Source organism: Balaenoptera acutorostrata, chromosome 2, assembly GCF_949987535.1.
Source record: "Balaenoptera acutorostrata chromosome 2, mBalAcu1.1, whole genome shotgun sequence".
Lineage (NCBI taxonomy): Eukaryota > Metazoa > Chordata > Mammalia > Artiodactyla > Balaenopteridae > Balaenoptera > Balaenoptera acutorostrata.
The window spans coordinates 65759404-65988522 of record NC_080065.1 but is presented as its reverse complement, the minus strand read 5'-3'; the positions used below and the strand labels follow the sequence as shown (position 1 = coordinate 65988522).

The window sequence follows — 229119 nt, the reverse complement described above, 5'->3', positions numbered from 1 at the left end:
TTGAGAAAATATAACACTACATCAGTGGCACAATTTAATAGTTACCTAAGTTGTAACTTTTCAGTAACTAGTTACTGGAAAATTATTTACATAAAATATTATTATAGCAGACTCTAAACAAAGGAACAGTACTCAGAACTTGTGGAGAAGGCAATTGACTATGCAAAAATAAAATCTAAAGAAATGGTCATTTATTTTAAAAAGTCAAATTTTAAAGAATGCCAGGAGAAACAACAAAAGATGCTGATCTTACATTGCTAGAAGAAATCAGTAAAGCAGTATTTGAATGCCTTCATCTTTTTCACCAATAATTGGGCACTTGTTCTAAAGCAATAGATCAAATAACGTGAAAGTTTGTTACCATTCAGCCACTTTCTCTAATTTTTAGCAGATGAAGAAAAACTTCAGAAGTTTTTACTGTATGTAATAGAAATGTATGATGAATTTTCTGATGAAGATATTTTAGTGGAAACTTTTAAACTATAGACATGTTTGAAAGCCACTATAATTGTTCCCAAAGAACCAAAGGCAGTATTGCAATTCCTGGAGTTTGTTGTGAAAGATTTTTATGAATTTCTGCCAAATTTGTCATTATGTTAAAGTCCTTTCCTAGTTTTTTTACATCTGTTGCTCATGTAAAATAAACTTTTGAAATTAAAAGCTTAAAAAATGTTCTTCTATCAACTTTGTGGAAAGGTAACTGGATAAATCTGGCTATACTGTCTGGTAAATATTAATATGCAAAGAAAAAATTCAGTGAAGTCACTGCAAAGCTTAAAAACAGAAAATGTTTTTTATTCACAGGCAACAGACCACTTTATTACAATAGACCAATTTGTGGGTATAAATATTTTCCTTTTTCAAAACTACTTAATATAATTTAAAAATATTAACCCCTTGCTTTTTTATACTATAACATTTATTTTATTTCTATTTTTCTTATTTATTACTGGCATGACTATATATTCAAGGTTTAATAGAAACTTTTCACTCTTTGCATTTCTTTTCTGGTTGTTATTATTTCATTTTTTGATTATTGCTAAAAATAATTTTGTCATGTAAAAGGGGCAGAGAATCGTTAAAAAATGATCATCCAGGGTAGCTTCTTCGCTCACAAGCCTGGCACCTCACTAAGGTTGATGGCAACACCTGGGGCTGGCAGGGCACCTCTCTCCATATGGCCTCACTGTGTGACTAACTTGCCAGGTAGTTCAGAGGAGGGAACTTAACATGGAGAATCAGCGAGGGATGCCAGCTGCCAAGCTGACACCAGGACCATACAGGGAGGGCCTGCTAGTGGGAGCAGGAACCATAGAAGAGATATATCCACACCGGTGAAGATGCTGCCTGAAGCAGACAGAAGGGAAGAAACACCCTGGCTTCTTTCTTCCTTCCACCTTCCAATCTCTCACAAGTGCCTCCCACTGGATGGACCTAGCTGGGAGCCACGTAGGTAAAGGAGCCTGGGATATGTAGTTTGTAGGGTTTGGCCCACCTGTGATACAGAGCAGAGAAAAGAAAGATCATGAAATGGATCGCATCACAAAAGACAATGACTGGCATACAACACCAACACTCTGTTCAGCTCTGGCCAAAGGGTCAAAAGGTGCAAACATGGCTACTAGGATGGAAGGAGGTCGTGGGATGGGCTAACACATTTAAAAGGGCTACTTACATTATAATTTTTAAAAAGCATGGTATATGGACTTCCCTGATGGTGCAGTGATTAAGAATCCACCTGCCAATGCAGGGGACACGAGTTTGAGCCCTGGTCCGGGAAGATCCCACATGCCACGGAGCAACTAAGCCCGTGTGCCAGAACTACTGAGCCTGCACTCTAGAGCCCGCGAGCCACAGCTACTGAGCCCACGTGCCACAACTACTGAAGCCTGCACACCTAGAGCCTGTGCTCCACAACAAGAGAAGCCACCGCAATGAGAAGCCTGTGAACTGGAATGAGGAGTAGCCCCCGCTCGCCGCAACTAGAGAAAGCCTGCACGCAGCAATGAAGACCCAACACAGCCAAAAAAATAAATAAATAATAAATAATTTTTTTTAAAAGCATGGTGTATTACAATACGCAACATGCTATCATTTAGGTTCAAATTGGAAAAAATGTAAATATTTAAATTGTATTTATATATTATAGACTACCTCTGGAAGAGTAACACTAGTATTTCTGGGGAGGGGTTGAAATTTACTTTTCACTGTGTGCCTTTTTAGATTTATTTAAATTATGTACATGTTTCACTTTTTAAAAGACCATATATATATTAATTGTGCTTTCTTATCTAGTAAAAGTACGTTCTTATTTTTTGGTCATGTAATGTGACCCTCTATTTTTTAATACAGTATTCACATTGGTTTGAGATATTTAAGGATGGCTGGAAAGAGCTGGCTTAGAACCGCTTAAGAAATTGGTATACAATGTAAAAAAATTCAATACAGATAAAGTGAATGCAATTCAGTTGTTGTATATAATAAATATTGTGTGAACACTAAGGCTCAGGCTGGGTGAAAGCTGAGGGTAAGGAAAGAAGATACAAGACTAAATGTAATACCAACATCCTGTTTCTTGATCAGGATGGTGGTTACATGAGTCTGTTCACTTTGTGAGAATTCATTGACCTATGTACACTTTTGTGCACTGTCTTAAGCACACAGAAAATGCCATACCAAAATCTTTTTTATACAAATGGTACTATTTTCCACTATCTACTCTCATCTAGTTGGTTTTGAGGAGGTAGGAGGTGATAAGCAACGGGCAAGATGAGGGGGTCAAAGGAGTTTCAATTTGAGTTGGCCATAGCTGTTTTTAGCCAGACTCTCAATTTCAGAAATTGGGAGATTTTTCAGAGTTAAAAGAAATCTTTCTTCTTTTTTTAAACGGATCCTTTTCCTCTCAATACACACACATACACTAACACACAAAACAAAACCAACAATAAACTGAAGGTGCTTCTTAGAGAAAATTACCTTCCTACATGCTTGGAAGCTTGATGATTCTTAATGCCTTGGCAGTAGTTAGCACTGATAGCAGTTCATGCATATAACTGATGCATGTAACTACTGCCAACTTATATACTCATCTCTAAGTCCAGTATATGACCTTACAAGCCTTTAAGAAGACTCTCACCCCCTCACTTAGATATGGTAGAAACAAACCCATCCCAGATCAATTTTCAAAACTAAATATATTTTGAAAATAATTTAATAGCTGACATCTAAAATAACAAAGTATGGCTATTCTTTCTGATATTCAAGTCTATCTCCTTCTGGACTATTCAAGGTAGTGATGGGGCAATGAGTAACACCAACCATAATTAACCACATTTAGTTAGTAAACTTCAGTTTTTCTCTCTGAGGAAAGACCTCTTGCCATTCTTATCTCTACTCCAACGGTTAAACCTTTAGAGATATGTTTTAAATTGTTCAGCCTTTGTATACAAAATTTATCATATTCAAAGTCACTGAAATCAAACAGGTTGAGACAAGCATTGAAACACAGGTATCATGACTTCTGAGCATAGCTTATAGCCAGTTAGCACCATGACAAGAACCCGAGTCTCTGCAAACCAGAGAAATAAAGAAGTACAGCAAAAGCATCCATGTGATTTTCTCAGTGTATGGCCTTCAGACTTTACAACCATGTTCATTGGGGGATATTTATTCTTAGCACTCTGTTCTAACTTAAAATTCATTTTACTTTTTGTTTAAATGTAAATTATGTTATTACAAAATTGTTAATAATAATACTATTAGAAACAGATAATATATGCTCAGAGTTTAAAATTTAGGTGTAAGGGATATATTGTGAAAGTCAGTTTCTCTCCTATCCCTGTCTGCAGTCAACCAGCCTATCCAAAGACAACCAATGTTATCATTTCTTCTGTATCCTTCTTGAGATTCTCTATAAGTATGTAAGCATTTCTCTCTCTCAATATATGAATATATGTGTGTATATGTACATACATATGTATATATACACACATTTATACATGTAATTTTAAGCAAATGAAAACATACCAAGCATAATGTTCTTTGCCTAACTTAAAAAAATTAACAGTGTATCTTGGAGATTATTCCATATCATCCTTTTAAATGATTGCTTAGTATCCCACAATTATTTTGACCAGGCCCCACTATTTACCTTTTTCTAATAAAAAATAAGGCTAAAATGAATATCTTGATGCATATGATGTTTCTGACACTGATTATATCTGAAGGATAAGTTCCTACAACTGGAACTGCAGGATTAAAGTGTATGTACGTTTTGGTAGATACGCAGAATTGTTCCCTGTAGAGCTTGTGCCACATTTCACTTGTGGTTAGTGTATGAGGGCTTACTTGACCCAAACAGTAAGTTCTCACGAGTGTCAGTGGTATGTTATTGAAGTTGCAACCTGTATTTCTCACTTGAGTGACGTTAACATGTGTTCATATATTTAATAACCACTTATATTTCATTTTCTGTAAACGATTATGTTCCTATATTTTGCCTATTTAAAAGGGATTGTTGGTCTTTTTCTTACTGATTTTTAGGAGTTAAGAGATTTTTAACTGTAGGTTAAATGGGTTTTGTGGGGGTTAGAATGCAAATCAGGTGTTTCTAATATCTTTTCTATGTAAAACATATATCCCAAGTTCCAAGCACCCCACCTACCAAATAATTAACTTTAATACCTACTTGTGAGTTGTGAGCTCCCTTTCTTTCAGTCCTAATTTTTGCATTTTCAAACTGATTGGAATGCTTTTTATTTTATTTTATGTGATTATGTACTGGGGAAACTCTAAAAAAAATCAATGATTAAACTAAAACAATAAAATAATTAAGTATTTGGCAGAATGTAAATTACCATACAGAAATCAGTAGCCATCATGTCCACAAAAAATAACCAGTTAAAAGATAGAGAAAAAGGTAAAGAAAGCCCCATTTCAGTAGCAACAGAGAAGATAAAATACTTAGGAATAAATTTAACAAGAAAAGTACAGGGGGAGACCTTCAAGATGGCAGAGGAGTAAGACGTGGAGATCACCTTCCTCCCCACAAATACATCAGAAGTACATCTACATGTGGAACAACTCCTACAGAACACCTACTAAACACTGGCAGAAGACGGCAGACTTCCCGAAAGATATATGTTTTTCTCCTTTTTCTCTTTTTGTGAGTCTGTATGTGTATGCTTCTTTGTGTGATTTTTGTCTGTATAGCTTTGCTTTTACCATTTGTCCTAGGGTTCTGTCTGTCCGTTTTTGTTTTTCTTTTTTTTTTTTTTTTATTATTTTATTTTTTTTTTTATAGCTACTTTATTTATTTATTTATTTTTGGCTGTGTTGGGTCTTCGGTTCGTGCGAGGGCTTTCTCTAGTTGCGGCAAGCGGGGGCCACTCTTCATCGCAGTGCGGGGACCGCTCTTCATCGCGGTGCGCGGGCCTTTCACTATCGCGGCCCCTCCCGTTGCGGGGCACAGGCTCCAGACGCGCAGGCTCAGTAGTTGTGGCTCACGGGCCCAGTTGCTCCGCGGCATGTGGGATCCTCCCAGACCAGGGCTCGAACCCGTGTCCCCTGCATTAGCAGGCAGATTCTCAACCACTGCGCCACCAGGGAAGCCCTTTCTTTTTAAATATAGTTTTTAGTGCTTGTTTTCATTGGTGGACTTGTTTTTTGGTTTGGTTACTCTCTTCTTTCTTTCTTTCTTTTTTCTTTTTTTTTATTACTTTTTAATTTTTTTATTTTTAATAATTAAAAAATTTTTTCATTTTAATAACTTTATTTCTTTTTATGTTCTTTCTTTCTTTCTTTCTTTCTTTTTTTCTCCCTTTTCTTTTGAGCCATGTGGCTGACAGGGTCTTGGTGCTCTGGCCGGGTGTCAGGCCTATGCCTCTGAGGTGGGAGAGCTGAGTTCAGGACATTGATCCACTAGAAACCTCCCAGCTCCACGTAATATCAAATGGCGAAAGCTCTCCCAGACATTTCGATCTCAACGCTAAGACTGAGCTCCACTCAACAACCAGCAAGCTACAGTGCTGGACACCCTATGCCAAACAACTAGCAAGACAGGAGCACAACCCCACCCATTAGCAGAGAGGCTGCCTAAAATCATAATAAGGTCACAAACACCTCAAAACACAACACTGGACGCGGTCCTGCCCACCAGAAAGACAAGATCCAGCCTCATCCACCAGAACACAGGCACTAGTCCCTTCCACCAGGAAGCCTACACAACCCATTGAACCAACCTTAGCCACTGGGGACAGACACCAGAAACAACAGGAACTACGAACCTGCAGCCTGCAAAAAGGAGACCCCAAACACAGTAAGTTAAGCAAAATGAGAATACAGAGAAACACACAGCAGATGAAGGAGCAAGGTAAAAACCCACCAGAACAAACAAATGAAGAGGAAGTAGGCAGTCTACCTGAAAAAGAATTCAGAGTAATGATAGTAAAGATAATCCAAAATCTTGGAAATAGAATGGAAAAACAACAACAAACGTTTAACAAGGACCTAGAAGAACTAAAGAGCAAACAAACAATGATGAACAACATAATAAATGAAATTAAAAATTCTCTAGAAGGAATCAATAGCAGAATAACTGAGGCAGAAGAACGGAGAAGTGACCTGGAAAATAAAATAGTGGAAATAACTACTGCAGAGCAGAATAAAGAAAAAAGAATGAAAAGAATAGAGTACAGTCTTAGAGACCTCTGGGACAACATTAAACACAACAACGTTCGAATTATAGGGTTCCCAGAAGAAGAGAAAAAGAAAGGGACTGAGAAAATATTTGAAGAGATTATAGTTGAAAACTTCCCTAATATGGGAAAGGAAATACTCAATCAAGTCCAGGAAGCACATAGAGTCCCATACAGGATAAATCCAAGAAGAAACACACCAAGACACATATTAATCAAACTATCAAAAATTAAATACAAAAAAAAAAAAAATTTAAAGCAGCAAGGGAAAAACAACAAATAATATACAAGGGAATCCCCATAAGGTTAACAGCTGATCTTTCAGCAGAAACTCTGTAAGCCAGAAGGGAGGGGCAAGACATATTTATAGCGATGAAAGGGAAAAACCTACAACCAAGATTACTCTACCCAGCAAGGATCTCATTCAGATTCAATGGAGAAATTAAAACCTTTACAGACAAGAAAAAGCTAAGAGAATCAGCACCACCAAACCAGCTTTACAACAAAGGCTAAAGGAACTTCTCTAGGCAGGAAACACAAGAGAAGGAAAACACCTACAATAACAAACCCCAAACAATTAAGAAAATAGGAATAGGAACATACATATTGACAATTACCTTAAATGTAAATGGATTAAATGCTCCAACCAAAAGACATAGACTGTCTGAATGGATACAAAAACAAGACCCATATATATGCTGTCTACAAGAGACCCACTTCAGACCTAGGGACACATACAGACTGAAAGTGAGGGGATGGAAAAAGATATTGCATGCAAATGGAAATCAAAAAAAGCTGGAGTAGCAATTCTCATATCAGACAAAATAGACTTTAAAATAAAGACTATTACAAGAGACAAAGAAGGACACTTCATAATGATCAAGGGATCAATCCAAGAGCAAGATATAGCAATTGTAAATATTTATGCACCCAACATAGGAGCACCTCAATACATAAGGCAAATACTAACAACCTTAAAAGGGGAAATTGACAGTAACACAATAATAGTAGGGGACTTTAACACCCACTTTCACCAATAGACAGATTATCCAAAATGAAAATAAATAAGGAAACACAAGCTTTAAATGATACATTAAACAAGATGGACTTAATTGATATTTATAGGACATTCCATCCAAAAAAAACAGAATACACTTTTTTCTCAAGTGCTCATGAAACATTCCCAGGATAGGTCATATCTTGGGTCACAAATCAAGCCTTTGTAAATTTAAGAAAATTGAAATTGTATCAAGTATCTTTTCCGACCACAATGCTATGAGACTAGGTATCAATTACAGGAAAAAAATCTGTAAAAAATACAAACACATGGAGGCTAAACAACACACTACTAAATAACCAAGAGATCACTGAAGAAATCAAAGAGGAAATCAAAAAATACCTAGAAACAAATGACAATGAAAAGACAACAACCCAAAACCTACGGGATGTGGCAAAAGCAGTTCTAAGAGAGAAGTTTATAGCAATACAAGCCTACCTCACGAAACAAGAAATATCTCAAATAAACAACCTAACTTTACACCTAAAGCAATTAGAGAAAGAAGAACAAAAAACCCCCAAAGTTAGCAGAAGGAAAGAAATAATAAAGATCAGATCAGAAATAAATGAAGAACAAATGAAGGAAACAATAGCAAAGATCAATAAAACTAAAATCTGGTTCTTTGAGAAGATAAACAAAATTGATAAACCATTAGCCAGACTCATCAAGAAAAAAAGGGAGAAGACTCAAATCAATAGAATTAGAAATGAAAAAGGAGAAGTAACAACTGACACTGCAGAAATACAAAGGATCATGAGAGATTCCTACAAGCAGCTATATGCCAATAAATTGGACAACCTGGAAGAAAAATGGACAAATTCTTAGAGAAGCACAACCTTCCGAGACTGAACCAGGAAGAGATAGAAAATATAAACAGACTAATCACAAGCATTGAAATTGAGACTGTGATTTAAAATCTTCCAACAAACAGAAGCCCAGGACCAGCTGGCTTCACAGGTGAATTCTATCGAACATTTAGAGAAGAGCTAACAACTATCCTTCTCAAACTCTTTCAAAAAATACAGAGGGAGGAACACTCCCAAACTCATTCTACGAGGCCACCATCACCCTGATACCAAAACCAGACAAAGATGTTACAAAGAAAGAAAACTACAGGCCAATATCACTGATGAACATAGATGCAAAAATCCTCAACAAAACACTAGCAAACAGAATCCTACAGGACATTAAAAGGATCATACACCATGATCAAGTGGGGTTTATCCCAGGAATGCAAGGATTCTTCAATATATGCAAATCAATCAATGTGATAAACCATATTAACAAATTGAAGGAGAAAAACCATATGATCATCCCAATAGATGCAGGAAAAGCTTTTGACAAAATTCAACACCCATTTATGATAAAAACTCTCCAGAAAGTAGGCATAGAGGGAACTTACCTCAACATAATGAAGGCCATATATGACAAACCCACAGCCAACATCGTTCTCAATGGTGAAAAACTGAAACCATTTCCACTAAGATCAGGAACAGGGCAAGGTTGTCCACTCTTACCACTAGTATTCAACATAGTTTTGTAAGTTTTAGCCACAGCAATCAGAGAAGAAAAAGAAATAAAAGGAACCTAAATTGGAAAAGAAGAAGTAAAGCTGTCACTGTTTGCAGATGACATGCTACTATACATAGAGAATCCTAAAGATGCTACCAGAAAACTACTAGAGCTAATCAATGAATTTGGTAAAGTTGCAGGATACAAAATTAATGCACAGAGATCTCTTGCATTCCTATATACTAATGATGAAAAATCTGAAAGAGGAATTAAGGAAACACTCCCATTTACCATTGCAGCAAAAAGAATAAAATACCTAGGAATAAACCTACCTAGGGAGACAAAAGACCTGTATGCAGAAAACTATAAGACACTGATGAAAGAAATTAAAGATGATACCAACAGATGGAGAGATATACCATGTTCTTGGATTGGAAGAATCAACATTGTGAAAATGACTATACTACACAAAGCAATCTACAGATTCAATGCAATCCCTATCAAATTACCAATAGCATTTTTTACGGAACTAGAACAAAAAATCTTAAAATTTGTATGGACCCACAAAAGACCCCGAATAGCCAAAGCAGTCTTGAGGGGAAAAAACGGAGCTGGAGGAATCAGACTCCCTGACTTCAGACTATACTATAATGCTACAGTAATCAACACAATATGGTACTGGCACAAAAACAGAAACATAGATCAATGGAACAAGATAGAAAGCCCAGAGATAAACCCATGCACCTATGGTCAACTAATCTATGACAAAGGAGGTAAGGATATACAATGGAGAAAAGATAGTCTCTTCAATAAGTGGTGCTGGGAAAACTGGAAAGCTACATGTAAAAGAATGAAATTAGAACACTCCCTAATACCATACACAAAAATAAACTCAAAATGGATTAGAGACCTAATGTAAGACCAGACACTATAAAACTCTTAGAGGAAAATATAGGAAGAACACTCTTTGACATAAATCACAGCAGATCTTTTTTGATCCACCTCCTAGAGTAATGGAAATAAAAACAAAAATAAACAAATGGAACCTAATGAAACTTCATAGCTTTTGCACAGCAAAGGAAACCATAAACAAGACCAAAAGACAACCCTCAGAATGGGAGAAAATATTTGCAAATGAATCAACGGACAAAGGATTAATCTACAAAATATATAAACAGCTCATGCAGCTAAATATGAAAAAAACAAACAACCGAATCCAAAAATGGGCAGAAGACCTAAATAGACATCTCTCCAAAGGAGACATACAGATGGCCAAGAAGCACATGAAAAGCTGCTCACATCACTCATTATTAGAGAAATGCAAATCAAAACTACAATGAGGTATCACCTCACACCAGTTAGAATGGGCATCATCAGAAAATCTATAAAAAACATGCTGGAGAGGGTGTGGAGAAAAGGGAACCCTCTTGCACTGTTGGTGGGAATGTAAATTGATAACAGCCACTATGGAGAACAGTATGGAGGTTCCTTAAAAAACTAAAAATAGAATTACCATATGATCCAGCAATTGCACTACTGGGCATATACCCAGAGAAAACCACAATTCAAACAGACACATGCACCCCAGTGTTCATTGCAGCACTATTTACAATAGCCAGGTCATGGAAGCAACCTAAATGCCCATCGACAGATGAATGGATAAAGAAGATGTGGTACATACATACAATGGAATATTACTCAGCCACAAAAAGGAACAAAACTGGGTCATTTGTTGAGACGTGGATGGATCTAGAGACTGTCATACAGAGTGAAGTAAGTCAGAAAGAGAAAAACAAATATTGTATATTAATGTATATATGTGGAACCTAGAAAAATGGTACAGATGAACTGGTTTGCAGGGCAGAAATTGAGACACAGATGTAGAGAACAAACGTATGGACACCAAGGGGGGAAAGCCACGGTGGGTGGTGGTGTTGGTGGTGTGATGAATTGGGCAATTAGGATTGACATGTATACACTGATGTGTATAAAATTGATGACTAATAAGAACCTGCTGTATAAAAAAATAAAATTCAAAAATTCAAGAAAAAAATCTGCCTTTTTTTCCCTCTTCTCCAAAGACACAAGATAATTATGATTGTGGGTTTTAAAAGTTCTAATAATTAAACAAACAAACTCTGTACTTTAAAAAAAAAAAATGCTGGAGAGGGTATGGAGAAAAGGGACCCTTCTTGCACTCTTGGTGGGAATGTAAATTGATGCAGCCACTATGGAGAACAATATGGAAGTTCCTTAAAAAACTAAAAATAGAACTACCATACGACTCAGCAATCCCACTACTGGACATATACCCTGAGAAAACCATAATTCAAAAAGTCATGTACCACTATGTTCATTGCAGCTCTATTTACAGTAGCCAGGACATGGAAGCAACCTAAGTGTCCATCGACAGATGAATGGATAAAGAAGATGTGGCACATATATACAATGGAATATTACTCAGCCATAAAAAGGAACAAAACTGAGTTATTTGTAGTGACATGGATGAACCTAGAGACTCTCATAGAGTGAAGTAAGCCTGAAAGAGAAAAATAAATACCGTATGCTAACACATATATATGGAATGAAAAAAAAATGGTTCTGAAGAACCTAGGGGCAGGACAGGAATAAAGACGTAGAGAATGGACTTGAGGACACGGGGAGGGGGAAGGGTAAGCTGGGACAAAGTGAGAGAGTGGCATGGACATATATACACTACCAAATGTAAAATAGATAGCGAGTGGGAAGCCGCATAGCACAGGGAGATCAGCTCAGTGCTTTGTGTCCACCTAGAGGAGTGGGATGGGGAGGGTGGGAGGGAGACGCAAGAGGGAGGCAATATGGGGATATATGTATATGTATAGCTGATTCACTTTGTTATAAAGCAGAAACTAACACACTATTGTAAAGCAATTATATTCCAATAAAGATGTTGAAAAAAAAAGTACAAAACTGATATGAGGAAAAATTTAAAACACTTCTAAAAAACACAAAAGTAGACCTTAATAAATGAAAGATACCCTTTCTTTTTAGATATGGAACTTCATATCATAAAGCTTTCAGTTGTCCCTAAGTTAGTTTATAAATTTAATGCAATTCCAATAAAAATACCAATAAACTTTTTTATGGAACTGGACATGTTTATATTAAAGTTTATATAAAAACATTCAGGAATAGTTAGGAAAATATTAAAAATTAAAAGCTCTGAGGAGTCACTGTCCCTATCACTCATTAAAATATACTGTAAAGCCTCTGTAACTGAAATGGTGTGGTACTGAGTCCATGAGTCAACAGGTAGGCCAGTGGAATAGAATAAAGAGCCCAGAAATAGACCCAAGTATATATGGAAATTAAGCATATGATAAAGGTGGCATCTCATATCACTGGGGCAATGATGGACTTCTTTATTCTCTTTATGAGTGGAGGTAGGATAACTGAGTAACCATTTGGAAAAAGATAAAATTAGATCCCTATCTCACATCATACACAAAAATAAATGCCAATGGATCAGGGATTTAAATGTAAAAACTGAAACCATACAAGTACTAGAAAAAAAAATATGGGTGAATTTGACTTAAACATTAGTGTAAGGAAAGTCTAACTCAAATCCATATGCAATACAACAAGAAAATATTGATAAACTTGCCTACATAAAAAATAACTTTGGCATGTCAAAAAACACTCTAACAAAATATTTGACAATTGACAAACTGGGAGAAAATATTTGTGATATAAATCACAAAGAGGTGATATATCTAATATAGAAAGAACTCTTAAAACTGAGGGGAAAATGATCAAAAACCCAATTGAGAATGACATGGACAATTCAGAGAAATGATGTAAAAATGTCCCTTCAACATATGAAAAGATGTTTAACCTTATTCATAATAAGAGAAATACAAAAAGAAAAACAAACAAAAACTATACTGAGATACCATTTCTCTTATCAGATTGGCAAAAATTAAAAAGCATAGTATTTTTTAATGGCTGGTGATAGTGAAAATTGATACAACCCATACACATATGGAAAAGAGGAAAATAGAATTGGAGGTGTTCACTATGAACTCATGGTTTTATGTCTATACATATGTATCTATATAATTGTGTGTGTATATATATATATAAATAATGTATGTGTATATGTGTACACATATATCTAGTTTGCATCTTTTTAAAAAATACATATTTATTTATTTATCTTTGGCTGTGTTGGGTCTTCATTGCTGTGTGTGAGCTTTCTCTAGTTGTGGTGAGCAGGGGCTACTCTTCGTTGCGGTGCGTGGGCTTCTCATTGCGGTGGCTTCTCTTGTTGTGGAGCTTGGGCTCTGGGTGTGCGGGCCTCAGTAGTTGTGGCACGCAGGCTCAGTAGTTGTGGCTCACGGGCTCTAGAGCGCAGGCTCAGTAGTTGTGGTGCACGGGCTGAGTTGCTCCGCAGCATGTGGGATCATCCCAAACCAGGGCTTGAACCCGTGTACCTTGCATTGGCAGGCAGATTCTTAACCACTGCGCCACCAGGGAAGTCCTAGTTTCCATCTTTAGTGGGAGGTCCTACAAGCAGTGACAGCCCAGTAACAGTGAGTACACCTATAGCACAGATCTTGGTTTCTAGAAGCCATCCTCCACTAAAAGGAATCAGGGTTCTTTGGAGAAATGGCTGATTCCAGGGTTAGGGAAGGAAAAGTACAAGATGAATCTAGAATATCTTGTTGTATCAAAAAGTAAGGGAGTGCTCAAAGATTAAAGAGGACATGCCAAAAGGATACAAGAGCCAGACTGAAGGGGCTCCCACTGGCCAAATCAGAGGAAAGTTGAGCACTGAAATAAAGTATTATAGCATACTGATTAAAATAATAATCTATGAGTTCAGAGTGATACAAATAAATAAACAAATGGGGAAGAATGCAAAGTTCCTCCTTACAGTAGAAAGACAGCTGATAAATTATAGAAAGAATGATAGAATTAGAAAATCACCATTTGGCAATCATCCTAGTATTGACTGAAGCAAGAAGCATTAGTTTTAGCAAGTGCTAAAACCAATAAGCAAAAGTTTTAGGAATAACAGAATACATACATATTCTCAGAGTATCTCCCCATAAAATAATGATTAATTACAAGGGGAAAATAGTAACTTTACAGGGAGAAATGGTGGCCTTAACAAAGTTATCAAATACAAATGCAAATCAACATGTGCCTCTTAACATGAAGCGTTGAGAAGACAACATCATTTTTGCAGTATTTCTGCTCAAACCCATAATCTGAATCTAATCATTAGGAAACAACAGACTAACTCCATTTCAGAGATTTTACAATAACTAGCCAGTACTGCACATCATGGGTGTTCAATACATAAATAAAAAATAGAATTAATTAGCTGATGTGCACATTTCCAGAGCACTATTTGCATAAGCTCTTATTTGAAAATTCAGGACATGGGAAGGCTCAGTGAAAGTTTAGTAGTTTCTGGAGCAGTTGGTCAAAGGAGGAATTGTTCCTGCAGATTAGCAGCCATTGTTCTGGCAATTTGATTTCTATCAGGAAGCCTAAAGAGGAACAGTTACAGAGAGAGGGGCGTGCAAGTGCCACTGTGGAAAATTCTCAGCCCTATAAGATCTCTTACAGGGTCTTTAAATGGAATTTTCAAGCCTTAACCTAATGAGAGTCAAACAGCGCTTCAAAATTTTTTTTTTTACTTTAATGCTAAATTAAAAATTTTTTTTTTACTTTAATGCTAAATTAAAAATTTTTTTCCTGTTAAATTTCATTGATTCCACCAGTGGTGAAAAGTGGATGTAACATAAACTAATCTACTTCATACAAAGAAAAAAAAATTATATGTATGTAAGAGGGAAACATTCCACATATTAAAGAATAATTTTCAAAAAAAGATAAAATCGTGACCCTAATACATATATAAAAATGAATACATGTTAAAGATTTTATTTAACATTAATGAGAAAACGGGTAAGGTGTTAACACCAGTTCAAAGGACAATCCAAGAACCAGATCAGGAATATTAAATAAATGTGTAAGTGGAGGCAAAACCTTTTTCCGGCGGTGGTGAGGATGCCACTCCACTGTATAGAATTCATTTGCATTTGTATAAACAAGAATTAGTTTCCATCGCTACCGGTTATCTACAGCCTATAAAGGTGTAAAACGATTCCCATAGAATCAGATGCAGATAACGTGAAAGGATGCTGTGCAAAATTTCTTCCCCTACAACTGTTAACAGTTATTGTGTATCTCCAGACACAGAGTAGGCAGAGTCTTGATGACAATGGGAATACACTGGTCATAAGGCTAACTTCAATTCAATGAGCATGTGGCTAAGGGAATTTTTCCTTCCATCCACAGGTTATTTCAGGCAAATTAGATACTATACTTCTTTGGTTCACTACTTGATTCTGGGGGAGCCAGCTCTTAAAGGGCTCATGAACCGGACAAACTAATAAGCTACTCAATGGCCACACAGCACGCCAATCAAGAGCCAGGGCAGCCTAAGTAAAACTGCACCTTCAAAAGGGCACCGTGCAGTCGGAGTGTGTGTTTGACCCCTTTTTGCTAGTGGAGAGGAAATGGCTTCACAGGCGTACGCTATTCTTAAATGAATCGGAAATATCACCCAGACCTCTGCCTCTTCATCGTCCCCCCCACCTGCACGAGGCTGGGTTCTTTTTCTAGAAATAGTTCTGCTAGAAATTATTATTTCACGACCTTTAAAACTTCGTAGCTCAAGATCTGGAGTCGGAACTGGGTTTGGGTTAGCCTCAACCAACTACAAGCTTGTTTATTCTGGAAAAAAAAAAAAAAGGCAATAATTGTGATTCCTAGCTGCCAGGGTTGCTCCGAGATTTAAAGAGATGAGGGCTGTGAAATATGCTTTGTAAGCTGTGAAGAGTTAGTACAAAGAACAAATCTGCTCCTCTTTTACGATGCCACGAGGGAAAGCTCTTCGGTGGAAAGATAAGAGACCTTAGCTCCTATCAAGCATCAACGGAGTTTCCACCGGAGCACTGCAGCAAGGGCTGCCCGAGTTCTTCTCCGCTGGCTCCTCCCCCACCACACCGGCCCCGGCCCGGGTCAGAGGCGGCGGAGGCTCCGGCGCCGGGCCTGCTGGGGCTGAAATCCCGTGCCGGGGCGGGGCAGGCCCCGGCCGCCCAGTTCCTGCTTCTATAAGCGGTGCCCGGGGCCCGGGGACGCCACAGGCGCGGACACCGCGGGCGGCGCAGGATGGGCCCGCGCAGCGCGGCGAGCCTGCCCCGAGGCCCCGGGCCGCGGAGGCCGCTCCTCCCCGCCGTCCTTCCGCTGCTGCTGCTGCTGCTGTTGCTGCTGCCGCCGCCGGGCTCAGGCGCCGGGGCCGGCCGGCCGCCCCACCTTGTCTTCGTGCTGGCGGACGACCTGGGCTGGAACGACGTGGGCTTCCACGGCTCGGAAATCCGCACGCCGCACCTGGACGCGCTGGCGGCCGGCGGGGTGCTGCTAGACAACTACTACACGCAGCCGCTGTGCACGCCGTCGCGGAGCCAGCTGCTCACCGGCCGCTACCAGGTACGCAGCGCCCCCGGCGGCCCGGCCGGCCTGCGAGCCTCTTAGAAGTGGGCCCCGAGCCCTGGGCGGGTGCCGGCCAGCCGGGATCGGTTCCCCTAACCGGGTCCCAAAGAGGCGGCTTCTGGCCCTAGCAGCGCTGTCCTTGCTTCTCTCAGGCCCGCAGCCCGCGGCGGCCTCTGCGCATGCCCGGCTCCAGGGCGCCGCTCATCCCCCGGCGCCCCACCTCTCCGGGTGGTGTTTCTTGTCTTCCGTTTTCAAAAGGTCGGGGTGAAGGGGTTTCTGGGCAGTGCCAGATGCGGGGCACTGGGAGTCAGTAGGCTGAAGGTGCGAGTGGACTTTGCCGAGCGGTCTTGAAGTGGGAGGATGGAGAGCGAGCAGGCGGGGCACCCAGGAGTGAAGCAGAGAGAGATGGGGAGCCAGGAAAGCTGGGTGGGGAGGAGCGTTAAAACGAAGGAGAGCCCGCAGTGGGTGCGCTTTCGGTTCCTGTAAACCCAGCGGTCAGAGGTTAGGACTGCCCGACCAAAGATTAATTTTTCCAAGTTCTCAGCAGCCCTGGAATGAAAACCAAGTTGATTTTTCTTGGGCTGCTGACTTTCCCTTCAGATGTAACCTGTATTGAACGCCTCTGAGCATTTTCATTATCTCTTTTAAAACTTCTCTGTAGTTAACAGAGTAAAGTATATTTGTAGAGAGCACGCATACATTAGATAACGAAGAATATCAAGAACATTTGCATAGTGCTTTACTGTTTTTAAAGTTAATCCTTGAAACAGCCTGTGAGGTAGCTGTTATTTTTAATCCCCTTTTACACATTAGGCAGTAAACCTGTAGAGGTTCAATGACATGTTAAGAATTATTAATTGAAAAAAGTGCACAATGTAGGAGTTGTGAATTAAATTTTATTTAGAACAAAATGAGGGCTATAGCCTGGGAGACAGCATTTCAGATAGCTCTGAGAAACTGCTCCAAAGAGGTAGGGGGGAAGGTCAGTGTTGCATATGATTTTAGTGAAGGGGGAGCGTGCAGTCAAGCACACGTTTTGGCGGAGGCTTGCTGCTAGTCACGAGGAGCAGGTGTCACCATTAATGATTTTAGTGCTTTTCTAGATAGGAGGAGGTGCAAGAATTGGTCTGATAAAACCTTCTCCTGAAAATATCTATCTGAAGGCCTGTCCTGCCAGTTTTTCCCAGAGCACAGAGTGCCTTGCTCCTGATTTCCACCCTGAACTCCTTTCGGAGGAGGGTTGAAGGTCAGCGGCTGCAGTGGCCAGTGGCTTAGTCCTTGTAGAGGCAGATGGCAAGTGCCAGTTTTTAGTTGGCAGTATCACACAGCCAGAAAGTGGTAAAACTGGGTTTTGTGCCTTTCCTGCATCCACTAGTCATCTCAGGCCTCTAAAATTGGACTCTTTTTTTTTCTTAATCTGAATAAGATTGACATTTTGTGTTTATGACCATGTTAAATATACAATAAACAGGTAGTGTTTGTATGTACTGTGTATTCAACAGCCATACTTTGAGCCCTTACTGTGAAAGTCACAGGGGTGTGCCTGAACCTTGCCCTCCCAAATCTGTGTTCATGTAGCCTTTCAGATCAACCCTAGCCTCATGTTGTCCTGAGATCAAGGGAAGGGAGGGTTCACTTGCAATAAAGATTTGCACAGTGGTCTGAAGACTTTTAGAAACAGAAATGATAGAGTTTTACTATGGACTGAAAAGTAAGTCAAGGTTTGCAGTAGAGGTAAAGGATGGTTCCCTTCACCATCAGCCCTAAGTACTTTCCGCAATTCTAACTGGCTGCTACGTGGAATCAGGAATCTCTGCTCTGATGCAAATGTCACACTGGACACTTTGTAGGAGTAAAAGAGCATCTGAATAAAGAAGGGAAAAGAGGGAAGACAAGGTCTACCCAAATGGTTCTGCATTTGATCTGAAGTAAGAGAACTGAATTCAAATTGCAGAAGAGTGGGAGGGCCATTCATTTCTCCAACTTCCTCCCTTCCAACAGTCTTGAACAGGAAAGCAAACACCACACTTCAAAAACTTGTTCGGACTGCTTTTGCCTCCGAACATCCCCCCTGATCAGTCACCAACATTCCATCTTGGGAAGAAACAAAACAAAACAAAAAAACGAGTATTTAGAGTACCCTGAGGTTAAGAAGTGAAGGAAAGGTAGAGGCTAATCAGTGTAGCCTCCCCAAACATTTTGCTTGGCTTTTCTCCCCTGTTTTATTCTGTCTGAGTTCAAGAGACTCAATTAGAAATTATCTTTGGTTAGCAAGCATCCTCTTTTAAAAGAGTCAGTATTTCTGGGAGAGCCAAGGAGCCTCACTGGCCTCAGATACTATATTCTGGTACCATTCTAAGCATTTTACATGTATTAGTTCATTTAACTCTTCCAGCAACCCGATGAAGTAGGTACTACTATTATCATCCCTATTTGATAACAAAGAAACTGAGGAAGGGGTTAAGAAGCTTGCGCAGGGTCACAGGGCTGGTAAGTTGTGGGTCAGGATTTGAACCAGGCAGTAGCTCTATAACTACTGCACTACATTGCCTACTCAGAATTATTAAAAACATCATCGCAAGAGCTGCTTCGGATTTACTAATTAATCTCTCTTATTTTTTGACATATAGGTCATTCCTAAACATATCGATGAAAAAAATTAACCCATTAGATTTCAAGTTAGGAGTTCCTTATGTTAAATGTAAAGTGAAAATGGGGAGAGAAGTTTCATTTCAAAATGAGTCATGTGTTGTGCATAATTTTAGACAATAAAATGAGGAAATTCGTTGACTATTTCAAAATTAGGTACTTGAAAGAACTGCTTAATAGTCATATCTGTGAACCTAACAATCATGCTTTAATAGAGGTGCCACCTTCCTCAATCATCTAACTTTAGATTAGAAGCGCGCAAAGTGATAAACAAGTTTTGACTGATTGAACTTTGTATTCCCAATAAATGCTGAATTTTAGGTTTTTAGCTTATAAGAGTATTTAGTGAAGAGGACCAGTTAAGAGTTGTGAGATGTGGGTTTCAGTCTTTGCCATGTCAGCCTTCAGACCCTGACCTCGAAGGACATCATTTTCCATGTGTGTAAAATACGGGAGTTGGGCTGAACTCTAAGGCTCTTTCTAGCTGTAAATTTTTTTGACTCTATGTTTCCTGTGTCCACTAGAGCAAGTTTCTAACTTGGCAAAAGCACATTATCTACCTACTATCTCCATCTACTGGTAGAAAGAGAGATTAATCTTGCCCAACACTGCCTTACAAGTTGCAGGAGCTGCTTGCTGCGCGGCTAGGAACTTGTTTAAAAAGGAACGTGAATTCAACCTTTTATATTGAGACATTTAATTGTTCCGAATCCTCACATTTGAACCTTTTAAAACTTGCATACTTTGGTGAAAAATTCATTGAGTTTAGATGGAGGGGAGAGGGAGATTGATCAGCACATGAGCTAAGTATTTACTGGTAATCCAGGAAATAAAATTCAGGTCTCTATATACTTACGTTAGTTTTCTTCCCACAGCCTTATGACTCATTCATTCACTATTTTAAAAATCTTTTATAAAATCTATATTTTATTTACATTTTGAATAGGAAATCCATTCACATGGTTTAAAAACTCAAAAGTTTCAAAATCTCTCCCTATACACAGGTGTGCACACACACACACATTCTGTTCCTTAGGCATCCAGTTACCTATCTTTGGAGGCAAACAACACTATGTAAATTGTATATATCCTTCCAAAAGTATTTTATGCATATACAAGCAAATATATATGTAGATATTCCTCCCTCTCCTTTGATTTGAATGGTAGCATACTCTTTTTTTTGGCAGGGGGGGGTTCTTTTTTTTCAATTTCATTGATATGTAATTGACCTACAGCACTGTATAAGTTTAAGGTGTACAGCATAATGACTTGACGAACATGCACTATGAAATGCTGACTACAGTAAGTTTAGTGAACATCCATCATCTCATAAAAAAGAAAAGAGAAAATTTTTCCTGTGATGAGAACACTTAGGGTTCACTCTTTTAAGAACTCTCATATATAACATGCAACAGTGTTAATTGTATTTATCATGTTGTACATTACTTCCTTAGTATTTATTTATCTTATAACTGGAAGTTTGTACCTTTTGACTACCTTCATCCACTCTATCCTCCCCCCCACCTCTGCTAACCACAAGTCTGATCTCTATTTCTGTGTATGTTTGGTTGTTGGAGTATAACTGACCTATAACACTATGTTAGTTCCTAGTATACAGCATAGTGATTCCCTATTTCTACAAATTCCAAAATGATCAGAATGGTAGCACACTCTTCACAGTGTTTTGTACCTCGTTGTGTTTTTTTTTAACTTAACATTTGAAATAATTTCATATTGTTACATAAAGAGCATCCTCATTAGTTTTTATGGCTGTATAATATTTTGTTAGATAGATAGATCATAATTTATTTAACTAGTCACATAATGATGGACATGCAGGTTGTTTCCAGCCTTTCGATATATCAGAGAATGCTGAAGTCAATACCTTGTATCTATGTCATTTTGCACATGTTTGAATATATATCTGTAGGGTAAATTCTTAGAAAAGGAATTTTCTGGGTTTAAGTGTAGAGGCATTTGTAATTTTGATAAATATTGCAAAATTGTACTTCAGTAGGTTGTATCAATCTACATTCTTACCAGCAATATATGATATGCTTATTTCCCTATGTATGTATTTTTAAGTTATATTTCACGTGCCATAAGATTAATCATTTTAAATATATGTCATTGGTTTTTCATATATCCACAAGGTGGTGCAACCATCACCACTGTCTAGTTTCAGAACATTTCCATCACCCCAGATGAAACCCGTTAGCAGTTCCTCCCCATTCTCCTCTTGCCCTAGTTCCTGGCAGCCACTGATCTACTTTCTATCTCTATGGATTTGCCTATTTTGGACATTTCATATAAAATGGACTCATACAATAGATGTCCTTTCATCCATGTTATAATATGTATTATTCCTTTTCATGGCTGAATAATATCCCATTGTGTGAATATACCAACATTTTATTTATCCGTTCATCAGTTGATGGACATTGGATTGTTCCACTTTTTGTCTATTATGAATAATGCCACTGTGAACATCCATGTAAAAGTTTTGTATGAACATATATATATATTTTTCTGTTTTCTAGGGTATATACTTAGGAGTAGAATGCTAGATCATATGGCAACTCTATGTTTAACTTTTTGAGGGACTGCCAAACTTGTTTCCATAGCAGCTGTACCATTTTACATTCCCACCAACAATGTATGTGGGTTCTAATTTCCCCACCTCCTTGCCAACACCTTGTATATTCTGGATACTAAACCCTTTTCAGATATATGATTTGTGAGTATTTTTATCCTTATGTTTATCCTATACCAGTACTACATTGTCTCTGTTAGGACAGAGTTAGGACAGTTGTGTAAGAGTACAAACTTGCAACACATAGCAAACAAGACTTAGAGATCTAATGCACAGCATAGTGAATACAGACAATAATATTGTATGATAACCATTGAACTTGCTAGGAGACTGGAACTTAATGATTCCAACCTGTAAAAGAAAGGATAATTATATAATATGATAGAAGTGCTAATTATCACTACAATGGCAATCCTATCATAATGTATAAATGTCTCAAATTAACATGTGGTACACCTTAAGTTTATACAATGTTTTACGTCAAATATATTTCTTTTTTTTTTTTTTTTTTTTTTTTTTTTATACTGCAGGTTCTTATTAGGCATCAGTTTTATACACATCAGTGTATACATGTCAATCCCAATCGCCCAATTCAGCACATCACCATCCCCACCTCATCGCAGTTTTCCCCCCTTGGTGTCCATATGTCCATTCTCTACATCTGTGTCTCAACTTCTGCCCTGCAAACTGGCTCATCTGTACCATTTTTCTACGTTCCACATACATGCATTAACATACGATATTTGTTTTTCTCTTTCTGACTTACTTCACTCTGTATGACAGTCTCTAGATCCATCCACTTCTCAACAAATGACTCAATTTCGTTCCTTTTTATGGCTGAATAATATTCCATCGTATATATGTACCACAACTTCTTTATCCATTCGTCTGTTGATGGGCATTTAGGTTGCTTCCATGACCTGGCTATTGTAAATAGTGCTGCAATGAACATTCGGGTGCACGTGTCTTTTTGAATTACGGTTTTCTCTGGGTATATGCCCAGTAGTGGGATTGCTGGGTCATATGGTAATTCTATTTTTAGTTTTTTAAGGAGCCTCCATATTGTTCTCCATAGTGGCTGTATCAATTTACATTCCCACCAACAGTGCAAGAGGGTTCCCTTTTCTCCACACCCTCTCCAGCATTTGTTGTTTGTAGATTTTCTGATGATGCCCATTCTAACAGGAGTGAGGTGATACCTCATTGTAGTTTTGATTTGCATTTCTCTAATAATTAGTGATGTTGAGCATCTTTTCATGTGCTTCGTGGCCGTCTGTATGTCTTCTTTGGAGAAATGTCTATTTAGGTCTTCTGCCCATTTTTGGATTGGGGTGTTTGTTTCTTTGATATTGAGCTGAATGAGCTGTTTATATATTTTGGAGATTAATCCTTTGTCCGTTGATTCATTTGCAAATATTTTCTCCCATTCTGAGGGTTGTCTTTTCGTCTTGTTTATGGTTTCCTTTGCTGTGCAAAAGCTTTGAAGTTTCATTAGGTCCCACTTGTTTATTTTTGTTTTTATTTCCATTACTCTAGGAGGTGGATCGAAAAAGATCTTGCTGTGATTTATGTCAAAGAGTGTTCTTCCTATGTTTTCCTCTAAGAGTTTTATAGTGTCCAGTCTTATATTTAGGTCTCTAATCCATTTTGAGTTTATTTTTGTGTATGGTGTTAGGGAGTATTCTAATTTCATTCTTTTACATGTGGCTGTCCAGTTTTCCCAGCACCACTTATTGAAGAGACTGTCTTTTCTCCATTGTATATCTTTGCCTCCTTTGTCATAGATTAGTTGACCATAGGTGCGTGGGTTAATCTCTGGGCTTTCTATCTTGTTCCATTGATCTATGTTTCTGTTTTTGTGCCAGTACCATATTGTCTTGATTACTGTAGCTTTGTAGTATAGTCTGAAGTCAGGGAGTCTGATTCCTCCAGCTCCATTTTTTTGCCTCAAGACTGCTTTGGCTATTCGGGGTCTTTTGTGTCTCCATACAAATTTTAAGATGATTTGTTCTAGCTCCGTAAAAAATGCCATTGGTAATTTGATAGGGATTGCATTGAATCTGTAGATTGCTTTGGGTAGTATACTCATTTTCACAATGTTGATTCTTCCAATCCAAGAACATGGTATATCTCTCCATCTGTTGGTATCATCTTTAATTTCTTTCATCAGTGTCTTATAGTTTTCTGCATACAGGTCTTTTGCCTCCCTAGGTAGGTTTATTCCTAGGTATTTTATTCTTTTTGTTGCAATGGTAAATGGGAGTGTTTCCATAATTTCTCTTTCAGATTTTTCATCATTAGTGTATAGGAATGCAAGAGATTTCTGTGCATTAATTTTGTAACCTGCAACTTTACCATATTCATTAATTAGCTCTAGCAGTTTTCTGGTGGCAGTTTTAGGATTCTCTATGTATAGTATCATGTCATCCGCAAACAGTGACAGTTTTACTTCTTCTTTTCCAATTTGTATTCCTTTTATTTCTTTGTCTTCTCTGATTGCCGTGGCTAGGACTTCCAGAACTATGTTGAATAATAGTGGTGAGAGTGGACATCCTTGTCTCGTTCCTGATCTTAGAGGAAATGCTTTCAGTTTTTCACCATTGAGAATGATGTTTGCTGTGGGTTTGTCATATATGGCCTTTATTATGTTGAGGTAGGTTCCCTCTATGCCCACTTTCTGGAGAGTTTTTATCAGAAATGGGTGTTGAATTTTGTCAAAAGCTTTTTCTGCATCTATTGAGATGATCATATGGTTTTTATTCTTCAATTTGTTAATATGGTGTATCACATTGATTGATTTGCGTATATTGAAGAATCCTTGCATCCCTGGGATAAATCCCACTTGATCGTGGTGTATGATCCTTTTAATGTGTTGTTGGATTCTGTTTGCTAGTATTTTGTTGAGGATTTTTGCATCTATATTCATCAGTGATATTGGTCTGTAATTTTCTTTTTTTGTAGTGTCTTTGTCTGGTTTTGGTATCAGGGTGATGGTGGCCTCATAGAATGAGTTTGGGAGAGTTCCTTCCTCTGCAATTTTTTGGAAGAGTTTGAGAAGGATGGGTGTTAGCTCTTCTCTAAATGTTTGATAGAATTCACCTGTGAAGCCATCTGGTCCTGGACTTTTGTTTGTTGGAAGATTTTTAATCACAGTTTCAATTTCATTACTTGTGATTGGTCTGTTGATATTTTCTGTTTCTTCCTGATTCAGTCTTGGAAGGTTATACCTTTCTAAGAATTTGTCCATTTCTTCCAGGTTGTCCATTTTATTGGCATAAAGTTGCTTGTAGTAGTCTCTTAGGATGTTTTGTATTTCTGCGGTGTCTGTTGTAACTTCTCCTTTTTCATTTCTGATTTTATTGATTTGAGTCCTCTCCCTCTTTTTCTTGATGAGTCTGGCTAATGGCTTATCAATTTTGTTTATCTTCTCAAAGAACCAACTTTTAGTTTTATTGATCTTTGCTATTGTTTTCTTTGTTTCTATTTCATTTATTTCTGCTCTGATCTTTATGATTTCTTTCCTTCTGCTAACTTTGGGTTTTGTTTGTTCTTCTTTCTCTAGTTTCTTTAGGTGTAAAGTTAGATTGTTTACTTGAGATTTTTCTTGTTTCTTTAGGTAGGCTTGTATAGCTATAAACTTCCCTCTTAGAACCGCTTTTGCTGCATCCCATAGGTTTTGGGTCGTCGTGTTTTCATTGTCATTTGTCTCTAGGTATTTTTTTATTTCCTGTTTGATTTCTTCAGTGATCTCTTGGTTATTTAGTAACGTATTGTTTAGCCTCCATGTGTTTGTCTTTTTTACGTTTTTTTCCCTGTAATTCATTTCTAATCTCATAGCGTTGTGGTCAGAAAAGATGCTTGATATGACTTCAATTTTCTTAAATTTACTGAGGCTTGATTTGTGACCCAAGATGTGATCTATCCTGGAGAATGTTCCGTGTGCACTTGAGAAGAACGTGTAATCTGCCGTTTTTGGATGGAATGTCCTATATATATCAATTAAATCTATCTGGTCTATTGTGTCATTTAAAGCTTCTGTTTCCTTATTTATTTTCATTTTGGATGATCTGTCCATTGGTGTAAGTGAGGTGTTAAAGTCCCCCACTATTATTGTGTTACTGTCGATTTCCTCTTTTATAGCTGTTAGCAGTTGCCTTATGTATTGAGGTGCTCCTATGTTGGGTGCATATATATTTATAATTGTTATATCTTCTTCTTGGATTGATCCCTGGATCATTATGTAGTGTCCTTCCTTGTCTCTTGTAACATTCTTTATTTTAAAGTCTATTTTATCTGATATGAGTATAGCTACTCCAGCTTTCTTTTGATTTCCATTTGCATGGAATATCTTTTTCCATCCCCTCACTTTCAGTCTGTATGTGTCCCTAGGTCTGAAGTGGGTCTCTTGTAGACAGCATATATATGGGTCTTGTTTTTGTATCCATTCAGCCAGTCTATGTCTTTTGGTTGGGGCATTTAATCCATTCACGTTTAAGGTAATTATCGATATGTATGTTCCTATGACCATTTTCTTAATTGTTTTGGGTTTGTTTTTGTAGGTCCTTTTCTTCTCTTGTGTTTCCCACTTAGAGAAGTTCCTTTAGCATTTGTTGTAGAGCTGGTTTGGTGGTGCTGAATTCTCTTAGCTTTTGCTTGTCTGTAAAGCTTTTGATTTCTCCATCAAATCTAAATGAGATCCTTGCTGGGTAGAGTAATCTTGGTTATAGGTTCTTCCCTTTCATCACTTTAAGTATTTCATGCCACTCCCTTCTGGCTTGCAGAGTTTCTGCTGAGAAATCAGCTGTTAACCTTATGGGGGTTCCCTTGTATGTTATTTGTCGTTTTTCCCTTGCTGCTTTCAATAATTTTTCTTTGTCTTTAATTTTTGCCACTTTGATTACTATGTGTCTCGGCGTGTTTCTCCTTGGGTTTATTCTGTATGGGACTCTCTGCGCTTCCTGGACTTGGGTGGCTATTTCCTTTCCCATGTTAGGGAAGTTTTCGATTATAATCTCTTCAAATATTTTCTCTGGTCCTTTCTCTCTCTCTTCTCCTTCTGGGACCCCTATAATGCGAATGTTGTTGCGTTTAATGTTGTCCCAGAGGTCTCTTAGGCTGTCTTCATTTCTTTTTATTCTTTTTTCTTTAGTCTGTTCCGCAGCAGTGAATTCCACCATTCTGTCTTCCAGGTCACTTATCCGTTCTTCTGCCTCAGTTATTCTGCTATTGATTCCTTCTAGTGTAGTTTTCATTTCAGTTATTGTATTGTTCATCTCTGTTTGTTTGTTCTTTAATTCTTCTAGGTCTTTGTTAATCATTTCTTGCATCTTCTCAATCTTTGCCTCCATTCTTATTCCGAGGTCCTGGATCATCTTCACTATCATTATTCTGAATTCTTTTTCTGGAAGGTTGCCTATCTCCACTTCATTTAGTTGTTTTTCTGGGGTTTTTTCTTGTTCCTTCATCTGGTACATAGCCCTCTGCCTTTTCATCTTCTCTGTCTTTCTGTAACTGTGGTTTTTGGTCCACAGGCTGCAGGATTGTAGTTTTTCTTGCTTCTGTTGTCTGCCCTCTGGTGGTTGAGGCTATCTAAGAGGCTTGATGGGAGGCTCTGGTGGTGGGTAGAGCTGACTGTTGCTGACGTCAAATATATTTCAATAAAAAACACACACATCCTAAGCCAGGGATTGTGAGTTCGTGTCCCATCTGGGGTGCCAAAAAAATAAAAAATAAAAAACACATATAATAAAGGTGTTTATAAGAGTGGGAGAATAAATAAAAATCCTTCAGCTTTTCTAATAGAATCTGTATACCCCTTTTAGTTCAAACAAAAGACTTGAAAATACTGAATTTCCTTATTCTTACAAATGGACTTTATTCAGCACAAAATGTTCATTACACCTCTGCACTCCTAGTTCACATTTTAAGCGTGGTTGTCTGTTCTCAGGTCCGGCTTCTCCATGAGATTGCCTCGCTTGTCTCTGACCTGGAGAAGCACCTGGTGTTGGGCAGCTAAATGAATGAACGTGCTGAGCGCTTTAACACCTGTGCGTTTCCTGAAAGAGCTCACTGTCTTAACTGCTTAGGGTTGGCAGGTCATTTCTAGCGCCCTGGCTTCCTTTCTAAGAAATTAAAAAGATGAAAGGGTAACAAAACTGGTAGGCCTTAGTAGAAACACTTCCTTCCGGGAAAAAAAAAGAGTAAAGTAACTTTGGTCCTCACCTGGGAACGTTCTTACCTTGGGACCTGAGGGGGCCACTCCACCAGAACTCTGAAACCTTGGCAGAGGATAGAAGCAATGAAAGATGACGCCAAGGTTTCATTCTTAAGGGACCCACGCCACATTTCTCTGAATCACGTTGATAAATGGACAAGACACTTTCACGCCTTTTCACTCACACCTGAAGCAGAACCTTGAACAGGAAATCTAGGAAGGAGGCTGTGCGGGAGCATTGTGGGTAACTTTTGACTTTTGCTTCAAGTTTGCTTGAAGAATGTGAGCAGGGAAAACCCACGGCTGCAGGCAGAATAGGGCATTGCATACTGTGGCGTGAAAGAGGAAGCAGTTCTGCCTGGGGATGCCCTCACCTCCCTGCTGCTTTTTCTCATTGCCTTCAGTATCCTGCCTGCCCATTCTTTATCAGCCCTCTAAGTGCTTACCTCTCAGTGTCTCTTGTCCCTGGTTACCTCTCCCCGGACTCTAAGATTAGAAGTGGGGCAAAGAGGAGTCAAGAGTTGGAGGAAAGGGGCGAGTCTTGGGGAAAGATGTAGTCATTAGGAGTGTTCATACGACTTCCTGGCAAAGGCATCCAAGGAGTGAGTGATAAGAGGAGCATGTAGTCCAGAGGCCGTAGGTGCCTCCAGAGATAAAGAACTTGCTAGTCTTTATTCCTGTGCTCATTCAAGAGGAGAAGTAAAGGACGCATCAGCTCCATACTGATAAGCAAGACGGCCACCTGCTCAAACACATCAGGGTTTTAACGCAGGGAGCCCTGGGGATGACTTGCTCTGATGGGTCTTCTGTTTTGCTGAAGCCAGGTGTCCTTCCTAAGCCTAGCCAGAGCCCAGAAGCATTTTCCCAAAACGGAAGGGGCAGGTGGAGGCCTTAGTCTGCAAGTGTTGAAGATACTAAAAAAAAAAAAAAAAAAAAAAAAATCTGATCTTTACCTTTTTTACTTCCCAAGTAAGTGGAAAAGGGAAATAAGCAAATAAGTTTGGGGTTGAGTGGAATATGACCCATTGACTTATGGGATTTTTTGGTTGATTGACATTTGAGGTTTGTTATTCCAAGAATCACTTTGAGCATAAGCTGTTTCTGTCTGGTAACTCTGTTTTTGTTCCCTTAAGCATATCACTTTTCTAAAAAGTCTTTTTCCTCCATATTTTCCTTCCTTTTCATTTTGGGCTTTTGGTTGGATTTATAATTTCAACAGAGGAAGGCACAAAAACAGTTTTTGCCTTGTTTATTCCTTTTACAAACAACATCCCTTTGTGGTTTAGTCACATTTACACTCTTTGCTAATCAACACCAAAATAAATAGACCTTTAAAACTGTTAGTGATACCAGCCAGTTCTGCAGCCTGAGTTCTGAAGGACCAGGCCAGATGGCAAAGCCAGGCCCCTAACACACATAATGTGTGTTCTGTAGCTCTTGGCTTCAGCAGCATGGGCAGCTGACGGCTTTCTAGAAGGTTTAGGGGGAAGGGAGCAGATTCTCCACTATCCATTTGTTCTGTGGGGCATCTCCGGGAATAAACCCTAAGGTGGCCTGAGTGGTACTTGACCATGGTTAAAACCTGTAGTGTTCTGGCCCAGGCCCAGGCTGGCAGTTCCGAACTCCTGGCCAGCCACCAGCATGTTCTGTGATTGTGTTCTGGTCATGAAGCTTCCCTCTAGGCTTTCTGGTGTATAAAGTGGAATAGTAGAGCTGCCTGTTTTTCTGGTTTTTCAAGTATTGCAGGAGGAGGTATTGCACAAATACATGGTTGCAATGAGTTCATCTTGCACAGGTCAGACTGACAGGATAGAATCTTCCTCTGTTCACCTGGATGTTATCTCAACGCTATTGAGGTTTGGAGAGAAATAGCATCCATTGCCACGTATGTAGCAGTGGGTCACCTGGCCCCTGGGAGAGTTTGTTGTAAGTGTAGCTGAAATAAAGAGGTTCTGATGTGGGAGCCATCCTCCTCCTCCCCCCTCCAGGAGAGTGGTTTTTTCTTTTATGCTCATGAGACCACTCTGATAGTATATTCCAGGTCTACAGGGGACAGAATAACTTACAGGATCAAATAAATTTTTACATGCAACAAACCGTGTAAACAAGGATTTCTCATCAGTTTTTGCCTTTGTGGAGGGAATCCTTGACAGTCAAGTAAAATCTTAGGAGAAGCTGTTTTTCAAAGATTTGGTTTAGTGAAGAAGAGATAGCTACATGTGGAAGAAAGAGAGTAGCCCCTTTGGACTTTCATAGATTATCTATAGGACCTCTCCATTCAACACCTACTCTCCAGACACTGAAGATGGGTGTTAGAATGAAATTGTTTTAGATGCTGTTGGGTTGCCAAAGTGACGCTTATTTTTTCTTTTGATTCTTCTTGGTGCCTTGTTACCATCCTTTCCCATGAAGCATGGTGTGGCTCTCCAGTTCTGTGCTAAACTCAAGTGCTGGGCTGGAACCAGCTCTGCATTCGCCTGTTTACTGCTTCTCTACACACTACAGTTTCCTTACTTCAAAGAGTGTTTGAACAGACCAAAAACATGTTTTTGGCCATCATCCAGACTTTGGCTTCCCCTCCCCCAGTAATGCCATAAAAACGTTCTGTCGAATAAATTCTCAGGAACTGAAAAGAATGTTCCCTACTCTGTATGATTGCAGGTAATAGAGGCAGGCTTCAGCTGACCACCTGGTGTGGTGCCCATGTGGCCTCGGAAAAGTGAATCACACAGCATCCCTTGGCAGTGCTTTAGAGTGATCGGAGATCATTCTCTGCATGTGATGGATGAGCTTTCCATTTAAAGAAATTTGCACATAACGTTTATTTCCACTGGGTCTTTTGAACTCCATAAAGTATTATCCTTCTTTATCCTCTGCTGTTGCCAATTAGTATATATTATGAAGTTTTTGAACCCAGGATTAATTTTCTATTGAGTAAACTTCTAGCGTTAACCGTGGACAGAATCCTTCTATTATGTGAGGGATGTGGGTGTGTGTGCGTGTGTATGTTTAGAGAGCAATGCTTCCCTTTGCCAGCCTGGGTATTGTAACATCCTTATTATTCAGGATCCCAGCTGGAAAAAGATGGCACATTCAAATTAGGATAATTTAGGGAGGATTTATTTGCAAAGGGACTATTTGAAAAGGTATGAATGTGTGGGGGAAACACAAGGCATAGCGTATAACCCACTGGAGCTGTTACTACCCCTAGACCAGGGGGAAGAAAGGAAAGAGGAGTGACCAGAACCTAGAAACAGAGTCCTGTAAAGAAGGCCGCCTTTGGGATGGCCTGCAGGATACGGACAGCCTGGCAGCTCAGGGCCACTCACCTCTTCCCTCCTTCCAATCCCAGTCTGGGCTCCCCATTGGCTCAACCCAGTCAGCACCAGAAGGTGCAGGAGCCCTTTGATTTGGCCCCAGTAGGTCAGCTTCCCAGGCTGGAGACAGGACAGAAGGCAGATTGGGGATTTGGAGGGCAAATGAAGGGCATCTGGCATATATCCCAATGAAGGTGTCCAATTATTTCTAGGCAAGGTATAAAAATCTCAATAGAAAACTTAAACTCACTTTTATTTTTAAACAGCTTCATTGAGGTATAATTGACATGCAATAAACTACACGTATTTCAAGTATACAATTTGATAAGTTTTGATATGTATATGCCTGTGAAGCCATTACCACATAATCAAGATAGCGAACATATTATCACCTTCAAAATAAACCCACTTTAATTTAACATTTAAGATATTCCACATGGGGGCTTCCTTGGTGGCGCAGTGGTTGAGAATCTGCCTGCTAATGCCAGGGGACACGGGTTCGAGCCCTGGTCTGGGAAGATCCCACATGCCGCGGAGCAACTGGGCCCGTGAGCCACAGCTACTGAGCCTGCGCGTCTGGAGCCTGTGCTCCGCAACCGGAGAGGCCGCGATAGTGAGAGGCCTGCGCACCGCGATGAAGAGTGGCCCCGCTCGCCGCAACTAGAGAAAGTCCTCGCACAGAAACGAACCAACACAGCCAAAAATAAATAAATAAATTAAAAAAAAAAAAAAAAAAAAAGATATTCCACATGGTTCTTTTAGGAGGGCATGGAAAGGTATTGTGAAATCAAGCAACAGCAGGGACAATTCCAAAGGTATTGGCTCTGGACAGACACACAAAAAAATGAAATTCAAGACAATGTCAAAGCTTATGAGAAAACTATTTAATAGTAAGTAGCTTATAATAAATTAAAAAAGAAAAGATGGTGAGTTTGAAGGGTTTTTGTGTTTACTTTGTATCTGTTTATTGCCATGAATTTAAAACAAAACGAGGCAAAAATCTGTCTGGTTTGAGTAGTCAGTATTTGAATCTGAGAAGATCAGTGATAAATCAGTATTTAATAGCACCAGCAGAACCATAGATTAGAACCAGCATACATGTCATTTGATGTTCATATGCACCACATCCCACTCCAGGGGGCAGGCCCAGGCTTAGGTGCATGTTCTGTATAATGCCACCCCATCTCCTCAAGAAAGTGCATTTAGATGTAGGTGAGAGGGCGTGATGTGTTATTGATGACAATGCTTACAGTATTACCATGACAGTTGCTGAGTGTTTAGTGTACGCTTAGTGAAAGAGCCGGGATGGGATTTAATTCTCTGAGCTTCGGGCTATTATGCTTTAAATTATAAAAGCAAGTAAATCATTTGCAAACACATTTTGTTTTTACCATTTATTAATAATTGCTTGCTACCCACCTGACAGCTGATGGAGGCGCCAGAGAGTCACGGCTGGGTTGAGCACTGGCACTGTCAACCTTTGGTGTCCCCAGAGCCCCATTTATTCTAGGGAAATCAGGAGCGCCCAGTGAGTGCTAGGGAAAGCTGGTGTCGGTGAAGAATTAAATGTGAGACTTCACCCCACTTCCTACAGAGAAGAGTTACCTCCCTGGCTAAGCAAGGACAAGGGATCGGGGCGGGGGGAGAGGGGTAACATTGTAGGGAAGGGAGGGTCTGGGTAGGCAATGAGGGAAGCCACCAAGGACCCCCCTTGTGCACCAGCAGTGGGTGCAGTATCATCCCTCAGCACAGGAGCTGTGACAAGGGCCACACCGGTTTCCATGCGGCCTTCGAACTTACCTAGCAAGTTCAGGCCCTTTGTGTTCTTATTCCTTATGCCTAGATTGCTCTGCACCAAATTTTTGCAAGGCTCTCTCTTACTCTCTTATTTTATTCAGATTTCTGCTCAATTATCTCCTCCTCAAAGAAGCTTTCTTTTGCCATCCTCTCTAAAGAGTCGCCTGTCACTATCTCCCTCTCTATTTTCCTCATAACAATGATCACTGTCAGACATAACATCCTTCTCAAACTTTTTAGTTTTAGGACCTCGGTACACGCTTAAAAATTGAAGACCCCATAGAGCTTACGTTTGTGTGGTTATACCTTTCAAAATTTACTACGTCAGAAATTAAAATAGAAATTTTAAAATATTTTTATTCATCGAAAAATAGCAATAATAATTCCATTACATATTAATGTAAATAACTTGGGGAAAATAACTGTATTTTCCAAAACAAGAGAATTACACGAGAAGAGTGACATTGTTTTATACTTTTTTAATTTAATTTTTTTTTGTACAGCAGGTTCTTATTAGTCATCCATTTTATACATATTAGTGTATACATGTCAATCCCCATCTCCCAATTCATCACACCACCACCCCCAACCCCCCGCAGCTTTCCCCCCTTGGTGTCTATACGTTTGTTCTCTACATCTCTGTCTCTATTTCTGCATTGCAAACTGGTTCACCTGTACCATTTTTCTATATTCCACATATATGCGGTAATATACGATATTTGTTTTTCTCTTTCTGACTTACTTCACTCTTATTTCACAGTCTCTAGGTCCATCCACGTCTCTATAAATGACCCAGTTTCATTCCTTTTTATGGCTGAGTAATATTCCATTGTGTATATGTACCACAACTTCTTTATCCATTCATCTGTCAATGGGCATTTAGGTTGCTTCCACGTCCTGGCTATTGTAAATAGTGCTGCAATGAATATTGGGGTGCATGTGTCTTTTTGAATTATGGTTTTCTCTGGGTATATGCCCAGTACTGGGATTGCTGAGTGATATGGTAATTTTATTTTTAGTTTTTTAAGGACCCTCCATACTGTTCTCCATAGTGGCTGTATCAATTTACATTCCCACCAACAGTGCAAGAGGGTTCCCTTTTCTCTACACCATCCCCAGCATTTGTTGTTTGTGGATTTTCTAATGATGCCCATTCTAACCAGTATGAGGTGATACCTCATTGTAGTTTTGATGTGCATTTCTGTAATAATTAGTGATGCTGAGCAGCTTTTCATGTGCCTCTTGTCCATCTGTATGTCTTCTTTGGAGAAATGTCTATTTAGGTCTTCTGCCCATTTTTTGATTGGGTTGTTTGTTTTTTTAATTGAGCTGCATGAGCTGTTTATATATTTTGGAGATTAATCCTTTGTCCATTGATTCATTTGCAAATATTTTCTCCCATTTTGAGGGTTGTCTTTTCGTCTTATTTACGGTTTCCTTTGCTGTGCAAAAGCTCTTAAGTTTCGTTAGGTCCCATTTGTTTATTTTTATTTCCATTACTCTAGGAGGTGGGTCAAAAAAGATCTTACTGTGATTTATGTCAAAGAGTGTTCTTCCTATGTTTTCCTCTAAGAGTTTTATAGTGTCCGGTCTTACATTTAGGTCTTTTATCCACTTTGAGTTTATTTTTGTGTATGGTGTTAGGGAGTGTTCTAATTTCATTCTTTTACATGTAGCTTTCCAGTTTTCCCAGCACCACTTATTGAAGAGACTATCTTTTCTCCATTGTATATCCTTGCCTCCTTTGTCATAGATTAGTTGACCATAGGTGCGTAGGTTTATCTCTGGGCTTTCTATCCTGTTCCATTGATCTATATTTCTGTTTTTGTGCCAGTACCATATTGTCTTGATTACTGTAGCTTTGTAGTATAGTCTGAAGTCAGGGAGTCTGATTCCTCCAGGTCCGTGTTTTTCCCTCAAGATTGCTTTGTCTATTTGGGGTCTTTTGCGTCCCCATACAAATTTTAAGATTTTTTGTCCTAGTTCTGTAAAAAATGCCATTGGTAATTTGATAGGGATTGAAGTGAATCTGTAGATTGCTTTGTGTAGTATAGTCATTTTCACAATATTGATTTTTCCAATCCAAGGACATGGTGTTTCTCTTCATCTGTTTGTGTCATCTTTGATTTCTTTCATCAGTGTCTTATACTTTTCTGAGTACGGGTCTTTTACCTCCTTAGGTAGGTTTATTCCTAGGTATTTTATTCTTTTTATTGCAGTGGTGAATGGGATTGTTTCCTTAATTTGTCTTTCTGATCTTTTGTTGTTAGTGTATAGTAATGGAAGAGATTTCTGTGCATTAATTGTGTATCCTGCAACTTTACCAAATTCATTGATTAGCTCTAGTAATTTTCTCCTGGCATCTTTAGGATTCTCTATGTATAGTATCAGGTCATCTGGAAACAGTGACAGTTTTACTTCTTCTTTTCCAATTTGTATTCCTTTTATTTATTTTTCTTCTCTGATTGCTGTGGCTAGGACTTCCAAAACTATGTTAAATAATAGTGGTGAGAGTGGACATTCTTGTCTTGTTCCTGATCTTGGAGGAGATGCTTTCAGTTTCTCACCATTGAGAATGATGTTTGCTGTGGGTTTGTCATATATGGCCTTTATTATGTTGAGGTAGGTTCCCTCTGTGCCCCCTTTCTGGAGAGTTTTTATCATAAATAGGTGTTGAATTTTGTCAAAAGCTTTTTCTGCATCTATTGAGATGATCATATGGTTTTTCTTCTTCAGTTTGTTAATATGGTGTATCACATTGATTGATTTGCATATATTGAAGAATCCTTGCATCCCTGGGATAAATCCCACTTGATCATGGTGTATGATCCTTTTAATGCGTTATTGGATTCTGTTTGCTAGTACTGTTGAGGATTTTTGCATCTATGTTCATCAGTGATACTGATCTGTAATTTTCTTTTTTTGTAGTATCTTTGTCTGGTTTTGGTATCAGGGTGATGGTGGCCTCATAGAATGAGTTTGGGAGTGTTCCTTCCTCTGCAATTTTTTGGAAGAGTTTGAGAAGGATGGGTGTTAGCTCTTCTCTAACTGTTTGATAGAATTCACCTGTGAAGCCATCTGGTCCTGGACTTTTGTTTGTTGGAAGATTTTTAATCACAGTTTCAATTTCATTACTTGGAATTGGTCTGTTCATGTTTTCTATTTCTTCCTGGTTCAGTCTCAGAAGATTGTGCTTTTCTAAGAATTTGTTCATTTCCTCCAGGTTGTCCATTTTATTGGCATAGAGTTGCTTGTAGTAGTCTCTTAGGATGCTTTGTATTTCTGCGATGTCCATTGTAACTTCTCTTTTTTATTTCTAATTTTATTGATTTGAGTCCTCTCCCTCTTTTTCTTGATGAGTCTGGATAAAGGTTTACCAATTTTGTTTATCTTTTCAAAGAACCAGCTTTTAGTTTTATTGATCTTTACTGTTGTTTTCTTTGTTTCTATTTCATTTATTTCTGCTCTGATCTTTATGATTTCTTTCCTTCTGCTGACTTTGGGTTTTGTTTGGTCTTCTTTCTCTACTTCCTTTAGGTGTAAGGTTGGATTGTTTACTGGAGATTTTTCTTGTTTATTGAGGTAGGATTGTATTGCTCTAGATTTCCCTCTTAGAACTACTTTTGCTGCATCCCATAAGTTTTGGATCGTCGTGTTTTCATTGTCATTTGTCTCTAGGTATTTTTTATTTCCTCAGCCATCTCTTGGTTATTTAGTAACGTATCGTTTAGCCTCCATGTGTTTGTGTTTTTTACGGTTTTTTCCCTGTAATTGATTTCTAATCTTATAGCGTTGTGGTCAGAAAAGGTGCTTGATATGATTTCAATTTTCTTAAATTTACCGAGGCTTGATTTGTGACCCAAGATGTGATCTATCCTGGAGAATGTTCCATGTGCACTTGAGAAGAAAGTGTAATCTGCTGTTTTTGGATGGAATGTCCTATAAATGTCAATTAAATCTACGTGGTCTATTGTGTCATTTAAAGCTTTTGTTTCCTGATTAATATTCTGTCTGGATGATCTGTCCATTGGTGTAAGTGAGGTGTTATTGTGTTACTGTCGATTTCCTCTTTTATAGCTTTTAGCATTTGCCTTATGTATTGAGGTGCTCCTATGTTGGGTGCATATATATTTATAATTGTTATATCTTCTTCTTGGATTGACCCCTTGATCATTGTGTAGTGTCCTTCCTTGTCTCTTGTAACATTCTTTATTTTAAAGTCTATTTTATCTGATATGAGTATTGCTACTCCAGCTTTCTTTTGATTTCCATTTGCATGGAATATCTTTTTCTATCCCCTCACTTTCAGTCTGTATGCGTCCCTAGGTCTGAAATGGGTCTCTTGTAGACAGCATATATATGGGTCTTGTTTTCGTATCCATTCAGCGAACCTGTGTCTTTTTGTTGGAACATTTAATCCATTCACATTTAAGGTAATTATCAATTTGTATGTTCCTATTACCATTTTCTTAATTGTTATGGGTTTGTTTTTGTAGGTCCTTTTCTTCTTTTGTGTTTCCCACTTAGAGAAGTTCCTTTAGCATTTGTTTTTGAGCTGGTTTGGTGGTGCTGAATTCTCTTAGCTTTTGCTTGTCTGTAAAGAAATCTTTTGATTTCTCTGTCAAATCTGAATGAGATCCTTGCCGGGTAGAGCAATCTTCGTTGTAGGTTCTTCCCTTTCATCACTTTAAATATATCGTGCCATTCCTTTCTGACTTGTAGCATTTCTGCTGAGAAATCAGCTATTAACCTTATGGGATTCCCTTGTATGTTGTCATTTTTCCCTTGTTGCTTTCAGTAATTTTTCTTTGTTTTTAATTCTTGTCAATTTGATTACTATGTGTCTTGGTGTGTTTCTCCTTGGATTTATCCTGCCTGGGACTCTGCGCTTCCTGGAGTTGGGTGGCTATTTCCTTTCCCATGTTAGGGAATTTTTTGACTATAATCTCTTCAAATATTTTCTCGAGTCCTTTCTCTCTCTCTTCTCCTTGTGGGACCCCTATAATGCAAATGTTGGTGCATTTAATGTTGTCCCAGAGGTCTCTTAGGCTGTCTTCATTTCATTCTTTTTTCTTTATTCTGTTCTGCAGCAGTGAATTCCACCATTCTTTCTTCCAGGTCATTTATCCGTTCTTCTGCATCAGTCATTCTGCTATTGATTCCTTCTAGCTTATTTTTCATTTCAGTTATTGTATTGTTCATCTCTGCTTGTTTGTTCTTTAATTCTTCTAGGTGTTTGTTCTTTAATTCTTCTAGGTCTTTGTTAAACATTTCTTGCATCTTCTTGATCTTTGCCTCCATTCTTTTTCCGAGGTCCTGGATCATCATCACTATCATCATTCTGAATTCTTTTTCTGGAAGGTTGCCTATCTCCACTTCATTTGGTTGTTTTTCTGGGGTTTTATCTTGTTCCTTCATCTGATACATAGTCCTCTGCCTTTTCATTTTGTCTATGTGAATGTGGTTTTCATTCCATAGGCTGCAGGATTGTAGTTCTTCTTGCTTCTGCTGTCTGCCCTCTGGTGGATGAGGCTATCTAAGAGGCTTGTGTAAGCTTCCTGGTGGGAGGGACTGGTGGTGGGCAGAGCTGGCTGTTGCTCTGGTGGGCAGAGCTCAGTAAAACTTTAATCAGCTTGTCTGCTGATGGGTGGGGCTGAGTTCCCTCCCTGTTGGTTGTTTGGCCTGAGGCGGCCCAGCACTGGAGGCTACAGGCTCTTTGGTGGGGCTAATGGCGGACTCCGGGAGGGCTCACACCAAGGAGTACGTCCCAGAACTTCTGCTGCCACTGTCTTTGTCCCTGCGGTGAGCCACAGCCACCCCCCACCTCTGCAGGAGACCCTCCAACACTAGCAGGTAGGTCTGGTTCAGTCTCCTATGGGGGGGTCACTGCTCCTTCCCTATGGGACCTGATACACACACTACTTTGTGTGTGCCCTCCAAGAGTGGAGTCTCTGTTTCCCCCAGTCCTGTTGAAGTCTTGCAATGAAATCCCACTAGCCTTCAAATTCTGGTTTTCTGGGAATTCCTCCTCCCATTGCCGGACTCCCAGGTTAGGAAGCCTGATGTGGGGCTCAGAACCTTCACTCCAGTGGGTCGTCTTCTGTGGTATAATTGTTCTCCAGTTTGTGAGTCACCCATCCAGCGGTTAAAGATTTGATTTTATTGTGATTTCACTCCTCCTACCATCTCATTATGGCTTCTCCTCTGTCTTTGGAAGTGGGATATCTCTTTTGGTGAGTTCCAGTGTCTTCCTGTCGATGATTGTTCATCAGTTAGTCGTGATTCCGGTGCTCTCACAACAGGGAGTGAGCGCACGTCCTTCTACTCTGCCATCTTGAACCAATCTCCCTGTTTTATATTTTTGTACGTGTTTCCTATTAATAGAAGATAGCTAGATTGTTACATCTGCTTCTGCATTCAGCCTGTGCAATACAGTTGACCGTTGAACAACATGGATTTGAACTGTGAGGGTCCACTTGTGGATTTTGTTCACTAAATACGTACTATGATGTTTCATGATCTGTGGATGAATCCCTGGATGTGGCCAACTGTAAAGTTATACTTACATTTTCAACTGCACAGGGGTTAATGCCCCTAACCCCCAGTTGTTGAAAGGTCAACTGTATATTGTTTTGGTAAAAGTCATTGAAGAACATCCAGCCTCACACAGATATGTAGTTGGAGAAGAGGGGGTTATTTTAATAGCCTTTTCATATAATTGTGGGTATTCTATTTTAATATTACACCAAGACTCAACATGTGATAATTTCTTAAAATTAGTTGTGTGGTGCTTGCACCCTGGTGATACTTGTGGGAGCCACTCCTAACCTATGGATCAGGTGGCCACTTTTTTTTTTTTTAAGGAAAAGTTGGTCACTGTCTTTTGAAATTATGCTTTATGTAAGGTAGAATAAGAAATGCAAATCATTATCTTCATTATACCCTTTTAAAAAATCAAGTCTTGAAAGTTTATAGAAGCTTCATCTAATCAAACACCAACATCTTATGTGCATAGAAATTGGAACACTTTTTCCTTGATAGATCCACACTTCATATTATGGCTACTTTTTTGAGGTAGGAAGTGAAAACTTAACAGTTTCTAACATAGTTCCTGGATAAATATTTGTTGAAACTATCTAATGTTTGTTAGACTGCTTTTATTCATTTCTTTCAAATTCTTATTTATGTCTATTACCTTATTTGAATAAGTGAGAAAAATGCCTTTTAGAAATGCCTTAAACTGGTACAGAAATAGAATTAAGCATTCATGTTTACACATATGTCCAATAAATTAGGCAACCACTTTATCTGCTTGTTCAGAATGTTTCAACATCATTAATCCATAATTTTATGTTTATCTGTTTTAAGATCCACACAGGTCTACAGCACCAAATAATCTGGCCCTGTCAGCCCAGCTGCATTCCTCTGGATGAAAAACTCCTGCCCCAGCTTCTAAAGGAAGCAGGCTACGCTACCCACATGGTCGGAAAATGGCACCTGGGAATGTACCGGAAAGAATGTCTTCCAACCCGCCGAGGATTTGATACCTACTTTGGTAAGGGAAATGCACATGTTTCTTTAACAACTCACGCCAACTACAGCCCTCTCATAAAACACAGCCAAGTGTAATCAAATGAAATAACTGGAAACTTGAACACAGAGTGAATCAGTCAGCACTGCCGTGGGGCCACTGTCTAATACCACCACCATAAACATGGCTGTGCACTCAGCTCGTGATGGGACAGGCAGTTATCTTTGCCAGGGTTCAACGTGCCACGTAGGGGCCTTTGAAGAGTCTGCTACCTCCAAGTCAGAGACCACTCTATTCTTAGAGAACCTTATTACCAAAAGGGGATACATACTGATTTTTAAAAAAAATTCCAGGCAAAACCCAATACAAGAATATTTCCTTCACAAAGGTTCAGGATATTTTTTTCTCCTCGTGAATTGTGTTCAAAGGTTTTATTTTGTTTTGTATTTCCTGGAGATGGTAAACAAGACTCTTTTCCAATTGGCATCCTTCTTTCCTTCTGTGAGATCTGTTTTTGAAATTACTAGATTGGGGAAGGTAGATCAAATAAAGAAAATGGGAGGGTAAATAACAAATGGTAATAGCAAAGATACCAAATAATAAGTATTTAATGGCTTTGATAGCCCTATAAAAATAAATATAAAGCCTACAGTTTAAAAAAAAATGCTCTCTTTAAACCTGTTACAAACCATTTCTTAACAATCTATTTATCTATTTATCTTGCCAGGGGCTACATAGCTTTCTGTCAAGTTCTTTTCATATTTTGCTTTGTTTTTTTAATTGGGGTGTAGCTGTTTTACAATGTTGTATTAGTTTCTACTGTACAGTGAAGTGAAGTAGAGTTCCCTGTGCTATACAGCAGGTTCTTATTAGATATCTATTTTATACATATTAGTGTATATACATCAATCCCAATCTCCCAGTTCATCCCACCTCCCATCCCCAACTTTCCCCCTCATATTTTGCTTTCCGTCTAGCTATTCTGTTTTATCTGTCTAGCTGTTTATCTCCCTACCTACCTCCCATTTGTCTCTTCATTTATTTGCAAACTGCCATATCCAAAAAGGAACACACAATGAAGATAAATTTTTAAAAAATAAATAGAATTAAAAAATCAGGGTGAGAGGAGATGGAGTCAAGATGGCAGTATGGGAAGAAGTGGAGTTAGTGTCTCCCCACAACTAGGGCGCCTGCTGGCCACTGGTGGGGGACTCTGACACCCAAGGAGACAGGAGGAACCCCAGAGTGAACCGGTAGGACATAAGGGGACTGAAGGGGGAGGAGAAGTGGAGGCCAGACAGGATTAGCGTCCCTGAGGCCGGGGAGATTAGGAGAGGCAGGCAGGAGGGGCCCTCTGGGAGAAGCAGGAGAGGAGTGGAGGGTGATTGCCCTGCTCACTCGGGCCCAGGGAGCCTGCTGAGCTCCCAGACCGATCCCCTGCCCTCCAAAGCCCCTTCCAGGCTGCATAGGTTCTTGGGGGCATAGGAGGGAGGCTGGGGAGATCAGGAGAGGCAGGCAGAAGGGGCCCTCCCAGACCGGAGGAGCAGGAGAGGAGAGGAGGGTGTTTGCCCTGCCCACTCGAGCCCAGGAAGTCTGCTGGCTTCCAGGTGATGTCCCCTGCCCTCTGAGACCAGGGTTGGGGGGCACGCCTGGGCCCCTTCTGTTCCTTGAGCCTAACACCGCCCCCCCCCCCGCCCGCCCCCCCTCCAGGGCCTTTTCCAGCCCTATGGGTCCTGAGCATCAGCCCCGCCCACCACCCAAACCTCACCCTTGCTTAGGCCCCGCCCTCCACAGCCAAGGCCTCCCCCCCCCACTTTCTTTTCCCTCCTCCTCTTTTTTTTACTATTGTGGTACTGTTGTACATTCCAGTTGTTGATTTATCTATATTTTTATTTTTATATTCTTCCTATCTGTTAGTTTTCTAGCCTAATTTTATTTTTTACTTTGTTATTGTTTTTTGGTTTTTCTTTTTTTTTTTGTGCCTCCCCAGGTGGCTTGCAGGATCTTGATTCACAAGCCCAGGGTCAGGCCGAAGCTCCTGTGGTGGGAGCTCTGAGTCCGAACCACTGGACTAACAGGGAACCTCAGACCATGGGGAATGTTCATCAGAGTGAGGTCTCACAGAGTTCCTCATCTCAGGCAAGACCCAGCTCTACCCAATAGCCTACTAACCCCAGTGTTGGAAGCATCAGGTCAAATAACCAGTAAGACAGGAACACAATCCCACTTACTGAAAAAAAAAAAAAAATGAAATGGCAAAAAAATGTCACAGATGAAGGAGCAAGGTAAAAACCTATAAGGCCAAATAAATGAAGAGGAAATAGGCAAGCTACCTGAAAAAGAATTCAGAGTAATGATAGTAAAGATGATCCAGAATCTCGGAAATAGAATGGAGGCACGGATTGACAAAATACAAGAAATGTTTAACAAAGATCTAGAAGAACTAAAAACAAACAAACAGAGATGAACAACATAATAACTGAAATGAAAAATACACTAGAAGGAATCAGTAACAATAACTGAGGCAGAAGAACGAATAAGTGAGCTGGAAGACAAAATGGTGGAAGTAACTGCCAAGGAGCAGAATAAAGAAAAAAGAATGAAAAGAGTTGAAGACAATCTCAGAGACCTCTGGGGCAACACTAAACGCACAAACATTCTAATCATAGGGGTCCCAGAAGAAGAGAAAAAGAAAGGGTCTGAGAAAATATTTGAAGAGATTATAGTTGAAAACGTCCCTAACATGGGAGAGGAACTAGTCACCCAAGTCCAGGAAGCACAGAGAGTCCCATACAGGTTAAACCCTAGGAAAAACACACCAAGACACATATTAATCAAATTAACAAAAATTAAATTCAAGGAAAAAATATTAAAAGCTGCAAGGGAAAAACAAAAAATAACATACAAAGGAATCCCAATAAGGTAATCAGCTGATTTTTCAGTGGAAACTCTGCAGGCCAGAAGGGAGTGGAAGGATATACTTAAAGTGGTGAAAGAGAAAAACCTACAACCAAGATTACTCTACCCAGCAAGGATCTCATTCAGATTTGATGGAGAAGACAAAAGCTTTTCAGACAAGCAAAAGCTAAGAGAACTCAGCACCAGCAAACCAGTTTTACAACAAATGCTGAAGAAACTTCTCTAAGCGGGAAACACAGGAGAAGAAGACCCACAAAAAACAAACCTAAAACAATTAAGAAAATGGTAATAGGAACATACATATCAATAATAACCTTGAATGTAAATGGATTAAATGTCCCAACCAAAAGACATATACTGGCTGAATGGATACAAAGACAAGACCCATATATATGCTGTCTACAACAGACCCACTTCAGACCTAGGGACACGTACAGACTGAAAGTGAAGCGATGGAAAAAGATATTCCATGCAAATGGAAATCAAAAGAAAGCTGGAGTAGCAATACTCGTATAAGATAAAATAGACTTTAAAATAAAGACTGGTACAAGAGGTAAGGAGGGACACTATATAAGGATCAAAGGAGCAATCCAAGAAGAAGATATAACAATTATAAATGTTTATGCACCCGACATAGGAGCACCTCAATATATAAGGCAAATGCTAACAACCATGAAAGGAGAAATCGACAGTAACACAACAATAATAGGGGGCTTTAACATCCCACTTACACCAATGGACAGATCATCCAAAAAGAAAATTAATAAGGAAACACAAGCTTTAAATGACACAATAGTTCAGATCTAATTGATATTTATAGAACATTCCACCCAAAAGTGGCAGAATACACTTTCTTCTCAAGTGCACATGGAACATTCTCCAGGATAGATCACATCTTGGGTCACAAATCAAACCTTGGAAAATTTAAGAAAATTGAAATCGTATCAAGCATCTTTTCTGACCACAACGCTGTGAGACTGGAAATCAATTACAGGAAAAAACTGTAAAAAACACAATACATGGAGGCTAAACAGTACGCTACTAAATAATCAAGAGATCACTGAAGAAATCAAAGAAGAAATAAAAAAATACATAGAAACAAATGACAATGAAAACATGGCGACCCAAACCTATGGGACACAGCAAAAGCAGTTCTAAGAGGGAAGTTTATAGCAATACAATCTTATCTCAAGAAAAATGAAAAATCTCAAACACTCTAACCCTACACTTAAAACAACTAAAGAAAGAAGAACAAAGAAAACCCCAAAGTTAGCAGAAGGAAAGAAATCATAAAGATCAGAGCAGAAATAAATGAAGTAGAAACAAAGAAAGCAATAACAAAGATCAATAAAACTAAAAGCTGGTTCTCTGAGAAGATAAAATTGGTAAACCCTTAGCCAGGCTCATCAAGAAAAAAAGGGAGAGGTTGCAAATCAATAAACTTAGAAATGAAAAAGGAGAAATGACAACTGATACTGCAGAAATGCAAAGGATTATAAGAGACTACTACAAAAAACTATATGCCAAAAAAATGGACAACCACGAAGAAATGGACAAATTCTTGGAAAGGTACAATTTTCCAAGACTGAACCAGGAAGAATTAGAAAATATATAAACAGTCCTATCACAAGTAAACAAAAGTCCAGGACCAGATGGCTTCACAGGTGAATTCTATCAAACATTTAGAGAAGAGCTAACACCCATCCCTCTCAAACTCTTACAAAAAATTGCAGAGGAAGGAATACTCCCAAACTCATTCTATGAGGCCACTATCACCCTGATACCAAAGCCAGACAAAGATACTACAAAAAGAGAAAATTACAGACCAATATCACTGATGAACATAGATGCAAAAATCCTGAACAAATAGTAGCAAACATAATCCAACAGCATGTTAGAAGGATCATACACCATGATCAAGTGGGATTTATCCCTGGGATGCAAGGATTCTTCAATATGCGCAAATTAATCAATGTGATACACCACATTAACAAATTTAGGAATAAAAACCATATGATCATCTCAATAGATGCAGAAAAAGCTTTTGACAAAGTTCAACACCCATTTATGATAAAAAAAAAAAAACTCTCTGGAAAATGGGCATAGAGGGAACCTACCTCAACATAATAAAGGTCATATATGACAAACCCACAGCAAGCATCATACTCAGTGGTGAAAGCATTTCCACTAAGATCAGGAACAAGACAAGGATGTCCACTCTCACCACTGTTATTCAACATAGTTTTGGAAGTCCTAGCCACAGCAATCAGAGAAGAAAAAGAAATAAAAGGAATACAAATAGGAAAAGAAGAAGTAAAACTGTCACTGTTTGCAGATGACATGATACTATACATAGAAAATCCTAAAGGTACCACCAGAAAGCTACTAGAACTAATCAATGAATTTGGTAAGGTTGCAGGATACAAAATTAATGCACAGAAATCTCTGGCATTCCTATACACCAACAATGAAAAATCTGAAAGAGAAATTAAGGAAACACTCCCATTTACCATGCAACAAAAAGAATAAAATACCTAGGAATAAACCTACTTAAGGAGGCAAAAGACTTGTACTCAGAAAACTATAAAACACTGATGAAAGAAATCAAAGATGACATAAACAGATGGAGAACTGTACCATGTTCTTGGATTGGAAGAATCAATATTGTAAAAATGCCTATACCACCCAAAGCAATCTACAGATTCACTGCAATCCCTATCAAACTGCCAATGGCATTCTTCACAGAATTAGAACAAAAAATTTTACAGTTCATATGGAAACACAAAAGACCCTGAAAAGCCAAAGCAATCTTGAGAAAGCAAAATGGAGTTGGAGGAATCAGGCTCCCCAACTTCAAATTATACCACAAAGCTACAGTAATCAGGACAGTATGGTACTGGCATGAAAACAGAAATATAGATCAATGGTACAAGATAGAATGCCCAGAGATAAACCCACAGACGTGTGGGCACCTAATTTATGACAAAGGAGGCAAGAACATACAATGGAGAAAAGACAGCCTCTTCAGTAAGTGGTGCTGGGAAAACTGGACAGCTATTAGAACACTCCCTAACACCATACACGAAAATAAACTCCAAGTGGATTAAAGACTTGAATGTAAGACCAGACTTAGAGGAAAACATAGGAAAAACACTCTTTGACATAAACCACAGCAAGATCTTTTTGACCCACCTCCTAGAGTAACAGAAATAAAAACAAAAATAAACAAATGGGACTTAATTAAACTTAAAACCTTTTGCACAGTGAAGGAAACCATAAATAAGACAAAAATACAAGCCTCAGAATGGGAGAAAATATTTGCAAATGAAACAACAGACAAAGGATTAATCTCCAAAATATACAAACAGCTCATGGAGCTCAATATCAAAAAAGCAAACAATCCAGTTAAAAAATGGGTGGATGACCTAAATAGACATTTCACCAAGGAAGACATACAGTTGGCCAAGAGGCACATGAAAAGATGCTCAACATCACTAAGTATTAGAGAAATGCAAATCAAAACTACAATGAGGTATCACCTCATGCCGGTCAGAATGGCCATTATCAAAAAATCTAGAAACAATAAATGCTAGAAAGGATGTGGTGAAAAGGGAACCCTCCTGCACTGTTGGTGGGAATGTAAATTGATACAACCACTATGAAAAACAGTATGGAGGCTCCTTAAAAAACTAAAAATAGAATTACCATATTCCACTACTGGGCATATACCCTGCGAAAACCGTAATTCAAAAAGAGACATGTACCACAATGTTCATTGCAGCACTATTTACAGTAGCCAGGACATGGAAGCAACCTAAGTGTCCACATCGGATGAATGGATAAAGAAGATGTGGCACATATATACAATGGAATATTACTCAGCCATAAAAAGAAACGAAATTGAATTATTTGTAGTGAGGTGGATGGACCTAGAGTCTGTCATACAGAGTGAAGTAAGTCAGAAAGAGAAAAACAAATACTGTATGCTAACACATATATATGGAATCTGAAAAAAAGAAGTGGTACTGATGAACCTAGTTGCAGGGCAGGAATAAAGAGATAGACATAGAAAATGGACTTGATGACATGGGGTGGGAGGGCGAAGCTGGGGCGAAGTGAGAGTAGCATCGACATACGTACACTACTGAATGTAAAATAGATAGCTGGTGGGAAGCAGCCGCATAGCACAGGGAGATCAGCTTAGTGCTTTGCGATGACCTAGAGGGTGGGATAAGGAGGATGGGAGGGAGGCTCAAGAGGGAGGGGATATAGGGACATGTGTATGCATATGGCTGATTTGCTTTGTTGTGCAACAGAAAGTAACACAGTATTTTGAAGTAATTATACTCCAATAAAGATCTATTTTTTAAAAATCAGGATGAATAGAAAAAGATGGAATAGTTGCTTGGCACTGAGGTTTTTTTTTTTATAAATTTATTTATTTTTATTTTTGGCTGTGTTGGGTCTTCGTTTCTGTGCGAGGGCTTCCTCTAGTTGCAGCAAGCGGGGACCACTCTTCATCACGGTGCGCGGGCCTCTCACTGTCGTGGCCTCCCTTGCTGCGGAGCACAGGCTCCAGACGCGCAGGCTCAGTAGTTGTGGCTCACGGGCCCAGTTGCTCCGCGGCATGTGGGATCCTCCCAGACCAGGGCTCGAACCCGTGTCCCCTGCATTGGTAGGCAGATTCTCAACCACTGCGCCACCAGGGAAGCCTGGCACTGAGTTATTAAAAAAAAAAAAAAAAAACCTGCCTGGCTGTAGCAGACCTCACATTCAACTCTGAGATTTGGGACTTCTTATGTTCAAAGCAAAAAAAAAAAAAAAAAAAAGCAGTCTATAAGAGTCACATTATTTATAAGTTAAATGGAAACCAGATGTTCAGGAAGAGTAAAGCATTTTCTGGCTCTTAGACCTGAGAGAAATTTCTCCTTTGGGAGAAGGTAAGGTGACAGCATCCTCAAAAACATCATTTTAGTAATAAAATGGTGGTTGTCTTATAGATGTTTCTTGAGACATTCTCTTTTATTCAAGCTAGGACCAGAGCACCAAAGTACCTTTCAGTTCCAGTGATTATATGGGGCCCACACAGTGCAGCTGATGCTCACAGCTCCATAGTGCCTAGTTGGAACCACAGTTTAAGTCGAGATGTAAGGACATCCAGACGTGACACCGTGTGCCCCACTCCCATCTGGGTTCTCTAGCAGACATTGCTTAATCAATAATGCACTCTTTCTTGATGAATCTGGATATATCCTCAGTATCCTCAAATAGCTGTTAAAAACAGGACTTGGGTGTAAGACCTCTTTGTCATCTTGGAAATTCTAGAGGAAAAAACAGCCTCTATATCCTTTGACAATTTTCAATCAGGCCTTGGCTTAACGATGGGTCGATACCTGTACTCGGGCAGCTGGAAGGATATTTTAATTGTTTTTATTAAAAACCAAATTTTAGGGCTTCCCTGGTGGCGCAGTGGTTGAGAGTCTGCCTGCTAATGCAGGGGACACGGGTTCGAGCCCTGGTCTGGGAGGATCCCACATGCTGTGGAGCAACTAGGCCCGTGAGCCACAACTACTGAGCCTGCGCGTCTGGAGCTTGTGCTCCGCAACAAGAGAGGCCGCGACAGTGAGAGGCCCGCGCACCGCGATAAAGAGTGGCCCCCGCTTGCCACAACCAGAGAAAGCCCTCGCACAGAAACGAAGACCCAACACAGCTAAAAATAAATAAATAAATAAATTAATTAAAATGAATAATGCTTTAAAAAAAAAACCAAATTTTATATTTTAAAATTATATATTTAAACCAAATTATATATTTAAAAATTCAGTTGGACAGAGGTGGAAATAATATCCTTTTATGAGGATTAAGAAGCCTAGCTGGATTTAGACAGACAGGCACCCCACCGCACATCCATGGAAGGGAGACTTGCAGAGAAGGAGGGCATGATGAGCATGCGGTTGTTGTCACTGTTATGACTCAGATGTTCTGTTAAAAAGCAGATGATCGTGGGCCTGGTTGCACAGCTCTGAGTACACTAAGAACCTTTGAACTGTACAACGTAAATGAGTGATTTGTATGATATGTGAATTATTCTCAATAAAGCTGTTAATTACAGCAGTCAGAGATTTAATGGTTCAAAACGTAGTTTCTCATTTTTCCCCAAAAAGCATCGGCTGCCATCTTCTTTAGACTCAACATGTAAGTTCAAATTTGTGAATCATTGTTATGAGAAAGTTCTGTGTGCCTGTCACATGGTTGCTTGATATTAGTTTGGCCAAGTATGTGAATAGATAGTTCTATTATGTGAATAAAGAGTTCTATTGGAATCCTGTTTGTACTAACTTTTTAATATTTATGGTTTATGCATCTTTTTATCAAGTATATCCTCTGCATGTATTTCCCCAAATGATAGAAAACAGCTTATTCTTACAGATAAAGAACCTGAAGTGATTCTTCAAGGTGTTACCAGCAGTTACTAACCCCAAATAGAACACCAGTGTCCTGACCCCTTTAATTACCCATATAAGGACTGAAATTATTTTCATGGATACATTTGTTTTTCGATTACATATTAATTAGCAAACACATTGGCTTTCCCTTTCTGTTATACATGTAGGAGAAAAGATTACCATTTAAAGAGTTATCTTAAAACTAGGATATTCGGGCTTCCCTGGTGGCGCAGTGGTTGAGAATCTGCCTGCTAATGCAGGGGACACGGGTTCGAGCCCTGGTCTGGGAAGATCCCACATGCCACGGAGCAGCTGGGCCCGTGAGCCACAATTGCTGAGCCTGCGCGTCTGGAGCCTGTGCCCCGCGACGGGAGGGGCCGCGATAGAGAAAGGCCCGCGCACCGCGATGAAGAGTGGCCCCCGCTTGCCGCAACTGGAGAAAGCCCTCGCACGAACCGAAGACCCAACACAGCCAAAAATAAATAAATAAATAAATAAATAAATAAGAAAATCCTTTAAAAAAAAAAAAAACTAGGATATTCATTGTATTTAGGACCTTGAATTTACTGAATCATGGAAAAGGAGGAAATTAAATTAAAATGAATTCATTTACTAGGTAAGGTATGTAGGGCTTTTAATTGTGATTATAAGAAATATTTAGAACTGGGGAAAGAGGCCAATTTTATTATCTTCATTTTAATGTTAATAAGCAGTGTTTGTCAGGAGATAACTCAGAGTCCAGCACAGTTATTTTTTTTGGATAGCTTTATCGAGGTGTAATTCACATACCATATAATTCACCCCATTAAAATGTACAATTCATTGATTTTTAAATAAATTCACAGGGTTGTACCACTGTCACTACAATCCAAATGTAGAACATTTCCATCACCCCAAAAAAGAAACCCCATACACATAAGCAGTCACTCCCCATTTTCCCCCGACCCTCATAGCCCCAGGCAACCACTAACCTACTTTCTGTCTCTACAGATTTGCCTATTCTGAACATTTCATATAAATAGAATCATATAGCATACAGCACAGCTTATTTTAATATTTTAGGAAAATATGGAACATTTGCAGGAACAACTAAACTTGAGAAAACATTTCTCCCATGATTAAGTCTAAATTGTGGGATAGGCCACTGATGCCATTTAAATTGGGGGCAAAATTGAGATCACCAGAGGTAGAAAAATCTAATTTCAACGCCACATGTTAGTTTGCTCTTTTGGTTGTTATGTTTAGAGATCCTCTGTTTGGAAATCTTTGTGTCTTTCACCAGTGGGTGTCAGCATCTGACTAAAGATGATGCCTCCAAGAGCTACTTCTGTAAATAACCTTGAAGCCAGTCGACCAAGGTCAATATCAAGGTTATTTGAATTCTGCGTTCATTTATGTGATCACCTCAGAGTAAAAATTTGTAACAAATCACCTGAACCATATGCTATTTTAACCAGTAGCTTTAAAAGATTAAAATGTCATCACCTTTACTGAATTTAAACTCTGATTTTTAAAAACATATTTACTTGGAATCACCCACTTTGAGAGTTACGTGATAGAGCTTATATTCTTAAGACTTGGCTAAGGGATGGATCTGAATTTTTTTTACAATAACATTCTAATGCCTTATGCTAGCAAATATAGAGATGTTAAGAAATGGTGCTCTGATTAGCCTTGTCATTTGATTAGCCCTGACATGGATAATCAATTGCATTAGGCAATTAAATGCTGAAACCTTCGTTTGTTTAACATGTTTTATGCTATGCTGACTACTTTCATCTCCCATTCTCCTTGTAGGATATCTTCTAGGTAGTGAAGATTACTATTCCCATGAGCGCTGTACGTTAATCAATGCTCTGAATGTTACACGATGTGCTCTTGATTTTCGAGATAATGAAGAAGTTGCAACAGGGTATAAAAATATGTATTCAACAAATGTATTTACTGAAAGGGCTACAACCCTCATAACTAACCACCCACCAGAGAAGGTAAGTCTTGCTTTTTTATTGATATCAAAATTGTGTGAAGATAGCATCTCTTCAGGTGAATATAGGAAAAGGCCACTGTCCTTTAGGGAAAAACCTAATAAATTCTAGGGGAGTCGCTTTCAAATTCTAGAGTACCTCAGTATCAGCTGGGAAGCTTGTTAAAAATAGAAATTCCTGGAGCCCACCTCTAAAAGTCTGATTCATTAGGTCTGGGAAAAATCCGTATGTCAATATTTTAAGGAAACTCAAGGGTGATTCTGCTGCACGTGGTCCCCAGATCACACTTTGAGGAAAGCTGTGCATATAGTGTTTCCGTACAAATATAGTTTTATTATTTTAGTATCCTGTGTGCAGGTGTGGTAATTAGTAAATTGACTTTTTCAAAAAATGTTAGGCTTATGTACAAGATGAGGCATTATTATGGCAAGCTTTTTGTTAGGTATCCACAAACTTAAGGTTCAGGACAAGTTCTCTAATTTTGTATCTCCCAGCCCTCCTCCTACAAGGTTATTTTGGCTATTCTAAATATTCTGCATTCCCATGTTTATTTGGAAGCAGCTGGCCAATTTCTACCAAAAAAAAAAAAAAAAAAAGTACCTGCTTGGATTTGGATTTCATTGAATCTGCGGACCAACTTGGGGACAATAACATCTTAACAATAGTGAGTCTTCTAATCTGTAAACACGGTACACTGCTGATCCTGTTTATCCCATCCACCACACTGAAGCTATTTGTATATGTCATGTGCTGAAATCTTTTGACTTATTTACAGATAAAAGTAGAAAAGAGTCTGAATAGCCTTGACATTTGTTGTTGTCGTTGTTAATCTGGAGTTAACCTCCTGAACCCAAGTTTAAGCTGAATTCTCTGGATTTAGCTTATAAATGCCTTTAAAACTGGGTCAGATATTTGTGTTGTCAGATATTGGGTTCAAAATATGGCTTCTTTAAGAACTGTATTAACATGCCCTCAAAATTAGACCTTCAACAGGACTCTAACACAGCAAATTACAGAATGTTCAGTGTTATCCAGTTTTTCCAGTTTCCTGTGCTTTGCCTCTTTGGCAGTTACTGAAGGTCCTCAGTGCAGATCACCATTTGGATTCCTGTTTCGATACCTGTTCAGACTTGGTACCTGGCTCCTGACTCCCTTTTTGACATAGTTTCTTCATGCCTACCCTAACATAGCATTGAGTGTCTTTCCTGGTGTCTGTCCTCAGCTTTGCCCCACTTTCAGCTTTTTTTTACTCTTTCATGCTGACCTGTTGGAGTGGCCATGCTTGCTGTGGTACATGGAAGAAATTGGAATATTCTCTCAAATATGTAGACATATGCAGATTTTAAATCTAGATCTAAACCAATATTCAGGTAGTTGGACAGATAACTGCTAGGTAATTGGCTTAAGTTCTCAGTTTTCTTCTGTATGCTTGGCATGTTACAGATAAGGTTAAAAACCCAAAGAACAAGATAAGATCTTGAGGGAACTGTGGTACTTGTCCTGTCCTTTGAAGTTTGAGGTGGGCATCGTTCTACAGATAAGCAAACTGGCTTAGAGAAATGAGGTAACTTGTTCAAGGTCACAGAATCAGAAGCTGCACTGTTTAACTCCAGGGCTCAGTGCACTTAACAAGCCTCCCTAGTTCACAGTTTATATCCCAGACCAGAGACTATGAGCCCCAGTGTATGATTCAGCTTGATGGTTCCAGTATACAGTACAATGACAGTATATTGGGATCATCTGGAAAGCTTGTAAGAAACACCACTTCCAAATATTGTGATTTATTGGTCCGGGGTGGGACCCTATCACTGGTATTTAATTATCCCTCTGTCCCTACCTCCAACCAGTGATTCTGATGTGCAGTCACTATCGATTCCTCTCAAGCCCAGAGAAGCAAGCAGAAGCCAGCTGCCCTTTACAAGTTCACAATATACCACTATTTAATCATGCAACAAGTATAAGATACCTACAATAAAAATTAGTTTCCATTAAGGAACAATAGAGTATTCTCTCCCAGTGCCCGTAACATTAATCAAATAAGAGGAAGCACCTGGGGTGAAATCATTCCTGGTGGGCGGGCTGTCTTAACTCCTGTAGCGGGGGAAGGCTCAGGAACTGAGGAAAACTGTAGGCCCTAAGAGCTCACAAGCCACCCAAACCCGTGTGATTAGTATGGTGCTGCTTATAGGTAATATGGAAATTGCTGGGTGAGAGGTGGCCATTTTCCTACAGTGACTGAAATGTTCCGAAGCAATAGCCAGCCTTTTCAGCATCCCCAAAGTCAAGTTTGAAGCATAGACATAAATGAATGAAATAATCAGTAGCTGAGTAATAGCCCCAGAAAGTTTAAGACAGCAAATGCCAATGTTTATAGTTTCAATTCTCAATGAAAGGATGCAGCACACCAATTACAGGACTTTCATCATTTTATTCCAACATTGAATCTAATTCTGTGCTAACTTCTCTGTGCTATCTACAGACTGTAACATAGGCAACTTGCTCTAAGATGGAAATCATTAAAGAAATACACACAAAGTATCCACAAGCTGACTTAAAAATGTTTCTGTTTTAAAGAGCACTTGGGGAAAAAAAAGCATATGGAGCTACTTTGTAACAGAAACACAATTGGTGCTGGAATCAGGGAGATATTGCTAATAACCATTGCACAATGTTAAGAAGGAATGTCTTTTCTCTTTTTCTACAGGATAATTCCCTTAGTACTCATACTACAATGTGAAAGTAACACATTCACAAAATATCGTTTGGTTAAAAATAGCCCCCCTCAAAACTTTGCAGAATAAAAATAAATGTTTTCTCCCATACCTCATCTACTAGCAGCTTCTTAAAACAAATGTGAATTTCTAGTGGCAGACACTTACTTTTTCCTGTCACAATTTGGAAATAAATGTCTTAATTTGGAAGTCAAAGAGAATAACACTTTAAAAACATATCATGTGCTTTTTAAAAAGTTATACTTTAAATTAGGGAAATGTACTAAAGAAATGAAAATAAGGCTTTCTTCCTCACTGGAATTAGCATGATGAGAAAGGGAAATGAACCCTTAGCACCATTTTAATATGCTAATAACTTTAGGTTATAATGTCATACTTTTACTTAATACCTAAACATTTGGTCATGATTCACATTTAGGATTCCAATTTACAGACCTAAGGAACCTGAAAGGCGTACAGCTAGGGTTGGTGTAAAGGTGGCAGCTGTAACTGGGTTGGTGAGAGCAGAGATCTGGACCCAAGAAAGACCAAGGGAGAGATCAAGGTCCTGCACAAACCCGGAGATCTATGGAGATCAAACTCGGGTCCAGAACTTTGGTGTTTTGAATTAGGATATCAATAAGGTCAGAATGGGCCTGAAAGTCTCCAAAGGCCAAGGCTCCATTAGGTTGGAACGCAAGTCAGTAGACAGCATAATAATAATGAGCCCATCCCCAGGATGGCGGCTGCTCGCTTTGGGCTAACAGCGAGCTGAGGTTGGCAGGTGTGGGGAAATTGGCTATGGCTGTTTACTGGGAGGGTCTTAGGACAAGAGGCTGCAGGCGGGTTCCTGACTGTGGTGGAGAACTTGAGGGCCCGAGTTAATTGTTCTTTCCATTGGGCTACCATGTGATACTACGAAGAGTACTCTGTTGATTTTTTTTTTCAAGTTAAAAGTAGTATAGATATGTTTCACATCTAGCCCTGCTGGCAAATGAGTTGTTCCATGAATAAAGCTCACCTTGTGAGAGCTGAAACTTTATTTTTACAGTATTGGATGGAAATACTCTAAAATGTGGTACATTGGTCCTTACCTCATTAAATGGGCTACACTGTTTATCATTCTGACTCCTGGTGACCCAGAGCCATACCGATGTGTGCAAGGATGTTTGCCCATACACTAAATGGTCCTAGATCACTGCTGACGAAATGGGAAAAAGACAACTTGTTTTGTTCAAGGATCACCTTTACCTGTAAGTCTAGTTCGCAAGTAGCGCAAGGTCTTTGCGGGGCCTGTAACAGTCATAGGCCAGGGAAGACTGCATCTCCCAGGGGTTGTTTTCATTTTCTCTTCTCAGTTATGCCCCTTCTGTTTGAACTAACAGGAGCCTGACCACTGGAAAAATGGGGGAATTGTTGTAGTATTATCATTTTAATCCCTCAAGAGAGACGGTCATATCTTCAACCACTAAAGAATAATTACAGGAAAGGTTTTCAGGTAATTTCTTGCTATATTTAACAAAGTGTGTAGAATGATTTCCACACTGAATATTTATAAGACCCTTTAATGATAGTCCCAGAAACATTATTTTTTCCCCAGAGTGGTTATGAGATCTCTCCTCCACCACCCTCCCCAGCTATCGCCTCCAGGGATCACTTGTTGGCTGGAAACGACCTGCCCTCCTTCCCTTTTCCCTCCTTAACCATGGGAGCTGCCGAGTTGCCCATAATGACCTGGGTGAGCACTTTCTCCTGAAACTGTGAGCTCCCTTTCTCGTCTCTCCACCCCTGTCCACTGTAGCGAATCCAGACCAGGGTCACAAAGTCTAGTGTTTTCAAGGACCAGGCTGCTACCCTAAATAAATGAAGTCATTCAGGTAGGACAGTGGGCAGACTAGAAAATCAGAGAGCCCTTGGGGGAGGCCGGGGGTCTCTGTTTCTCATACTCCAGCCATTTGTTGTCAGATGGAGTGTGGGCCTGGAGTTGTCAGAAGTTCTGATTTTCAAGAAAATAAAAAAACTAAACAAAACAGGTTTTCATGTGACATTTCCTGATTTTTAAAACTTTGTGTGGGTTGCAGATTGTTGTAGCTTTCCAATTTTTAATCCGTCCCCATCCAGACCTTGGCTGGTGGCTGGGGCATGGGCTTGGTCTGGTGCTGAAGATCCAGGCGGCAGTTCCCACTGCAGAACCTCACTGCGCTGGCAGGTCCTGGTTGCCCCCTCACATCCTTTCCCCTCCGAACATCTTAGCCCAGGGTTCTTCCTCCCCACCTGGGCGGGGCATCTGCTTGGTTTCCCTTCACCATGGTCTGGAGGAACACGGACTTTTCAGTGTGACTTGTGTGGCTGGAGGAGAACGCGCGTGTGTCAAGGAGCAGCAGAGGCAGAGCTAAAGCCGTGTCAGAGTGGTTAGTGTTGCATTTTGGAGTTGGAATTTAGAATGTGTTCCCATGGAAACAATGTACAAACGAAGCCTAGGGTCTACATCATCATGGTTTTTATTCCATCACCTGCCTCCTTAGTAAAATAGGTTTTAAAGTGATGTCTTTGATATTGAACAGCCATTTTGAACATTTTGATTTTCGGGAGAAGGTGTTTCTAAGTTCCAAAGATCTGAACTAAAAATACTGTCTTGGGTGTCTATTTGAGTTCTATATATGTATACCCATTACTGTATCACAGTGATGTGTAATATGTAATTTAAAACAATTTATCAACAGTAATGAATGAAATATGAGCCCACCTCCCAATCTGCATTCTAACTTTTCCCCATTCCTTTATGAGATTTAAATGCCTCAAATGCTTCAACAGAATTATGTTTTTACTCTTGGGTTGAGCCAGTTGCTGTCTCTTTGAGGGTTTTCAATTCATTAAAGAATTCTATAGGAGCACAGTGAAAAGAGCCTTCAGAAAGACTCATTAAGAGGAAGAGGCTGACTCAATATCACTAACGTTAAATTCTGTAAATTGGGTAGGAGGTAAAATAGAATCAATGTAGCATACTCCTTAGTTTCCAGGAATTAAATTGGCCTTATGTTTGGTCCTAGATCAAAGACTAACAAGGCATGGTGTTCACTTGTTTTCTTATAAAGATATAAGCAATCCTTAAACCTCTCGTAAAAGGTGGTAACTTATTTTTCAGCTAAAGCAGAAAGCTAACCCATCTATTGGGACATAGCCACACTGTAATAGTGGGGTTTCCAGTAGGAAATTGCTCTGCAATTAATATGAACTTGTGCAAGTCATATGACCTTTCTAAGCCTCAGTTAACTTACCTGTAAAATGGGTGTAGTAAGGTGGTTCTGAGTATTACATGAGACAGAATTATTGGTATTATTATTATTATTTGTTTGGATCAGAGCTTTCTAGGCCATTTTAGAACTCAAGCTTTCATTTTCATAAAATTCACCCATTTAAAGTACACAATTCAATAGTAAATTCACAGAGTTGTGCAACCATCACCACAGTCTAAGTTTAGTACATTTTCGGCGCCCCCAAAAGAAGTCTTGTACCTGTTAGAAGTCACTCATCCCTCCTCTCCCCCACAACTCCCTACAGCTTCAGGCAACCACTAATCTACTTCCTGTTTCCATAGATTTGCCTATTCTGGACATTTTATATGAATGGAATCATACAAAACATGATCTTTGTGATCGGTTTCTGTCACTTAACATAATGTTTTCAAGGTGCATCTATGTTGTAGGATGTGTCAGTACTTCATTCCTTTTTACGGCTGCATCATATTCCTTTTATTGCTGTATATTGCTGAAAATATACCACATTTTGTTAATCCATTCATCAACCAGTGGACATTTTAGTTGTTTTCACTTTTTGGCTATTACGAATAATGTCACTGTGATCATTCGTGTACAAGTTTTTGTGTGGATTTATGCTTTTGTTTTTCTAGGAATGGAAATGCTGACTCATATGGTAACTATAGCTTTAACAATTTCAGGAGCTGCCAAGTTGTTTTTCAAACTGGCTGCACCATTTTACATCCCCATCAGCAATGAATGAGGGTTTCAATTTTTCCACATCCTCACCAACACTTCTTATTTTCCATTTTTAAAATTATAACCCTCGTAGTGGGTGTGAAGTGGTATGTCAGTGTGGTTTTTATTTGCATTTCCCTAATGACTAAATGATGCAGAATATCTTTTCATGTGCTTATTGGCCGTTTGTATATCTCCTTTGGAGAAACATCTATTCAAATTCTTTGCCCATTTTGTAGTTGGGTTAATTGAGTTTTATTATTGAGTTGTAAGAGTTCTTAATATATTCTAGATACAAGTCCCTTATCTGATATATGACTTAAAAATATTTCTAACCCAGTTTGTGGGTTGTCTGAATATTACTTTTATTAACTGATAAATCTGGGCTTCTCTCTATATATTTAATGCTTCCAAGCCCTCTTAACTGATTTTCACAAACTCTCTTTCCAGCCTCTGTTTCTCTACCTTGCTCTCCAGTCTGTCCATGAGCCCCTTCAGGTCCCGGAGGAATACCTGAAGCCATACGACTTTATCCAAGATAAGAATAGGCATTACTATGCAGGAATGGTGTCCCTTATGGATGAAGCAGTGGGAAATGTCGCCACAGCCTTAAAAAGCCGTGGGCTCTGGAACAACACGGTGTTCATCTTCTCCACAGGTAAGTCCGTCAATAGGAAAATCATCTCCTGGCGGAGCTTAGGACATAGTATTCAATAAATGGAATGAAGATAAATTGGAGCATTTAGCAGTTCCTTATTAAAATAAATGCTAACTGCAAGAGTGGAGACATGATAATAATGGATAGAAAAATGTGTCTAAGGAAAAAGAATTATGAGCCTTCTCCTGTCTTCCTTCAGATATCAAAATATTCCTGGAGTATGCTTGCAAACAAGCTCTCAGTAACTGAGTAAGTGTGAGTGGACAACACTCCTATGCAGGGCAGCTGGGCAGTGAATCCCTGGACTGACTTGTTCCCAACAATCTCTACAGCCCAGGCATCCTCTATGAAGAGGACTTACGCTGACTAGAGGGGTCTCTGATCAGTGCAGAGACAGATTGTGACATTATGAAGACACTTAAGAAATGGAACCATTTAAATCTAGGCTAGAGTCTCCAAGTATAGATTTTTTTATATTAAAATTTTCTGACAATAAAGTCATACATCACTGATTATAGAAAAAACAAAAGAAGGGAGAAAAATTTTTTGAAAAATCATTTTCATTATGGCAATGTCATTCTGATTCCTAATCTGCTATATATATATGTGTTTTTTTCCCCCTTCTCATTAGACATAGTTTTCTAAAATTTTCCTATGATGTGCTTTGGGTGTAGATCATGGTTTATTCATTATGCTGGGTGTTCAGAGAGCACTTTCCATCTGAAAATGCAGATCCTTTTGTTATGGGAAATTTCCTTGTATTCTTTATTTCAGAATTGTTTGGCCCTCCACCCCACCTTTCTCCTATTCTCTCTTTCCAAAACTCCTGTTATTTGGATATTGGATCAATCCTCTAATTTTCTTAGTTTTTTTCCTCCCCTATTTTCTTCTACTACTTGGGAAATTTCCTTATCATTATTCTCTAATCATTCTATTGAATTCATTGCAACCGCCATTTTTTTTCAAGTCTATTTTATTATTTTTTTTATTGGAGCATAATTGCTTTACAATGTTGTGTTAGTTTCTGCTATAGAACAAAGTGAATCAACTATATGTATACATATATCCCCTTCCCTTGAGCCTCCCTCCCACCCTGCTGCCATCCCACCCCTCTAGGTCATCACAGAGCACTGAGCTGAGCTCCCTGTGCTATGCAGCAGCTTCCCACTAGCTATCTATTTTACACATGGTAGTGTATTTGTGTCAGTGCTACTCTCTCAATTCGTCTCACCCTTCCTTTCTCCGCCTATGTCCACAAGTCCGTTCTCTACATCTGCGTCTCTTTTCCTGTCCTGCAAATAGGTTCATCAGTACCATTTTTCTAGATTCCATATATATGCGTTAATATACGGTATTCATTTTTCTCTTTCTGACTTACTTCACTTTGTATGACAGACTCTAGGTTCATCCATATCACTACAAATGACCCAATTTCATTCCTTTTTATGTCTGAGCAATATTCCATTGTATATATGTACCACATCTTCTTTATCCATTCATCTGTAGATGGACATTTAGGTTGTTTCCATATCCTGGCTATTGTAAATAGTGCTGCAATGAACATTGGGGTACATGTATATATTTTTTGTTTTTCATTTTATTATTATTTATTTATTTATTTTTGGCTGCATTGGGTCTTTGGTGCTGCATGTGGGCTTTCTCTAGTTGCGGCGAGCGGGGCTCCTCTTCGTTGCGGTGCACGGGCTTCTCGTTGCTGTGGCTTCTCTTGTTGCGGAGCACAGGCTCTAGGCGCGCGGGCTTCAGTAGTTGTAGCACGCAGGCTCAGTAGTTGCGGTGCGCGGGCTCAGTAGTTGCGGCACGCTGGCTGTAGGGTGCGCGGGCTTCAGTAGTTGTGGTGCATGGGCTAAGTAGTTGTGGCTTGTGGGCTCTAGAGCGCAGGCTCAGTAGTTGTGGCGCACAGGCTTAGTTGCTCCGCGGCATGTGGGATCTTCCTGGATCAGGGATCGAACACATGTCCCCTGCATTGGCAGGCGGATTCTTAACCACTGTGCCACCAGGAAAGTCTCTGGGGTACATGTATCTTTTTGAATTATGTTTTTCTCAGGACATATGCCCAGTAGCAGCAGCCACCATATTTTTTAATTGTCAAAAACTCTTTCCTGTTTTCTGATAACTCCTTTTTTGTAAAGTTTGTTTTTATTTTATAAATGTAATAATTTATTTCTCCAAAGCCTGCACTCTTAACCATTAATTTTATATATATATATATGTGAATGTGAGTGTGTATGTAGGTATGTGTATACATATACATATATGTGTGTATTAGGTATACACATACATGTATTTTTTTTTTACTTTTTAAAAAATTTTTGTCAGAGTATAGTTGCTTCACAATATTGTATATATTTTTAAGTTTGCTTGTACTCCCAACTTTGTCTCTTTCTCTTCTAAGGTCATTTGTATCTTTGTTTTGGTCTGTCTTTCATGAAGGAGGCTTTTTCAGACCCCTAGTGATCCTTGGCTAAAACCCAAAAATTTGATTGGAAACTCCAAGGGTGAGGTCAGGACTTGTCATCTGGTAAGTTTTACTGTAAAGTGACTGTGTGAGAAGTATGAGGTGACACATTGAGGAATTAATCTGGGTATTCTACTTATAGATTTTTTAAAGAGTTGTTTTGTTTTGTTTTGTTTTGCTTGTAATTAGGCATGGTTATGGAACGTAGCATTTACTGAGTACTTACCATGTGTGGGACATGGTTCTAAGTGCTTTACATGAATTAGTTCAGTTAATCCTCACAGTAATTCTCTGGGGACTCTTATTATCCCATCTTGCAGATGTGAGAACTGAAGCACAAAGAGGCTAAGTAACTTGCCTAAGGTCACACAGCCAGGCAGAGCCAGGTGTCACCCTTTCTGCCTCTGACACGATGATCTGGAAGTTCTTACTGGACCTCAAGATATAGCAGTGCTTTCCCCGAGGTGTGCTGCAATTTTGATTTGTTGAGAAGCCTCAGCAGGGCCGGGATAGCATCCACCCTGACCAGCCTTTTTCAGTTGCTTTAGTGCTATACAAATACTATAATTTTCTAAGTGTGTCCTGCTGTGAAAAAGGTTGAGTATAGATAACATATGTTTTCCCCAAAAAACTTACCCTTCAGAAAAGCGGGCAACATCTTATACTTAAGTCCTTACAAGTTCTCTCATAGTCCGAGAGTCTTTTTCAATTTCCTTTATTTTGAACAGCCTGGTAAAGCGCTTTGATCAGTGCTGGTATTGAATGCTTATAGAGGTCACTGGAAAGAATCAATTAAAAAGGAGTCCAAGACATTTAATACTGATTTAGTAATTATTCCTGGGAAATGACCTCACTGTTTTAAGAACTGGAAGTTATAGGTTTGTGAAACAAGCCTTTGTTGTAGATATCACAATTATACAATTTAAGGATAAATCATATCCTGAAATGAACGTATATATGGATTGATGTATCATACGTAGACTGAGAAGTACTCAGACAGAAGTGAAAATGGTAGCTCTGGAAAACTGTTAAACGTCTCAGGGTGGCTCCTGTGACAACAGATACTGATGTCAAGTGTGCATGGGGAGAGGTGGAATACAGTTTTTTCATGATAAGTGAAGGTGGAAAAAAGCAATATTTTAAGATCTGTATATCTCTTTTATTATATGGTTTCAAATGTGTATACATAGATATATTTTAAATAGATAGTTGACTATTTCGTAAATATCCATAATATTTATTCAAGTCGGCAAAAATAATTTTTGGAGCTTTACACTGAGAAAATGGGAATTACCTTATAATTGGGTTGCCTTATTCTGACAGTTTGATATATTAATAGATACATTAGTCTTGGACCATCTTTGCTTTGTTGAGCTAAATCCAACTTTATAGTGTGTATGTATTTTAATTATACTGCTGGATTCAGTTTGCTAGGGTTTTATTTAGAAGATTTGCATTGATTTAAAAGTAAAAGTGGAGTAGGTGGTTTCTTTTCTCCCTGTTGGGTTTTGTTGTATTGGTTATACACACGTCGTAAAACACTTTGGAAGTTTTTCCATCTTTTTCTATGCTCTGGAACACTTTGCAGATTGTTTGAAAGATCCCTCTGGTAAGCTGGTCCCTGGAACCTTTTTAGGAGGCTTAAAGAAAATTATCTCCATAGTTTAAATTTTTTGCTTAATTATATCTAGGGGTGTGGGTCTTTAAAATATTTTAAAATTAATTTTGCCTGAAATACAGTGAGCCCTTTGATCTGCATGCTGAGATTATTTTTCACTCCAGGAAGTCTTCCTTGTTCATATTTTAGCTTATTGCTTTTGTTCTGTTTATTGCTTTTGTTCTGACTTAATTCTCAAAAATGTCTTTAATTTGTAGGTTGAATTACTGACTCAGCTTTTCTTTCATCAGTTTCAGTTTTTCATCCTTCTTCTCAGTCTGCTGGAGCTCTTTTGCAATACCAGTTAGACATTTGTGCAATTTTAATTCTGCTCCTTAATATCTCCAGTGGAGATTACTATTGATAGTATTTTTAGCATCTTTGCAATCCTTTCTTTGCCTCAATCAGTTCTTTTTTCTTTTAAGTTTGTTAGTAATAATAATGACTACTGTTTATTAAATATTTACTGCATCCCAGGCCGTTCTAGTGCTTTTCCTATACTTTCTCATTGTTAGTCATGTTTTAATCATTAAAGTTCCAAGTAGCATTGTGAAATGGGTTTCTTTATCCCTACTTTAAAAATGAAGAAACCAAAATTTAAAGAGGTTAAGTGATTTGCCCAAGTCTACTGCTATGGTCTGAATGTTTGTGTTCCCCCCAAATTCATATGTGGTGGTGTTGGAAGGTGGGGGCCCTTGGGAGGTAATTAGGTCATGAGGGAGGACCCCTCATGAATGGGATTAGTGCTTTTACAAAAGAGGCACCAGAGAGATCTCTAGCCCCTTCCTCCATGTGAGGACACAGTGAGAAGATGTTGGCTGTGAACGAGGAGAGGATTCTCACCAGAAGGTGACTATACTGGTGCCTTGACCTTGAACTTCCCAGCTTCCAGAGCTGTGAGGAATAAATTTCTGTTGTTTATAAGCCACCCCGTCCATGGTATTTTGTTATAGCTGCCGAATGGACTAAGAGCCATACATCTAATAGATGGAAGAGGAGAATTCAAACCCAGATCAACTTGAGGTCAGTACCTGTTAAACCTAATCAGCTGTGCTTTTACATCTCATCTTTTCCTTCTGTCTCATCCCATTGTCCCTAATCTCTACTTTTTGGCTTTCTACACTTCTGTTCATAAAACCCATGATTTTCCTGAATCTTTCTGAATAGAACTTTTCTAAAATCATCATTTCCATAGTAAATCATTTCCAGCTATATACTCTTCCTCAGAGTGTAAGCAGTCGAGGACCTATCCGCCCAGAGTGCATGGCCATCTCTTGGCCTCTGGTCACTGTCCCCTGGTTAATTCCTTCTCACATCTATAGCTTGGGGTCAGGTTGATGCACACAACTCGCTCTGTTCCCAGTGGCCTTTAGGCGTTGAGTGTCCTACACTCCAGTGAACCTGACTGACCTACTTCACATTTTCTTATCTTCGGGCTGCTTCTTTGGCATGGCTACCAGATTCTTCCTGTCTCCACACCTTCAGGGCTTTACTTAGGGGGGCATTTGCCAGGCCAGTGTGCCCCACTGCCAGGCCCTTTCTTCTGCCCACTGTTCTCTGGGAGTTGTGATCTCTCGCTGCGGATAGGAAGTTGAAGAGGTAGTAATGCTCTGGTCGTGTCAGATATGAGCACTGTCCCCTCCCGGGCTGCCTTCCTGCCTCTTTTCAGGTAGGCGAGTGGCTCCACGTCGAGGCAAACAGGGTAGACCAGCCCTTGTTTCTTCAGCTCAGCTTCTCCAGCCCTACAGCTTATGGAAAGTTCTCCAGCGTTCTCTCTGACATTACAGATTGTCTGTGAGTCCTGGTTTCTCGCATTGTAATGAATTTTCATCTTATTCTAACTCATCACAACGTGATGTTATTCATCTTATTCTATGTCTATGTAATTTTAGCAGAGTATTGGTTAAGAGAGGCAGCACTAACGGCCATTAGGAAGATACCATTTTAACCTGGGCGCCTATCACCAACAGCTGAGCGTTATAGTTGCTAAACTCCAGGAATCTTCACAGAAGTCTAACCCTGAGTAAAATGAGCTAAAATTAGAGCCAACTGTGGAGCAACTTGATCATGAATTAAAACTAGGAAAACTGAGTCTAGAACCTTGAAGAGAAAACGATTGATCTCAACATCTTTCTGCAGCTATTACATGTTTATATGAACTCTTATCAGAATAACCATTTTCACTTACATTTAGAGGAGAGTTTGACTATAAGGACAAACCTGATTTCCTCTGGAGACTTTTTCTGTGTTTATTGACAATTTCATTGCCTGAAGTTGAATTTAATAATGTGATTAAACCCCAAGGAAACAAGCCCTGGATCTGGCTGGTTATAGAATGGTGATTCATTTTTTCCAGTTTTCTCACTTTACTTCACTTGGCACTGCTCTTCTTCACAAGCATAAAAATACTGGGTGCATCCAAACAAATAACTATTGAATCCAGTAGTATAGAAAACCCTGACATATACTAGCTTGGTATCACACTTGTATTTAGTGAAAGGGAGAGGTAAAGGCATATATTTTTTAGGTGCAGATGTTTGAAGACACTTTAAAAAAATCTTCTTTTATAATCTGCAGGAGACCCATGAGGCTTCCTCATCCTTTGTCATTATCATCTGAGGGCTTAAGGTGGTAACTCAGTGTGCCAGCTGGGAACCACTTGCAGCAGTGGAGTGTTTGTTAAAAATGTACTTGCTGAGGTGATGGCTGCACAACATTGTGGATGTACTAAAGGTTACTGAATTGGACACACTAAAATGGTTAATTTTATGTTATGTGAATTTCATCTCAGCTTTTAAAAATACAATTTCTCAGACTCTATTACAGACTTACTAAATCAGAACCTAAATGAATGAAATTAGAAACTCTGGGATCTGGGCCCAGGAATCTTCATTTTTAACAGTAATCCAGGTGATTCTTCTGTATAGAGAAATTTGAGAACTTTTGATCTAAGGTAACTTATTCAAACCCTGGGAATTTACCTAATGAAGAATAGAGAGAGAGAGAGACAGAACCCAGTAGCACCACCATAGAGGAACCCTGACCAGATCCTGTTCGATCACACATCTCTACTTGAACAAACGGAGTAATTTATTCCAGAGCCTAAACTTTTAACATTTATTATCTGATTATCTTTCACAAAATTATGTGTGATTTAATACCTTAGAGTGATAAAGATTCTTAACTAATTCCCCTAAATCTTATGTCCCTTTCTCCCTCGTATGTTGAATTCCCTTCAAAACAACAAAACAACAAATGGAGAACTCCTTCACAGTTTAAATGTACTTATTAGGCAATTGGCAGACTTATAAATATTATAGAAATTCTGTGCCAGGAACAAAGTAATTTGATGCTGGCAAATCAATCTCACTAAGTTCTTCAGACTCTTAAATGCATTTCTGACAAAGCTAAGGAAAACCTGTTAAGTGAATAAGTGATATAGTGGATCCACACTGGCTTTCTCTTTGCAAATAGTGCTTTTTTCAACACAACTTCCATAGAGGGGAATAACAACGCATAGCTCAAAACTATGAGATGAGAACTATCTTCTCCCTAGCCAGAGGTCATTAACCCATTTCACCTCTTTAGAATTTTCACGTTAATGTCCATGCTAAAAGCATGTCGGATCACTTTAAGGTTTTATTAGTAATAGGCAGTAATGCATACGGATTTGTTGATTATTTTATTGAGAGAAAATAATAATCAATACATTTTAAAGGCCCCCAGAACAAAGTCTTGCATTTGTATTCTCTGTGACAAACCATTGAATCCACAAGCCCAGAGTCTAAGGCAAAGATGCTTCTCAATGCCTATGTTTATCAGATCTTCCATGTTTTATCATAATTCTACTTATATACTATAATATAATATCATATTATTGATATTATGAATTTCTTAGCATGAGAAACATGAAATAATCTTTACTTTCACACTTCTATGAGAAGTGGCCTTTCCCTGAGTTTATACTTAATGGAAAATATATATTGAACTGAGCATACTTATTGACTAAATTACAAGCTTTCCGATTTGTTTGGGTTTACTTTCGCCTCTTGTTTTGCACTCCATTTTAAAGGTCACATTTAAAATGGATCCATTTCTTATATTGTACATTTCTCACAGAGCTCATTAGAGCCAGAAGCCCCTGTGGAGGCGAGGGGAGTGTTAGGTTGGACAGGCTGCCCTGGAGGATGAAGCAAGGTGAGAAGGAGGTTCTACATAAAAATAATCACGTGGCAACCACAGTCACAGCAGGAGGAAGGGGCTGAAGTAAAGTCAGGTCATCCCAGTTATAGACGCAAGTACGCAGTAGGCAACCAGAGGATGAAAGAGGGGACTAAATGGCCTAGGAATTATGAGTTTCTGAAATAGCAGAAAATAGATTGTATTTCAGGTGTTTTGCGCCTGGAATTTTAAAAAATCAATGTCATTCATTATACATGGAAGATAAAAATTTAGGAACCAGTATTTTCAGTTGACAAACAAAAGCTGTGTATTGTTTATACTCCTATCTGCCAGAATGTAATGGGGACTGACTGTGTGGTAGTTTTTTTAAGAAAACAAAAAAATGAGAGTGACTGAATTTTAGCTACTAAAGAACCCAAACAATCTAATTCTTCCCCATTTTACTCTCCATGTGTGGGGTTCTCCTCGAGGCAGTGGTAACTGCTGTGCATGTGTGTGGAATATATTTGAAACAAGGCATTTGCTCCAAAATTGGAGCATTCCAGGGCTAGCTTGTGCCGGCGTTCTGTCCCAGATTCCTCTCCACTTTGGGTTTATACAGTGATTGCTGTGGTTTTCCGACTTGATCTGAGGCCCCCTGTTAGGCAGCTGAGGAAAGGCTGCCGTCTCCCTCCTTCCCAGGAGTTTAAGGAGACTTGCTGTTCCGAGGAGGGCCTGGGAACCAGGGCCGAAGCTCTTTGTGGGAGATAGCCCTGCTGTGCTCGGCCTCTAAAAGGCTGCTCATCCTTTGCTCTCAGAAGCATGAGATTCCCCCGGCCAGGCCTAAAAACAATAATAATGATATATTTGAAAAAATCCCCATCGCGTCTCTTGCTGACTTTGGCAGTTAGGTACCAAGCATCAACAAAACACTGTATACAGATATCTGCCTTCCAGGCTTGTTCCTTTCTTACAGAATAATCCTTAACCTAGTGGGAGCTCTTTTTTCATGTGTCCTTAATGAGAAAATATTTCAGAGATTATTGGCACCACGGGTTTGTTCCTTTCCGGCAGCTGTCAACCTTAACCAACTGTGGTCTCTATGATCTCTTTCCTATTTTTCTTTCACAGTATGGTCCACACTTAATCAACCCCTCCTAGGATGACTGTGCCAAGTACAGTGATTTGTTTCTTTGTTGTCTCTACTCCAGAACACTTTCTTATTTGGGCAGAGCTTTTAAAAAAGAAAAATGGCTTCAAAAAACTTAGCAAACATTAAAAATGGCATCCACTTCTGTGGAGACTACCAGCAAAACCCAAAGCTATATCTGTTTTCAAAACAGCCTGTGATCTGGTAACATGTTCTGACATCCACAGACATACACACGTTCGTCAGCAGTGTACAAGAAGGAAGGGAGTGCTCTGTTTGGACTAAGAAAGTTGGCTTTATGGTGCTGCTTTAAAATCCCACTTTGGTGTCATGTTTGATGTTAGAAGGTCTTTCTCGCGTCCAGAGGTAATAGAGCAGGCTAAATGGTGGGATCTGTTGAAAATCCAGTTCCCAAAAGTGCCCTGTGTGCAGTACATACAGCTCACATCGGGGAGTCCCTGAAGGGAGGGGCCTGATTGGTATCTGTGGTGGGTTGTGATCATCATGCTATCACCAGGTGAGGTCACCTGACCATGTGAGTCATCATTTTCTTCCTGACAACAAGAATTAGTCAGTTAATAAGCATGACTCTCGATTTTATTTAGGACAACGTGTTGGTCCTGAGGAGACCAGAAGCTAAAGATGCGAGGCATAAGTATCACATTCCCTTGGGGCTGAGGCAGGGGCCAGGCAAGTGTATGGCTTGGAGAAGTCCTTTCCCATGTCTGGGTCTCTGACGCATGCACTAGAAGGAGTTGTGTTTTCTCCCTGATCTCCAGGCTGAAAATCACTTAGTTCAAGGAGAAATGTTACAGAGGGCAGTGTGAATGGTCACAGGGAAGACTAAAAGTCTGTCGAGCCACTAGTCCAGCATAGTGCCTAGCACAAAGCTCAGGAAATATTTGCAGGTGGAGGAGTGTGCTTGCATTCGAGATCCAGCAACACACCCACCTACCAACAGGCCACAGGTCAAAGTCAAGCGAGTGGAACTGGAAGATGAAGTTTGGAAGAGAGCCTCTGGATCAGGGTCAGCAGGAGAGGCTTCATGAGGAGCCAGGATATAAATTAAACTGTGCTTGAACAATGGATAAAATATCAGCAGGCGAATGGAAAGAGAGGGCAGGGCATTTGGGGCATGGAGAGTGGCATGAGCAGACGAGCAGGGGGAGGGAAGCAAAGGTGTGTTCTGGGTGTGGTGACTAGGCCGGTCCAGCCTTCCCACTGGTGTTCAAAGGGACATCCAAAACCATGGGTGTGTCCTCCTGGAATGTTAATTTTGCTTGAATGTAGAGAAGGAAAATTATTTAATTTAACTGGTTAGTAATTTAAAACGTTTTTATATTAAAAGAAATGGGGCAAATTATGGAACAGAATACATTTAATTTCATGGATTTTTTTTTTTTTTAATGTTCAAAATCTCAGGTTTCCACTCTTGATCATTTAATGGAAGAATTTAAAGTTCTTTAAAGGAGATCAACTCCATTCATTCACCAAAAATTGCCCACTAATCCTTACCTAGAGCTTGAGGCAGGAGCTGTATTTCCTCGAAACTGCCAGTGGGAGGTGGGGCAAGCAGTCTAGCCCTTGACCACATGGCCAAGGATTTTGCTTAGCTGTGAGAGAACCCCACGTGACACTGGGACACTGCATGTCCTGGATGGCAAATCTTGATGCTGGTTGGTATGGCTCCTCTTAAAGGATGTGCTTCCGTCCCACACAACAGACATGAAGTACCTTTGTGCGCAGGTCTGGGCCATGGAGTCTGCACTCTTGCTAAGAATGAATGCAGGGAGGCCTGGCCTCCTTGGTCTCCCTGGATAATGGAATGAAGGGTCTTCAGAGGCACTTCCTGAGTCTTCAATTTCCTTTCCTTTCTCCCCTGCTGTTCCTAAGCCCTAAATTCCTGTCTCAGCTTCTCCAGCCCCTCTGGCTCACTGCTCTCTCCAGGTCCTTGCCCCCTCGCTATTCCTTTGTTTTCAGCATGTTTGGGTTGTGAATGATTAGGCAACTTAGATCACAGGTTTTGTTTTTCCTAGGCAAAGGCAAACCTCTCCCCTTGAAAGCTGTCTCCAGCTTTTCTCGGTTTTGAGAAAGCCACAGGCAGCCTCTCCAAGCTACAGTGGCATCTCAGAGGCCAACCAGAGGCCAAATTGTTGGTGGGTGAAAGAGCTTCTAGACCTTTCTTTACCATTTCTGTTTTAATTTCCATTTTTTTCTGGCATAGGTCAGATTGACTTTGTTATAGTTTTTTTTGTTATAATGCCAAACTCTGCCCAGTGTTACAGACAGCTTTCTTGTACCATGGTCATCTACTCACAAGTGAAAGGAATTAAGAAAATGTCAAGAAGAACTCAGTTAATCCAATACGAAATAGCTCACTAGCCTTCATTATTCGGGGAAGAAAAAGATCCAGATCTGTGCTGTCCAATAGGTGCCCACTAGCTGCAGAGGGCTATTGAGCATCTGAAATGTGGCTAATTTGTATTGAGATGTGCTGTAAGTATAAAAGACTGAATTTCAAAGACTTGGTATGAAAGAAGAATGTAAAATAATATCTCAATAATTTTTTATATTGATTATGTGTTGAACTGATATCTTTAATATATTGGGTTGAATAAAATATATTATTAAAATTAATTTTAACTGTTTCTTTTTACCTTTTTCAAAATGTGGCCACTAGAAAATTTTAAATTACATATGTGGCTCAGGTTATATTACTGTTGGACAGTGTTGCTCTAGATTGTAGCTTTGCAGTAATTCATTCCTTGTGGGAGTTCCCCAGGGATTATATGTTGAAGATTTTTCTCTCTTAACGATCATGCTAAGATGAAAATAACACATAGTAGACTGTAAGGTTCTACAAAGCAAGAGCTGTGTCTCTTAACCTCCTTCTTTGGAGGCAGGAGTGGTGAGGTCATTTTGCTTAGGAGGCTTGTAAACTGGCTCTGAAGATGTTTCCAAAAGCAGCCTTGAGCACTGACAGCATCATTGAAATAAGGGTATTGCCTCCCAGTGACTCTCCCGAAAGATGTGATTCCTTTGGTTGCATAAATCAGGGGTTGGAATATTGAAAAAAGAAAGAAGGCAGTCTCATTACTTGAAGTACATATTACTCCAGTGGGTCTCAGCATGTACAGAGGCACTTGGCCAAGAACGATGATCACCCTTATTATCATTTTTTTTTTATATTTATTTATTTTTGACTGTGTTGGGTCTTCGTTTCTGTGCGAGGGCTTTCTCTAGTTGCGGCAAGCGGGGGCCACTCTTCATCGCGGTGCGCGGGCCTCTTACTATCGCGGCCTCTCTTGTTGTGGAGCACAGGCTCCAGACGCGCAGGCTCAGTAGTTGTGGCTCACGGGCCTAGCTGCTCCGCGGCATGTGGGATCCTCCCGGACCAGGGCTCGAACCCCTGTCCCCTGCATTAGCAGGCAGACTCTTAACCACTGCGCCACCAGGGAAGCCCCTATTATCATTTTATAAATGCAGAATGCAACATGATGGAGGCAGAAGTGGGAAAGAAAGTCTTTTCTAACTGCTCTAAAGAAAACCCAAAATATTTAACTTGTTTGCTGGATGTGATAACACTCCTCCTTGGTGCCAGAAGAAATACCATTGCAACATAGAACAAATAGAATTATGAGATCCGGGATCAACATATTATTAAATGTTCATGCTGTATAACAGTTTCTTTGAAATTTTAATCATTATGACTTATATAGGTCGAAGATACTCTCAAGGCCTCTGTATCCATTTTCAGCAATCTTTTTCTTTTTTAAGATTATAAAATCTTTTTTTTTTTGGACAAGTTCACTATTAGGAAAGTATTTCTCCATAAAATAGAAGTAATCTTTTCCAAAATGGAAAGTTTTTTTTTTTTTAAGATTTTATTTTTTAAGAGCAGTTTAGGCTCACAGCAGGATTAAGGGAAAGATAGAGAGATTTCCTGTATCCTCCCTGGCCCCCCCCCACCCCCCCACCCCCTGTACCTGCGTGCGTGGCCTCCGGGCTTATCACATCCCCTACCCACCAGGGTGCTGTTGCTTCTTAAGGTCTTTAAAATGTCCCCTTTGTTGTAGTGCCCCATTGTCTTCTAATTCTCTGGGGTAGATAAGAAATAATTATCACCTTTTTGTAAATAGGGATATAATCCCAAGGGAGGTGATTTGTTGAAAAGCATAGGTGACCAGTAACAGAAATGGTTTGAAAACTTACATCTTTTGCTTTGCATTCCAGCTACTACATTCATAGTATCACATGGCTCTTTGAGAAATCGAGTCTTTTGTCCACAATAGAACATGCTGCTCTGAAAAGTGAGGAGGTATATCTCATTTTTAGTTGCACTTCTTTTTATTAAATTCTACACTGCACTTTGTTCAATAATGTAGTTATGGGCTTCCCTGGTGGCGCAGTGGTTAAGAATCCGCCTGCCAATGCAGGGGACACGGGTTCGAGCCCTGGTCCTGGAAGGTCCCACATGCCGCGGAGCAACTAAGCCCGTGCACCACAACTAGAGAAAGCCTGTGCGCAACAACGAAGACCCAACACAGCCCAAAATAAATAAGTTTATATTAAAAAAATAAAAAATAATGTAGTTATTTATATAACGTTTAGAAAGTTAAGAGAAGTAAATTGAATTCTTGATCTTGGTACTTTTACTTTCTTCCTAATAGCAATAAAAAAAAGATTTAGGCATCCTTGCTGGCTTCTTGGAGGCCGAGTTGCTGTGATGCTATGAAACCTTCGTTATCACATTCCCACTGCTTGAATTGTCAGCTCATATTCTTGAAGAATTTAATCAGTCTTATTGCTGTGTATGACAATAGCATTTATTTTCTCTGCAAGAACTTATTTACTTTTTTTTTTTTTTTTTTTTTTTTTTTTTTTTTTTTTAAAGGTAGATTCCTATTTTTTTTTTTTTTTTTTTTTTTTTTTATTTATTTATTTACTTATGGCTGTGTTGGGTCTTCGTTTCTGTGCGAAGGCTTTCTCCAGTTGCGGCAAGCGGGGGCCACTCTTCATCGCGGTGCGCGGGCCTCTCACTATCGCGGCCTCTCTTGTTGCGGAGCACAGGCTCCAGACGCGCAGGCTCAGTAATTGTGGCTCACGGGCCTAGTTGCTCCATGGCATGTGGGATCTTCCCGGACCAGGGCTCGAACCCGTGTCCCCTGCATTGGCAGGCAGATTCTCAACCACTGCGCCACCAGGGAAGCCCCCGAACTTATTTACTTTTTCTCTTAGATGGCTGTCCCTTTGTTGATAATCTTTTCTCAAGTCCTGAAGCACGGATTGATTTTGGAGCTTCAGGGAGATCAGTGGTTACATGGACTGAGGAAACGGTGTTCCTGTAGATTAGTGCACAGTCTGTGTAACCATCAACGAGGGATCCTGCTGAGAATTGTAAACGAGAAAGATGTGATAGGTTGTGAGAATAAGGGGCTCCAAGCGTGGGGATTCAGAAAGGAGCAGACATAAGCAGTCTCTTCGTTGGAGACACCACCAGTCAGCCAACGTTTGTTTCCTTAAGCGTTCAGGGCTTGAAAAATGTCAAGAATCTTGAGAGTATGTCTGCAAGTGCAGAAATAATGGTCAGTGGATCTTTCTTACACAGTGTGTGAAGAGTAAGAAGTAAGAAACAGTTTGGAAAAGAAAAATGATTTTAAATGTTGGTATTTCAAGACAATGCTTTGTTTTTAAAGTTACACGTGATTATCTCAACTCCAGTTCAGTGTATTCCATGAAGCCCATTCAACTCTTGCCCTTGTGCTCTTTTACTATTCTTGGCCTTGGGCATACATCGCTCATCATAGGAACTTAGTAATGGACCTAGATTTTCTCCCAACTCAAAAGAACACCCAAAATTGATGTTACATTTTAACTCCAAAAGATTGCCCGAGTCAGATGCCTGATAGAGCAATATAATATGCCAACAAAGATTCCAGTTTCAGTCAATCTAGAATCCTCTGGAAAATCAACTACTTGGCATACTGGGAACAGGGAGAGGTTAGGAAGCCAGATCTGGGCAAAGCCAGGAATAGGAGCCTAGGCTGCCTACAGGATTGGCTTCCAAGGTTGGGGCAGAGTCTGATTTATAACAGACCAGAAGACATGGCAACTCAGGGGCCCATCTTGGAGAGACAGTGTAGCAAATGGTTAGGACAGAGCAGGGGCTGTCTAATCAGACAAACCCGAGTTCAGATCCTCGTTCTACCACTTACTAATTGGGTGACTTTGGGTAAATTACTTTTCTGAGCATCAGTATTCTTGTCTGCAAAATGGGGATAACGCTTACTCACAGGACTATTATGAGAATTAAATAAGATAATTCATGTAAAGTACCTGATACCAGGCCTGGTGTAAGGAAGGAATTTGTTAAATACAGCTATGATTATTATTATCATCACTATCTGAGCTTTTTACCTTTTTACACTGGTTGACCAGGACACCACAGCAGTAATCTCTGGGCAATATGTTATTGTACAAATATTGTATCTGTGTTTAGGCTCCAGAGGTCCAGGAACTCTCTGTACTACATTCACAATGTTTCTCTACCTCTAAAACTGTTCTAAAATTAAAAGTTTTTAAAAATACATACATACATGTACATATATGTGAGAATAAGGGGCTCCAAGTGTGGGGATTCAGAAAGGAGCAGATATGATAGATAGGTAGATATATATATATATATATATATATATATATATAATATTTGAAAGGCCCTTAAAAATCAAATCAGATGAAGTCTATAAACTGAAAGGGAATATTCCTGTAAAGTTTCCATAAGTATAATTCCACTTCAAATAATTCCACTTTAATTGACAATATGTTGGTATTGGTAGTTTTCGTTCCCGGTAGTACCATCAGAAAACCCTGATGTGCCTATATATTAACTATGAAATTGCATGTGGAATTTTCAGTTGCTACATAGGCGATACCTTTCCAAAGAGAAATAATAAATCTACTCTTTACTAATAAATCTACTCTACACCTCAAACTTACAGTTATAAACTATGAATTAGTTGTCTTTAGGCTTGAAAGGATGTCTCATGAAGCTGATGGGCCAACATGAGGAAGTGTGGTGACAGTTTGAGCTGTGACCTTTCTCTTGGTTTGTTCCATTATAAATTTCTAAGAAGTTAACTGACTTTGGTCAAATTTGATTGAAGAGCATTCAGTTTTCCTTGATTCTGGTCAAACCTGTGGTTTAATTTGCCACCTTTAAACACAATTGCATTCAAAAAAGGATTTCAAATGGATATGTATCCTATCATAAATACATTTCAATGAAATTAAGTAGGTGTGTGGCATAGATAATGGAAGAAAAGTGATGATAATTACAAAATTTGATTTGAAGTTTCTTTGTGGTTGATTGCCAGGCATTATTTAGCTTATGTTTTTCTCAACAACAGAAAATTATTAGGAATATAGTTAATATAGTCTTTTCTTTTTTTTTAACACTAGTTCCTCTTTGGTTATCTATTTTATTTTATTTTTGAATATTTATTTATTTATTTTTGGCTGCATTGGGTCTTAGTTGCGGCACGCTGGCTCCAGAGCACATGGGCTCTCTAGTTGTGGCACACAGGCTCTCTAGTTGTGGTGTGCAGGCTCAGTAGTTGCGGCATACAGGCTTAGTTGCCCTGCGGCATGTGGAATCTTAGTTCCCCGACCAGGGATCCAACAAGTGTCCCCTGTGTTGCAAGACCAATTCTTAACCACTGGAAGACCAGGGAAGTCCCTGGTTATCTATTTTAAATAGAGCAGTGTGTACATGTCAATTGGTACATGTCAATTGGTATAGCCACTGTGGAGAACAGTATGGAGGTTCCTTAAAAAATGAAAAATACAGCTACCATATGATCCAGCAATCCCACTCCTGAGCATATATCCAGAGAAAAACATAGTTCGAAGGGATACATGCACCCCAATGTTCATTTCAGCACTGTTTTCAGTGGCCAAGACATGGAAACCACCTAAACGTCCATCGACAGATGAATGGATAGAGAAGATGTGGTACATATATACAATGGACTATTACTCAGCCATAAAAAGAATGAAATAATGCCATTTGCAGCAACATGGATGGACCTAGAGATTATCATACTAATTGAAGTAAGCCAGACAAAGACAAATATCATATGGTATCACTTATATGCAGAATCTAAAAAAAAATGATACAAATGAACTTATTTACAAAACAGGAACAGACTCGCAGACTTAGAGAATGAACTTGGGGGAAGTGGGAAGGGTGGAGGGAGGGATAGATTGGGAGTATAGGATTGACATGTACACACTGCTATATTTAAAATAGGAATATAGTTAATATAGTCTTTAATTTAAAAGAAACTTTGGGGGCTTCCCTGGTGGCGCAGTGATTAAGAATCCTCCTGCCAATGCAGGGGACACGGGTTCGGGCCCTGGTCCGGGAAGATCCCACATGCCGTGGAGCAGCTGGGCCTGTGTGCCACAACTACTGAGCCTGCGCTCTAGAGCCTGCAAGCCACAACTACTGAAATCGCGTGCCACGGCTACTGAAGCCTGTGTGCCGGGAGCCTGTGCTCTGCAACAGGAGGGGCCGCCGCGATGAGAGGCCCGCACACCCTGTGAGGAGTGCCCCCGCTTGCTGCAACTGGAGCGGGCTCGCGCGCAGCAACGAGGACCCAACTCAGCCAAATATAAATAAGTAAATAAATAAATTTATAAAAAAAAAAGAAAGCAACTTTGGTACAATGTATCCCACTATCCTAACGTTGTATTAAAGAGGGCCTTTGAACTTGAATTCCCTCTGTATGGAACTCTCTTCATCTTAACCATCCCAGGGCTGATGCCTTGTCATTTTAAGTCTCAGCTAACAAGTCAGCTCCTCGTTTGACGTTGCCTTCCCTGCCCCCTCACTCACTGTCTATCCCAGCACAGCGTTGGTTTTCTTCAGAGCACTTATCACTGTGGGAATTATCTTGTCTGCTTGTTTTTTTTTTCTTGTTTATCAAATTAAGTTCCAAGGGAGCAAGGATCTTGTCTGTCTTATTCATCACTATATCCCCTGTGGTCAGAACACTGCACATAGTCAATTGATACTTTAAGTTTGACTTTGCAATGCATATGTGTAGGCATATATGCATTTATAATTCCTGGTAGAAAACAGGCCAGAAAGATCCCCTCCATGAACGAGTAACAATCTCCAGTTACTAAGTTCTTTTCTCATTCCTTACTCTGTTACTGATTTCCTTAGACACTTATATTGCTTTTAAGGCATGATAAATGATACAATTTAATAGGAAAATGATAAATCTCAGGAAGAAAACTTTGCATTAAGATAACATTTTATCTGCAGAACAAATTGGTATTTTAGCTGCCTTCTTTTGGTTTTTGTCAGTAAGAGAAGAATGACTTGGGATGACATGGGCAGTTTGGGGGTAGGATTCCTGGGGTTATCTCAGTGACCTCTTATTCTACCTAAATATTCCCAGAAGACAGGCGAGTTTAGTGTTTTACCACAAAAACCCAGAAATTTGATCAAATCTGCTCTTGGCTTTATACTAAAGAAAGCTTGTCCATGTGCCCAGACCCAGACTTCTTTGCTCTGGAATAGAACAAGCCAGGGAGGAGCTTTCTCTTTCTCCCCAAAAGTCAGGGCACCTTGATGTAGTTGGCCACTTATCTGCCTTGGAACTTGAATGGGAAGCCTTCACAGAACTGCTGAGATCCTGAAAAGAAATGTAGGGTAGAGTGTGTGTTTATTATCACTTATTCACACATGAGATGTACGTATGTGTCAGGAATATTTTGAATTTTGTGGGAGCCATGCCTCACTTATCACATGGCATCCTCATCCAAGACTTCAGTTTCCTATTAAAATTATAATAGCTCATTTAGCTTAGAGGATATTTGTAATAAATGCTGATCTCAGAATATAAATGAAGTCACAGACTAAGATTACATAGGGGCAGATCAACATCCACTTAGATCTGAACAGATGTCAGATTCCATTTTACCTTCGATTTTACATCCTCTCCCTTCTTTTCTTTTTTTCCCTAGTGAATGCAGTCTTCGTGTTTAATAGAGAGCCCATTTGACCTTCCCCGTTACTGCCTCTAGGGCATCTTTTCTCTTAGTGTATAAAGGTAGCTTGCCTCAGACTGACCTGAACAAAATGCTTTACTTATCATGATCCTCAATGTAGAGGGTCTTTTGGGATCACTGGTTTCCTTTTAGTTACAGTATCGATAGAGCTCAGAAGAGTCCCTTATGCCGTGACTGATGAAACTCAAGAAAAGAAGCCAAGGGCCTAGATATGTCAGCAGGATAAATTGTGTCCATGTTAATTGAAGTGGCAGCAGTAGTTAGTTGGTCAGGTAGTTATCAGATAACTCAAGAAGGTATCCAGGAAATGAATGGGAAACAGAAACCAAACAGATTGCACGTTGATCGTAAAGACCAGATTTATTTGGCAAAAGGGAACGTTTCTACCAGAATTGAACTATGTCTCTTCTGGTCAGAAATGCACAAGTAAAGAATGAAGAACATGCTCAGGGGCTGAAGAAACTAGTGTATTGGTTGGCAAATTATGTGGAAAATTAATAGGAATATTTAATATCCGTCAGAAGACTTTCTTGAAATATAATGAATATAAAGTGTCTCAGCGGCATCATACGATTCCGAGTATTTGGGGCCACTCCATTCAGGTATGTGGGCCACCCTGTTCCAACAAGGTGGGGCTTAGACAGGGATTGGTGGAAACATTGAGGGCTTGTTTCACTTTATATTTTTTAATAATTTGGCTCTAAAATGTACTTTTCTCTCTAAAAGTACTTCTCTGTTCATTTCTTTCTTCTTTGTAAATTAACATTTAAAATAATACTTTCTAACCTTTGGATTCCAGAGAAGACTTTATTTATACAATGAGCCACACTTATTTTAGATTTAATATCAGCTTCTGAAAGAAATCCTTAGTATCCTCATTAATTTATTTAAAATCAATCATGCTTCTGACAAAAAATTATACTTGATAATGGTAGAAAACTAGAAAACTATTGAAGGGTATAGAGAGGAAACTAAATTATCCATTATTCTACTACCCAAGGTAAATACCTAACTTTCTATGGCAACAATTTTTCTGATATTAAAAATTATTTAAAAACATGATTTTTAACAATAGCAGTCATTTTAAGAAATCATGCTTTGGGTGACTCCAGCTAGAAAAGAGAGGGTTTTGGGGAGTTTTTCATTTTGCTAAAATTTTGGGTACCTCAATTTGATATCTTGGCATAAACACTTACACATAGTGAAAGAGAATGATTGTGATGTATCTAGGATGGCAAGTCTGTAAATTTCAGCGCCAAGCGCAAATATACTACACTGGACCTATATTGAAATATGGATCAAGAGACTCAAATGCACTTTTGTAAAATAAACTGATAGGAACCAGGACGTCTGTGTCTGATCCTAGCGTGAGAAGCATGAGACTCCAATGAAATAAATAGGCTCCATCATACAATAGGACATGAATACTACCAAGTCCACCCCAAACTGCTGCTTTTGTCTGTGACTTTATGATACTCAAAGTGAATTAAAACCACCCTTTAAAAGCCTGGTTCCCATCATGATTTTGGCTGGCAAGAAATGGACTGGTGAAGGAGGCACTGCTCTGGCTGACCAGGACACATTCGTGGATCCCACTGACGCCCTGACTTCTGTCCCCAAGCTCTCAGTGTGTTTTCAGTAACCATGAAAAAATCTTTTAGTGATCAAAATGATACGTTGATTCTTCTTTCTAATGCCTCAAATATTCTTTCAGCAAAGCTGCTTTAAAAATTATTTCTGATTGTATGTTTGGTTTTTAATCAAGAAACGGGAATGGATAGTGGGAATGTGAATTGACCCCAAGAGAAAAAAGTTCCCATAACATGTAAGTGCCTTAGTCAGATAGTTGGAGAAGCTCCTGCGTGACCCTCTGTTCCATATTCTGAGCTCAAAACATACCTTCCCCTCGGCCGTGTGATGTCACGTTGTCTGCTTGAGTGAAATGTTGCCGTTGCAATTACTTGGATGGGTGCAGTGCTTCCTGACCCACCTGCTGTGTTGGTAAACCCGAAACCATCCTGGCAAGTATGTTTATTTGCTTTTCCCTGAAACGTGCTGTCCCTTTTTACCTCCTGCCGATAAAAACTGACAGGTTCTTCTCCTGCTAGCCAAAAGCAGTGATGGGAACCAGGTGGAAGATACGGCTCTTAAAATGTAGTTTTAATTCATTTTGAGTCCCATAACGTAGGCTGAGTCACAGGCGAGCTGGGGGCCTTACCAAATCACTCCATGACCTCACTTTCCCTCTGGCAAACCTCTCTCAGTGCAATACGGTGATCTTGCGGATGGAGTATCAGAAACAGCTTGCTTGAGAAGAGCTTGCCTGTGAGCAGTTAAGGCTGCCAGATGGCATCGCTCTAGTCCATCTTCTCTCTTTTTCCTTATTCTTCAAATACATATGGTCTTCATGTACTACAACAATGTTATTAACCAACCTCACCACAACCACTTAGGTTGTAGATAGCGAAGGCCTGGTTACATACCCATTCATTAGAAGCGTGGTTTCGGAATTGATGAAAGCCTGTATTGACTCCTCAGTTTCTTAAAATGGATACTTTGAATGAAACCGCTGGAATCTCCAAGATGATTATTGACCTTACTGTTGTGTACTGAGATCTCTCTTTTCAATTCTCCCCGATTACCTTTTTTTTTTTTTCTATCTTTCAAATTATTATTGCCATTGTAGTCAAATAATACGATAGAGATTTGGATGGGCTTCAGGAAAAGAGTTTTTACTGTGGCTTTGCTTCTAACTCGCTGTGCAGTTTCTCGCATGCCATTTAATCTTCCTTGACATCATCATCTTTGTGTTGATTTCTAAGATATCATTTGAGACTTTGTGGTCCAATAATGAATTCAAACACCCTTTTCTACAGGGCAGAACACCTTCTAGGCAGGTTTGCAATCTTCTCTGTATTTCCAAAGCACCTTGAAAGCCCTCTCTGAAGATTCTGGTTCCCCAAGTGATTCTGTAGTGTTGCCAGGATGAGAACCACTGTGTATGGAGTCTAGAGTAGGGGCTCATTATTATAAAAATTTCTCCTTTGCCACATTTTTTAATCCTTAAGTAAAGGTCAATTTTACCCTTCAGAAAATAACTACTTTTATAATTCTTTTATAATTTAATCCGCACAAAAGTTAAGGTCCAGCCATTTTCTCTTTGTGTGACTTCTGTGAATATTCTGCATGGATTCAGTACCCCTTTGTGTTCTTGCTTATTTTTCCACTCTCACTCGTCAACCACACTTGACCAGTGATTCAAAAGAACAACAAAAAAGATGCAGAGTAAAATTGGTTGACTTTAATGTATCAGCCATTCAGTCTCTCTCTGGAGAAATGGTTTTCAAAGTGTGGTCTCAGAAGCATCATTATCACCATCACCAGGGAACTTCTTTGAAATGCAAATTCTCAGGCCCACCTCTGGACCAGAAACTCTGGAGGTGGGACCCAGCAATCTGTGCATTAACATACCTTCTAGGTGATTCTGGTACATGCTGCTGTTTGAGAGCTGTTCTAGAGAGATTTTATATTTTCAGAGAGTTAGATTTTTTTAAGTGTGCTTGGATATTTTTGAAATAATCATTGTCCAAACTTACATGCTCTGGAAATAGAAGGGATATTACATTTCTAAAGGGGATATTTCTCTGCCTTCCTTTTTTTAAAAAAATATCTTTTAGAAGTGTTTATATTCCTTTCTGCTCTTACAAAGCCTATCCATATCTCTGCCTATTTGCATGCTGAAATTTGAGTCTTAAGTTAGTTCTATTATCATGATCTATTGTGACGCAGGATACAATAGATGGAAAGTGACTAGTAAAACATTAATTTCTACTCTTTTATTTGTTTTTTTTTTAATTGAATCTTCCAAATGGCATTCTTCTTCCTTTAGAACGTAGACAAGGATGATTTTTTTAAAAGTTATCCTCAAACAAATGGAATTGTTTCATAATAGACCCAGAGGTTGTCTATGTCCCTTGTCAGAGGGACATTTTTACTAAGTCGAATGCTCTCTGGAAGAAGGTGTGAGCAGAAGCTAATATCATGAATTAGAGGATGAAGAAGAGGATGAGGGCATCTGGTCCTCAGTGAGGAAACTTTGACCCAGAAGCCTTTTGTGGTGGCAGAAGTAGACTTCCAGTCCCAGGCTCTACTCTTCCAATCCAGTATTCTCTGCATGAAACGTCACTGCCTTCAGGACCATGCCGTTTACCTAATTGGTTGAATTTTTGTCAAAAGCTTGATCCAAGTGAGGTTTTCTTGTTCGTTTTAATATATAAAGCGTTTGCAAGTTCTTTCAAGGGCAGCACATAGCTTTATTTAACTCCCTCAAGCCCTCTCATCTCTGTCAAGCTGCACCAGGAAATTCAAGGTCTAGCCAGAGGCCCCCAAAGAGTTAAAAAAAGACAAGCCGCCTGCAGAGTAGAAGAAACTGATGTCAAAAACATATGTTCCTCTTCGGGGCCTCGCTGGATTCCTAAGTCTGGATAAAGCCAGCGTGTATGCATGCACGTCAAAAAGAAAAAAAAAACAGTCTTGGCCAGTGTCGTGGAGCAGTGAAGTGTTTTCTGCAATTCCTCTTGAGTCCCTGCTGCATGGGAGCCTGCCGGAGGGCTCCCAGGAGGCTGGTGGCCCTCACACTTGAGCCATTAACTCAGAACGCCCGCGAATCCCTTGTTTTCCTTGTGAGGGTTCCGGCTGAGCGGCCCGTACAGACCCTGCCCGTTTGCCCGTTTTCATTGGCTTCGGGGGTTGTTATTGGAGTGGCTGACAGCTGTCTGCCAGGCTGTCTGAAACCGCCTTCCTGTGCTCTCTGCCGCTGCTCAACTTCACACAACTATTGTTCCTGTTGAGCCTTTTTCTTAAAATCTTTCCCAGCTGTATCCTGATATGGTAAACCACTTAAATTAGCTCCAGATTGTTCTGTTTATTTTGTGTTAGATAAGCGACAAAATACAGTCCCGGCAGCCAGCCAGGAGGAGGGTGGAAGTGGGGGGATGGGGATGGGAGGACACTAGCAAAGTCTTTTACAAAAGGTAGAGTTCCCAGACAGAACTGTGAAAAGGCACAAATGTGATACAGTCACGGGTCCTGCCATTTACATGTGATCCTGATGGGCTGGCCAAGCAATAACTTTGGATCTGAGCACACCTCAGTTCAGAAAAGAAAAGCAAGACCCCAGCATTAAGTCACACAAGCAGGAAGCTAAGTTTCTATTATTGGAAATAGATACAGTATCTCTGTCAGCCACAGGTCTGGTTGCCGTGCCAGCTGTCCACGTACCGTGCTTGATGCCCTGATGGTGACAGGGTCTCTTTTGTTTATTTATTTAATCATCCATCGGTATTGCAACACGTGGTAGCTGATGGGCTCAAAACTGGCTGAAGTTCACCAGCCTCCCTATATGCTCAGCCATTGAAAACATTCTCTGCCGTGCTGTAATTTAAAGCTAGAAATCCATAGATGTTGAGTCACCCGCATAGGTATTTTCCACACAGCTGCAAGTGAAAATTCACAATGGACTTGGCCATCTGTGCAACCATTCTACCCGTGGCCTTTCCTCCTCTGTGGCTGTCTGCTCACAGGGGCTCTCCATGCAAAGCCTTCCTGAATACTTCACAGAAAGTATTTTCAAATATAATAGATGCTATCCTCGAATGAAGATACTGCCTTTGTGATTGTAGGAATAAACCCAAATAAAATATGAAGACTAAACTTCCGAATGTTTTAACTCAGCTGAAGCACACGAACAATGCCAGCAACCAGCTGAGTTACAACCATTATTGAGAATTTTGTCTGTGGTAATTCAAGACTCCCCAGGAAAGATCCCATGACTCACTCCAGCATGACTGGGCCTCCAGTCCTCACTCTGAACCAAAGTCCTGGAAACGCTTTTTACCAAGTTGAGGGAAGGGGAGGGAAGAACAGGGTCAGGAGTAATAAAATGCCCTGAGAAACTGCCTCTTAGTTTTCCTTTGGGCAAATAAACTCAATGTGTAATAAAAATGTACAAAACCAACTTCGGAAGAATAATTACCCCATCAAGCCCTCTCCCCCTTGGGAGGAATGTGCCTTTTCCTCTCCATCAAGGTCTGGCCCGAGGTTGAACAGCCTCCCTGTCACCCTCTCTAATTCCCCAGTTTTCATCTCTCTTCTTTCTCTGTATCCTTTTTAACCCAAATAGTGGACAGTCTTCTATCTTTCACCTGGGCTGGGCTTCTCACGTCCCTTGAGAGCAGGGACCACGTATTGACCCTCTGTTGTCTTTTCCCACAGTGCTGACAGCAGTCATGGGCACCGAGCAGGTGCTTAATTAAGGCCTTTCAAACAATAGCTTTCTTTTTTATTCTTACCTGGCATGAGGTGTCGTTCATTCTGTTTCTACATAAATCCAGGCAAAGGTAAAAACGACAGCAACAAAACAAAAACGAACACCAACAAAACCCAGGACCAGACATGCCAAGTCCCATGGGCCTATTCGCGTTAAAATCCTGAGCGTGCCCTACTGGTGCTGGGCAGGGTGGAGCAGCCTCATAAAGCCTGTCTCTCTCGTGGATTACAACTAAAAACTCTGGACAATACGGAAAACAGCTGCCTGGGGCACCTAAAAAGTAAACAACAGCAAGCAAATGGTGAACAGGGATGAAGTCAAAGCATCACCAATCCCCTATACCCGGGGTGAGTTTTGTGGGCTTTGTTTTCACTCCTCTGTCTCTCGGCTTTGACCCAAGGGCTGATGGAATTATGGAACTATGAAGCAGGTGTTGGCAGCAGAATCTACAGGTGAAACCCCCTATTTCCAACCAGAGGTTTGGGAAAGGTGTCTTTTGCTAGAAAATATAGGAGAATTCACGTTTTATTTGTGTCTTTTTTTTTCTCTCTGTTTTCTCTCCTGACCCTGCCCCAAGGCCAGCCCCACTTGAGGATCTGCATTGCTTTTGTGGTAGGGGTTTGGGCTCCTAAAACGCAATAAGAAGATTCTTTCTGACCACAGGACCAGGGAAAAGGGGCCCCTTTTGTCGAAAGAGAGTAGGAGGATCCTATTACTTTATCTCTCTTTCTCTTTTTGCTGCTTAGCTCTGAAAGGCAACCTCAGTTGTGTTTTTAGGAGGCTAAAACCTGAGAGAAACCTGTCTTTCTGACCAGAGGAGCCAGGAAAAGGGAATGCTGGGGACTGGAAAGTATAGGGGAATCTCAGAGAGGAAAGAGCTGGAGAAGAGGATCCCCTGATTCTGTGTGTGAACTGACATAAGTCCCAGGCTCAGCTCCAAGGTGTGCAGGTGTCACACAGACCCAAAGAAGCAAAGCAAAGACTTCAGGAACTCACCTGTGATATAAGTCACTGCCCGCGTCCCAGACTAACCCCTGAGTTGGGCACACACTGGGTAAACCCAAACGTCATTGCAAAGACTTTAAAAACTGAACTGATATTAGGACCACTGTCCACAGACAAGAAGAACTTGTACTCTGAATCTAATTGGGTTAGCTATAACCATTCTCCATGAGATAAAGTTGAACACTCTTGAAATGAATGGAAAAATAAAAATTCTCAAGAGAAATAGAAAGGGAAAAAAAGAACCAAATTGAAATTTTAGAACTGAAAAATACAGTACCTGAAATTAAAAGTTCACTCTATGGGCCCAATAGCAGAATGAAGATGATAGAGGAAAGGGTCGGTGAACTTCAAGATAGATCAGTGGACATTACACAGTCTGAAAGACAGAGAGGAAAAAGAAGAAAACTTGAGCTGAGGGACCTATAGAACAATATCAAAAGGTTTAGCATTTATGTCATTACAGTCCCAGAAGAAAAGGAAAAATATTGGTGCAGAAAAAAATACATGAAGGGATAATGTCTGAAAACGTCACAAATTTGGTGAAAGATACATGTATAGATTCAAGAAGCTCAGTAAAATCAGATCAACCCAAAGAAAACCACATCTACATTGTAATCAAACTGCTGAAAACCAAAGGTGAAAAAACATCTTGAAAGCAGAAATTCTGATCATGGGGATTTACCCAAGAGGAATGAAAACATGTTTGTACAAAAGCCTATGCCCCCATGTTTATAGCAGCTTTATCAATAATTGTTAAAAACTGGGAAAAAACTCAGATGTCCTTCAACTAGTAAATAAACGAAACTGTGGTACATCTGTACAGTGGGCTATTACTCAGCAATATAACGAACCATTATACATGCACTAACTTGCATGAATCTCAAATGCATTATGCTGAGTGCAAGAAGCCAGACTCAAAAGGTTACACACTGTATGAGTCTTCCTATATGACATTCTGGAAAAGGAAAACTTTGAAGATGGAAAAAAATGTCAGTTGTTGTCAGGGGTTAAGGGTTGGGTGGAGGATTTGACTATAGAGGGGTAGCACAAGGGACTGATTCTGGGGCGATGGAGTTGTTCTATATCTTGTGTTGACCTTAAAAGTTATTTTACCAGCAAAAATGAGTTTATTCAGGAATGGCGAAGAACTGCACATTCAGGACAAGCAAGATATAGCAAAAGAATAGGCAAGTCCAACAAAGGAGAGGGATATTATTTTATAGAGAAAAAGGAAGAAGTTGGGAAGGGTTGTTTTGAATGAAAGTCCATTGGAGAAAAGTGAGAGTTCAAGGTGAATGTGGTTTTTCATTGGCTGAGTTGCTGAGGGGGTCGATTTCTTGTAAGAGATGCAATGTATGTCTTTTCCTGTTGAGGTCCGGTATTTGATGATTCTTTCCTGTTGGTGATTCTTCTGTTGGGGTCTGTAATTGACAGTTCTTCCTGAAATTGACATTGAGTGGTACTGTGTGAGAACTTCCCCTTCTGACTTCAACTTCATTTTAGTGAGTCTTCCCTTTATTAATTTTCACATTTAATTGTGGTGCTAGATATATGACTTCATTTGTCAAAATTCATAGAACTACACACCAAAACAAGTGAATTTTACCATACACAAGTCAGAAAATAAAAAATAAATCACTAGCACAGTATTTCATATCTGATAGGGTTAATATATCTTCATATGACTACATGAAGTATGGAAAGATTCATGTAATCTCTTATCTATTTTGAAGTCATTTTCCACTCGATTCCACATTTAAACTTGCAGGAAGCCAAAAATGGAATAAACAATGAAGCAGTCTCTTTGGGTACATACAAAAAGCTTTCCAAAAGAAAATCTTGTGTCTCACATGCCAGGCAGATGTTTTGTAGGGTCAGCTTACCACAAAAGACCCTGATGAAAAACTGAGATATAAAAAGTAGGAGTCTGTAAGAGAAAGAGAGACACATTGATTCCAGAAAAGATCTACTGTTTTAAAAAGAAGCCAAGTCAATTTGATGGATTGGTGAAAACAAGAACAAAGAATCTGCCATGTCCTGGAAGCTCCGGGTTTTGATAATTAGGGTGGTGTTGAGAATGCCCTGTCTAGAAGACTCACATCTGTTGTACTGTGCTCTGAAATATACATGGAGTGGGCAGGCTTGGACTGTTTCCATGAAGCAGATCGTATACATTTTAGTGACAACAGGAAGAGTTTTCCTGAATGTAGGGTTTCTTCCTTAACCCACCTCTCATCCAAAGGGCAAAAAATGTAGAATGGTTGCTTAATTGCAGTGAGATCCCACCAGCTGACCAGAGCTGCACTTTACCCCACTGCTTATTCTGCCTTTGAAGTTATATTATCACTGTTTCATCTTACACCATTATGGGTCTTATCAATTTTAATACATAAATGTATTACCAAACCTGTTGATTTTAAGAACATTTGCCTACCTCCAAGTCACAAAGATATTCTCTTATGTTTTTCTATAAAAGATTTATGGTTTTAGCATTTACATTCAGGTCGTTGGTCCATCTTTTTCTTCTCATACAGTTTTGTTTTGTTAAGATATAATTCACATCACCATCAAATTCATCCTTTGAAAGTGTACAATTCAGTGGTTTTTAGTATATTCACAGAGTTGTATAATTGTCATCATTATCTAATTTTTTTATCACCCCCCCACAAAAAAAATCCTGTATCCATTAGCATTTTCCCCTTCCTCCCAGGCCTTGGAAGCCACTAATCTACTTTCTGTCTCTATAGATTTGCCTATTCTGGACATTTCATATAAAGGGAAAAATACAGTATATGGCCTTTTTATCTGGCTTCTTTCATTAGCATAATGTTTTCGAGGTTCACCAACATTGTAGAATGTGTCAGTACTTTATTCTTTTTATTGTGATCCTTTTTTTTTCCTGTATATTGCTGAAAATATATCACATCTTATCCATTCATCAATTAATGGACATTGAGTGTTTCCACTTTTTTTGGCTGTTATGAATAATGCTGCTATGAGCATTCATACACAAGCTTTTGTGTGGATATATGTTTTCATTTCTCTTGAATACACACCTAGGAGTGGGATTTCTGGGTTATGTGGTACCTTTATGTTTAACTTCTTGAGGGACTGCTAAAGTATTTCCAAAGCAGCTGTGCCATGTTACATTCCCACCAGCAGTGTATGAGGGTCCCAGTTTCTCCACATCCTCACCAACACTTGTCATAGTCTTTTTTATTATAGCCGTCCTAGTAAGTGTGAAGTGGTATCTTTTGTGGTTTTGATTTGCATCCCCTTGGACATTTTTTTCATGTGCTTCTTGCCCATTTGTATATCTTCTTTGGAGAAATATCTGTTCAAATCCTTTGCTCATATTTTAATTTTGTTTTCACTATTGAGTTGAAATATGAGCCATCTTCAATTAAGTCTTCTGTAAGTTGTGAAGTAGGGATTGGTCAAGGTTCTTCCTCCCCACCCCCCCATAGATATTCAGTTACTCTAGAATCATTTGTTGCAAAGACTTTTTCCTCGACTGGCTTATTTGGCACCTTTGCTAAATGTCAAGTAATCACTAACGGGTGGTTCTTTTATTAGGCTCCCTATTCTAGTACCAGGCTGTCTGGATTACTGTAGCTTTATAGGAGGTCTTGGAAGTTGGATAGTGTAATTCTCCCAGCATCATTCCTTTATTTGAAAATGACTTGCAATCCTAGGGTAAGCCTCATTTGCTCATCATGATTGTGGTAGGCAGGGCAGTGTTCCCTTCGCTTCCCCCAAAGATGTGCACGTCCTAAAGCCCTGAACCTCTGAATATCTTATGTTATATGGCAAAGGGGAACTAAGGTTGCAGATGGAATTAAGGTTGCCAATCAGCTGACCTTAAGATGGGAATATTATCTGACTGGGCCAAATGGAATCACAAGAGTCTTTAAAAGTGGAAGAGAGGGACAAAGAGGAGGTCAAAGTAATGCCAAGTGAGAAAGACTCAACTGCCATTGCTGACTTTGAGGATGGAGGAAGAGAGTGTTGAGCCAAGGAATTCTCGCAGCCTCTAGAAACTGGAAATGACTAAGAAGAGATCCTCCTCTCTTGCCTCTGAAAGGGAATGCAGCCCTCCCAACACCGTGATTTAGCCCAATAGGACTTGCTTCAGACTTAGAACTATAAGATGATGAACTTGTGTTAAGTGGCTAAATTTGTAGTAGTTCGTTGTGGCAGCCATAGAAAACTAACACAATCACGTATTATCATTTTTATATATAGCTTTACTATATATAGATTTATTAAATTTTTTTTTAACTAAAATTTTATGGAGGATTTTTGCACCTCTGTTCATTGTAGTTTTCTTTTTGTGTAGTGTCTTTGGCTATGGAATCAGAGTAATGCTGGCCTCTTAGAATGATTTGGGAAGTTTAGGCTTCTCTCTGTTTTCTGGAAGATAAATTCTGATTTTTATTCTCGTGTTCATCCCTGCTGTCTTTCTTTCTTCTGTACTTCTAGTGTGGAATGGCCTCCTTTAAGTCCAGTTGTATTCATATATAGTCCAGGCAATTATCTAACCACTTTGCTATATATTCTGTGCCTGCACGTTTTCATATGAAATACACGCTATTTTATTATCAGTTGCCGTTTTTCCTTTATATTACATTTAAAGTTATTTTAAAAATTAGATGTGCAAGTATAATGTGTATGAATTCCATTACAGGGAGTCAAAGGAGCATGACAAAACATTTGTTATAATAAGGGGGTGTTAGGCTTGAAAGGCTTGAGAACCATGATATAGAAGTTTTTTTCCCCTATTTCAGAACTTTCCCAGTTATTACAGGTGCTATTAGATAAAAAGGTAAAATCTGTGAATGAGCCTGCAGGCAGGTCACATATTACCACATCCACAATAAAAACCAAATAACCACAACAGTAAAAACACCTTCTATCTCACCTGCAGGGTAACTTAACACAACTGTTCTAGCCACCAAACACAGGGTGTCCAGCCATAATGCTCACACATATGCCTGGTAATCACAGGTTTCAATCCACGGAAGTAGACGTGCAAAAAGTGTAACTTGCTCCCCCCCCTCCCCCGCCTGCAGCTGAGCTCAGTCCTGCTGGGGTCCCAGCTCTGACCTGGAATCATTTTCTCCCTTTTCCGTGTATAGGCTTAACTCTATGCCATGATAGTAAAAGTTTTTGTGTGCCTGCAGTTGTGACCTAAAAATGACAGGTGGAGGTGGTCACATTATATTGATCTAGGTAGGAACAGAGACATGAATATGGGCTATAAACCTTTTTCTAGGTCTAAGCTGTCCTTAACTATACCCCGAGCCTCTTACCATCTTAATGATGTAGGGTTATCATTTTAATTTTTTCGTCATTGTGTTATGCTTCATACAGTGGTGTCCTTAATATACATCAGTGTGGATCACTTAACACTAGAAAAACAGGGAAATTCTTTTTTTAGTTTTAAAACCAAAATTCATATTTTTTTCTTTTAAAATGCATATCTTTTCTGCTTCTTCCCTCATTCTTAGGAGACCAACTCCAGCAGTCTGCACCTACCTAATTTGCTATGAATTTAGGAAGCCAGCCATCATACGTATTATTAGAATTGTGTCCGAGACCAAATGGGCCCTGAGTTAGGATCTGATTGCAGGGACTTGGTGATGCCTATTGTGGTCACTCAGGGCATTTATTTTGATTTGTTTGGTTATTTGGTCTTGTTTTTTAATCCTAGCTCATGGCTGATCAGGAGACGTTGCATTTCCCAGGTACCGGACCTCTCTCTCTCTCAGCGTCCTTTGGTCTCGCTAAAGTGCCTCTACTTAACTACTTGCCTCTCGTTGGGCAAGGGACCCAGGCTGCCTGCCACACGTTCTCTTCTCCTCCAGCTGCCTTCACTCCCAACAGCTAGCACTGTCTTCCCCTGCCCTTGGGATGGCCAGGGTCACCTGGACTTCTCCTCCTTCTCACTGGGTCATCCTGGTCAGAAGGGGTACTGCCCACCTCACGTGCTCAGGAGGACCAGGAGTCTGAGAACTCAGAGTTTGTTTCACTCTGCCTTTGGACCAGGTATTATCTGCAGATCTGAAGGGAATCTTGTTCTTATGCCTTTATTAAGTATGCATTCAATATTTGAAATTCTTTTAACAAACTTCTTAGTATTTAGGTGTATTGAATTTTTTTGGTTTGTTTCTGCCATTAAATGTTTCGCTCTTCTGTTTTTTTTTTCTTCTTCTTCCAGCTTTATTGAGATATAATTGACACACAGCATTGTGTAAGGTGTATGGCATAATGATTTGAATTACATACATCATGAAATGATTACCACAATTAAGTTTAGTGAACATCCATCATCTTGTATAGGTACAAAATAAAAGAAAAAGAAGAAAATATCTTTTTCCTTGTGATGAGATCTCTTAGGATTTACTCTTCTGTTTTTCTTCAAAGAAGATTGTGCTAATCAATGTTCTCATGACCTTTTTCTTGGTCTCTCGTGCCATAATTAGACAATCACATACTAGCGAGATCCTTTAGCAGTTAGCAAACTTCAGAGAAGAGCTTTGGGGAAGCAAAACTGCCTGTGCACTTAGTTTGGTTTATTGATTTTTTCCAAGTAACCCTAAAAGCAAATCTTACTACTTATGAAGTAGAGATCCAGTAAAATGTTGTTTCTGCTTCAAGGGTAAATTCAGAACATTTAACTTGTGTTGTAGATTTAGAAACATAAAGACAAATTAAAGTAGTTGATGCTTGCCCAAATAGAATATGTGAGCTTTCTCTAGTATCATTCTCTCCGAAAAAATCATTGACCTCAATTCCCATCTTTCTCACCATACAAGTAGTCCACTTACTAGTTTGCAACCACAATTTTACTTTTTTTCTACCTCTTGATGATATTTTCACTTCTCTCCTGCTGTCTTTGAACTTGCCAGACTCTAAAGCACTTCTGTGATACTTTTTTCATCTATCGCTTCTTGATTGGCGTTAGTGACAGATAAATAGCTATCTAGTAAAAAATTATCTGGCCACCTTAAAGGGGTTTCAAGTCTGGAAGGGGAGCCAAGTAATTTGTGAGTAAACTATGATACTCCGTAAAGGTGCCAAAACATTTTAGTTTGCCCTGAAATTCATAACTTTATTAGCTTAAAAAAAAAAAACAAACAAGCATTCTTTCAAGATCGAACTGCAGGAAAAGCAAGGAGAACTTTAGTTGTAAGAAAGGACTGAATAAACATTTGGTACTTTTCTTGACCCTAAATATTCCAAACAAAGGGCTTCTGTGCTACTTGTTAGGGGATCCAGAATGTGGAGATCAAAGCTAGCTTCACCCTTGCCATCTAAGTGAGAGTGACTCAGAACATTTTGTGCTTACAACTTTCATTTAAGGATCTCTAAGATCTGTGAGTACCTATGATTTAAATTTCAGAAAAGAGTTCAGTTATTTGCCTACAAATATGTAATAAATTAGGACACTGTTTTCCAGTTCCCAGTTCCATTTTAACTTTTCGAGACCAAATGTTTTCAATCTTTCAACAGAATTTTGAGACTTTTCATCCTTAATAAGTTTTAAAGAAGATAAAATCCCACTGGTATCTCATCATTATAAGCAATGACATTAGTCCCGTTAAAATGAGGAAATCTTTTACTACAACCCCGTGTAATTTTTTTTTCTTTTTGACCCCCATTCATTCCTGATTTTGCCCTTTCCCTGCATCCATCTTTCTTTATCTTTAGCTCTTTTGGTGGCTGCATCAGTTATTTGGCGTCTGGCTGCCAATTCCATTCCACCAGAATCCCCCTTAACACTAGCTCGGCAGGAACACTCCCCTGGCTGGTTCTTTTAATCAAGATGTAAAGTCTGATTGTGTCTGACTGGGAGTTGGGGGGTCAGAGCGTTGATCTGCCCTGAATGCTGCAAACCATTTAAAACCCCTACAAATATTCAGATGAATATCTGAATAAAGATTCAGCTTTCTGAAATTTAATTTGAATGACAGGCTATGGCCATTGTACCTCTTTCTTTGATAATTGATAACGCTTTATTTAAATTCATGGAAACAGAAAGGAATCGTAACAAAACCCCTCACAATTCATCGTGTTTTTATGACTCTCAAGAAATTACATGGAGAGAAGAGAATGCTCCCTGGAAGGGTCTATGCTTGAAATACCTTCTTACAAAAGCATGGCACTTCAGAGTATGGTTTTAAAGCCTAAATCTAGCATCTGTTTAATAAATACCCAGCTAGGAGCCTGTTCTGCTCTGCATACTTGATGCTGCTGCTGGTGGTGATTATCATCAATGAAAATTGCTAATATTTTTTAAGCACTACTTCTGTGCCAGGCTCTATGTTAAGATGGGTATTGTTATTATCCTCATTTTGCAAATGGGGAAACTTAGGCTCAGAGAGAGAGTGATTTGCCCAAACTCACAGCACTTAATTCCTATCCCTTGAGTACACTTCAATAAAATTAGAAATGTGACTGTAGTAATGATAGGAAAGAATAATATTAGTCATAAAACAGACACCTTTTTGTTTATATCTAGTCATCGTTCAGCTCAAGTTTTCCTTAAGTTCAGAGTGGTTCTTAAGAGTACGGTTAACTTAGTCTTGAATTAAGAAGCTTGACACAGAACACCCGCCATCTGATGTGCAGTTGAATCAGGCCCTTGTGCCTCCTGCTCCTCGTGCCTGGGCTCTCCTCTCTCTGACAGTGGTTGGCTCTACCCCGTCATTCTGGTCACAGCTTCTCTAAGAGGCCTAGTCACCAGTTACCGTGAGTGGAGAGATCCTACCTCTTTTTCTCCTCACTCCATGTGAAAGGACCTTGTCTGTCTTATTTTCTGCCATTTCCCCAAAGCTAGAGTGGTCCATGGGCCATGAAATCCACAAAGATTTGTTAAAGGGGTGAGTGAGGACTCTCTTCCCGTCCAGGACCGTGCTTCCTCAAATGCTCTCCAACAACCCCTTTGACTTTGGGTAACTGATCCAGATTGGACAAACAATTCTGGTATTTGTGGGTTGGATTTGTTTAAATCCTCATGGGGTTCCAGGAGCACCTCTTGCCAATATCCTGTAAAATAAGCAGCATCTGTGTGCAGAACAGCTTCCTAAAAGTTAAGGTCATGGGGTAGCTGGATGAAGGCTCAGAAAACCCTATGCAGTAATCAGAGTTAATCTTTAGTGTCTTCAGTCTCCATTTTTGGTGGCCTTTTCTCCATTCACTTATTTGTTCCCCCCTCTCCACCCTCAAATCTCGAGCCTTCCTCTTTGGCAGGTCCTGTGCTAGGTCTTAGGGAATGCAAAGAAGAATGAGACATTGTTCTTGTCCTGGAGAGCCAGAGTTCACGGGGAAGACAAACCACGAATAACTAATTAACACCATACAGAGATAAGTGTGATAGAAAAGTATAAAGTGCAGGAGGACAGTGAAGAGACAGAGATTGTCTGGGGGAGTAAGTTAAAAACAGCATTGTGACATTTAAGTCAAGCAGGAAAGATGGGGAGGGCATTTTAGGCAAAGGAGCCAACATGTACCCAGGCAGCGTCAGCATGTTGTATTCTAACAACGAGAAGTAAGTTCTCTGTGACTGAAGCACAGTGCAGGCTTTGTGGGGAAGGGCAGGAGCTGATGCCCCAAAAGTAGTTTGGAGCCACATGTGAAGGATTCCATGTGTTGGACTGAAGTTTGAACTTCTTCCTGATTGGGAAGCAGTTAGAGGTCTTTAAACATGCTTGTGGCCTGATTGGTTTGGGCTTCACAAAGATGCCTCTGATAGCAGTGTGAAACATTCTGTATGTTACCCCAGGAGTCCAGGTGAGACCAGTGCTGGACCCAAGGCAACCGGGCTGGAGAAGGGGGAGGTGGATTGGAAATCCATTTTCATGATCAACTTGGCAGAAGTGAATGTGTTGAATGTAGAGCAAGAAGGAAAGAGAAGAACATCAGATTGTAAATTGAATGTCTGGGTAGATATGTTCTCTAGAATCTTTCATTAGGAGAAGATTGAATTTACCTAATCCTTTAGATGACTACTCAGGCATACATTAACTCTCCAATTTGCATTAAGTAAAAAATTAGTCTAAAAGAATCAACCATGAGTAACAGGTCCTTTATTGGACAAAGAGGCTTCTTGGTCTCTGAAATCCTGTTGTCTGCTCATCTGTCACACTCCCGTGGGTGGCCTGTTCAGAGAGAAGTCCAGGGCCTGGTGCAAGGGTGCTGGAGCCTTCCTTGCTTTTCTCTCCAGGATCCCCAAGTCAGAGTGAGGACCTGTCTTGGGTAGGCCAGGGTTGAAGGATCCATGGGGGCAGCAAGATGGAGATATACACTGATGGTTCAGGGCAGCCTTCTAAAGCCAAGCCACAACATTACCCTGTTTGAAGAGTAGTCCTAAAAACTAATGCTGTTGTCATGGTTCCATCTTAATTTTTATCAGCTGGATGCAAATGAGGCTTCACTGTCAAATACTTAATGTGTTTGCTCGGATCTTTGGCTAACCAGTGTTTTTCCATGACTTTTTGACAGCTATTTTTTTTTCAATAATGAATAATAAAGTGAGATTTACCATCTGTAGATGACGTTTGTTTTATTTTGACATTTCTTTTCTATACGGCAAAGATTTTATAATTAGGTTTTCCCCCTGCCAAAAACATTGCTGAAAAATGGTTTCCCCCCAAAAAATGTTTCATAGCTTCCTTTACTATTTGGAGTCATCTTATTTATTTATTTTTTTTCGGAAACCAGTTGAACTTATATTGACACCAACTTCATGACTCTCCTCAGTAGCCTTGTGGGAATGGATAAAGTGGCTTGACCCAAGATAACACTGATTGGACTTAGCAATGTTACTTTTAAATAAAACCAACCCTATTTTCCCCCCTAAGGTGGCTTAGAGTTCATAATGGTCACAAACTAATACTACAGATGAAACATTTAAAATTTTGATCCAAGCCTTTTCTATCCTCCCACACTTGAAAGGTACCCGATGAACACCAATTTCCCGATCCTAGCATCACTAGCTTACAAACCTTAGGGTTAAAAACTCCCTTCTCATTTACCTAGTGTTCAATTTCCATCAGTTTCGATATACACTAGTGTAAATACCATCACTATTTTGCATGAAGTTAAGTATTCTACAGATCCCAGAGTCATAGGATTGAATCAGGAGCTCCCACCTTTTATGTGAACTTCAGTGGTACCATGGAGGCCAAGGCAATTTAATTTAGGTTAACCAGGATTTGTTTCAATTTGTAAGAGAAACTTCTTGCAACAGGTTTATTCAATTCTCTTAAAAAATGGTGGCATTCCTTTACTTTTCGCCTTTTGGAAGCAGCAGTTACATAAATGGAATAGTAGATTAAGTCTAAAAATGTGGGCCCTAGTCAACTTTCATTATTTTTCTGCATATGATCATGATAAAGGATCACGACATCCTTCACATTTCCAAGGAAAACCCAATTTAAAGTTTGTCCTTGCCAGACTCCATAAAACAGCCACTTTAGAGTAAACCAGCAGAGCATTGCATCACCCCAGTAAAGCTGTAGATTTCATCACATGCACCAACAAATCTACATGGCTGGTTTCTGCACTCCTCTTTTACAGAATTTTACACCTATTGTACCAAACGGCATTATTTGTTTATTTATTTATTTTATTTTTTTGGCTGTGTTGGGTCTTTGTTGCTGCATGCGGGCTTTCTCTAGTTGCAGTGAGCAAGGGCTACTCCTCGTTGCGGTGCGTGGGCTTCTCATTGCGGTGGCTTCTCTTGTTGCAGAGCACCGGCTCTAGGCGTGCGGGCTCAGTAGTTGTGGCACGCGAGCTCAGTAGTTGTGGCTCGCAGGCTCTAGAGTGCAGGCTCAGTAGATGTGGCGCACGGGCCTAGTTGCTCCGTGGCATGTGGGATCTTCCCGGACCAGGGCTCAAACCCGTGTCCCCTGCATTGGCAGGCGGATTCTTAACCACTGAACCACCGGAGAATCCCCCAAACAGCATTTTAAACATGGACATATCAACTCCCTAATAAAGCAAAAACAAAGGCATTTCCCTTATTAGAAACAAGATACACCATCACTTAAAGTCTTCAAACATTATTGCACTTTAACTTTCAGAATTTGACAATGCATTCAATGAACAATCTGCACACAACTAGTTTTAACAGACATTAAAAAACTTTTAAGCAGACATGGATGTCCTAAACTGTTTATTAGGTAAGAATTTTACAAACATTACTTATATTAGCGGTAGCGGTGGAACTGGAGAGTATTGCGCCTTCTCCAGGCTGCGCGGCGAGAACCACCGATCGTGTGGTGGAACTTGTGGCCCTTGCCAAGGCCGCGGCTCTTCCTGCCTGCAGACATCAGCCCCCGCATCTCCCTGTGCTTGCGGACTGGTTTGGTGATCCACTGGGTGTCAGGGTGTCTTCTGATAGCCTTATGGAATGGATCAGTGAGGATAACCTCAAAAAATTTGTACGTAGAATCTTCACCAACCCAGTAAGAATTCAGGACCCTCAGGGACCCACAGTGGCGTCCAGCTTGCTCCTCGGCAACAGACTGAAGGCTTCAAGCAAACGAGCTGGTTGACACCATGGTGGACAGGTGTGCCGTAGGTGGCACCCTTAGGAACTGGGCGTTTGCGGCCACCGCGGCGCACACGAATCCGAAATATGACATAGCCTTGCTTGGCCTTGTAGCCCAGCCTGCGTGCCTTGTTGGGCCGGGTGGGGCGGGGCGCCCAGAGCAGCGCCGAGAGCTGGCGGTACTGCCGGCAGTGCGCCCTGAGCAAAAGCGCATCACATCCGACTGCTTCTTCCTCCATAGCTCCTGGATGTACTTGTAAGCGCGCATCTCGGCTCACCTGACGGCTGCCGCCGAACGGAAAGGCGAGTCATCTTATTTTGATTTGGAAGTTTTTTCATAAGTCAGCCAGGAAATGAAACATGAAAATTTTCTCTTGAAAATTAATTCTTAACAAGAACAAAAATTAACTTTTGCCCAAAGGAAAATTAGGAGAGAAAATGAAAAGAAACTTGTTTGAAATGGTGGTGGTTCCATTGTCTTTTTGAACTTTATGTCAGACTTAAGTGAACAATATTGGAAGGCCCCTTCCCTACCTTGTTTCAAATGAGCTGATTTTATTCTTGCTGTTACTCTGATCAGTTTTATGTCCAACTCCTTGAAATACCTGGGCAAATGAACCAATGGACCAATGACAGCACCCTATTTCTCAAAGGCCTAAGTCTGTGGATTTTTGCTGATAAGTGGAGACCGTCAGCCAGTGCCGCCTGGCCAGGTCCCTGGCAAAGCTGAATTGTCCTCTTCATGCAGTGGATTCTGCAGTTGGCTTTGTGACTGGGGAGCCCAAGAGAATGAGTTGCGGGTGTGTCAGTTAACAGTGCTTTCTCCCTGGAGTGCTCTCAAAAAAATGACGGAGGAAGCCACATCGATAACAGACGATAGAACCGCTTATCATTGCTAATGGGAAAAACATCACAGAAGCTAATGCAAAAACAGTCACACGCACTGCATCGGCACCTCCCAAATAAGATGCGGAAACACCTTCCAACTCCTACGGTAGCAGCCGTGGCCAAATTCTCTTTACAGCCCAGAGTATTTTCCTTCCTGAGTCATACCTCAAGGGCCTAAGATCAGATTCCAGACCCACCCCACGCTTCTCCCCATCACCTCCACTCTTGTTTCTACCATCTTCACCATCCACCGTTTCTGTATTGAGCACTAACGAATAGGTGGAACTGAAAGAGACATTATCTAATATTTCAAAAGAGTGTTATCTATCAAAAATGGAGACAACAGGCGTCTTCTACAATCCCTGAGCCAGTATCATTTATAGCAATCCAGACAGTAGAGGGAAATGATAGTGCTGTCTTAGCCATTCTTGACTTCACAGGTAGAGTGTAAACACTTCTTTCCAGTGTATTTTTGTATCACATGAGCAGCACCTTCTTTTAAGTTTTGATACAATGGTTATTGGCGACTGATACTCAATGGAGTGTGAGGAATTCCCTTTGTCTAAAGATGGTGCCCCCTGTTTTGAACGTGCAGGTCTGCTCATGTGAAATAGAATGTGTATTTAATAAACTGGCTTGGGTGACCGTTTGCTTTGTCAAGAAGAGATGTGAGGTTTAAGAAAAGGTTCTTGTCTGATAGCAAATGATGAGATTGATTGTCACCCACCTGTGTTGAAGAACTGTTACCTTCCGCTAATGTAGCTCAAGACTCTTCCTTCTCCCCCTCACGAAGCACAGAGAAGAACTGAAGACCTGGTGTGTTAAGGGCTTGATCAGAAGCCTCCTTGACAGTAGAGCCTTGAACTTCTTACCCACCAGCAACAGAGGCTCCTCATAAGGGAATTATCATCACCTTGAGATAGCTCTCCTGCTGTATCATGGGAAGAGTGTACACTTAGCTGAGATTGACCATGCTTATGTTTTTCATAGAGAGGTAAAGTTTTATATAGATATAAAACTCACTCTATACCAGGGACCTCAGGAGCAGGGCACTCTGGGGGCAGGAGGAGACTGGGAGTCACACAGACATTGTTTGAATCCTAGCTTTGCCACTTATTAGCTGTTTGGCATTTTCAAGTCTCTCTCTCTCTCATGACAAAATAGTTATAATACTAGACTATTTATATCGTTATAAATATTAGCTACCATTTATTGAGCACTTAGATTGTGCCAGGTACCCAGCCCCAAACCATTATTATAAATGGTGTCACTTAATTCTCACCATAATACATGAATGAGGTAGGAATTATTATCTCTACATTAAAGATGAGAAACTGAGGCAGTGTATAGCCCTGGGTCACACACCTAGTGAGTGGCTGGCATCATGCTTCAATTCCATGTCTGTCAGACTCCAGAGTCTGTGATGATGTGAAATTAAAAGGGTGCCTGGTGCAGAGTGGGTGCTTAACAAATACTGGTTCTTTTTCCTTCCATGAGCATCCTTTGGCTTTGATAGAGCTTGATTTCTTTGTTAGAGTTCTTTATACATAATGTTCTATAGAGCACATCTGTCATACTGCCCTCCTGTGGTTCATTTGGATACCAGTGGCTTTTAGAAAACATTTAATCGGAGTGTAATGCACATGCAAATAAGTGATATTTAAAACATATCTCTAAAGTCACCTAAGTGTATGAGTTCTTTTGGAGATAATATGATTCTACAACCTCAGTATATAAGAAATATGACTTTTTACTTTCTACAGTCCAACTTAATTTCTAACTCTGAGCCCCACCCAGCTGGTAAGATACTGAAGTCACTTTTGTATCTTCTCTGGCTTCCCCAATGTCCTCCATTCCCTTGGCTGTCTTGGGAGAGAAACCTTCTCCCCTGGCACACAGTATACGATGAAGCTTTGTCCTGCCATCCTGTCAAGAAGGGAGGAATTTTTCTTGCAATTATTTTTTCCATCCAACTGTTCTGTGTACAGAGACATTTAACCCACTGGCGAAGTCTTCACCTTTCACACTTAAGAGTTCAGATCACCAGGGAGTCAAGTGTTAATTCTGTTACCAGTTTAAATGTTAGAAAAATTTTCCAGGAAGAAAATAAAAAGGTTCGCTATCCCCACTAATTAGAAGCTTTAGGTTCCTAAGTGAAACTTATTCAGAGGTGTCTTTTCATGTACGGGGAGGGGCTCCACCTACCTGGGTTCACTCTCCTGTGTTACACAAAGTCGCATGCATGCATTTGAATCCTATTCATTGCTCAGCACAGGGCTCTATCCCAAGCAGTTCCCCTCAGGGGCCTTCCTTGTTTTTCAGTGGCCCTCTCCATGGAGGATTTAAAGGTCTAGTGTCAGACATGTGCCGTGCTGCGCCCTGGTTATGTTTGTGGGATGGAGGGTTGTGTTGGGTGGGAGGAGGGTAGTGGAATGGGAGAGGGGAAAGAGGAATTTTCTTTCTTAGTTCCTAAGCACCATTTAATAATAACATGCGTCCAAGTCTTCTGTTCTTAAATGCATCTAATAGTTAACCTTGTCCTCATGCCGTGGCCTAATTGTGTTTCAGATAACGGTGGGCAGACATTGGCAGGGGGCAATAACTGGCCCCTTCGAGGAAGAAAGTGGAGCCTGTGGGAAGGAGGCGTGCGAGGGGTGGGCTTTGTGGCCGGCCCCTTGCTGAAACGGAGGGGCGTGAAGAACCGGGAGCTCATCCACATTTCCGACTGGCTGCCGACCCTGGTGAAGCTGGCGGGGGGCAGCACAGAGGGCACCAAGCCTCTGGATGGCTTCGATGTGTGGAAAACCATCAGGTACCTGCCCACCTGTCTCTTTTCCCTCCCAGGACAGAAGCTCTAAGAACAGCTTGACTTGATCGAGAAGGATCGCTTTTGCATGAATATGATTAGTTCAGCTTGCAAATAGATGATTAAAAAAGAAGAAGAACTGCCTTTAGAAACACTGTAATTATATATGTATATATTTTTAAGTTCTGGATTTGAGATTGGGGGCCTGTGTTTTCTATGAGGAGTAAGATCGTCCTCAGTGGCTCACCCTCCTTAAGAGGTCTTTAAAGTGGAAGCTGTGCTAAGAAGTAGGATAGGGTATTGTTTGCTTCCTGCAGAGGGTCAGGGGACCTGCCCTGTTGCCTGCTAGGAGAATGGAGGACCAAGCAGGGGGAAGAGCCGGAATTTGAGTGGGGGAGCAGCTGTATACCCTTATTACACAATAAGTATCTAATGAGCACCTACTATATACCAAGCCCTGTTCTAGGTGTGGAGGAACTAGGAATGAACAAGACAGGCACCATCCTGACTCTCATGGAGCTTATATTCTAGATGGGGAGTCGGGGGGGCGGGGGGTGGGAATAAACATGTAAACCCATAAATAAGTAGATGACGTCCCATAATGATCTGCACTAGGAAGGCAGTAAAACAGTGTGTTGTGATACAGAGAGCTGGCAGATGTGAAGGAGGTACACAATCTGGGGAGCAGAACGCAGACTCAGCTTTGGCAATGGTGGCAGGGCCTTCCTGTTTAGCCACCGCCATGCCGAACAATGGCCCCCAGAATGGGGAGGTGTACACACCTGCAAGGGTGCAGGAAGAAAACTTTAAAACTTGTATTTGTAGTTAATTTTATCTCATCTTTTTTTAAGTATATATTTTATAAGATATATAATATATTAGTAGATTAGTACATATACCCAATTGATAAACAAATATAAATAAATGTACATATACTGGAGGTATTGTTTCTACTGATGGAGTGACAATGTCTAGTGTAATAGTTTTAAACCTCTGTTGGGTGTTACAGCAAGGGGTAGTGGCTGATTGACTGGTCCCCTAGTGACCAGGGGAAAATGACCTCCTCTGTTTACAGTTTGCATTTTCCCCTTAGATATAAGTGAAATTAAATAATTGAACTAGAGAATGGCCATTTTTATTTATTTATTATTTTTCTCTTGCTTTTTTGTTCAGAAAGCTTTTTTCTCAGCTTGAAATCCGCTAAACATTTATATTTTCTTCTAAGTGTTGTGGTTTGATTTTCTTCCATGTAATTCTTGAACTGTTGTGAAATGATTTTGTGTGCTACGTGAGGTCAATATCTAAATCAGAGGAATGGGGTTTTTCTCAAATTTTTGAATCACAGAGCTCCTTGAGACTCTGAAAGCTATGAGGTTACCAAAAAAAGTACCTAAGCATATGTACAATAATTTAGATAGAATTTATTTTTATGATGTTAGATATTGATTACACATTCTTTTCTATGTACACATAGAAAAATATGACATTCTTTGAAAACCTTTGCCTCTCACTCATTTTTAATGCAAAAATTAATACCTACTTTATGATAAAAAGGAAATAAAAATTTCCAAACAAAGCAAAACTTGAACTTCAGCTTATCGCCAACTTCCACCATGAAGGCTGTTGAAGTTTGACTTACAGAAGCAGGAGAAAGTTTTGAGTGGTTTTGATATGATAACATATGTGTCACGCTTGCCATCCAATCAGTTTTGATTTTTTTGTTTTGTTTCGTTTTGGTGGCAAAAAAAAAAAAGCACACTTGCCTTATTGTGGCTTATAAAAGCACACATGAGCAAATGGAGCTATCGTGGCATACTTGGCCAAATGAGGGTAGAATTGAGTTGAGAAACAGATGAATTTATTTTGAATAATTTCCTCTGTTCCCAGATTCACTGAGGTTCTGATCTTTGGCAAAGTGCAAGTCATTGATGTTCATCCATATCACCAATTTTGGACTATAAACCCACATTTCAATCTTAAAATTATCTTTGTCAGGAGTTTGGCACATACTTGCTTCTGCCTGCTGAGAAATTGGAAGAAGTTTTGCCACCCTTAACTCCAGATTGCAGAAGGTCTTTCCTCAGTGTCAGAGGCATGCTGAACTCCTAGTGACCCATCTTGAATAGAACAGGAGCTCTGAGTCCTTCAGCAGCAGACATAATGTTGACTGCAGGGCTGTAACTAGAGTATTACAACCAAAACTATTGTCCAAGTACGTGAAACCATGAGAGAGTGGCTTTCCTTTTCTATTTGAAAAAAGTAAAATTTCTGCCCAATGTCTAATCAAGCATTTCAAGACTTTCCTCTGGAAATTCAGCAAATTTCTGTTTAGTAAGTGAAGCACTGCTCTCATTCTGCTCCCTTTTCCTGATGAAAGATCCTGAAAGCAGTGATTCGGCCCCCACTGTCCCGATGAAGTTGACGCTCCTCACAGCACTAGGCAAGCGTTCATTCAGTACCAGCGGCAGAGCATTTGGCACCCATGCCGGCCGATGCAGAAAGCAACCAGTCACATTGACGTCAGGAACTTCTCTTCCAAAGCAGTAAAAACAAATGGACAGCCAAATGTCGGATTCTCAGTCTATGCCCAGAGTTCTCGACCTTTTTTTCAGTAAGATATTTACTTGGAAATACCATTTTCAAGATGTTGGTAGTTTCTGAAAATTTCAAAAAGGTCTCATGAAATAGGAATGCCGGTAATGGCAGTAACAGAGTCGGCTATGCTGAGAGCATCCGTTTCACTAGTTGTGTAGTTATCAATTCCTCTTAGGTCTGCTCCAAAATATTAAATTTTAGAAGAAATAGCCATTCTGGAGTGGGTGACATTCTTTGCAATCTGAGTTCCTTGACTGCTTCAGTTTTTCACCTGTTCGAAGCCACAGAACATGTTTGTCAATTCTAGGGAACATGGCTTCTCCAAGTTCTTTCTGACTCTGTATGGTTTCTCTGCTTTTCAACTTGATAAGCAGCCTATAGGTTGTTTCAAGACACTTCGAAGGATTTTTAAACTTACTTTATATATCATTAAATTTATATAACCAAAGCAGAACCCCTAATGATAATGGTAGGAATGTTTTTCCATTCTAATCAATGGGAAACTCTTCTAGATGTTATAACACCACAGTGGGGACTTCCCTGGTGGCGCAGTGGTTAAGAATCCGCCTGCCAATGCAGGGCACACGGGTTCGAGCCTTGGTCCGGGAAGATACCACATGCCGCGGAGCAACTAAACCCGTGCACCACAACTACTGAGCCTGTGCTCTAGAGCCCGCGAGCCACAACTACTGAGCCTGTGTGCCACAACTACTGAAGCTCGCGCACCTAGAGCCCGTGCTCCGCAAAAAGTGAAGCCACCACCATGAGAAGCCCACACACTGCAATGAAGAGTAGCCCCCGCTTGCTGCAACTAGAGAAAGCCCGGGTACAGCAACGAAGACCCAACACAGCCAAAAATTAATTAATTAATTAATTAATTATTAAAAAAAACATGACAGTGGTGACAATCAAATATTACCTGATGATGTGAAATGTCTTAAAAACTTAGTATGAAGCTATAAAGACTTTCCCCACCTATGGATTCAGTTTCAAGAGGAATTTTGAAGGAAAGATAAGTCACTTTTCACCCCATTTTCACAGATACCATGAAGCCCAATGAAGTATAATTCTTAATGAGCCAAAGTTTAAGAACCTCTGAACTAAAATGATGCTTTATTTCAAATATTACCAAGACAACCCAGACTGATTTTTGAGTAATTATTATTGAATAATAATTTCATTATTATTATTATTGAATATTTCCTTTATCACTGATTTGCAGTACCACTTTATGTTCTAAGTTCTTATTAGTGCTATGATCTGTCTTGGTGCCATCTATTTTAGTCCACTGACTTAGCTGTTCTTGTGTTAGCACCTCACTGTTGTAATCTGTAATCTGTTGTAAACATACTTTTTAGAGTATATTTAAATACCTGGCAGAAATAGCTATTCACCTCCCCATTGTATTTCCTTTACAAAATTTTCTTGACAAGTCCCACTTTTTAATTTTTTCTGATGAACTCTGGAATTATTTCATTAAAAGAAAAGCTTCTTAAAAATTAAATGAGATTAACCATGAAAATTAATTTGGGAAGAATGGAGATATTTAGTCTTCTCACCTGGACACTTAAAGTTGCCCTCTGCTTGCTGATGTTCTTTTCGTTGTTTTATTTTTAAATTATTTTTTCTCTACGTATTTCATTTTGGATAGATTGTTAGTATGCCTTCAAGATTATTAATTTTTTTCTCAATTCCTAATCTTCTATTAATTCCATCCGGTATATTTTTCTTTTTTTAATCTATTTTTAAATGTGATAAAATACACATAACAAAATTTACTGTCTTAGCCATTTTTAAGTGTGCAGTTCAGTAGTGTTAAGTGTATTCACATTGTTGTATTACTAATCTCCAGAAATTTTTATATCTTGCAGAACTAAAGCTCTATATTTATTAAACAACAGTTCTCTACTTTCCCCTCCCCCCAGCCTCTGACAACCACCCTTCTACTTTCTGTCCCTATAAATTTGACTACTGCAGATACCTCATACAAATGAAATCCTACAGTATTTGTCTTTTTGTGACTGGCTTATTTCATTTACCATAGAATCCTCAAGGTTCATTCATGTAGCATGTATCAGAATTTCCTTCCTTTTTTAAGGCTGATTAATATTCCATTTATGTATATACCACATTTTGTTTATCCATTCATCCATTGTTGGACAGTTGTGTTGTTTCCACCTTTGACTATTGTGAATAATGCTGCTATGAACATAGGTGTACAAAACTCTCTTTGAGACCCTGCTTTCTGTTCTTTTCGTTATATACCTAGAAGTGGAATTGCTGCATCATATGGTAATTCTATTTCTAATTTTTTGAAGAACTGCTGTTCTGTTTGGCCTAGTGGCTGTACCATTTTATATTCTCACCAACAATGCGCAAGAGTTCCAGTTTCTCTTCATCCTCACCAGCACTGATTCTTTCCTTCCCTTTAAAAAAAATTTGATAGTAGCCATTCTATTGGATGTGAAGTGATACCTCATTGTGGTTTTGATTTGCATTTCCCTTGTATTTAGTGATGTTGAGCATCTTTTCATGTGTTCGCAGGCTATTTGTGTATCTTCTTTGGAGAAATATCTACTTGAGTCCTTCATCCATTTTATTTCTTTTCTTTTTTCTTAACATCTTTATTGGAGTATAATTGCTTTACAATGGTGTGTTAGTTTCTGCTTTATAACAAAGTGAATCAGTTATACATATACATATGTCCCCATATCTCTTCCCTCTTGCATCTCCCTCCCTCCCACCCTCCCTATCCCACCCCTCTAGGTAGTCACAAAGCACTGAGCTGATCTCCCTGTGCTATGTGGCTGCTTCCCACTAGCTATCTATTTTACATTTGGTAGTGTACATATGTCCATGCCACTCTCTCACTTTGTCCCAGCTTACCCTTCCCCCTCCCTGTATCCTCAAGAACATTCTCTAGTAAGTCTGTGTCTTTATTCCCATCTTGTCCCTAGGTTCTTCATGACCTTTTTTTTTCTCTCTCTCTTTTTTTTTTTAGATTCCATATATATGTGTTAGCATATGGTATTTGTTTTTCTCTTTCTGACTTACTTCACTCTGTATGACAGACTCTAGGTCCATCCACCTCACTACAAATAACTCCATTTCGTTTCTTTTTATGGCTGAGTAATATTCCATTGTATATATGTGCCACATCTTCTTTATCCATTCATCTGTTGATGGACATTTAGGTTGCTTCCATGTCCTGGCTATTGTAAATAGAGCTGCAATGAACATTTTGGTACATGATTCTTTTTGAATTATGGTTTTCTCAGGGTAAATGCCCAGTAGTGGGATTGCTGGGCCGTATGGTAGTTCTATTTTTAGTTTTTTAAGGAACCTCCATACTGTTCTCCGTAGTGGCTGGATCAATTTACATTCCCACCAACAGTGCAAGAGGGTTCCACAATTTGTATGGAAACACAAAAGACCCCGAATAGCCAAAGCAATCTTGAGAAAGAAAAACGGAGCTGGAGGAATCAGGCTCCCTGACTTCAGACTATACTACAAAGCTACAGTCATCAAGACAGTATGGTACTGGCACAAAAACAGAAATACAGATCAATGGAACAGAATAGAAAGCCCAGAGATAAACCCACACACATGTGGTCACCTTATCTTTGATAAAGGAGGCAAGAATATACAGTGGAGAAAAGACAGCCTCTTCAATAAGTGGTGCTGGGAAAACTGGACAGCTACATGTAAAAGAATGAAATTAGAACATTCCCTAACACCATACACAAAAATAAACTCAAAATGGATTAAAGACCTAAATGTAAGGCCAGACACTATCAAACTCTTAGAGGAAAACATAGGCAGAACATTCTATGACATAAATCACAGCAAGATCCTTTTTGACCCACTTCCTAGAGAAATGGAAATAAAAACAAACAAAAAAAATAGGACCTAATGAAACTTAAAAGCTTTTGCACAGCAAAGGAAACCATAAACAAGACGAAAAGACAACCCTCAGAATAGGAGAAAATATTTGCAAATGAAGCAACTGACAAAGGATTAATCTCCAAAATTTACATGCAGCTCAATATCAAAAAAACAAACATCCATTTTTAAATGAGATTGTTTGGTTTTTTGTGTTGTTGAATTGCAGGAGTTCTTTATATATTCTGGATATTAACTCCTTATTTTATATATATATATATATATATATATATATGGTTAGCAAATATTTTCTCCCATTCTGTAGATTGCCTTTTCATTCTAATGAATATGTCCTTTGATGTATAGTTTTTTTTAAAGGATTCATGAATTTTATATATTTAAAATATTTGAATGCAGTTATTAGCTTAATATTTATGAATCTTGTACTAGTCATCAATAATCTTATAAATCATGCAATTGAAAATATTGAGAACTTATAATATCACTTATTTATTTAAATTAAAATACACTTGATTTACAATATTGTGTTAGTTTCTGGTGTACAGCAAAGTGATTCAGTTATATATTCATATTTTTTCAGATTATTTTCCATTATAGGTTATTATAAGATATTGAATATAGTTCCCTGGGTTATGCAGTAAATCCTTGTTGCTTATCTGTTTTATGTAGAGTAGTTTGTATTTGTTAATCCCATACTCCTAATTTATCCCTCACCCCTCCCCTTTCCTTTGGTAACCGTAAATTTGTTTTCCATGTCTCTGAGTCTGTTTCTGTTTTGTATATAAATTCATTTGTATTATTTTTTAGATTCCACATATAAGCAATATCACATAATATTTGTCTTTCTCTGTCTGGCTTACTTCACTTAGTATGATATTCTCTAGGTCCATCCATATTGCTGCAAATGGCATTACTCATTCTTTTTTACAGCTGAGTAATATTCCATTGTATACATATACCACATCTTCTTAAACCAATCATCTGTCGATGGCCACTTGGATTGTTTCCATGTCTTGGCTACTATGAATAGTGCTGCTATGAACATTGGGCTGCATGTATCTTTTTGAATTAGAGTTTTCACCTTTTCAGCATATATGCCCAGGAGTGGGATTGCTGAATCATATGGTAGCTCTACTTTTAGTTTTTTAAGGAACCTCCATATTGTTTTCCACAGTAGCTGCACCAGTTTACTTTCCCACCAACAGTGTAGGAGGGTTCCCAGAAAGGGGAACCACCATTTATTATTCGTAAGCTTTTTCATGATAGCCATTCTGACCAGTGTGAGGTGATACCTCATTGTGTTTTTATTTGCATTTCTCTAATAATTAGCGATGTTGAACATCTTTTCATGTGCCTTTTGGCCATCTGTCTGTCTTCTTTGGAGAAATGTCTATTTAAGTCTTCTGCCCATTTTTTGATTAGGTTGTTTGTTTTTTTGATATTGAGTTGTATGAGCTGTTTTTATATTTTGGATATTAACCCCTCGTCAGTTGCATCATGTACAAATATTTTCTCCCATTCTGCAGATTGTTTTTTCATTTTGTTGACGATTTCCTTTGCTTTTAAGTTTGATTAGGTCCCATTTGTTTATTTTTGCTTTTATTTCTTTTGACTTGGGAGACAGAGCTAAGAAAATACTGCTATGATTTATGTCCAAGAATGTTTTGCCTCCATCCAGTATGTTTTTCATCTCACATATTCTAGGTTTTCACTTGTAGAAGTCCAATTTGGATCTTTCATATCTTTTTTATATCCAACATTCTAAACATACAGAATATAGTTTATAATAACTGTTTTAATGTCCTCTGCTAATTCCAACATCTATGTCAGTTCTGGGTTGGTTGTGATTGAATGGTTACCTCATTATGGGTCATGTTTCCATGACTTTTAATCTTTGATTTGATGCCAGGCATTGTACGTTTTACCTTCTTGGATATTTATTTATTGTTATAACTCTTCTTGCTTTGTTCTGAGATGAAGTTAAATTAGTTGAGAACACTTTGAGCCTTCTGGGTATTGCATTTATGATTTATTAGGCAGGTCCAGAGCAGTGTCCAGTCTAGGGCTACCTATTCTTCACTGCTGAGTCAAAACCTCCCTAGTAATCTACCAAGTGCCCTGTGAATTTTAAGTTTTTCCAATCTGGCTGATGGGAACAGATACTATTTTTCCCAACTCCATGTGAATGTTGGGCACTGGTCCCTTTAATCCTTTCAGATGGTTCTTTCCCTAGTTTTGGGTAGTTCTCTTACATATGTCTGATCAGTGCTCAGCTAAATATTCTAAGGGGGCTCTCTGCAAATCTCCAGGGTTCTCTTTCTGTGCAACTTTCTCTTCTCTGGTACTCTATCCTATCAACTCTAGCTCCCTGGGTCTCCCTGGGCCCTCAGCTCTCAAATCAGGGAGTCCACTGGGTTATGCCTCAGTTCCCCATCCCTGTACCAGGGCTTAGAATCTTACTATTCTCAAGGTAGTAAGCTAAGGCAATAATAAGACTCACCTCCTTTGTTTCCTGTCACTCAGGGATCACTGTCCTTTGCCTGATATCTCATCTTTTGAAAACTGTTGTTTCATATATTCTGTCTGTTTCCCTTTAGGTTGTTTTAGGTAGGAGGGTAAATCCAGTCTTCCTGTTACTCCATCTTGGCTGGAAGCAGAAATACCCAAAGAAAATTTTATTGTGCCTTTACTTTTTTGATCGATATTTTCCTGTTTATTTTCTACTTTCAAGTGCTTTTTAATTCAATCTGGGATCATAGACCCAGCTTTCTGAAATATAATATTATAAATCTTATAACTCTTCTAAAGAGTTTTTCTTCTGCATGTAACTTTGTAATCACATATAGAGAAAGTATGTATACTGATCTATATGTTAATTACTTTTTATATTACAAGTACTCCTTAACTTTCACATTCTCAGTTCCTAATTTTAATTAATCTTTTGATCAGTTGGTTAATACTTTAATTTTCATAGAGGCACATAAATGATAAGGCTTTTTAAAAAAATCTTTGCATATGGAAGAATATCTTTCTATTACCTTCAAACAAAAATAATAATTTGACAAAGAATTCTTGTCAAATCTTTTCTCCTTATGATTCTATAGACACTACTTTATTGTCTTCTGGTAAGTACCTTTACAGCAAAGTGTACCAAGTTTACCTGCAAACACAGAGAAAGCTGAGATTACAATCTTGGTATATCTGACAAGGTAGAATTTATGTCAAAATTATTGTTAAGAATAATGGCGGAAATAGTGCAAATGGTGATTTCTTCTTTGACCCATGTGTTTAGAAGTGTGTTGTTTATTTTCCAAATATTTCAGGTTTTCTCTGTTAGATTATTGATTTCTAGTTTAATTCTGTTGTTGTCAGAGGACATACTTTTTATTATTTCAATCCTTTTAAATTTGAGACTTGGTCCACTTTCTTGGAGTCTATGCCATGTAGTCTTGAAAAGAATGTGTATTTTGTAGTTATTAGGTTATAACCTTAGTTATAAGGTTTTTCTTTGTGATCCAATCAGAAAATATTTTATTTCAGTAGATGAGTTTTTATATATTGCTGTAATTTTTATCCTTAGCTTTGTTGTATTGTTTTATGTTATATTTATTTTTTATCTTTGATCTTATGTTGGTTCTTTTAATATTTAGAACAATGTATAGTTTATTCTAGTGTCATCATTATACTAATATCTTTATATAATTCTCTAGTCCCTTTTTAGGTTCTGCTATTTGGTTTGTCAGCTTTAAATGTCATCTTCGACTCCCACTTATTACCTATAAGGAAATCAACAACTTATTCAATTTTACCCTTTCTCTTGCCTTTCTCTTTCAGTTTTATTTTTAGTTCTATTATTTCTACTTTGTCAGAGCATATAATATATAATGCTATTCTTCTATCCTTGTCCACAAGTTTGTTTTTGTCTTAGATCTATAATAATATATTCTGTGCTAACCACTTGTCCATTTCTAAAGTGTTCTCAATTATCTCTTAGTTGGAGGAATTCATTCTTTAATAGATTTCTCAGGATTCTTTGGATTTTTGCCCATATATTAAAACCATTCCTACAATTTTGATAATAGCAAAGCAGTTCAACTGATATAAAATCCTTGTTTCATACTTTCCCTTCCTTGAGTTTCTAGAAAATGTTACCCCACTGTATACTTGTTTTGTATGTTGCTGTTTATAAATTTGTTACTGTGATCTTCTTTCTTTTTTTTTTTATACATTTATTTACTTTATTTATTTATTTTTGGCTGTGTTGGGTCTTCATTGCTGCATGCGGGCTTTCTCTAGTTGCGGTGAGCGGGGGCTAATCTTCATTGCACTGTGCAGGCTTCTCTTTGTTGCGGTGGCTTCTTTTGTTGCGGAACACGGGCTCTAGGTGCATGGGCTTCAGTAGTTATGGCACATGGGCTAAGTAGTTGTGGCTCGCGGGCTCTAGAGCGCAGGCTCAGTAGTTGTGGCACACAGGCTTAGTTGCTCCCCGGCATGTGGGATCTTCCCAGACCAGGTCTCTGGAGGTCTGAAAGATTTTTATTATCACTATTATTATTTAAAGTCTAAGAGTTTTTTACTAGATATGTCTCAAAAGTGACCAAACTGGGCCAGGTTCCCAGATGCACAGTAGGGTACACTCAGGTCTTTTATTTCAGAGTTTATTTTAATTATAGTTTTAAATTGACATTCTATTGTGTTTCTTTTTCAGGGACTCCAATTACAGATATTATTGAACCTTGTTTGCATATCTTTTGCCTCTTTCAGTTCCTTTCTGATCATTTTCACTTCTTTTTTCCCCTTATTTTGAATTAATTAGCTTCTCTCTTTTCATTTTCATTCTCTATATGCTTTCATATACTTTTAGGTATATATAATGTCCCTTCATTTCTGAGATTTTGTTTTTTCTTTCAGTTTCTTCCCCTAGTTCGGTGTCTGAGTTTTTAAATGTTTGATTCATGGTAACTTTTTTTAATATCAGTATTCGCTGATTTAGTTATATTTAATTCATGTTGAAATATTATGTAAATGTTTTCTTCTGCTTTGTGACTTTTTTTCCATATGCGAGAATATTTTCATTTGTCAAAATTTTGAATTCTCATTTGCTATTTTTTAAAATTTCTATGGTAATTTTGTTTAGACGCTGAGCTCTTTCTGTCATGTTTATGTATGTTAGCTTTTCCTGGACTCACGATAGCAGGTGATCTGTGGGGGTGGGATTTGGATAGTTTAATTTATTTCCTAGTTCAAGAGCCCCTTCTTATGTTGCTCCAGTGAAGTACACTTTCTTTAGTAAATGCTGCCCCTTTCTTTCTGGTCCACCTTCTTATGATTCTATGATAGATACTATGTCATTACAGGAGGACCATGATCTTTTGCCTCTGCCTCCTTTCCCTTTCCCATCCATCTTCCAAAAGACACCTGTTCTTCAACTGCCTCTCTCAGAATTGGCACCTGCCCGGGGCTGCCACTCTGATCCTGCACATTTTCCAAGCCACTTCGTTATAACTCCTGGTAGCCAGTCATCCAGTCCCCCAGGTACCAGATCTTTGGTCACTCAGGGTGGGGCCCTCTTTCTGGGTTTATTTAATGAGACATGATCTGAGTCCCTTCCCCTCTTGTACCCTGCACCCTTTTTGGCATGATCCCAGCCTGACTCTTCCCTAGCATGGGCACTGGCACTGACCCTTCAGGTCTTAGATGGTTATTTCCTCATGTCCATCCAGGTTTAAATATGTTCTCTCTCCTGCTCATGTTGTAGGCTTGGGTGTTGGGTGACTTGACTTTCTTTCCTTTTCAGTACATTTTTTAAGGGAAGCGTGTGGAGAGATTCAAATGTAGATGGCCACCATTATTCTATGGAAATCTGGAAATTCACATGTTCTTCAGCTTTCGCTCCAGTGTAAGAAAAACAGCACTAGAAACTGGAGATGGAACATTATAAAAATGGCTTATGAAATAAAGATGATAGGGAACACCAACCAGTAGCCCTGCATTCAAAGTCTATTTGTGTAGTCACTGCAGTCAAGTAAATATACATATATATATATATATATATATATATATATATATTTTAAGTTAAAGCAAAATGTTTCCTACTGTGTAGCACAGGGAACTATACACAATATTTTGTAATAACCTATAAGGGAAAAGAATCTGAAGTGGAACATACACATATATATATATATATATATATATATATATATATATATATGGCTGAATATATATATATATATATTCATATATGTATATGTATATATTCAGCCATATATATATATATATATATATATATATATATATGGCTGAATCACTGTGCTATATACCTGAAACTAACATGATATTGTAAATCAACTATACTTCAATTTTAAAAAAAGGAAAAAAAATGTTTAAGAAATGATGTTATTTTTTTGATTCCCTACTTTACCCTTTTTGACAAAAGAGCTTCTACACTATGTTCATAGTTATGTAGTGCTCTGAGGGTTGTTGCAGACATTTTCTGTCTGGCTGCATCACATTCTCGGATGTGATACATCTGTCTAGTTTCTTCTGTTTCCTCCCAGGTTGGTCTGGTGTTTGCTTTCCGGAGGGACATAGAGAGGGAAGAAACTGGCAGTGAGAGAGGAAAGGCATGATGGGCTACCTCTGGAAGACAGCTAAGAGGAGATCACTGCCCACTTTTGGTTTAGTGCGGCTCCTGAGTTCTATAGCTAGAGGTAGACAAAGTGAATCCATCTTTTTCGATTTTCTTTTGTACTGGGTTTTGATTCTTATGTTAGAATCCAAGAATATGTTGTTAATCTCTTCAGCATTGACATTAGTGAAAATCCCCTCAAGACTTTGGCATCTGGTCTTCTCTTTAGTTTCCAACACTGTTGCCAGTTTTCATCTTTTTGTAATTCTTCACAGATATTATAATGGAAATTGGAAAAAAGGCACATTAGATTCTGCTGATTTGCCCTGATACTAACCCAGAAGTCCTACCAATTATTTTTTAGTAATGAATGGGAAAAGATTGTAATAAGGGCGTGATTCAGTTATTAATAATATTACATATTTCTCAAGTAGCCTACTTTAAACATTTAATGATTCCTTAATAAAAATGTACATGAAAAATTTCTCTCCTCATCTAAAACTCTTACATCAGATGAATTTAAGTTACATATTTCCTCACCAAATTTAGTCAAAAGTTTATAATTTCCTTGGCTAAACACTTTATTCGTGGTAATGTTTGCATGTTAAAATGGCTTTTGAAGGAGCATGGAATTCACACAAACCCAGTATCACCTTCACCCACATAACGAAGAAAATATGTCCTGTGGGGAATTTCACTAGTGTAATGGTTGAAAATGTGAAGTCTGTGGTTAGATCTGGTTCAAATCCGGTCTCTTCCCTTTATTACTTGTATGATCTTGGGAAAGTTACTTTACAATTCTTAAGTATCAGTTTCCTCATGCGTAGGATGTAACATTAGTGATGCCCGCCTCATAGGCACTTGTGTGAAGATGTACTGAAAGAATATGTATGAGACTCTTAGCACAGTGCCTGGAACATGGTAGCAACTCAATAGCATGAGGGGAAGATGATAAGGATGATGCTTACAAAAGGTAAACAGGGTGGATGTTACCCTGTGGGTGTTTCTTGAATCTTTTAGTCAGTAACTTTTTTTTTTTCTTCAAAATTTTATCTCAGGAAATAGTGCCATGGCTACTTCTGTTTCTAAAAATTTGATACTGCCTTCCAGGGTGTGTCTTTTTTTATGACAGATGGTCAGCAGCTAGTGGTAAAAGAAGTGTGGAGTATCATAGTACTTCATTTATTTATGGGAAATGTTTTACTGCCCCACCCTTCAACTAGTTGGAAAATGAAAGTCAAAAACTGGAAACTCTATTTATAAGTGGACAGTGCTGTGATCTCAGTGTCTGAAACTGTAGACTTTTAGAAAATATTTATAGCATATTGGAAACTAGTTACTGATCAGTGCATCCTTGCCCCCTTTTTTAAAAAAAACTAACCCAGAAAACGTGAAATTTGGGTAAATTAGAATTGAATACTGAAATGGCATCAGAGACAATTAACTATGTATCATTTTATGTAAGTCTTTAAGAGAAGAGGATGGAGAAAAATGATTAACTCTTTCGTTAATAGAGGCATTTGAAGTGAATAGAGATATTTGTTAATTCAGCCTTAAAAATAAGCTGAACGGGGACTTCCCTGGTGGCGCACTGGTTAAGAATCCACCTGCCAATGCAGGGGACACGGGTTCAAGCCCTTGTCCGGGAAGATCCCACATGCCGCGGAGCAACTAAGCCTGTGCACCACAACTACTGAGCCTGCGCTCTAGAGCCTGTGAGCCACAACTACTGAGCCTGCACGCCACAATTACTGAAGCCCGTGCGCCTAGAGCCCATGCTCTGCGACAAAGAGAAGCCACTACAATGAGAAGCCCGCGCATCGCAACCAAGAGTAGCCCCCACTCGCTGCAACTAGAGAAAACCCATGCGCAACGAAGCAACGAAGACCCAATGTAGCCAAAAATAAATAATTTTTAAAAAAGAAAAAATAAGCTGAACAAATGGAAACATTATACATTTAAAAATATACTGAGACGGGCTTCCCTGGTGGCGCAGTGGTTGAGAATCTGCCTGCCAATGCAGGGGACACGGGTTCGAGCCCTGGTCTGGGAAGATCCCACATGCCGCGGAGCAACTGGGCCCGTGAGCCACAACTACTGAGCCTGAGCGTCTGGAGCCTCTGCTCCGCAACAAGAGAGGCCGCGATAGTGACAGGCCCGTGCACCGCGATGAAGAGTGGCCCCCACTCGCCGCAACTGGAGAAAGCCCTCACACAGAAACGAAGACCCAACACAGCCAAAAATAAACATAATAAATAAATAATAAATAAAAATTTAAAAAAAAATAAAATAAAAATATACTGAGGCCATGTCTACATTTGACCAAGGAGGCAATTTAGCATAGTGGTTAGGAGTGGGGAATTCAGGAGTTTGCCTGAGTTCCAAACCCAATTCTGTCACCTGCTCAAACAGGTTATCTTGTAAGTCACTCAACTGCTCTGTGCCAAGGTGTATCTACGTCCTAATGTTGAGGATTAAGTGAGATAGTACATGCAAAACATTTGAAATGGTGTGTGGTACATAATACATGCTCTCTAAATTCTAGCTACTATTATTCTAACTAGCTTGGCCAAAACAAACACTCTCCCCCCCTCCTTATTACTCCAGTTTGGTTTTTATGAACGTGCATGAGACAAGCCCATTTCACTGGTTTAGAGGTAGGTCTCTGCGTTAAGTGGTCAATGTGAACATCTTAACGGTTCTTTTTTGTTGCATAATTCTTACCGCCATGGTTCTTACTGCCATGACCATTAATGTACGCCAGGGTGGGTAGTGAACATTGCAGGAAGGAAGGGTCTCTGAACAGTCCCCTAGGTGCCTACGTTAAAGAAGCTGATTAGAGGGCTCTGCTTCATTCCTATCAGCCTGGAGCCCAGACTTTTGCCCTAATAAAAACACCCATTACCTTGCCATAATAAAACCAGGGCATTTCATGAACTTGTGTGATTATTGAAAAATCACTTTCCATGAACATAATCAGTCATTATTTAGAGATTGACATTTTGCAAGTGGAATCAACAGTCTAATGAAGATAGTATTGCTCATACCGCTAAACTATACCATATGCTTAATCCAAAAAATAGGGGAAATTCATAGATAACAGATTGCAATGTATCTTTTTTATGTGCAGTTCGTGAGTGGACTGTGTGACTTGGCTGTATTTGGCACTGATACTTTTCTAAAAAGAGACCCTCACACGGAAGAGAATATCGTAATACATCTTGGAAATTGAAGTTATAGCTACACCAGTGTATTTCATAACGGGAACTCTTGCCAGCAAGAGGGATGGATAGGAATATTAATGTTCCATTTTATCTACATATTATTCTTGTATCTGTATCTAGGTTATAGTCTTGTATCCGTGATTATATTCTTTCCATGTTTACAGAGTCAGGATCCGAATTTTGCAACAAAAGGTTGCAAAATTGTCATTGTTTTTAAGCTATCAGCTTATTTAGCACTTAGTATATAACCCAAGCACTTTACATACATTTCCCCATTTAATTCTCATAACAACACTGTATGTAGCTGTTTTTTATCCACCTCATGCTAGAGAGAAAAACAAGGCTCAAGTTTATATAACCTTGTGGAGTTGAGATGCAGACCCTGAAAGGTTATGCTCTTAAAGACAGTGCAGGGCTGCATGTGAAAGAGTGAGGCCTTTGGAATTCGTGGGAAAAAAGACCATAAACTGTTGAAGCAATTGACATTGTCCACTTTCTAGTGCTTCAGTTGTGTGGAAATGAAACTTTGGAACAGTATGATATACAAAAGAATCATGAAATGCCACAATAATTGTAGCATTACCTGTAAATACATAGATACATATAGAAGATAAAAGTTAACACACTATAATATAGCAATAATCAATCCCATGAACATTTTATGAGCTTCATGAGGCCACTGTTTATTCTACAAGATTGTGATGATCACACAGTTGATATTGCTGAAAAGTGTTATGAATATAGAAAACACACTTTTTTTTCCCTCTAGCTCACTTTGGTACACACACCTTTGAGGAAGAAATTGTATCATCTGCTAAAAGTTCATGTTCAAGGTACTTATACAGGGACATATAAAGAAAGTGAATGTAGGAAGTTGTCAATAGATTTCTTAAGGTGTTTTCTGGCGCACTGACTTCCTTTCAAGAGGAAGTCATTATCATTATATATGGACTCATTACATAAGCACCCTAAAAGCTTAGCACCCATCTTTTGCTCTACAGAAAAAAAAATCAAGAATTTAGAACATACAATCAAATATGGTGACCTTATATAGCAAGCCTTGAAATTAGCGATCCTCATCCTAAGCTGTGTGTTAGAATCAGCTGCATTTGTGTGTGTGTGTGTTTGTTATTGAAGTACAGTTGCTATACAGTATAAGTTACAGTGTATACTATAGTGATTCACAATTTTTAAAGGTTATACTCCATTTATGGTCATTATAAAATATTGGCTGTATATTGTTGTACAATATATCCTTATAGCGTATTTTATACGTAACAGTTTGTACCTCTTAATCCCCTACCCCTATATTGCCCCTCCCCGCTTCCCTCTCCCCACTGGTAGCTGCTAGTTTGTTCTCTATATCTGTCAGTCCACTCCTTTTTTGTTGTATTCACTAGTTTGTTGTATTTTTTTTATTTTTTAATTGAAGTATAGTTGATTTACAATGTTGTGTTAGTTTCTGGTGTACAGCAAAGTGATTCAGTTATATATCTATCTATCTATAGATAGATAGATATATAGATAGATTTTCTTTTTCAGATTATTTTCCATTTTAGGTTATTACAAGATATTGCATGTAGTTAGTTTCCTGTGCTATACAGTAGGACCTTATTATTTATCTATTTTATATATAGTAGTTTGTATCTGATAATCCGAAACTCCTAATTGATCCCTTCCTACATATTTCCCCTTTGGTAACCATAAATTTGTTTTCTATGTCTGTGAGTCTGTGTCTGTTTTGTATATAGATTCATTTGTATAATTTTTTAGATTCCACATATAAGTGATATCAGATATTTGTCTTTCTCTGTCTTACTTCACTTAGTATGATAATCTCTAGGTCCATCCATGTTGCTGCAAATGGCATTATCTTTTTTATGGCTGAGTAATATTCTATTGTGAAATATATATATATGTGCATATATGCCACATTATATAAATATGATATGTATACCACATCTTCTTTACCCATTCATCCGTCAGCGGACATTTAGGTTGCTTCCATGTCTTGGCTATTGTAAATAGTGCTGCTATGAACATTGGACTGCTATCTTTTTGAATCAGAGTTTTCATCTTTTCAGGATATATGCCCAGGAGTGGGATTGCTGGATCATATGGCAAGTCTGTTTTTAGTTTTTTAAGGAACCTCCATACTGTTCTCCTTAGTGGCTGCACCAATTTACATTCTAACCAACAGTGTAGGAGGGTTCCCTTTTCTCCACACCCTCTCCAGCATTTATTATTTGTAGACTTTTTAATGATGGCCATTCTGACCAGTGTGATGTGATGCCTCATTGTGGTTTTGATGTGTTTTTCTCTGATAACTAGCAAAGTTGAGCATCTTCATATGCCTATCGGCCATTTGTACATCTTCTGTGGAGAAATGTCTATTTAGGTCTTGTGCCATTTTTTGATTGGGTTGTTTGATTTTTTGTTATTGAATTATATATTGAGTTTGTATATTTTGGAAATTAAGCCCTTGTTGGTTGCATCATTTGCAAATAGTTTCTCCCGTAATGTAGGTTGTCTTTTCATTTTGCTGATGGTTTCCTTTGCTGTGCAAAAGCTTATAAGTTTGATTAGGTCTCATTTGTTTCTTTTTGTTTTTATTTTTATTGCCTTGGGAGACTGACCTAAGAAAACATTGGTACGATTTATGTCAGAAAATGTTTTGCCTATATTCTCTTCTAGGAATTTTATGGTGTCATGTCTTATATTTAAATCTTTAAGCCATTTTGAGCTTATTTTTGTCTGTGATGTGAGGGAGTGTTCTAACTTCATTGATTTGCATGCAGCTGTCCAGCTTTCCCAACACCACTTGCTGAAGTGTTGCATTTTTTAAGATTCCATATAGAAGTGATGTCATACAGTGTTTCTCTATCTCTGTCTGACTTTTTTCACTTAGCATAATACCCTCCAAGTCCATCCATGTTGTTGCAAATGGCAAAATGTCATTCTTTTTTAGGGCTGAATAGTAGTCATTACATATATACACACCACATCTTCTTTATCCATTCATCTGTTGGTGGTTACTTGCTGCTGTCACATTGGGTGTATACATCTTTTTGAATTAGTGTTCTTTTGGATATATATCCAGGAGTGGAATTGCTGGGTCGTATGGTACTTCTATTTTTAGTTTTTTGAGAAACCTCCATACTGTTTTCCACAGTGGCTGCACCAATTTACATTCCCATCAAAAGTGTATGAGGGTTCCCTTTTCTTCACATCCTCACCAACATTCGTTATTTGTGTTCTTTTCGATGATAGCCATTCTGACAGGTGTGAAGTGATATCTCATTGTGGTTTTGATTTGCATTTCCTTAATAATTAGTGATGTTGAGTATCTTTTTATGTGCTTGTTGGCCATCTGCATTTCCTCTTTGGAAAAATGTCTATTCAGTTCTTCTGCCCATTCTTAAATCTGGAGAATCAGCTGCGTTTTTGACAAGGATGCTAAGATAGTTCAATTGGGAAGAAGAATCTTTTCAGTAAATGTTACTGGGATAACTAGATATTCACATGCAAAAGAATGAAATTGGATTCCTACCTCACAGAATACACAAAAATTAACTTAAAATGGATCATAGACATAAATGTTAGAGCTAAAAGCATAGCAATCTTAGAAGAAAGCATAAGAGTAAACCTCTATGACTTTGCATTAGGCAGTTATTTCTTAGATAAAATACCAAAAGCAACAAAAGAAAAAATAGTTAAGCTGTACTAAACCAAAATTTTAAACTTTTTTTCTGCAAATGATACTATTAAGAAAGCAAAAAACAACCCACAGAATCAGAGAAAATATTAACAAATCATGTATCTGATACAGGATTTGCATGCAGAATGTATTAAGAATTCTTGCAACTCAATCATAAAAAGATAAATAGCCCACTTTTCAAATGAGCACAGGATCTGAATAGACATTCCTCCAGAGAAGTTATACACATGGTCAATATGCACATGAAAAGGAAAATGTAAATCAAAACCACAATGAGATACCACTTTGTATCAGTTAGGATGGCTATAATAAAAAAGATAGATATCCGTAAGGATCACTAATAAGAGGATGTGGGGAAATTGGAATACTCATACATAGCTGGTAGGAGTGTAAAATTAGCAGGTCCTTAAAAGTTTAAATATAAAGTTACCATATGACGTACCAAGTCTACTCCTAGGTATATACCCAAGAGAAATGAAAACAAATGTCCATACAAAAACTTATACATAAATATTCATAATAACATTATTCATAATAGCCAAAAAATGTAGAAACAACTCAAATGTCCATCAAATGAGTAGATAAAGAAAATGTGATACATACATACAGTAACATATTATTCAGCCATATAAAGGAATTAAGTATTGATACATGCTATAAAATAGATACACCTTGAAAACATTATGAATTGTATAGTTTGTAAGTTATATTTCAGTGAAGCTAATTTGACAAAAATCAGCTTGGGTACTTTTATAAATCTTTATGCCTAGGCTGAACCTAGATCAATGAGATCACTCTCTTATGGTGGAACTCAAATATCAGTATTTTTTAAAGCTCCCCAGGTGACGGCATTGTGTAGCCAAGGTTGAGAATCATTGCTCTAAAATTAGCTCTAATCTAAATGAGTTTCTGATTTAGGAAACTCCAGAAGAGGTCAGATCCGAGGTAAGAAGACTCTAGTAGATTTCCCAATCTCGCTACTCAAAGTGTGGTCTTCAGACCAGCAACATCAGTATCACTTGGGAACCTGTTAAAAATGTAGATTCCTGAGCTCCCCTCACCCCCGGGCTCTGTAAATCGGAATCTACAGTTTAATGAGATCCCCAAATGATCTAAATTTTGAGAAGCACTGCTCCAGGTCAGTGGTTCTCAGTCTTGGCTGAATGTTGAAATCATCTGGGAGTTCAAAAAAAATATTGACACCTGGGTTCCACCCCCAGTGATACTTCTGGTATGAGGTACAGCATCTGGATTTTAGAAGTTCCTCAGGTGATTCTAATGTGAGACAAAGAGAATAACTGATGTAAACATACTGTTTGGGGGACATTTAATGGTGAAAAGAAGAAAAGATAGTTAAAAATAAAATTTATTTATTTAGTTTTTGACATAAACGTAGAGGAACATGCATAAGCAAGTGGAAATTATTGATGACAAAAATTTGCAGAGGTGTGGGGAAGGAACGGGAGTACAGCAAGAGTAGGGAAGGTTTGCCCTAAAAAGATACAGGAAAAGAAAAAAAATGACCAAACATTTTCCCTTCCAGGTACAGGAGTGTGGTCTTTTATATGATTATTAGAGACTACTCAAATTTAAGTGGGCAATGGTTTGTGTGTTCTTTTTTTTTTAAGGACATTTTATTTATTTGTTTGTTTGTTTATTTATTTATGGCTGCGTTGGGTCTTCATTGCTGTGCGCAGGCTTTCTCTAGTTGCAGCCAGCGGGGGCTAATCTTTGTTGCGGTGCGCGGGCTTCTCATTGCGGTGGCTTCTCTTGTTGTGGAGCACGGGCGGGCAGGCTTCAGTAGTTGCAGCACATGTGCTCAGTAGTTGAGCACGCAGGCTCAGTAGTTGTGGCTCACGGGCTTTGTTGCCCCACGGCATGTGGGATCTTCCTGGACCAGGGCTCGAACCCGTGTCCCCTGCATTGACAGGCAGATTCTCAACCACTGTGCCACCAGGGAAGCCCCTGTGAGTTCTTAAGGGAAGACTGTTTTTAAACTGCACTGGAAAATATGTGGCTACTTACTGAACTTTCCTTTCTTTTAATATATTAAAAAAAAAAGTGTTTATTAATCCAGTGGTAGATATTCCTTCCCAGTAACCAGAGTACTAGTGTCCCAGTATCAGTGTCCAGTTTCTCAGTTCTGGGGAAATTGAATTCCTACAGACGGTGGGAGCTGAGCTGAGTCGGGGGTGTTCTTCCTGGGTGTGTCATTTGGGCCTGAAGGATTCCCCTCACCAACAATGGGCCTCGCCTTGTAATGACCAGTGCCTCTCTACCCATAACTGGTCTTTGCAGAATCACTTTAAATACTCTAAAGTATTCCCTAGGCAAGGCTATGAAGCTTGCAGAGCGGGCCTTTGCGATCTCTCATTTCATCCCGCACCCTCCCCATCCCTCCCACCAGCCTCATTCTGCACATGTTCTTCTCCAGGTGGCTTGGGTCCACTTCTCTGTTCCAGCATCACTATACTGTGCCCTTGTCTCCACAGAAATTAGCCACACGGAGTTGATGTGTGTAGTGTGTGTGCGCGTTTAAGTGCTTTAGTGAGTCTCTGCTAACTTGGTGCGTAACTGTTAAAGGAAACCCACAGTCTCTTCTCCTCCCTTCTTTCTTTCTCCCTCTTCTTCCTCCTCCTCATCTCCCTTTTCTCCCTCCCTCCTTTCTCCCTAACATCTCTCTCTCTTTCCTCTTATTCCCTCCATCTCAGGCACTGAGGCTCTGAACCCTTTACCAAAATGAAAAGAAGTGACTTAAGTGGTGAGACATGAGGACCCAGTGACCCTAAAACTATTACTGTTTTTGCTAAAGGCAAGCCTGATCATAAACATACAGGGAGATTTCCACACTCCTGAGAGGGAAATTACATGATCAGTTATTATCAGTATGTGATAGCACATACGTGGGTAGCATGCAATTAAATTCCAAAAATCAACTAATGCATTTAAATACTGCATGTACCTTGTAGTTCTGGATAGTTTTCCTGTCTTTAAACTCCCAAACTCTGTAAAATATCTGCGTTTTCTCTTTGTTATACTTTTTAATGTCTTTATGGAAGCATAGAAATTTTCACAAGTCCTATACTTTAAAAAATCTTAAAATTTTCCTGATTACAATAATAATGCATGCTAGTTGTATAAAGCACTGTAGAAAATAAAAGTCTTTTGTAGTCTCACCCCACCCATTCCCCCATCCCAGCTAACAGTTTGGTGTATATTTTTCCATATTTCCATTATTACCATCTTCCCTTCCCATGGATGTATGCCTCTTTTAAAAAAATTCACCTGGAGATATTTCTAAAATCTATCACTTTCCAAAGGACTAGTTCCAGGGAATTGGTACATGACCTTGTCTAGGGATTTTAGTAACTTTTAACATTTTGATGCGGAGTAACCCAAGATTTATGATACTTTATTCAGTTCCCTTAAATGTACATTTGGTTTTCTTGATTTATTTAATAACTTGGAGTCCCTAGGGTGTTTGGTTATTGTTTTAATCATTTGTCTTCTATTGTATTTCCTTGACATATATCTCCAACCACATCCTTGTCAAAATATTCTGATTCGTACATTTTAAAAAGTAGCATCACAGCATACTTAGGAAGGTTGGTTGGCTTTTGTTTTTTTGCATCATGATTTGCATCATGATGATTCTGCCTGTGATGATTTTTCCCAGCAGATAATTCATCACTGGGTTTACTCACAACCTTTAGTGTTCAAAATTCATCTCATCTTATTAAGTTCCCTTATTTTGCAATATCTGTGGCTCTTCTGAATAATGAAAAAATGAATAATATACAGATAAACTTTCTTTAAAAGTTATTAGAAAAATATGTGTTATTTAACCATGCCTAATACTTTGGGGGTATTCCAGTGAGCTCTGCTTTTAAAGATGAGAAATTTGAGGGTTCCTCCTTCTTTCTTGCCTTTTTTTGGATTGAATGAATTTTGTTTTGTTCTTCCGTGGTCCAGAAAAGTCCTATCTTTGTTTTTAAGTTACCTTAAAATTTTAACATGCAAATTTTACTTAGCTAAATCTAAATTTAATGAACAGCTTTACCCTCTTCCAAACAATACAAGGACTTTAAAATGCTTTCATTCTGATTTCCCCTCCTGACTTACTTGCTATTTTTATCATCCAGATTTTAGCTCTGTTTGCTTGTTTTTAACCCCACAAATTAGACACCATCATTCTTCATCGTTCTGTTAAGATTTTCTCTCATTCACCATTTTCTTTGCTCATCATTCCTACTTGCATTCAGAGCTTCCAGGATCAAACCCTAGTTCCTGTCATTTTGGACCGGTTGACAGTCTTATGGTATACAGGTAGTTAGTTAAATGCCTCAGGAAGAAAATGAGGAGTCCAGGGAAACATTGCCCCCCCCATGGTGCTGCCCCCCGGCGTAGAGGCACCCCTGCATATTTCCCTCTCACTCTCCAGTTAGTGGGTTTTATGGAATAGAGAGGAAAAAGGAAATCTTACAGAATTCTGAAGTTAAACATATTCACTTTAAAGGACTGTCACTTATTCTGAGATTGTATTCATCCTACCTTTTGTTGCTATTAAAATTACCTTTATTTTATGGTAATGGTAGTTGAAAGTTTTTTGGTTTTGTTTTTAATTCATGAATTTTGTTTTAACATTTCCTTACTTGGCAAATACAACGTTGCCAGTCACAATCCAGACTTTTTGAAAATTTGTGGGTCCTTGAAATCCCAAGCCACTGCTGTAGACAACTAGCTGTGAGTTTGGGGTGTGGACACTGAACCACCTGAAAACATGTCCTCTTATTTTCAGGGGCCTTATTGGTTATTCCTATGTGGACAACTCCTATGGTGTTAACAGTACTTTGCAACCTTTTATTGGATTATCAAGTAGTCCAACGACTGAAATTATATCTAACAACTTCTTCCATAAGGCTGAGTCTATACTAGCAAAATGACATGGGTGCCTCATGCACACCCGGCATACATCTGGTCGTGTTTATGCTCCCAATTTTTAAAAAACACCCACTACCCATTGTTTGGCCAGTAACTTACTATGGGCCTTTCTCATTTGTAACATGAGGGCGTTGGACTAAATGATCTCCAAGTTCTTTTCAACAGTAATGTAGGTTGTGATTGTATTTGCACATACAGTTTTTAAAAATCTTAAAGAAGTATAACTATTTCACATGTATTTGTATTACATACAAGTTTCACGTTGTAAATTTAGACATGGAAGACATTCGTTTTTCTCATGCAGGCTAATATTTAAAAGGCATGTTGCATCTGTGATATGGGCGCTGCCATCTTGGCAGATGCTCTTTCTTCATTTCCCTATGAGTGTTCAGCATGAAGTCTACACTGGATGACTTGAGTTCTCATTTCACTGCTGTAACGAATGGTCATGTTTAAGTACAGCCAGATTATTTATTGCAAAGGGTCACAGGACTCATTTTTTTAATTGTAACGTGCTTGACCTTGAAGTTGTTATGTAAACATTCAGTCATTGTGACAATGTAGACAAGTGATGACTACTTGAAGATGCACAACCACACATTTTGGAGGCCTCTGAATTCATGAGCAAGTTGTTAACTGGCAGGTTTGTTGTTTCCTGTAAATACGAGGAAAGGAAGTATTAAAATCATTGATACCCATTTGAGAGAGGAAATTAACATTTTCTAAAAAATTCTTTTCTAGTGAAGGAAGCCCATCCCCCAGAATGGAGCTGCTGCACAATATCGATCCGAACTTTGTAGATGTTTCACCATGTGAGTACCTTGTTTATTGCTACTAATTTAAATACTGTTGGCTCACAAAGACAGTTTTATTACCTAGTGTCTCTCTAGCCTATTTCTCTTTCTCCACTTGAGTTTGCTGTAAAGGTAAACAGTTCTCCATGGCACCTGTCGTACCAATCTCACTGTGGCTTTGGTGCCACAAAGGGTGAATGCTGCTTAATGGCTTATATGACCTTATAAGCCATTTCCCTCTCCATGACTCAGTTTTCCCATCTATAAAAGGAGAACCCATGGGATCTCCGAGCCTCCTTCTAACTGTAAATGTCATGCTGTTGTTGCCCTGTTCTTACCTGAGAGTGTCAGAGCCTCCTTCTAGAAAACTCAAGGTCAAATAAGCCATCACATCATCTGATCAGGCTGGTCAAGTGCTGCCCAGACCTGCTGGGTCTCCTAAACCCATGATTTCCCTGGCAAGGCTGCAATTTAGCTTGATTCTGCCTACTGCCTAAATTAACCCATAGGGAACCCTATTAATTCCTGCAGGGAAAGAGGCCATGTGGTGCTTTCAAATCCCCACAGGTTGTAATAGTCCTGTATAAATACCATGCTAGTGGCCCTGACGCCCCTACGTCATGAGTTTGGGCCTGGAAAACCTTAACTATTAGGCCCTTTGCCCAGGTTCCATCATAAGGCCTCATGGAGAGACTGTCTGCAGAAAACAGTGCTCTTATACTCGCTTCATTCACTTGGGTGCTCACATCCCCTCCTTTTAGACATACTGCTACCCCATCATTCAGGCTCTCCTTACTCTTTTGTCCTCTCCAATCTGTGTTACAACCTGCCTTAAGATTCCCCCTTCTGGAGAATGACCCCCAGTAATTCTGAGTGTGTCTTCAGGCATTTGAGGTCCAGCTCACCTCGCCAGCCTCACTCCAGGCCCTCCTTGCCATCTTCTTGCCCTACTAGACACTTGCCATTTCCAAGCATGCAGATCGTCATACTTATGTCTTGAACATGCTTTTCCCTATGCCTGAAACACCTTTCCCTGCCTCTCCACAATTTTTCCTCATCCCTTAAAACCCAGCGCTATTGTCCCACCTCTGTGAATGCTTTCCAGAAGCCCAGGAAGAAGCAGTACTCCTTCCTCTGTGCACCCCTTCGTATGTATCTCTGTATAGTGTTCACCAAATTCTCCTGTATGTGCCTGCATTTCCCACTAAGCCGAGAGCTCCTGGATATCAGGGTCTATGTCATATTTATCTTTACATCCTCATAAGTTAACACAAACACCCGGCACTTGGTAGGTACTCAGTAATGATTACTTAATGATTGAATGGACAGTTGGAGGAGAGTTGAAATGGAATAAAGACCACCTAGAATCACTAGACCTGGAAAGGAAAGTGCCCTGAGATAGGTAGGAATGGCTACAGGATGGAGAAATTTCTATTTTTATTGGAGTAAAGAGACGTCAGTGAGAGAGGCAAGGGTAGTAATATGTCCGATACGGTAGCCACGAGCCCTGTGTGACTACTGAGCACTTGAAATATGGCTAATTGTGGATCAAGATGTGCTGTGAGTATGCGCACATCTGATTTTGAAGACTGAGTATGAAAAATATAAAGCATATATACACTTATGACTTGTTGAAGTGGCAGTATTTTGGATATATTGAGTTTAAATATATTGATCGCAATTTCATCTGTTTCCTTTTCCTTTTTTAATGTGCTTAATAGAAAATTTAAAATCACATGTGTAATTTGCCTTGCATGTCTATTGGTCTAGAAGAATTGTTCTAGAAAATGCTTGGAAATGATTGGATCAGCTGTGTGAGAGGATCACACACCTATGATTAGTTACTGTGGAGCTACGTCAATCGTTTAAACTTTTCTCTGCCCCAGCACACCTAGGGATATGACACATTGCAGTCTGTAACCAGCTCACTGGAGAAGTGATTGCTTACCAGGAGCCAGTCATATCAGAATCCCTCAGGGTGGCCAGAAGGGAGGCAGGAATGGTTTTTACAGCTTCTGAGTAATTTAATGCACTGCAAAGCCCGGGATAACCTCCAGGGATGTGCTGAATATGCTGCCCACGTTACAGTGGTTTTAAGCTGTCCTCATCCACTAAGTTCCATCTACAAGTGAAAAGCCTTAAGCCCCCTTCACTCACTAAGCTGCATTTTGTCATGGCATCAGAAATGGGAGCTTGAGAGCTATACGCCCATGTGACCCGACCGTAGTGCTGCTTGCCGCGGGCTTCTTAGCATAACCTGCTGTGATTTTTGCGTCCCCTCAAGTGCCTCTAGCAAAGTAATAGCACAGGCAGAAAGTTTCACCAGTGTAAGAACTGGGGCATGGAAATTAGAAGAGAGAACTGTCTTAGCCTTGCCCCTCATAGATTGTAAGGTCTTGAGCAAGTCCCTTCACTTTTCTTCAACTTAGTTTCCCACATGTTAATTGCTGGACTTACTGAGACCCCTTTGCTGCTGTCACAAATTCAGAGACACTTTCTGGCTGCCTGCTCCTCCTTCCCCCCTCCTAGGAGTCCACTCCAGGCCTTCCTGTTGGCCTTCCCTGCCAGCCTGGGGCCTCTTGCTCTAACCCTGCATGTAATGAGGGACATTGTCAGGCCCTGCCATTGACAAAGAACCACATTCACTGTTGGTTCACAAAAACAGGGTGTCCCCTACTGTGTGTACCTGCGGTGGCAAGGTGCCGCCTCCTCCTTATGTGTGGGCAGTGCCGGGGACCTTTTCTGCCCGGTTTTCATATCCATTTCACACCACTGTGTGGCAGAATTAGGAAAAAGGGGAGTTATCTTTGGGGTCCTGTGCCTGCAGAGGATGGTGATACAAGCCCAGTTCCTTTTCTGGGCAATTAGTTTGTGGGGGAAAAATTAAATCCAGCTATAAGAAAATATGTATTTATAGGACAGCCAAGTCTGCATGTTAAATTCACAGAATATGTTTCATGACTATGTTCTAGAGGCTGTTGTGGAATAAAATCAGAAAGCAGCCAATCTAGGGTATCAATGAAGGATTGACAATTGAGTCTGTGTTATCACAGAAACATTTCTTTGGTTTCTAACTCCAGCACTTCCCAGATGATGTGTACTTACTTACGGGAGAAGAGAGTAATATTCCACCTCCACCTTCCCCAAAGCCACTTTGTCACTTCCTCGTCTGGGAGGCGAAGACTGAATTAAGTGACCTCTAAGGTCCCTTCTAGCTTCAGCATTCTGTGGGTTTCTGTATTCACAGGACCTCAAGGGAGCAAGCTGCTTCCTCACTTTCTCCTTTTTCACCCTACTGGAAAAGGTGCACGCGTTAATAAGCAGTGGTGTAGCCAAAGACGTGGCTGTAAATAGATGAATACACGTGATAATGTTAGAAACATTATAAGCACTAGAGTAATGTGAATATTATATGATTTTGCTGTTACTACATCCTGCCCACCTTTCTGATCCCCGTTCTAAAACATCACTGCATCATTCCAGTTTTTCACCTGCACTGTCTCCTTTAGCTGGTCTTGTTGGCAGTGGTGGACCAATGTCTCCTCCTGTCATGAATTAGAGGAATCGATGTTAGACTTTTCCCAGGGAAGCCCTCCCTTCCGTGTAGGACCAGCTCCCTCAAAATCTGGCCTCTTGGGTTTTAACATCTATACCACCTCCCTCTTATTCTAAGAGTAGAGGGCACCCCCAGAGGCCCTTCCTACTTGTGGAGTTAGGGTTTTTTCATGGCCACATACTCTTGGTAGGTTGTGGCTTGGGTACTAATAGTAAAAATATTTCCAAAAAAGACTAGTGTACACACACGCACACATACACAAACACACCCCAGAAGTCATAGGATCTCCCATAGACCAGGAGATTCTACAATAAAGCATAAAGATGTCTCGAAGAACCATAGATCCTACCCATTGGAATGGCTACAGGCAGAAAGGAAGGAATGGAGGAAGGAAAATAACAACTATTGATGAGGATGTGGAGAAACTGGAACCCTTGTGCACTGCCAGTGGGAATGTAAAATGGTATAGCTGCTATGGAAACAGTATAGCAATTCCTCAAAAAATTAAAAACAGAACTACCGTATGTTTCAGCAGTTCCATACCTGGATATATACCCCCAAAGAACTGAAACCAGGGACTTGAACAGCACTATTCACAATAGCCAAAACGTGGAAGCCACCCAAATGTCCATTGACAGAGGAGTGGATAAACAAAATGTGCGACATACATACAATGGAATATTATTATTCAGCCTTAAAAAGAAAGGAAATTCTAACATATGCTGCAACGTGGTTAAAACTTGAGGACAGTATGGTAAATGAAATAAGCCAGTCACAAAAAGACAAATACTGTATGATTTCACTTACAGGAGGTACGTAGAATAGTCAAATTCAGAGACAAAAAGTAACATGGTGGTTTCTAGGGATTAGGTGGAGAGGGGAATGGGAATTGCTGCTTTTTAGTGGGTATAGAGTTTCAGTTTTACAAGATGAAAAGAGTCCTGGAGATGGATGGTGGTAATAGTAGCACAGCAATGTGAATGCACTTAATGCCGCTGAACTATGGTGGTTAAGATGGTAAATTTCATGTTATGTATATTTTACCACAATTTTAAATATTAACAGTAAAATGTAAAACCAAAAAAAATCATATAAACTCCATGAAGACAGGATCTATACCCTTTTCATTTACTGCCACATTCCCAGTGCATAGCACAAGGCCTACCATCATACTAAGTTCTCAATAAATATTTGTTAATGATGAACAGATCAACAGGTTAAAGTCTCTGTTTTATTGTCTCTTAGCCTTGAACCTAAAAGTGCCTCCAGATGGCAATTCACACTCTCCTCTTAAACCCTGAACTCCCGTCCTACCTTTCGTGCCTAAAACAAAAATAACACTCACAAGCTACTTTTTATTTTAATTAACATTATCACATACAGATATTTGAAACGATTTATTCAGCATATAAATGCCCACCCTCACCCTTCCCCTAACTGAAAATATCAGATGATGTGGCATTTCCCCTGCCCTCTTCATTCCTTTCCCCAAGACCTCCTTGATGGACAAATACATATTGACAAAGCCCCTGCCCCAGTCTCAGCTCAGCCTGACTTCCCCTCTGAGTTGAGGGCGCTGCTTCTTCTTCCTGTTCTTTGTGCTCTGTTCCCATCCCTGCCTTCCGGGAAGGCTCCCTTTCATTGTTGCATTGGTCACGGGCTCTCTCAGTGCCCCCAAATCTGGCTCGACTTTTATCTCCCCGGCCACCGACCCCCATGGCCAGTGTCACACATGTGGGCTGTAATTGCTTTCCTGTGTGCTTTGAGGAAACTTTTTATTCATCTTCAGAGGCTTTGTTCTCAGGTGACCTTGCATGGACATGTTCTCACATAGTATCTTTTTCTTCCCTCCTTCCTTTCTAAGATCCTAAGATTCATTCTCCCCCTGTGGACCACACACCCGCCGCATTTCTTTAAAGTGTTTCTTTCTAGCAGGCTGACCTGAGTCAGTGTCTTTCTTCAGCAGTACAGAGTGGGCCGTGGAGGAAACCTGTGCGGGAGCCTGAGGGAAGGGGACGGTACTGTTGAAGCTGATTTAATGGGAAAACCTGAAAACATCCAAAGTGGTGGGGAGCAGCTGTGATCCCAGGTTAGGCTCCGAGGTCCCACAGGTGTGAATTCCGCTCAGCCTGGTTCTGAGGCACTCCAGCTCCAAGCTCTTGGCTCCCCTCGGTTCTAGTCAGCCTGCCTCAAACCAGGAGGAGAAATGATTTCAAAGGCATTAGTTTGCCTTAGAGAACATATATATACTCATCCTACAGCCCCCAGGCTTGACCCGGGCTGTTCTCAGGTAAAGATGCTACCACCTCCATCTGTGAGCGCAACTCCCCTTGGAAGTCAGACGTGGCATTCTGTGAATCGTCAGAATTCTCACGTCCGTCCAATTGTGTAACGTGTACGTAGATACCCTACACACATGCACACGTAGAAAGCACTTAGACTCTGCTGGCAGAAGCTTGATTAGAAATGAAGGGCCCTGACAGATGTTAGCATTTTCCATACCAAAGGCCAAGTCTTCAAAGTGATACTGTACAGTGTTGTTACTATTTCATTGAAAGAGCCTCTTCTCTTTAAAGGTTATAATGGAATGTTATTTCTGCCCGTGATTACAGGGTGAAAAGAACAGTCTTCGCTCCCTCCCCTCTCTCACGCATGCATTTTCTGTGGTGAAATTGCCAGATCCGTACTCGAGATCCAAGAGTCGTCCAGGTTTGCATGCTTGGCGCTGCTCCATGTTTCCTCCTAAAAGCAAATTCAAATCCATTCCCTGACATTAGGTTGCCATTTCTGAGATGATTCATTCAGGAGGTACTGCCTGCCCACGACGTGCTAGGTACAGTTGTACGTACTGGAAATCACGTAGGCTTTAGGTTTTGTTGGAAGAGAACACAGACAGAGCCCCTCACTTCCCTGCTTGATGGCTGTCAGTGGTTGCCAACTGCCTACAGCCACAGGCAGACTCCTTATCCTGCCTCTTACAACCTGTGTCCTTCCGCCGAAGCAACCCCTCAGCACCATTGCGATGCCCTCCGCCATCTTCCTTTGCTTCTCTGACCCTTCTCGGGGGCTCAGGTCACATCCCTACTGCTCTATGAAGCCCTGCCTGATCCCTCCAAACTAGAGTCCCTTGAGTTTCTCTGGAGCATCCTGAGACACTGAGCTCTTGCTTCTTCATACTGTAGTTATTTATATTCATGTGTATATTATATTCAAGGAGGCAAGGTTTCATCAGTATAGCTCTCTCGATGCCTTATGTATAGGAGATTTAGACATACTGCAAGAATGCGTGCTAATAAACTAGTCATTTAAGTTCGTTATCGTCCACTCATTTAATTAGAATAACTCTAGCAAGAACAATAACCTTATACAGTATTTTCAAAGCATGTTCATTTCTTTCTGGGCATATTTGAGAAGTCGCCACACAGGACAACTTTCTGTCTTTCAGCCTGAAATGAGATGTTGAGCAGAATTTTAGAAGTTAGGTGGGATACATGAGGCCCACCAGCCGTCAGTGAGATTGCCCGTCATTCCAGCCGCTAGAAGGCACGTTGGCAGTCAGTTCATCCACCCGCTTTACAATCCAGATGGAGAAACTGAGGCACCAGGTCACAAACAACTAAGAGATAACAGACCTGGAACTCGGGGCTCTCCAGGTCCAGGCCTCACATATAAGATATGATCTACTGACTTCAGGGGTCTCTTTGCTTTCTGTTCTACACTGGTTTTGATGGAAAAGTATAATCATCTCACTCAAATAACAGCATGTTGATGGAGGATTATACATTTAAATGAGGCTGGGAAAACAGATCTCCTTGTGGCACTAACCTTGCTATTTCACATGTAACCTGACGCTGTGGATGACGGCAGCTTCTCTTTGTAAAGCTAGTTATGGAAACCCGGTTGGTGCCTTGTAGTAATTACTTTTGCGGATGGTGGTGGGATGAGGGAGCAGGGTGTGGGGATAGGGCAGTGTAGCCTAATGGAACATACAGAGTTCCGTGGTGTCAGAAAGACCTGAATTTGAATTCCAGCTTTGATTTATTTCCTGTGAGCCAGTGGATAAGTTCTTTGAGTTATCTGTTTCATCACCTATAAATTGGAGACAGTTATAGCTATCACCTGTAAATATGTCCAAACAATAACTAAGAGCCTATATATCCTGGCTGTTGGATTGGAGGTGCAGTGTCTGCACTTTTTTTTTTAAATGGGGACAGGTGTCACTCTTCGCAGTGCTGCTGTGGGGTTTTTTTAAAATTTATTTATTTTATTTATTTATTTTTGGGTGTGTTGGGTCTTCGTTTCTGTGCGAGGGCTTTCTCTAGTTGTGGCGAGCGGGGGCCACTCTTCATCGCGGTGCGCGGGCCTCTCACTATCGCGGCCTCTCTTGTTGCGGAGCACAGGCTCCAGACGCGCAGGCTCAGTAGTTGTGGCTCACGGGCCTAGTTGCTCCGCGGCATGTGGGATCCTCCCAGACCAGGGCTCGAACCCGTGTCCCCTGCATTGGCAGGCAGACTCTCAACCACTGCGCCACCAGGGAACCCCTGCACTTTTTATGTTAGGTATTTCTGCAGTTTTATTTTTTAGTAATGAGCATGCATTACTTCCATAATCGGGAATAAAGCCATAAAGATTTATTCCTAAAAACCAGCTTAGAGGGTTCTTATGAGATTGTAATATCTAGAAGGTTGCTGGGTTCTTAGTGAGTGGAGGTATGGGCCATACCAGAGTTCTTGGTCCCTATGCCCACCTGTCCTGGGTCAGAGAAGCTAGCATGTGACAGCATTTGTCCTCAGCTATTAACCCTGATACCCTGACTGCCTGAGTTCCATTCTTTCTCTCTGTCAAATATAGGAGCTCATTTTACAGCTTGTCACAAAGTTAGCAGAATTTTGTGTCTTCTCTAGCTGCCAATATTTTTCTGTAGCAGCTCGTCAAATTTTCCTTGGTCTGGGTTGGTACATACCCTCAATCCCAGAGCCTAAATACAGATAACTTTTCTCCTTTTTAATTTTCAAAGCCTTTTATTGTGCCTCCTTCACTTTGGGGAGTACTAAATGTGTTTGGAAATGTGGCCTTTTTGATGCCGAAGGTGGTCCCACAAGCCTCGTTTCCCATCCGCCCCACTTCACCCAGTGCATCTCAAGTAACATACATCAAACCTTCGCTGTTAACACTTGGTGCTGGCGTACTGGCTTTCGTCCTGAGAAAATAAATAAACCAAACCAAACCCACAACACTTTCAAAACACTAATTAATCCTCACCACAGGCCTAGACTACACAGAAATGGCAAATCCCACTGCCCCTATATTATGTTTGGAGAAATCAGGGTAAGCACCTTTTTTAAGGCTTCTCAGGGCCAGATAACAGAAACTGACTTGAAGGCCTTGGGCTGGGCCTACCTCTGGGAGAAGGGCATCTGGCCATGTGGTTACTTGCCCGAAACCCCATTTACACATCAGCTTTTATTTCTTCCCCCAGGGTTACGATGATGCCAAATCCTCTCATTTCCAACTGACCGCTGATTTATTTGGTTACTTTTCTTTAATTCTGGTAGAGCTTAGAAATTTTAGCAATGGCTTCCAAGAGTAGCCTGACAATCCTAGTTTATTAGAAGGTCTATGCTGATTTTGATACTCAACACAGAAATAGACTACTGTCCAAATAGTCCCTTTCAGATTCAGCCCCTGTGCCCCCTCCACCCTCCACACTGGAACCTTCTTTGTACCCAGGTCTCTTCAAGATTTGGGGATGTCCAGACTGTCTCCTTTCTCTCCCAGTCTAGACCAGACATCTTCCTACCTCAATTCCCCAGTCTTATAGCCTGTAAGGGTAAAGATATATACCATTCTTGAAATTGTCAACTGTAAAATTCTGGAAAAACATAAAACCTCACTAAATTTTATGGGACAAATCCAGTGGAATTAAAGTGTATTAAGTCCACTTTCTAAATGTTGACTAATCTGGTCAGATTTTTTACAGGCTTTAGGGTGCTTATGTATAAGGCTGAAATGAAACTTGTAAAAACATTTCTGAGAAGTACACTGCAGAAAGCTGAGGACATGGTCTGCCCTAAGTAACCCATAATGTAAGATGTTAGTAATCAGGCATTTATAGAATAAAATCTGCTACCACTGGCAGCAAATACCTAGAGAATAAATACATGGTCCTTGCTTCTGAAGAGCCTTTTGAATCAGAGGAAAAATATATATGCCCATGAAATGGTATTAACACAATTATAAAATAAAGTAGCAACAAATGATAAGTGATAATAAATCAAATACATAGGCATAAGGAGAAATGAAGAAATAATGAGAGGCATTTGGGGTGATTAAGGTAGACTTCCTCAGAAAGTATAGTTTTAAATTTGTTATTTCAACAACTTTGGTTTTATCTTTCTTGATTTTAATGTGAATGAAGGAAAATAATAGTTAACATTGTATTAATTTTCTATTGGTGCTGGACCAAATCACCATAAACTTAATGACTTAAACCAACAGAAATTTATCTAGGTTAAAATATGGATCTCACTGGACAAAAATCCAGGGTGTCAGCAGGGCAGCGTTCCTTTCCGGAGGCTCTAAGGGACAATCCATTTCCTTGCCTTTCCCAGACTCGAGAGGCTGCCTGCCTTGCTGGGCACGCAGCCTCCTTCTTCCATCTTCTCCTTCTTCCATCTTCTCCTTCTTCCATCTTCAAAGCCAGCAGTGAAGAGTTGAGTCCTTCTCAGAGCACATCACTCCAGCCTTGCTTCCATCATCACATCTCCTCCTCTGACCTCTTCCATCCATCTCTTCCACTTAAGAACTCTTGTGCTTACATTAGTCCCAGCTGGATAATCCAGCATACTCTCCCTATTTTAAGGTCAGCTGATTTAGCAACCTTAACTCCACTGGAGTATGAATTCCCCTTTGCCATCTAACCTCACATATTCACAGGTTCTGGTCACTTGCTTACAGGTGATATCTTTGGGGGACCATTATTTTGTCTACCACAGATAACTACTCTGTTGCACTAGACTTGATGAAAAATACAAAGAGTGCTTATAATCGATTTGAAGAGAAGAACAAAAACATACAAAAAGTTAAAAGAGAATCAAATACAGTTGAAGTCAACTGTGGTAGAGATGTTACCAGTTCTGCCTGATTAACTGCCAGATCATTGCCCTAAAGTCTGATAGAGAGCTGCTGTGCAAGGCTAGTTCGTGAAAGGAAGGGAGCCTTGCTCTGAACATGGTTGTAAGATTTCCTGAGGTGGAGATCAATCCCAAGACGAAGAAGTGTGTCAGTAAAAGGGTGTGTGAGTAAAATTGTTCTGGGGGCAAAGGGAAGGCAGGAAAGAAGAGATGCGAAAGATAAATAAGGATAGGTTGTTAGACAAAGGAGATTAGCCTTGATCCTGTTTGCAGTGGGAAGCTCCCTGTTTGTTTTTTACACAAATAATACATGGGAGGGTTTTTGTTTAGAAATTTTGAAAAATAGAGAAACGCTCAGGGATAAATGTAAAAATCACTCTAATTCCACTATCCTGCCACCCCAAAGTAACCATTGTTAATATTAATGTTTGGTGTGCTTTTCTCTTCTCTCTCACTCTCCCCTCCACACCCTCACTCACAGACTGACATACACATACGCACACATTCTTACAGAATGCAGATCACCTGATATATTATTTCATTACCTAATTTTTTTTTTACTTTTTTAATATGATCATTTTATTTTTTTTTTAACATCTTTATTGGAGTATAATTGCTTTACAATGGTGTGTTAGTTTCTGCTTTATAACAAAGTGAATCAGTTATACATATACAGATATCCCCATATCTCTTCCCTATTGCGTCTCCCTCCCTCCCACCCTCCCTATCCCACCCCTCTAGGTGGTCACAAAGCACCAAGCTGATCTCCCTGTGCTATGCGGCTGCTTCCCACTAGCTATCTATTTTACATTTGGTAGTGTATATATGTCCATGCCACTCTCTCACTTTGTCCCAGCTTACCCTTCCCCCTCCCCATGTCCTCAAGTTCATTCTCTGCTAGGTCTGCATCTTTATTCCCATCCTGCCCCTAGGTTCTTCATGACCTTGTTTTTTTTTTTAGATTCCATATATATGTGTTAGCATATGATATTTGTTTTTCTCTTTCTGACTTACCTCACTCTGTATGACAGACTCTAGGTCCATCCACCTCACTACAAATAACTCCATTTCGTTTCCTTTTATGGCTGAGTAATATTCCATTGTATATATGTGCCACATCTTCTTTATCCATTCATCTGTCGATGGGCACTTAAGTTGCTTCCATGTCCTGGCTATTGTAAATAGAGCTGCAATGAACATTGTGGTACGTGACTCTTTTTGAATTATGGTTTTCTCAGGGTATATGCCCAGTAGTGGGATTGCTGGACCATATGGTAGTTCTATTTTTAGTTTTTTAAGGAACCTCCATACTGTTCTCCATAGTGGCTGTATCAATTTACATTTCCACCAACAGTGCGAGAGGGTTCCCTTTTCTCCACACCCTCTCCAGCATTTATTGTTTGTAGATTTTTTAATGATGGCCATTCTGACTGGTGTGAGGTGATACGTCATTGTAGTTTTGATTTGCATTTCTCTCACGATTAGTGATGTTGAGCATTCTTTCATGTGTTTGTTGGCAATCTGTATATCTTCTTTGGAGAAATGTCTATTTAGATCTCCTGCCCATTTTTGGATTGGGTTGTTTGTTTTTTTGATATTGAGCTGCTTGTAAATTTTGGAGATTAATCCTTTGTCAGCTGCTTCGTTTGCAAATATTTTCTCCCATTCTGAGGGTTGTCTTATCGTCTTGTTTATGGTTTCCTTTGCTGTGCAAAAGCTTTTAAGTTTTATTAGGTCCCATTTGTTTATTTTTGTTTTTATTTCCATTACTCTAGGAGGTGAATCAAAAAAGATCTTGCTGTGATTTATGTCAAAGAGTGTTCTTCCTATGTTTTCCTCTAAGAATTTTATAGTGTCCAGTCTTACATTTAGGTCTCTAATCCATTTTGAGTTTATTTTTGTGTATGGTGTTAGGGAATGTTCTAATTTCATTCTTTTACATGTAGCTGTCCAGTTTTCCCAGCACCACTTATTGAAGAGGCTGTCTTTTCTCCACTGTATATCCTTGCCTCCTTTGTCATAGATTAGTTGACCATAGGTGTGTGGGTTTATCTCTGGGCTTTCTATCCTGTTCCATTGATCTATATTTCTGTTTTTGTGCCAATACCATATTGTCTTGATAACTGTAGCTTTGTAGTATGGTCTGAAGTCAGGGAGTCTGATTCCTCCAGCTCCATTTTTATCCCTCAAGACTGCTATGGCTATTCAGGGTCTTTTGTGTCTCCATACAAATGTTAAGTTTTTTTTTTTCTAGTTCTGTAAAAAATGCCATTGGTAATTTGATAGGGATTGCATTGAACCTGTAGAGTGCTTTGGGTGGTTTAGTCATTTTCACAATATTGATTCTTCCAATCCAAGAACCTGGTATATCTCTCCATCTGTTGGTATCATCTTTAATTTCTTTCAGCAGTGTCTTATAGTTTTCTGCATACAGGTCTTTTGTCTCCCTAGGTAGGTTTATTCCTAGGTATATTATTCTTTTTCTTGCAGTGGTAAATGGGAGTGTTTTCTTAATTTCTCTTTCAGATTTTTCATCTTTTGTGTATAGGAATGCAAGAGATTTCTGTGCATTTATTTTGTATCCTGCAGCTTTAACAAATTCATTGATTAGCTCTAGTAGTTTTCTGGTGGCATCTTTAGGATTCTCTATGTATAGTATCATGTCATCCGCAAACAGTGACAGTTTTACTTCTTCTTTTCCAATTTGTATTCCTTTTATTTCTTTTTCTTCTCTGATTGCTGTGGCTAGGACTTCCAAAACTATGTTGAATAATAGTGGCGAGAGTGGACATCCTTGTCTTGTTCCTGATCTTTGAGGAAATGCTTTCAGTTTTTCACCATTGAGAATCATGTTTGCTGTGGGTTTGTCGTATATGGCCTTTATTATGTTGAGGTAGCTTCCCTCTATGCCCACTTTCTGGAGAGTTTTTATCATAAATGGGTGTTGAATTTTGTCAAAAGCTTTTTCTGGATCTACTGAGATGATCATATGCTTTTTCTTCTTCAATGTGTTAACGTGGTGTATCACATTGATTGACTTGCGAAGAATCCTTGCATCCCTGGGATAAATCCCACTTGATCATGGTGTATGATCCTTTTAATGTGTTGTTGGATTCTGTTTGCTAGTATTTTGTTGAGGATTTTTGCATCTATATTCATCAGTGATATTGGTCTGTAATTTTCTTTTTTTGTAGTATGTTTGTCTGGTTTTGGTATCAGGGTGATGGTGGCCTCATAGAATGAGTTTGGGAGTGTTCCTTCCTCTGCAATTTTTTGGAAGAGTTTGAGAAGGATAGGTGTTAGCTCTTCTCTAAATGTTTGATAGAATTCACCTGTGAAGCCATCTGGTCCTGGACTTTTGTTTGCTGGAAGATTTTTAATCACAGTTTCAATTTCATTCCTTGTGATTGGTCTGTTCATATTTTCTGCTTCTTCCTGGTTCAGTCTTGGAAGGTTATACCTTTCTAAGAATTTGTCCATTTCTTCCAGGTTGTCCATTTTATTGGCATAGAGTTGCTTGTAGTAGTCTATTAGGATGGTTTGTATTTCTGCAGTGTCTGTTGTAACTTCTCCTTTTTCACTTCTAATTTTATTGATTTGAGTCCTCTCCCTCTGTATCTTGATGAGTCTGGCTAAAGGCTTATCAATTTTGTTTATCTTCTCAAAGAACCAGCATTTAGTTTTATTGATCTTTGCTATTGTTTTCTTTGTTTCTATTTCATTTATTTCTGCTCTGACCTTTATGATTTCTTTCCTTCTGCTAACTTTGGGTTTTGTTTGTTCTTCTTTCTCTAGTTCCTTTAGGTGTAAGGTTAGATTGTTTGAGATTTTTCTTGTTTCTTGAGGTAGGATTGTATTGCTATAAACTTCCCTCTTAGAACTGCTTTTGCCATGCCCCATAGGTTTTGGATCATTGTGTTTTCATTTTAATTTGTCTTTAGGTATTTTTTGATTTCCTCTTTGATTTCTTCAGTGATCTCTTGGTTGTTTAGTAACGTATTGTTTAGCCTCCATGTGTTTATGTTTTTTACATTTTTTTCCCTGTAATTGATTTCTAATGTCATAACGTTGTGGTCAGAAAAGATGCTTGATATGATTTCAATTTTCTTAAATTTACTGAGGCTTGATTTGTGACCCAAGATGTGATCTATCCTGGAGGATGTTCCATGTGCACTTCAGGAGAAAGTGTAATCTGCTGTTTTTGGATGGAATGTCCTATAAATATCAATTAAATCTGCCTGATCTATTGTGTCATATAAAGCTTGTGTTTCCTTATTAATTTTCTGTTTGGATGATCTGCCCATTGGTGTAAGTGAGGTGTTAAAGTCTCCCACTATTATTGCATTACTGTCGATTTCCTCTTTTATAGCTGTTAGCCATTGGCTTATGTATTGAGATGCTCCTATGTTGGGTGCATATATATTTATAATTGTTATATCTTCTTTTTGGATTGATCCCTTAAAAATTATGTAGTGTCCTTCCTTGTCTCTTGTAACATTCTTTATTTTAAAGTCTATTTTGTCTGATATGAGTATTGCTACTCCAGCTTTCTTTTGATTTCCATTTGCATGGAATATCTTTTTCCATCCCCTCACTTTCAGTCTGTATGTGTCCCTAGGTCTGAAGTGGGTCTCTTGTAGACAGCATATATATGGGTCTTGTTTTTGTATCCATTCAGCAAACCTGTGTCTTTTGGTTGGAGCATTTAATCCATTCACGTTTAAGGTAATTATCAATATGTATGTTCCTATTACCATTTTCTTAATTGTTATGGGTTTGTTTTTGTAGGACCTTTTGTTCTCTAGTGTTTCCCACTTAGAGAAGTTCCTTTAGCATTTGTTGTAGAGCTGGTTTGTGGTGCTGAATTCTCTTAGCTTTTGCTTGTCTGTAAAGCCTTTGATTTCTCCATCAAATCTAAATGAGATCCTTGCCGGGTAGAGTAATCTTGGCTGTAGGTTCTTCCCTTTCATCATTTTAAATATATCATGCCACTCCCTTCTGGCTTGTAGAGTTTCTGCTGAGAAATCAGCTGTTAACCTTATGGGAGTTCCCTTGTATGTTATTTGTCATTTTTCCCTTGTTGCTGTCAATAATTTTTCTTTGTCTTTAATTTTTGCCAATTTGATTACTATGTGTCTCAGCATGTTTCTCCTTGGGTTTTTCCTGCCTGGGACTCTCTGAACTTCCTGGACTTGGGTGGCTATTTCCTTTCCCATGTTAGGGAAATTTTTGGCTATAATCTCTTCAGATATTTTCTTGGGTCCTTTCTCTCTCTCTTCTCCTTCTGGGACCCCTATAATGCAAATGTTGGTGCGTTTAATGTTGTCCCAGAGGTCTCTTAGGCTGTCTTCATTTCTTTTCATTCTTTTTTCTTTATTCTGTTCCGTGGCAGTGAATTCCACCATTCTGTCTTCTAGGTCACTTATCCATTCTTCTGCGTCAGTTATTCTGCTATTGATTCCTTCTAGTGTATTTTTCATTTCAGTTATTGTATTATTCATCTCTGTTTGTTTGTTCTTTAATTCTTCTAGGTGTTTGTTCTTTAATTCTTCTAGGTGTTTGTTAAACATTTCTTGCATCTTCTCGATCTTTGCCTCCATTCTTTTTTCGAGGTCCTGGATCATCTTCACTCTCATTATTCTGCATTCTTTTTCCGGAAAGTTGCCTATCTCCACTTCATTTAGTTGTTTTTCTGGGGTTTTATCTTGTTCCTTCGTGTGGTACATAGCACTCTGCCTTTTCATCTTGTCTGTCTTTCTGTGAATGTGGTTTTTGTTCCACAGGCTGCAGGACTGTAGTTCTTCTTGCTTCTGCTGTCTGCCCTCTGGTGGATGAGCCTATCTAAGAGGCTTGTGCAAGTTTCCTGATGGGAAGGACTGGTGGTGGGCAGAGCTGGCTGTTGCTCTGGTGGGCAGAGCTCAGTAAAACTTTAATCTGCTTGTCTGCTGATCTGTGGGGCTGGGTTCCCTCCTTGTTGGTTGTTTGGCCTGAGGCAACCCAACACTGGAGCCTACCTGGCTCTTTGGTGGGGCTAATGGCGGACTCTGGGAGGGCTCACACCAAGGAGTACTTCCCAGAACTTCTGCTGCCAGTGTCCTTGTCCCCACGGTGAGCCACAGCCACCCCCCACCTGTGCAGGAGACCCTCCAACACTAGCAGGTAGGTCTGGTTCAGTCTCCTATGGGGTCACTGCTCCTTCCCCTGGGTCCTGATGCTCACAGTACTTTGTGTTGTGTGCCCTCCAAGAGTGGAGTCTCTGTTTTCCCCAGTCCTGTCAAAGTCCTGCAATCAAATCCCACTAGCCTTCAAAGTCTGATTCTCTAGGAATTCCTCCTCCCGTTGCCAGCCCCCAGGTTGGGAAGCCTGATGTGGGGCTCAGAACCTTCACTCCAATTGGTGGACTTCTGTGGCGTAAGTGTTCTCCAATTTGTGTGTTACTCACCCAGCAGTTATGGGATTTGATTTTATTGTGATTGTGCCCCTCCTACCATCTCACTGTGGCTTCTCCTTTGTCTTTGGATGTGGGGTATCTTTTCTGGTGAGTTCCAGTGTCTTCCTGTCGATGATGGTTCAGCAGTTAGTTGTGATTCCAGTGTTCTCGCAAGAGGGAGTAAGCACATGTCCTTCTACTCCGCCATCTTGAACCAATCTCCTATGTTCACTCTTTTAGTAACTTTCAAGTATACAATCCAGTATTGTTATCTATATTCACCATGCTATACTTTAGGTCCCCAGAACTTCTGAATCCTATAATTGGGAGTTTGTACCTTTCAACCACCATTCCCATTTCTCCTACTTGGTTGGAAGCAGCAGTCCTCACCTTATAATTTTCAAAGTTAATTTCTTTTTTTTTTTAATTTTATTTATTTACTGTAATTTTATTTATTTATTTTTTGGGTGTGTTGGGTCTTCGTTGCTGCGTGCAGGCTTTCTCTAGTTGAGGCTAGCAGGAGATACTCTTGGTTGCAGTGGGCAGGTTTCTCATTGCAGTGGCTTTTCTCGTTGTGGAGCACAGGCTCTAGGCATGGGGGTTCAGTAGTTGCAGCACACGGGCTCAGTAGTTGTGGCACGTAGGTTCAGTAGTTGTGGCTCACATGCTTCGTTGCTCTGCGGCATGTGGGATCTTCCTGGACCAGGGCTAGAACCCATGTCCCCTGCATTGGCAGGCGGATTCTTAACCATTGCACCACCAGGGAAGTCCCAATGTTAATTTCTTAACATATCACCAATGCATTTGAATTTTTTTCTTTTAAAAATAAACTTATATAGGTTGTTTTGCTGTTTTTGGAGGGAGGGTCTATTGAGATTTCTAGTTCACCATACTGCCAGAAATGAACATTTACTCTGAGACATCAGTTAGAGAACTATTTTTTTTTTATTCAGTTAATATTTTCAGCATCGTGTGTTGAATTATTCATTCTTGTTCACTGTCTTAGTTTTGGTTCACAAAAAAGTAGAACGTGAGACAAAGACTTGCATGTAGTCAGTTTACTTGGGAAGTGATCCCAGGGTGTAGGAGTGAAGAACAAATTTAATTTTATGTAACTTACTTATAGATTTCAGTGTTTGCTTCCTTTTACTATAACTAATTTTATCTTAAGATAGAATTTTCGTTTTGATTCTTTTTTTCGTTGGTTTAGGTACATCTTGAATTATCTTCTTTCCATAGAAATTTCATGGGTAGTGTGCTTTCTGAGGCCTTGAATATTTGAGAATCTTTCTGTTACTTTCACGCATAATGACAACTTTGTTGGGTAAATAATCCCAAGGTCACAATTTTTCCCTTCACAATTCTGTAGACATTGCTTATGGTCTCTGACGTTTATTATTACAGAAAAGTAACCTTAGTACACCCTGATAGCCTTGCTTTGCAGGTATCCAGTTTTTCTCCCTCTGCCTAGATAATTATAGTGTTTTGTCTTTGGTACTGATAGTTAAAAATATTTATATCACCAATGTATTTTGGATTTAGTTCATCAGCATTTCCTGGTACACAGTGAGCACTGCACAAGTCAGGGTTTGTTTCTTTGTTTGTTTTAAATCCCAAGGAGGTTTCTATCTGATCTATCTTTGGATTTTATCTCTGTTAAATGTACTCTGGTCTTTTGGGCAGTAACACCACTTACATGTGTGTTAGATAAACTTTTCCCTTCATATATGTTTTTCACTTCTCATTTTTATGTCTTTGCCCTTTTCCCCTATAGTCTGGGGTGAGTTCCACTTTTGCTGATTTTATTTTATTTTTTCACAGATCTCATTCTACTTCTCTTTTATGCTTCCAAGGGCTTTTCAAAATGTAAAGTGGCAATTATCTTTCCTCCCTGCCTTTCTATAGGCTTCCCCCAGCTCTTTTTATTAAGAAAAAATTACCAGATTTATTATATCTTTTGCCTCTTCCTTCACAGAGTTAATATTTCACTTGTTTGTATGAAGTACACAAAATTGATGCTGACAGCTTCCTCTTTCTCTTCAGTAAATAGTTTTCAGGTATGCTGTGCCTCTGCCTCCAGTGATATGTTCGTCTCCTTCTTTTATGTTGTGAAATAGTTTCATATTTCTGTATATTTTAATATGTTCCATGTTGGCATTGTTTTGTTACTGAGTATAACTTAGCTGGTTTTTGCTAAAAATGGCATAGATGGATTATCTTTGGGTTCCATCTCTGTATATTGTTAGAATAATCTCAACTACAAAAACAGAAGAACTAGTTTACATGAGATATAGAGAACTAGTTCAGTGATCTAACAGGCAGTGGATGAGGAGGAGTGGTCTGGTGCACTGAGCCATCCTAAAAGGGGAAAATAATCTTTAGGTGATCTCTTTGTATTTGATGTAGCCATTGATGTGGAGTCAGTTTTATGGTCATTTCTCATCAACCCCAATTCTGTTCCAGGTATGCAGGTTCCTTTCCTTGTGCTACTGTACCCCATATTAGGATGGACCCCTGCATGCAATCTTCCCATCTAGTGTGCTAGAGATGCTCTTGGGCTTCCTGGCGTAGGTGATTTCTAATACTCTTGACCCATAGTAATGAAAGAGGTTCTCACTTGGAGGCTTCCTTTCTGTTCTTCTGACCTGCCCTGATTTCCAAGTTAGAAATGTTTGTTAAAGTCTACTAGTGTGTCTCTTACTCATCTCCTGGGGCACTGGACTATTTTCTCAGGAAAGGAGCTGTCAGCCAGCTTTAACTCCTCCCTTGAAAATGTGAGGTGTGTTAGATACCTGTGATAGTTGCCCCCTTTCCTAAATGTGTCCACATAAGCAGTTTTGAACAGGGTACACACATGATTTAAGTAAGGGAATTGAGAGAAAGCACGTGAAGGAAAATAAAGAAAAGAAACGAATGTTGACAATGCACTGTGTTCTAGGCTCTCTCTAGGCACCCTCCCTCCCCTCCCCCATACCTGCATTTCTTTTCTTTAGAGTGCATATCACCATCTGGCATAATTATATTTTAAATACTTATTTGTTTATCATCTTCCTCTCCCATTAAAATATAAATTCCACAAGGGCAGACAGTTTGTCTTTTGTATTCGTAACTGTCCCCAAGTGTCTAGAGCAGTGGCACAACAAAAAGCAGTGGTCAAATACATGTCCTTTATTTAAAAACAAGTGGAAAAAGGAAAGACTTGGGAAAGACTTAAATATCTTTTAAAAAGAGATTAGATAGATATCAGAGTACTTGATTTGTAATAGCTAATGTTTGTTCATAAAGTAAGACAAAAACCTTAGATTTGGCTTAATTGATGGTAAATAAGAGTCTGACACTAGTATAATTTATAATGACTTAAGCAGGAAGTCACGATTATTTTGACCACTTAGAAAAATTCGTTTCAGTGCCTTTCTTCTATATCATTTTGTAAAAACTCCTTCCAGGTAATAATTTGGTACTTACCTGACTTTTAGCTCTTTTCTCAAAAGAGAAAATAAGAATAAAAGAGGAAAGAGAAAGAAAGTCAGCTCAAGTACCACCCTCCTTTATAATCATTTGCCTGAGATGTAAGAATTATTTGTAAGATATATATTTCATTTAAAGAAAGTCGAGGGTTAGATTTTGGTTATTTCTTGGACAAGTTAGAATGTAGTACCTGATTTCTGTTAATAACTAATGTTTAAAAATTTTAATGTTAGAGACAAAAAAATCTAAACCTCTCTCTTTTTTTCTAATTTCAACCATATTTTCAGATTTATGTGAGGTTATTTTTCTTAATCTTTCTACAAGTTACAAAGGGTCACATTTAGTCTTCATTGAGCTCAATACATTCTTTTAAAATGAAAATATTGACAGTGGAAACCAAACTAGAAAAGAATGGAAAAAAATGTACATAAATCACCAGACACTTTTGGAAGAGCATGTAAGCAAATCTAAGAACTACATGTTTTTCATATTTTATATTTTCCCTTTAAAAAAAATTCACTTTCCAAATTGTTGATGGTTTGGCAGCTCCAAGGATGACATCAGCTCTTCCATTGTGCAATATCTGCTTTCTTTTAGATAACTTGATGGCACTTCATCAAGTTTTGTGATAAGGTTGAATTAAAGACCAACTAGGTTATAATTCAAAAAGAGTCATGTACCACAATGTTCACTGCAGCTCTATTTACAGTAGCCAGGACATGGAAGCGACCTAAGTTGTCCATCAAGAGATGAATGGATAAAGAAGATGTGGCACATATATACAATGGAATATTACTCAGCCATGAAAAGGAACGAAATGGAGTTATTTGTAGTGAGGTGGATGGACCTAGAGTCTGTCATACAGAGTGAAGTAAGTCAGAAAGAGAAAAACAAATAGCATATGCTAAGACATATATATGGAATCTAAAAAAAAAAAAAAAGTTCTGAAGAACCTAGGGACAGGACAGGAATAAAGACGCAGACATAGAGAATGGACTTGAGGACATGGGGAGGGGAAAGGGTAAACTGGGATGAAGCGAGAGAGTGGCATGGACGTGTATACACTACTAAATGTAAAATAGATAGCTAGTGGGAAGCAGCCGCATAGCACAGGGAGATCAGCTTGGTGCTTTGTGACCACCTAGAGGGGTGGGATAGGGAGGGTGGGAGGGAGATGCAAGAGGGAGGAGATATGGGGATATATGTATATGTATAGCTGATTTACCCTGTTATAAAGCAGAAACTAACACACCATTGTAAAGCAATTATACTCCAATAAAGATGTTAAAGAAAAAAAAAAAAAAAAACTGGGTTTGAGTTTAAATTCCCCCAACTGCTAAACCAAACATATTCTTGAGCTTAGGCCTGCTTGTAAGCACTCTTGAAAACTTATATTGCACATAGACTGCTTTATTTCTAGAAGCAGAAGTAAGCAAGTGAGAGAAAAACACACTCCTTAAAGTTCCGGATCATATCTGTCAAAATGCACTGTATTATCAGTGGAGTACTCCAGCCATTCAGATGCTTTCACACCAAGCATCCTCTTTTCTCTCATTTAATCTCACCCCAAATCAAAAGGGTAATCATCTTGGCATTGTTTTCCCACCTCAGAAAATCACAGATAGTTACCTGAGCTATAGTCTCTCTCAGCAGTCAGGGTTAGCTTCTGACCGTCAGTGAGGTGGTGATGAAAAGATTAAACTAGAAATTAGATTGTTAATGGGAAAGAAGAAAGCAGTCTGTGAACAGTACTAACAACTTTCCTGCATCGCCTAAGAAGTCATCTGTGACCACCAGGTGACAACACTTGCATTCCAAAAGTCTGGTCTGTTACCCAAGTCTAAACCAGTGCTTCTCAGACTTGAATGAGCACGTGGATCGCTCAGTTCAGGTGGGCTGGGCTGGGGCCCGAATTAAGTGTTTCTAACAAGACCTCAGGTGGTGCCAATGCTATTGGTTCTCTGAGCGTCCTTTGCGTAGCCGGTCCCTAGGCTAGGAAGGACTTTTACCGGATTTGAAGTTCAAGATTTACAATTTAAAATATTTGCATGAATATTTGATTTAAGACTAATTTAAGTATTGTCGTGAGATATGCAGTTAAAGACAGATACGAGACCTTAGATCTTAGAACTGTTTTATAGGTCTTTATAAATTTCCCCCCCAAGTTCCTATTTAGGCTAGTTGGATAGCAATTTACATTGTCTTTCTCATTATCCAAATGCCAAATTGTTTTCTGATCCTAAAGTAATCTGGTGTTTGATGAAAAAAATTCAGAATATATTCAAGCCAGTGAGACGTGAAGATTTTAGAACTTATCTCAGAAACTTGGTTCCTTTTCCCCTTTGTTCCTGATGTTCTCATTCTGTCAACATTCAGGAAGAAAACCCAAGCTTCCAAAAAATGGTAGTAAACTGAGCATATACCACCCAGGAAGTGGTTCCCAAGTCAAGAATAGGGTAGCCAACTTCTTTCACGCAGATCCTCTGAGGCCCTGCCTTGGTTGTGCGTTCTGACTCCTTCTAGGTATTGCTCTGATCTTGCAGACTATTGGGGATGAGTACAGAGAAACTCCAGTGAACCCCCAGAGAGACTACGTGGAGAAACTCAGTGGCTAAGGGTGCTGTGTGGAAAAGAAGATGCCCCGTGCTCATGCCTTTGTAAATGACAGAGGTTACTCTGGTGTGGGTTTGGACATGCATGCATCCATGTGGCTGGTCAAAACAGGGGCTGGGAACCCTGTCACCCTGTCACTCTGCCTCCAAGGAACACAGAGTATCCTCACCTAGTGTCGTCGTGTGAGCTTGTCATGCATCCTGGACTCAGCAGGTTCGTTTTCTCTTATCACCTCTCAAAACTAAAAACAAAGACATGTCTATAATTTCAGAGCATCTGAAAAACATATCATCACTTACCACATTTAGAGGGAAAAATGGTAGAATCTGATGTTCCTATCATATTGTGAAGAAGAAAACCTATTCTTTTTTTCCCCACGAGTTGATGCCTTTGTTTGGAACATCCTAAGAGGACTCAGTATAGTTTTTCTTTAAGTGTTTAGAGATGAGAAACAAAACCTTAAATGCATATTTAAGAGAAAAAACACAGAATATAAAATTTTATATTCAGTATCATCTCAATTGTACACGAAATATAGGCATCAAAATAGGATTAGAAGGGATACGCCAAAATGTTATGATGGCCCACTAGCTTTGGAGAGTGAGATTATGGATGATTTTTATTATCTTTCTCATTCTGTTCGGTATAGGCCAAATTTTTTTTACAAGTTGTACTAATACTTTTGCAATTAAAAAAAAAAAAAAGGAACAAAGGAAAAGGAAACAAAGCAACAGTGTGATCAGGCTGACAGTCCCTGAGCCTATATATACCTCCTCGCACCAAACACGCCTAAATCTCTGTTCTGGGACTTGGGTCTGTAGTTAATTGTTTGATGTTTCTATGTGGTATAGATCTGTGTACTGCCTTGGTGACAGGAATAAATTAGAATGTCTCTGTAAAGACCAAATTCATCAATTTTCCAAAATCTGTATTTGATTAATTCTACAAAGGTCCCGGTCAAAGTTATTCCTCAAACTTTATTATTTTAATAAAGAAGCCCAAAGTTTCCATGTGTGTCAGGAAATTCATTATCACTGTAAAATAGCAAAAGGTCACAAAATGTCTCCTTCCACAATCAAATAGCGTATAAGAAAAATTTCTTTTTCTCAACAATTCATTACCCCAGCAGAACCAAGAGAAACCTCTGACATTTGCTTCAGGGGAAATAAATGTTCCATAGATCATGGAGAAAAATGACAAACAAATTAATGAAAAACAAATACACTCCTGCAGTATCCCCAGCCATGCCAGACCAAACACAAGTCAAAGTCAGCTTTTATTCTCAGGTCTTTCCAACTCTGAAGAGTGACAGTTTCCATAATGGCATCAGCACTTTACTTACAGAAAGCTGTGCACACACCAAAGAAACACAAATTAAAGAAACATGCGGTGGAAAAACAGAAAGAGAAATTCTATCATTTCATGCATATTTAACTGCAGTGGGAAAGTCATTGCTGGCAAAGCATTATTGAAATCTTAAGCTAATAAGTGGAAGCATTCTAGAAGTCCCCCCCCCATAATGCTTTATACAAAATTGTAACTTGACCGAAGTCAGCAGTGCTCAATTTTCCCACATCCTAAAAATTCCTGCCTTTAATTCTGCCTCATTCTAGCCAACTTTCTCTTCATCTTTAAACTTTGTCAAGGAGTAACGTGCATGTACTTTCTCCATATCTTCTATTTCCATTCATTTACAAACTCTTTAATTTTAATACAAAGTATATTTTCATTTTTTAAAAGCACAAGCAGTACAAATAAAGCCAACATTTACTGTGACCCCTCCAGCCCCAGGCCCCTCCCCAGACATGACCACTGCTAGCAGTTTTGTCCTTCTAGACCACTGAAGATGTACATACTTACATAATATGGATTTATGGAAATTATGTATGTGTGTATATATAGTACTTTTTTTACATAAATGGTATCATAAAATGTACTTCTTTGCCACATTTTTTTTTTTTTTTGGTACCCAATGATCTACCTTGGAGATCTTTCCAGGTCAGTACGTATAAAGCAGTGGTCTTCAAACGGGGGCAATTTCTAGAGACATTTTTGATGGTCACAGCCTGAGCGGAGATGCTCTGGCATCTAGTAGGTAGAGGCCAGGAATGCTGTTATAACATCCTACAATACACAGGCAGCCCCGAAAACAAAGAATTATTCAGCCCAAGTGTCAATAACGCTGAGGTTGCAAAACGCTGATATGACTCTACTTATTCTTTTAACTGCTGTATAGTATTCTGTAGTTTCTTTCACCAGTCGTGTAACAATGTACATTTAGATGAATTTTTAAAAACACGCTTATTTGTGCCCATTAGTGAGTGTTTCTCCCATTTACTTTTTACCCAACTGCAATCTGCCTTCTCCCTCAAATACCCTCTAGGTCACCAGTAGCCTCCTAATTTCCAAATCCATTGGCTCCTTTTCGGGATGAGGTGACTTGGCCTTTCCGTGACACTCATCTGGGTTCATCTCCCTTCTCCTGGAAGCATGCCGGCTGCCCTCCAGGCACCGTGCTAGCCACTGGGGATGTGAAGATGGACTGAGAAGGTCCCTGCCCTGGAGACCCTCTGGTCTAGGGGACAAGCACATACACCAGCTGCACAAAGTGAGACACGCCTTAATCAGGGTATATGCTGAGTTTGCTGAGTGACTGAATAAGTGATTAGATAAAGTGTCAAAGATTTTAAAGGACAATAGAAAATGTTTTCCCTTCACGGTTCTGAATTTACTGCATATTTGATCTTCATGACTGCTTCTTCCACCACATAGATTTAAAAAAATAAATCAGGAAAAATGCTTTCCTCACATCTTCCCACCACCACTCTTTTTTTTCTGCTTTGAAACAGCAACTGCATTGTTTCACACTTGCTCTACAGGGAATGCACTTGGCCTTGGCCAAGGCAGAGAGATCAGATTATAGAGCAAGCCGGCCTGCTGCTGGACCAGGTGGGAAATGAGATTGGCTCGCCCTCCCCTGCATCTGGAGCCTCCTTCCTCCCCCCCACCCCCGCTTCGTGCTTTGCACCTCCTGGGGCTGTGAGCCCTTCCCTCCTGTGAGGGGTCTCCGGGAGTGGGCTGAGTGCAGCTGCCGCCTGGCCCTTGTTTCTCTGGATCAAGGAACCTTAAGCCCCTACCTGAAAGCTGACAGCAAAGCAAAGCTCCACTATAAATCCAGTTCAGTGCTCCAAGTGGACTCCTTGAGCAAGGACTGAATGGTCCCTGGGCAGACCCTGAGAGGGACAAAGATAACGGGGACCTGGCCCTGCCCCGAGGAGCTGGAGGGAGCTGTGGGTGAAGAGCATGTATAAACGGCCACTTAGAATGCAAGGCAGAATACAGTTAGCCCTAAAAAGAGGACTGAGCCAAGTTGCTTAAGGAGAAAGAGGGGATTAGTTATGACAGGGGATCAAGCAAGGCACTTGAAAATCGTTTCCCCTCTCTCTTAGAAATACAAGCAGCTTTGTTTGATGAATTCTTTCGATTTAAACACGAGCGAGGTAGGATTCCGGAAAGAAGGGATGAAGTGTCGTCTAGAGAACTAGATTCTAGATTGCCGGTCTGCCCAGCGCCATGTAGTTTGGGTAAGGCCCCTGAACCTTAGACGTAGGAGTTTTTAATCTCAGATATTTATCTCAAGACTCAGTAAAAACATCCAGGATGGTGGCTGTCTTTGCCCCAAATACTCAAGTCTCAGCAGCCCTGGTGGCATGTCAAGGATCTTACTTTGACTCATTTCCGTTCAAGACCATTTTATGCGAGTCACATTATCTAGTTCTTAAAGGCACGTCCACTGCATTGCTCCAGATCTGTGTAGATCTGTAGACCACTACAAGAGGACAGAGGTGACTTTTTTTTTTTTTAACTTGAAAAGATTGCAAAGGGACAGTGAAGTTTTTAAAAGAGCCATGTCCAAACCCATCTTCACGGATAGCTCAGACGCATCTTTTGCCTCCCCCGTTTTAACGTACCCCATCCCAGTCATAGTGGGGTTTTTTTGTCTTTCTATTCCACAGAAGTTATCGTTCAGATGTTGGTCTTGGTCGTTTGCCAACCAATTTTAAAATAAAAGGCACTGCACATAATTTGCAAAAAGAAAAAAGTTCTATATTTGTATTTCGAATTGCTTAGGTTGAAGCCGTGTGGGGTCCTGAGTGCATAAAGGACAGAGCTGGAGCATAGAGGCTTTCACTGTAGAGTACAAGCCCAGCTAGACAGAGGGCAGAATGGAAGATCTGACAGATGTGCAGGTTTGGGGAGGGCAGCGCTAAGAGGGGAGAGAATGAAGTAGTTGGTCGAGTGGGTCAGTGAACAAAGACAGCAATAAGAAGAACCGGAGCTGGAGTTTGTTTTTGGTCTATGAATGCCCATTCTTCATCTCCCCAAGTAGAGAAGCACGTCAACTAGAGTCGGGAGGCATGTGGAGCGCCGCTCCAGACACTCCCAGAGGGCTGCTGGGTTCACTTCCTGTTGCTGTGTAACAGATGACCACGAGTTTCCCAGCTTCAAACAACACCCATTTATCATCTTCCAGTTCTCAGGGTCAGAGGTCTGGGCAGGCTCAACTGGGTTCTCTGTTTAGGGCCTCACCAGGCTGCAGTCCAGGTGTGGGTCAGGCTGGGCTCGCACCTGGAGGCTCTGGGGAAGAATCTGCTCCCAGGCTCTCTAAGTCGTTGGCAGAATTCGGTTGCTTGTAGTTGTAGAACTGAGGTCCCTGGTCTCCCCGCAGGGCTGTTCCCAGCTTCTAGAGCCCATTCTCACATCTTTGCCCTGTTACCCCAGAGCCAGAAAGAATCTTCCTCTTGTCGAATCCCTCTCAGGTCTGGAATGTCTGATGTCTCTTCTGCTGTGAGCCAGAGAAATGTCTGGGGTTTTTTTTTGTTTTTTGTTTTTTAAAGGATTTATTTATTTATTTATTTATTTATTTATTTATTTATTTATTTATTTTATGGCTGTGTTGGGTCTTCGTTTCTGTGCGAGGGCTTCCTCTAGTTGCGGCAAGCGGGGGCCACTCTTCATCGCGGTGCGCGGGCCTCTCACAGTCGCGGCCTCTCTTGTTGTGGAGCACAGGCTCCAGACGCGCAGGCTCAGTAGTTGTGGCTCACGGGCCTAGTTGCTCCGCGGCATGTGGGATCTTCCCAGACCAGGGCTCGAACCCGTGTCCCCTGCATTAGCGGGCAGATTCTCAACCACTGCGCCACCAGGGAAGCCCGAAATGTCTGTTTTTAAAAGGCTTGTGATTAGGTTAGGCTGCCCAGATAATCTTCCTATCTTGAGGTCACTGATTCGTAACCTTCATCACATCTGCAGAGTACCTTTTGCCATGTAAGTTGCATAATCACAGGAGTAACACCGGGGAGTGAAGGTCATGGGGCTGAGAATTCAGCCAACCACAGCTGCCCAGGGTGTGGTTTCATCTGACCTTGAAACGACACCTGGAGATCCAGGGCCTAGGGCCCCGAACACCCGTGACTGAGGGTGGTGGTGGGGGATGGTGAGCGACACAAGGAAGGAGATATCCTCCAGGAGCCAAACAGAGAAGGACTTTTGGAGGCAGAAAGAGAGGAGGAATTCAGCTCCTTTCATCAGTAAGCATTTTTGCTGAGAAGTTTCTTTGCGAGGCACTGTTAAGCGTTAGAATGATGAAGGAGAATGTGGGGTCCCTGCCATTTAGGAGTCCACAGGCTAGTGAGATTCTGAGATATCTCCTAGACTGGATATGCTGTCCTGATCAAATTTGTACCCTGAGAAATCTACATATCTTCAGGAAAGTACTTTTATATATTTTACAGACCTGCCTGAGTACCTGCTGCTATTGCAGCCACCACCAACTTTCTACTCAAGGGGGTAACTCAGGCCCTGAGAAGCAGGGACTTCAGAACCAAGGTTGTGGCTCTGAAAGGGGCCTCAAGGCCTCAGGGGGCTCCAGCAGAAATGGCAGCAGAGGCAGGGACCAGAAGCTTCACATTATAGGGAAAGGGCCTTCGTGGAGAAGAACGGGTCCCAGGAGGCTACCTTGCTCAGATCAACCATAAACTACCAAAGATGGATCATTCCCTATATTATTTCAAACCATCTCCAGAGATAAGAATTCCTCAGTCTCCTTCATAAGGCTAAAGTTCTTTACCTTTTCCCAACCTGTAAATTCTTTTCCCTTTGTTCATTCCTCTGTGGAAATAAAAAGCAAGTGCTTCATGCTAGTTTCACAATAATATGTTACATGCAGCTTTCTTCTGAGCACTCAAATGAATGTTTGGAACTTTCCTTATTACTTAATAGCATCTGGAACTGAGCAAAAAGAGTAAAGTCAGGTAAAAATGGAGCTCTAGAGAAGCTCTCTTCAGGAAAATGTGGGAACAAGGATAGTAGGCTCAGATGCTTTCCTTCCCCTTTTTTGACAGGCTGCCATGCACAGTTTCTCAGGTTGCTAACTGCACAAGGGCACAACCTGTCCTCCATCTGCCAAGTTATGCTTCCTGGCACAGAAAAGGTGTCTTGTTCTAATTTGAATAACGTACTCTGTAAACTTGTAGAGCCCTGTTCTTTGCACCTGCTCTCTCCTTATCTTGAGCTTGTGAGTCACAGTGAAATGGGTGAAAAGTAATCAATATCTTGGACAAAAAGCAGGGAAGGAGCATTGGAGACAAGAAGGAAAGCCAAGGAAAAAATTCTTGGGGAAAGCTAGTAGGGAAAGGCAAAGAGGGGAAAGGGAGGTGACCATAAGACCTCCTAATTAAAAGTTTAGGAAACATGGTTTGCCCTGTTCAGCAACCATAATACTAGAAAATAAGCATTTTCTTTAAAATAACACTTCATGTTCAGTCAACTTCATGAAAAGATAATTGCGTTGTGATTAAGCTTATAGACATAAAATTAAGCCTAATGCGTTTAATTTCACACTTTTCTTGTTTGGTTTGTCTGTTTGCTTTTGCTGTTGTTGTTTTGGTTTGGTTTGGTTTAGTATGGGGTTTTGGGGTGCCTTTGTATATTCAACAGATATTTCTTGGTACTGATTATGTTCAGAGCACTCTCCTAGTTCTTATATGTAGTCCTTGTATATAGTGGTCCTCAATCTTTAGAGTGCATAAAACTCACCTGGGCAGCATGTTAAAAATGCAGCTTCCTGGGCCCTCTCTCCATATAGCTGCAGGATCTCTGAAGCTATGGTGTGGTCAAACACTCAGGCACTTCTAGTGATACAAGGATAACACTGAGAAAGGTTGCTGTAGGGATGGAAAGAGTATAACCCAGAGTTCCTTGTCTGCAAAGAGCATGTAATGAGTCAGGGAAATAAAATGTAGATATATTTCAGTGGATGCTGAAGAGCTAGATGAGTAATAGAGAAGACAGATAATAGGGAGATGTTATATGGGGAGAAGAAGAATATTCCTAAGTAGAGTTCTCAGGAGACTTCAGAAAAGAGATTGGATTTCACCTGGGCTTTTAAAAGAAGGGAGAAGCCATTTCAGGTGGGGAAAACAGATGAATAAAGGCACTGCGATTTCATGCAGTGACAGACAGCTCAAAGCAACTTGGGGGACACTGAACTGGTATCTCCTCATTGCATCATTGGTGATCCCTCTTGAACCACAACCTCATTCTTCTTCCTTATGAGGTTGCTTTTAAGAATCCTTCATAAGAGGTTGCACGTGTACATCTAAAGAGAGATTAATCAGAATAAAGACTCAGACATAGAGAATGGACTTGAGGACACGGGGACGGGGAAGGGGAAGCTGGGACGAAGTGAAAGAGTAGCATTGACATATATACACTACCAAATGTGAAATAGATAGCTGGTGGGAAGCAGCCGCATAGCACAGGGAGATCAGCTCGGTGCTTTGTGACCACCTAGAGGGGTGGGATAGGGAGGGTGGGAGGGAGTCGCAAGAGGGAGGAGATATGGGGACATATGTATACATATATACATATAGCTGATTCACTTTGTTTTACAGCAGAAACTAATACAACATTGTAAAGCAATTAAGCTCCAATAAAGATGTTTAAAAAAAAAGAGAGATTAATCAGTGTTTAAATATATGCATGAGTTATGTATAATTACAGCCTGATTTGTTTAAGTGTCTCTAATGTTGAAAAACAATATGGATTCCAAATGGCATCTGATTATTAAATTCAGATGCCAGAGCCTTTCATTAAAAATGAACTTTTTATTCCGTGTACTTCGTTTGTTCTTTATATGTTCCTTCGGAAGTGGCAGGCCAACAGACATCTCAAACTATACTGCCAATCAGTGAAATAAAGGAAGTGGTCACACAATTAGATGTGAAGACACGCTATCAACCTTTTGCAATGTGGAGATTTTGTTTATTCATACAACCCATATTTGGAGTTCATTCTTTTTAAATGGATTTAAAAATCCCAAGTGTTGTTACTGAAGAGTGTTTGATACTTGTGTTTTATAATTCTTTCTCACTCAAGTAATTTTTTTTTTTTTTTAAAGTAGAGGGAAGGATTTTTTATTTATTTATTTATTTATTTTTGGCTGTGTTGGGTCTTCGTTTCGTGCGAGGGCTTTCTCTAGTTGCGGCAAGCAGGGGCCACTCTTCATCATGGTCAAGTAATTTTGAATATCAGAACACAATTTCAGAAAATATATTTAGTAAAATCAGAAGGAAATGAAGAGCGCTCTCTCTTTTGCTGATACTCACAATAAACACAAAATGAGAAAAGTAGGTATTTGTATAGTATTGCATGACTATTATTTAGAGTACAAATCATTGCTGTGGCTTTTTTAAAGTGACAAATAAATGTTGTGTGGCTTCTGCTAGAGACTGTATCTAAAGTTTCATATGTATAACTGCATGGATAGAAAAACTATTAGTGGAAATATATTTATTTATTCTTTAGATATACACTCATAATTTGTAAACTTTTTTTTATCACCATCATCAATTATTATATTCATTTGTGCCCAGGACAATTCTGAGCCTTAGCTGCAGCTAATGCTATGTTGTGTGAGTGATATTTTGTGTGTGTGTGTATTTGAAAAAAACTGTTCCTGTGACTTTGCTTCTAGAATGTGACCATATCAAATATTTGGGATTACTTTAATCATATTAGCATTAATTTCTACCAAATTGATCTTGACTGTTATATTGCCATTCCCAATCTAGTACATATATATGTGTATGCATATATGTGTGTGTGTATATATATATATATTTTTTTTTTTTTTTTTTTTTTTTTAATCACGTAGATCATATTTGAAGTTTCCTTGAACAGCTTTCCCAGCCTGGTTTCACATTGGTTGTTCATTAAGGAGTTGGTCTGCTCTCTCTTCTCCTCCTCACTATAAATACTTTTCTACTTTTCTCTCAGGCCAGGTGGGCGCCCCCCAGAACACTATGCTTTCCTTCCTGGCTTGGTGCCGGTGCTCTTGTTTGTGATTCTTCTGTGCACTTCCCAGGTCCTAGCAGACAGCAGAGCACTTGTCTACTGCTCTGTAAATTCTGACCCATACCTCGAGTGGGGCAGCCTTTGAGCCCTTTCCTATCTCCAAATTGATGAGCTTGTGGATCCCAATACGTAGACACACACGCATAGGCCCCTGGTGTACTCTTTCCTGTTCACAAGGATGTGGCACTTTTTCTAATTGCTTGAACAGTTAAGTGGATCTCAATTCACGTCTTCCGGGCAGTACTTGGCCAAAACTTCTGAATATTTAATCTCCGGTGCAGGTTTAGTTCAGTTGGCTGATATCCTTCCAGTTTGAAAAAAAATTGTGGATGAAGTGTGACTACACTGTTAGGTTTTTCATATGCATTAATTAGTATTTTCCAGATATTAAGTTTCTGCTTTTTATATTGCGTTTTTAGGGACATTGTATGGTCAAGATTCTGTACTCATTGCTTCACACAATATGCAGTTCCTGAGATAACTATATAATTCCGAACGTTGATACACCCATAAGAGAGTTTGCTTTTCCTTCTCACACATCTGTTTTGCTTTATGCAAGAGAAATTTCTCATGCCAGAGTGACTTTCAGTGGATATAGGCAATCTGCTTTATGTTGAGCCTCTGCAATTCACAGATGCAAATGTTTAAAAAGCAGTGAAGTTAACATAGTTATTTCTTCATCTGAAACGTCCCCAGTCACTACTTTTGTCCTTTAAAAAAATCTTGTGTTATAAATCCATTGTGTGTAATTCTTATAGCCTTGCCTCATAATTCTCTTATAAGAACTGAATTAACTCTTTAGTGGCCTCCTAGGATGAATTTCAAGGTCCCACTAGTTTATATTACTAGTTTCACTGTGTCTTCTTGGTAGAACTTGGGTTCTTAGGGAGGGAATAAGGGATGCAGTTTCATTACCCAGAATAGAATCCCACTAACCAAAAGAGCCACCCCCTAAAAGTTTAGCCTTATCAATGTGTGCCCTCCATTATTAAATCAACAAATATGAATACCCGTTGCCTCACTCCGCGAGGAAATGTGGGCAAGGCAAAAATATATGGATGCCAACCTCAGGAAATGTGCAGTCTAGCTGGACAGATGAAACCTAAAATAACAATGGCTGGCAGCGCATGCTAAGTGTCAACTATCCTTCTGCTTCTGTGCTCTTGCTGCCCCGCAAGAAGGGAGAGCCCTCAGCTTATCACACCCACAGATCCAGACACTTGCTCCAAACCTTAAATTGAACCCGACCCTTCAGGACCTGAATTTTCCACAGAAATTTACCTAACTTTTCTTGTATTGCTAAGTTGTTATATGGTATAAAGCCATCTGCATAGCAAGAACTTTAAGTACATTAACAGTAGGTCAAAGATTCAAAGCCTTTGAGAGCTTGAGAGAAGTCCAACCACGATCATTTTCTGGTGCAATCGAACATGGGAGGGTTTGGTGGTTGAAAGTTCCTGAAACTCTCAAAGCACAGGAAGGCCGAGTACAGATCCTGGTTGAAGATGTTTAACTAATGGAGTCCCTGGTGGCCCTGACTGTTTGCAGAAGGAAGCTCTGTGTTTTCTGAAAATGCGTCCGCAATAAAAGCTCAAAAGCCATTCATTCCATGCTAATTACAGTTGCGTGATTGAAGGTACAGCTCTGTTGGTGTCTAGAATTAGAACAGCAGAGTGCGTCCCCCAGAACATGAGCTCACGTGGCAAAAACAGACAAAATCCACCCCCGCCCCCGCCAAACTGACTGTCGGCAGAAATCTGGGTCTGCTTTCTGAAATGGAATGTAGGTTTCCAAATTCTGTAGACAATCTCTTTCCAAAGCAAATGAGAAACAAATAACTCACAGGCACCCACTTCATTTTTCAGTTCAAAGCAAGGAGAGTTTTTACTATACTGTTTCTGTCTTTTCACAACTGAGTTCTCCCCAGAATCCTTGTACCAATGGTACTAGAAATTCATGGGCTCAGAGATCTGGTTTGGGACATAAATGGAATCACTTCCATTCTTATTTCCCCTCCTGTCCTGACTTCCTGCATAGCAAGCTCTGTCTCCATCTGTCTCCAAAAGAGAAATGACTGTCCTACTCTGAGCACTTGAAGGACAGACAGGTTAACATTCATTCTGCCTCAGTAGGGAGATCTGCAGGGGCGGGGGGCAGTGAGGCATAGGGCTGACAGGAAGTTGGAGAAGTGAATAGAGATTAGGAGAGCAAGTTTGCTAAGGGTAAGCTGGGGGTGCAGCGCCTTTTCTTCCGGGATAGCAGATGGACTACTGTCTGCCTAATCCAGGGGTCGAGGAGAAAGCTCGCCATGCTGCATCACTAGACTGAGGTTTCTCAGTGGAGGGAGGTGGATAGGCCAGAGATGAACCCTGCTTTTACAGTCTACATCTTCTGCCAACATTCAGCCGCACCGATTCCTCTCTGAGACCGGGGGTCCCCGGATCAGCTGGAATCACAGAACCAGGCAAGTGGGCCTGGAGCTTAAGAAGTACGTCGATGGGATGGGGTTCAGGGCCAGGCCTACAGGCCTGCTGTGGGCAGAGCAAGGCAGGCCCCAGGTCTCATGGGCAGGTTGCCAGGACATGGTTATCAGAGCAGGAGCCCAGGGCTGAAAGCCTACAGGCGGCAAGTGTGGCCAAATGCTTTGTCCCAGACAGCTGCAGAGTTGCGCCTGCCTGGTGTCAGGCCTGGTTTGGGGCTCTGGCCTGCCTCAGCCTGACCGCAGCATGGATCTCGCAGCTCCAGCTGAAGGGCAACAAGTGCTGCTGACTCTGGAGCTGAGCCAGACCTGACAGCCCCTACCCTCCTCCCCAGACATGCTCCAGATCATCTGTGTCCTTGTTTGTTCCTCACTTGTTCCAGCTCCTCCATGGGACTGGCCCTCGGTGTAGACACGCAAGAGAGTCACCCACAGTATGTGCCGAAAGGTCTGTCACCAGATGCTTCTCCTGCTGGCTGGAGGTGGGCCTGAAATCCTCTCCATAAGAGTTGCTTGCCTGCTTAGCACTGCTCAGTGAGACCCCAGTGCTGCTGCAGAATAGAGCTGGGCTCAAGTCCACACTGTAGAGGCCCTGCCCGGGTGAGGCCCAGCCACGGGGTCCAGCCCCATTTCCTGACCCTCCCTCCCACTGCTCAGCAATGCCGTGTTCCTCCTGTCCCCCCCAAATATGCCACATGCTTTCCTGCCTCTGTGCTTTTCCTCATGCTTTTCCTTTTGCCTTGACTGCCCTTTCTTGCCTTCCTCTGCCTGGTAAAATCTGGCTAATCCTTCAGTTCAGACGTAACCTTCCTCGGTAAAGCTTTCCCAGGCAGCACCACCACCTCCTTTCCTGGCAGAATTAAATCCTAATTGCTACTTCCTCAGTGACCACTCAGCACCTCTAGCCCATTATGGCAGGCTAATTCATGTATATTTTTTGTTAGATTCCAAACCTCTCAAAGACAGGGACCTGAATGTCTGTTCATTCATCCTTGTGTCCCCTCCCAGCACATTGTTTGTAATTTACACAGTCTTATTGCAAATCTGTTTGTAATTTACCTGGAACATAGTTTGTAATTTACACATCTCATTACAAATCTGTTACCTAAGATGGACACCTTTAGCACTCATTAACATTTTAGCTCTTGACTAGTTAAGAAAGTCAAAAGGAGGGCAAGTGGAATAGCTAATATTTATGCCTTTCTACGTGCTGCCCCCCATCACTCCACATCCAACAGAAGTGTCAGCCAGGACACCAGCCCCAGCAGGGAGGGACTGGACAAGGGGGGCAGAGTCCGTCCAGTGACACTGCAAACAGGACGGAGGTGTCAGCTGCTTGAGTACTGAGCTGTCCTGAAGGCGGAGTGAGATTGGTCCCTGGTGGCCTTCCAAAGTATTTGGCTTTCTGAAGCTGCCTGTGGCTCTGGAAATCAGGGAAGTGCTTTAATGGGAGTGCTCCTCTGTGCTGGGGGATGTAAATGCAACGTGAAATGGATTTCCCTCCACCCAGTACAGGATGTGCTCTGCGAGCATGTATCCCATGCCAGCTACGCACACAAGGATGTGCACTAGGATGGTGTCCTCCCGGCCACCCTGGAGGTGATGCAGGCCTCATCAGAAAAGTGTTGTAAAAACCATGCAGATATATGTGGAATCTAGAAAAACGGTATAGGTGATCTTATTTGCAAAGCAGAAATAGAGACACAGACATAGAGAACAAACGTATGGACATCAAGGGGGGAAAAAGGGGGGGAGGGATGAATTGGGAGATTGGGATTGACATAGATACACTATTGATACTATGTGTATCAATGAGAACTAATGAGAACCTACTGTATAGCTCAAGGAACTCTACTCAGTGCTCTGTGGTGACCTAAATGGGAAGGAAATCCAAAAAAGAGGGGATATATGTATACATATAGCTGATTCACTTTGCTGTACAGTAGAAATTAACACATTTTAAAGCAACTATACTCCAATAAAAATTTTTAAAAATTAATTACTTAAAAAATACACACAGAATCAGACATTTGAACACTAATTGGATATCTTAGTCCATTCAGGCCGCTATAACAAAATACCACACACTGGGTGGCTTATAAACAACAGAAATTTATTTCCCACAGTTCTAGAGGCTGGGAAGTCCAAGTTCAAGGTACTAACGGGGTCACAGCCTGTTGAGGGCCCACTTCCTGATTCACAGCCATGACTTCTCCCTGTGCCCTACAAGGTGAAAGGATAAGGGATATCTCTGGAGCCTCTTTTATGAGGGCACTAATCCCATTCATGAAGGCTCCACCCTCATGACTTAAGCACCTCCCAAAGGCCCCGCTTCCTAATACCGTCATCTTTGGGGGTTAGGATCTCAATGTACGAATTTCAAAAAGACATAAAGATTCACACCACAGCACTGGATATGTGAAGCTATTAGAGAATTACTGTTAATGTTCTAGGAAACATTGCTCATCTCTGCCCATTAAATCACTATTAATGTGATGATGGTATTACAATTATGTTTTTTGAAGAAACCTTGTCTTTTAGAAATATATACTGAAATATTTACAGGCGAATTTTATGATGGCTGGGATTTCCTTTGACACAATGTGGGGAGGAGGGGGAAGCAGGTAAAGGTGGAAGAAGATTGGCCACAGGCGGATAATTGCTGGAGTTGGGTGCCTTGGTGCTTGTTATACTAGTCAGTTTACTCTTGTGTGTGTTTGAAATTTTTCATAATAAGATGTTTTTTAAGTATGTAGGAGAAAAGGTGGAAACAAGTTTATTTTGTTCTCATCCCCTCAATTCTTGGATTCACTTTATTATGTTTCTTTGCCTTGTGCAAGATCACCTCTGAAGATTAGGGAAGAGGACCCAAATTACTGGCTTCTCCGCCCCTCCAGCACCTTCTTAAAAGGCCTTTCCTCAGGTTTCTCAAATATGTGTAAGGCCTTGTAAAGAAGACTCGTCTCCTCCCATTGGTCAGGTGGGGTTGGGGACAGCCCTGAGTTCCGGACGGCAGATCTGCGCCCAGAGCGCTGGGCTTCGCCTCCTGCTGGGATGAAGCACTTACCTCTCCCCAGAGGTAATGGGAGAGATGCCTCGTTGATGACAGGTTATAGAAGAGAAAGTGCCACTTCATGTGCCTGTGTCCCAGGGGAGCTGGCAAGGGCACCTTTTAAAAGAAAGACAGCTTCATGGGGCTAACTCTGCTTGGAAGCCAACTGATGAAGATGTGTTATCTGATAGAGCCTGGGGACCACCAGCCACTTAGGAACAGACAGTGTGGCGGGCAGGCTCAGCCCTGAATTATTTAATCTCTCGAACATTTCCATTTTATCTCCCTCCACAGACTGGATGCTCTGAAGTCCATTAGCTTAACGTTCTCCAGGATAGATTTTCACTGGTCTCATTTCCACCACCCTCTTGTTTCTAAAACACCCCCCCCCTTTGCACGTGCACACACACACATACACACACACACACACACACACACACACACACACACACTTCACCTTGGGATGCTCTGTGCTCACGCTATGGTCCTCAACCACTTCCCAGCTCCCTGGCCCAGCTTTCCTCCTATGCAGCCCACAGACATAGTTGCAAGGGAGCTGAGAAAGACTAGCTCGTTCAGGGTGACAAGGAGTGGAGGAGTAAGCACGGCAAGTGTGCACCAACTGGTGGAGTCTTCGGTGGACCCATGTAAGACTTAAGAGTTTGGGGGCATGTCCCCGTTTCAGTTAACATCTTGTCTAGCTTCCTGCCCATGTTCCACTTTCTAGTGGTGTGGCTTGGAGGAAGCTGCCAAAGCCATATTCACATTCCAGATGCCATAAGAACTGTGGTTGAGCATGAGTACAGTGGACAACCAAGTTGGGATCCAGGAGAAGCCGAGAGTCGAGAATAATGAGACAAATCTAACAGGCTGGAATGCGATCTGGGTAAATGTAAAGAGCTGTGCTTGGGGCCCTTTGCAAAGAGCAGGATGAGAAGGAATCTCTGGCTGGGAACTTAATATGAGGCAACGGAATGATGGGGCTGCACAGACCCACAAACACATTTTTTTAAATCCAGTTGCGTGGATAATTGAGATCGAAAGCATCGAAACTATAACATGTCCAGAAGGGCCAATCCAGATACTATGTTTTATTTCCTGTAAGTTCTGGAGGGAGCCATCACAATAAACGTTAACTGTTAGTAGGAGAGGTGTGATTATTTCTGTGATGGTGCCTGATGCTGTGTGTTGCATGCAGAAGTTGGTCCATAAAGATCTTTCCTATTGACATCCTCATGGCATCCTTCAAGTATCAAATTGTTATGGGTGTCACGGGACGCTGTGACTCTGTTGTTGTTTTTCATTTCCTCTGAGTGGTGGTTAGTTTTGCTGCTGTTGTTGTTGTCTGCTTTAAGTTCCTAAGTTACACAGAGGGTGGTAGAAAGGATGGGGCCAGAGTAGATTTTATAATAATAATAACGATCACAATGAAGGCCACCATATTTTCCGTCTATTTGGTGCCATGCGCTGGCTCAGCACTTGGCATTCATTGGCCCCTTTAATCCTCACAGAAACCCCAGGAAGATAGGTGGTGGTGTTACTCCTATATTATAGAGAAGTGAGCCTTAGAAGAGTTAAGTCATTTGCCCATGCTGCACAGCTGGAAGGGGTCAGAGCTGGATTTGAGGTTCTGTTATTGCCAGAGTCCAGGGTCTTCCTGCCTTTCCAGGGCTGCCCTTTGGACAGCCTGAAGGGACTGTTCCTTGATGTATTCCTTGCGGGGCTCGGTGCTTTGGTGAGTGCCTCGGGCATCCTTTCTGGGTGTGGGCATATACCAGAGCCTCGGAGCCGGCGGTGCTCTGGCAGTGGTAACCAAAACTTGGAAAGTTCCTTCAAGTGGACATGCCAGCTCGCCCCACCGTTTTCCTGATCAGAGGACAAAGCAGTGTTGAACATATATTTATCCTCACTTATTATCATTCCCTCCCTTTCCTGTTTGCTTTTCTAGTCAAGGTCAGAAAGAGAGTTTTGCTTTCTCAGAAAGAGTTCTTACTGCCATGGAAAAGAGAAGACAAGTTTGCATTTGCCTATTCCTTCTGCAGTGGAAGATAGATAGAAGGAAAATAATTAGAAATAAAATTAATGAATGGAAACAAAAGGACATATTTCTTCCTAATCACTTCATTTTGTTCTCCTTCTAGTCTTATTAAATCTTCATCACGTAGCCGGTATAAAATCACATATCCGGTATAAAAGTGTAGGTTCTAACAATGGAATACTAGCTGCCTATGGGCTTCGCTGGTGTAATTCTGCTCTGACATGTAGCTGAAATGTCAGATTCCCACCACAGATAAGGGGCAAATAAAGAAAGTAACTCGGCGTACAGGTAAACCTGATATGACTCTAGGATTCAATCTGATGCTTTGGTTACACGATCCAGTGATCATTAGGAAAAAGCTTTGGTGTTTTCAACTGTCCCTTTGAAATGTGATTTATAATTTAGTTGGGGTTTCACTCTCCAGCGTACATCCCTTTGAGTAAATCGGTGAGGAACTTCCCATTTCTAAGAAACCGTGTCTGTGTGTTGTTCTCACAAAGCCCTGGCAGCCGATGCTGAGACCCCACCAGTGGTCCCTGGCCAGGAGATACAGGAATGTTGCAGGGAAGGATCAGTCACTCAGCAAATATTTATGGGGCTCTTACTGAGCTAAGTCCTAGTAATTTGAAAGGAACTTGAAGGTCTAGTCCCTGCCCTCAAATGGTCTTGATTTTATGAGACTTGACAGGGACCTCTGAGGACACAGGAACACCTGGCCACATTGTCCTGATGCCCCACGAGTGCACAGCTGTGGGGACTGCTGCCCATGAGCAGGGAGCCTTGTGAGTGAGCGGGGAGGTGGGAGATAGGCCGACAACTGTAGCCAACCCCATGGGGACAGACGGGCCATCCCCACTGGGCCATCAGCAGCTGTGAAAGTAAGGACCGCCCACTTTATCTCCTCTCCAGGGCCCACTCTGAAAGCACTTGGGTAATTACAGCTTCCATTTCTGCCTTTGGTTGTGAGTTTTAGTGGATTAATTATCTGCCACGGCAAGAGATTTCCCCTGATCCCTGTGAACTGTCGCCCTTGTCCTCCCAGTGGCTGTTGCACCCTGCTTGTGAAGTCAGAATAGTTCCACGGCTTCTGTTTCTTCTGTGTCACGTGAAAATCAGGCAGTTTCCAACCATCCTCTCCTCTCTAACTTACCCTCTCCCTTTGTCCTCTGGAGAAGCTTATGTGATTACATCAACCAAATTCTCTAACCTCAGTGGCAGGTGGGTTTGGAGGAGGTGGCCAGGCATGGAGAAAAATGAAGTCGTTTTGAAAAAAATTCACCAGAGCTAGGGTGAAACGCTCTTTTTCTTTCCATTTCACAGTTTGGTTACATGTGTGTGGGCACTGACGAATCCTGAGAGAGAATCTCTCCCCTGGTGTTTCTATTTCTTTTGGCAGGAGTCTAGCTCTGTATATATCTTAGGTGAGCTCCTTGAAGCTAAGGGGCTTTTCCTTTCTATTCTCAAAGCATTAATGGCTAAAGAGTCTTAGAGCCATTCAGGCACTCTGCTTGTACCCTTGACTCACCAGGACTGCCAGGCAGCCTGTCTGATTCTGCCGGCCGCCTTCAAGTGCGGGGTAAGGCCACTGAAACAAGCAACGGGCCCTTTGCTAGACACAGAGCTCCCGGCCTGCAGGGAATAGCATTGGAGCATAGCTCCCTGCACCTAGTAGATGCTCAATAAATCATCACTGAATGGAATAAAGCCAGTTCCTGGTATGACACCAGGTTTAGAGTAAATGCTCAATAAATGTTCGTTGAAATATGAATAAATTACAGTGTTTCATGGAGGAAGAATTCCAGCCTTCATAGAGCTTGCCTCATTTGAACCTCTGAAAAGGACTCAGGCTGGATAAAATAGGAGAGCATCCAAGCCCTCCAGCCAAGGAGACCAGCACTGTTTCTGTGGGAACTTAGATGCCCTGACCTCACGGAAGCTTGCAAGAGTGGAGCAGGCCTGGGGTGGTGCAAATCCGGGGGCTTCCTCTGCCCGCTTTGGCATTCTTAGCAGCAGCTCATGCTTTGCTGTGCCAGGTCCCAGCTTCAGCAGCTTGAACAGCCCAGTAATTATCTCCTGATCAAGGGAGGCAGGGATGTGTGTGGAAGTCACTTTTTAGTAGCAAATATTTCTTTTGGAAAAGCCCCAGTAAGCTGCCAGCTTTCCCTCAAGTGTTCAAAGCATACCAGAGGACTGACAAGCTGGTTTAATCGTATTAATACAAGAAGTGTCCCCAGCGCAGAGGGAAATATATGACAGTGAAGTGTCAGTTTCAGGGCTGGAGCTCCAGCTGCCACAGGTGAGTGAAAACACTCTGCTTGAGAGCGGAGGAGTCGCACGGGGAGGGGGAAATGCTGCTTCCCAGGTCCCAGGGTGCCTGCACTTTATCCCTGCAAAGCAAGCTCTTTATCTCATCCGGGTAAGTACTTGTTTCACTCTCAGGAGAGCAAACACAACCAAATAAGGACGTAGATGTGTCCTCCTCATGCTTGCAAACAGCCCTCCTTCTCTTTGACCATTCAGGAGAAAAGATCCTGGAGATACCAGTTCATTGAAATCCATCACAGGAACCTCAGGAGACACCCTTAGATCGAGAGGTAGGACCGCAGGTTCATCCTGGCCACAAATTCCCTCTCAGCTATCAACGCAAACAGAAGAGACCAAACGTTTTTAGTTTGGCCTAATGCAGAGCTGGCTACCTGACCACAACTCCCTCCTCGGACACCAACTAGCCGGGTCAGGGAGCTTGGCTTCCACGCCCTCATCTCTGCAGGCGGAGCTCAGGCTACATGATGTCTAAGGCCCCGCAGGAGCTCTAACATTCTTCATTCTGTAGTAATTATTCTAGTGTCTTTTCTCTACACCTTATTCTTTTGGGGGTGTGAGATTGAGATACAGATGCTACCCCCGCATGTGTATTTCCCACAGTCGGATCTCGGCCGCTGTCTCTGTCCATCTGTCCCTACGTAGCTCCCTCTCAAGTCTAACCATCCCCGGGAGCTCCAGCTCAGTCACTTAATCAGTAATGTTGATCAGCTCACAGCGCTAGTGTACAGTACACTGCCGAACAAAATAGTCATGGTCCCTGCCTGTTTCGGATCTTATACTTGTAGAGGGAGACATAGAAACAAAGAAATAGATAACTACAGATTGTAATGTGGGTTACAAAAGATGAACAGGGGTTGACCTCATTTCATTTCAGAGGTCAAAAAAGGCTACTCTGAGGAAGTATTATTTGATCTGAGACCTCGAAAGGGAGTTAACCAGGCAAAGAGTTGTAAGAAAAAAAGAAAGAGTTGTTCTCTTTCTAGGGAGAGGGAAGAGCAGGTGCAAAGACGCCTGCAGCAAGGAAGGGCCGTTCGGAGGAACAGAGCTCCGTGTGTCCAAAGAACTGAAAGAAACCAGTGCGGTTGGAACATACTGACAAGGGGAGTGGATAAGACCAGAGGAGGGATGGATTCACTAAGATAATGCTGGCATCCGGCACAAACCCAAACTCTCTGATAATCCAGACATTTCTCATTCGTGTAGAGTACAAGGTGAGTATTCCTAATCAGTAGACAGCTCTCTTCCCGGCAGTGTTTCAAGGACCACAGCTCCTTCTATCTTTGGCTCTGACATTTTTCATGAGCGGCCAAGGCAGGCATGCTTGTCTGCATGGAGAGTTGTGCACAAGAGGGTTTTCTGGGCCCAGGCCTGCCTGGGAGTCGTGCTCCCACCCCGTCCGCATTCCACTGGCACAGAGCTAACAAGGAGGCCAGGAAACTGGTGGGATTGTGATCCCCAGAAGGAGGCATAGCAGATCGTGCAGGCCCCGTGGGCCATGTTGCAGGGTTGAGGCTCTATTCCTGGAGCACCTGCGGTACATCCATCATCACGTCTAAACCTACGTGTCTGCTTGCCTATGTCATACAACGTGTCTAAACCTAATTCATCATCCCCCTCAAAAAGCAACCTCTCCCCTGCGGTGTTTGCTTCTTCTTTCAGTGATGCTGTTCCAGACCTCATAGTCCTTTTTTCCCCGCTCATAGTCCTTTTTTCCCCGCTCATAGTCCTTTTTTCCCCGCTCATAGTCCTTTTTTCCCCGCTCTACCGTCTACAGACTTCCCTTCTGCCTCCCAGGCCTGGACTGTTTCAGTACTCTCCCGGCGAGGCTGTTTGATTGGGTTCTTCCAGCTCTACTATGGAATGCTAATTTACACATCTGCAGTGTGGACTACTCCTTCCCTGTTATTCCTGGCTGCGATGTTTTTGCAGTATCAAGTCATCTGGGAAGCTTAATAATCAGGTCATAGTGAACGTGGAGATGAGTCTTTCTAAAATGTGCCTTTCATGCCTGCTCAAAATTATGTTACTGGCTACCAGTTACCTACTGCATAAAGGTCTAACTTCTATAGTTTGGGGCAACTCAGTCAACCTATCCTTTCCAAACTGTTCTTATCCCAGACCCCTTCCAGCCAGCCAGGGTGTCCAACTGTTCTCCAAAAAAAAAAATTATTTTTTTCCAAATGCTCAGTGTTTATTTGATTCTCTCTCTATGCCCTCAGGCAGGACAGACATTTCATAGATACTGAGGTCCTATGACTTGAAGGTCACAAGCCTATGTCAGAGGCAAATGCAATAACCAAGTTAAAGTGCACACACATGAATCACTACCAGTGAGAGCTTTATGAGAATCAGAACTATCCTCCAGAGTCAAACAGACTTGGTGAATTCCCATCTCATACTATTCCCCTCTGCCTGGGACATCCTCTTCCTGCCCACCCATCTCTCCGAATCCTACCAATTATTCAGGGCCAGCGCTCATGCCCAAGTCTCACCTTCTCTGGGAAGCCTTTCTTTACCCCCACCAACTAGCAAATAAGCTTTCTGTCTTTGGAGTCCTGTTACACTCCCCAAAGTCCTTTGCACAATGGATTGCAAATACTAGGTGCTTAATTAATGCCTATTTATATTATATCTTACCACTCCTTTGGCATTTATCATGTTTCACCTTTTATTGACATTTATACTTCCAACTCATTCTAAACTTCTGAAGTAGAGCTACTTTCCTCAGTATCTAAAACAGTACCTGGTACATCCTCACAAAAAGAAATAAGTAATTAATGCTTTTCTATAATTGCTATAACACATAGTTCCTTCAACATAGAAGATGCCCAGAACATTGTTTTTGATTTCTTGTGGTTGTGGTCATTGTTGCTGTTGTTTGAATATATGATCTCTTCTAAAATGTAAAGCCTTAGCCAGTTAAGGGGGAATGCTTCTGGGAATTCCAGCCCCAAAGGGAGATCTTTGGACAAAATATTTGATGGGGAGCCGTGCCTGTCAGTGAGTCCCTAGCCGTCTGTAGGCAGCTTCCTACTTTGTTTCTTCTGCCCATTCAGGAGACCAACTCTGGGTTTGTCATGAAGGGTTCAGTTACAAATATTCCCATTTCCCTATTTACAATACTCCTTTCCCCCCAAGAAAGGGGTTGCAGAGAATAGCGGTATTGCCCTGGAGGTCTGTCTTTTAGATTTCCCATGTTATCAAGATTTTTCACGTGAAAAACTGTACAAGAACCAGAAGACTGCATCAGACCAAAGGACCATATTTGCAGAATCTCCCTGGCTCTGTGGGGTTTTGATCACCTAAACCATTGTAGGGTGCTATCCTCTAGTTAGATGAGCCCCTGATAGGATAGCTGGCCCCTCCGTTCCATTTCTAAACCTGCCTGCTTCTCAACAGTCTTATTTGAGTCAGATGGGAAATTCAGTACTATCTTGGTTTTTTTTTTTCCCCATCTTAATTGGTTTCCCGTATGCAGGCCTCAGAAACAGGGCTTTGCTGTTCACATCCTCCCTTAATGTGACAAGGCTGACACTAGTATCAGGGGAAAGAGAAGAAGTGGGGAGTGGCATTTAGAATGGAGTCCCTCCTACCTGCTTTGGGCCCCAAAAAGACAACCTGACTACTAGGAAGAGAACGTCTGTCCAGACAGGGACGGCCACCCCTGAGTCACACTCTGCCCCTTCTGTGAGTCATTTCATGAATTGTGTGAGGTGCCTAACAGCCAGCATTCTTCAGGAAGCACTTTCAGGAATATGGATGTGACAGTTAATATGGGGTTTTCAGGGAGAGGACTGAGGCTTCAGGAATCTCAGGATATCTGTCTGGTGGACTCCGTAATCAAGCTGCCAGATTCAAATCAGCATCTGCAGATTCATGAATCTTTAAGGCAGGTGCTCTCTGGAACCGAACCTTTTCAAGTTGATCTGAAGAGTTACTGGCACCTCTTGACCATTTCATTCTCTCTAACTCAGTTGGAGAGCCAAGACACCATCTTTGCTTACTGTCTCCGATGCGTTTCCAGTCTTCCATGGTAAGGGAGAGTGTGCTCTGAATCCTGGTTCCTGTGAGAACCTGATAGTCTCAAAATATAAAACATCCTTCGTTTCAACTGGGCTGCTGCCAACAACTCGGGTAGTCTAGAAAGAGTTGTCGCAAATGTTTGCTTTTTGACCTTTGGCAAGCAGCACCTAGTGGTCCTCATTTCGGTGATTATAGGGTTTGTGTAACATGCTGGAGTTTGGGCCATGGAATAGCAATGCTGGGAAGGGCTGTCCTCAGAGGAGTGCCAGCCAGCTTCAGTTTTCTGCACTGTAATTGTGGCCCCTGCTGCCCCAGTTTGAGCTCCCAGGGTCAGGAGGGGCGGCCTCACTAGATGCCCAGAGCAGCCAGGCCCACCTGACAGCCATCATGGGCTGATCCCATGAGCAGAGCCCCCTTTCCAAATTAAGGATTAAATTAGCATTATTTCATCCTTATCCAAAAATGTGTGCAGAGCCTAGACATGGCCTTCAGTAAGCCATCTTGGGCCGTGAGGCTTTGTGGTTGGGATTTCACTAAATGCCATGCTGGGGGCAGGGGAGTCTTTCCTCTTTCATCCCTAGCCAGGGAACAGACGACTCGGCCTCGTTCATGCTCATCATCTTAATCACAGGCTGAAGATGAATATTTTTGGTTAGTTTCCCTTTTTTTTATATATACACAGTGCCTATTTATAGCTATTTGCTGACAGACTCTACCAATTACTTGGAAAACTTGTACTTAGAGAGAGACAGACTAAAAATGTGAATTCAGTGGATAGCCATAGTTCTGCATTAGATTAGCCCATTGTGGGGCAGGATCAGAATGGAGACGGTGGCTGGCACGTGAACAACGATGCCAGAACTGGAAATGATTGTCCATTGTCACATTCTTTGGAGGCTGATTAGAGAAAACACACACTCTTCTATGTCTTATCTTTGTTATTACAAGCTCACTGGACCCCTCGTTCATGTTTCTTAGGGGCATTATATGTTCTAAGCCCAGTGAAAGTCCATCTCCACAGCCATCAGTGACATCCTATATGCCAAATTCAGCCTCTCTTCCCTGCTTTCTCATACCTTCCTTCTCTTTGACATGAACCGTTTTCTCCAAGGAATATTTCCCCTGGCGTCTGAGGCATTCTTCTAGTCCAACTCCTCCTCAGTCTTTTGGAGGCTCCTTCCCTTTCTGCTTTGCCTTTCAAATGGTGGTTCTCCCCCAGGGTTCCGTCCTCCACCCCTTTCTCTTCCCAGTCTGTATGTTTCTGCCACTTTATCTGCAACAGGAAGATGTGGAGATAAAGCACCAAGCTTGGGAGTCCAAGACTTGGCGGTGCGTATGGGACATTAGAGAGGAGCTGCCTGTAGAAGCTCTCCTACGGGCAGCCAGATCTACAGGATCGCCCTGACTCCCGTCCCTCCTCATCACCCCAGTCACAGGGCTGAAGAACGTCAGCGTGGCTCATGGGGGCAACTGAGAAGTGGTGGAGCCAGAGAGAGTACTTCAACTGTTGTCCGTGGAGGAGAGGGGAGGAACAAGCTGAACCTGTTTTGATGCTCAAGGCCGTAAATAGGGGATGCATGTCAAATTCCCTGTCTCCAAAGGCAGGATTGGAGTGTGATGGGAAGGGCAACGTGTGAGTGAGGCAAGAAGGCTGGGCTCCAACTTCATGGTGTCTGGGCAGGTTGGCCTGGGTTAGAGACATGGGGGATTGGACAGACAGAAGAATGTCTAGGTAACAGATGAGATTGTGGAGTCCAGCATACCCAGGGGAATGTTAAGCATTGACCTTGGGGAAGGAAAACACTTAAGAGATGAACAGAGAAAGAAGAAGCAAAAGAGGCCGGAAAACGATATCAGGAATAATAACTAACTCTGATGGAGCAGTTTCTCTGTGCCAGGCACCCTGGTGAGTGCATTGCACACATTTTCTTATTTAGAGACAGAAAAGAAGGAGGATACCATAGGGAGAAGAAAATTTCAAGAAGACACTCCCCGTCCCTGAATCATCTTTGTCACCTTTTCTTTACTGTCACGTCGTCCTGTCCTTTAGGGCCCAGCTCAGAGATCACCACCTTTCTGGATCCTCCCAGGCAGCTAACATCTCCTTTGGAATCACCCAGCACTTTGTGCATTCCACTAGTTTAGAATTTCTGCTGTTTTAACAAAATCCTTTTATTATTACCTGCTGGACTCCGGTTTTTACATGCTGAAGATTTAGTATCTAGCACGTAGAGTGATCAACAAAGAAATATTTGTTTAATAGGCAAATGAGTGATTAATATCAAATAGGATACTTATTCCAGATCCATTTGAACCAAAGTATGAGAAGATCTCTCATCAATCCATTTGCCATATAAATTGCTTAATTTTCTAGGACAGTTGTGACTTGAGGATTCCCTGAAGGGTGCTTTTCTGTGGCTTTGGTTTACACCGTTCAATTGACACTCTTGGTTAATGTCAGACATGGACCAACTGTTGAAGTTCCCTGTAACACAGGCACATTCTCTGAATGCTTATTATGCACAATTCAACAATGATTAACATTTGAACTCTGTCTAGGCTGAGCAAGCCACATCAAAGCTCTTTTTTTCACTAGGACTTTTAAAATATCAAATATGGACTGAATGAGTAGGTGTTGGAGAAACTGACTTTGTAAACCAAAAATCATAAACCTAGATTCATTTGAAATCTGTCATGTGGAGTGCATATATAAAAATTATGAGCATTTTGATTTTTCCCTTGTAGGTAATAAATAATGTCCGTAATATTCCTCTTCACCTTTTTCCGATTAGCTTTACGTCTGGCATATTTTCCCCAACACTCCTGTTTCCTGTTGTAAGGATTTCATCAAGGAGAGATGAGAATCTAAACAAGTCGTGTGGGTGTAACAATAAACTTGCAGCAATCAGGGTTAAGTCCAGAGATAAGAGGCAGGATGAGTTTGGTGAGGCATTTTTCATGGTGGTCAGGCCTCCCTATTTTTCCCTTCTCCGGGTACACACCAGCAGGGCTGCACAGGCCCCGAGGGGTGGAGGTGGCCCTGAAGGGCAGAGGGCACGTGGCCCGCTGTAACCCAGACTCACTAAACAGCGCCACCATCCACCAGTGCCGCCATGCTCCCCAGGCCCCCAGCCCCTCACCTGCAGCACCTGTGCCCGCGTGGGTGCAGCCAGCAGAGTGCTCTGACAAGATGAGGCACGTTCCGGGTGGTAGGGCCGTAGACCGGCAGAGTGCTCTGGGCCGCTGCCTTTTACTCTGGGGTCTGTGGCGCCCAAGGGGTCCTCTGGGACCTGCTGACAGTGAAGCCAGGTGGAGACTGGACAGCTCTGCTTTTAGCTCTTTTATATGATGGGCAGCTCCACAGAGTTTGTTTGGAGGGAAGAACTATGTAAGACCATGGCAAGCATAATAGATGCTGCTTGCTGAAGATGGTGATTTCACATCGTTGAAGACTGGGCAGTCCATGTTGGCAGATTGGGCCAGGCAAGAGACCAGGGCTGAGCTGCATGGGGCTCAGGGAGCACAGTTCAGTACTAAGATGACTATAGGGGTCAGGTGATCCCAATGTAGAACCAGAATTGGGAATCCCTGTTCTATTTCACTCTATTTCCACAATTTTGGCCAGACCTCTGGTTTAGCATATAAAATTTAGGTGGTGTCACCACATTTTTTTCATATAAATTTTTTTTTCTTTCTTTCTTCATTCATTCACTTTGAAACAACTTTATTAAGGTATGATCGACATACAAAAAGCTGTACATATTTAATGTATACAACTTGGGTTTTGAAATAAGTATACATTCATGAAACCAGTACCACAATCTATGCCATAAACATATCCATAACCTCCAAATGTTTCCTCCCACCTCCTTTATTTATTATCATTTTGTGTGTGTGTGTGTGTGTGTGTGTGTGTGTGTGAGATAAGAATGTTTAAAATAAGATCTACCCTCTTAGCAAATTTGTAAGTACACAACACAGTATTGTTAACTGTATACACCATGCTGTACCGTTGATCTCTAGGACTTGTCTTGCATAAAGGACACTTTGTACCCTTTGACTAATACCTTTGACTAATTTCCCCATCCCCTTCTCCCTATAATTGTCTAATAATACCTTGTTCCAGCTGGTTCAAATCTCTCAGTAATTACAGGGTTGGGTAGTTGATCACACCTTGATTTTGATGGCTATCACTCCAAGGCCACAGGTTCAACTTGACTTGCAATGATTTTTTTTGAGTTGGTCAGTTGGTTTTGTCTGTGTGCCCAGTCCTGTAGCAATTGCTGTGGGAACTCAAGACCTGTAACCAGGATTTTTCTACTTACACTCACCATCGATAGGATCTCATTTCATCCTCACAACCATCCTGGGAGGTAGGCATTATTTTTATCCTCATTTGATCATACTTGGAAACAGGAAGTCAGAGTGGTTAAATGATCTAACAAGATAATAGAAAGAGATTATTCTAAAGGCCACTGAAATGCACAGTGGTTTCTCTGAGTTCCTTTTCAGAGCTAGAGAGTAATGGCAGAGGGGATGCTGCTGCGTTCCTAAAAGCTCTGTGGATCCCAGCTTTCGAGCTGGGAGGGCCGTCCCTATGGTTGTTAGGGGCTTTTTTCTCATCTCTGAAAATTAAGGAAAGAGGGTCAGTAAAGCGTCAGCTCAGAGTGTGGCGGTTCTAACCAATGTTTTTCAGGAACTATTTTTAGAGGAAAAACTTCTATTTTTAGACCCAGAATGATTTTTAAAAACAAACTCAAGACAACAATGAGCACATTGGCATCTGGATATGTAAGTCCCTACCACACAGTGAGATGGGAGGCAGCCGTGGCCTGAGCTTTCAGGACACGTAAAACCATGAGCAGACTGGAGATTTCATCCACGTGTGCACCCCACGTGTCTCTCCACAAGTAGCCCGAATGCACTATGATGTGGGCGGAGGTGCAGGCGGTGGGCAGTGGGGCTCGGACTGGCCGGCACAGTAGGGACCTTAGTGATTTGAACTTCACCTTGAATTCGGGATCCCTTGAACTTCTATTGGATTGAAGAAATCCAATCAAATGTTTAGTGTAAATAAAACTTTAGTGTAATAAACTTTAAGAGACACGTTTGACTCACATAACAAACAAGCTACTTTCAAGAACTTTTAAGCACGAAAGTTGAAGGTAGTTGTTGCTAATTATACTTAAATCCAACCTGTTCACTAAAAATATACCTGAAAGGATTGCATTTTAGAAAACACCTTGATAACCAAATACCTGGAAAAGCTGGGGATTTTCCCCAGTAGCCCAAGTGATTAAGTTTGCGGTAAGTATATATGCACTGTCACCAAAGTATAAAGATGGCGTCACGATAGCATGAAGAATCAAATGGGTCATTAGAGGTAGAATGAAATTTTAAACTGATCTTTGGGGCTTCCCTGGTGGCGCAGTGGTTGAGAATCTGCCTGCCGATGCAGGGGACACAGGTTCGAGCCCTGGTCTGGGAAGATCCCACATGCCGCGGAGTAACTGGGCCCGTGAGCCACAATTACTGAGCCTGCGCGACTGGAGCCTGTGCTCCGCAACAAGAGAGGCCACGATAGTGAGAGGCCCGCGCACCGCGATGAAGAGTGGCCCCCGCTTGCCGCAACTGGAGAAATCCCTCGCACAGAAACGAAGACCCAACACAGCCAAAAATAAATAAATAAATAAATAAATAATAAACTGATCTTTGTGAATTATAAAACAAACAAAGCAAAAACAAATGGAGCTCAGTGGGAATGAATGACAGGCCGTACAACAGGGCAGAAAAGGAACTAAACCCTCAAAGTGACAAATTAATGCTTCCACTATAAATGCTTTTCTCCCCAATCCTGTTCAAACTCTGGAAGAACATGAATGGGGGAACAAATAGGCCCTCTCCAAACCCAGACCAGAGAAATGATTTGTTTTGTTTTATTTTTTGTTGTTTTCTGGTGTAATAATGAATTCTATCTACTTTCCTCTTCTTTGTAAAGTCTTGAGTAGAACAGTATATAAAAGAAAAAACCTATTTTAAACTGATAATAGCTAGCTTTCAGTGACCTTTATTGCCGGACATTATTCCCTATTTCATAGAGCTACTGTGGGAATTAATGAGTTACTATACATAGAACACTTAACACACTGTTTTATGTTTTTCAGTGTGTAGTAAGTGCTTATAAGTATTAGCTGTTATTATCTTTAATGTTGATAGTGTTGACAACATACCACATACTATGCTAAGCACTTGTATATGCCTTATCTCACTTGTTGTTGTTCTACTAATTTTGTTGATAATAAACTGAGGCTTGGGAGGTTAAGAAAGTTGCCCAAGATTGCACAACTGGAAATAATAACATTTATTGTGCACCTACTATGTGCTAGACATACTGCTAATAAACATTTTCGATGCGTCATCACATTTAGGCCACACAACTAGTCTGTGAAATAAATTAGATTATCCTGGTTTTACAAATGAGGAGACACCTAAGGTCACACAGCCAGTGAGTGATAGAGCAGAGATTCGAACCCAAGCAATCTGGTTCCCAAAGTATGTGCTCAGTACTGCTATGCACCGTGGCCTTCTGGGAGAGAGATATAAGGGGCTCACTTCAATCCCCCAGCCCTTTCCTTTTGCCCTCATTACCATTCCCAGCAATGCTTTCCTTTGGGGGTCACAACATTACCTCTTCATAGGCCCTGCTCTCCAGCCACAACCAGTCCATTCTACTCGGACGTTACAGAGAGGGAGAGACCCAGACGATCCCGCTCAGCCCTGCACTGATGCTGGAGACTCCTCGCCCCCCCGCCCAATTTTCTCTAAACCATGGAAACTTTGTTTTCTATGAGCATTCCTCTTCTTATTTGCAAGTTAGCTAACGTGACTTAACATTTTATTTAAGCCTTGTGTAGTTAAAAATCTCAAAGGTTATACACCAAAATGTTAACAGCAGCTAATAAATTTACAAGTAATTTTAATTTTCCTGTTCATACATTGTGTTTTCCAACTCATATAACAGTAAACATATAAATTACATTGAAAAAATAATGTATTTTATAAAATACAATCATAGACTATATCAGAGGGTAGTTTCCCAAGAGTCAGGAGGATCCGTTGTATAGCCAAGAGGGCAAGATTGCCTTTCATGAACACCAGACCATCAGAAGTGTCCCAGGCATCCCTCAGTCCCTTCCCAATTAGTGTCTCTCAGATTATCTCAGCCGCAGACCCTTGTATCAAAAGTGTAGAGAAGTACAATATATTTAGCAAATATATATTACAGATTCTTCCTTAAGGGCTAAACTGCGCTGATTAAAATGGAGATGGGACCCTGGATCCTCACCCATTAACCTACCATCCCATCTAAAGGCAACTCCCAAGGTGTGTCTGGAAGCCCTTCTGGCTTTGGAAAACACAGTTCTCCACTGAAACTGATGGTCCACCTCATTCTGGAAACTTGAACTCCTTTAGATTTCCAGAGTTTGCTCAGATAAGGAGCTCTATATGTTTACTATATATTATGTAAGATAGTGATTTTCTTCATCTGCCCTAAATTTTTCTGCTGATCTCCTCTTTACATCCAAAATCAATACACATGACTAATCCATCTTATAACTGAGTATATCTGTCTGACCAGAAAGCTTTATTATCTATCTCAGAGGTGGCTTTCAGCTCAGAAGGAAAAGAGAAAGATGCGTTTGTTTATGCTTCTGTCTGAACTCCCTCGTTTCTGCCCAGAGGTTAACAAATTCTATGCCCTTTTCTCATCCATCAAGATGATGGATGGAATATTTGGTACTTTTGAATCACAGTCCGAAAGCTTCTGCTCTCTTGACTTCTGTGATGTCCTTTTGAACCAGTTTTCTTCCTCATGTTATTTTCTTCTCCTCTGCCTCCTTTGCTGACAGTTTTCCTTTGGCACTAGTCTCTGTCTCTGGGCTTCTGCTTTTCTCTTGCTTCACTCTACAGACAGCTAATCCATTTCCAGGGTTCCATGATCACTGTATTGTGGATAGTGCTTGAATCAGTGTGTGCCTTCAGTCTCTCCTATAGAGTCCAGTGTTTTAGCTCCGTGGGTAGTGGATATCTCTCTCTTGAGTTCATATTAATTCTTCACAGTCAGCATGCCTAACTCCAGGGTCATATAATCACCACTATTTCCTGCCCTAACATCTCTATTCTGCCAATATCAACAATATTCTCTCAATCACCAAACTTGAAACCTTGGAATTTTATCTTTTATAACCTTTAGTCACCAGAAATCTTAGGTTTTACCTTCAAAACTTCCCTTCGATGTGTCTTTGCTCATCACTTCATGTCATAGAATTTAAGAACACAATGCTGTCTTATCACATAGTTGTTAATAAATATTTTCTAAATCTGGATCTAGTCCAACTATGTCAGTAAAATTCTGAAAGTCATTAACATTCTAAGAAATCTCTGCTTCCTGTCTTTTGTCTCAACAGTGTATCTAATACACTGTCAATTTAATAATGAAAACACAAATTTAATAATTCTAAACACAAATTCTCTTATGTGTATAGATACAAAAAATCCTCAACAAAATACTAGCAAATGGAATTTATATAAAGAGGATTATACACTATGACCAAGTTAGTTTATCCCAGGAATGTAAGGTTAGTTTAACACCTAAAATCAATTAATGTAATTCACCATATCAGTAGAATAAAGGACAAAAAATATTTAGTAATCGCAATAGATGCAGAAGAAGCTTTTGACAAAATGTCATGCTTCTTCTGGATAAAAACACTCAAACTAAGAATAAAAGGGGACTTACTCAATTTGATAAAGGGCATCTACAAAAAACCTACAGCTAGCATCATACTGAATGGGGAAAGACTGAATGCTTTACCCTAAGATCAGGAATAAGACAAGGATGTCTGCTTTCATTATTTGTTTCAGCATTATATTGGGGATTCTAACAGGGCAATTAGGTAAGAAAAAGAAATAAAAGATATCCAAATTGACATGGAAGAGGTAATACTACCCATATTTGTAGATGACATGAGCTTGTATATAAAAAATCCCAAGGAGTCAGCTAAAAAACTATTAGAACTAATAAACAAGTTCCACAAGGTTGCACAATACAAGATCAATGTACAACAATCAGCTGTATTTCTGTGCAATGAACATGAAACATGAAATTAAGAAAATAGTCCCATTTGCAATAGCATTGAAAAGAATAAAATACTTAGGAATAAATTTAAGAAAAGAAGTACAAAAGCTGTATTCTGAAAACTATAAAACACTGCTCAAAGAACTTAAAGAAGACCTAAATAAATGGAAAGATATCCCATGTTCATGGACCAGAAGACTTAATACCATTAAGATGGCAATACTCCCCAAATTGATTTATGGGTTTAATACACTTCCTAACAAAATCCCAGCTGGCTCTTTGCAGATATTGATAAACCGATCCTCAAATTCATAAGAAAATTCAAGGGACTCAGAATGACCAAAGTAATCTTGGAGGAAAAAAACAAACAAAACATTGAAGGACTCATACTTTCTGATTTCAAAACTTACTACACAAATTACAGTAATCAAGGTACTGGCTTAAGAATGTAGACATATAGATCAGTGGAATAGAATTGAGAGTCCAGAATTACATTTATGGTCAACTGATTTTCAACAAGAATGTCAAGAGAATTAAATAGGGTAAGAATAGTCTCTTCAACAAATGGTGCTGGGACAACTGGATATCCACATGCAAAAGAATGAAGTTGAACCCCTACCTCTCACCACATATAAATATAATTCAAAATGAATCAAAGATCTAAACGTAAGTGCTAAAACTACAGACTCTTAAAAGAGAACATAGATGTAAATCTTCATGACCTTGGGTGAAGCAATGGTTTCTCAGATATGACACCAAAGCATAAACAGTACAATAGAAATTAGATAAACTGGAATTCATTAATATTTAAAACTTTCGTGTTTCAAAGGACACTGTCAAGAAAGTGAAAAGACAGTCCACAAAATAGGAGAAGATATTTGCATCTGATAAGGGACTTGTATCTGAAATATATAAAGAACTCTTACAACTAAATAATAAAAAGACAAATAACCTAAATTAAAATGGGCAAAGGATCTGAATATATATTTCCCCAAAGAGGATATACAGATGGCCAATAAACACATGAAAAGATGCTCAGCTTCATTAGTCATCAGGGAGATGCAAATCCAAACCATAATGAGATATCACTTCACACCCAATAAGCTATAATCAAAAGACAGGCAGTAATAAGTGTTGACAAGTATATGGACAAATTGGAACCCTCATACTCTGCTGGTGAGATATAACATGGTTCAGTCACTTTGGAACAGTCTGCAGTTCCTCTAAAGATTAAACATAGAGTTACCATATGACCCAGCAGCTCCACTCCTTGGTCGATATCCAAGAGAAATGAAAACATGGATCCATACAAAAACACATACATCAGTGTTCATAGCATTAGTCATAATAACCAAGAAGTGAAAACATACCAAATGCCCATCAACCACTGACTAGATAAATAAAATGCAGCATATTTATACAATGAAATATTAGCCATTAAAAGGAGTGAAGTACTGCGACATGTTACAACATGGATGAAACTTGAAAACATGCTGAGTGAAAGAAGCTACATATTATATGATTTCATTTATAAGAAAGGTCCAGAATAGGTAAATCCAAAGAAACAGAAAGTAGATTAGGAGTTGCCTAGGGCTGGAGGGTGTGGAATGAAATGGGGAATAACTGCTAATGGTATAGGGTTTCTTTTAAGAAAATGTTCTAAAGTTTATTGTGGTGATGATTGCACAACTCTATGAATATGCTAAAAACCATTTAATTTTATACTCTAAAGCAGTGAATTGTATCATATGTGAATGGTATCTTAATAAATCTGTTAGAAAAAATAGTTCAATCTTTAAAAACATACTTGAATTCCTCTTGTGTCTTCCTACTGATGAAGGGGAAAAGCGGCAATTTCTCAACCTCGTATTTAGCGCCTTGACGTTGTTTCACCCCATCTTCCAACTGTCTCACCCAAACTTCCAACAGCAGTTACATCACTGTGATTCAAATCCATTAATCATTGGGACTGCTTTTCTCATTCTGCAGTCTAAACTTCCCTTTTCTACCTCCAGTTTATCCAATTTTTAGTCGTTTGTTGATTCAGTAAATCATTGTTGAGCACTTATCATTGATGTACCAAGGCGCTGGGCTTAGCTTTGGGGTTATAGAGATGAATCCAACTTAGGCCATACCCTATATTGTTGTACACTAGAAACGGGGAGGAGTGGTAGATAACAAAGGAATGCATCTTTCAAGTCTTTACCTAAAGTCTCACTTCCTTCCTCAATCTTTTCTCTGTGCTTCAGCCTTCACCAACTTCTTCCTACCATGACCTTTTTATAATATTTACTGTTGGATTTTAATCATATTCTATATCATGTTGTTATTGAACCATTTCATGTATAATCTCCTTTCCTCCTAATTAATTTGTTAAGATTACAAATAACAGAGCCCCTGTGTGTTAGTTTTCTATTGCTGCTGTAACAAATTACCACTAACTTAGGTGGCTTAAAATGACACAGATGTATTATCTTTCAGTTCTGTAGGTCAAAAGTCCAACACAGGTCTCACAAGGCTAAGATCAATGTATCAGCAAGGCTGTGTTCCCTTCTGGAGGCTCTAGTATAAAATCCATTTCCTTGCCTTTTCCAACTTCTGGTGGTGGTCCATATTCCTTAGCTTATGGCCCCCTTTTCCATCTTCAAAGGCAGCAAAGTTGCCTTTGAGCAATCTCTCTCACTCTTCTTCTGGCCAAAATTCCCTCTGACTATAGTCAGAAAATAGTCCCTGCTTTTATGGACTCGTGATTAGAATGGGCCCATCCAGATAATCTGGGATGATTTCCATATCTCAAGGTTCTTACACTTAATCCTATCTGCAAAGTTTCTTTTGCCAAGTATGGTGACATATTCACAGGTTCCGGGGGCATTCGGCCATGGGCATCTTTAGTGGTCATTATCCTGCCTACCACACCCTTTTTTATACTTCTTTTTTTTTTTTTTTTTTTTTTTTTAATTTTATTTATTTATTTATGGCTGTGTTGGGTCCTCGTATCCATGTGAGGGCTTTCTCTAGTCGCGGCAAGTGGGGGCCACTCTTCATCGCGGTGCGCGGGCCTCTCCCTGTCGCGGCCTCTCTTGTTGCGGAGCACAGGCTCCAGACGCGCAGGCCCAGCAACTGTGGCTCACGGGCCCAGTCGCTCCGCGGCATGTGGGATCCTCCCAGACCAGGGCTCGAACCCGTGTCCCCTGCACTGGCAGGCAGATTCTCAACCACTGCGCCACCCGGGAAGCCCTTATACTTCTTTGTATTGCATATGAGCCTAACACTGTGAAGATAGATGGAAAAAGATATACTACTCAAAGACTAACAACAACAGTGACAGCTAATACTGCAATATCTATACGTCAAAGTAGACTTAAAGAGAGAAAACATTATTAGAGATAAAGAGGGATTTTTCAAAATTATAAAAAGAACAATCAGGGACTTCCCTGGTGGTCCAGCAGTTAAGACTCCACACTCCCGATGCAGGGGGCCCAGGCTCAATCCCTGATCAGGGAACTAGATCCTGCATGCCACAGCTAAGAGCCTGCATGCTGCAACTAAAAGATCCTGCATGGCGCAACTAAAGATCCCACACACCACAAGGAAGATCCCGCACGCAGCAACAAAGATCCCGTGTGCCACAACTAAGACCCGGTGCAGCCAAATAAATAAATAAATAAATAAATATTTTTTTAAAAGGGGGGGGGGCGATCGACCAGAATTTTGCTTCTAAATTTATAAGCACTTAATAATATAGTCTCAAAATGTGTGCAGCAAAAAATGACAGAACTAAAAGGAGAAATGAACAAATTCTAAATTATTGTGAAAGATTTTCAAAATAACTGTCAGTAACTGATAGAACAAGCAAAGAAACCAAAAAGTCAGTACAGATATAAAAGATTTGAACAGCATAGTTAATAAACTATGATATTGCACCCAACAACTTGAGAATACATGTTTTTTCAAGTAAGAATGGAATAGTACACAATTGACCATGTGCTGGGCCATGAAGCAAATATCAACACTTTTCAAAGGATTTAAATCATATACTGTACATCTAAAATGATTCTAAAAAGTTTATTTTTAAAACTCAAGAAATATATTTTCTAACCATAATGGAATTAAACTGGAAATTAATAACAAAAGGATAACTAGGAAATTCTTAAATATTTGAGCATTAGGCAATACTTTCAAATAAATCATGAGACAAAAAGAAAATCACAATGGAAATTAGAGAATACGTTGACCTGAATAATGAAGATGCATATTTGAAACTTGTATGATAAAAATAATTGGTGCTTGGATAAAAATTTATAGTATTAAATGTATATATCAGAAATGAAAAAAATGCTGAAATCAATTATTCAAGAAGTTATAAAAGAAACAGCAAATTAAGCCCAAAGAAAATAGAGGGAAGAAAGGATAATGATAAGAGATGAGATTAATGAAATAGAAAAACATACTACAGTGAGGATCTAAAGCTCAAAAATAGGTTGTTTGAAAAAACTAACAAAATCAATTAACCTTTAGCAAAATTTATCATGGGAAAAAAGTGAAAAGGAGAAATTGCTAATATCAGGAATGAAAAGATGGTGTTACTACAGACGCTACAGGCATTAGAAAGAGAATTTAAAAACCAAAAGTTTATATGAACTAGACAAATTCCCAATAAAATACAATTTATCAAAGCTGACAAAAGGAGAAATAGAAGATCTGAATGGCCCTATATCTGTTAAAAAATCAATAATGTAAAACCTTCCCCAAAAGAAAACTCTAGACCCAGATAGCTTCACAAATGAACTCTTCAAAATATTTAGGGAGTAACATTCATTTTACACAAACTCTTCAGGGAACACTTCCCAATTCCTTTTATAAAACCTATATAACCTTGATTCAACAACATGATAGGAACGTTACAAAAAAAATTTTAGAGCAATTTCTGTGTTGAGCATAGGTGCAAAAATCTTAAACAAAATGTGAATATTTGCTGGCAAATATAATCAGTCATAAACAAAATGTGAATCCAGCAATATATAAAAAGGATAAACATCATGACTAAAAGCAGTTTATCCCATAAATGCAAGGTTGGTTTAGCATTTAAAAATCAATAAATATAATTCATTACATTAAAGGATAGAAAAGAATAATTATATGATATTCTCATGTTATGCAGAAAAAGCATATGATAAAATTTAACAATCACTTATGATAAAATAAAAATTCTTAGTAAATTGGGAAGAGAAAGGATCTTCTTTAATCTGATAAAGTGTATCTATAAAAATTTTATATTGACATCATACTTAACAGTAAACTATTAAAAGCTTTTTTTTCCTCTGAAATCAGGAATGAGACAGAAATTTGCACTATCACTACTTTTATTCAAAATTATACTGGATTTTACCACCTATTTTACTTTGCCATAGATGCTATTTTTTTTTTTTTAACTGAAGTGTGGTTGATTTGCAGTGTTGTGTTGGTTTCTGGTGTGTGGTAAAGTGATTCAGATATAAAAAAAAAATTATACTGGAGATTTTGTTCAGTGTTATAAGGTAAGAAAAGGAAATTAAAAGATGTAAAGATAATACAGGGAGAAACAAATGTTGTTATTTGCGGATGACACAATATCATGTGTAGAAAATCCCAAGAATCTATAAACAAAGGATTAGAATTAACAAATGAATTTGGCAAAGTCACTGGATACAAGGTCAGTATGTGAAAAAGTCAATCGTATTTTTATATACTAGCAACAAACATTCAGAATGTGAAATATATCTTAGAATTTATATTAGTATCCAAAAACATCAACCAACTGGGAGTTAGCAAAGGATGTGTAAGACCTCTACACAGAAAATCATAAAATGTTATTAAGAGAAAAATTTTAAAACCTAAATAAATGTTGGGATCCACCATACTCATGAACTGTAAGTCTCAATGTTTTAAGGCGTCAATACCCCCAAACTGATCCCTGAAGTCAGTATCTTTATAATCAATATCCCAGCAGCTTGTCTGGGAAATTGACAAGCTGATCCTAAAATGTATATTGAAAATACAAAAGGCCAACAATGATGAGATGACTCTTGAAGACCAATGTTCACTGTAGGATAGCTTATGCAGTTGACCCTTGAACAATGTGGGGGTTAGGGGCGGCAGCCCTCTGTGCTGTTGTGCAGTTGGAAATCCACGTATAACTTATAGTCAAAGCTCTGTATCCATAGTTTCTCTGTATTCACAGTTCCATATCCATGGTTTCAAGCAACCTCGGATCCTGTAGTATTGCAGTATTTACTCTTGAAAACAATCCATGTACAAGTGGACCCATGCATTTCAAACTCATGTTGTTCAAAACTTTTACAATTTGTGTGGAAACGCAAAAGACCCCAAATAGCCAAAGCAATCTTGAGAAAGAAAAACGGAGCTGGAGGAATCAGGCTCCCTGACTTCAGGCTATACTACAAAGCTACAGTAATCAAGACAGTATGGTACTGGCACAAAACCAGAAATATAAACCAATGGAACAGGACAGAAAGCCCAGAGATAAACCCACACACATATGGTCACCTTATCTTTGATAAAGGAGGCAAGAATATACAATGGAGAAAAGACAGCCTCTTCAATTAGTGGTGCTGAGAAAACTGGACAGCTACATGTAAAAGAATGAAATTAGAACATTCCCTAACACCATACACAAAAATAAACTCAAAATGGATTAAAGACCTAAATGTAAGGCCAGACACTATCAAACTCTTAGAGGAAAACATAGGCAGAACACTCTATGACATAAATCACAGCAAGATCCTTTTTGACCCAGCTCCTAGAGAAATGGAAATAAAAACAAAAATAAACAAATGGGACCTAATGAAACTTAAAAGCTTTTGCCCAGCAAAGGAAACCATAAACAAGACCAAAAGACAACCCTCAGAATGGGAGAAAATATTTACAAACAAAGCAACTGACAAAAGGTTTATCTCCAAAATATACAAGCAGCCCATGCAGGTCAATATCAAAAAACCAAACAACCCAATCCAAAAATGAGCAGAAGACCTAAACAGACATTTCTTCAAAGAAGATATACAGATTGCTAACAAACACATGAAAGGATGCTCAACATCACTAACCATTAGAGAAGTGCAAATCAAAACCACAATGAGGTATCACCTCACACCAGTCAGAATGGCCATCATCAAAAAATCTACAAACAATAAATGCTGGAGAGGGTGTGGAGAAAAGGGAGCCCTCTTGCACTGTTGGTGGGAATGTAAATTGATACAGCCACTATGGAGAACAGTATGGAGGTTCCTTAAAAAACTAAAAATAGAACTACCATATGACCCAGTAATCCCACTACTGGGCACATACCCTGAGAAAACCATAATTTAAAAAGAGTCATGTACCACAATGTTCATTGCAGCTCTATTTACAATAGCCAGGACATGGAAGCAACCTTAGTGTCCATCGACAGATGAATGGATAAAGAAGATGTGGCACATATATACAATGGAATATTAGTCAGCCATAAAAAGAAACGAAACTGAGTTATTTGTAGTGAGGTGGATGGACCTAGAGTCTGTCATACAGAGTGAAGTAAGCCAGAAAGAGAAAAACAAATATTGTATATTAACGCATGTATGTGGAACCTAGAAAAATGGTACAGATGAACCGGTTTGCAGGGCAGAAGTTGAGACACAGATGTAGAGAACAAACATATGGACACCAAGGGGGGAAAGCCACAGGGGGTGGTGGTGGTGGTGTGCTGAATTGGGCGATTGGGATTGACATGTATACACTGATGTGTATAAAATTGATGACTAATAAGAACCTGCTGTATAAAAAAATAAATAAAATAAAATTCAAAAATTTAAATAAAAAAAAGAAAAACAAATACCATATGCTAACATATATATATGGAATCTAAAAAAAAAATGGTTCTGATGAACCTAGGGGCAGGACAAGAATAAAGACGCAGACATAGAGGATGGACTTGAGGACACGGGGTGCGGGGAAGGGTAAGCTGGGACGAAGTGAGAGAGTGGCATGGACATATATACACTACCAAATGTAAAACCGATAGCTAGTGGGAAGCAGCCGCATAGCACAGGGAGATCAGCTCCGTGCTTTCTGACCACCTAGAGGGGTGGGGTAGGGAGGGTGGGAGGGAGATGCAAGAGGGAGGAGATATTGAGATATATGTATGCATATAGCTGATTCACTTTGTTATACAACAAAAACTAACACAACATTGTAAAGCAATTATACTCCAATAAAGATGTTAAAAATAAATAAATAAAAATAAAATAGGATCATTTGAAAAAAAAAAAAACCCATGTTGTTCAAGGGTCAACTGTAATAGCAAAAATAAATAAATAAGTAAAGTAACCTAAATTCCCATTAAAAGGGGAATGCATAAATAAAATGTGGTATTTTTATGTAGTGAAATATTAAATAGTTAAAAAGAATATATATATACATACATACATATACATATATATATACATACATAATCACTGAGCTCTAAAAACACAGTAGTGGGTGAAAAAGCAAGCTGCAAAATATGTATAGCATAACACATACATGTACATTTCTAAAGTATAAAACTACTGTGTATTATTCCTTGACACATATGTGTTACTGTATTTTTAAATGGCTGAAGGATGCACTGAAGTCGTGACAGCAGCAGCCTCTGGGGCAGTGGGTGAAGGGACTGGGATTGAGGATGGAGAAAAAGGAGTCTGTCACTTCATCTTAATTGTCCTACTTCCCTTATTTAAAAAAAAAAAGGCAAATATGACAAAATGTTAACATCTGTTCATTCTGGGTGACAGCTCACAGGGTGTTAGTTATATTATTCTTTGTGCTTTGCTCTTTGTTTAATTTCTCAAAATGAAAAAAACTTAAGTTGAGATAACAGCATCTTTCATCATTTAGTCTTAGACTTATTTATTGTTTAGGTATTTTATGTTCCTGTTTGTTTTAAAAATAAATGTATATAAATATAAGTATAGCTGAGACAGCTAAATTTCCTTCCTTTGTTTATGTTCACAAAGCATACTTGTTTTATTTAACATTCTTTGCTATCAAAATGTGGTCTTTATATACAAACTTGTGAGTAGTAAATCATGAGGGCTCACAGTTCTACCACAGTCTGTATATTAAGAACATACTTCCTATGGTAGACGTCCTCATACACCTCGATCGCTAGAAGCATCCGTTTGTATTGGAGCCAAAATAGCCACAAGCAAACAGAGAAACAAGAAGTCCAAAAGATTTCCTCTTTGGTGCTGATGATTTGTTGGTACTGATCGTTAAGACTGAAGGTCTGAAACCACCCGTGTTTATTGGCTCAGTCTGCGGTATGCCTCTCCAGGGTCATTCCCACAAGACTGACAAAAGAATGAAACTCCCTGCCTCTTCCACCACTGACGGTGCTTCCCGCGTTAAACTGCGTGCAGCACAGAAGTCCCGCTCAGGCGGGGTGGAGGGCACTCCCAAAGTCCTTTATCACATGATGGTGGTGCTGGACAGATGGTGGTGAGGGCACTTTTACAGACACATCACACACTACAGCTATCAGTCATTGGACAGGTAGTCTGACAGCCTTTGGAAGTACACCCAAGGCGATTGCTATGACCATATTTGAAAAGTTGACAGATAAATGCGGATTTAAAACAGACTAAATATTAAACAATTAAGCCCTAAGTTGAGGCTTTTAAACATGCACAGGTAGGAGTGAGGTGGGGACCTCCATACCTTGCCTTCAGGGATCCACCAGGGTCTTCAACTAGAGTAGAACTCAGGTCTCTCTCACCTTATTCGCTCCTCCCCACAAGCAGGCGCAGAAGGAAGTTATCCGAAAGAAGGAACTGAGCATGCTCAGTTCAGACCCTTTTGTCTGTCTAATTTTGGAGCCAGCCTGTCCCCAGGATATATGTCAACACACAAGGGTCAATCATTAGCAAGGCCTCTCTGACACAGATCTGAAGTTATGTTCTCTCCAATCAACTTCATCAGTAACAAAAGCAATATTTTTAGCTCCATCTCTCTGGCCTCTACCTCTCAACTGGTTCCAAACTCAAGAGGGGAAGAGGGAGCAGGTACTATTAATTGTTCCCCTCAAAACCTGATGATCAATTAATATAAGACCTCAAGATGATAAATTAATATAATCCATGATACCAACCAATAATTTATATACCAGAATTATCTTATCTGAATAGTTAACTGAGCATTGCTCACTTACTTTTAGATTTCATAAGTGTGGTTAAAAAAATAAATGTGGGCTTCCCTGGTGGCGCAGTGGTTGAGAATCTGCCTGCTAATGCAGGGGACACGGGTTCGAGCCCTGGTCTGGGAAGATCCCACATGCCACGGAGCAGCTGGGCCCGTGAGCCACAATTGCTGAGCCTGCGCGTCTGGAGCCTGTGCCCCGCGACGGGAGGGGCCGCGATAGAGAAAGGCCCGCGCACCGCGATGAAGGGCGGTCCCCGCACCGCGATGAAGAGTGGCCCCCGCTTGCCGCAACTGGAGAAAGCCCTCGCACGAACCGAAGACCCAACACAGTCAAAAATAAATAAAATAAATAAATAAATAAAAATAAATGTATGTACGATTTATCATGGCATGCTTGAACTCTCATAGCTTGAGACAGACTCCATTAAAATGTGCATTTTATAATGTATTACATTATCTGCATAGGTGTACAAGTATACACAGAGAATGGATTTAACTCAACCATTTAACAGCAAAAACAAAACCTACCAAAGAACCCACCCCATATGCTGTCACAGAACACAGTTCTGCATATGGCCAGCTGTACGTAGGCAGAACATAGTGGTTTTAAGGATGAATTAGTGTTCTAATCTCTTTGGGATTTCCTTTATATTAGTGGTGGTTTATGACTGACGTTTAATGTAACTGGAGCTTTCTGTTTATATTTAATAGAAGATTCATTTCTGTGGCAGGATCCACATTTACACTCCAGCGTTGAATAAAAGCTACTGTTCTGCAAGAGGGATGTAAAATGTTGATTTATAACGACACATTCCAGTAACAGTGATCTAATTCTTCCAAACCCTCTCACCAGGTCCTGGGAACAGCATGGTTCCGGCAAAGGATGATTTTTCCCTTCCAGAATATTCAGCCTTCAACACATCTGTCCATGCTGCCATTAGATACAGGAACTGGAAACTCCTCACGGGCTACCCAGGTAGAAGGCTTAACATTTCCCACTAGAACAGCTAGGAAAATTTTACCAAAGAGCAACTGCCTTTTGCAAAACATGATCTCTGGGGCTGCTGAATGAGGGGAAGGAGTGTCATCTGGTCCTAAATTTTAAAAAATTAAGAATTAACTGTAGAGGTGGGGGGAGGGTGAAAGGAAGAAATGCAGCTCTAGTGCTTCATGGAAAATAAGGGTTTCAGATATGCACGGCCGTCAAGCACAGCACTTCTAGCTGGCAAAGAGCATCTCTGAAAGCTACATCTTCAACCAATGGTATAGCAGGGGGAGGAGGTTGCTTCCCCTGAGCACATTCTCTAGAAGTGACATCCTTTAAATATTTTTATGGTATGTGGTATGATGGTTAAGATTGTGATGCAATTAAGCAATGTTTATAATGAGGACATTCTTGGCGTTTGCGGCAAGACAATCCTTCATCGTTTGTGACTGTCCCATACGTTCTAAGATATTTTAGTATCCCTGTCCCAGACCACTAAATGGCAGTAGCACCCCCGACAAGTCACTGTGACAACTAAAAATAACCACTACCACCACCACCCCCAGACACACACACATGAGACATGTTTAGTTAAAGCCCCAGAAGTCAGAGTCGGAGACAGATCTAGACATAGCATCAAGGGCCAGATTTTTTTATGTGTCCATACCCACAACAGAGCTCAGCCTTGTCCCCCAGACTCCTTGCTTGAAATTAGAACCTGCCTACAATACTCCTCCTCCAATAAACTCTTGTATTTCTTTGCCAGGCTGTGGTTACTGGTTTCCTCCACCATCTCAATATAATGTTTCCGTGATACCCTCCTCGGACCCTCCGACCAAGACCTACTGGCTCTTTGACATTGATCAGGACCCACAGGAAAGGCATGACCTGTCAAGAGAATATCCTCATATCGTCAAGCAGCTCCTTTCCCGTCTGCAGTTCTACCAGAAACACTCGGTGCCCGTGTACTTCCCAGCACAAGATCCCCGCTGTGATCCCAAGGCCACTGGGGCTTGGGGCCCTTGGATGTAGGATTTCAGGCAACCTAAGGGGCAGCTAGAAAGCCTTTCTGTTGCGAGTTGGACTTCAGGCCTTTACTTTATGACTCTTGTCTCATTTGTTCTCCCAACCTAGGTTCACCTGGCCCTTCTCTTGCTCCTAAACCACACTGAGGTGTCTAATTTCAACCCCTAGTACATTTGAGATGCTGATAAAATCTGAGTACTTCTGCTGTTGACTGGGGCGTGTGTCTAGAGGAGAGGGTGACTGGCTTCCTTCCCTCTTTCCTGAGCCGTGGGACAGCAGGGAACACGATTTGAAAGAGGAAGTTATTGAGTCTTGGAACCTGGAGCAGCTGGCTCTTTTTGCCTCACAAGTCAGATGTTAGATTTCCCTCTGCCCATAGCTGGGTTTTATTGGAGTGATTCACATTTCTTGTAACAAAATGAAAGGGTCAGACAGTTGTTAATGGTTCTGTTGGCCAGGGGTTCTCCCTGTCTGTGAGAGATCGTGTTTAGGCATCCCATGTGAATACCCCGGCTTGGTTCACCCCTCGCTCATGCATGTCTTCACTCACCTCGTCACTCATCCCGTCATGGAGCGTAAGGCTCGTTGCATTATTAAGATCAGTGTGGCACTAGGCCTACTCCTTGGTTTTGGTTTTTACAATAAAGAAATTTGTTTTTTCCCCAGTTTTTTCCAGCCTCTGCGCATCTTGTCTGGACTGCCTGCTACCCCACTCCCTTTGTGGTTCTTTTTCTACCCTTTCTTCTGACTCAGGTATCCCATGCCTGGGAAGGCTGCTTCGCTTCTCCACTATGCGCACCACTGGTTTTTGGAACACTGCTGAGGCCTGCCTTCCTTTTGCTCCTGACACTAAAGCTAGAGCCCCGCCCAGAAAGGGCAGTGCGTCTGGCTCTGTGGGCATGCTCATGGCAGTGCTTGGGTCTCTGTCATCTGCTTGGTGACTTTTTTTCTAGTTTATTCTCATGAGTGTAGCTGTGTCTCATAATATATTCAGTTGCACTGCTCTTCGGTAGCAGTGAGTAGAAACCCTGGGAAAGGATAATATTGTCCTGAGACGATGCAAGTAGGCAATTTGAAAAAGGAAATGGCCGGCATCCGGGATGCCGGGCCTTGGTAACGCAGATGAAGGCACAACCACGTTTCTCTTAGTCTCTCAGTTTTACTGCTTGTATTGAGGTTCTGAAGTTGGGGAAGGAGGATGCACAGTTTGACCTGCCAGCTCTTTCTTAGCCCCACCAATGTCCTACTAATGTGGACCAGTCCAGATTAGCTTCAGGAATGTCAAACTGGCACCAATGCCTGGTACATAGAAGGCACTCAATACACTTTTAAAAAAATAAATGAATGAATGAACAAATGAGTAAATGAGAAAGTCTCACACCATGGAAGGTGCTAGTCCAATGAGCTGAACACGGGGCTGAATATAAATATCTTCCAACCGTCGCTTTTCTCTTCTCGAGCTGCCCTCCTGGGGTAGGAGCACAGTCTGCATATCTGGGAAGTCTAGGACATGCCACAGTGAAGTTGTAATGTCCTCTCAGAGGGAGAGGAGAGAAAAATATGCCTACTGAAGATACTCTTCTGCCAATAATCCTCAGTTCTCTTCTGCAGAGGACACTAGAATCTAAAACTACCAAGCCGTATGATATAGGTCATGGTACAGCCATCCTTCAATTCAGTAGCAGTATTCTCCGGTTACAACTAACTTGTATTAAAATACAGTGATTGGAAAGAAATGGTGCTAGAACTAATGACACCTGTTACCAACCTGTACCCTACTCCTGGGCTGGCATGCAGCTGGCCAAAATGCTACTAACTCTCACTCCCATACCTGTGGCGGATATTAGGAACTAACTGAGCCCAGAGGTTCCTTCTGGATCCTTCTAACCCCAGGACTGTAGGTACCATTAATACTATAAGATTGGAGGACATCACTACATGACACCTATTTGCTCCCCCTGCTGTCCCAGCAGCTGTTCCCAGTTCTAGTTCCTTGATCGCTATGTACGATGTGGATGTTCTGCACTCGATGGACCTAAAGGGAACTTTAAAGACAGTTTTTGGTAAAACTTTTGTTTGAGATTTTATGTTATCCATAATAGAATGTACTCATTGAATTTTCTTATTCTGTACAAGAATGTGAACAGATTCATATGCTGTCATTAGAAGTATTAATGGTGTTTCTCTCTGATTTTGTTTACCTTTAAAGAAGTTTTGTTTATTGTTTTTCTTTTTACTACCTGATTGTGCCAGATTTGGGGGACAAAAAATTAAATTTATCTTTGAAAGTGTGTCAGCTGTGAGTATGGGGTTTCCATTTGGGAGATGAAAAAGTTCTGGAACTGGATAGTGGTGGTGGTTGCACAACATCATGAATGCACTTAATGCCTCTGAATTGTATACTTTAAAATGGTTAAAATGTGTAGTTTTTAACCACAATTTCAAAAATGTGTTGGCCCATTTTATGGTATGTGAATTATAACTCAAGAAAGCTATTAAATAAATAAATATAGCAAAAAATATCAGAGCTAAAAAAAATGTGTCCATCATTGCCCCAAAGACACAAACCATAAAAAAGGATATTGGAGGAAGGTCAAGAGAGGGTCAGAGTAAATATAAAGTGATAATAAGGGAGTGTATTAGTTCTCTATTGCTATATAATAAATTACCCCCAAATTTAGCAGCTTAAAACAATGAAGATTTGTTACATCACACATTACATGAGAGTCAGGACTTTAGGAGTGGTTTAGCTGGGTGGCTCTGCCTCAGGGTCTCTCATGAGGCTGTAGTCAAGCAGTTGACCAGGGCTACAGTCATCTGAAGGCTTGACTGGGGTTAGAGGACCCACTTCCAAGGTGACTCACTCACAAGGCTCTTGGCTGGAGGCCTCAGTTCCTTGCCCTGTGGGCCTCTCCATGGACTGTGTCATATCCTCGCACATGGCAGCAAACTTCCAGCAGAGCCAGAAATCCAGAGAGAGAAAGAGGGAGCTTCAGTACCTTTTATGACCTGGTCTCCAGAATCATACACTGTCCCTTCCACCTTTTTTCACTTCCTGAAAAAGGAGTCACTAAGTCCAGCCCATACACAGAGGAGGAGAATTAGGCTCCACCTTTTAAAGGAAGTGTTAGACTTGTGGACCTATTTGACACCACCACAGACAACAGAGGAGAATGGACAAATGTAGCTTCCTGGGGAATTGATCGTACAATCAAGTCCACATGCATTTATCAAATGCTGCTATTTGAAGAGAAAGAGTAGAAAAAGCGTCCAGCTTTGCTCTTTACTGGTAGAATGACCATGGACAAATCATTTAACCTTCTCTGTGCCTCAGTTTTTTTACCTGATGAAGTGATGGGTTGAAGTAGATAATCCCTAACTTCTCTTATATCCCTAGGGTCCAGAACAATTCCTGGCACATAGTAGATGTTCAATAAATGTCAGTTGATTGACTCTCAACTGACTGAATTCTAATACAACAGTGAGAAATAATAGCGTGCTAAAAATAGCCTGAGATTGTGCTCAGTCTTAAAAAAAAAAAGAACTAATTTGGTGATAGAAGTCAGCTTGGTGCTTTCCTTATGGGGGAAGGATACTAACTAGGGAGGGGCATGCTGAAACCTTTTGGGGTTTAGAAAATGCTCTATATCTTGATCTAGTGGTCTTTACGTGGGTGTATCCATATGTAAAAACTCACTGAGAGGTAGGTATACTTAATGCACTTTACAGTTTATATGTTATACCTAATTAAAAAGTACTTTAAAACAAAAAACACCTGCCCTTAGAACAAAAAGAGCACTACATACTTATAAGTTACAAAAATGTACCTGGAACACACAAACATTTGTACATAAAACATTTTAAATGCTGCAAGGAAATCTATTTGATGAAACCTTTCTGTGAATCCTTTTGAAAACACAAATTTAGGTTTCTGTATTTACAAAACCTGAATACATCGATTTAGATTTCCTAAACTGAGATTTTGCTACCCAGGTTTTCCTGAAGGAGTCACACCCATGTATTAGTGCTGGGGGAGGGGTGTAGAGACCAGGAAATGACACAACCAAGACTGAGGGCGTGGCCTCTGGCCCTAAAGGGCTTATGATTGGATCCTGTGGTACCAAGTTATTTCTAGCTCAACAGTTTTTAAGAATAGTCCAGCCAATACTAAATGTATTGAAGTAGTAATTATCCTTCCCAATCACCACTTAAACTTAAAATCTATTTTTTGTCCAAGTAGAGAATAGTCATCGCTTGTGTAGATTGGTTAATTTTCAGGCCATTCCAAGACCAGCCTGCTCACCCTGGCATCACCGTTACTGATCACCGGAGCAGGTAGGTTTGACTGACATAGAGGTACCTGCCACATCCCTTTCACCTTTGTCCCATTGCCATGGGAGCCACCCACCAGATGGCACAAAGTCGAGGAGGAGAGCAGTGACTCACGCTGTCCTGGGCCTGACGTCAGGGCTCTGTGACCATCAGGAAACTGGAGAGACAATTTCATTCTCAAACTAATTCACTCAAGTAACCAGTCATTGAGCTTAAGCTATTTCATTTAATAACTGTTAGTATTTTTCTGATAATAGAGATAATATGTATCACTGTAAGAATTTTAGAAAATACAGAAAACACATATCAAAGAAAATTAAGCAATCAATAAGCCACCCACCCAGAGTTAGCCACCATTCACCTTTTTTTACACCCCTTTAAGAGAGGAAGTGACCCACTTCCCAGATTGGTTTTCAAATCCCATTGTGCCCAGCTGAGGTCTCATTGGAGACTCAAGATGGTAGATAAATAAAATGTTGCCATTTTTGGTAATCTTGATTTTAATCCCATTAACGAATTGTAGATGATCCCAGGAATGTTACCCTAAAGGGGCATAACTTCTCCTCTCCCTCCTCTCCCCCTCCCTCCCTCCCTCTCCATGGGTCTCAACAGGGGACCTGGGCACAGAGAGGACCAGTGTACCATCAATCAAACCAGCAACTAGGCACCAACCTCTTATTCACACCAGAGTCTTGCAGAGAAGAGCAGAGGGGATAAACATAAACACATACTCTCCTCCCCTCCTGGGTGAACAGGACTTATTGTGTTTTTATTTACATTAAATGAATCAAAGCTCGGATTGCCCATGTGCCAGGATTTTGTAGCTGGGATCATTCAAGTCCACGCTGTGAAGGCTAGGACAAGGGCAGCTGATGGCAGCAGGGCCGGATGGGTGCACTGGATCAGACCGCACTCCCAGGAAACTCACCTACCAGGGAGCACAGATGGGAGACACAGCAGACAGGAGGAGGAGGTCCCAGAAAGGGCAGAGGCAAGGTGGAGGGGGCTCAGAGTCGGAGACAATGAACCTTAGCGCCCGGCAAGGGAATTCATTTTCCCTTAATTTTTGCTTCTTGTTTTTTTACACCCATGAGAGCAGTGAGTTCTTTCTATATAAACTATTTTTACATTTGATGAGAGGAGCCTCTGATCTGTTAGGGAAGCGGCGGGTTTGGTATGAAAACATTATTGTTGGGGCTTCACAAGGGCGCATCTGGTTTTCCCTGGTCCTTAAGCCAGGGCTTGAGCAAAAGGGTTCGGGTTTAACGCATGCAGGTGATGGAAATAAGTGGCTCCCGACACCCAGAAAGAGGAGAAGGGCCCTTCCCAGGGGCACCTGCTTGTGTTCGGTCACTGAGGTCCGCAGATACTCCTTCCCTGTGAAAGAAGTGGCTCAAGGTCCCCGGGCAGCCAGAGCCAGGAGGCCGGCCCCCACGGCCCCTTGCGACCCCACCCAGACCTCCGTGGCTCACATGGGCCCTTTCACTGCTGCGTGTCTTAACGTGGTACTTTTCCTTAAATTCACATTCTTTACTAGAATAAGTACTGTAAAGACTTTTTTTTTTTTTCTGGCCGCGTTGGGTCTTCGTTGCTGCACGCGGGCTTTCTCTAGTTGTGGGGAGCGGGGGCTACTCTTTGTTGCGGTGCGCAGGCTTCTCATTGCGGTGGCTTCTCTTGTTGCGGAGCACGGGCTCTAGGCGCGCGGGCTTCAGTAGTTGTGGCACGTGGGCTCAGTAGTTGTGGCTCGCGGGCTCTAGTGCACAGGCTCGGTAGTTGTGGCGCACGGGCTTAGTTGCTCCGCGGCATGTGGCATCTTCCCGGACCAGGGCTCGAACCCGTGTGCCCTGCATTGGCAGGCGGATTCTTAACCACTGCGCCACCAGGGAAGCCTGAAATGCTTTTTTTACCACTGTGGTAAGGGGAAAACTAATATCCTGGGTAATCATAAAAATACACACAATGAATACTCTTAATAAATACACACAATAGGTACTCAATAGATAAATAAATTGCTCTTACATTGGATCTAGGAACTGTTCCTGACCTGGAAGGAAAGAGTATTGAAGAGCGGTTAACTTTTTCACTAAATGATTCAGTGTCACCAGTGTCAGGGCTGTGACTTTGGCCTGGAGACAAGGAAACGCCCCGAGGGCCAGCCGCCCCGTTCAGCGTGTGCCCAGGCCCTGAGCGGTGCTGGGTGGCGCTCCACGTGACTGGTAACTCTGCTTGCTGATGCGCTGCTGTCCCCTTTGCCTGCCATGGCCTCCAGGAAGAATCACAGCTGTACTCTTCTCCCAACAGCTTGTCTTGCTCGTGTGTCTGGAGGCCCCAAAGCAAGGCAAGCATTCGAAATGAGGTAAACATACAAGCACAAAGAAGAAACCAACATACACATCCTCTGCAATACAGCAGGAAAATCACAGAGGATCCGACCACAGGAAGAAGCCAGGAAACTCAATAAACAAGTTGGAGGAGATGCGACATACGGAGATGAAATGTTTAGAAGAAATAAACACTGAGGGGAGGAAAAAAGAGGCAACCTGGAAGTTCTTGGGTTAAGAAGTTCCCTGAGCCTTCATTTCCAGGATTGTAATCTGTGGTCCCAGGGACTATAAAGCCACCCTCCCAGGAGACTCTGTGTCACAAATGCCTAGAAATTTCTCCTGCTCTGCCTCACAGCCCTCTCACACCCCCTAGGTGCCCAGGTGGGCCTCGTCTGGTCCTGTAACGTAGCTCATCAGGGATGTCATATCTTGCTAATTATAGAGGCAAGGCAAGGAATTAACCTTCATTGAGGACACGCTGTATGCCAGATACCGTTTGACTTTTACAATAGCTACTAAACTCCTCACAGTAATATCTAATCATTAGGTAAATGGTTTTACCATTTTAGAAACTATCTTGCGTGAAGTCACACAGCCAGTAGAGCTGGAATTGGAGCCCAGATTGCTCTTTAAATGCCCCAGCTCTCTACTCAGCCTCCCTGCAACCTCTAGTACTCAGCTTCCTTCCCTTCCCTCTGTCCTGCGCCTTTAAGGATCATTTGTAGGAAGTCCTGTTCTGACCATTTAGGACCGGGGAGCCTCAGGTGAATGATACTCAGAGCTGAGAACTCAGCCCCACAGACCGCTTGGGATGCGTGGAGGGCAGGGAAGCCTTGAAGAGGCTAGTGTAACAGTTCAGCAAGAGGTATGAGATTAGTAGGGTAGAAAGCTAATTGGAGGCTTAGAAAATAAAAAGCATTTGAAAGGAGTTGGAATAACTCAGCCTGGAGAGGAAGTTTATTAATGTTTTTCATGTATTTCGTAGGAAAATCGCCTTCCCCCACGCAGGGCTCTGAGGCTGGTGACCATCCTCCCCGTGAACGCAGAGACAAAACCGGCAGCACAACGCTAATAGGAGGAGGAGAGGAGAGTGACAGGTGGGTTCTCAAAACGCACTGCAGCTTCTGAGGAGGGTGCTGGCTGGAAAATGGAATGGAATGTCCTATGACCAGTTGGCATCAACTAGTCTCTAGCTGCACTTACCATCTTGCTGAATTTTGGAGCAGGAAGTGGGTCTTACCAGCAACCCTGACTGCTGTCTTTTATATAATGTCCGTAGAACCTCAGTCCCCCTCTGTGTTTAGGGCTCTGAGATGAAGCATAACAAACACTTCAGATACATAGGCTATTTTGTACAGTTCTGTTTATAATGATTTATCTTTGGGGGTTGGGATGAAAGAAGGTAATGCAAAGGTTAGCCTGTGTATGTGGACTTTCTTATGAGGAACATTACTTTGTGAGGATCTCTCCTTGAAAAGAGGAACACAAATAATGACCGTGTGGTTCAGATGGTATATTTTTGGTTTAAATCGTTGTATAAATGAGAGAGCTCCATGTTGGTCAACAGGACCTGGTTAGAGAAATGCTTTGATTTCTATAGTTAAACATTGTTGCCTTAAGTCAGAAGTTAAGTGGCTGAGCCATGGTAGATGCTGCTGACAGCTCCTCTAATGGGTGGGGAAGGAGAAATGTCGGTGAGAGGTAATTCCCTGCTTCTCACGCAGCCGTGGAAGCTGTCTGCCCCTGAAGGCAGGCTCTGGTCTGATGCTGCAGGAGGGCTGGGCTGCTGGGGGGCTTCTGCTGGCTTTCAGACTAAGTCATCCCACTGATTACCCCTGGGCAAAGCCACCTAGTTACCAGGCATGGCCAAGCCAAGGCGGAGCTAGTCCATCCCCAGACGAGGAGGAAATGCCATCTTGGGTTAGGGAGGGCAGGATGAAGGGCACAGGTAGTGCCATTGCCCTCTCCTCCTTTGTACACAGAACACTAGCAGTGAAGAGAACTTGACCTTTTCTCGGTACTTATTATTATACAATTTTAAAATTCTTGCTGGTTTGACAGGCTTTAAAATGGAACGTTACTGTGTGTTTCTTTCGGTGCCGAGAGATTGGACTTTTCCATGTATTTATTGGCCCCTATGGCTATTTTTCTGGGTGGCCTGATCAGCCCATCGCCCCCTCCCCAGTCTCACTGGCCCTGTCATGGGTTGGGGTGCGGGGGTAACAGGAGCCCCCACTGCGGGTAACGCAAGGCAAAGCCAGCCTCTGTTCGGACCTGAACCATCATCTCAGCTGAGGCTGCTAGCCTCCCGTTTCCAGGTGGTGCGTTTCAAGTTGTCAGTTGCCTCTGCTTTCTATTCCGTCTTTGGAACTGTGTCAGCGGGCAGGAAAAAGTAAGGAGGCGGAGGGGGGACGGGCAAGATCCTTTTCCTTTCTTATGGGCAGAGCCAAACTGAGACCTGTGAGCCCCCTGCGAAGGCTAATGGCGCTCCTTCCAAGTGATGTTCTTTTAATATCGGAATATTAATATTGAAATAAGAGCACTGGAGGCGGGGGGAGGGGTGGAGCCGGAGAGGGAAGGCCACTGGCAGCTGCCCAGTCGTTCCCCCGTGATCCCAAACTCGGCAAGTCTGGTCCCAGTGGCACACCCATTTCCCCCACTTGGCAAAACAAAAGCCCTACAGGTAACTGAGTCACCCTTCTTAGAGGCAGTTTAACAACCCCTGGTTTCTTATAAAGCATACCCCTTGGGGTGATCTCACCCCCGAGGGCCATAGCCCACCCAGCCCTATACAGGAGTGGAGCTCTGGTGACCACAACTGTGTCTCCCTGGCGACAGCGCTTTCACACCTTCAGGCCCTCATCCTTGGGCTGGCCCATCCCTGAGTCTCAATTTACTCTGGCGGGACCCCTGAAGCCCATTTCCTCCAAGCGAGCGTCAGTGGTGGAGGTCCTCTGTATAACTGAAAACTTTCTTTCTGCTTTTAGCCTTTCTTTTTCCGGTGTGAATAATCCCAGAGCCTTTCATCTGACTCTGTACTTCTATCAGCTCTTCCGATCTGCCAGCACTCCTGTGATTCCAGCCTTGATCCAGGCTAGCCCATAATTCCCTCTTCTCTTTCCTCTGTGCTGGACTAGCTCATCCTTCGGGTGTAAACTTAAAGGTGCCTTCCCCTGGGAGGTTTTCCCTCTAGCCCTGCTGAACTGGACCGGTGTTCCTGATTGGCCCCTCTCCTGTGAGAGAGGATATCACACTTATTGTTATTCACGAATAAATGTCTGTCTTTCCCACCAGGCGGAAGTCTCCTGTCTGGTTTGTTTCATGGAGTATCTTTGTCTCATCAAGCAGTGCTTGGCACTTAGACATGACTAGTTGAATGAATGTTCCGTTTGTTGAATTCAAAGGCCATACCTTCTGATTTCAGGATGACATTGCAGTCCCTGACTTCAAAGCCTGGCCCTTGTCCCCAACCCTTCCATCCTACCTGCAGACCGTGTTTACTCAGCCTGATGGCAGCCCTGCCCCGCTGCCTGCTCTGGGGAAGTGTGTGTCTGGAGCCTTGGCTATCTTCAGAGGGCTTTGTTTGGATCAGCTGGAAGGACTTCAGCACCTTCATCAAATCGGGGTGAACATTACACTATCCAGACTCCTCAGGCAGGTTTTGTTTACTCTGGGATCTCCTCCAAGATATCAGCTGATGGCTTCAAACACTTTTTATGGTTTCACATTTGGACAGACTCAGATTTTCCTCCTTCATCTTCCAAACCTTCCCTAAGATTTTCCCCCTTCATTTGTTCAAGCTTTATTATAAATGCTTTTCCCTGTGCGACTTTCCCTGCAGAAAACTGGCTGCATAGCTTCTGCCTAGAGCTGAGAAGTCCTGCAAATGCCAAGGACTAGCTGCAAAGGGCAGGCGGCATGTCTCCTGATGCTCTTTAGTTATCCATCCATCTTTAAGAGGCTTTTCTCCTTCCACAGGGTGGAGTAGGTGGAGGTTTTGGTGTAGATACAGTAGAGGTAAACTAATGGTTTCCTTAAGGGAAGTGGAGTTGGAAATTTTTTTTTAAGGTCGGGGTTGGTGTTAATAGAGATCCACTCTTAGTCACCCAGGCGTAGACTAGGATAGCATGAACCTCAGTGAAAAGTGTTGACACAAATGTATTTAGGGGACTTCCCTGGTGGTCCAGTGGTTAAGACTCTGTGCTTCCACTGTAGGGGGTGTGGGTTCAATCCCTGGTCGGGGAACTAAGATCCTGCATGCCACATTGCGCAGCCAAAAACATACACACACACACACATACACACACACACACACACAATGTATTTAAAACACACACATACATTTGTTGGGCACCTACTATGTCTGGCATAACTGGTAACAAAGATACATAAGCCATGGTCTTTACCATCAAGGAGCCCACAGTATATTAGGACAAGGACAACATAGAATGGTGAGTGCCACGTAGAGGTAGGGAGGCGGGAGTTAAAGATAGGGAGAGCAGAACCATCTGGGTTGCATGCATGACCCCTGACCTGGCAGCACTGGTAGTGACTGTGGCAATGGGACCTAGAAAGCCAGTTTTAAAAAGCCTCAAATCCCTGGGGCCCAAGATCCCAGATGTCTTCACGGTCATCAAGATTGTTTGGAGAGTCTCATATTTTTCTCTCAGCTGGACTCAGAAACCAGGGAAACAACCCAAACACAATACTCCTGCCCCATGTACTGATTACCTATTGCTGTGTAGCAAATTACCACAAAATTACATCTGGAGACAAAGAATATTTATTATCTTATAAAACAAAGAATGTTGCCCACCATCCACTTCTATAAGGATCAAGTCATTAGCCACTGCAATTGCTGATTGACAGTATACCCCAAAAGGAATGCAGGACAAGGCACTCTGTGCTTTGGGGGAAAAGGCCCCTTAGAAAGTTAGATATATCTCAGGAAAACTTGTTTTGTGAACCTGGATTCTTGCATCTTCCACGTACTTAGCAAAGCATTGAAATCATTAACTGAGATAGTTCCTCGTAAGTAGCAGTAACCTTCTACTGAGATATAGGCTTGACTGCACGTACTCCTTAGCCAAAATCACACATATACTGGCCTTTTCCCTACCGCTTCAGAGGAGTTCCTCGCAGCTACCTGAGAGGCTCTCTCCTGGGCTACAGTCCTCAGTAGGACTCAACTCACGGCTCTTAACATTGTGTGTGTGTGTGTGTGTGTGTGTGTGTGTGTGTGTGTGTGTGTGTGCATGTGCATGGTTTTTTTTTTTCAGTCAGCAATCTCCTCCAGTTTCTGAGGGTAAGGAATCTGGACGCATCTTGCCTGGGTGTCTCTGGCTAAGGTTTCTCATAAGGTGGCCATCTCAGTAAAGACTTGACTGAGTCCGGGGGTGGTAGGATTTGAGAGAGGGCACAAGTACCCATGGTGGAAGCCACAATCATTTATAACCTACTATCTCAGAAGTGACATCCATTACTTCTGTCATGGTCTATGTGTTAGAAGCCAGTGACTAAATCCAGCCCATACTCAAAGGGAGGGGATTACTCAAGGGTGTGGATACCAGGGACAGGGATCCCTGGGGGCCTTCTTAGAGGCTGCCCACTGTGCCTTTCCCCTGGCCCCATTCTCCTCCCTTCCTCATTGCTTTCTTCCCAGTTCAGGTTTCGCTTATAAAAAGGACTAGTGATTGCTTCCCTCTTTCCTCTGTGTCACCGAGAGTGGGGAATGGCCTTACATCATAGCAGGATGTTAGGTTGGATGTTCCGCTTGTACAGGTGGGGGACCCAGAAGCACTTGGCGGTGCTAGCAAAGCCTCCCTCTCAAGAGGCCAAGTACTGGACTTCCCTGGCGGTCCAGTGGTTAAGACTCAGTGCTTCCAATGCAGAGGGCACGGGTTTGATCCCTGATCAGGGAACTAAGATCCCACACTCTGCCTGGCTAAAATAATAATAATAATAAAGTTTAGCTTTAAAAAAAAGAGGCCAAGTACTGAACGGGAGGCAATATGTTCAGGAAGAGGTCATTTCTGGAAGTGTTTGGCTAGAGGGGAGCCATTTTTCAAATTATGACTTGAAGCCCCGGCCCCTGTCCCTTGATCTGCTAAGTCATCTGCCATCTTCTAAAGATGCTTGTAGTCTCCTTGAAGGCACAGGGCCGAATAGCTATCTTGCAGAAGAGTACAGTTTCTGTGCCTTTTCAGGGCTAAGCCTTTCCCATATGGTCACAGAGGCCAAACTGTTCTTGGTACCTTCCCCATCTCCCCTTTCAGACCTTCCAATCCCTTCCTGGCTCTGCGACTCAGCACAGTCACCCTTAGTACCCAGTCATCCTTGTCTCCTGTGAGCTCTCTGCAAGATCCAGTCAGTCCTTGCCTCCATCTTAGCTGAGAAGCTCTTAAGGCACAGCTCCTTCGTGGGGACAGGCAGGGGCCCTTGCTTATCCCAGGGTTCAGGATTTAAGCCCCAAAGTTATAAGGTGGCATGGGGAGCAACAGTTGTTATAACACAATAGTGACGAATGAACTTACCCACCACTCATAAAAGGTGTCATGCAAATACCTTGATCCTAATTAAACCAGCCTCCTTCCTAACCAGCCACCTCCTCCTCCTTGTCAGCCATCCTCCAGCTGATTTCCAGTGTCTTACAAATGCAGAATAAGATGCAAATCGAATGCACTTTGATGAAGTTGGAGAACTACTCACTCATGGGTAAAGCCCCTAACAAAGAAGGATCTGGCAGAAATGGAGCAGTTAACAGAGGAGAGAAAATTGACAAGGATATTGACACAACAGGCTATTCAAAAGAAGGTGATTTGAATATCAGAGATGGAAGAGCGGCCCTCAGGAAACTGATGAAATTCTTGAATATTTTTGCAAAAAGATTCCTTTTTATCTTCCTGTCCTTGAATGTAAAATGAAGGAAGGCATACTGTGTTGTTATATAATTTTATCAGACAGCTAATGCCAGAAAAACACAACTCATTCTTTTTATTAGTATAAGAATTGGTGCACAATTACACAACATCCATTTTATAGAGTAGATTAAATATGTATGTATAATTTTTGGTTTTGTTCGAAGATCAAGTTCTAACCAAACCCATTTTTTTCCTTCCTATTTACTATGATATTTTAGGTAAGGTTGGTGAGGGCACTGTTATGAGGTGCAAGGCAGGTCTAAGGAAGAAAAAAGACTATTTTAAGCAGAGGCAACAGCTAACGGGATGTGAAATGGAACTTTTCCTGTAGTCTCAGGTGTTGGCTAAAGCTTCAAAGCTCAAGCCAATGTGATAAGAACCCGCACATTCTAAAGAGAGGTGCTACAGAAATCCCACAGGATGTGTGAAGGAAAGGCTAGAGGTTCCTGAGGGCTCTTTGAAGGGAATTTGTAAGAGGAGCAAGCTTGGTTTTTTCCCTCCCTCCCCAGGGGGAAGGGGATCCAGCCACCCAAAGCAAGAAGAGAGGGGGGCCAAGAGACCCTCAGGTTTGGGGGTGTCTTGCAAGAAAGGGAGACAAACTTGCCTCTCATTTCAAAGAAGCTTGTTGAGTGGTGAAAACACGTCGGCCTGCATAGTGCTGCTACTGGAATGGAGGACGCCAAGCGTCTTGGGAGAGCTTGCCTGTGTCTCCTAGAGTCTGGGGCGTGAAGACTGGGAGTTCAGGAAGCAGGAGGCTAGAGTGGAGCTGGGTGGCAGGGATAGCAAGATGAAGCTCTGCCATTTGAAAGGCTAAGAGTGAGAAGATTCCCATGATTGCTTTAGTAGTGAGAGGGCTACCTTCTGGGGCAGGGGGTTCCAGCAGAGAGAGAGACTGAGAGATCAGCTGGAGACTGCAGTGTGGGAAGTCCCTGTAGTGGGGGTGGAAGAGGGTACCTCAAAAGTCCCATTAATATGCCTTACGAGAGAGCTAGACTGAGAATGCAGGGGACTCCAGACCTTCAGACACAAGCCACACACAGTGCACATGTTGAACACGATGGCCTCTGCCCCTTTGCTCTCATTTTTCCTCATCTGCTAAGCCCTAGAGGATCCTGAAAAAGGCGGGACGGGGGAGAGAGGAGGAGGGTGAAGGAACAAGCCATGCCCCCATCTCCATTATAGGGCAGTAACCACCATGTCAGACCCGAGTCGGAGGGAGGGAAGAAACATTAAATTGGAGGTGAGACTCAGGTTAGGTGTAGATTGGAGCTTTTAAGATCCTAAAATGGAACTGATATTTGAAAGCGATCGAAGTTTTGAGATCTGCCTGGAGAAATCACCAAAGAACAAGAAAGGAGACCCAGACAGCGCTCATTTGAAGACAGTGGTTTTGGGGGGGGAAAAAAAAAAAAAGACTCTTACCAAGTTCAGCTTGCTCAAAAAACTGATGAAGTGTTTGGGGAAGAGTAGTATTCCAATTTGGAATAGAGGAGTTTTCCCATTTCACAAGTGTACTTACTCCTGGAATTTCATACCCAAGACATCACTCCTTTCCTAAAAGAATGCACAGTCTAGTGGGAAAACTGGAAAGAAAGTGATTATGGAATATAATACAGTGTCATACTGGGAAAGTACAGGGCACTATATGAACAGAAAGGAGGGCCACCAACCCGATCATGGGGGCCAGGCAAGGCTTGCAGTGAGGTGATATCTTGGTTTTTATGGAAAAGACAGAGCCGACCAGACAAGGGGGGAGTGTTGATGAATTAACTTTTAGTTGTGTTGGTCATGTAAGTATCAACTGAAGAAAAAAAAAAAAAAAAACACAACCTAAAAGTTGAGAATTATGTTTTATTCGGCACACTTTCTGAGGACTTAAGCCAGGGAGGCAGCCTCTCAGATCCCTCTGGCGGACTGCTCCTAAGAGGTGAGGGAGGAGCCGGGATACATAGGAGTTTTTGCAAGAAAAAAAAGAAAAAATCCAGGTAGTCAGAACATCAAACGATTACTTTTAATTAAATAAAAACCAGACATCCCAAGTTAATGAAGTTAGCACTTTTCTGTGTATGGGAAGATGCAAGAGTCTGGGCTTATTGAAATCACTGCTTTGATATACACCTTGACTATCTAGGGCCAGCATCCTGCTTTTCTCCAGCCTGAATCCCCAAAGAGTGCACAGTCGGGACAGCTACAGTGGCTGATGGCTTGATGGCCGCCCCATCATTTGTTGGCTGATATGGCAGGTGACATTTTTCATCCACATAAGTGAATATGGGCCTGGAGGCCAGGAGCCCTGTCTGTGTACTACAGATCGTGATTGGCAACATCACCAGAGTGCAGAGTTTGGAGCCCTGTAGGTGGATCAGATCTCTCAGAAAAAGTACATATAGAGAAGACAGAGCCTGTGGATACAAGTTGGTCAGATTGGGATGCACCTGAGAATACCTGTCCCCAGGACCTCAACACCTAAATCCTGTTCTAGGACCCTGGGGCAGGTAAGTACATGAAGAATGTAGCCAAACAGAGGAATCCCCCAAGGAATGGATGTTTGAGGGCTTTAGCCCAGGACCTCAAAGAGGAGCCCTAGCCCTGGTGAGCTGGGCTTAGGTAATAGAGAGCTGCACAGACTCTCTGGACCACAGTAGGCAGATCTAAGAACAGACTGAGTGGCCACCTGTCTTCATAAGCTCAGATGCAAGTCTCCACTCTGTCTTATCCCCTTTAGAGAGAGACCGGGTAAACCCTAGAAAAGGCATGGCCCAAAAGATAAGGAAACAAAGAGAGGTTTATACTGGTGCTTGGAGCATTGCTGATGGACATTGCACCTTTAGGACATGTGCTTTCCCAGCAGCAGATGGCCACTGGCTGACTCACTACACCAAATAGCCAGGAAGATAAGAATCCCAAAGAAGGGGCCAAGAGAGAAGGCACCAACTCCAAAATTTGGGGCTCAAGAAAGGGTCTTGGCTCTGAAGTAACTATGTGCCAACCAGTTTCCTCCTAAGAGTTAAAGAACCACCCATGCCCCTAGAGGCCAAGAGCGATCCCCAATATTTGAGGAACGAATAGAGGAAGAAAAATGGGACATGACAGTTGGAAAAGTGAGAGAAACAGCAGGAGGGTGTGTTCCCGTAAAAGCTGAGGGAAAAGAGTTTAGAAAGTTGATCAATATAAGAGCAAAATCGTGTCCTTTGGATTTAGTGGGGGTGGTCACTGACCACCTTGACAAAACCAGTTCCTGTGCAGTGATGGATTCAGGAGCCAGCATGCACTGAGCTCAGGTATGAATAAAATGTAAGCAACTGGAGGGAGGGAGTAGAGATTGCCCTTCCCTGAAGGCTGCCTATGAAGGAAAGGCAATAGTGTGAGAAACAGGAAGTACCTGTAGGAATGTAATGGCATGAGAGAGGGTTTTTCTCTTTTCTAGTTGTGAAATCTTAGAGCTTGTTTGAATGATGATGGGGAAGAGGGAGGGAGAGGTTGAAGAGGTGAACGAATGGGTTATAACTGATAAAACAAAGACTCAGGAAACAGGGAGGGATGGATCTAGAAGAGCACAGGCGTTGCACAAGTAATTAGCCCTGGATAACAATAGGAACAGTCTGTGACTAAGCTAGGGAAAGAGCAAAGAGCAGAGGAGATGGCGTAGATATAGGTAAGTGATAACTGGAGGGGAAGAAAGGTTGATGTTTATTTGCTTTCCTGGTGGATAACAAGAGTGGTGAATAATATATCAATGAAAGCATTTTGTACTTTTAAAATATTTGCATAAATATTTAATCCTCCCAAGAAGCCAAAGAGGTCTTCTGGTTGGTTCCAAATCTGGGTACACACCACAGGTGCTATATTACCCTTGGCTCTGAATTGGTGTTCTCTCCTCCCACACTAAGAACTAAGTTAGAACTAAGCTAAGAACTCCCTCAAACTAATCTTTCCCCACACACTGGCCCAAGCTAACTCATAAGTATTTCTTACAGCTGCTGCCATTGAGGGACTCCAACCAACAATGGGTTCTTTTCTACCTTACCTCTGTGCCACAAACTTCCCTGCCACCCAGTGGCAACCAGCACCAGCATGGCTCTCCCGTGTTCGTGTTCTGGCCTGTTGCAAAAAAGGACATTGACCAAGGTCCAGATCTATATTAGATGCATGGTGCTACCTCTTGGCTATAGCCAAGAAATATTGCCTGACTTAATGAGGGTCCAACTTGAGATGATTTGGGTTGAGGACACTTTGGCCAGTTATCCGCTTCAATTTCTTACAGTGACTCAATATCCAAAGGACCTGAGGCAGTGGCCATGCTCCATCAGTCTCTCAGATTCCAGGCTGTTGTTTGTCCCACAGTCTTTCTCCCGGACCTTTCCATTCTCAGGTAGCACCATTACAACCATCTCTTGGGATCCCTTAGTTATTAGTTCATGACGGGAAGGAGGGGAGAAGAGCAAGGTTAAAATTGCAAAAAATGTGAAAGGCAGAGAATTGCATTGGATCAAAAAAAAACAACCCTGTGACTATTAAGTTAGGTGACATCTTTCTGCTTTCGTGCCAGTTGTTTTGAAGGCTACTCTGAAAGAGAAATTTGGAAAATGCTTTGGGCAATAATGGCATCATTTGACTAAAAAGATGCTTTCAAGACCAACATTTATTTGGGTATATAGACATATATTTGGGTTGCACATTCTAATGTATTTGTTAAAAAGTTTCGTTATTTTATGGTCATAGTTTATAAGTCTATCAAGCAGGGCTCTGACAGTTAAAATGAAGCTCTTCCAGCTGACATAGAAAGATTTCTTTTTTTTTAATGTGGATTCAGTATCCAACTTTGTGCCAAGTATCTTTAAAACTTTCCAGTCCAGAAGAAGATTGAGGCTTTTTGACATTGTGAATCAACAGTGCAGTTAAAGGTCATAGGTTTTAAAAATTTGACACAGTTTAGCTTTGACTTGTACATTCAAGAGGCAGATCTTTTTGACCCCAGAGCGAAGATGAGACTGCTAAAGCTGCTAGGGCAGCTCCGGAAAGCAAAATCACTTTGTTCTGAAGGCAGCTGTTTTCCTGGGTGCTGTGATTTAATGTAAACCAAACAGATTCGCCATGCACTGGGCAAGCAGTAAAACACAAGCTGGGACATTACGTCTGCTCAGGGAAACTGTCCTGGTGACCCAGGACAATTAATACAGTAGATCGTCCTGGCCTCTCCCTACCACCTCCTACCCTTTCTTTCACTTTCCATCCATTTCAGCAGCCGATCCAGCGGGCTTTTTGTACTTGTTCCAGGGTCCGTGTTAAATGCACTGGACACAGACTTGGGCTCCCGCAGGCTTGACCCTTGGTGCGGTCCAGGCATGATGGACACACTCCCTGTGGCCCTCTTATTCTTGGCTGTTTCAGGAACCACCTCTCAGTACCTCCACTGGACAAGGCCCAGTCTCTCTGGAGAACAGCTAGTAACTATCATAGTCTGTAACTACTGTGGGGACCATGAGGCCATATGCAACAGGTGGGTTGTAGCAGGGAGTGAACAAAACACATTTCTCCAAAAATGCTGAGATCCTAAGTTGCTCTTTTTTTTTTTAAGTAGATGTCTCCCCAAAGAGGCCCTTTTGAATGCTATCCTACTGCTGGAGAAGTGCCTTTGTACCCTGACTTTTGCAGTAAAATCCCACTTAGGCTCAGTTTACATTTACTAAGCTCCCAGTGTACACAAGTCATTGCAAGTATATCTACTCTGATTCTCTCCTCTCCCTGAAAACCCTCCCCAGCTCCAGGGCAGAACCAGTCCCAACCAGGCCCCATCTGCTGGGTGTCAACAGCTCTTTCCTCTCATGAAAACTATACATGACCATAGGTTTGGGGTTTTTTCTTCATTTTGGAAGAAAAGAAAAACATGCAGGGTAAGGACACAGTTATGTTGTCAGAGTGATTTTTTTGGCTTTTGGCTAACTCTTGGTCTCGTCAGAGGAGAGAGGAGAAGGCTTGGTAAAAATTAGCTCAGTTTTTCCTTTTTGTAAACACAATCTGAAAAAAATGTAAACCAGCTGAGTCAGCAGAGCAATTGCCTGCCCCAAATGGAGACATTTATGGTATCAAAGAAAGTTTACTTAAAGACATTTCAACTTGGGTTTCCTGTGAATGAGTTGGGAAGCAAGTGAATAGATAACACCTGAATGGAACTGGACTTTCTTCATTCACACCGTCCCCTCGAAACCAGTGCCCTTTATGGAAAACAGGGAGGTTTGGTTTGGAGCATAGGTCTGGGGCATTGGAAGAAACCTTACACCAGAACACACTTTGATGTGCCCTGGATTGAAATTCTGTTTTCCCGGCCTTCAGCCTTGGGGTGGGCATTAAGCCTGGGGAACACTTCAGAGAAGGTTCTTGGACAGCAAGGTTTTCTCCTCCAAAATTATGATGCTAATAATCCAAAGTATACAGCCATGGTGGCTCAGGCAGCCAGCCCTACCTTAACAACACAGAGTTAGCGGAACCATATTTTTATTCATAGCGTCATAAATCAAGGCTCTTGGTTAAGGTGTTATATTCTACGGCTATTTCCTCTACAGAATACAGATTGAGTAAAGCACAAACTTTCCTACTCATGGTATGTGGTCCAAAATATGTTTAAAAGACTAAAGCTCATTAAGTTGTTTGGACTCACACATCAATTACATTTATATCTAACAGATGTAATATCCTTACTTTTTTCCATCTAAGTCAATCACACACACGCATTTGGCACCTTCACGGAAGGCAGTGTTTCAGGCTGGCATACGGAAGCCTTAGATGGGGCCCTGGCCATTGGGAAACTTCATTAAGGAGACACAGAACTGTGTGGAAAGTACTGATGTCTGCAACTTACTTGAAAATGCATTTTTAAAAGCAGATGAATTGATGGGTAGATAAGAGATTTAAAAAGTACGTGGTAACTCATTTATAGCAAAATGCTAATTATAGAATCTAGGTGATAAGTATATGGATGTTCAGTGTATAGTTTTCAACTTTTCTGTGTGTTTTAAATTTTTTGTAATAAGACATTGGGGAGAAAAATCCACGTAGCTCTGACCATTGAAGAGAGCAAATGGCTTTCAGCTGTCGCAGACTGGGAAGACCACAGAATATAATGATGTAGGTTACTGAGTCCTCGCTGTTCACTAAGCACTTTATGTGTACTATCTCATCTGCTCTCACAACCACCTATGAAGTACCATTACCCTCACTTTATAGATGGGACACACAACCTGGAAAAAATGGCGCAGAAAGGTCCAGAAAGCATGAAATGTTTGCGCAGAGTCACACAGCTGGTAAGTGTCAGGTTCAGGATTTGAACCCAGGTCTGACTGACTCCAGAACTCAAAGCCATGACTAATGTACCACACTTGGGCCCCAGATGTGGATGCCTGACATAGCGCCTTGTGTTGGGAGGAAAGCACTTGATGTTTGGGGGAAAGTGGGAGGGATGCCCTCATGCTAGCCTTGCCTTCCCCTGTAGTGGGTTTCAAATGGTTTGGTTCTTTAATTGTTAATAGACACCCAGACTGCCACCTGGGAGTGTTATTCTGGTTTCATCTCTTTTTTCTTTCTCAGTTTGAACAAGAAGTTTACTTAAACAACAAGCTGCTTGACTTGAAAGAAAAACTATATAGAATGCATTCCTTTTAGAGTAATTACCCCCACTTCAAGACAGATCGTCCTATGTGTAACAGCTACATACAAAAATGTTATCAAATTTCCCGTGGTTTTACAATGATAAATGAAAAACACTAAAGGTCTACAATAGAACAAACTATGCAAGGATTTTTTATGTTGTTGTTTTTGTTAAACATTGAGAGAGCAAAACAACTTACTGGAATGTAAAGATAAGAGCTGAAGGAGCATGCAGCTGATGGAAAGGGAGAATTTCCATGGAATCAGGAAGTTTTCCCCATCCCACCTCCACTTGAAATGGATCAAAACATACTATTTAGATTTTTTTTTTTAATGCAGCATGTTTGTGCACATACACCATTCCTGGATATACAATAAAGGAACAGGAAAAGAAAAATAAAAGAATAGAGAAAACTGTTTTGTAGTCAGGATGTGGTGGAAACAGATTGTGGTTTTCTTTTTTTTTTTTTTAATTAATTTATTTTATTTATTTAATTTTGGCTGCGTTGGGTCTTCGTTGCTCTCCGCGGGCTTTCTCTAGTTGCAGCAAGTGGGGGCTACTCTTCCTGGCGGTGCGCAGCCTTCTCATTGCGGTGGCTTCTAGCTACGGCACACAGGCTCAATAGTTGTGGCTCACGGGCTCTAGAGCACAGGCTCAGTAGTTGTGGCGCACAGGCTTAGCTGCTCCGCGACATGTGGGATCTTCCCGGACCAGGGATCAAACCTGTGTCCCCTGCATTGGCAGGCAGATTCTTAACCACTGCACCACCAGGGAAACCCCAGGTTGTGGTTTTCTAATTGTGAATGTACTCGTGGTCTGTAGGAACAGAGTTCTGGAGTAAGGTACCAGATTCCTTTTTGGTAGACACGGCTGGAACACATTAATTGTATCTTCATCCTCCATTTCCACTTGTGCAGGTGTGTCGGTTTCATTGATTGGCTGCCCATGAAATCAGAATCTGGTCTGCCTCACTGACAAACCCTGTTGTTTACAACAGGCTTCCATTAGGTGGTATAAAAATGCCTCTTAATCTTAAACTGCGCCACAGAACCAGCCACCTTCAAGTTAATGTCATCTTCGTTCTCAGTCTTAACTCCTTCCTTGGGCTCTGTGTCGACCTTGGTGAGTGCTGGGGTCTCCTCAGCTCTGCATCACAAGAAGGGTACCAGATCCACACTGAATGAACATCATCTCATCTTGCCTCTTAGTGTCCCTGTGGAGCTGCTTCCAGCTATTTGTTGAATAGATGAAATATGACAACACTCCCTAAATCAGGCCCTTGATATAGTTTTCAGCTGCCTGGGCATTCTCCCAGAGTTTGTAAAAAGAAGAAGAAAATCATTGAAAAACCAAATACTCCAGGCCCTCCTTTTTCACTTCAAAGACCCTAAATATCTCTTGACTGAGGTGCAGAGCCTTTCACATTGTCACGGGGGTCAGGGGAGGCGTGTGGAGGGGTGGAGGGGAGGGGCTTGGCCATCAGACCTGGGTGCTACTTCTTGGAGGGTCTGGAAATCCCAGTGCAGCCCCAGGGAGGCAACCTGTGAGGGTGCTGATCCAGTCAAGAGCACCAAGGCAAGGGTGCTCTGGTCACACCACAGTATGACTGCCCTTTGCAGGCCCACGTGAGGCTGTCTGTTCAGGCCTCAGATTCAGCTTGTTTGGGGTTTCTGTTGTTTTCCCCTTCCCTCCACCTTTTAAATAGAAGAGAGGAGGCTGCTTCCCACAACTAGGGAAAAAGAATTAAAGCCCAACTGGATAGCTTTCCCACCTGCATGCCAACAGCTCTCTAAACCCACCACGGCCCTAGAATAGACAGCAGGAGAAAGGATTTTAAAGACCAAAGACAGGGAGCAGGGAAGGAATTTCTCAGGGCTGGGCCTCTGGGTCTTCTCTGAGTTGGCCCTCAAGATAACTCAGAGGTCAGGCTGTCAGAGGAGCATTTGCTTGTATTTAATGCCCTCCAGGGACTCTGAGCCCAGGGGTTCTAGCCGGAATCACTGTTCTGATTTCTCGGGGATGTGTTTGGTGTTTAGGCTTCACTAGACCACTCAGTTCCAGGACAATGCACGTGAGGGGTTGTGCAGGGGGGTGCTGAATGCCAGCCTCCCTCATTCTGGACTGAGAATCTCCGTCAGCATCTTGCCACCACTTTCCATGGAAGGCTCAGATCTGAGCCTGGCCCTTCAGGCCTTTAAGTCAAAGTATTGTGGGGTCAGATGGCAAAAGCTTTAGAAATGTTCAAAGGATTCTTAGAGATCATCTTATCTAACCCTCTCTCTTTTTTTTAATCTTGGTAAAATATACATGACATAAAAGTTATCATTTTGACCATTTTTAAGTGCACAATTCGGTCACATTAAGTACATTCAAAATGTTGTGCAACCATCACCATTACTCATTTACAGAATTTGTTCATCATCCCAAACTGAAACTCTGTACCCATTAAACAATACAGCCTTTTTTTTTTTTTTTTTAAACAATGAAGAAATCAACCAAAAAGGAGAAGGGCTGGCCCAATGTCATGCAGGTAGGACAAGGGTTTACAATCTTGGAATCAAGGGCTCTGACACATCACCTGATTTCTTAAAATAGGATTTTACACACACACACACACACACACACACACACACACACACACATCTATAGTCACCAAGTACTCAATTCCTTGTTCTAGAAGCCGCACTTTCAGAAGAATGTTGGCAAACAAGTGGGTGTCCAAAAACAGCAGACAGGATGATGGCAAGGGACCTGGGAACCCTGTCCCTTAGAGATAGAAGGAGTTGGTGATGGGGGAATCCAGGACAATAATGGGTGTTGTCTTCAAAAGGTTTAAAATACAGTGTGGAAAAGAGATTGAACTCACCTGGCTTCAAAGGGCAGGACCAGATGGAGGAATGCACATGGCGGCAAGGTCGTTTTTATTAGAAATGTCAAAGATCTCTTTAATAACTCAGCTAAAGCAGCAGGCAGTGAGCTACTGGAGATGGGGAGCAGAGGCTGGGTGACCACCTGTGCTGACATATTGGGGAAGGAATTTATGCAGCTGAGAAAGTGTCCCTTCCCCTCCCTTCCATGAGTCATGTCATGAAAGAGTAGGAAGATGATGTCTGAGACTGAGAACCCGCCTACTTAATCTAGCACAGTTCATGTTCTCCTGGGCCAGAGTCCTGAAACAAAGGGCTCTGGAAGCATCTGATGAGAAGGTGTTCATGGTTTTAGCTGATGACGCACTTGGGCAGTGCATGAAATGGTTGGACTATACACTCTCCAAACTGTAGGTCGTGACCTGTCATGAAATCAATATACTCAGCAATTTTTTAAAAAATGAAATAAAATTGAATAGAATATATCCGAGTGCAATACGATGGTAGGGGTAAATATTAGTCATTTTTCAAGAAATATTTTTGGTTATATTGTGTGTGTGTGTGTACTACTTCAATGTAAAATGTATGTTTTACCATGGGTTTAAGTTTCTTTAAAAGTTTAAAAGCCACTACTTAACGCAAAGCATGGAACAGACATGTCTGGAGTCTTAGAAATGGATCACAAGTTGCTAGAAAGGTCACATGCCAGAGGAGAGAGGTGACGGTCCCCACCAGGCAGCTCTGACTGTTTGCTTTCTGGCTCAGTACACTGTGACGTTCATGTCTGTGTCCCCAAAGTTGGTCCCGTAGGGTAAGCAAGTTGCTTGGCTGAGAGCAGTCAAAAACCTCTGCACACCTGAGGAGCAGACAGAAGGGCAGGTCTGACTTTTTGTTAAAGTCTTCCCATCACGCTGAGGGACTGTGGTGAAAATGAATTTTGCTCCTCAGAGAGTAATGAGAAACAAACCCTGGAGACAGACAACTAAGGGTACATGCAATCCTTCCCTCCCTATCCCCATACAGATCCCCACACCTGTGTGCAATTACTTCACTCTGTCTCACCTTAAATCAGGAATTTCAGTCTCCCTGGGACAGGACTATGTGCACGTATGCTGGGGACTGTAATTAAAAGGGAACTGCTAAGAAGTTCTAGAGAAGGTTTTGAATGGATAGGCACATTATGGAGTGCAACTTTTTGGACCACACTGTGCAAGAGGATGTCTATAGTAAGACCAGGAGACAGTTATACATATATAATTATATATATACACACACGGTGTTTTCCAAACTAAGGGATACTGCTGCCAGTTTTCTGCTGAATCCTTTCTATAATGCAGGCATGTATAACAGATCTGTTTTTGTCTGTCCAACATCCCTTCCCAATTCTGACATCAGTATCCACCTTCCTCCACTTCCTACAGACAGTTGTTCCTGTCCTGCTACCCATTCCATGTGGTTCTCGTGGGACTGCGAGTCACAATGTATTGCCCCATCCCCCTGGCTTCAGGGATTGGTCCATGGAAAAGGCAACATACCCAAGCTGGGCCAATCAGGGATTTTCCTTATACATTATATTAAAACAGCAGGCAAGAACTCAGTTTTTCCTATGGGGTTGCTAAGCTTGGAAGTTGTAAGTTCGATCGAACTGTTTTTGGCCCCATTTTCCTCCAGCCACGTTGAGGAAGACTACTGACAGAGTAAGAGAACAAGAAATCTGATGACAGTCATGCTACTTTGGCCAGTTCTACTCCCTACCACCCCCCAGCCCACCCCACTCATGTAAACGGACATATAGAGGGGTGTGTACAGTGGGGAGAGGTGTGTGCTTGTTGCTTAGGCTGGTAGGAGTTGGTTTTTGTAATTTACACCTGAGAGAGTTGCTTCAGCATGCCTATAATGGATTGGGTTCAGGATTTAGAGTGAAGACCTGTGTTGGAAGTGTAGAACCGATTCTGTGTTCAAGATATATAACGTCTAGACCTTGGTCTCTTCATCTGTACAAGGTATTTGCGAGGCTTAAATGAGCTGATCGTGTGAAAGTGTTTTGTATGATGATAAAACATTGTCTGAATGTTAATTACTAATCCAAGCACCTTTCTCCTACAAAAAAAGGGGGGGTGGGGAGTCTCCCTCGTGACCCTCCCAGCCAATCCACTCTACCCAAAGGAACCACTGTTCTGACCTCTTTCATTAGAGATTGTCAGAAAACCTGGATTTGTATCCCAATGTTGCTAATTATCAACAGTAAGACTTTAGACAAACTAACTTCTTTGAGCTGTAGTATTATCAGTAAAATGGAGTTAATTAAAAAAAAAAGAAAAAAGCCTTGGAGGGTCATTGCAAAGTATACTAGGCTTTCTAATATAAACTTTCTAACAAAGATCCTTACAATGTGGTGAGCTAAGGAATAAGTGGTTTATTTCTCTTCTATGAAACCATCCAGGACAGGTGCTTGTGTTGGTGGGTGGCTTAGGCACCAGGTCTGATAGTAACTCATGGGTTTTAAGACCATTACGTTTTACACCAACTTAGCCAACAGGAAAGGGGGAAAGAGCATAGAGGAGGCAGCTCCAGTTGAGTGTGGCACACTCTTGCTCAGAATCCACTGGTGAAGGTGTAGACATGTGACCACACTTGGCTCAAGGGAGGCTGGGAAATGTAGTCTCAGGCTGAACAGCCATGTTCCAGCTACAACTCTTGCCAGCGATGAGGGAAGAACAGATTTCAGTGGAGAGCCACTGCACAAGGTGTAAAAGAGATGGTGCATTTAAGGTGCTTAGAATATTCCCTAACACAGGGTAGTTCTCAAATACTAGCTGTTGCAGTATTGTTAATTCTCTCATGCAATAGGAATTAGGAAAGAAAGCTTTTCCTCAAACTAGGCTACAAAATGACTCTTTCTAGGAAAAATGTTTCTGATCTCACTGTCATATTCTGCCAGGTTCCCTTGGCAGCTCTCAGCACATCACTCACCCGTTTTCTCTAAGGGCCTCCATTCCTCTGGCCCGAAGAGCTTTTAAAATACTCCCTAGTGACAATCTTGAAAGACAAGCCATGGAGAAAGTCCAGCGTCGTCTGCTGGAATGCCCCTTTTACTTACGGGATGAGCTCAGAAGAGAAGACAATTAATGATAAATGGGTGTTAGACTTGTTACATTTGCCAGCCAGTTTTGGCCGAATTATGAATTCATGCAAACCGGTATGGAGACTCTGGGGGTCTCTCTTGTTAACTCTGACACTGACTACCTCCGCTTCTGCTGACAGGCTCCTGGGGGAGACGGGGCGTGGTGGGCCCCTGGCTGTAAGAGGATGGCTAAGATCGACGGTACGCCTTCCGGTGCCATTACCAATGCAGGCCTCCGTTCCATTCGCCATGGACATGTGCACTAGGAAACTAATGAAGTCTTTAATTATAAAGTCCTAGCTGTTTAGTCTTCCAAGGAGACAGCGTTCCTAATTAGTACTCTGGCAGAGGCCATAAGCAGGGGGTGGGCTGTGCTGTGTAGCTGGATGTGTGAGAGACCACCCACAAGGCCAGGATGGCAGGAAGGCCAGAAGAGGGCTTGTTCATGAACTCAGCAGATGGGCTGCCAAGGAAACAAAATTCCCCACCGCCGTTTTCCCTGCCCCTGACCCCACCCTCTGGACCGCCCAGATCCGGGAGGAATTGGGCCTCGCTGAGGACAGCCCACCTGCACTTAGCTCATCCACAAACGTTACCTGGCTCCTTAGCAACCTTGAGCATCTCCATGAGTAATTAATGTGCAGTTTCACCCATCAGCTGTGAGTAGGACCTGACTTCTTCCACCCTGCTTGTTATAGTTTCCAGCTGTGACCAAGTACAGGCATGGCTCAGAAAAGAAAAAGAAGTAGGAATGATTGTCTCCCCTACATGGACTATAAAGGAATATGGGGGAACCAGGAAGCGCTTCTTTGGTCAGTCACTCTTATGAAAGTGCCTGCAGGGTAGGGGTGTCTGGGTGGGGATGGGTAGGGGAGGTGGAGTGGTAGGACGGACTGCCCGAGGCCATGTCCACACACGCGGTGTGAAGTAGAGGCCATTCTCCTGATCATTTGGGCTAAAATTCTTTCACTGAAAGATCCAGAAGATTGAAGCCAGGTTGCTTATCTTTATTTATTTCTAGCCTGACTGTCTCAGAAAATTACCTCAGTTTTCTGTTTCACTTCACTTGTCCAGCCAACCTACAGGGAACTCAGTTAATTGCCTTGTTCCTGACAAGGTTCAAGTCCCAAGTCCAAGAGGCCGCTTCTAGAGGCAGCCACGGTGTTTAGGTCACTGCAGTGTCACCTTCCCTATCACCGAAGGGAACTGGTGCCAACCTGGGGTAGGGGACCACGAGAATGCCATGTTGTCTGAACACTAAGAGCCAGATGGACCCCACCGTGGATTTCCAAGGGAAGGACCGAAAGACAGAGGAAGCCTATACTAGAAGCATCCAAAGCCCCTTCGGGTGGTATCCATAACAAGTGGAGGAAACAATGGGAACAGGCAGCCTGACTTCAGGCTGTAGAGACTGCCCAGGGTAAGTCAGAGCTAATAAAAGTGCTCTGTAATGTCTCTGCACAAACTATTGAGATGCTTGCCAGCCTCAGAGCATTTTCACTTTGACCTGGAGCCCCAGAATCCATTCAGCTGGTGATTAATTGCAGGAAAGATCCTGGGAAATAGATCAGGACCAGAAAATGGTTTGTATCAGTGTGATCATGAAAATTTGATCAAAAGCTGGACTTGGCTTACATTTGGATGGCGTTTTCCGAAAGCAAGTTCTAAAAAGCAGCTCTCAGTCTTCCCCACCATGAACTCTCCTTGAATTCCCAAGTAATATGTTGAGGCAACACTGCATAATGGGTCAGAAAGAAGTGGAGCAAAGCAGATGAGTGCGTTGGGATCTTTTAAGGTGGTAATGTGGAAGGCAAAGCAACAGAAATCGTTTCAGCCTTAAGACAACTGGTAAAAATCAGAAGTCTTAGTAACAATGAGTATGGTTGACTTTTTTCTCTGTATTAAGAAGAAATAGTATACAAGCATTGTGAAATTTATATCCTGGCTAGGTCTTTAGTTAGTAAGTCTGAAGTTTGGACTTATAACATTTTCCCATAGTTACAAGGCCAAAGATCCTTATGTTGTAGATGTCACCGCAGATGACCATTACTCCAAAAGCATCCCATCCATCCACCCAGGCTGCACTGAGGACCGCTTCTCCTGGGGCCCCTGTAGCACCTGAATCCACCCAATTTCACCTTATTACACTGTTGTGGTTGCCTTTTTATATCTGTGTCCCCTAATAGACTCTAAGTTCATTTTGAGAAAACTCTCTGGCTTTAGTTCATTGCTGGATCCTCAGTAAGTGTTCTGTAAATATCTGTTTAATGAAAAAAATGAGCCGTTGTTAAGTTTTCAGCTCTTCCATAGAACTCTATACATTTCAACAGGAGAAAAATAAAACCCTAACTCTGGTTTTTTATAGATGATATCTGTTGTTCCCTTCTCCCATCCTGATATGAGTATACCCCATGTGGGACCATTCCTCATAAAGCTATAGATTTCCATTGTTTCTGTTGGAAAATGCATTTTGGCTTCGAGCCAGGATCTTAGGACTCTCAAAACATGTTTATCCCGCTTCAGTGTTTTTAATGAAGACAGTTGCTTTCTGCCTCCCCACCTGCTCTTTTCTTTTCTTTATAAACCACCCCCTGCACTTAGTGCATAAAGAGGATGTCTCCTAGGTTGTCACAGCAGAAAGAATGCCACCTACTCACATTCATAAGCACATACTTGTATCCTGGGGAACATTCCTTAAGTGATGTATTTGTATCCTGGTAACTGCCTCTTCTTCCTCCTTCCCTTCCCCTCCTTTCCTTTCCTTTCCCTTCCCTTCCCTTTTCCTTTACATTTTCCCTTTCCCTTTTCCTTTTCCCTTTCCCTTTCTTCCTCCCTCCCTCCCTCCTTCTCCCCCACCTTCCTTTCTTCCTTCCTTCCTTCCTTTCTTCCTTCTTTTCTTCCTTTCTTCCTCCCTCCCTCTCTCCCTCCCTCCCTCTCTCTTTCTCTTTCTTTCCTTTTTTTCTCCCTTCCTTTCTTTCTTCTTTTGAAAGGAAGGAAAATAAGAAGACAGTTTTGAACTTTTACTTTCTCCTGTCACAAAATCATTAAGAATCTCAACTCCCAGTCTCTTCTCTCTTTGCATTCTCAGTTAGCCAAAAAGAAACAGGTATTCCCATCTGCTTTGAGAGCACCTACTTCATTTCATTTTTATTCTTTAACACTATTTCATTTGTGCATTCCTTAGCTTTGCTCTTACCATCTTGCAATATGCAAACACATCTCTTTCCATCTTGGGTTGCCGTTAACTCAGGGAAAATTTTGCCCTGGCAGTCTGGATTGTGGAGATTTGTAACTACTCAACTGGTAGGTGACTTTGGCGGTTGGGGTGAGGTTTGGAGATGGCAAAGGTATGAGAAAGTCAGTTGGGTAAATAACAGGTAAAGACTAATCTGCTTTGAAGGCAACATCTATCCCATTCATATTTTGTGAAAAATATTTACATAGCCAAAATAATATAAGTAGTGAATATTAATTTAAACAAATTATGTTATAACTATTTGGGAAGATGGGGAAAGAGAGAAAGGATATATTGGGGGTGGGGTAGGGGAGCATAAGAAAATTTTAAAGAGTTAAATTTAGCTCTTCCATAATAGAAAGTCAATAGACAATGTCCAACAGTTTAAAATCAAGAAATTTCCCCATACTTTAATATATAACATTTTCATTCATTTCATGCAGTCCAAAATATTTTCTAATTTTCATTGTGATTTCTTCTTGGACACAGGGATTATTTAGAGGAACATTTCTAAATTTCCATATATATGGATGTTTTCTAGTGTATTTTTGTTACTGATTTCTTTTCAACTGCAATATGGTCAGAGAGCATATGCTATATGACTTCAATCCTTAAAAATCTGAGACTTGCTTTATGACAAGTATATGATCAACTTGTATGATCAACTTCTCCATATATGCCTTAAAGGAATATATACCCTGCAGTTGTTGAATACTCCATGTTGTCTATTAGATTATTTCTTAGTCATGTTGCTGAAGGTTCTGTGTTCTTACCGATTTTTGTCTGCTTATTCAACAGTTACAAAGTATGTTTTTAAAACTCCCAGTAAAATAATATTTTTTGACTATTCCTATTTAGTTCTGTCAATTTTTGCTTTATATTTAAGCCATATTTTTTAGGTGAATACAAATTTACAATTGTCATATCTTCCTAATAAAATGTACATTTTATCATTATTGTGTCCCTCTTTACAGATATAGTTTATTGTATCTGATATTAATAAAGTTATACCCACTTCCTTTTCATTGGTATTTACATTATATTTCTTAATCCGTCTTTTTACTTTCAACACTTCTGTATTTATATAGATGTAGATAATTCTTATAAGCATAGTTTTTTAAAATATGAGTTCAAAGATATTTGACCATTAATTGTCGCATTGCATTTTATGCAATTACTGTGATATCGGGGTTTGTAAACTTATTAAGTAACTTACTGTTACTCTTATTTGGTCTACATTCTTTTTTCTTTCCTCTCCTTTCTTCTTATTTTGAATTTTTTCCCAGTTTTATTGAGAAATAATTGACATACAGCACTGTGTAAGTTTAAGGTGTACAGCATGGTGCTTTGATTTATGTATTTTGTGAAATGATTACAATAGGTTTAGTTAACGTCCATCATCTCATACAGATACAATAAAAGGAAAGAAAAACAATTTCTCCCTGTGACGAGAACTCTTAGGATTTTGTCTCTTAACAACTTTCCTATATATGATACAGCAGTGTTAACTACAGTTATGTTGTCATTACATCCCTAGTTCTTATGTATCTTATAACTGAAAGTTTATACCTTTTCACCGCCTTCCTCCAATTCCTCCCTCCTCCCACCCAACCACAAATTTGATCTTTTTCTATGGGTTTGGGGTTTTATTTTTGTTTTTTAGATTCCACATATAAGTGAGATCATACAATATTTGTATTTTTCTGTCTGAATTATTTCACTTAGTAAAATGCCCTCAAGCTTCATTCATGTTGTCACAAATGGCAGCACCTTAAAGTTCCATTGTCTTTTTTTTTTTTTTTTTTAAATGAAACTCTAGGAGTAAAGCCAGCATTTTATTTTTTTATTTATTTATTTTTGGCTGAGTTGGGTCTTCATTTCTGTGCGAGGGCTTTTTCCAGTTGCGGCAAGTGGGGGCCACTCTCCATTGCGGTGCGCGGGCCTCTCACCATCGCGGCCTCTCTTGTTGCGGGGCACAGGCTCCAGACGCGCAGGCTCAGTAGTTGTGGCTGACAGGCCCAGTTGCTCCGCGGCATGTGGGATCCTCCCAGACCAGGGCTCGAACCCGTGTCCCCCGCATTGGCAGGCAGACTCTCAACCACTGCGCCACCAGGGAAGCCCCCATCCATTGTCTTTTGTTTTACATAATTTTACATTGCTTCTATTAAACTCACTTGTCTGTATCATTGTTGCTCCTTGAGTGTTGTCTGTATCATAATCAGGATCAGTTTAAGAT

The 229119-nt window shown here is 40.8% G+C and overlaps 1 protein-coding gene and 1 pseudogene across 4 annotated transcripts; one reads left to right on the top strand and one right to left on the bottom strand.

Moving 5' to 3' along the window:
- The first annotated feature begins 16101 nt into the window (after positions 1-16101).
- ARSB (arylsulfatase B) lies at positions 16102-198963 on the top strand. 4 transcript variants are annotated; one of them, XM_007175876.2, is made up of 8 exons: positions 16105-16812; positions 40754-40940; positions 52079-52269; positions 59423-59630; positions 102503-102746; positions 128491-128561; positions 195279-195401; positions 196177-198963. In XM_007175876.2, the coding sequence occupies exons 1-8, from the start codon at positions 16495-16497 to the stop codon at positions 196440-196442; spliced, it is 1608 nt and encodes a 535-aa protein (XP_007175938.2). In that variant the 5' UTR covers positions 16105-16494; the 3' UTR covers positions 196443-198963. The 4 variants fall into 4 exon arrangements, with proteins under 4 accessions (XP_057397069.1, XP_057397071.1, XP_057397072.1 ...); XM_057541086.1 differs by lacking the exons at positions 195279-195401; positions 196177-198963 and adding an exon at positions 151654-152678 and having other exon boundaries at positions 16102-16812; XM_057541088.1 differs by lacking the exons at positions 195279-195401; positions 196177-198963 and adding an exon at positions 149840-150025 and having other exon boundaries at positions 16102-16812.
- Positions 98703-99314, bottom strand: LOC103001650 (60S ribosomal protein L15-like; annotated as a pseudogene).
- Positions 198964-229119: the final 30156 nt, after the last annotated feature.

Excerpts from the sequence above, each read along its gene's own strand:
- ARSB (XM_007175876.2), top strand. The coding sequence starts at position 16,495 with ATGGGCCCGCGCAGCGCGGCGAGCCTGCCCCGAGGCCCCGGGCCGCGG. Across the intron at positions 52,270-59,422 it reads CTAACCACCCACCAGAGAAG|CCTCTGTTTCTCTACCTTGC; the intron begins GTAAGTCTTGCT and ends CTCTCTTTCCAG. Across the intron at positions 195,402-196,176 it reads ACTCCTCACGGGCTACCCAG|GCTGTGGTTACTGGTTTCCT; the intron begins GTAGAAGGCTTA and ends TTTCTTTGCCAG.